This window comes from Camelus ferus, chromosome 18 (genome assembly GCF_009834535.1).
Source record: "Camelus ferus isolate YT-003-E chromosome 18, BCGSAC_Cfer_1.0, whole genome shotgun sequence".
Taxonomy (NCBI): Eukaryota; Metazoa; Chordata; class Mammalia; order Artiodactyla; family Camelidae; genus Camelus; species Camelus ferus.
In genome coordinates, this window is record NC_045713.1 from 22,401,090 (window position 1) to 22,687,431 (window position 286,342).

Here is a 286,342-nt window from a genome sequence, read left to right on the forward strand (position 1 = left end):
GAGTGCAAGGGAGAAGCAGGGAGCATGTGCGTGTATATGCACAGAAAACTTCTTGGAAGGATCCACAAGAAACTGTTAGCCAGGAGTCCCCTCAGAAGAGAAATCTGAATTTTCATTGTATGCTCTTTTATAGTGTTTGGATTTTATTTTATTTTTTAAAAATTTCCTTTGGATATTATTTTTATATGTGCTTGGATTGTTTTTTCAATAGCCTTTTCCAGTTACTTTTTTTTTTTAAAGAGTTTTTCATGCTGTACTTTTTTTTTTTTTAACAGAAATCCTGAGGATTGAACCCAGGACCCAGCACATGCTAAGCATGTGCTCTGCCACTAGGCTATACCCACCCTCCTCCAGTTACTTTTTAAAAACCTGTTTCAAAATGACCCAAGCCAGGCTTTCCCTCTTCCCAGAGCCTTCCCTGCTGCCCTCTCCCTTGGCCTCTCCACTTCATGCCCCGCTGTCAGCACCCACCATACTCTATGGTACCAACGTCCTTCTTTGTTGGACTTTCTTACTGGACTGAAAGATACTGGTTGATAAGGATTATGGAAGATATGGCATTTGGGTAAAATAGAACCCATGCTGAACAAGGAAGCTGCTCTACCTTCAAGTTGCTGATAGTCTAAGAGCAGAGACAAAGATCCAACACTACAAAGCCTACTGGGATTACTGTGGGAAGAAGAGCCTTATCAGGACTCCAAAGATGGGGAGGAAGGGGAACAGATTCCCCCTCTTAACTCCCCCCAGGCTGGGGTGGAGTCCTTGTTCAGTCTCTTTCAGCTGTGTTAGCAGCTTGGCAAGTCATTTTGTCTCTCTGAGCCTCAGTTCTCCTCATCTGTGAAATGGGCACAACAGCACGCCCTCCCCCCCAGCACTTAGTGAGGGCTCCACAAAAAGGAGGGGGTTACACCTGTAGCTGGAGGCTCGATGCCTGTGGGCTGAGGGTTATAAGCAAGTACAGGAACTCCAGACTATGTCTGAGCTCTGGACTTCTCCCAACTTCTAAGTCTCCGTTCCCCACACCTCCCCAAAGTCTGGCTTTGAGGAGGGAGCCAAACTAGGGGCCTTTAGGTTAGCAGACTTATAGCTCAGCTGCTGAGTACCAGCTGTGACACTGGTGATATTACTGCCATTTCTTATTTATTGAGGGCTGGCTCCATGCCAAGCAACATGGCATGTGCCCAGCATGCCTCAGCTGATTGACTCCCCCCAAGGACTGCCACCTGGGAAGAGGCTTTCTTATCTCATGTTCTAGGGAAGGGTTCTGAGGCTAATTGCTGGGTTAGCCTGCTTCAGCCCCACGCTCTTGGACTTCCACCCAGTTCCACCCTCCTGTGCTCAGGAGGCAGCAGGGAATCCTGCTGACTCAGCCTGGCCTGGCCCAATTGCTTTGGGAAGAATTAGCAGATTTAAGGAGGAATTCAAGTTGTGCTTCACCAACCCTCCTTCCTCCATTCTCTAAAATCTGGGTTCCAAGCTGGTGTGGCTGTGCGTGCATGTGTGTGTGTGTGCACATGTGCATACACGTGTGCACGACACTCTGTGGGCAGGCCGGATGGGGTGGGAGCTGTGTTCTGGCCCCGCGCATCCTCCTCTGGGCAGATCGGATTTGTTTGGTTCCACGGAGCCCTCTTATGCCAAGTGACTCATCCGCTCTGCTTGTGACGTGGGCTGGGGGCTTGGGGAGGGTATTTGCTTTCCTGGGGTTTCTTTGATGGGGCTATCCAGATCCCTGGCAACCAGGCCACCTTTGGGCCCTGAATCCTGTCCCCTTTTGGCAGCTGGGCCAGGCTGCCAGCTTCCAGGAGGCCAGCACCTTCCAAAGGGTCACCCACACCCTCCCTGTTTGCTGTCATTATTTCCCCAGCAGCTGGAGAGGCACTCTCTCACTCCCTTGCTGGCTGCTGGCTCTGGTGTTTCTGTGAACCAGCCAGTTTGAAACAAGAAGGCCTGTTCCTTACTGCAGAGCCTTCTGCCAGGGCGGAGGCCTGGCCTGCCCTCCTGTGGGCAGCAGCATTTCCCATCTCCAGCTATAAGGCCTCACCCCCACCTGGGAAGCATTTTAAAATGCAGATTCCAGGGTCCCTCCTCTGAGATTATGGTTGAGTGAGTCTGCATAGGGCCCCGGAATCTGCATGTTAACAAACACATACCCTCTGGGATGCTGAAACATGTGGGTTTCTGGGCCACCCTGAGAAACATAGCTGTGAACAGAAGGAGATGGAACACAGGCTCAGGGCCTGGTCTACAGCTGCCTGGGAAGAGCCCACAGGCTGTAGCTTGAGGGCAACCTAGGTTTGAATCCTGGTTCTGCCACATCCAGCTGTGTGACCTTGGATAGGTGGCTTAACCTCTCTGAACCTTGGTTTCCCCATCTGTAAAATGGGGAAGAGCTAGTGCTCTGTGATGTGTGCAGACCACCTGGCATGGAGGCCCTTCTACTCCCCACTCTTTGAGGGGACAGGAGGGGGCTGGCCCAGTTTCACCCTGTGTTTTGTAACATGTATTTACTTTTCTTACAGAACAATGCAAGGGATGGAAAATCCTGTTGGCCCTCCAGCCCAGATGGGCTTACACTCAGCCCTGAGCTGGGGGCCTAGTGAGCTCCCCACAGCCTCTGTGGGACCAGAGGAGAGGCTGGGCCCTGGCAGTAAGGACAGGAGAGGGTCCATGGTGAGTCATCCACTCTGCCTGCCCCTGAGTCATGCCCTGAGAATGTGCCTCAGGGCCCCACCTGCCTGGGGTCCCTGGCTGGCTGCCCCATCCTGGTCACCTCCCCACTGCCTGCCAGGCAGCCCCAGCCCGCTGCCCACCCCCCAGGGAGCTGCTGCTGGGATAACTCCCCTGCCAGCCTCTCTGGGTGCAGGTGTGCATCTGTCCAGCAGTCTGCTGTCAACATACTGAAACAGTTCCTGACCAGTTGTTGAATAGTGGTTACTTTGAGCCCCCAGTACCCCTGGCTACCCTGGCCTCACCCCAGGACACAGTCACAGAGGGTTTAACCCTCTGCTCAGCAGGAGGCCCCTGGGACCTGGCCTCACTCACAGACTGACATCCACTGTGGCCCAGCCCTACCGCCCCCTCACCCCATCTTGCAGATCTGGGCCTCATCTTGAACCTTGCATGGCTTTCCAGCACAGCCTACTCCATGTCTCTGGACACCTCATTTCAAGCCTGTCCCTGTGCCTCTCAGATCAGGTGGTAAGAACCACCCAGTGAGGAGGTCAGGCTGTCAGGGCAGAGAGAGGCTCTGGGTGGGGCTGGGATCCCTGCAGGACCAGCCGCCCAACCCAACCCCAGAACTCCCCTCACCACAACCAAGCCTACTTCCTCCCGCCCCACCTGCCAGGGCTCAGGCTGCCCCAGGGGCTACATTTCTGGGGCCAGTGTGTGACAGCCCCTGGGGATGGCCCAGTCAAGAGGTCAGGACCCCATTCCCTCCTGAGCTTGGGGGCCTGAGTGATGGACAGTCCAGGCCACAGGGGACAGAACGCAGAATCAAATCAAGTTTTAGCTTGAAACCAACCCCAATTGGAATCCTGGCTCTTCCATGCACCCAGCTATGTAATCTTAGGCAGGTGGCTTAACCTCTCTGAACCTCAATTTCTCCATTTGTAAAATGAATAAGAACCAGTGAGCTAAGATGTCACATCCCAGCTCCTCCATCTCCTAGCTATGTGGCCCTGGGAAAATGTCTTCAACTCTCTAAACCTCGGTTTCTCCACCTGCAAAATGGGGACACTCTGGCACCAGCTCCTTAGGGTCTTAAAAGAATTCAGTGAAGTAAGACATGTAATAATAACAGAAAATAACAACTTTTGTTGAGTATTTACTCTAAGCCAGGCCCTGGGTGTAGTGCTCGGCCTGGGGAGTTGGCACTGTGATTTCCAGCCTCACTGATGGGTGATAGACATACAACAAAGTGCACATATTTAAAGTCTCCCATCTGATGAGTTTTGACACAAGCACCCAGTGGTGGAACCATCACCAGAGCAAAGATGACAAACTGGCCCCCTTCTTCCCATTTTTCAGATGTGGAAGCAGAAGCTCCAAGACATTCAGCGCCTGCTCAAGGGGGTCAGGAGGGGCCTCAGGATTTAAACTCTGCGCTCTGAGCCAGCACGCTTGTCCCCACCTCCACCACCAGTGGATGGCACAGAGTAGGTGCCCAGGGTCATGTTGAGAGAATCAATGAATGAACAAGAGGGTCAAGGCACCGTGGTGGTCCCAGGGGAGGTCCCCAGAGGAGGACCAGCCATGGCCTAGCAGGTCCTGAGTCAGAACCATGGTGGAAGAGAAGGGAATCATTTGCTCATTCATCCAATACTTATTGAGCATCTGCTATGTGACAAGTTCTGTTCTAGGCAAACAGGATACAAGGTGAGCATAATGGATACAGGTTCCTGCCCTCAGAGAGCTGGTGGCAGAGGACTGGGGTGAAGTTCCTGTGTGGGTGGTGGCATGGCTCCTATGACCCCAAGGACGGAGCACCCCAGGCAGACAAAGTCACGGAGAGGAGGGACTGGGGACACTGTGAGGAAAGTGGCCAGACCCCAGACTGAGGGTGGCTGGAGTCCTGGCAAGGAAGAGGGGGGAGATCCTCGCTGGCAGGGACCCCAGGTTCCCTCATCATCCTCCTTTCCGCCCAAGAGTCACTGTTATTTCCACGGGAATCAGGCTCCCCTGGCCCCAAGGGGAGGATCATGACCTCTTGCCCCCACAGTGCCTCCCACACATTCACCATCCATTTATGGAACACCTACTGTATGCCCCACCCTGGGGACACAGCAGCTAGCCAGATACGGCCTGCAGCCCCCAGTCTGGGAAGGGAAAGCGATAGAAAAGCAAGCGGACGACCACATGTAAAGAAATGAAATGACCTAAATGCCCATCAGTGGGGCAGCGGTTGATGAACGACAAAACGGCCTTGCTCTGGAAAGGTGGACTGGGGTCAGGAAGGCGAGGAGTGCGCAGGCCTCACAGCGAGGAAAGCCCAGGGTGTAGTAAGAGAAGCAGTCGGTGCTGTATTCTTGCCATTTGTGATTTAAAGTAGAGCTGCCCCTAATTTGGCCAGTTTGCCCTTCTGCCGGTCTAGCCGGGTCTGGGCCTGCCTGGGCCCTTTGTCCACTCTCTCTGCTGAGGTCAAACTTTCCTGCCCTGGACCCAGGAGGCCAAGCCACGGCAGGCTGCCCTCCCAGGCCAACCTCCGGTCACCGGCTCTGGCTTAATCCCTCACCCGGGCCCAGGCCTTGGAACTGATGAGTCAACGCCAGTCAGCTCTGGACAAACACCCCCACCTCCTGGCCCTGGGGTCCCTGCTCCACTCCCTCCCAGCTCATCCTGTTCCCGAGACAGGGCCCAGCCTCTGCTGGTCCAAGGATGACTCGGAACAGCCCTGTCCCACAGAACTTCCTGCAATGATAGAAATGGTCTGTATTTCAAAGGAGGCATGAGCCACACATAGCCACTGAACACTTGAAATGTGGCTTGTGAAGCAGGCTGTTTCATTTTGCTGTTTAGACTATATTTATTATTTATATAAGTAGACGACATGTTCAGATCCATTTAATTAATTTAATTAGCACACTGGGTAGGTAGAGAATCAGCCTGGGCCCAGGAATGGAGAAGTGGACGACCTGGAACCCTGGCCTCTCCCCAAGGCAGGGGAAACTTGGGGGTGGTGCTGGCTGGGCAGCCAGGGCCTCAGGGACTGAGCTGGAGGAGGGGTCCCTGGGGATCTGTTGAAGAGGCCAAGCTTAGCTTTTGGTGCCTGTGGCTGCCCCCAACTCAACCTGCCAGACTCCTTGGTCTGACCCCAGCTTGGTGGGCAGAGTCAGGACCCAAGCTGACCTCTGGATGTTGCAGTGCTGGCTGCAGCACCGTGGTCCAGCCTCCTTCATCCCTCCTGGACCTCTGACCACTGCATCGCAGCCCTGACTCTCCCTCTGCCCGTCCCTACTCCCTGGTACTATTCGGACTCACATGGGGGGCTGGCATCACAACTGATCTGCTGAAAGGCAATAGTGACACGTCCTGCCTTCAACCCAGAGGAGTCGGAGGCCATAGCTGTCCTGGCCCAGGTCCCCCTGAATGCAGAGCTTGAGTGCAGGATCTTTGCCTTTGGCGGTGACCTCAGGTCACAGGGGCAGGGGATGGGAAGGGTGCACCAGGGGTGGCAAACCAACCCAGGGTGCAGTCGCAAGCTGGGCCCTGCTGTGGGCTGATGGTGGCCCCCTAAAGAAGACAAGTCCAAGAACTAACTCCCTGCAACCTGGGAATGTGAATTTATTTGGGAAAAGGGTCTATTAGATGTAATTAAACAAAAGAGGTCATCCTGGATTTAGAGTTAGCCCTGCATCCAACGATAGGGGTCATTATAAGAGAAAGGCAGAAAGAGATTGGAGACAAGGACACACCAGAAGAGAAGGCCATGGGATGCCCCAATGAAGAGAGATGGAGCGATGCGGTTTAAGGATGGAGGAAGGGGCCACAAGCCAAGGAACCCAGGCTCCAGAAGCTGGAAAAGGGAAGGAAATGGAGTCTTCCTTCAGAGCCTCCAGAAGAAGCTAGCTCTGTGGATACCTGGGCTGTAGCCCAGTGAGACTGATTTCAGGTTCTGACCTCCACAGCTGTATGATGATAAATTTGTGTTGTTTTTTAAGCCACTAAGTGTGTGGTAATCGGTTACAGCAGCAGTGGGACGCTCATACACGACGGTTCCTTCTTACTGCCCCCCAGGGGACCTTGTCCTCAGTCATCAAGGCGACTTTGGGCCCCAGGAAGGTCATGGGCAGAGGTTGGAGAGTAGGGGGCATTAAGCACACTCACGTTGTTGTGCAACCATCACCACCATCCACAACTTTTTCCTCTTGCAAACTGAAACTGTGCACCCACTAAACATTAACTCCCCCTGCCCCTGGCAGCCACCTTTCCACTTCCTGTCTCTGTGAACTTGATGACTTAGGTACTGCGTATGAGTGGGATGTCACAACGTTCGTCCTTCTGTGTCTGGCTTCTTTCACTGAGCGTATCTTGAAGGTTCAACCATGATGAATCTTTTTTAAGGTGGAATAATTTCCATATCACCCCCATTTTAAAGGAGACACTGCAGCCACATACACTGCAGAGATGCTGGAAGGTGGCAGGGCCAAAACTCACACGCAGGCTGACCTGACGCCAGCACTCACCACTTTGCCATTCCGCCCCTTACTCTGGGGCATCTGACCTTTGCTCTTGTTCCCCCCCCTCCTCTCTGAGAACTCCTGGGGCTCAGAGGCTTTTACTCACCTTTGGACACTGACTCCACATTCAGTGCCTGGTGGAATCCCAAAGCATGCGTGTGTTGTGTGTGTGTGTGTGTGTGTGTGAGTGACTGGACTTGGGGGTGGGATGGGGGTGGGTGGGGCCTGGCTGTGCAACCTTCTGAGTCAGACTGCCGCAGACTCAGCATCCACTAAATCCAAGCTGCCCAATGACCAGGACCACTGCATAGAGTTGTGCAGGCTACAACATGCTCACCTTGCCAATGACCCTGTTGGCCCTTAAGGTTCCCAAAATCTAGGAGGTCTCTGAGCTCCGCTCTTAGGAGGAGGAAGAAGGAGCACGATTAGAAGCAGGCCCTGGGACAAATGAGATGTGGTGCAGAAAGCAGACTGAGGGTTGCCGGGGTGGGGGGAGGGAGGAAGAAGTGACTGCTTGATGGGTACTAGTTTTCTTTCCGGGTGATGAAAATGTTCTGGAAGTAGGCAGTGGTGATGGATGCACAACTTTGTGAATATATTAAAAGCTACTGAATTTTTAAAAGTGGTTAAAACTGGTAATTTTTATATTATGTGTATTTTATCACAATAAAAAATGCCCCACTCTCTCTAGCTTCAGTGCCTTCCCAGGGCCTTTATGCATTCTAGGGCCCAGATCAAGGGCCACTTGTACCCCCACCAGGGTCTAGACCCCTGGACCTTCTCACTCCCATCCCCCTCCTCACCTCGACAGTGTCACACTGAGCTTTCCAACTGAGGACATTTCCCTGCAGGCTGCCTTCCAGGGGCATCTGTGCTTGGATTGGGCCCAGTGTTTTACTCAAATAAATGCATTTCTAATGGCTGAATTTCCTGTGGTAATGGTCCATTTGCAAGGGAGATATTCAAAGATGCAGGGTGGTTTCTGGAGTCTTCCAAACCCACTTACCAAAAGGCAGCTGTGGCTTGGTCATTCCTGCAGGGCAGGTAGGAAGCAGCAGATAGAGGATGAAGGTCCTGCCCCTGAGACTGACTTCATGCCCCTAATGTTCCCATGGAGTCAGCTCATCTTTTTGGTACCTCAGTCCCGAGCCAGGATGCCTGCCTGGATATTTTTGCAGCTCAGGCTGGGAAATCACATCTTCCTGGGATTCCAGCTGCAGCCCTGGGGGAAGAAGTTCCTTAGTAGCTGTGTGACCTAGGGCAAGTTACCCAACCTCTCTGTGTCTTAGTTTCTTTGTCTTTAAAATTAGGATTAACAGAGTTTTCACCTTAAAAGGTTTTTTTTTTGTTTCGTTTTGTTTTGCTTTAATTTAGGTATAATCAGATAACATAAAATTAATCATTTTAATGTGTACAACTCAGTGGCATTTAGTGCATTCAGAGTGTTGTGCAACCAGTCTCTGTGGAGTGCCAAAACATTTTCATCACTACAGAGATTATTTTCGAGGACTAAATGTGTGAATGTTTGTAAAGCCTTAGACCTGTGCCTGGTACAGCCTGCGTCAAGTAAGGGCTCAATAAATGGCAGGAATGATTGGTAGTAGAACAGTGTTGGTTATAGGAAGCACCTGGCAGGTGCTGTTACTAATTTTCTTTGGCTGTAGAAGGAGGGAATTAGGCTCTCCCTCCCCTCCCAGCCCCATTTTCCACTTTGAGCTCTCTACCCCTGCAGTTGTCGCACCCCCTCCCCCAACCAGTAGTGTCCTCCCCGGTTGTGGGAGGGGCGGCGCTGACTGTAGCCGGGAGACCTGAAGCCTCCCCGCAGTCTCAGGGTCTCTCCTTTGCTCCTCTTGGCTTTTCTTGGATCCCTCTCTACCTGCATCTCTGGTGCCCGCTCCAGCTCCCCCAAGCTGTCACCTGTGGCAAAGGAGACATGTGTAGGGGTGGCCAGGAAGATTCTGCCCTGGTGGAAGAGAGTAATGGGAGTGGAGCACAACCACATCTGGGAGGAGCTCTTATGAACAGACCTCCCCCACTTCTGAGCGCACCTCCTCCCTCCCAGGGCCGGCGTTCACTCCAAGATCCTGGGATCCCCAAGCGCTGGGAATGACCTGCGATCTGCCAGCCAGCACTACCAGACGTGTCCACTTAGAAGAACCAGCTTGTTAAATAAGCACATTCTCAGGCTCTTTGAGAGGTGCCCTGGAATCTGCATTTCAACACGCATCCTGCTGAGGGGAGTCTTAGGAGCTGGAGAGCTTGGGATAGACTGTTCCCTCCTATTCTTTCCGGAGTAAACATCCCGCTCTATGGTTACTTTATGCCAAGTCAATACCTTTCGTGCTGTAACAACAGCCGACAGTGTGTGAATACTCGCTAACGCCCTGCACTGACGCCCAGGAAGAGTTTCTTTGGTGAACCCTGGGTACAGCGAAACATCCCTGGAGGCTCATCTCCCCCGACAATTCCCCTTCGTGACGACCCAGGAGCCATGGGCTGTCGTTTGCTGCCACCTTGTGGCAGATATGGGAACTGTGCGCTCCATTTCCATCCTTGAGAACCTTAATCGAGAAAACGCACTGAGCTCCTACTGTGCGCCAGGTCCCCAGTAAGATGCTGCAGGGCGGGACAGATGCAGTCTGTAACCTTCACAGAGTTCACAGTCTCCTAGGTCAGACCTACAAATAAATAAAATGAATGGATAAATAAGATGATTACAGAGTGTGACACATGCTAGGAAGGAAGCAAACGGGCTGGTTACCACGAGGTGCAACAATATATTTGCTAAACGGAGCGTTGTCTGTCTCCCTGTTCATCGTCTCCCTGCTCAGGACTGTGGGCCACGTAAGGACATGCCTACTTTTTGAGTCCCTCTTGCAAATGGGTGAAGTCACCCAGTCCTGCTCATAGTAGGTACTCAGTAAATGTCGAATGAATGAATACACGGATGACAAGAGTGCCCAGAGCCAGCTTCTTGGCTCCTCCAGGCCGAACAGATGGGCAGAGGGCAGGGAGGGCTATGGAAGGGAGGCTGGGTCTTCGGGATCCTGGGAGGGCTGGAAGGGTTTGCCTGTGAGCTAAAGTGAGGATAATGGGCAAACGTCACCCTCCCAGGAGAGCTCCAGTCCACCCTGTTTTTAACCGTACCCTCCCTCTGCTCGCTTTTGAACCCCTTCCCTGTTTATTTTTTTCACCTTAGCATTTTCCCCTGTCTCACATAGCGCCATATATTTGCCTTATACTCCACGAAAGCAAAGATTTTTACCTGTTTTGTTCACTGAAGACTCTAGCGCCTGAAAAGACCTGACGTTTAGCAGGGGCTCTATAAACACACGCAAAGTGAATGAGAGAGGAACGGCCCGGCTTGGGGCAGGACCAAGTGGGCTCTGGGGCGTGGCCAGGGGAGCGACCTGACTCAGAGCCCAGGTGGAGGAAGTTGACCCGAGTTAGGGAAGGGGCTAAACGTGAACTGTATTGGGGCAAAGGGGCTGGGCGGGGCAAAGGTTCACCGGAGGGCAGAGCTACACTGGGGGTGGAGGCTTGTGGCGGAATCTTCCTGGGGTTTGGCCACCCCCGATGCTGGGTGCCCTAGGGATGCGACCCTAGGTAGGCGGGGCCTGCATAAGGCGTGGCCAGTCTGGAGGACGGGATGGGATGGGGGTGTGGTCAAACAAGGACGCACAAAGTGAAAGGAGGGGCTAAGACTGGGGTAGGGCCAGTCCGGGGCGGGGCCAGTCCAGGGCCGGGTAAATCTGGGCGGGGCCGTGGCTGGGCGGGGGTGGGGCCAGGCCAGGATCTCTGCTGTCCTGGGTCCTGGAGCGCTCCCGCCTGTCAGGGATCGCTCCGGTCCCGCAGGCCCCTCCCTGACCCTCCCGGTCTCAGGGTATGCAGGATCGGACGCCCCAGGTTCGGTGACCGCGTTTGCACTCCTCCCCAGGCGCTGTGCTCACGGCCAGGAGGCCGTAAGGGACCCTGGCGGGCTCAGCTCCGTGTTGTCCCGGAGCTGCGTCCCAGGAGACTCCGAGGCCGAGGGTGAGCAGAGCTGCTGGGGGCGTGTGCATGCAAGCGTGTGTATATGTGTTCATCGGTGTGTGTGCATGTGTGTGGACGTCTGTGAGCTTCAGGGGAATTGTGTGGGAGCGTGGAGTTGGCTAAGTCCGTGCTCCAGGGAGCTAGGTGTTTGTGCAAAGTTGAATGCATGCGCAGTGCATGTGAAAGGGCAGTCCCGTGTGGGAGAGGAGTTGTGCATGTGTGGGCATGTGATAGAGGCAGTGAGTGTGAAATCTGGTGAAGACTGTGTATGTCAGGGTGTCTTGGAGGAAAATGGGAAGGCAGGTACAATGATTCTTGGGACTGCAGTGTCAGGACGTCCGCGCGAGCTGTGTGGTTCGTGGGTGTGAACTATGGGAGTGTAAGAATTGCGAATGTCTGTGTTGTCATGTGGGTGGCTTTATGGGGGTTTCCAGGTCCCTCAGAGTGAAGAGGTGGGGATGGAGGAAAGTTAGAGGTACTGATTGCTCCTGAAGAGCGAATGTGGTCTGGGGCAGTGGGTCGGTGTTGGGGGCCTGGCCTGAAGCAATTTGGGGATCACCTCGCCTCCTTTGCTTTGACGGCTGGGGATATGTGTGGGTGGGGCCAGAGTGTGTGGGCCTGCCCCTTGCGTGGGGGAGCAGTGGGCAGGATTCCTGCTTCTCTTGGAGGGAGCTGCTACCTCACCAGTCTCTCTCACCCAGGCTCTGTGCTCACTCCTGCCTGGGTGGCTTCCGCTTGTATTCCTGCAAGAACATGGTGCAGAAGTACCAGTCTCCTGTCCGCATCTACAAGTACCCATTCGAGCTGGTCATGGCGGTGAGTGACCCCTGACCTTGGGGCACTTGGAGGGATACAGGAGGCCAGCTATGATGGGAGGGAGAGAGAGCCCCTCAGATCCCCAGATCAGAAGGAATTAATGAGCTACTCTGCTGACCTGGTGGGTCCAACTTCTAATTACAACCCCTCTGCTTCACCATCCCACCTTCCACCACAACTTATAGGACCCTTGCCCACTGACTAAACACAAGGTCTTTTTTCTTTTCCTCGTTGAAGCTTATCTCTTCTCTCGTCTACATCTCCTTCAACAGAAAATAAGGATATCAGGCGCCAAGCCACTGCTGTCATTCTGTGTAATGGTTATAACAATAATAGTAATCATGGTATATATACTAATGGTGATGACGGCAGCAGCCATTCACTGCGCATTTGCAGTGCTAACTCTTTACATAGTTTCATGTAATTCCCAATAACTTCCCCCTATTTTAATTTATTCCCCCCACACTTTTATTTTTCCCACACATACATTTATTTATTTATTTTCCCATTGTACTTTTATTTATATTTTTCCCCACACTTTATTTATTTATTCCCCCCACTTTTATTTATTTATTTTCTCCACACATTTATTTATTTATTTATCCCACCCTTCCAATAGCTCTTATTAGTTCATTTTACTGCCACTAAAGTGAAGCTTGGATGGGTGAAGGGATGAGCTTAAGCTCTGTGGCCAGGCTCAGATCCACCCAGGGAACTACAGAGCTGAGGAGTTTAACCACAAGACCCCCCAGTGTCCTCCCTCTGCTCACATACCCCTTCCCGTCATTTCAAGGAAGCTGAGACCAGAGTGGGCTGGGGTGGACAGGAAGGGTCTGGGAACATTTGCTGGCTCCCAGGCCCTTGGCCTCCTGGATCAGTGCACCGAGGGGCAGGTGCTGCGCACAGGCAGACATGGGTTTCCTACTTGATGCCATCACTTTGCCTGTTGGAGCTTCCCTCCCGGTAAAAGAAGGGCAATGCTATGGGGTTGTAGTGCAGAGTAAATGAGTGCCTGGTGCCTCTGGCTTAGTGCCTGACATACACTAGGTGCTCACTAAATGCGTCTGTCCATGTTGTTACACCACATGGTATTATAAATGACCTCAAAGTGTTAAGGAATATCAGAATCCACCCCCATCCTCCTCATCAACTCCCTGGCTGCTTAATCCTAGCCTTCTATCCGAGGACTTCCATAGTTTCCATCCGAGATTGACGGCTCTGTGTGTGTGTGTCCTGCCCCAACTTATTCTATGAATCTGCCTGCATATGTGTTTATAGTCACATAAGGGATTAAAAAGCATGTTGTGCTATTATGTGTAGATGGTTCCAGGTCAGGAAAGAAGCAGGAGCAGGCCTGGGGTCATATTGACAAGCTGGGTTTCCTCGGACAAGTTACTTAACTTCTCTGAGCCTACACTTTTTGTCTCTAAAATGGGGATTGCATAGTTTCCAAATCTGGGCATCTGCTGTGGATTAAATTAGTCAATACACGTAAAGCTCCCAGTACAGGGTCTGGCATAGACCAAATGCTATTACTGGTATTATTACTGTTATTGTCATTGTTGCCTGTGGCCGTGGGACTTTCCTTCACTTGAATGGAAGAGGGACACCAGGGGATGATGAAGAGACCTCGGGATGTGCAGTCAGAATTGCTTGGTCTGTGTTGTTGCCTGGCTGTGCTCTGGCTATATGTTTTTGGAAAGTCACTGAATTTCTCTGAGCTTCCGTTTTTTATTTGTGAAATAGGATTGGTTATATGTGCCTCATAAATTTGTAATTAGGATTGAAGGTAATTATAGTGTGTGTTTGTTGGGGCGGCAGGTGCCCAGCACAGGGCCTGGTCTATACTTAGCAGACTAAGTATAAATAATCATCCTCTGTCTAAGGCTCCAGGTGGCTTACGTATTCTAAGACTCTAGGACTCATTCATTCATTCATTTACGCAATAGAAGAGAGACACTGTCTCTACCTTTCTGGGGCAATCCAGCGCCCAGAAAGCTGCACAGCCATGAAGCTGAGACAAGTAAGTATAGAATGGTAAACTACTAAATTTTTATTATTGCATGGGCTTAATGAACATAAATTTAACTTAGTATGTTTAGGATTCTCAAAAAAAAATTGCAATCATTGCACTTTAAAATAAAACACACCCGCTAATATAGCAATTAAGGCTGTACTAATTAATAGGACTGTTGGACTATCTGAAGCATGTTGTGTAAGCTTCAAGTTCCATTATCAAAGGCAGGAGGACTCCGTTTACTCCTCCAGCTGTTAACAGTCTCTAGGTGTTGGTGGATAAATGCTCGTGGGTACATCAGGATGCAAAGTTTTTCAGATGTTTATTATCTGCTTTGTGCTAATTTGTCATCCGAATTTTTCAAATATGATATCACCTTCTCTCCATATAGTCCTTCTCGGTGAAAGGGCCCCAAACTGCCCCCAGCATCACCCACAAAGCCACTTTGCCGACTGTTTACAAAACATCATTGTCCCCAGAATAGCTGCATAACTCAACATAACTTGCTCGCTGTGTGGGCACAAAAGGGGTTTTCTGCACTTAATGTTGGTCTTTGTTTCTCAGCTAAACACTTGCCCTCAGTGTAGGTCAGATGCCAGGGAAGTTTCAGATGAACTCAGCTATTCTGACCACATCCGAGTGACCAGACGAGCTGGCCTTTTGGTTTTTCTGTTTAGCAAAACTGACTTGAGAATCAAAGTGTCCCTTTGCTTCTTCAGAAACCCACAAAACCACTGAAGTCCACAAACCACTGAAATTGGATTCACGGGAAGGGTTATAAAATAGCGCCAAGGCAACCTTTCTAGATCCAGCCTAACATTTTTTAAAAAATGATTTTTCTTCTTTATTTCAAAAATGTAACTAATCCAATGAATGAATGGGTGTCTCTCTCCTTGGGCCAAATTCCTTGATGTGATTTTTGTTTCGGAAGGGTGGAATTCTAGGGATCTTTGCTTTCTCCTTTCGTGACAGCATTCTGTATTATTGGGTTCAGAACAATGAGCTTGTATTATCTTGTTAAACAGAGGAAAACAATTAAGACAACAGAGGCAACTGCGTATCCAAGATTGGAGAGGATCCTGGTCCCTTTGAATGTGGGGTCCCAGAAAGTGGCGGGTCTTGGTGGAGATCCCAGTATGTAGAAAACAAAGACTGTGGCCTGTGGCCTGTGGTCACTTGAGCCCTGGAGGCCTCCCTCTGGTCAGCCTATAACCCATTGTGAATGATTCCTAGGTTATCTGGGCTTTTCTCCGGTATGAGTGGAGGTTATGAGCCAGATCCTCCAGGATGGGTCCCTGCTCCAGTTTCTTCATTGGTGAAATGGGGGTAATAAGGACCCCTGGGGAAGGGAGGGTATAGCTCAGTGGTAAAGCATGTGCTTAGCATGCACAAGGTCCTAGGTTCAATCCCTGGTACCTCTGTAAGGGAGAAAAAAAAAAAAAAAAGCCCCTGTTCCTCACGGAGTTGATGAGAGGACTAAGTGAAGGGACATGGGTACCTGGACAGAGCCTGGCATGTTGTTTAATGCTTGTGAAATATCACTCAGGTTTATTACTATTATTTATTGTTTTAACAGCTTTTTTGAGCTATAACTCACATACCATACAATTCACCCATTTACAGAATACAAGTCAGTGTACTGTACAGAGTTGTGCAACCATCACCACTGTCAGTTTTAGAACATTATCATCACCCCCAAAAGAAACCCAACACCCTTTAGTCATCAACTCCTGATCTCCCCCATCCTGCCTGACCCTAGACAATCACAAATCTTCTCTTTGTCCATAGATTTGCCCATTTTGGACATTTCAGATAAATGGAATCATACAATATGTAGCCTTTCATGACCGGCTTCTCTCACTTAGCAAAGTATTTTCAAGGCTCATCCAGATTGTAGCATCTATCATACTTCGTCCCTTTTTATGGCTGAGTAACATTCATGTTGTGTGGATAGATCACGTTCGTTTATCCGTTCATCAGTTGATGGGCATTTAGGTCGTTTCCCACTGGGGGCTATTATGAATAACACTGCTATGAACACGGATACACAAGTTTGTGTGGACATACTCCTTCCAAAGAAACCCCTGCTGTGAATGGTGGTGGTTACTTGGCAGATTTAGGTAGATTCTATTTTAAATTTTATTTAACAAATACGTACACAGCACCTGTGAGGTCCCAGGCACTGTTCTGAGCCCCTTTGAATATTAAATCATGTGCTTCTCAGAACCACCCCATGAGTTGGGTTCAGTGGGTAAGCCCCATTATACAGATGAGGAGACTGAGGCACAGGAAGGATAAATGGATTTACCCAATGCCACCAAGTGAACACATGGCAGGTGGGGATTTAACCGCAGGAGGTTCAGATCCAGAATTTACATTCCCAAGCATGAGCTCTGCTGTTTCTTGGGGCTGCAGATCTGAAGCTATTGGGGGTGGCATCTGGACTGAGTAAGTGGTCCCACTGGGGCAGTTATCATCAGGACTGTGTCTGGAATGCTTACACCCCATCAGGACCTCACAAAGGGGAGCAGAGCCAGCCCTTCAGGCCAGCTCAGAGGCAGGTACTTGTATAGCATCCTCAGCTGCCGCAGAAGAGGAAACTGAGGCTTAAAGAGATTAAGGAGACTGTCCTTTAGTCTGTGTATTTGTTTGCTAGGGCTGTGTAACAAAGCACCACAACTGGGTGGCTTAGAACTGCTTCCCAGTTCTTGAGGCCAGAAGTCCGAGATCCAGGTGCCGGCATGGTCGTGTTCCCTCTGAAGGCGCTGGGGAAGGATCTGTTTCAGGCTTCTCTCCTAGCTTCTGGGGTTCCTTTGTGGCAGCATAACTCCAACCTTCACATGGTATATTCCCTATACATGTGTGACTCTGTGTCCAAATTTCCCCTTTTCATCAGGACACTAGTCATATTGGATTTATAAGGACTCCCTGATGACCTCATTTTAACTTGATTACCTATAGAAAGACCACGTTTCCTAACCTATAATGAAAAAGAATGTATATATGTATAACTGAATCACTGTGCTGTACACCAGAAACTAACACAACATTGTAAATCAACTGCACTTCAATTAAAGAAAAAAAGGACAATATTTCCAAATGAGGTCACATTCTGAGGACCCCGAAGTTAGATCTTCAGTATAGCTCTTTTGGGGGACACAGTTCAGCCCCTAACTCTCAGTCAATGGCACCATTGGTAAATGGCAGAGATTTAAATTTGGGGAATCTGACCCCATAGCCTGAGCTCACAGCCAGACACCCCAGATTCTGGTTCTGATGATCAGTAAACATCTGTGTGCCAGTGGCCGAGGTGGCTTCAGGAATGACCTGGTGGCCTCTTGTATGTCTGCTGCTCAGGGGTCCCTGTGGGGCTCAAGGCCCTGTGGCTTCGGGTCATCTCAGATTCTGCAGACCTTAAGAAGGAAGAGGACGGGGAATAGAATTTCCTAAGCAGTCAGCTGTTTATGCGGAGGAGGGGTTATAGAGGTGAGGGCTGAAGACAGCAATTAAGTGTTAAAATATTTAAAGACCTGGACTTTTGTATTGATAAACAGCTTGTAATTTAGCAAATGGGTTATTAGTAAGGAGCACTCTGAAGGTAAATCTTGCAGCCCAGGCCAACGGCAGTCACCACTGGAAGTGTTGTTATGGACGTAGTTTTAACAAAGCAGCAGGGGGCCTTATTTAAATGAGTTTAAATTAGTTCCCTGGAGCCTGTCATCTGATCCTGTTGCTAACAGATTAAGGGAAGCAACATTTTCCACCCTGAATTGCTTACAGAGCCCTGATGGGCTCTTATCTGGGCGAGGAGCATGGAGGTGATCCACTGCCCAGCAAAGTAACCTTGATTTCGGAGGGATTTCATCATTTTATGCATGTGTTGATTTACGCACGTATGCATTCCATAAATACTGATCGAGTTTCCATGGTATGCTGAGCACAGTGCCAGGGGCAGGGGGTGCAAAATAGGTGATTCTTGGCGCTTTTTGAAATGCATCATTATTCTGTTAATTTGCTTGCTTACTTGTTTGTATGGGATTTGCTAATTTCTTTGTTTATATGGGTCTTTTTCTTTAAATTAAGCTTCAGAAAGGTGGAGACTGAGTCTGTCCTGTTCTCTTCTGTCTTGACCTGGTTCTCCTGACATCCCTTCCTGTCCTCAAAGAGCGTGTAGTGTGTGTGTGTGTTTGTGTGTGTGCACATGAGAGAGAGAGAGAGAGAGAGAGAGAGAGAGAGAGAGAGAGAGAGGAGAGAGAGAGAGAGAGAGAGAGAGGGTCCAGGCAATGCCATATAGCATGATTTGTAATGGGGGAAGAAAGAACAGAGTATGAGAGGAACACAGAGAAGGGCCCAAGGTCACCAGTCAAAGGTCTTTCAAGTCAGCCAGGCTGAGCCTTCCTGGGGTGGGGTGGGGGAGCACCTCCCTTCTCCCCACCCTCCCCCTGCCCCGTGTGCAAAGGCCCATGCGGCAGAACTTGTCTCTCTGAAGAAATAAATGTGGCTTCGTTGGGTCCCTGTGAGTGGCTGGCGGGGTCAGTTCATTTCTTCGAGGCTTTTGGAAGCTTTGGAAGGTTTTAAGCAGGGGAGTGACATGATCAGATTTGGGGTTTAGGAGGATTTTCTGGCTGCCATATGGAAAGTGGATTGGAGGGGGAATTTCCATCCTGGAGGTGGGAGGAGCATGGGGAAGCAGAGGTAGCGAAGGCCCGGTGCATTCCTGGGATGCTTGGAGAATCTAAAATAGCATTTCCCTCCCATCAAGATCCTGACATAGCACTAACTGTCAAGATGCTCGGGGCTGGCCTCAATGACTATCTGTCTTTCCCTGAACCATCAGGGTCTCAGCTGATCACGGAGGTCTGTGGGCACGGGGCATGTTCAGAGACGGAGAGTTCTCCTGCCCCACACCCCATGAGTGGGTAAGAAGCCACAGCAGATTTTTGTGCAGTCCCTGGGCCGGGCAGATTGGGCTGCTTGCTGGCCCAGTGCCAGAGAAGCCAGGTGTTCTGATGGCATGATGTCACGAGGAGGAAACCAGGTCCCAGCCAGGCGAAGGGAGGTCCTGTCATATGAGAAGGGACCAGAAGCAAGAATGAACAGTAACCAGGCCCTGATAACTGTGCCCTGTGCTGCAGCCTCAGGACAAGGAACTTGTGAAAAACAGACAAGACTGTTCCCCTGCACCTTGTTCATTGCCCAGTAGCTGTGGATGCACTGCTGTCATGACCACAAAGGGGAATTACTCAGACATTTACTCGCCTGTGCATGAGCACCTTCCAGAACCTCACTCTCCACAGGGGGACATGAACAGCGATACTCAGACACAGGTCACCCCCAGGCTGTGTGCCTCCCATAGTGTGCCCGTGGGTGTAGATGGAAGCCCACTCACACTGAGATAAGGAGTCTGTTCTGCTCAGCCTGCTTTTCCATATATAGACACAACAATGGTTGAACTTCCTGTTTTCTTTCCCCCAAACTGCCCCTTCCTTCCTTCCATCCCTCATTCAGCAAATATTGGCTAGGTGTCTACAGTGTCCCAGGTGTGGTACAAGGGCACTAGGGAATCCAGCGGGAAGAAAACAGACATAGAGACGGAGGTGTTGACTATAAACAAATAAACACAGATATGATGCCCAAGCCAAATCATGATCTGGTAGGGCTATAAACCATCTAGAAGATGGCTTACCTCTTTTTTAAAAAAAATTGTGGTAACATATACATAATGCAAAACTTACCATTTAACAATTTTTAGGTGTTCAGTTCAGTGGCATTAAGTGCATTCACATCAGTTATACAGTCATCCATCTCCACAATTTTTTCATCCTTCCAAACTGAAATTCTGTCCCCATTAAACAGTAACTCCCCGATCTCCCCCTCCCCTAGCCCCTGGCAACCACCATACTACTTTCTGTCTCTATGATTTTGACTACTCTAGGGACCTCATATGAGTGGAGTCATACAGTATTTGTCCTTTTGTATCTGTCTTCTTTCACTGAGCATCATGTTTTCGAGGTTCAGCCACACTGTAGTATGTATTGGTGTTTCATTCATTTTCATGGCTGCATAATATTCCACCATATGGCTGGACCATATTTTGTTTATCCATTCATTCTCAATGGACATTTGGGTTGTTTCCACTTTTTGGCTATTGTGGATAATGTTTCTGTATACATGGATGTACAAATATCAATACAAGTTCCTGGTGGTTTACTCTTGTCTAAAACAAATCTACTGTGTGGTGTCTGGCACTGTGCTAAATGCCTGACACACCTTATCTCCCTTTAATCTCTATAGCCACCCTTACAAAGTCAGCAGCATCATCATCCTCTTTTCTTTCTGAGGAAACTGAGTCTCAGTGAGGTCACCCCGCTGGCAAGTGGTAGAGGGAGGATCCAAACCCTGTGCTTTATCTCTGCTGTTCCACTGCCTCTCACCCTTGCCCCCTCACGTATCTGGGTGCCCCTGCTGCAGGGTCCTTCTGACCCTCCATCTCCATCTTTTGTCTCCTGAGCTGGCTTTGACTAGAACAGCAGCAGGTTTTCCAGTTATAGGGCCATGTGGGTGCAGCTGTTTCTATAGATTGTATAAAGCAGTCATTTCAAAAGGCGCCAGCATAATGTCTCCCTGGTTCTCCCATGCCCGGGTCCTTTCATCAGCTGGGACAACACTGCTGCCATCGGGTGTCTGATTGCTCCTTCATCAATTCTGAGCAACTCTGCCAAGAGTTGGGGGAGAGAGTCCACACAATGGAATATTATTCAGCTATGAAGACGAATAAAGCATTGACACAGGCTACAACATGGATCAAAACCATCAGTGAAAGAAGCCAGACACAAAAGGCCATGTATTGAATGATTCCATTTGTCTGAAATCTCCAGAAAAGGCAAATCCACAGAGACAGAAAGTGGATCAGTGGTTGCCTAGGGCTTGGGTAGGGGGATGAGCAGTGACTGTGATGGGTGTCGGGGTTTCTTTTGGGGAGATGAAACGTTCTGCTATTAGATAGTGGTGATGGTTGCACAACTTAGTGAATGTTCTATAACCCATTGATTGTACACTTTAGGAGGGTGCGTTTTATAACAGGAGAATTATATCTCCATTTTTAGAAAAAGAGCTGGGGGAGTTGAGAGGATTGATACATCTATCCTGGGGTCTCCCAGGCTTGCAGGGGAAGCTGGAGGTGGACAAAGAAAACCCTTGAGGAGTGTGACGGGGAGGGCGCACTTTGTGGTCAGCTGCCCGGATCCAGCCTGCGGCATGGAAAGGGAAGGTGAAGTATTGAGCTAGAATCCATTGCTGTGGTTTGGATATTCTTTCCCCACTTTTGGTGGAAAGTTTGGGGTAAGTCGTGTTCCAGCTTCCTTTGAATTTGCATGAGGAAGAGCAGGAAGGAAGGAGCGAGGGGAGGAGGGAGCAGCTGTCAAGTGATTAGCAGAAATAGCTTTTCTGTACTTTTTAGAATCTCACTCTTTTTTTAAAATTTAAATTTATTTAACAAATGCTTATGTAGAATGAACCATGTGCCAGGCACTGTTCTCAGTGCTTTGCCAAAACGGACTCCCGTATTCCCCTAACAATTCGGTACAGTACTACTTTTCTTATTCTCCTCTTAGCAAATGGAGGAAGGAACTGAGAGCTTGTTGACTTGTTCAAGGCCACAGAGCTGGTAAGAAGCAGAGCAGAGATTAGAACCCAAGCCCCAGAGTCCATGCACTTCACAGCTACGCTACCCGGTCATTCATTCATGACATCATGTCTCCTGAGTGTCGACTGCGTGCTAGGCATTCGACAAGCAGCTGGGGATTCGGGGCTGATGACTTTTTACTTCAGCGGTCGTGATGCAGGAAGCAGGGAAACAGAAACAGCAGAGAGTTGGTTGGGAGCTTCCATGGTTACTCCCTTTTACAGATGGGCCTCAGGGGGAGAGGGGAAGTGCTGTGCTCAAGGCTCCCCAGCCTGGAGGTGGGCAAGTCTGGCTAGGAATCTAGCCTCCTGTCTCTACACGCTAAGTTTGTCGATGTGGATTTTTGCAGGATGAGTGGCCCACAGGAGGCCTCCAGCGGAAGTTTCCATTGGCCTCTGCCTGGCCCAGCCGCTGGCCCTGCCTGAGCAGGTTCTGGGCCTGGGACCAGCTCCATTTCTAAGCTGGCAGGCTTGGGTGTCCCAGTCCAGCCATTTGGCAGAAGGGCTGAAATTGAATCCTTCTGCTACCTTGTGTCCCTGAGGAGGCCACACCATGTGTTTGTCCAGTGGAGAGATGTGAAGGCCTGATTCATGGGGACAGCAGTCAGCATCTGAGGCTCTTAAGCAGGGACAAAACCAGCTGTGTGAGCTGGTCTCCAACACAGGGAGGGTCCTGTGAACTATTTGATCCTGTAAGACCCCGTGACCTGCTGAAGACGGCCCCCAGTCTATGGGTTTTAGGCCAGGGGACTCAGCATTTCCACAGCACTGACATGTGTGATGAAGTCAAAGTCCCCTGAGAAGCAGGACCGGGTCGATCAGGGTTGGGGTCTGGGTCAGATGGCTCTGTGCTCTGACCCCGCCACTTACTGGCCATGTGATGTAAATCAAGTCACTCTGCCTTCCTGAGCCTCAACTTGTTCATCTGTAGAATGGGGAAATACGAGTTCCCATCCCATCAGCGTGTCATGAAGACAAAAATGGTGCAGTCAGTCCTCCATAAATGTCCAGTACAGTGGTGTCTGACACTAGCCCTCACAAATACAGGGAATCTCTGGCTGACAGCCCCCTGATCCTGGAGAACTGGCACTGGGTAGACTCCTTATTTCAGGTACCCCATCTTCCGGGTGGAGCCTGAGCTCTGGGGTTCCCCCAATGCCTGGGATGGTGCCATTGTTGGGGCAGCCACTGCTTACTTGAGGAAGGCAATGCCTTCCCTGTCACAGTCAGGGAGAGTTGTGCCCAAGCGCCCCTGTGCTGCTGACCAGCCCCGCTGTTATCTAGGGGCTCCAGACAGGGCTCTTCCAACAAGTTGTTATGACAGGAAGTCAGCCTGGTGATGCTCTGTTGGCTGTGTGCGCTGAGCTCACAGCCTGTCATTCCCCTCCCTGGACACATTTCTTCGGGCTGTGTGGGCCATTGGCAAGTGTGAATTATTTCTTTCTATGCTCGTTGGCTTTTCTTTGTTGGTCCTAGTGTGTGCTGAGAATTGAGATGGGCGCAGGTTTGAGGTCAGTGCTGCCGAAAAGCACATAGCCCAGGCCTTGGGCATGCCACTTGCAGGCACATATATGGTTAGAAGGTGCCATAAGTGTTACCAAGAAAACAAACGAACCAAAAGGACAGAGAAAAGAGGAGGAGGCAGCCTTGCAGGGGAGAGTGTCTCAAGAAGAAGGACCAGTATGGATGAGTCCCTGAAGCCAGAGCATCTCTAGAGCCCTCAATCCAGGTCTCCCACACTTCAGAAGCACATGTAATTCATACCTCCCTCCCCCTTTGCTGTCAAGTGGATTGATTAGAGTTACAAGCAGAGGGAGCAGCAAGTGCAAAGGCCCTGTGGCAGGAACAAGCTTGATGGGTATATTTGTTTCCTGTGGCTGCCATAACAAAGTACCACAAACTAGGTGGCTTAAACAGCAGGACATTTTTTAATCTCACAGTCCTGGAGGCTGGAAGCCTGAGATCAAAGTGTTGGCAGAGTTGGATCTTTTCGAGGGCTGTGAGGGGGAATCTGTTCCATGCCTCTCTCCTAGCTGCTGGTGTGGCTGGTAATCCTTGGTGTTCCTTGGCTTCCACCCAGATCTGTGCCTTCGTTGTCACATGATGTTCTTCCTGTGTGTGTGCCTGTGTCCAAATTTCTCCTTTTTAAAAGGACACCAGTCATATTGGATTAGGGGCCTCCCCCTACTCCAGTATGGCTTCATCTTAATTAATTACATCTGTCACATTCTTAGGTGGTGGAGGTTAGGATTTCAACATATGAATTCTGTTAGGGGTGAGTGGGGGGAACGACACACAATTCAGCTTATAACTGTGTGTTCCACAAACAGCAAGGCTGGAGCAGAGTGAAGGAGGCTGGGGTGGGAGGTGGGCTGGTGGGACAGACAGATTGCCAGGACCTGGTGGGACAGAATAAGGAGTGTGGGATTTTTTCCTGAGCATCCAGGCCTGTTTTGAGTATGTTGTTTCATCTGGGGAGCTGGAGAGTGACTGAAGAACAGAGGATATAGACACACTCAGGGACAGTGTGGCCTGTCTGGCAGAATTTGAAGGGTTAAGGGTGGAGAAAGGAGAAATCATGACCACACGGCCCCGGGGGGACAATGCCTGCATTGTTTCCAAGCTATTGAGCAAGGGGTTCATGAGGGAGTGGGTGCTGGGCCGGCCTGGGATTCAAATCCAGATTCACCATTTTGTACTGTGTGATCTTGGGTAAATTACTTAGACTCTCTGATCTCCAGTTTCCTCATTTGTCAATGAGGACAGCATTCAGAGGATTAAATGGAAGAAAGCACACATCTGGAGGAGCTGAGTCGAGGCTCATCCTGTGCCAATTGTTCTGAGACATGATCTTGTGACATCCTTACCATCAGCCCATTTTATAGGTGAGGAGATGGAGGCTCAGAGAGGGCAAATGATTTGCCCAAGCTCACCCAGTGAGAAGGAAGCAGAGCCTCAAATTGAACCTGACCAGTTCTGAAACTCTGCTCTGAAGGGACTAGAAGGGAGCTGTTTGCAGTTCTTACAAAGCTGCGCTGTGCCACCATTTGAGCCCCTTTGCTTGCAGAATTAAAATCCTGGATGCCCACTATGGGCCAGGCTCTGCATGAGATACTCAGCCTAGTATATACTCATTTTCCAGATGATGAAACATGTTTAGAGGAAAGAAGGGACTTGCCTGTCCTCTGGGAGGAGGTGGAGCGGGGCTTCAAACCAGATGCCTGACCGCCCCCTGCCCACCCCTCCCTCCAGGCTCTACTCACTTTGCTAATGCAGCTCCTTCCTCAGTGGAAAAATGCCTTCTTTTAAAGGCATTTCTTCCTTTGAAAGAGGATTCAAGGAGGCCTGAGATATGCAGGGGGCACACAATTCTCCCTTGCCAGCCCTCTGAGCCCAGACCCCCAGGAGCCCCATTGTGCATTCTCCCCTGGGGAGAGTTATTCTAACTCTGGTGTGTTTGTACAAAGCAACCAGCTTCTACATAGGGAGGCAGCCCTGTCCTCCTGACCCTGACGGAGGACGCACTGTGCTGGCCTCGTGGGGTTTGGGGTGACACCAGGGCACCAGGCATTTCCTCCTTGCCCCTCCCCCACATCTGCCCTTCTGAGCTGGGTGGTGCCGCCTCCCCCACCTCAGGAGCCAGAAGGGATGGGGAGGATGTATGTGTCCTCAGATGCCAGCACTATTTTTGGAGCTCACTTTGATCCTGATTCTGGGACACGTGAGCTGCGACAGGCTCTCAGAGCAAAACCCTGCCTGAATACTGTCAGCCACGGATTCCGGCACACCCCCCAGTGGCTCTGACCCTGGCACTTCTGAACTGCCTTTTATTTCTTTTACTTGCTTAACTGCCCTGGTTAGAACCCCCTGGACAGCAACCTGGGCAGACATCCCTGCCTTGTTCCTGATCTTAGGGGGAAAGCCTTCAGTCTTTCACCATTGAGCATGATGTTAGCTGGGTTTTGTTTTGGTTTTAAATGGAGGTACTGGGAACTGAACCCAGGACCTGGTACATGCTAAGCATGCACTCTGCCACTGAGCTATTATCCTCCCCTCTTAGCTGGGGTTTTTGTAGGTGTCCTTTATCAGGATGTGAAAGTTACCTTTTATTCCTAGTTTTTCGAGTGTTTTTTTTTTTTTTAAATCATGAATGGGTGTTGGTTTTGTCAATTGTTTGTTTCTAAAAGATGCCTTCTTTAAAAATGTCCCAAGGAAGCCCACTCCTCCTTCCGAGGGCAAAAACCCAAATTTAGAGCCAAAAAGTGATTGGTCCAAGTCATCACTCAGGTACTCCTGTGTCACTGCTCTAAAACAGATGTTAAGATGATGGTCTTGTGGTAATACAGCAGTGGCCACTGCTCTTCCCATGGCCTGGGCCACTCTGCTCCGCTCTGGATACCCTGGAAATGAGACAACAGCCCAGCAAGGGCTGGAGGCAGGAGGGTTGTGCTCCGGCCGCCCCCTGCTCCCTTGATGCTCACCCCACCCTCCCCACCACCCTGCTCTGTCCCCAGGCCTATGAGAAGCGCTTCCCCACCTGCCCACAGATCCCGGTCTTCCTGGGCAGTGAGGTCCTGAGCGAGTTCCGCAGCGCAGACGGGGCTGTACACGTGGTGGAGCGGAGCTGCAGGCTGCGCGTGGAGGCCCCGCGGCTGCTGCGGAAGGTGAGCGTGGAGGGCGTCCTGGAGGGGTTTCCGGAGAACCAGGGACCCCGCTGAGGAGGGGCCCCGATGGGTGGGAGGCCGACAGCTGGAAGGAGACCTGGGACAGGGTGTGTGTGGGGGTGCGTCCAGGCAGTGGTGGGGCTACTGTGTGTTGGTGCCCAGACTGGGGTCCTGGGGTGGGCGCCCGCCCGGGTCTTGGTGAGACGAGGGCCGGGAGGCTGGTTTGAGACTGGGCGTTGTTCCGGAACTAGAATTAAGAGTGACTCCCCGGTCAGGGAGGTGGGGAAAAGAGCGATGGAGTCGGGGATCCAGGCTCTGGTTGGTGGGCAGGTGTGGGGCGGGGCACCGGGGGTTTCAGCGTCTGGGAGTGACCTGGGCCAGCCCTCTGGGTTCCCCCCTCTCCCCGAGTCTCTCTCAAGTCCCGCATGCCCCGCTGCCCCTTTCCTGCAGATTGCCGGTGTCGAGCACGTGGTCTTCGTGCAGAGAAACGTCTTGAACTGGAAGGAGAGGACGCTCCTCATCGAAGCGCACAACGAGACCTTCGCCAGCCGCGTGGTGGTCAAGGAGAATTGCAGCTACACGGTGAGCAGCGGGCAGGCCGCCCCAAGATCCTGGTACCCACACCTGATGTCGGTGCATTTCATCCTGCGGACTCGCACCTTCCCAGGGCGATATGAGGATGCAAGACACTCCTTACACCTGCAGTTCATACGTACAGCTGAGATAGATAGATAGATAGATAGATAGATAGATAGATAGATAGATAGATAGATAGATAGATAGATAGATTAGCTTAAGCAACCTCAAAAATTTCTTGGGACATACGAAAATGTTATTAGTGTTTATCTAAAATTCAAATATGACCGGGCATCTTGTATTGGCTAAATCTGGCAACCCTGCCTCAATTCCTCCTTCCTTCATGAAACTCTCCATCTGTCTCTTTATTTTGTAATGTGGGATTAATGATTATACCTACCATATGAGTTGTGGTGAGGATTAAATGAAGTAGAATATTCAAGCCCCTTAGAGCAGTACCTGGCACCTACTGAGTTCTGTGTGTACATGTTACCTTTCAATAGAATTAATGATAAGTATTATTATTCTCCAGTTCATATTGATTGAGCACCTACTGTGTGGCAGGCACCCTGACACCAAGCAGTGGAGCAATCTGCCTGATCATTGCCCTCATGGAACTTCCATTCCAGTGGGAGACACAGATGAGAAAAAACCAAATCAATATATCCTTACACCTTTGTCACAAGTGCTAAGAAGGGATCCAGCAAGTAGAATTACAGAAAATGAGAGGAGGTAACAGTGTCCCTCAGGCCTCTCTGTAGAGGTGCCAGCAAAGCTGAGATTTGAAGGATGAGAGGGCTGGGAACAGAGTCTGGAGGAGGGAACAGCATGTGTGAAGACCCTGAGTTGGATAAGCAAGGTCTGAGAATGAGGGCTGCTGGGGCCCGGTCCTACTGGCCTCGGGGGCTGCAGTGAGGAGTCTGGAGACATTTGCTGGGATGGAACTCAGCTCTGCCACATTCTTGCTGAGTGACATTGGTCAATTGCTTCCCCTTCCTGGGCCACCTTTCCATATCTGTGAAATGGAGACATCACCAGAACCTGCCTCATTGGGCACTGGGAAGAGCAAATGAGATAATGCAGGTAAAGACCCTCAGCCCATGTGACATCCCAAACGATAGTGTTCGTGGTGATAACGCCAGGGAAATAACTATGGTGAGTTACCAGGTGTTGTAGGGGTTTTTTGTTTGTTTTGTTTTGTTTTTATTTTAGTATTTTTTTGGGGGGGGGTAATTAGGTTTATTTATTTATTTATTATTATTATTTTTTAAATGGAGATACTGGGGATTAAACCCAGGACCCTGTGCATGCTAAGCACTGCACTCTACCACTGAGCTATATGCTCTCTTCCCTGCAGGTGTTTTCTGGTGTGTCTTCGCCCAGCCTCCCCCACTGGATTCCTTGCCTTATTCATCTGTCTTGTCCCCAGCACTTAGTGTGGTGCCTCGTATCCAGCAGGCATCCAGTAAATGCTCATAGTTTTTTTTTTCCTTCCACACCTCCAGCTCTTCTTGGGGCCTCCTGGAAACTGGGCCTCTGGGGAGGTATAAGTTCTCAGAGTGAGTTCTGCCAACAGCTGTTGATCAGCATCACCAAGGCTGCTTGTGAATATAAGGTTCAAAAGCCTCACATTGGACCTGTTTAGCCCAGGTGTCTGAATATTTAACAGACACCCTGCTGATGTTTCTGCCCACCGAAGTTTGAGAGGTGCTAAGCCTGGGTCTGGATAGTAGCTCTGTCAGTGAAGTTTGTCTTTGCTGACATATATATAAATATTTATTTATAATAAATATATAATATAGAAATACATAACATTATAAATATTTTAAAAATATAAAACAATAGTTTTGTATAACATTTATTTATAATGATATATAAAATACATTATTTATTTAAGTATATTATTATGTGCATATAATTTTTAAGGGACAGGACTATCAGACCACCTTTCTTCCAGTCCCTCCTGAGAAAGCTCTTTGTTCTCTAAGGCTTTAGACCTTGCACTGTTCTCTGCGCAGAGCCCCTTGGTACTCCTGTTGCCCTTGGGTGTTGTCAGGCTGTGATGTGCTGTCCTCTGCATGCACTGGCTGGGTCCAGGTCTCCGAGAGAGCACCCAGGGAGGGCGTGACATCCCCCACACTGAGACTGTGTCACCACTCCTGCCTGGCTTCCAGGTCCATCCTGAGAATGAAGAGTGGACGTGCTTTGAGCAATCCGCCTCACTTGACATCCGGTCCTTTTTTGGCTTCGAAAGTGCCTTAGAAAAGATTGCCATGAAGCAATACACAGCCAACGTCAAGAAGGTAAGAGGCGGGCTTAGTTGGAGGAAGGTGTGCAGACTTGGAGACTGCAGACCTGGATGTGCCTCCAACAGACCTTTAACCTTCCTCAGCCTCAGTCTCCCCATCAGTAGAATGAGTGTTTTAATCATGGTCGTATCACATGAGATAATGGATAGGAAGCACCTGGCCCTTAATGGGGCACCATAGTCATTATCCTGATGCTCCTGGGCATGTGCAGTGAACTCTCTGGACAGAGGGACAGTATGCACTGCTTGGTTTAAAGATCTCAGACCCATCACTGAGCAGAGGCCATTTCATGCAATGAAACAGGTGAACTCCATTTTAACAGTCTATTTTATCCATGTATTATCAATATAAAACCTATTGCGGGCTATTTTACATTCCCATTTGGCACTGGTGCATATTTAATGCTCCCAGCACGTCTCCATTTGGACTGGCTGCATTTCAGCTGCTCAGTAGCCACATATCAGGCTTGGGCCGGAGCAAGGCCGGCTCGGACACCCCTGGTGTCCTCCACCATGCTGATGTGTCTCTCTGGCTTCCAGGGGAAGGAGGTGATCGAGCATTACCTGAACGAGCTCATCTCCCAGGGCACCTCTCACATTCCCCGGTGGACGCCTGCCCCAGTCCGAGAGGAAGACACCCACTCCCAGACTAGGCTGAAGGATCCCTGCTTCCTGGAGGTTGGCAGGTCTGGTGGTGCTCAGAATCCTGTTCCAGAGACAGTTGGTGCTGATGGTAGGTCGGTAGGTCCGCTGCCACTGAGGCCAGGTCTGCCCCCGGGGCCGCAGTGGGTTTGCGCACTCCTGGGACTTGGCTTCCTTCCTCTTCCGGCTGCTTTGTTTTCTTTCCTCTCTGACCCAAGAGCCAGAACTGATTCTTTCTAGATCAGGAATTGACTGATCTGGTGCCTCAGGGCTGCTCTTTTCTCTGGTTTTTATTACTATTCTTAAATTAAATGAGTTATGCATGATCACGGTAGAAAAAAAATTCAAACTGCTCAGAAGATGTGAAGTAGGAAGTGAGATTCCTTCCTCTCCCTGGAGGTGACGACAGGTTTCCTGAGACTATGTGGGCATAAATATGTACATGATATGCACACATACATGTGTAACCTACATGGAATAAATGAGAGTATATTATACATTCCAATTGATATTTTGCTTTTTTCACTTACTAATGTTGCTTGAACAGCTGTCTGTATTGGTGCACATGTCTTAGCGCTTTGCAGTATTTTGCGGTGTGGTGGAACCATATTTTATTTATTAATAGACATTTATTTATTATTTATTATTTTAATTAGTTTTTTAGCTAGTCTCCTATTGATGGACATGTAGGTTGTTTCCATTTTTTTTAATACAAATAATGAGGTGCCTCTTTGTACTTAAGGTTTTTAAAAAATATTTACAGGACCATATACATAGCATATAATTTTAAAAGTTGATTTGTTGGGCTAAAGGTTATAAGCATCTAAAATTTTGGTCGATTTATGAGCTAGGCCTGCAAAGAGTTTCTCCTCATCAATGATCCCAGCAGAGTATGTAACTGCATCTATTCCTGACTCTACTCCAGCTTCCCACAAAACTATTAGTAAATGTTTCCAACTTTTGAAAGGTAAAGAGTGACCACTGGTAGATTAGTGACCACTTCTTTCTTTATGAGTGAGGTCAAGTTTTATTTTTTCATGTTTAGTGACTGTTTTTCCCTTTTGTGTGTGTGTGAATTCCGATCTTGTCCTATCTTCATTTTCCTATTTGCCCATCAACTTCTTATTGCTTCGTAAGAGCTCTTTGCGTATTAAGGCAATTAGCCCTTTGTCATACTTCAGACTTTTATCGGCATGGAAAATGTTCACAATGCAAAGGAAAAAACTAGGACACAAAACTGCACACACCCCACGAATCCAGTTTTAACTACACGCATTTGTGCTCATGATGATTCAGTCTTCTCTTTGGGGCCACTGAAATATAAGGGCTTGCCTGAGTTAGAATTATGCTGTGTAACCAAAAACACATCTGGGGCTGTGTTTAGGAAGAACAAAATTTGTTCGTTTAACAAATATTTATTCTGCATTAACTGTGTGCACTAGCTGGCTGCCATTGTATGTACATTTCTAAAATATTAAAAAAATTTTTTTTTACAACACTGCACTTCTTCTGCCCTTTCCTGTGCACACACTCCGCAGGTCATGCCCTGTGCCCTCCCCATTTTGCACCAGCTCCTCCCTTCTTTCTCTGTGCTGGTCAGAGCTGGTACTCAGGATGGCTGGCGGGAGGCATGGTCATGCCCCTTCCACTCTGCTCTGAATCACTGAGCCTTTGTGCTTAGAAGGAGAAAGGGACCTCACATCTGCCTAGAGGCCGGAAGGATACTGCTATCTCTTGCCTCCCTCATATTTCCTCCCTTACCCTCCCCTTGCCCCCTCCCTGTCTTCAGCATCTCTGCTTCTGACCAGTCCGAGGTGTTGTGGAATCTGGATGATCCCCTCCACAGTGTTCCTTCTGCCTCTGTTTACCCAGGTGCCTACTGGCACAGTTGGCGTGACCACCAGCCCTGGGCTTTTTTTTGTTTTGGAGGGAATTGCTGGGTCCTGCTGCTAGATATGCAGCCATTCTATTTGTTTTCTTATTGTTCCCTCTGCACACAAAGAAGGGGCTATGCCCAAGGGGGCTGATCATTTGTGGACCATCTCCACCCACTGCTGAGATGCTAAGATGCTGAGATGCGTCATCATGCCAGCATCTGCCATGCCAGCAGTTAAGAGTGGGCAACAGGACCTCAGCCTGGATCTTCACCTCTAAATGCCAGCACACGCTCACCCAGAACAGCCCAATCGTGAGAGAAGGGACTGAACAGTGGGAATGATCCATGCAGCTCCAGGGCTGTATTTTGGGTTCAGGGCTTTGTCTGCCAAAACCCTCAAAGCTCACAAGGGGGCTGAAAGTTGGGAAGGCAGAAGGAACAGGTATTTATCCACTGCCTCCTTTTTATACGGGGCACACCACATGCATTTACCCACTCGAGTTATTGAAACGCTCTTGGCCTCAGTTTTGCCTTCTCTAAAGTGGGAGCGATAGTGCTGCCTGCCTCCCGGAGGAGGGGGGGGTTGGGAGAACTCGTTCAGATGATGCAAGTCAGTAGACATGAGCTCATACTTTAATAATCTTCAGAGGGTGGGACACCTCCAGAGTGTGGGCGTTATCTTGATTCCCGAGGGTCAAAGGGACAAATCACCTGCCACAGTGAGATCCAGGCTTGCCCCAGCACGAGTTTTCAGAACCACCCAGGAAATGGTTTGAAACACTAGAGGATTTGAAGGCCAGTGGCTCTTTGGTGAAAGGGCCACCGTGTGCTTGAACTACATTTCAGATTCGAAGCTGGCCGATAAGGCGAGGGTTCCAGAAAGGGTAGGCGAGGCAGCATCTCTCTCTTGTTCTGAACTCCCTCTTCTCCTCCAGGGGACAAGCTGGATGCAGACTACATCGAGAGGTGCCTGGGTCATCTCACGCCCATGCAGGAGAGCTGCCTGATCCAGCTGCGGCACTGGCTGCAGGAGACCCACAAAGGCAAGGTGGGTCAGGGCTGGGGCTGCAGCTACTCAGCCTCAGGCACTGGGGGGAGGAAGGGCGGGTAAGTAAGCTTGTGTAATTAGCAATGCTGGGCACTTATATTTTGCCTTCTTTTTAAAAAACGTATTTTTTTTAATTTATCCCTTAATGGCAGGCACGGGGGATTGAACCTGGGACCTCGTGCATGACAAGCATGTACTCTACCACTGAGCTATACCCCCACCCCATATTTTGTGTTCTTTTAATAATCTCAAGTTTTGTGCATTCTGTGCGTGCCACTGACAGCAGGGTTCCCATCCTCAGCGCTCCTGACACTCCAGGCCTGACGGCTCTTTTTGGTGGGCCGTCCTGTGCGCGGCAGGGCGTTGAGCAGCATTGTTGGCCCCCCACCCTGCTGGAGGCGGGGAGCTCTTCTTCCCCAGTTGTGACACCGAAAGTGGCTCCAGACATCACCAACATCCCTTGGGGATTACAGTCACTGCTCTGTTGCCCTGTGTTCACAAAACCACGTTTTGTGCTTTTCTAAGAGACTTAATGAATTGCGAGGGTTGATTTTTGACAGCATGTGCCTTTTTGCCTTTAGACTCTAAGCCCCAAATGTGAGTGTCCACCATGCATGCAGGTCCCAAGCATGGACCTGACCTTCAGCTCTCTTGAATAAGAGCTTCCAGCTTAGTTGTGAGTCACTTGCCCTTCCTCCCTGCAACCCCCCATTGCGGGGTAGGTATGGGCATCATTTTAGTGTTGGGCTGGGATGTGATCTGTCTGCCTGTTTCCTCATCTGTAAAATGGGCACAGTGTTAGCATACCCCGCCACCCCTGGAGCAAATCACAAGGGACAATCCACACAAAGCGCTTAGAGCCATGTCTGGCTCAGAGAGCATTCAGGAAAGGGCCCCTTTTACGGGGGCTGGCTTTCCCTTGAGGTTGATACCTGCCCGAGGGAAGGAAGGAGTGCTGGTGGGTCTTCGCTTGTACCTGGGCATCCGAGTTAGACCTGGGTTCTCTGTGGTAAGAATGTAGCTTGAATCAACAAGGCCAAAAAAGGGACTATGGTAGTTATGAGCTCATATAACACACTGCTAAGTGGGGTGTACTCATTTCTGGGGGCTGCTGAAGCAAAACACCACAGACTGCATGGCTGTAAACAACAGAAACTTATTCTCACAGTTCTGGAGCCCAGACGCCTGGAATTGAGGGGTCAGCAGGGTTGGTTCTTTCTGTTCTGAAGGAGAATGTCCCTCACCTCTCTCCTGGTGTCTGGTGGCTGCCAGCTGTCCTTGGCTGACAGAGCATCACTCCAATCTCTGCCTCCATCTTCCCGTGGTCTTCTCCTTCTCTGTCTGTGTCCAAATTTCCCTCTTATAATAACGACAGCAGACATGGGAGTAGGGTGCCCCCTAGTCCAATACGACCTCATCTTCACTAATTACTTCTGCAAAGACACTCTTTCCAAATAAGGTCACATTCTGAGGTTCTGGGTGGACATGATTTTGGGGAACACCACTCAGCCCAGGACAGGGGACCATGCAGCCTGTCTCAGGGATTTCCCGAACCAGGACTTAAATGTGATCGGGACCCCTTAGCTCTTGTATCTGTTTGTTTCTGCTTCATTCCCCTCAGACACACCTTCTTATTGGGCTTGGCGTAGTGGCTGCCCATGGCTTTCAGTCTCACCTTTGCCTCCATAGAGAAAGGGGTTTGTGCCCTTCTCTTCTGATTTAAAATTGTTTAAATGATCTAATTGGCCTGGCATGGATGGTGTCCACCCCCAGGGCCATGGGTATGGGGTACTATGATTGGCAAGGCCAACTAAAACTGTGGTTGGTGTTGGGGATAGGGGAGGAAAAGCAATTCCCCAAGAGAAAAGCGATGCCTCCCCCCCTTACAGGACAGGGACTTCAGGCAGCCCAAACTCACAGATCTTCACCGCAGTCCACCCTAGACTGTGTCGTGGTTGAGCGTAAGGTCCCTTTCCCGGCTAAATGTTTTGCAGATAAGACAGGAAACTCACTTTCCAGTTGTATCTCCTGGGCTGGGGCATGCCATGCTAAGGGCTTTCTCCTCCTCCTCTCAGATTCCCAAAGATGAGCACATCCTTCGGTTCCTGCGGGCTCGTGACTTCCACCTGGACAGGGCCCGGGAGATGCTGTGCCAGTCCTTGAGCTGGCGAAAGCAGCACCAGGTGGACCTCCTCCTTCAGACCTGGCGACCCCCTGCCCTTCTGGAGGAGTTCTATGCAGGGGGCTGGCACTACCAGGACATAGGTGAGTCCCTTTGCCTACATAATGTAGCACGCACGCTTGGGTCCCTGCCAAATGCGCTTTGAATGCCCGCTTTCATTTTAGCATCTTGTTATTTTTCCTTTTGTCTCTTCTGGGCATCTAGAGATGCCTTTGAGATGGCAACCCAGCCATGAAGAAGGCAGAGCTGGAGTAGTCGTTTGGGCTTGAGACAAGATGTTTCTCCAAGGGGCTGGGTCGGCCCACCACTACTTTTGAACTGCATGAACGCTGCATTGGTGTCTTGGGGCTTCCAGAGCAAATTCCCACAAACTGGGAGGCTTAAAGCAACATAAATTTATTCTCTTATTGTTCTGGAGTTCTAGAATTCCAAAATCAAGGTGTCAGCAGGGCAATGATTCCGCTGAGGGCTCTAGGGGAGAATCCTTCCTGCCTCTTCCAGCTTCTGGTGGCCCCAGGCATTCCTTGGCTTGTGGCCCCATCACCCCACCTCTGCCTCTGTGTTTACACAGCCTTTCTCACTGTGTATCTCTCTGTGTCCTCTCTTCTTCTTATAAAGACCCCGGGTCACTGGATTTAGGACCCACACTAAGCCAGCACAATTTCATCTAGAGATCCTTAACTAATCACATCAGCCAAGACCCTACTTCCAACTAAGATCACATTCGGAGGTTCTAGGTGGACATAAATTTTGCAGGGGACATTGTTCAACCCACCACAAATATCATCTGTGGATTTTTTAAAAACTTAAACTGCCATTGAAGCCAGAGCCCGTATACTTTTCAGTGTCCTTTAGTTAAAAATCCATATATATTGATTAGGGCGAGTGCTGGACTGTCCTGAAGAGCCGGTTGGCACACCTGCTTTCAATATACAGTCGATCTTAGTTACTCATGGATTCCATATTTGTGAACTTGACTACTCACTAAAATTTATTTGTAACCCCCATGTCAATACTCAAGGTGTCTTCACTGTCCTTCACGGACATGCACAGAGCGACAAAAAGTCTGAGTCATCTGACATGCACGTCCCTTTCCAGCTGAGGCTGGACAAGTGTCCTTCTGCCTCCTTGTTTCAGCTCCTGTTGGAATTGAGTGTCCTTTCTGCAGTCTATGAAGTGCCATATTTTTTGCATTTTGTGCTTTCTGTGGTGATTTCACGTCGTGCAGAAGCGCTGTCTATGTTCGTAAGTGCAGGGAGGCTGTGACGTGCCTTATGGAGAATACAGGTGTGTTAGATGAGCTGCATTCAGGCACCAGGCACAGTGCTGCTGGCCGTGCGTTCAGCGTTAATGAATCGACAACATAAGTTAAACAAGTGTCCTTAAATAGAAACACACGTAAAACTAAGTTGCGTACTAATCAGTGGACATGAGTGTCGTGACCCGAGGCTGCCAGGAACTTAACCTCCGTATTCCCCCTGGAAGCAGCAGCTGGGTTAGGTGTTCTCTGACTCTGTGTTCGAGGTGACTTTATAGAGCATAGCTACCAGGAATAATAAGAATTGATTGTATGCATACAACGTATATAAAGTATCATATTAAAGTATGTAATTCTGGCTCCCTTTTGTTCCCACCTCGCTTGGCCCCGCCCCACAGATGGCCGGCCCCTCTACGTCCTTCGTCTGGGCCACATGGACACCAAGGGCTTGATGAAGGCGGTGGGGGAGGAGGTGCTGCTGCAGCACGTGAGTCGGGGTGCCTGCTCCTGGGAGCCCCCGGGGCTGCCTGCGGCCAGAGCAACCAAGTGAACCACCAGCACCTTCTCTGCCTTCCAGGTTCCTTCCGTCAACGAGGAAGGACAGAAGCGGTGTGAAGGGAACACAAAGCAGTTTGGCCGTCCCATCAGGCAAGTACCCCGGCCAGAGGCAAACTCCCAAACAGTCAAAAACAGCCGAGGTTCACCGGGCATGGGTGCTGTACCAGGCAGTGTGCTAGGCGCTTTACAGAAATGTCCTCCTCTAATTCTTACAACGACCCTGTGAGGCAGGGAGTCTTGGCGTCCCTATTCTTTATGGATGGGGAACCCGGAGCCCAGAGTGGTGATGCTATCCAAGGTTGCTGAGCAGGGAGGGGGCACAGCTGGGATGTGAACCTGTTTCCGTCTGGCTTGGGCTCATGGACTTTCTTCCCATGCCACGCAGCCCTCCTGGCCTTGGCTTTTTGAGACAGGCTTTCGTACCCCAAGATCCACCTTGACTGTCTCTCAGGCAGGTGGACCTCGCAGGTGTCTGGGCACATCCAGTGACCCACCGCCCCTCTCTTGGTCCCTGCAAACTTGTTTCTGAGCTGAGTTTCCCACACCAATACTTACAGTGGCATTGCGCCCTAAGGCACTTAACCATTCTTAACCTAAGGCAGCTTCCTAGGGTTTCTTTATGATTTATCAGAAACAATGACTGAAGAGGTGACACAGATGTGGACATTGCACTTCTTGTGTAACAGGGACTCTTCCCAGCTCCTTGGCTCATGTCACCCCCAGAGGGACAGGCAGGATCTGATAATGAAGCTTTTTATCCCGGAATATCCTGATCTTTGTAAAAATTAAATTCCTTTGCTGTCTGGAGCTTTCCAAAGGAGGTGTCCTTTAGAGTTGGGGTGGGGGATTGATCTCTCAGGGTCCTGGCCAGAAGTGGAAAGCTCCCCAGATGGCTCAGATGTCAGGGTGTCATGAAGGGACTCCTTGGAGTGGGTGGGCAAGGTGAAGGGAACAAGGCAGGATGGACAGGCTCCCAGGGACCAGCCTGCTACAGCAAAATGGTCATTTTCCTAATGAATTAGTTTTAATGAAATGGAGGCATAGAGAGGTTAAGTAACTTGGCCAAGGCCACACAGCATGTGGCAGTGCTGGGATTTGAATCCAGGCCATCTGGCTCTGGAGTGTGTGCTCTTAGTGCTTATGCTCTATTTGGCAGTCAGCATCTTTACAACAATTAGTAGTAATAACTGGTTTTAATGAGCACATGCTACATGCCTGTCCTTGCAGAGAGCTTTACATAGACCATCTTATTTAATCCCAACAGTTGATGAGATGAGGCAGTTATTGTCATTGCCTCCGTCCTGATGAGGAAGTTGCCCAAGGCACACAGCTCTTGGGCACTTGAATTTGGGCCCTCAGCCTTGGCAGGTGTGCTCTGAACCTCTGTGCCACGTGGCCTCCCCATGGTGGCAGGATCCACAGGAGTGTCCCGTGGTTCTGGCCCCTTCTCCCAGTGCTGCTTATGGAGCCACTCTGTCCATCCCTGTCTTTGGGGCTCTGGGTCCCTGAGGATGGTGTCAGGGGCCCTGGGAGGTGACGGAGTGAGATGGAGTGAGGGGGTGTCTCTGCTGCAGCTCCTGGACCTGCCTGGTGGACCTGGAGGGTCTCAGCCTGCGGCATCTGTGGCGGCCGGGGGTGAAGGCTCTACTGCGTATGATAGAGGTGGTGGAGGACAACTACCCAGAGACCCTGGGCCGGCTGCTCATCGTGCGAGCCCCACGCGTCTTCCCCGTGCTCTGGACGCTGGTAAGAAAGAGCAGGAGCCCAAGACGGGAGAGGAGGTCCCTCTGTGAGCTGTCCCACCTGCTCACCCTGCATTATTTCTTCTAAATAACACCTTTACTGAGATATAATTCATATCCCATAAAGTTCACCCTTGTGAAGTGTAGAATTAACTGGTTTTTAGTATAATTCACAGGGTTATGCAACCATCACCGCTAGCTAACTCTAGAACGTTTTCTTCACCCTAAAAAGAAACCCTGTCCCCATTAGCAGTCCTTCCCCACCCCTCCCTCCATTCCTCTGCAACCACTCATCTTCTTTCTGTCTCTAACGGATTTGCCTGTTCTAGATATTCCGTGTAAGTGGAACCATACAACAGGAGGCTTTTTGTGTCTGACTTCTCTCAGCATCATGATTTCAGGTTCATCCATGTTGTAGCAAGAATCAGTACTTCATTCCTTTTTATGTCTGAATAATACTCCACTGTGTGGATGGAACACACTTTATATAGCCACTGTCCTGCTTTGCTTTGTGGACATGAGAGTCACACCTAGAATTGTAACACGTTCCTGGGACTCCTGTGAGCTGGTTCCGAGGAGTGTTGGGATCCTGTGCTATAGGGATTTTAAAACTTTTGGCCCATGACCTGCAGTCAGAAATACACTTTATGTTGCAACCTGGTCCCAGTGTTTGAGCCTGCACGCGCACACACACACACACACACACTCTCACCTGAAACAACAGATTCACGATTGATGGTTATTGTATTTACAAGACACTCTGCTATTCTTTTCTAGTCCTTTCCATTCAGAATAGGCAAGTTGCAGCCATAGTTGATTTCACAACCACTACTGGTTGTCACTTGCAGTTGAAAACCACTGCCCAGAGGCCTTGTTACTGAAGTGTGGTCTGCAGGCCAGTGCAGAGTGTCAGGCCCCCTCTCTGTCCTACAGACTCAGAGGCAGCATCTTACCAAGTACCTGGGGATTTGGTGCCCAGGAAAGCCTGAGAACCTCTGCTGTACGTAGAGGTTCAGTCTGGATAGAGACTTGAGAGTTGAAATTTAAATGGATTCAGTGTTTTATGAAGTACTTAATGCGTGCCGTGGGGATGCAGAGTGTGTCTCCTCCCATCATGGGGTGTGTGTGTGTGTGTGTGTGTGTGTCAGGGGAGAGAAACCAGATAGCCCCACACAAGTACCTGCTTCATGATGTCCTGTGATAAGGGTGTGGGGGCGTTCGGGTTCTTGGGGAGACTAAGGCAGGGGTGATGCAGGGGGATCGTTTAGACTGTGGAGCCAAGGAAGGTCCTGCTGAGCAGGCGACGTGGGCTGAGACTGAGGAGGGAGCAAGAGTCCAGCAGGAGAAGGGAGGGAGGAAGGGTGTAGCAGGCGACCCGCACAGCACAGGCAAAGGCCTAGAGGCAGGACCTGGCTGGATGCTTCTGAGGGACTGAAAAACCAGTCCAGGGTGGCTGGAGGAGAATGAGAAGATGCTCAGGGGCCAGTGGATGGTGAGTCCAGGCTGTGGCAAAGATGGGACCTTGTCCTGGGGCAGTAGGGAGCCAGGGCAGGATTGTCAGAGGAGAGGACATGAGCAGACTTCTGGGGCAGAAAGTTCTCTGGCTTCTGGGGCTACTTCAAGGCTCTTCTGGGGCTGGGCTGGGGAGCAAGAGCTGCAGGAGGGACAGGCAGGACCTGATACTGAAGCATTTTATCTGGAAACATCCTGCTTTTGTGAAAATTAAGTTCCTTTGCTGTTTAGAGATTTCCTAAGAAGATGTACGTTGGGTGGGGGTGGGAGCCAGTCAGTTGGGCCAGAAGCAGAATTCACCCAGCTGGCTCCAATGGGGGTATGACACACTGGAGTTCCCTGTAGAGGGGTGGGCAGGATGGAGAGGCCCCAGGGGCTAGCCACTGCAGCACGCAATGACCACCCCAGGGCTGGAGGGACAAGAGGAGGGAATGTCCTTGTTACTGGAGCCCCATGAGAGCTGGAACAGATGAGAGTGGGGACTGCCAGGGGCAATGGAGCAGAGAGGAAGCCAGAGAAGAAGTACCCACCTCCCATCTCCTGCTGCCACCCCCGTCCCCCACTGGCCACACTAGATGGAGGCCAGTGCATGGAGCCAGGCCATGGGGACCCCTCCCAGGGTGGGCGGCTGAAGGAGTGTGACCCACACAGGTGGGATTTCTTGTTTTGATTTTTTGCTGGCGACATTCCTTGCTGAAATGCCCTAGGCCTGCCATGCCAAGTGTTCAGCTACCCACCTTCCTTCCTTCCTTCCTTCCTTCCTTCACCAAATATTTCCTGAGTCAGACACCACAGCAGCATTGGGATGCCATGACAAATGAGACTGATGGGCAGCTTAGAGCTCAGTGTTGAAATACTTTCCATCTGGGATAAACAAAGCCTGGTCATCCACACAGTGGAATATTATTCAGCCACGAAAAAGAACCTCTGACTCATGCTGCGACCTTGAAAACATAATGCTCAGGGAAAGAAGCCAGTCACAAAAGGCACATATTTTGTGATTCCATTTCTGTGAAATCTCCAGAATAGGCAAATCCATAGGGACAGAAAGCAGATTGGTGATTTCCAGGGGCTGGGGGAGAGAAGAGGGAAGTGACTGCTAATGGGCCTAGAGTTTCCTTCCAGAGGGATGAAAATGTCTTGGAAGTAAAGGTGACAGATGGTTGCCCAACACAGTGACAGAACCAAAAGCCATCAAATTGTTCACTTTTACATAGTTAAATCTATGTTATGTGAATGACACCTCAATTAAAAAAAAAACTTTCCATCTTGCCTCATCTCCCCCTATTTCAGATCAGCCCCTTCATCAACGAGAACACCAGGCAGAAGTTCCTCATCTACAGCGGCAGCAACTACCAGGGCCCCGGAGGCCTCGTTGACTACCTGGACAAAGAAGTGATCCCCGACTTCCTCGGGGGAGAGTGCCTGGTGAGACCCCGGGGGCTGCGGGCCCTGAGCTCACGGAGTGGGTGGTCTGTGGCCTTAGAGGAGCCAGGGATCACTGGGGTAGGGCTGCAGTGGTTGAAGGAGAAGGGCAGGCCATTTTGTGGCACTCTTACCTGGGGAGGACCATGCTGGCTCTTTGGGGAAGAGCTCATTTTAGAGATGACTCCTCTCTGAAGGAGGGGTCTTACCTTGGTCCTTTCAGACCTAGTGAACGAAGGTGGAAGTTTCCCAGAAGCTCAGAGGCCGGGCCAGTCGAAGGCGTACCCCTTTGTATTCCCATCCAGGACGTTGCTAGGCAGCAGTTAGTGTACCTGCCAGCTTTGCACCCTCTGTTGCAAGGGAAGGTGACCCAAATGTCCCAGCGGCCTGGACCCTGGAGCTGATGTACCCAAAGGGATCTGTCCCTAACCCACAGCCACACAGCAGAGATGATCAAGCAACTGCTTCCACGGGAGGTGGCCCAGATCCCTTTCCTTGCCTCCCATGGGGTGAGATGATAGGGGTGACCCTTATCTCATCTGACTGTGGGAAGGCAGGCCCCTCCCCCTCCTCTAACAGAACTATCAAACAGCAAGTTTACATGAATTCAGGGTTAAAAAAAATGACACTTCCTACGAATTTTGCCAAGCCTGCCAGTTCTCTCCTGTTGTCATGACATGTATGCCTGTTACAAGTGTGATTTCAGGGATCACAGGCACCTTTCTGTGGGGTCAGCCAGGCCCGGCTGGGCCCTGACCTGCCACTTGTATCTTTGTCCCCCAGTGTAATGTCCCTGAAGGAGGGCTGGTCCCCAAGTCCCTCTATCTGACAGAAGAGGACCAGGAGCACGAAGATCAGCTACGGCAGTGGAGAGAGACCTACCAGTCAGCCAGTGTGCACCGCGGGGCCCCCCACGAGGTGCTGGGGTCCCCGCCTGGGAGGGCCTACTGGGCTGGGCGTCATCGTAGGTCAGGGACCCTGAAGCAGAGCCTGAGATGAGCTTTTGTGCCAGAGATTTGTAGAGGATGGGTGCTCCAGAGAAACCTGTAAGGAGGGTGGGGGCAGGACGGGGTGGAGGCAGAAGCTAAGCCAAGAGGTGGTTTCAGAATTGGTCTACCCGGCCTGATCTGATTGTAGGGGGCTGGCCTTTGTACCCTCACATCAGGCAGTCATTGGCTGTGGGTCACTGCATGGCAGGATGGAACCTCCCAGGGGTTTCAGACAGAGGTGGGTCTGTTTGTCCAGAGCAATTCCTAGATGTAGGGGGAGAAGGGAGGCTGGGAGCCTCAGCAGCCCACCCTTCCTGCAGTGAGGAATGGAGACTGACAACCCTGCAGCCCGCTTCTCCATTCCAGCCCCCTCCAAACTGGCCTTACACCTGTCACCTGTCCCCATGCAGGTTGCAGTGGAGATTCTGGACAGGGAGTCAGTCATCACCTGGGACTTTGACATCCTTCGAGGGGACGTGGTGTTCAGTCTGTATCACACCAAGCAGGCACCCAAGTCAGGCCCCCGGGAGCCTGGGGCCAGGGCCTGCGGGCAGCTGACAGACGAAGGCTGGGCCCTGGACGCAGATTACAGCCGGGTGGAGGACCCCCTCGTCTGCCGGGAAGGGGAGAGCATCCAGGTTCCACTCCTTGGTTCATTTACTTATTCATCACGCCAGGCTGAGTGCCGGCTGAGCGCCAGGGTTCTGGGGCTACAGCAGTGTACACGCTGGACCCGGTCCCTGGCCTCAGAGACCCTGCTGGACAGTAGGGGAGAGAGAGCCTGGCAGATCCAGGACCCCAGCCTCAGAATCCCCTGAGACTCCTGTCAAAGATGCAGGTTGCCAGGCCCCGCGCCAGGCGGGCAAGCTCAGAACCTGTGGGCATGGGACCTGGCATCTGCACCCTCACCTCTCCCCGTGATTGCTGATGCGTGCTCAAGTTTCAGAGCTGACACAGCAGAGAAACTGTAGGTCTGGGAACAGACTCAGACATGAACATGAGCCACCCCTGCTGACCCCACATTCTCCGTGAGGCTGGTGATTGCAGGTCAAATATCACCAGCCCACAAACACACACACACACACACACACACACACACACACACACACACACACGAGCACTACAGATCTTACTAAAGGTTTCACAGGGGAATTAGCAGACAGCTGTCGCATCACCCCCCCAGCAATGTGCCCCAGGGTCCCACCAAACATCCCAGCCCTTCCTCAAAGCTGTTCTTTGTTTTGCAGGGAGGTAATTAGGTTTATTTATTTGTTTATTTAGTAGACGTACTGGTAATTGAACCCAAGACCTTGTGCCTGCTAAGCATGCACTCTACCACTGAGCTATAACCTCCCCCTCAAAGTTGTTCTTATAATAACTAACACCCCCACCTTGCTGTCTCTTGGCCCTCAACAAACTCTAACCACCTTCAAGCTCCCACCCAAATCCTTCTCCAGGTACTCTCAGTTTGCAAATCCCACTCAGCAGGACAAAAGGCCAACAAAATCCAGGCGTTTAACCAAACCACACCTCTGTTGTCCTACAGCTGTACCCCTCTCCCTCACAGTCTCAACTCCCCCTCCCTGCCCCTCATCTCTATGAGGGAGGCGCTCAGATGCCAGGGATGTGGGGTAACAGCAGGGGTGGAATAAGGGTGACTTCGGGAGACTCCAAAAGGAAGGACTGGCTGGTAGATTGGTTTAAAAAGGGGATCCTGTCTCCAGGTGGACCAGGGCCTCAGGTGTGGCCGCTGTGTTTCAGGGCTCCCACGTGACCCGGTGGCCTGGTGTCTACTTGCTCCAGTGGCAAATGCACAGCCCCCCTGGCCATGCGGCCTGCAGCCTCCCGGGCATGGAGGATGTCCTGACGGCCCTGCACAGCCCTGGCCCCAGGTGCAAACTCCTCTACTACTACGAGGTGCTGGCGTCTGAGGACTTCAGGTACGAGGTGCCCCAGACGCCCCTCCAGGCCAGGCCCTCAGCCCCTTCCTTCCGGGCTGGGGACTCTGGAATCACCTCCTCTACTTGGTCTTGAGCTTCTCCAGGGGTGGGGCCCCAGCCTGGGTGTTGTTAAACCTTACCGTGAGCGACTGGAGTGAACACCATGTCCAAAGTCTGCCTCAGCTGCATAACTGTCCCTTCAAATGAAACCCTGGACATCCCAGCCCAGCACCCCAGACTGACTGGTAGAGGGAGAAGGGGAGCCCGAGCGCTCCTGTTTGTATATCCCCTCACTCCTAGAACTCCATCAAACTGGGTTTGGACTGCTCTAGAACACTAGAATAGTGCCTCACAGACTTCTCTCCCAAGTGTTGCTGTCAGAGAGACAGGGAATTGTAGTGCTTTAGCCTTCAGCACTTCCAGGTTGCTGTGTGACCTCCGGCAAGTCACTTTACCTCTCTGAGCCCCATCTGTTATATGGGGACAGCTGAAGCCCCTAAGTCTTGGGGTTGTCCTGAGTATACGATGGCTGGGGGAAGCCTGCCCTTCACCTGGACATATAGTAAGTACTCAATAGTGGTTTCTTCCAGGTCTTTTGTCTCATCTTTCAAAAACAAATGTGATTTTGCATCCTGCCTCGTGACGTATCTGTGTTAGTTTCCTTCTAAAAATGATGCTTTAAATTTCTTACCATGGAGTAAAATCGAGGCTCCAGGAGGGTGTCACATCTGGACCCACATCCCAGGTGGAGCTCCAAGGATCCCTGGGGCAAACGCAGATGGCACAAGAAATGCTGGGCCAGGGTCTTTACTCTAAAGAGAGACCCCGCAGAGTGTCAGAGGGCTGGTGATTCCCCCTTTGGGAAGAGTCTGTTTTGGCCATCAGGCCTCAGTGCTGGGGAAGGAGACTGAGCCCAGAGAGACTCAGAAACGTAGACAAGGGAACTGGGGGCTACTGCCTCCGGGAGGGCCGGTGGAGGTCGAGTGGTGGGCCTTGCTGCCCTGACCTTCAGTAGCCTCATGAGAGAACCAGTTCAAGGCTATTTCCTGCTCGCCCTCAGTGGCCAGGTGCTGGGCTGGCTCTGTGGGTACCAGACAGGCTGGATCTCCCACCATGGTAGGAGACCATGTAACCACACCAAAGCATCGGTGGGTGCCATGAAGGTACCCAGCCCGGGCTCCTTGCCCCAGGCCACACTCCAGGAGGTGCTAGAGGTCGCACACACAGGGCGCAGAGTCCAGAACCAGGCCTGGCACAGGGTGGGTAGGGTAGTGGGGAAGGTGTCTGGGAAGTGACATTGGAGTTGACACCTAGGTGATGTGCACACAAATCGCCTGAGGGGCTCATCAAAGTGCAGACTCTGGGGGTTGGGGGGCTGCCTGAGAGTCTGCAGCTCCAATGACAAGCTCCAGGAGACGCTGGTGCTGCTGGGCCCCAGATCACACTGTGAGTACCCAGGCCCTACGGCTACACTGTCCGACTTGGTAACTACTAGCCAAAGGTAGCAATTTAAACATAGAGATTAGAATTAAACAAAGTTGAAAACTCAGTTCCTCAGTCGCGCTAGCCACATCTCGAGTGCCCAGGAGCCCCACGTGGCTGACGGCAGCCGTGTCGCATGGCGCAGATCTGGAACAGTGTCACCACAGAAACGGCACTGCTCTGGAGTGGGAGTTAACTAGACAAAGTGGGCAGGAGAGGAAGGTTTCTGGGAGTAGGCGCAGACACACAAGACCCCGAGATGGGGGAGGCGGGTGTCAGAGGAGCAGCAAGGAGGCAGAGGGGTGAGGCTGGAGACAGGCTGAGGCCTCCCCGGGCCGTGGGGCACCCTCTGGGCCATGCTGGCACCTAAGTGAGGTACAAGCCCCTGAGTGGTCTGTGGGGTTCTTGGCAGGGAAGGGGGTCAGAGAAATGGGTGGGGCTTCATTTCTCATCATAGCTTCACTTGCTTTTCCCTCTGCACTTGCCCTCTGCGCCTGGGGCGGTTGCCAGCCTTGTGGAAAGGGCCCTGGGGCCTCATTTGCAGCATCACCAGCTTTTCCACCGCTGCATGTGGGCCCCAGGGCTGTGTCACCACCAGATGGTAACGTAGGTGTCCTTCCTCCCCAGGGGTTCCATGTCCAGCCTGGAATCCTGCACCAGCCGCTTCTCCCAGCTCAGCGCTGCCACCTCCTCCTCCTCCAGCCAGTCCCACAGCAGCTCCCTGATCTCCAGATAGTCATGACGGAGCCCTGCAGGGCAGCACGACTCCCACATCTGCAAGTGTCCACGAGGCCTGGGACCATGTGGGCTGCAGCCGCGGGCCTGGAAACTGACAAAGTCGGGGTGTCTGGAGCTCCATGGGCTCTTCAGGTTGTGAGGACAGAATCATCTCCTACGGGCTTCGCATAATGAAAAGCCAAGGGGTAGGCTGACCACCTGCAGGTCTGGGGGCTCAGGGATGGCATCAGGTTCCATGCCCTCCTCTACCTCTGGCTCTGCTTCCCTGGGGTGGCCTCCTTCTCAGGGGCCTTCCCTGTACAAGGGACCCCATCACCATTAGGCTCCCTCCCTCCCCCCAGCTCAGCTGCAGAAGAGAATCTTGTCTCCCCACAAAGTTCCATCCAACCTCCTAGGAATGTAATCTTATCAGCCTGCTTCGTTCCCATCTGGTCCCTGAACCAATGATGGCTGCCAGGGGAATGGAGAACACTGACAGGCTGGCAGGGCCCTCTGTCCAATCTGGACCAATCTGGACTGGGCACGAGGAAGTACAGTGATTGGCCAGCTGGGATCACATGCGTACCCCTATTGCCAACCACCTGGTCTGAAAAGCACAAGGAGGGGTGCTTCTAGGAATACTGGAGTTCCCCCTAGAAGAAGGGGGAAAGAATGTTGGGGAGGCAGAAATGCTGGGTGTTCACCATAGCATCTAATCCCATAGTGATGCCCTGGGTCTCAAGATATGCAGGTGAGCAGTTATATGAGTTACAGGCTCCACTTTCTGTGGGGAGCCGCTCACCCTGCGTTTGAAATTCATTTTCGCAGCAAATGGCTGGAAGGCCTAACTCTGGCCACCTCTGACTTAAAGAGGTTGGGAAGGCCCAGGGTTTCTGCTGAGTTCCAGGCAGTGATGAAGCAGCTCTGGCTATCTTTATATTCTCTGGAGGTTCCTTTCTCTCCTGGGGATCTATTTAATTACGACTTTTTTGGTTGTAAGTTGCCTCCCAGTGGCTTAGCCAAAAAAGGGTGACCATTCATGGGTGCATGTAACTGGCCAGTCTAGGAGGGTTTACTTCAGGTAAGGCTGGATCCAGGATCTAAACATGGCATCAAGACTTCCCTGTGGGGTGTGGGCTGTAAATTTGCTGCAGCTGCCCTGGGGCAAATCTGACCCTCAGAACCAGCTCCAGTATTGAAAAAAATTTCCCTCAAGTTCCTGCATAGGAGGGGCGTGGGTTTCCTTGGGGCCTGAGGACATTCCTCCTTTCATTTCTTGGGCCTCCAAAAAGGAAATAGGTCAAAGGTCACCAAGTGGCAGCCTAAAATTGGATCTGGCCTGCCTTCAGTGTTTTAGTTTTGCCTAAACAAAAGGTTTAAAAATTGGGGTATTTCACACAGAAATCAGCATTTCTGGCTCCCCTTAGGTGTTTAGAAGGGTTGGCAAAATGGGGCCACATTGTGGGTAAAGGCAACAGGGCTGCACCCCTAAATGGGGCCACCCCAGTCCCCACCCCTCTCTATTGACCCACCCCTAGCACACATCACTCACTTGGATTATCTGCCTGGGAGGGAGGGCCCTGGAATAGCTCCACAGTCTGGGGTGAGAGGCTCAGGTTACTCTTATCTCGTAGCCTTGCTTACGTTGGGATGTCTCTGGCCGACACCCAAAGTCACGGGGCCTTGCCCAGGGGCTGGGTGTACAGCCATGGGGATCATCACCTCCATGCAGGCTCGGCATGACAGGACAAGGAGAGCAAGGACTTACTTCCGTGCCACTCTCAACCCCAAACCTAGGGCAGAGGGAAGGAGCTGTCCTCAAAGATCCCCTTCTCCCTGCAGGGAGGGAGCCTCGCCCATCTATGGGGTTTTCAGTTCACTTCTCAGGTATGGAAACAAAATCCAAAACTCTGCATCCTGCATCAAGGGGTGTGTGCACATGCATGAGGGAGAGAGAGGGGGGAAGGTTTGAGACATTCCCAAAACTAATTGCTCCCGTGTCACCAGGCATTTATCACCAAGAGCAATTTGTGATATTTTCCAACTGTCTTTAGATGAATTTCTAGCTTGTCTCTACAAACTAGAAGCACTTTGGGGGGAAGCTGTCCTGGCACTCCCTGCACACTTAGTGTCTAGGACTAGCACCCAGTGAATCCTGCAGAGGCCTTTCCTTGGCTTGGGATTATAAGTGGCTTTTGACAACTGGAACCTGGATCTGCCGATTCCAGAGAAGAGGGTCTGCCATTGGCAGTCCAGCCTTAACAGCAGCAAAGAGGCCCCTCCTTTTGAGAGCTTGCTCTCCCCCTCTCCCTTGGGAAAACTCTAGCTGAAATAGACTTAAGCAACAAAGGGAGTCCCTTTGCTCCTGTAGCTGGAATGACCAAGGGTGAGTCTTGCTCCAGGTATGGCTGGATCCAGAGTCCAGTGTCCTCAGGCTCATGTGGTCAACCTCAACTTCACCTGGGCTTCTTGGCCCCGTGTCCTTTTGCATGCTGGCCTTGTCCTCTCCACCTGGAGGGAAAGGTGGCTGCCGGCATCTCCTAGCCTACAACCACGGGGCTCTCATTCTCTAAGGCAGGAAGAGACTCTTTCCATCTCAAATCCCAGGGAAGGCTCTGACTGGCCCTGCACAGGTCACGTGCTCACTCTCATGCCAGTGGCCTTGTGATTGACATTCCCTCCAGAAGCACCAGGGGGATGGGGGAGAGCCAGTCGCCCAGTGGACAGAGGGAGCTGGCCACAGGAGCAACAGATAGCCACAGCGATATCTGCTATGGTTCTCCTCCTGTGCCAGAGGTCTCTGGGGCCCACACTGGAGTACGTCAATCAGTAGCCATTCTTACCTTCAGGAGGCTTGGGATTAAAAACCCAAGGAAGGACAGCTGAGCTCTTGGCTTCTAAATTCCCCTAGACCCCGGGGGTGGAAGCTCCTTGGCTTGGCTTCTTTCTTCATTTTGTTCATTAACCTACTGTGGCCAGGACAGAAACGACCCACTAGCAATAGGACCTGCCCAGGCACTTTAGGAGCCTGGGTCTTAAAATTTAGACAAGGTGAGGTTTGAGCCCCAGCCATTTTCTCACTAGCTGTGTGACCTCCAGCAGGTGACTTAACCTCTCTGTGCCTCAATATCCTCATCTGTAAAATGGGGATAGCAGTGCCTACCTCATTCACTGGGTCGTAGTGGGATGAAATGAAAGGGGCTGTAAAGTCCTCAGCCCAACGCCTGGCACACAGAAAGCACTTGATATAAGTCAGCGGTTATTCTGATTGTTTAATGCTTCTCATCCAAAGACTCCAGACTCCTTCCTGAGGATGCCCGTCACTGTTTCACATGGGACAGAAGGCCTAGCACTGCGTGTATCTGGAGAAAAGTCGGGGTGGGGATATTAATTCCTCCCGACTTACCCTTTTTAGAAACTGTGTTTTCTGGGCAGATCCACTCACCTGGAAGAGCATAATTCCGAGTGGTATTTCCCTCAACCAGCTGCAGAACGTTCTCCCCACAAGATGAAGTAAGGGGAGTTTGAGACTTTTTTTTCCTATCCTGTGTCTGGAATTTCTCCCCCTGTAAAATGAATTGGTCAGTCTGTTTCAGCCATGAAAACACGACACTTCTTGTTCACCTGACTGTTTGCTCCAACCAGGACCATTAAACGTTTTAGATTTGGATATACCTACTGTCTACTTCCTAAAACCCTGGAGGGTTCCCTGGGTTTGTTCAAGAATTACTCAACTCTTGTTTAAAAGACTCATTTAAAAGAGCGTTTTCAACAGGGGTGACGTCACACACAATGCGTTGCAGATTGGTTCTTCAGAGTGGCGAAGACAGGGCACAGAAAAAAAAATCACATTTTTAATATATAAAGCACAGATATATTGTATTAGTTTCCTAGGGCCACCATACCAAATTATCACAAACTTGGGAGCTTAAGACAGAAACTGATTTTCTCACCTTCCAGAGGCCTGAAGTCTGAGATGAAGGCCAGTGTCCCCTCCTAAGGCTCTAGGGGAGAGTCCTTCCTGCCTCTTTGAGCTTCTGGTGGCTCCTGGTGTTCCTTGGCCTGTGGCCATGTCACTCTAGTGTCTGCCTCCATCGTCACCTGACCTTCTCCACTGTGTGTCTCCTTTTTGACAAGGACACCAAGTCATTGCATTTAGGGCCCATTCTAAATCCAGTATGATTTCATCTCAATTATACTTAACCAATTATGCTTGCAAGGATCCCACTTCCAGATAAGGTCACATTCTGAGGTTCTGGGTAGACACGAATTTGCAAAGTGGGGGAGGCACTATTCAACCCACTGCACGTGCATACTGTGCACGAACAGATCCACGTGCAGCTTATCAGTGGTATTAAATGCAGGCCTCTGGGCCCCACTCAGCACTGCCAATGTGGAATCTTCGGGTGGGTTCCTGGATTCTACTTGCCAGGTCCCCAGGTGAAGGTGAGGGCCCTACTGTCCATCTTCCCTGGCCACTCTGTCCTGTCCCCTGGGTTTTACCCAAGTCCCAGAGTTGCAACCGAGGACAGCCACAGTCCTGACGTCAGGAGGGGGCGGGGCCTAACGGGCTGCACCGATCCTTCTTGCGAGCTCCCTTGGGACAGGGAGCAGGGTGTTGGCTGCCACAGGCATCGTGAGAGCCTGAAAAGGGTCCCTTGTTTTACAGCAGGAGGCCAAGGACCATCACTTGGGGAAGCAGAGGAGGTATGTTTCCTTTGTGTGACTGTATTAGGACCCCCATCTACACTGGCTGCTGTGACCCAGCCCTGCCCAACACATCTAATGCAGGGACAGAAAGCAGCCCGTGCTGCTCCAGTGCAGTGCCTGCACTCATCCCCTGCCACTTTTGCATGCATTGCTCTGGAGCTGTGGGCAGGGGCTCTCGGAGGAACAGCCAGTGGACCCTGGGGGGTAACGGGTGTTGAAAAAGAGCTCCCTGGGGCAGGCGAGCTGGGATCAGGTCTGAGCCTTGGGTCACTGCTGACGTCTGTCTCAGCAGAATAGCCTCCCGGAAGGCCCCTTAGGGGGCCTTGGGGCTTGGGTCCAGAGAGGGCAGGATACAACACCCCAGGCTCCCTGTGGCCCAAAGGCTGCCTCGGGGATCAATTCTTCCTCCAAGGCCTGGGGCCTCCATGGAGGCGGGTCTCAGGGCGCTAGTGGCTGTTGCGGGAATTTGAGCAGAGCCTGGAAGGAGCTGGAAAGAGCTGAAAGGAAAGGTGCTGGGTGGCTCTCAGGGACGTCGGAGGCAGTTATGCCTCTCCAGCTCCCCAGCCCTGTTCCCCTCTCCTCCCCTCCCTTCAGTGTCCCCACCAAGAAATGTGGTGAGAAATGCACCACAAAAGCACAATTTGAAACCCCTGACCCTAAGCGTTCTGGAGCCAGGACACAGATCCTTTGAGAATCTGATGAAAGCTGTAAGCATCACACTTGAATCCCGTTTCCATTTCAGGGCCCCTGAAAGCCATCCATTGGCCCCAGGATTGCTACCTTTTCCTGAGGTCTTTCCAGATGCTGAAGTTGTATAAAGAGCAGTGCAGCGGCTGAGACCCGTGTCACCATGGCAACTGCCCAGCACACAACTCTCAGGGTTACAAGCCAGGCCGCCAGGACTTCTGGTCCACATTCCGTGTTCGGGGGTCTTCAATCACTCCTATGGGAGGTGGAGAGGGGATCCTCGCACTGCCATAACTAGTTCATGTTAACCTCTGACCAGCAGGTCGATGACTTAAGTTCTTATAAATTTCTGTCACAGGCATCTCCCCACCACAGGTGAGTACTGGATCTCAGACAATTTTCTGCCTTCTGCTCCACGTCCCATCTAAGCTCTGCCACTGCCTGAGTCCAAAATGTGCCCCTGCTGGGGTGGCATGTCGTTAAGTGTCAGAGTCTTTGGGTTGCCAGAAACCCCCAAATGCAACACAAATTCCCTCAAGCAAAATGGGGATTTACTGGTCTGTGTAGTTGGGAAGTACAAGAATGATCTTGCTTCAGCTGTAGCTGGCTTCAGCTGTAGCTGGCTTCAGGGGCTCTCTGACAACATCCTCTTTCCTTCTTGGTTGGATTCTTCCCCACGTTGGTGTCGTTTTCCTCCTCCATACAGCCCACACCCTGGAAGCTGGACAATCCTGGCAGAGAGTCACTCTCCCCCAATTCCAGAAGTTCCAGGGTGGGCTTTGCCTGGCCAACTGGGACAGATGCCTATTCCTGAACCATTCACTGAAGCCACCTGGGACTTGGAGGGAGGGGACAGTGCCAGCTGAACCACAAGGATGGAGTCTGGGGGAGAGATAGTGCCCCAAAGGCAACACAAGGAAGGCTCACTGCAGTGGCTCACTTTCCTCGGGCATGGGGGGAGGGGTGTCTGGATGCAAGAATCTGCAGCTCTCTGATGGCGACCTCTGGTGGCCAGAGCATCCCCTGCCCCTGTGTAGGGCAGGCTGGAAATGCCGGCGACTTAACCTCCAAGAGCAGCCCTCAACCCAACGAATGAATGTAGGCTGATAAAAGCCCTCAGTCCCGCACCAGCAGGTGGCCAACCAGAGGCCCACCTCCACTACCCTAGAGGCCCAGGGGGCTGAGCCTGGTTGCCCACAGTGGGAGTTGCCCACTTATGCACCGTGTAAGGGCTGCCTTCCCTTCCCTGCCTCACTTTCTGTCCCCCAGCAGGGCTTCCTGGAGTCACCTCCCAAATAAACTACTTGCCCTCACATCTTTGTGTCAGGCTCTGCTGCTGGGGGTACCCAGCCTAAGATGGGAAGTTACTGAAAGATGAGAGACGACGTTGGGAGGCAAAGAGAGCTACCTGCCTGTGACAAATTAAAAAAGAAATCCAGGGGCCACAGGGAATGCGAGTGTGGGCAGGATTCACATTGTTCAGCGTGTCCCAGTCGCTGAACCAGGGACCCTGAGGCACACCACGGCAGACCCTCCCCAGGTGCTATGTGCTCCCTCTGGCCTGGAGTCCACCTGGCCCACGCACAACACTGTACATGTCCCCCAGCTGCCAGCCAGCTGAATACGAAGAGGTTAGCCTTTACGACAATGATTTCCACAGCCTGTTGCCTCAGGACCTCCGGGTGGAGGGAGATGTTCCCTGCAGGTTCCTGGACCCGACCACCCGAGAGTCATCAGTGGGTCATTCTGGGGGGCGACATTCAGACCCGCAGCCAGGCCTGGGAGCTGTCTTAGGAATACGTCAAAGCAATTCTCCAGTGCCTAAGAATTTGTCTGAGCTCTTGGCACTCCTTCCTACCCTTGAGCACTGGCAGCAAAACATCGTTACAGGCCCAGGGGTTCATTAAAAGAAAGCAAAATACGAAATGAAACTTCCAGGTGGAGGTGAAACACAAGGTCCCTGGAAGAACACGTGAACTTGGTTGTTTACATTTCTGGAGGGAGGCATAAACACCTGTGACATCTGCCAGCATTCTTGGGTAATTATCTAATATGGGGCATATTTTTATGAGATAAAGCTTTTTATAAGTATACTTGGATAAAAAATTAATTGTAAATTTTCAACAACAACAAAAAAGTTTCGGGACATGCTGTGAAAGCCACTCCTCTCCTCCCTCCAACCTGGAAATAACCCAGGACAGGGGCTGAGTGAGAAGGTAGAACTTGTGGGCTACGGGCTGACGGATTCACTGTTTATCAGATGTGCCCCAGGACAGACTGGCCCATGGCACCTACCGTGGGACCCCGTAGGGAATGTTGCAGGCTGACACAGTGGCTCTCCACTTGTCTATCCTGCCTTCAGGGGAGAGAGAAACACTCAGACCCACAGACGCGTCGCTGCAGGAACTCAGAGGCTGGGAACTGGCCTGTGACAGTTTCCTTCTGAAGTGAAACTAGACCTGTGTTAGAGTAGCTCGACGGCAGTGGCTGAGTCAACCTCCTGTATTCATGCTCCTTTTGCAGCTTTTCATCAAGGGACAAAGCTTCAAGAGGCCTCACGTGCTTCTCTCCTGGGATCCCTCTCTCCACCTTGATCCAAAGCCTCAACCAGCTTCTCATTCGCAGGGAGGATGAGACACCACGTGGACCGGAGCTGCGTCCTCAGCTGTGGCCACCCCAGACCAGGCCCACTGGCCCGTTAGCTGACTGCAGATACACGAGCCCAGCTGGAACCACTGATCCTAACCTGGACCCACAGAATCACCCAGCTGACCCTAGAATCACAAGAAATCATTATTTTTCATGAGAAGCCATGACTGGCTGTTGTTTTAAGCCACCAGTTTTGCACTGGTTTGTTGTGGAGTACTAGGTAAGTTTCAGATATAGTTTAAGATCAAGGTGCCGGCAGATTCCATCTTGGTGACAGCCCCCCGGCTGGCTTGTAGATAGCGGCTGCCCTCCCGCCGTGTGCTCACATGGTCTGGTCCTTGTGTGCATGCCTGGAGAGGGTGCTCTCCTATCTCCTCCTCTTCCACCCTCATGACCTCACTTAACTGAATCAAAGGGCCCCCCCCATACCCTACTACCATCATATTGGGGGTTAAGACTTCAACACAAAAATCTTAGGAACATAAACGTTCAGTCCATGACATGCATGGATCTATTTGAGGACCTTCTGGAAGCAGCCGCACCTCCCCAATTTCCCCTCCCCGCAGAGCCGCTAAGCATACAGTGTGACATATACTCATGGGGCAGGGTGTCTCCAGGCACTTTCTGAAGACCCTCAAAGCCACAAGTTATAAACTCGACTCACAGGGATGCAGGTCACGGGCAAGAGAGGCCAGCTGCTGGAGACGCGATGAACTGTAAAGGGCAGACCCAGACGGGGACCAGCCATTCTCAGCCCTGCCAAGTCCTTGCCTCGTGAGGGCATCAGCTGGGGCTGCTAGCTCTCCCTCTTTTAAAGAGAAACCAGAAATCTGGAGTTATCTCCCAACTTCTAAGCGTTGGCAACTAATTCCAATTCTATTAAAATACGGTGAGGACTAAACCTTTTCAAAGTGTGGTCCAGACACCCACTGCCATCACCTGGGAGCTTGTGAGACCTGCAGGCTCTTGGGCCCCAACCTGGGCCAGAACCCGCATTTTTAACAAGCTCTCCAGGTGATTCAGGTACACCTTAAAGTGAAAACCCCTGGAGTAAACAAAACAGTTCAGGGAGCTGGATGTGCCTTGGGCTGCCTGCTCTCAATTCCTGACTCAGCTGAGGCAGTGCCACCTGTTGAGACCCAGAGGCACATCAAGTCCACGATTCTGAATTCAGATGCCACATGCCACATTCACACTCCTTTAACTGTATCAGTTTATTCAAGTGGTAGAAAAACCCTCTTGGAGGCAGGACAAAATAGCGAGCCTGTAAACATGATTCCAAGGAGCTTCTTGTGACAGGAAAGAGTTCTAATTGGCAAATTCAATGAGGTCCGTAAAAAAAAAAAAAAGGGTCCCATGATGGGGCCATCATCTCTTCAATCCACCCTGTCCAAGGGGGCTGGCTGGACCCTGCCACTTGGCCATCGTCGGTCCCATTTGCTATCGGCCCCTCCCCCAGGAGGCCGGGGCAGGCTCTTTGGCAGTGGGGTGGGCCCTAGTGGGACAAGCCTCTTGAGTAGCAGACACAGGCAGGCAGGGAAGAGGGCCATCTCTCCAGGGAGTGCTGTATTGCTAGCATTGCACATGCCACTGCTGGCGACCAGGTGAGGGGCTGAAGCGTGGATGCTGTCAGAAGCCTGGCCGAGGCCACCCAGATGGTCAGTGGCCTTGTAATTTCCCCTGTAGAAGCCAGAGCTCGTAGAAACAAGACTCCAGAACAGGCCATAATGGGCAGCTGGAGGTTTCAGTCCTTGAAGGGGTTACAGGTGTCACCCAGCTGCTCCTTCTCACTGGCTAGGAGCTCCCCGTTCATCTCTTGCAGTGGGTGGTACACGTAGGCCCCGTCCAGGTGCCGCCTCCGCTCTGTCCTTGACCCGAGGAACAATGACACGTTTGCTGCTGCGCTGATCAGCAGAAGGAAAACCAGGGCCAAGGTGAGGGCCAGCCAGGTGGTCCTGGGGGCAGGAGAGAAACCCCAAACAGGGATGCTGTCAGGCGACTGGGGCTGGGGGAATGCTGGAGGGGCTTCCCTCCCTCCCCTCACTTCGCTCCTTCACCCAGAACAAGGTCAGGGCCCTCCAGGGACCATGTAGGAACTGTTGAGGAGCAAACAGGCCTGGTGGGCCTGGGGGCACACTCCACACATGTTCAGGGAGCAGCGAGGACAGTTATTCTGTGGGACGAAGGCCGGTGCTACCACATCTCCTGATGTTTCAAGAGAAGCCATGAAAAAAGATTTTTACTGAATGTTACTGAGTTTCAGACGTTGCTGATAAATGTTAATTATGCAGACCAAATTAAATACAGTTTGGAATCTAATCTGCCCCAAGAGGCACCAACTTGCATCCTGTGTTCCCGGGGATGTTGACAACAGAGGCTGGGCTCTCTCCAATGTCCTCAAAGCTGACAGGGCAGGGAGGACCCACACCTCATCCTCCCAGGCAGGGAGCTGGTGCGGACAGGTGGGTCCTTCAATGAGCTTTTTTCCTTCATGTGAGTCTTTGGCTGAAACCCTCAATGCAAAAGCAAACACAAGCAGACTGCCTGGGGGCCAGGCCTACAGCAGCCTCCCACAGCTCCCTTCCCCTCGCTCCAGGTCTGCATGGTCTCACACCTGAGGTGCCTGAGCTTGGGGTTCAGGGTTCCTGGGAGCCACTGTCCCTGCCCCAGTGCATTTCCCACCACACTTCCAGGATTTTCCTCTGGGCCTCACCCCAAACTCATGGGGTCGGGACCTCCAGGAGGGACCTGGGATCTGCATTTGTGATGAGCTCCCAGGTGCTGCCTTGAGGACAAAGCCAAGAAGCTTTGCACTCATACCCACACCTGGTTCCCACCTTGAGTGGTCTGCGCGGGGCTGGGCACCCAGGGTAGGGCTATGGGAGGTGAGAACCATGAGAAAAGAGGTTCTCTAAGTGGGGTTCCCAGACCACAGCGTTGGCATCACCCAGGGTCAAGTCTCAGAAATGCAGGTTCTTGAGCCCAGCTCTTTTAATACACTCTCCTGGAGGCCAAGTTGGAGGCCCTCTGCACTAGAAAATAGAGATAAAGCCCCAACATGAGGCCTGAGTTCACGAGGGTGCCCGAGAAAGGACATCAGTTCCTCTGGGCGTCATGTTTCTGCGCCGGCAGCTGAGAAAACAAGCCCATGCCCTGCCCCCTCAACTCCACTGAGGTGGTGGCTGGGGTCCTTCTCAGCATCGCTCTGGATGGCTCAGGTGGCTGCAGGCATCAGCTGGGATTCTCCCTGTGCTTATGTTGGAGAAATGTCACCTGGGTGCCCACGCAGCCCTGTGCAGTCCCTGAGCAGACGCATCTTCAAGGTGAAAGCAGGGGGATTCCTCCCACCCCAGCTTCCACCAAAGCACATACCTGGTGAAGAGGGAGAGTTCTCCTGCCTTCAGGGTGGCCTCGGGTGGCAGGAGACACTGCTTCACTGCAAGATGCCAGGGAGAAGCTGCAGACTGGGAGGGGAGGGGTCTGCCCCCTGTTGCCCCGGGTAGGGTGTCTGGGAGGGGCTGTACCTTGTGAGAGGATGCTGGTCAAGGTGGGTGCCCTGGCGAGGCTGCAGTTGCCAGTCTGGGGGTCGCAGGGACACTGGTGCTCACACTTGCAAGGGCTCTGGCAGCCTGGCCCGTACCAGCCGAGGGGACATTCTGCAAGGAGGGGCCAGAAAGACAGAGATGGAGGCCTTGGTGGCAGGGCCTCTCTCGGCACAGCCAGGATGGGACACAAGTGTGTAGAGCTGGCCTGAGCAGAAGCACTTCCTGGGTGGGGGTCCCGCCAGCTTACCCTGCACACAGGTGTCTCCAGTGAAGCCAGGGGGACAGGTGCAGGTCCCCTGAACTGGGTCACAGGTGGCTCCATTATGACACTGGCACTTCTTGGCACATTCCTCCCCAAAGGAGCCATTGGTGCAAGCTGGGATGGGGGAAGGGGATTCTCTGCAAAATCTGGTCCTGTCCCTGCACCCCAGGCTGGGGTCGACAGGATTGCAAATGCATCTCCATCACCAAAAGCGGCCCTGTAGGTTCACATTCTCACAACAGATAGTTCTGTTGAACTTACAACGTGATAGGCTCGAGGCCACACCCCTATGGGGCTTCCAATCTAGAAGGGCAGGCAGCCAGGGAGCCAGAAAGCACAGCATCAGAGGACAAGTGAGGATGAGCACTGGAGGGATGTGACTGAGTGTGGCGAAGGCAGGCACTTAATGGGGCAGAGGGACCTCTGAGGACGGGACTCTGAGGCTGAGGCTTGGAAGGGAGGAACAGAGCAGGGAGGGGCCGGGGCACCAGGGGTCAGGCAGGTCATACAAAGGAGTTTGGATTTTTCACTCAGTGTGAAAGAAAGCCACTGAAGGATTTAAGCTGTAAAACGTCTCCCTGAAGAATCTTCTAATTCCCAGAACCTGTGAATGTGAGCTTCTTTGGAAAGAGGGTCTTTGCAGATGCAATTAAGTTAAGGGTCTCGAGAGGAAAACACCCTGCATTTAAGGTGGAACCAAAATCCAGTGGCCTGGGGCCCTTGTAAGAGAACAGAGGAAGACTGGACACCAACAAGGGAGGTGTGCCTGTAAAGTCGGAGGCAGAGATTGGGGTGATGCAGTTACAACCCAAGGACTGTGGGAACCACCAGGAGCTGGAAGAGGCAGGGTGTTTCAGAGGGAGTCCCTGCTGACACCTTGATTATGGAGTTCTGGCCTCCAGAACTGTGAGAGAATAAATTTGTTTTAAGCCCCTGAGTTTCTGGACTCTGTTGCCACAGCCCCAGGACACTAATACAGTGATATACACATGAGGCAAAAGCAAGAGACGAGAGGCAAGGGACCTGCAGACCAGGACGTGGGGATAAAGGCAGCTGAGGCTCACAGCTGCCAGGCTCACCCTCTTCCATGTGCCCAGGGGGCCAGGAAGGAGGCTGGCCTGGTGGCTTTTACCTTCACTGCAGTTGGACCCTGTCCATCCAGCTTCACAGTGGCAGCCAGCTGCCAAGACAAGACCGAGAAGGCCAGGTGAGGGCCCAGGCAGAGCTGGGGCAGTGAGAGTGGGGAGCCCAGGCTGGAGCTGCCTCCCACAGAGCCCCACTCACTCTCTGTGCAGAGCCCGTGCTGGCTGCAGTTGGCAGGGCCGCAGTCCAGCTCGTTGCAGGCGGCACCCTGCCAGAAGTGCCCTGAGCACTGGCAGCGCCCCTCCACGCAGGTCCCGTGGCCGTTGCAGTCAGGTGGCTGGCAGCGGGGCTCGTGCAGACACACCACAGTGGACACGCGGCGGGGACAGCGCCACATGTTGTCCTGGCTGCAGGAGAACAGGCGTGTGAAGAGAGGTTGAGGTGCTGGCCACCCTCAGCCAACCCCTCAAACCACCCACTGCAGCCCATGGGGGCTGCTCTCCTTGCCTCTCTTCATTGCCTCTTCTCCAGCCTTTTATAGGTTCTTCCCAGCCTCTACAATCCCTTCCACCCCAGGGCCTTTGCACAAGTTGCTCTTGGTCCAGAAGGCTCTCCCGTTCCTCCCTAGCCACTTCCTCATCCTCCAGATCTCAGCCCATGTTTCACTACTCTCAGGTCTTTCCTGACCGATCAGTTGGCCCCTTCTGTTGGCCTGAGCAATGCAGCTACACTATGTATACTTCCTGTAAGCAGAGAGAGGCAGGGATCTAGGCTCCTCCTGCTCTCTGCTGAAACCCCAGGGCCTGGCACACAGTAGGTACTCAGTACTTGCTGAATGAGACAGCTGGGGATAGGCCTGGATTGAACCTCAACAAGGGGGCTCTAGTAAGCTTACCAGTGATCAGATGGGTAACTGGCCAAGGTCCCATTGAGCACGAAGGTGGCAGAGCCCCCTCCATCCAGGTTGATGGCATTGACCACATCCTGTTTCAGCAGGAACTCCGCCATCTCCCACAGGTTAATGCTGTGGCACAAGAGCAGGGCTGCTGACCGCCGTTTCTGGGTTAACTCATCTTATCTTGCACAGTGGACAGCATCACATACCCACTGTGACAAGCAGATTTCTAAATGGCCCCCCTAAAGGTGTCCTGTCCCAATCACTGGAAGCTGTTACTATAACAAGAGATCACTCTCGTGACTGTATTAGGATACTTGGCATAGCTGTCTGCAAATGGGGACACTATCCTGGATTACCTGGGTGGACCCGACAAAATCACGAGACCTTAAAAGCAGAAAACATCTCTGGCTGGAGACAGAAGAGGAAGTGAAAGAGATCGGAATTACAAGGGGATTAGATAGATAGGACACATCTTTGCAGCTTGAGGGTTGGGAGAGCTTGTATTTGAGGAATGCAGATGACCTCAGGAGCAGAAAGGCCCCCTGGTGGACAGTCAGCAAGGACACAAAGACCTCAGTCCTACAACTGTGAGGAATTGCATTCTGCCAACAACCTGAATGAGCTGGGAAGAGGATTCTTTTCCAGGAGCTCCAGAGAAGCATCCTGCCTGGCCAACAGCTGGATTTTGTCTGTGAGACACTTTGAACAGAGAACCCAGTTGAGCCTTCCAGACTCCTGACCTAGAGAGCTATGATCTCACAAATCAGTGCTGACTCTGCTAATTTGTTACACAGCCATGGTGAAGTAGCTCACTCACTTTACAGAGGGGGAAACAGCAGCTCAGAGAGGTTGAGTAACTTGTCTACGGCTACAGAGCTAGCAGATGGCTGAACTGGGATTGGAACCAAGGTCATTTCCCTGCTAACTTTGTGATAATTTCCTTTCATTCCAACCAGAGTTCAGGAGAGATGAGGCCTAAGGTGGGGAGACTGATAGTAAGTGTGTGGAAGACAATGAACTCTTGGAAGTGGGACAGACCTAGGGACTCTACCAGTGGGAAGACAGGGGACAGATGGGTGTGAATGTCCCTGGGGAATAGCTGGGGGTCAGAAGGGCAGCTCTTGGTGGGCTGAAGTTCCTCAGAGCAGAACTCAGCCCAGGCCAGAGGCCCTGGCTCGTGGCACTCACCCCCGCTGCTCTGTCTGCCCATCCACGTGGAAGAGCACCAGTCGCCCCTTCCGGTCGTGGCCCACGGCCGTCCTGGCCGATATCACATTCACAAATTTGCTGAAGGAACCTGAAGGAGAGGCAGCCTGGCTTATCACCTGGTTCTTTGGGAGGCCTTCTACTACCTGCTACTTCCTGCCAGTCCAGCACCACTCTACCCCCAGGTCTATGCCATCCAGCATCTCACTGCCTGCCTGCCTCCTGCCCAATCTCAGCCAGTCCCCAGGAGGAGCCAAAGGGCTCTTCTTAAATGTAAATCAAGTGAGGTCCACCTCCAGGTGAAAACGCTCCAATGCTTCCATTGTTAGAACAAAATCCAAATGCCTTACCAATGCCTGGCATGACCACCCTGGACTTCTACCTCATCTCCTGGGGGTCCCCCCTCTCAACACCCTGCAGCCACTTTCTGTTCCTTCTGGCTGGACAGTGCTTCTTCCTAGTTCTTTCCATGGCATGCGCCTTCTGATCTAAGTCACCTCCTCCATGAGGCTTTCCTTGACTGCACAGTTTAAAATAGCCTGTTTCCACATCAGGGCCATGGTACCCCTTCCCCGCCCCAGTATTTCACATCCCAGTGGTTCCCAAACTCGAGTGTCTATCAGAATCATCCAGAGGGCTCCTCAGAACACACATTCTTGGGCCTCACCCCCAGGGATTCTGATTCCGCAGCTCTGAGGCAGGGGGGTAGGGGCTGAAGTTCTGCATTTACAACAAGCTCCTGGGTGATGCTAATACTGCTGGTCCTCAAATATTTTAGCAGCACTTCTCTATTCCCTTGTCCATATCGCCTTTCCTCCAACTTTATTTTTCTTAACACTTACCACTTCTCTTCATCATGTTATATATTTTCTTTCTTACACACTCCACAAGAGCAGAGACCTTACCTGTCTTAATATCCACAGATCCCCAGTGCCTAGAATAGTGCTTGTTGAAAGACTTCCCCCACCACCCTATCAGTCCTAGTTCTCAAGAGGGCTGTTGCCAACACCCCCACCCACCACCCACATCTCATCATACTCGATGCCACCCCCTCACCTGTTTCCTGTGTCTCATTGCACTCAGCTGCCTGACTCTCGTTGATGTAGATGCTTCCATTACGAATCAGCCACACAACCCCACTCAGCAGCTGCACAAAAGGATTTTCAGTGTCCAGCACTTCCTCTTCAGACAGGTACCTAGACAGAGGGAAAGCAAGAGACTCAGTCAACAGCAGTGGCAGCTGCGGGTATTGGGACTCCATACTCACTGCCTGGCTGCTTGATTCCTCCTCATGCCCAGGAACCTCCCTGGTCCTGGAAGCAGCCTTTGGCAAACAGTCTACACATCCCCAATCTACACTTCATTTAACAGATCTCAAGTCCATCTATGGCCCTCGACCTCTCAGGCCATCACCCCTGATCCCTACACAGCCTCTTAACAGGCCTCCTTGCTTATACTATGGCCCCTCCAGCCTAGAGGTCAGCAGGGTCAGCGCAAGCTTTTAAATAACCAAAGTCAGTTGTGTCACCCTGATACTTTGTTCCTTCCTTCAGGCTCTCACAAACACCAAGCCCCTCAGTACCTCTGAGCCTTAGTGCTTGCTGTTCCTTCTGACTGCAAAATTCTTCCTTCAGTTCTGACCCTGGCTGACTTGTGATTAATCTGCAGGTCTCCACTTAAAAGTCACCTTCTCAGACAAACCTTTCCTGATTACCTTCCCTAAACTCAACACTCTATTTACAATCAGTTCAACCTGTCCATTGCTTCACTGCACATACGCAATCTGAACTAACTTAGTTATCTCCCTAGCTTTTGTTTATTTTTCCTAGAAATGGGGGAGGTCCGTGAAGGCAAAGACTGTGCACTTGTTCACAGCTATTTCCCTGGTGCGTAGCTCTCTGCCAGATACAATACCCGATACAAAGCAAGTGCTGCACAATACAGGAAGATGAATGAACTCTGTCTGCAAGGAGGGTGTTACTGTCCCCATTCTGCAGCTGAGGAAACGGAGGCTTAGCTTGGTCAGGGAACTTGAACACGGCGGCACGGTTACACCCGAATTCTCAGGCCCTCTGCCCTCGGCAGTCATGGGGGCTCCCTGCCTTCTCACCCGGTAACCAGGGTCCCGTCGCGGCGGATCCCGAACTGCGCGTTCTGCAGCCCCCCGGCGCTGCTCACCCGCCGCCCGTCGCTCACAACGTTCCCCAGGCACTCGCCCGTGTCCATGCGGAAGAAGCCGCCGTTCTGAGCGACGCTGCAGCCGGCAGCCCGCGCCGTCTCCTCCACCGTGGTGCGGCGCCTCGACGCGCAGCCGCCGGACCCGCCAGGCTCCAGCACGGAGAAGGTGCGCAGGGGTTCGGCGGCCCGCGTCAGGTGGCCGGCCACCGCGCGGTGCTCGAAGTGCGAGACGAAGGTGCGCACGGTGGGGCCGCGGGCGCCAGGGGTCACGGGGGACAGCGGCCAGCTCTCGTGCTCGCGGCTGCCAGCGCGCACCCTCGTGCAGTCCCGGACGGAGCGCGGCCGCGCGCGCGAGTACGGCAGCAGCAAGTCGTCGTCGCGGGAGGACCTGCGGGGATGGGGCAGACGTAAGCCTGGAGGACTGTGCCCCAGGCGGAGGAACCCTGAACCAGGCTCGCCCCACCTCCCCCGGGGGGGCTGTACTCACCCGGAGCCGAGGGCGCCGAACGCCTCGCCAGAGGAAGCTGCGCAGTACAACGAGGAAGAGAAGCCAGCGACCTATGGAGGCCGCCATGTTGGACGCAGGCCTCTAGTCACGTGAACACACCCCACGTGACCCAGGACCTCTGGTGGCAGCTTTTAGCCCTGGGTCGCTTACGTTTCTTCCGATATCGCGAGATCTCGTCCTGTAATTTACCGTGTGTCTTTAGAGGGGGTGGGGCGCTGGGGTGGCGGGAACTTTTTGTTACTGTAATTTCAAGTCTACGGAAAGTTGAAAAGGCAGATACATAAGGATATGTAGACATAAGGATAGGCAAGAAGAGACAGTTGTGTGATGGGGGCCAAGCCTTGCAGGCAGAGGGCACTGCAGAGCCTGGAGATGGGACACAAGTCCAGAAGAGGAGGTTCGCGCAGCAGGTAGAGGGCAGAGGTGGGGAGGGTGGAGGTGGGAGCGCCAGGCCAATGCTAGATCCTACAGGGCTCCCGGGAAATGAGTTTCGATTTCACCCCAAGTGAAACAGGAAGCCGCTGGAAGTTTTTGTTTTATCTTGAAACAGTTCTATTAAAGTATAATAAGTTACGCCATACAGCATGAAACTTACCTGTTTTAAGGGTACACTTACTGATCTTTAGTAAATGTACAGAGATATCGCAGCATCGCCTTAATCCACTTTAGGGCATTTACATCACCTCGGAAAGTCCTATCTTGTGATTCCATTTGTATTACAGGTCCGGAAAAGGCAAATCTGGAGAGACAGAAAGCAGATTAGTGGTTGCTTGGGGCTGGGGGTGGAAACAGGGAGTGACTGGAAACAACCCCAGAGGGTTTTAAGATAAAGCTGACAGGATGGGGGTTGGGTATAGTGGCCTCTCCTGTGAGCCCTCTGTCATTAGCCTCTGAAGATTTATACAGTTTATAGGTGCTTTTCAGCGCTGGGCCCATACACCTCCGGAAGATGCCCTCTTCTGTTGCTGTTAGCTTTTTCATCCATTTTAGCAAGCCCTCTGGTTGAGAGCGCTGAGCTCCTACAGGGCATGAAATATGGCAAATATCTGTTTCCTCCACTAAGAACACAAACAACGTTTATGCACTGACATACGTTTATCAGTAAGGGAAAGAAGACCATGTTTAAGCAGTGCGCTGTCTTTCTCTACCTTATGCTCCATCTGCTTGATTATGTTTGTTTCCTAATGCCTGTTTCCTTGCCTTGACTGTTGTTTCTGTGAGAGCAGAGATCACCTCAGTTTTTCACTGCTTTTCCCAGGCACTTTGCACAGTGCCTGGTGCACAGGAGGTGCCTCACAGATATTTCTTGAAAAAATAGATGGGGACAGGGTTTCCGTTTATGTTTTCAGCTGTACTTCTCATGCCCAGAACATAGCTTGGCACGCAGTAAGTTTTTAAACACTATTTATTGAATGAATGGAGTATTTGTCTGGGAATGACATGGTTTACTAGTAAATAATAGGGTGACTGATAACACCTAAGAAGTGGTATGGATGCTGGGCTTTCTAAGAATACTCACAGCAACGCTCCACCCCTACCCCAGCTCATCTAAGCCTCAGGCAGTAACCTGCACCATTTCATCAAATCCCTTCGTGAATCCTAGAAGGTGGGTATTATTGTTATTCATTATACAGAAGAGGAAGAGGAGGCACAGAGAGGGCAAGCTACTGGCCCAAGCTCGCACAGCTGTAAGCAGAGGAGGCATCTGGTTCTGAAGCATGAGCCAGTAGGCCCTTTGCTCTCCTGCCCAGGAGGAACTTTTTTGGCTGGAGGAGGGGGGAATGCATGTTTATTTTGGAGTCTGGGAAATGAAACTTGCTCTTATAAAATAGTTTTAGGAATTATAAACTAAGATCAATTTCTTCTGTTTGCACTGTGTTCTGTATCTATTATGTATAGCGCTAAGGGGGTATTTACAATATCCTAGAACCTGACATTGAGGCTTCCAGGGGCAGGAGGTTCTCTTGTACGCTCCCATGTCTGGGGCGTGATGTTAGGGGCCCTCATCGTCCATGGACTTAGGGGACTGCCGGCTACCAGAACAGACTCAACAATGCTCGAAGCCCAAGGTCTCGTCCACCAGCTAAGACTTGGACACAACATCCTAAAGAGCCTGGTTTTTCTTTTCTTTTTTCGTATTTACTTCTACAAACATTTATTCAACATTTTTCTGTTCCAGGTAGTGCAGTAGGGGCTGGGCACACGAAGAGCACATGATACCACCCACACCCTAAAGTAGTTTACCATCTGATGATAGAATCCGCAAGTACCCGATTGCCAGAATAAGATGCCCAAAGAGCCAGGTGAAAAAGAGGGAGGTAGGTGGGAGGATGGGAGGAGACTTCATAGGACCAGTGACATTCTAGCTGAATCCTAAAGGACAAATAAAATCTTAACTGAATTAGAGGCCCAGTCGCTGAGGAACAGCAGACAGGACAGGGAGATACTCGAGCTAATCTGGCCTTTGCCAACTGTCTCTTCCCTTCCCTGCGCTCTTCTCTTAGATCTGGTTTCAGGAAACCGTCCTGCAGAAGTCATTTCCACAAACTGATCCTGCTAAGATGACTCAGCAGAGGAAGTCTTAACTCCTAGGCTGTCCTGTATATATTTACATCTTAAAAGGAAAAACTTTAAAGACAATTGATTTACATAACGGAATTAACTTTTTAAATTGAAGTATAGTTGATTTACAGTGTTGTGTTAGTTTCAGGTGTACAGCAAATTGATTTAGTTATATATATACAAATATATTCTTTTTCAAATTCTTTTCCATTAGAGGTTATTACAAGATATTGAATATAGTTCTCTGTGCTCTGCAGTATGTCCTTGTTGTTTATCTATTTTGTATACAGTGGTGTGTATCTGTTAATCTCAAATTCCTGATTTATTTCTCCTCCACTTCCCCTTTGGTAAACATAAGATTGTTTCCTATATCTCTGAGTCTGTTTCTGTTTTATAAATAAGTTCATTTGTATCATTTTTTTAGATTCCACATATAAATGATAGCATATGATATTTATCTTTGTCTGACTTATTTCACTTAGTATGATAATCTCTAGGCCATCCATGTTGCTGCAGATGGAGTTATCTCATTCTTTTTTATGGCTGAGTAGTATCCAGTGTGTGTGTGTGTGTGTGTGTGTGTGTTGTGTGTCCGTGTCCCACATCTTCTTTTATCCAGTCATCTGTAGATGGGCACTTAGGTTGCTTCCATGTCTTAGCTATTGTAAATAGTGCTTCTGTGAGCATTGGGGTGCATGTATCTTTTCTAACTAGGGTTTTCATCTTTTGTCTTCATATATGCCCAGGAGTGGGATATGGAAAGAATTACTCTTTTACTATGAAAACTTATACCTTGAGCAAATGCCCTATAGGAACATACTTTTGACCTAAAGTCACAGTGGGTGAATGCGTGCAGTGAGGAGGTCTCTGGGGGTGTTTGTAGGGCATGGCAGGGAGGCTGTAGATGAAGGCCGAGGAGGATTGATGCCAAGGATGCTGTGGCTTCAAACCCTTCCCCTCATCCCCCCAACTTACCTCTAAGTCCCAAACCTCCGTCACTCCCCGTCTTCCTCTCCCCACCGGCCAGTCTGCCTGACCCTGTTTTTCCTCTTCGCTGTGTAAGCAGATTGCTTGCAGCTGCTCCGCACCAATGAGGGGAAACAATGGCTCTCATCTGTGGGATGTGTCCTGTGCTGACCAAGCTTCCCGTAACCTCCATGGGGTTTGTTTCAAACTCCATGGGAAAGTTTCTCTCTGGCCTTAATTCTAGAGGTGCACACCCAGAGGGTGCTGTGATATCGGGCCCTCACAGGCAGCCCGTTGAGTGTGCTGACTGCCGCAGTGTCCTAGAGGGGCTTCATTCCCTGGAGCGGAGGGTGGCGGGCTGCCTCTCACCACTCACGTCTACCAAGGGCAGAGTTTCTCAATGTGTGGCCCGTGGTCACCTACATCGAATCACCTGGGGGAGTCTTGTTGAACATGCAGATTCCCAGGCCCTGCCCTCAGAGATTCCCATGCAGCCCCCTGGGCTGGGAATCCATGATCTGTCTTCGGTGAGGAGACGCTGAGGTCTGGGGGCAGGACCAGGGTGGAGAGAGGTGAAAAGACTCACCCACTGTTTTTACCTCTTTCAGTGCCTGGGGGCAACAGAAATCCAAAGAAGCGATGATTCAAGTGAAGTTCACCTTGCAAGTTTTTCTTCCCCTTTTCATTAGGATTCCCTTTCCTGGAAAGTGACTCATAAACTCAGGCTGCTCTTAAACTCATTCCACTCTGGTTTGGTAACACAAGCTTTCTAAAAATGAATCAGTGTCAGGCAGGCTCCACCAACTAACCTGTCCCAAATTCAGGAAGGACGGGGGTGGGGCACAGCTCCCTCCAGCCAGTTGTGTCCCTGTCTTGGTCAACTTCTGTTTGAGAGACAGTGTGGAAGAACTCCCTGAAGCATACGGAGTGCCGAGTGGGTATCCAATTTCTGGCTCCTGGTTCCCCAAGAAAACAACCTCAAAAGCAAGTCACACTTGCCAAGAAAATCCAGGCCTGACAATTTAAGAGCACTTGCAGGAAGGCATCTGGGGCAGAAGCAAAGAGGAACAGATACAGGGGACCAACTCTTGAAGGACAGGTTTAGAAGAACCACTCCCCCCACCAGGTTATTCAGTTGGACACAGAAGGAACAAAGGGTATTTTAGTTCAGATTCTCAAATATGTCTAAACTGTCATATAAGGTTGACCATAAGCTTTTTCCACTTTGAGACAATGCAAGACAATGGACTTAAAGAGTCTCCCAGTCCAAAGACTGGGTTTTTCGCTGTGCTTTTTTTTTTTTTTTTTGACTCCCACCTGCATGTAGCCTGAAATCAGCACCACAGACACACGTGGACCCTTAATAAGGTTCCAGGTCTTTTCCCAAACACAAGATTAATGTCAGAGCTCCTGCTGACATGGTTAGAGACACACACTGAGGCAGAAGGGGAGGGAAGAGCGAAAGCTGGGAATGAGAGAAACATTGATGAGTCAGCTGCCCCTTCCCGCTGCTTCAGGACAAGCCCCCATTGGGTGTGACATCATCACTGTGCCATAGTAACACTGACCTAGCACCTCCTACCTTACAGGTCCTGTTCTCAGTACTCTACAGACATAATTCTCACAGATGTGGAGGTAATATTGAAGCAGGTGCTATAATGATCCCAATTGTGATAATGGGGAAACTGAGTCACAGAGATGCTAGATGACTTTGCCCAAGAACACAGAGCTAATTAGGGGACAGCTGGGATTTGGACCCAGGTGGCCTGGGCACAGAACCACCCTGTTGACCGTAATGCTACGTGGCCTTTTGTAACATGACATGATGCACCCGAGGATAAAGCAGAGCTCTGATTTTCCGTGCTGCCTTTTGTGGTCATATCTTGAGTTCTAGGTCATGACTTGAACTGTTACGTTCAGAGACCCTTCTGTCTCCCATTGGGAAGGCTGTACCCAATGACATCTGAACAAACCTCCTTTAAGACTCAGTTTATGGGTTTGTTTTTTTTTTAAGAACTTGTGTTGCGTGGGGCTGAAGACTCAAAACAGAGCCCTCCAAGTTGTCTGAAAGGCTGAGGACCAAGACTCAAATCCCCACTCAACTGCACTCTAATAAATTTATTCATCTGCTCCCAAGCCTGGGTCCATCCCAGCCCCGCTCCCTGGCCCAGCTCCCCGAGGGGATGATGCTGGGTTGCTGTGCTTCAGCTGCCTCCTTCACAGGGTGTGACCCAGGCTCCAGGACTTAAAGAAGGAAGGAAGGACTAAAGGTGTACATTTTATCTTCCTGGCGGGCAGCAAGCGCGGAACCGTCCGTGTCAGCGGCCCTTAGGCGGCGCTGGCGTGGGCAGCCGCAGCTCTCCGTCTGCTGGGGGGTATTCTGCCAGGACGTAGAGGAAGCCACCTAGGGCTGCGACGGCCATGGCTGTGTTGTGGGAGGAGCAACCGTCTGGGGAGACAGAGGCCTCATTGTGAGTGCTGGGTGGTGGCCACTGTTCCGTTGTGAGTACTTTTCAGATGTTCCCCCATTCAGCCTGGTGCCCCCAGATCCTCCCAGATGCAGGGCCGGGCACCCATCTGCCAGCCTCTGTGAGTGCTGGCCACTAAAGGCTCCCTTCCCAGAAGAGTCTTCAGCCAGCTGGAGCCCTTCATTTGGGAGGTCCCAGTGACTTCCTAATACAGTGATAAACGCTTAAGAGCCCTCTCCTCCCTTGGGATCTGACCTGAGGCCACACCCTGGTCACTCCTTCCCACCTTCCCCTGTGCTCAGGTCCTGCGTGAGACCTAGGACAGCACCTAGTTGCTTCATTTTACAGATGGGGAAACTGAGGCTCAGGTAGCAGAGCTAAGCTCCCTGCCCTGGGGACTCTACAGCTCATTTCTTAACCTCAATGGCCTCCCTCATGGCTGCCTCGGTCCTGCCTGGTCCCAAGTCACCCTGAATGCTGGCCTGAGCGAGGAGCCCCTTAGACATTGTTTAGTCCTCTAAAGTCAAAGTGGGCTGCCCACCTTTAGTCTGGGCCGGTGGGAGGGAGCCGGAACTTTCCTCTCCCCTCCCAGGCCTGGGGAAGGGAAGGACACCAGCCAGGCTCCTTGGAGGGAGGAACCTAATTACTAACCCTGGCAGTCCACGCTTACTGGTGGCTACTATACGCCAAATGACCTGGGGAACACTTTGCATGATGATCTAATATTAACCCCCAACAGCCCTATGAAGGAGGCATTGCTTGGTCCCCATTTTACAGATGAGGAAACTGAGGCTCAGAGAGACTGAGTGACTCCTACAGTGAAGAAAGGCAGAAGCAGATTCAAACCCAGACAGCCCGACTTCAAATCCAGTGCCCTTAGTCAACATGGATGTGCATTATTAAGTGAAGGAGGGAATGTGCCCCTCCCATCCTGGGTAGCTTTCTAAGCTGCCGGTCAACCTGCAGGGGCCCCAGGAAGGACCTTGGGCTTTGGGATTTCTGCAGCTCCCTCTCCAGCCCTCAGGATGGTCCTAGTGTCCAGCTGTCAGTCTCCAGGGATCAGCCTGCTCTCCAGAGTGTGCACACAGGCCCCCTACTGCCGGCCGTAGATAGCCCCAGTTCCTAGGTTGGGCAGACCTTGCCAGGACAAGGTGCCTCTGGAGGTCTCCTAAGAACTCACCTCCCTTCCCCTGCCCAACCTTTGTTGGTAGCTACAAAGTGGACCCATCAGAATTGTAATTTCACTCTCCTCTCTCATCACCTGCAGGTAGATGATGAGGCTGTGGTGGGGTTGATGGCAAGACGTTTAGTTGCTGGAATGATACCCCAGTGTATGCTGGACATCTGCTCTGAGCTGGCTAGCCTACCTCCCTTCCTGCTTTTGCCTTGTAGCTATTTATATTTTTATTAGTAAAAAAAATTGAAATCATCTTCCTTCCCTTCTCTCTTTCTCTCTCCCTTCCTCCCTCTCTCCATCCCTTCCTTCTGTATCATGTCTTGCCTTTCTTCCCTTCCCAATGTAGCTACAGCCTATTCTCAGTTTCTCTATATTAGTGGGCTGACCATGTAACTAATCATCTCAACCTGGACATGTTTGGAAGGGAAGAGGGCGCTATTCGTAATGGCTTCAGGACAACAGGGATAAGCTGGACATGTGGCCACCAGGACTGTGCTGGTCACTTGCCCACTGACCCAAAGATCCCCTTTCTTCCCTTTGTGCCAAACCCCAGTGCACCAACCCTTCCAAACTACATTTCCCAGACTGCCTTGCTGACCACCAGTAGGCACAAATTGGGTGAGGGGAGAAGCTAGGGTATTCCTCCCCCTGCCCCTCTCTGTCTCCTCATCCAGCCACTACTGGCTTTGCTCACCCCATCTCCTCCACTGTCCCTCCAGCTCTGCCTCCAGGGAGGATGGTGGCTTCCTGCCATGGTTAATCTCTGTGTTTTCTCACCTTTTCTGTTTTCATCTCTTGCAGCACTTCTGAGATGAGTTCCCTATATTCAGTTCTCTCTGCTGAAGTTCCTGGTGCTGTTTTCCTGATCAGACCTTGACTGAGAGAGGTTTTCTCTGTGATTTTCAGTGTGTAATACACTGAAATTTATATGTTCCCTTCACTGGAGACAGAATCTCTGGACTCCCCACTTTCTAAGAGGAGGGCATCAGAAACTCCTGCCCTTCCTCCAACTCCCAAACACAAAGGACCCTTTCCACCTTAGAACCTCGGACACCCTGGGGGCCTGTTTTCCTTGAGTGTAGCCTTTCTAAGGTCTCTTGATTTCATGCCAAGATGGTCTCTTGGTATTTTCATTACCTGTAAATTGTTTATCTCGCCTCTTCACTCTTCTCAAAAAATGATGTTGGTAATGAATGGCTTTAGGTAATTCTTCATCTTCAGCAGCTGCAAGAAGAGTACAAGGTGAACTTCTCATGATGGATTTTTTAAATGTTACCGACTAAGCCCCCTCCCCTTCACAACACCTCCAGCAACTCAGGTCTTCTCTTGAATCTCAAGGCTCTGCTGGAAACTTCCTCGAGCCCCTGTGTATGGATACTTCCACGTCACCTAAATCTGCATCTACTGACGTTTCCCAAATTGTGGTCCCCCAACAACCTACATTGGAATGGCCAGAGGAGATCACTGAAAATGTGGGTTCCACAGCCCCTCCACCTGCTGAATCTATGGATCTGGAGGCCTCAGGATTTTTTTTTTAATTTTTGGGGGGAGGTAATTAGGTTTACTTATTTATTTTTAGAGGAGGTACTGGGAATTGAACCCAGGACCTTGTGCATGCTAAGCATGTGCTCTACCACTTGAGCTATACCCTCCCCCCTTCTGAGAATCTTCATTTTATAAACACTTTTAAAACAGACGATCTTATTTCGAAAGCTTTGCTCTTTGAGCATCCTAAGTTTCTCATTTAGGAAGGTAGCATTTACTAGGAGCCTCGTCTGGGCCGGGCACAGGCTAGGTGGTTTCATATATATTGTGTCTACTCCTCACAGCACAGGAAGGTGGAGATTGTTCTGCTCATTTCTTTACAGAAGGGGAAATTGCAGTTCAGAGAAGTGAAGCAACTTAAGCCTGAAGAGGACCAGCTGTCTCGTGTCACACGGCTGGAAAGGGGCTGCAACCTCTGCCTCTCCACCTTTGCTTCTGTGTCACCCTCTCCCAGACATCTCCCCTGACCCTGGTTTCTGTCTTCTTTTCTCTTTCCTTTTTTTCCTTGCTTAGTTTCCCCAGAGCCTAGAACAGTCTGCACATAGTATATGCTCAGGGAATACTCAGTGAAGAAATGAATTTGTTAATGCAGGTGCAGGGGGCCAACATCTTCCAGCAAGACCTCTCATCCTGCAAAGTTTTGGCTTCCAAAGCTCCGAGCCTATTTCCCCGTCTGTGTGCGTGTATTCATGTTTCTGCACACACATGTTGTGAATCTCTCAGCACCCCTAACACAATTGCACCCTTCCCCCATTTGGCCTAGAAGCTTAGCCCTCCACCACTCTCCCGCTGCCAGCCAGGGAGGAAGCGCAGCTCACCGGGCCTCCCGAAGCATCCTTCCTGCAGCTTCTGCCAGCTGAGAATGGCCTCTAGCCACCGGAGCTTGTAGAAGTCAGAGAAGCCGCCAATGCCACAGAGCATGACTGGAAGCAAAGACAGGGGACCCTCTGCAGGCCTGACCCCCAGGCCCACCTCTTCCCACTCCCCAAGGTCACCATGGTACCACCTGCTAGAGAGGCAGCACCAGGAGGTGGGCACTGAATGCAGTGGCTGGAAGGAAGCAGCACCTAGGGTCTGCCTTTGTGAAGAGGGGCTCCCAGACCTGGGTCCTGCCTCCCACTTAGGGCCTCAGTTGGGGCTGCTCAAGAGTCAGGGTCAGTAGAGGCATCTGGGCACCCAAGCAAAGGAGCAGCCACCCAGGGGCCCCCTTTCTGCCTTATCTCTAAGGTTTTGAGTGTCTGTTTGCCAGTCAATTAGTTGGTCAGTCTATCCAGAGCTCCATCAATGGGTCAATCTTTTGGGGGCTGGAAGCAGTCAAAACACTGGTAGATAAAATACAGGATGCCCACTTAAATTTAAGTTTCCAATAAACAACGACTAAAAAATTATAAGTATAGTCCATGCAATGTTTGGGATACACTTTTGGTAAAAATGTACTCATTGCCTTCTGAAATTCACATTTGCCTGGGCTTCCTGTATTTTCATTTGTTAAGTCTGGCAGCCCTACTCTGGGGAGGGGGGTGTTTGTGTCCAGAATCAAGGACATCCTGCTGATTTGTTCCTAGAGTAGAATGCGGGGGCCCACTGTTTTCCATGAAGAGGTCCCGAGTCTGGTAGGCATATCCGATGGTCTCAGCCCTCCGGTTCAGGTCCATCATGTTGGCGCAGAAGAGGTTCATGTAGCGCTGGCTCTGGCGGAACAGCCCCTTCGTGCATCCTCTCTGGGTGAACAAATACCAAGAGACGAGGAAGTTGGTATGAACGACAGAAGCGCGCTCAGTTACAGAAAAGACCTGCAGTTCTGAAGTGGTCTTGCAAGTGGCTGCCTTTAGGGCAGGTCTTTGCCCTTTTCCCAGAATTTCTTCCCCTCCCACGCTCCCAGCCTGCTGGGGGCTGAGTCACTGAGGGACAGAGAGCTGGGTTCGAGTCCCGGCTCTGCCACTCAGGAGATGTGCGACCTCAGCCCTCTAAGTTAACTTTTTGTGAGTCTCAAAGGTCTTCACAGGGAAAGGGCGATGCCGCTGGGAGCAGCACCCGCGGGGCGCTCGCCAGGGTGGGCGGTACCAAAACCAGGAAGTGCCGACACGACGCCAGACACCAGGGGGCGCATTAAAGCCTTTGGCGGCTGCTTTACATTCTGATTCCAGACTAAACCTGAACGCAGGCCAGGCGGCTACAATGTTACTCAAAGTGTGGGCCGCGGACCTGTCGCACCGAGAGAGACAGGGGATGGGACTAGGCTTTAGAAAAACTTTTGTAGCAATGTGTCAGAGTAACTATCTGCTGAATCTAATAATCACAACAGTTTTCCTTGTAATTTGGTTTTTTATCATATTCACAAAAACACTGACCTGTGACAGCTTGCAAATAATAACAAAAAATCTATTAAACAAAATCAGCAAGTCCTTCCTTGGCTAAGAATTTCTGGATATTGAGTAACATTTTTGAATAGAGATAGCAAGCCCTACTTTCTTTTTCGTTTGTAGTTAAAATTTTTTTTTAAATTGAGGTATGGTTGATTTACAATGTTGTGTTAGTTTCTGGCGATAAAGTTACAGTGATTCAGTTATACATATATATTCTTTTTCGTTATAGGTTATTACAAGCTATTGTAGTATAGTTCCCTGTGCAAACCCTACTTTCTATATAAATAAATATATGATTGAAATGAGTATTTAGCAAAATTTGAGTTCTTGGGCTTGGGAGAGTGTTGGGCACTGGAGAGATGGTAGTGGGGGCAGGGGCTGTTTTCATCTTGTTCAGTTTTCTGCTGCTTCTTTCTTTGTTTTTCTAATGCCCGGTGATCCAGTTCAGCACGCAAAGCTCTCTGTCTAACAGAATCTCACTTTCCCCACCCTCCACCAGTTTGGTGGTATTTCATAGCTAATGAATGGCAGGCTTCTCACGTCCCCCTCCCAATGTTGAAGCACAAGTTTAAAACCTGCTTATTTTATTTTCCCTTTTTTCTTTTTTAACTTTTGGGGAGGGGTAATTAAGTGTATTTATTTATTTTTAATGGAGGTACTGGGGATTGAACCCAGGACCTTGTGCAGCTAAGCACCTCTTCCAAAACCTGCTTATTTTCTTGATGTGGACATATAAAACCACAGTGTCACGAGCCCCTTTCAATCATTCCTTTTCCTCCTCGGGGTATGGCTGGGCCCACGCCTGGCACTCACCATTCTGGCCACGAGGAAGAAGAGCAGCTGGTGGGACAGGCAGTAGCCAGAGCAGCCGGGCCTGGTCATGAGGGTCCTGCAGAAATCTGACAGCCTGCAGGGCTGGCTGCCATCTGCCCTGTGGGAGAAGTGGTTCCAGGCTGTTAAGAGCATCCTAAATGAAGCCCAAGGACATGGAGCCTCCCCTGGTCCTGATTCCCTCAGTAGTTATCAGAACCCCCAGTAGGGTCCAGGCACACAGCTGTGCCAGATAAATACAGGTGTCCTGTGTCTGGATTGGCTAAATTGGCACCCCCAGTGCAGAGGAGATGACGCTGGAGCTATCCTGGGTTGGGGGAGCCACCAGGGGCTACGACTTCCCATTCTTCATGGGACCCCCAAATACCGTTTTCCACAGAACTGCCTAAAAGCAGATCCCTGGGCCCAGTGTGCCCATTCCCCCCCCCCTCCCCGTGCCAGTCCTGCCCCATAGAAGGGACAGGGCAGATCCCTCACCAGAGCACAGCTGCTCTGCAAGCCCAGCTGTGTCTTGGCCCAAACACCTCTCTGTAGGATGCTGAGAGGAGGGGGGTCTGGGCACCTGCTGCCTCTTCTGCACATGAGTCCCATGGGTCCCAGCACCTAGGGCTCTCAGGGGAGCTGTGTCTGGTTTTGCCCAAACCCCTGAGGCCCTGGAGAGTGAGTAGGATGGGGTGACTAGCAGAGAGCAAGCACTTTGGGGTTTTCAGGAAGCAGGGCACGTCCAGGGGGCCCACCTGGTTCCAAGCAGCTGCACCAGGCACAAGTCACTGCTTTCCTCTGAGAAGGAGTCCTGTGGCTCGAACGTGGGGTAGACCATGGAGGCATTGGTGCGGGTCCAGGCACGTGGGAGCTTCCAAAATCCGGACTCGATAGTCGGCTGGAACTCTGGCCGAGAGGAGGGAGTGGGGGAAGACCCACGGGCTGTGCCCGCTTTGTGCTTAAACACCCTCAAGCTTCCGTGGCTCGAAGCCCAGGAACTGGGTGTCATCCTCGGGCAGCCCTGACCACACATGTTTGCCTTCAGGGCTCCTAGCCTCGCCTGAGGGTTGGGCACTGCATTTGAAATGCTCAGGAAATTCTTTTTCTAAAAAGAATTTTAAGAAATCACTGGGAACAGTGCTGGGATGGGCTCTGACTAAATCCACGGCATCCCATGGAAGCTTGAGACATATAAATAGGGTTAGTTCTTCCTTTGGTTCCTTTGGAACATGGAGCTCTTACTAAACAGATTTCTTTAGGAAGATGCAGACCAGGATGGTCTTAGGGACCAGGCCTGGAAGAGCATGGGGGACCCTGACTGCTGACAGGCCAGCTGGTGCTCGGGAGGGCTGGGGTCTGATCACGTGAGCAGGCTATCATCTGGCTAGTTATCTCCCCACTCACCCCTGCGAACCTGGGAGCTGGGAGCCCGGGAGGCAGGGTTGAACAACACGAGGGGCTAGTTTATACACCCATTCACCTCCACCCAGGAACAACTCAGGCCACGGCTTAGGGTGGGGCCCTTGGTAGGGTGACTCGAGGCTGACAAGGAGACACAGGCTCTGTATTATAAGGCACAGAGAGATGCTAGCAAGATGCTAATGTCTGCTGTGTAAAGGGCTGATTAACTTTTAGACCTCTATCCCTCCCCACTCTGGTCTAGGAAGAAGGCCCCAAGCCTGGACCCATTCCCTTCTTTCCACCCACTCTGTGTGGGTGAGAGAGGTCATCTCAAGCTGAAATCAAGGATGACCGAACACCCCCAGGGCAGCTGGTTACAGATTGTCCCGGATCCTTCCTTGTACCGGGGAGGAGCTGCACTAAGTTATTTCAGTAAACACTCCCAGACGCTGTGCTCCTGAAGAAATGGGACTCCACCCACAGTCCTACCTCTTAGGTACTTGGGATCACTCAGCTGGAGGTGGAAGATCGATCTGTGGAGGAGAGGACCAAGCTTTTCCACCAGCTTCCCCGCATGCAGGCTGAGTGGCTGCAGCTGGGGATCCTGGGCCCATTTCTCCTGAACGGCTTTTAGCTGCACTGGAAGGGAGCAGAGTTCATTCATTCCAACACTGGACAAACCATGTGGACAGGAAAAAAATAATGCTTACCTCTCTGCTTCTTCTAGCTCTGGAGGGGAAACAATTGGCTGAGCTTATCAGAAATGAGGCCTCTGGTGGGGCTCAGCTGGGTAATGGGGGTGAGGCCAGAGTGAGGGACGGTGGTAGCCAAGAGCTTGATTTCTGGAGGTTGGCCTGGGTTTAAGTACTGAACCTAATGCTTTTTTGTTGGGTGACCAGAGAAAGTCATTTGATTTCTCTCCACATCACTTTCTTCATATGTAACATGGGGATAATGATAGTCCTTACTTCTTGGAGGAAGGAGTTATAAGGATTATATAAACTAATGCATAGAGAGAACTTATCATTGTCCATAGTGAAAAGTAAGCACTTAATAGAGGTTAGCTATTACTATTAGAGAGATTTTGGGTTTGTTGTACAGGAGGGAAAAATGAGGGAGGGACTCTGATTGTGGGGCCACTGTGTACAGTTGAGCAGGTTGTACACTGCACAAGGGCAACACACGTTTCTAACATGGGTTTGTACATGTTTTAAGACAAATTTTCCAACAGATGGCAGTCAAGTGGCTCGAGAAAGGGGATGTCTTTTTCTAATTCTCACAGAGGTGCCCTGTGGACTAGCAGTGTCCCTGCAGGGGTGGGAGAAGATGGTAGTAACTGGAAGAAGAGGTCATGAGGTAGCCAGAAAGAGAGGAGATGTGAGGGAGAGCATCAGTGTAGGGCTGAGGGGGTGAGATGAGGCAGGGCAGCTGCTTCCAGGTAGGGGAACTGTGTGGGGGTGGTGGATGAGGTTTAAGGAGGGTGCTGAACAAGTCTTGTGGGCTGATGGGCTCTGTAACACCCCTCCCCTGACTTGGCTCCCTCTCTTAACTTGAACTAGGCAGTCTAGGTCTGAAGCCCTGTTCTGGACTGTTTGGACCTGTAGATGGAGGGTCCTGCAGTGGCACCCAGAAAATGTGCCAAATCATCAGAGAGATCAGGTGAACCCAACCTGGCCTCATGATGATCCTGGGTCCTGAGCCTTGTTCCTGTTTCTCTCTGCAATGTGTCACAGCTGCTGTCACATTCTGGAGCCCCCTGACTGCTGGTGGAGGTAGCCAGAGGGACCCTTTGCTCTCTTAGGTCAATGTCCACCTGTCTAGCCCCAAGCAGAGAGGACCCTGGAGATCAACAGGTATTGTGTTGCTACAGGACCCCCCAGAATGTGAACCCCTTCTCTCTCTCCTGGGGAGGCTGCGAATGCAAGTAGGACCCTCATAAGGACTGTGGTAGCCAGCTAATTCTCACACCCTTTCAGCTCCCTCCCACTGTGAATGGGGCTGACCTGTGAAATCAACAAGAAACCTGGGAAACAGAGGCGTGTGACTTCCACGCTCATTTGTAAAAGACACCAAGCTCTCTCTTGGGTCACTTGCTCTGCAGGACTTGGCTACCATGCAGTGAGGATGCTCAGACAGCCCATGGAGGGACCCATGTGGTGAGGAACCGAGGTCTCCAGCCACCAGCCAGCACCAACCTGCCTGGCAGGTGAGTGAACCAGGTGGCTCCTCCAGCCCCAGTCAGGCCTTTGGATGATCACAGCCCTGGCCAGCATTGTGGCCACAACCTCGTGTGAGACCCTGAGTCAGAACCAGTCAGCTCAGCTGCTCCTGGATTCCTGACCCACAAAAACTGTGAGACAACAAGTGTTGTTTCAAGCAGCTAAATCCTGGGTAATTTATGACACAGCAACAGGTTATTGCAAGGGGAAGGGGCAGATGGTGGGAAGAGCCTGCCCTGGAATGACTAACGGGTGCTGAGTCAGACAGGGTTCGAATCCACCGCTTTCATTTACTCACTGTGTGATCTTGGACATTCTCTAAAGCCCATCCTCGCATTGGTATAAAGGAGATGATTATAATAATATACTTCCTGAAGGGTTAATGGGAGAAGTCAGTGAGCACCCCGCATGTGCACTCAGGTGGTGTCGGCACCTGGCGAGTACTCAGTGAATCTTAGCTTTCACTATCGCATGCACCCCAGAGAGCATGCAGGCCCAGGGGGCCACCTGCACCCCCATCCTCTCTCCATAAGGGTGCTTAAATGGCTGACCCCAGGGCTGCTGCGGATGAGAGTCTGTTGCCTGGGTCTGGAATGTTCATTCAACTACTGCTCCACGACCAGCGCTGTGCTCAGCACCCGCAGGGGACATTAAAGTCAGGACAACGCCCACCCCACCTTTAAGGGGTATGATGGCAAGTGGATTTGGATGCTAGACCTCTTGCTTAGCAGCTGCAAGGTGTAAGGAGGCCACTGAACCTCTCTGTGCCTCAGTTTCCCCACCTGCAGAAGGAGCAAAACAGTCTACGACGTCCCTCTCCAACTGTTGGGCGACTATATGCGGCAGGTGACAGGCAGCACCCATGGCGCATCTGTGGGGACACGTGGCGGGTTTGTGGGCCCCTCCTCCATTAAATAAATACATTGGAGACTACATTTTACAACTTGGCTGGTATGAAGATAGATAAAGATAGAATATTATATATTAAAGCATTTTCTTTGACCTAAAAGTTTACTTTTTTCTTCTTATTTAAAGAGAAATTAAAACATTTCCACGAGCCCCTAAAAGTATCGTGTGCCAAATGGGGAAGCCAGCCATGCGTGTTTACCATCATTATTAGTTTCTAGAGGAGTTATGAAACTGGGCTGGGGTTAAATGAAGGAGATTGTGGCATCTGTCTTGCTGCACCCTTGTCCTGGAGAGGAGGGGAGGCGACAGGGATCTTGAGGGTCTTCAGGAGACCCCAAGGCAGTGAGGGCACTACACAGGCCAGGGACCCACCCAAAGCAGGCCTGTCTCAGAGCCCCACCTCCTGCTGGGATCTGGAGTCCGAGGGTGGTGGTGGTGGTGGCGGGGTGGGGGAGTGGCTGAAAGCTGTCCTGGCAACGCAGAGAGGGTGACAGATGAGGAAGCAGGGCCCGACAGAGGCCCAAGTTGACACCAAGCCGACTCTTTGTCCCTTGGGTCAGGGAGGGGCTCACTGCAACCCATGATGTGCGTGGTGGAGAAGGGGTGGCTCTCTGTTTGCCTTGGCCTGCCTCCAGCCCCCTCCTCGGGGATCTTATATCCCTCAAAGCTGAACAAACACTTGGCACTTTACTTGGAGCCTACAGGATGTTGGGGGAGCCGGGGCTGCCACTCTCACTTGACTGCCCCCTCAAAGGGCACACTCCCTCTGCCTGTCTGGGTCCTGGTATGTCAGGAGGGAGGGACTGTCAAATGACATTTCTTCCTGGGAAAATAACAATTTCCAAATCTTTTCTCATGTGGCCTTTGAATCCTTCTTGCTTCAAAAAAACAAAAACAAAAACAAAAAAAACCTCATCACAGTAGGGCTCCAGACACCCAAAAGGAGCAAGCCACCTTCAGCCCCGTTTCCTTATAGTCAAAGCAGACTATTCGGGACCAGAAGATGGGCAAGTCCCAAGGGTACAGAGTAGGCAGGTGACAGGCCGAGAACTGGTTTCCCGGTGGCCAGTATAGGGCAACAAGAGCGTACCCACCTTCCAGCACCCTGAACCCCACCACGCCATCCAGGTTGATTTCAGGCAGCCTCTTCTTCAGGAAGGACGTGGCTCTCTCCAGTGCAGAGAGGATGAGGCCCGTGATGGCGGCCTTGCCCTCTGGGGTGTCTGGCGGTGGCAGCAAGGAGGGCTGCAGTGGCAGTGGTGCTAGCAGCAGGAGCAGGAGCAGGAGCCCCGGGCTGGACATGGCTGGCCTGTGAGAGGCTGCTGGAGCACTTCAGCCCGGGCCAGCCTGCCCCCACACGCCTTCCTCCCGCCTCCTCCTCCTCCCCCTGCCCCTGCAGAGCTGCAGAGGAGTGGCTGGGCAGGGCTGACCCAGCAGCGGGGGCAGAGCAGGGGCCCAGCAGTCAGAACAGCCCTGGAAGTTGGCCGCAGGCTGGGGAGAGGGGCACTTACCCTTTCCTTCTCACCCCTGACTCTCCAGGCAAAGGGCTACTATCTTTGATCTAGCAACTGCAACTGCAATGTTTGGCTTTGTTTTTCAAGTAAGTTTTGAATAAGCTCATCTGAGGGCACACCGGCCCTGAACTGAACCGAAGGTTTCTTATTGCAGCATCCTTCCAGTTAGAAACAGAATATGAGCTGCAAAGGCGAGTTTCCTGGGTGCCACGTTAAAAAAGGAATGAGAAGCAGACGAAATGAATCTTAACCATATATTTTACTTAAACCAATAGATCCAAATATCCAAAATATCGTTTCGACTTGTTAACAATATTAAAAAATCAATAGAAATTTACCTTAAAAAAAAACTGGATATTTTATTCATGCGTATGAGCTTTTAAAAGTTTTTTTGTTTGTTTTTGTTTTTGGAGGGGGGAGGTAATTAGGTTTACTTATTATTTTAATTGGAGGTACTGGGGATTGAACCCAGGACCTTGTGCCTGCTAAGTACGCGCTCTACCACTGAGCTATACTCCACCCCCTCAGAAATTTCATTTTTTGCATTTTTAAAAAAGTATCATTTTTCACCTACAAAGTCTTTGAAATCCAAGGGGTATTTTACATTCATGGAACATTTCAGCTCAGGCTAGACACATTTCAAAAGCCCAGCAGCCATGTGTGCGTCTTGTATTGGACAGTGAGGGCTTCGCACTCTCATGCAGCTCATTCACCGTGAAGGTACACCTGTTTCCCCAGGGAAATGTTGCCGTTGGAATACTGGGTGCTGTCCCGACCCTTGCTAGGACTGCTCTGTGCATGTGTGCCATGTGACCTTTCTGAAATCCAAAAAATTCTGAATTCAGAAACATACATGGCCCCCAAGATTTCACTTAAGAGATTACAGATCTGTAAAAATCACAAAAATGTCACTACCAAAATGTGATTTCCTTGTGGGCAGGTTCCAGGTCAGGGTTTCTCAATATTTTTTTTCTTTCTCTTTCTCTCCCTTTCTTTTTTTTCATTCTTGCCCTTCCCCACGCTTTTAAGACATTTCCCCCTTAACATTTAAAAATAATAGCTTTAATGAGATATAATTCACATATCATAAAATTTGCGCCCTTTAAAGTGTACAATTCAAAAGTGTCTTTTAAAGTATATTCACAAAATTGTGCAAACACCACCACTGTCTAACTCTGGAATATTTTCATAACCCGAAAAGGAAACCCTACACCCATTAGCAGTCACCCCTCAACCCCGGACCCCAGCCCCTGGCAACCACTAATCTGCTTTCTGGTTCTATAGATTTGCCTATTCTTGACATTTCATAGAAATGAACTTATAAAATGTGTGACCTTTTGTGTCTGGCTTCTTTCTCTGAATATAACGCATTCAGGCTTCATCCATGTTATAGCATGAATCAGTGCTTCGTTCCTTTTTATGCTTGAATGATACTCCATTGTCTGGATAGATCACATTTTATCCATTTACCAGTTAAATGATATTTGAGTTGTTTCCATCTTTGTGCTACTGTGAATATGCTGATATAAACATTCCTTTACAAGGTTTTGTTTGACAACCTATCTTCCATGCTCTTGGGTATGTACCTAGGAGTGCAACTGCCAGTCAGGTGGTAACTACAGTTTAACTTATTAGAGAACTGTCAAGGTACTTCCCATAGCAGCTGCACCGTTTCACACAGCCACCAGTGATGTAGGAGTGTTCTTTGTGCACAAGTAGTTTTTGGAACTCTTGAAATTTTAAGACTGCAGATACCCTGTATATTTGTTTGCATGCTGTATCTATATCTGTGTTGTATACATAAAATGAGTAAATTCTTCTTTGTTCCTCAAGAACCTCTTTTTGCTCCCTTGAATGTGCCATTCACAACGACTGTTCCAAGTGAAGCTTGTCACTAACATCACTTTTGTTAATCCTTACAACAACTCTTGACATGGGCACTATTCCTATCCCCCACCCTCTTTTTTTTTTTTTTTTCAGGTTTTTGTTAAATGGAGGGACTGGGGATTGAACCAAGGACCTTGTGCATGCTAAGCATGCACTCTATCATTGAGCTATACCCCACATCCCCTTTTGTAGCTTAAAATCTGAGGTTCTTGGGGGTAAGTGACTTATTTTGACCCATTGTCTCTCAGCTAGGATGAGGTGGTGCAGGGATTCTAATGCCTGAGTCCACATCTCAGTCATTGGGTAATCCTGCCAGGGTTCAGCCTTCCGTCTCTGGATGGGGAAACAATACGCTCTTGATCTTTGGAATGATTGAATTTCATGTGTGATGTATGCCAAGTGGGCAAGCAGGACAAGCAGGACTGGCTGGTGAGGCATCTTGCTTCCCTCTCCCTAGAGAAATAAAATCCCAACTCTTTCCTCAGTCAGGGTTTCATCTTCCAGGGCAAGGCATTTACTCTTTTTTCTTTTTGCACATATATAATATTTTATTGACGTATAGTCAGTTTACAATGTTGTGTCAATTTCTAGTGTGCAGCACAATGTTTCAGTCATACATGAACATATGTACATTGGTTTTCATATTCATTTTCACCATAGTTATTATAAGATATCAAATATAGTTCCCTGTGTTATACAGTATAAGCTTTTTGTTTATCTATTCTGTATATATTAGTTAGTATCTGCAAATCTCTAACTCCCAATTTATCCCTGCCCCCATTTACTCTTGATTTGTCACAACCATGGCATCTGGTCCTTATCCTCTTAGATCATCAGAACAAGAGGGGCTCTCTGAGATGTGAAGTCCTGCTCTCTTAATTTACCGGTCAGTAAAGCCAAATGATAGAAAGTGATTTGCTAAAGATCAAGGGACCCATGAGGCTGAGGTCTCTGGATCCCAGCCCTGCCCCACCACAGAGGGTGCACGGAGTGGGCAGGGCACGTGTTCCAGCCTCCGGCACATGCAACTGAAGGCAGGGGCCTCTCTGAGAACTGGGGGACTAATGAGCTGCACACGGTGTTGGTCAGCCCATCCCTCCACCTGTACACATTTACTCATCCTTCCTTACCCTCTTTAATTCAGGTTTCAAGTCCTGTGTCTGCCACATACTAACCAATGGTGTGACCTTCAGTGTTCTTATCTGTAAAAAGGGGAGTTACAGGGCTATTTTGAGATGCAAATGAGATACATGCCAAGTCCTGAGCTGGGTTCTAGGGTCCCTGGGTAATCGCATCAGCATGGTGCTGCCCAGTCCAGGCTCTCATCAAGGGAGGAGGTGCTGTGATGTTTCTTTATCCAACCGGTGAGTTGGTAAGGTAGGGCCAAGGGCAGGTGGTCGCTGTGCCCAGCACCCTGCAGGTTCTGAGGCAGCTCCCAAGGTGAGGGCAGGGGCGGTGGCTTTACCAACATGCTCTCCATGTTTTTCAGCAAGAGGACCTCTTTCAGAGTCAAAACGCTGTCACACGGACCCACGCAAAACCATGTCGAGGTTACTTTGGGAGGTGAAATGGGAGGGTCAGTGGGGAAATTTTCCTTCTTACTACGGACATTTAAAATCTTTATGGTTTTCACTTCCTTCTTTGTCCTTTCCTATTCTTTTTCTTTTTATAGCTCAAATGTTTTATTCAAGTACAACATACATCTTTAAAAATGAATGTTTGCTGCTTGATGAATTTTCCCAAACGGATTACCCAGATCAAGAAACAAAACAAAAACCCACCACCAGCTCCCCACTGGCCTTCTCCCACTCACTCCCCCACCCCCCAAGGCAGGTCACGCCCCTGAATTCTAACAGCAAAGAGTAGTTTTGATTTTATATAAATGGAATCAGCCAGTATGCACTCTGCTGTGTGGTCTCTTCTCAACATTGTGTTTATGCGATTCATCCAAATTGCTGCCTCACTATATTTTGAAATTATCTTACAACTTTGAAAACAAAATGTTCCTTGATCCCCACATGGTAACAGCTTTACTTTAATACCACTATAACTTAGCCTCCAGGAGCTCTTCAGAGGTTCCACCGGCCGCTGCTTAGGGAACGAAGCCTTGGCCTCCCTTCTCTCCGCCCACCGCGGAGCCTCGGTCTGCGGCTGCGCACAGCGCTGTCAGCCCGCGGAAGCGAGGTCACGTGGCTGTTGCTGGCGCGCCAAGATGGCTGTCTCCTGCGTGGCCTTCCTGGCGCTGTCCCTGTCCCTGCCGCTGCTGCTGCTGGTGGCGTGGAAGCGCTGGCGGTGGGGGCGCGCGGCCCGGCACGTGATTGTCGTGGTGTTGGGCGACGTGGGCCGCAGCCCCCGCATGCAGTACCACGCGCTGTCGTTGGCCAAGTGCGGCTTCTCCGTGACCATCCTGGGGTTCAGCAGTGAGTGCCGGGGGAGCCTGGGAGGGAGACTCTTCTCTCAGTCTTTGACCCTCGGCTTTGACCACCCAACAGGGGCCGAGGTGGGGGCGCCGTTTTTCTCTCTCCTCCCGCCGCCAGCTCTCTGAAATTGAGCAAACTGGGTACTGGCCTGGACAGCTGTTGTCAGATTTCTGCCCAGCCTCTGCTGGGTAGGTTTCTAGGAACAGCCAGCGTTAATCGAGCGCCTGCCATATGCCAGGACTGTGCTAAGCTAAATGAACTCAGTGCATAGTCTTACTCCTCCTAGTAAGTGGAAAGATGGACTGGAACCCAGGTGCATGTGACTCCAGGGCCAGTGCTGGCAACCACATCTCTAAGGCTACTCTTGTCAGGCTGTGTCTGAGCCGACAGGCAACTTGTCTCCTCTCCATTCCTCACCCTCTGCAGGCAGAAGATGTTTCATTTTTGTAGCATGTCCAGCTTTTTCCCTTAGTGTGAGGGGCAGGGGTGTCTGCTTCTCCATCCTCCTACACTCTGACATCTTTCTCGAGAGTAGCTCAACCCTATGTCACAGAAAAGCAGGAATGAATAGCAGTGATTGCCTCTGGTCCTTGTTTAGAGTCTGCATCCCAGGGTGAGGGGGTGGGGTGTGACTCCCTAGGGGTCTCTGTGGTGGGATAATTCTATCACCCAGGGAATCTAGATCAGCTGAGTGCCTATTATGTGCCAGCCATTGTAAAAGTGGATAAAGTTCTGGCCCTCTTTCTGTGGGTGGTCAAGTGGAATCTGGGAAAGAACTGGCCTCATTCTCTTTTCTGGCTACTGAGGAACAGAGAGAGCTTTGGGAAGGTCTTACTTCCCAAGACCCTCTCTTCCTATTCAGCCTAGGGGCCGGGGAACATCTGACTTTAAATTAGACCATCTTGTCCAGCATATTGAAGGGGACATTTTTTTTTTTCAGACTCCAAACCCCGCGATGAACTCTTGCAAAGTGACAGAATTCGGATTGTGAGTTTGACAGAAATTCGGAGATTTGCAGGTAGGAAGCAGTCACCCCCAGATTCCTCTGAATCTCTGAGTGTGTGGTGGGGAGGAATCTACAGACTGCCAAGAACTCCTATACTAGTAATAGCCTTTTTCTGATTTGCAGTTGGGCCCCACATTCTCCAGTATGGAGTCAAGGTTGTTTTTCAGGCAGTGCACTTGCTGTGGAAGTTGCTGTGCAGGGAGCCAGCAGCCTACATCTTTCTCCAGGTACATGTCAGCTCCGCCTCTCACTGTGAGAACCACTGTTAACAGTTTTCTTTACTTTCCAGTCTTTTAAAAAGTGTACCAATTGGTAAATAAATTGCATATTCATGAGTGTATGTATAAACTTTAAAAAACATGAGTTTATGGTATGTGTCCATTCTATTTATAGTACCCATCCCTTCTGTTTTTTAATGTCGTTACAGATAGTCTTACATTGTACTTATTATATATGTTTTATATGTGTTATCTCATTTAATGTTTCACAGCAATCTGAGGAAGTAGGTTCATGTATTACCTACATTTAGAGATCAGGAAACCTAGACCCAGAGAGGTTCTGTAATTGGCCTGTTTTCATACAGCTTGGAAGTGATGGAGTCAGGATTTGAACCAGGGTGTCACTCTGGTTCTGGAATTATGCTCTTAACCTCTTACCTTCACTGCTTTTTAACATAGAGAAGCTTTCTTTTAATTGGCTGTATTGTATCCCAATATGTGATGTACCCTAAGTATATATTTAGTCTCATCTTAATGAACACTCAGATTCTTCCTGATTTTTTTACTTTTACGAATAATGTGGCAAAGAGCATCGGTGAACATGTGTCTTTTGCATGGGTCCAGTTTCTTGGGATACATTCTTAGGTGTGGGAGTGCTTGGTCAGAGCACTTTTTAAATGTTGTGATGTGTTACTGGATAGTCCTAGAGTAAGGCTGGGTCAGTTTATCCCCAACCCAGTGGGGAGGCCTCTTCCGCCATGTCCTCCCCACCACCAGCTGTTGCTAGGTGTTTTAGGGCTTCTGTTATGACAGATGAAAAATGGCACCTCCTCATTCCATTTTTTGTCTCCTTGGGTATCAATGATCTTGGACTTTTTGGGTTGGTCAGTTTTATTTCTTTCATGACTTTTTATACCTTTTGGTAAGGAAGAGGGTCTTTCTTTTGCTTATTAAGAGCGCTGTAAAGATAACTGACTCTTTGCCATGTACATTGCAACTGTTTTCCCTTGTTTTATTCTCGACCATGGTCTGCTTTCCTCCTCTTCATTCAAGTCTCTCTCTCCCAGAACCCTCCGGGCCTGCCTGCCATTGCCGTCTGCTGGTTTGCAGGCTGCCTCTGTGGGAGCAAGCTCGTCATCGACTGGCACAACTATGGCTACTCCATTATGGGTCTGGTGCATGGCCCCAGCCACCCCATCGTTCTGCTGGCCAAGTGGTGAGGGTCTGGGAGGAGGGTGCAGACACGGTCCCCAAACCATGGCGGGAAGAAGGGCCAGTGTGGAGACCTGGTGAGGCTGGTTCTCTGTTTGCTCTGACGGGGTGAGGGCAAGGCTGGGAGTTGGGCTGAGGCCAGTTACAAGTGATAGAAACAGGCCTGAACAGAGGGCATTTGTTGGCCCATGAAACTGAAAAGTCGGAGAAATGGCTGACTTTGAGCCCAAAAAGGGTGTCATCAGGACCTCTTTCATCTCCCTCCACACCCGCTCCCAGAGGTGTTTCTCAGGCGCTGGGAGCTCCCCTGGCTCTCACCCCATCAGGCCCAGTGGAGAGAGCGAGCCTCTGATTAGCTCCTGCTCACCTGGTGTCCCCTGACCTTCCACTGAGCCCAGGGGGCTGCAGTACCCCGTCGTCTCAGGCTGGGGACAAGAGCTCCACTGGAGAGCTGGGGTCCCAGGTGCACCCAGACCAGATCTCCAAATGAAGACTGGGGGCTGCTGCTGGCAGGTGGGGGCATGGGCCACAGTCTGCTGAAGCTAATGAGACAGGGAAAGGGAAGAAGGGCCTTGGGAGCAGGTTGGACTTGGAGGAGGAAGCAGCATTGTGTTCTGAGCCTGAGTTATACCATCTGCTTCGGTGTGGACTTGCAGCCTCAAGCCGTTGGCCGGCTGTGGACTTTCCCCTCATGGGTCATTCATGGATGGTGGTAGTAGCAGCAGCCACAGCAGCAATCAGTGAGCGCTTGCTGCATACCAGGCCTCAGATGAAGCCTTTTATCCCATTCAGTCTTCACTGCCCCCCAGTGAGGGTGTTCTGTGATCACTTTCCTTTTTCAAACCAGTAAACTGAGGATGAGGGCCATTGGGTCGACACACAGCTAATGAGTGTGAGCTCCAAAATTCAGTCTTGGGCAGCCCACTCGGGAGCTTTCTCTGCATCCTGAGTGAGAAACAGGCCGTGACTTCCAGTTCTCATTTCTGCCCTGTCATCAGGGCTCAAATCTTCGGAGCTAATCTGTCATTAACACCTTTCTAACATTTGTGAAACTCCCTTTGTAACACACTGGGAGTGCACGTCAGCCCCACAGCCCTTGCGGGGAGTAGCGCAGTGTGGCTGAGATTTAATAAGGAGGCCTTTATTATATTTCTTCTTTTTATGGCAAGAGACTGGACTTTCCCTTCTGTAGTGATGTACGGTTTCCCTTGAAAGTAATTGTATTTAAGCTGAAAAGCAATACAATTTAAAGAAAGATTTGAAAGAAATAACGGTACAGTTAGAACTGAGCGCAGACACTTGGGAAGGTGCCTTGCCAGCCACCCGATTTGGGAGACCCCAGCTCTACAGCGTCTTCAGTATCAGAAGGTGTCGAGTCCATGGCTTTGGGGGGGTGGTGCCCCACCCAGGGCTCTTGGCTGATCACTGATAATGTCTCTTCAGGTACGAGAAGCTGTTTGGACGCCTCTCCCACCTGAACCTGTGTGTGACCAATGCGATGCGGGAAGACCTGGTGGAAAACTGGGGCATCAAGTAGGGTCCTTGGGAGACGAGGGGTCCCTCCCAGCACTGTTGGCTCCCAGCTGCTGTGTCACGTGGGCGAGGCATCGGAAGACCCCAGGGGCCCGGGAGGTGGTTCCTGGTTGGGAGAAGCTGAGGGAGTAGGAAGGCTGGAGTTTTCTTCCCCAGCCAGCCAGCTGGTCCAGGCAGTTCTCTCTGTGCTTCTCCACGTAATTCTAAAGCTTATTGTTGTCGTCTGAGACTCTGGATCTTCAAGCACCATTCTTGTGGATCCTTCTGGGTCTTATATTCCTTAGGCCTGTCTTCGGCCCTCCCTGGAGCCCCTCAACAATCTCATTGCAGTCTCATTGCAGAGCCATGACCGTCTACGACAAGCCAGCATCTTTCTTTAAAGAGACGCCCTTGAACCTGCAACACCAGCTCTTTATGAAGCTGAGCCGCACCTACTCGGCATTCAGGGCCCGGTAAGTCAGCTGTCTTCAGCTTTCAGCCGCCCTCCTTTATGCTCAGTGCTGACCTGGCCTCTTCCCTGTCTTCTTGCTGCAGATCTGGGGATCCACTAATCCAGGGCTTGGCAAACTTGGCTGCAGGGCTGCTGCCGGTCTTTGTAAATAAGTTGTGTTGGAACTCAGCACGTTGTTTGTTTATGTATTATCCGTGGCTGGTTCCGTATTACAAGAGCCAGACTGAGCCTTGCAACAGAGACCGCATGGCTCTCAAAGCCTCCAGGGTCTACTCTTGGCCCTTTAAGGAAGCGTTTGCCCTGCCTTAGGCTGTGGGTGTCCTTACTCTCCTGCCCACAGTTCCTGACCCCGTGGCATGGTCTGTGCACCTGTGTGTTCTCTGGACATTTCCTGGTGGTAAGGGGAGCCCCTCTGAGCAGCTCTCCACACACCTGATCTTTGCTCCTCTCAGTAACCTGGGAGCAGTTGGAGGGGTCACGGCATTCTCTTCTTAAGTCAAGGGGCTGATAAGAACAGTAAACCTCGTGAAGACAGGGGCCGAGTTGGTCTTATCTGCTTGTGGCCTCAGCACCTAGCAACACAAACATGCTGATAAAGAGAGAAAGCAAGGTGCAGGTCTGTGCCCAGGCCTCAGGTGGTAGGGCCACCTGGTGGCTCTGAGATGGCCACACCCCAACTTTTGGGAGCCCGCGGGCCTCACTCTGGTGGGAGACAGCCATCCTGAGCCCCAAGGGTCTGCTCTGTGGCAGCTCATGGGCTCTTTCTGCTCCTTCAGCTCAGAACCCTCGGACCTGGTCATGGAGAGGTCGGCCTTCACAGAGCGGGATTCCCAGAGCGGAATGGTGACCCACCTTTGCAGGCGGCCGGCCCTGTTGGTCAGCAGCACGAGCTGGACAGGTCTCAGGACCCTCTTGGGCACTTGGGGCTCATATGAGCACCTGGCTGAGCCTGTGTTCTCCTCATCCCTACCAGGCCTGTGCCTCACATGTATTTGGGGACATGGGTCCCCCGAGAAGTGGGAACACATTGAGCTGGGTGGGGAGGCTTCTAGAAACCAGCCCATGACCCTTGGTTCTCTTTTTTCGTAGAGGATGAAGACTTCTCCATCTTGCTGGAAGCATTAGAAAGTAGGTGTGTGGCTGTGATCAGGAGCTGGGCTTGTCAGGGGCTGTTGAGCTGCGAGATACTCTTCTGGCCTTGCGTGGTGTCCTCTGCAGGGTGTTCCTGACCCCAGGGTCACTGGCCAGCCTGAGTACACAGGGTGGAGGTGGGGGGCCTGAGTCCCCATTTGAGTCGTTGAGTGACCAGCCTAGCTCTGAAGTGTCACCTCCAGGAGAGGGAGCTTGTGGTTGAGAGCAGTTCCCCTCCCCCCTTCCCCCCACTCCCTCCCCCCTCAACCACTCCCATCAGCCCCTCACTCACCTGACTACATGATCTTAGTTACCATGTATTTATTTTCTTAAACTTAGAGTTTGAACAGCTGATTGTGGATGGAGAAAGCCTCCCTTCTCTGGTCTGTGCCATAACAGGTACCCACCTGGGACCATCTCTGTTCCCATATTAAACGGGGGCAGTGGAGGGGACGGAAGACATGCAGCCTTTGTAGTATGCCTTCCCCATGTCAGGCATGTGGTGTTTGTTGTCTTGTTAATCCTCACCCCAACTCTGATGTGTGGTTTTGTACATCAGCTTGACACAGCGGGAAGCTGAGGCTCAGCAGGCTTCATGGCAAGGCAGGGAGTCTGGATTTGAATGTGAGATAGCACAACCCCAGAGACACTGAGCTTTCTACTTCACAGTGGTTTCCAAGCATCTTCGTTTTTTTTTTTAATCAAAAGTCCACTGTCCTATGTAAAACTATTTACATATAGTCCAGTGAAGAGAGAGAGAAGCAGAAGAGGTTTGGTTGGAGGAGGAGGGTCCTGAGCAGCTGCCCCACCTTGGGCATTCCCCTTTTCCTGGCCCCTGGACCCCCGAGGTGGCAGGATCCCATCTGGGGGGCCAGGCGGGGCACAGGGACAATCCGTTTGAGAAGCTGTATCGGTGGGCACTCTGGTGCCTGGCCAGAGTTTATCCTGGCTGAGTTCCCAGCCTGAGGCCTGCTGGGCACAGGTTGCTGCGGAGATGGGCCATGGCCTCAGTGGTCAGGCCCTGGGGGTCATTTCTGGAAGGGGCTTGGATGGGGGCCTGATCAGAGCTGTCAAGTGTGGGCCTTCTATTCACTCCTCCTCCCCCACCCCCTCAGGGGCTTCTCAGGCCTGGAGCTGTGGGACTGGGCCAGACGTGGGCCCGGTGCCTTGACTCTGGTTTTCTCTGTAAGGCAAGGGGCCTCTAAAGGAGTATTACAGCCGCCTCATCTGCCAGAAGCACTTCCAGCACATCCAGGTCTGTACCCCATGGCTGGAGGCCGAGGACTACCCCTTGCTTCTAGGTAAGAGTCTGGCAGGAGGGGAGAGGGCTGAGGCTTGAAAGGAAATACCTGAGGGCAGGGGACAGTTTTTCTGAAAAGGGCCAGATAGTAACTATTTTACTGACCTCTTTTGCATATTCTTTGTTTTTATAACCCTTTAAAGATTTAAAATCATACTCTGCTCAAAGGCCCTACACATGCAGGCCTCAGGATGGGTTGGGCCCTGGCTGGACTCCTGGAGACAAGGCTGTTTCCTGGTGTGCTAGCTCCTCCCTGCCTGGTGGGCCCCGGAACTGTTTGCGTAACTCAGGTTACTTCTCAGTGCTCTTGGCCTCCACAACCTCCACTCAGTCCTGCTCTTCTCTTGGGCAGAAGGGCTGGGCTGGGCTTGGGTTGGGGCCACTGTCTCCATGTCTGGGAGGTGCAGAGACCACGCATTAAACAGTGTGGACTCTTCCAGGGAGAAGCCCCGTTTCTCTGTCTCCTTCTGCCTTGATCACTGGGGAGGGCATGTTGGCTTGGTGCTGATTAAGTCTCTAAGGCCAGTGAGCCATCGGGGGCACAGCCTTTGTAGGCAGGAGCTGCCAGCCCACACTGAGCGACACGAAGTGGCTTATTTGCCATAACTTATCTTCACAGTGACAGCTGGTTTTCTTTTGCATCTGCTTTGGCTTCTTTTCCTAATTATTGTGATGAAATATACATAACAAAATGTGCCATTTAAATCATTTTTACATTTTTAAGCATATGCAGTTCAGTGGCATTAATTACATTCTCAGCGTTGTGCAGTCATCACCACGGTCCCTTTCCAAAACATCATCACTCCAAGTAGAAACTCTGAACCAATTAAACAATAATTGCTACGGCTTCTTTTAAAATAAATCGTGGTTGAGGAGAAAAAGGGGGTCAGTTTAGATAAAAATATTGGTGATGGGCAGGTAGTTGGCAGAAAGGGCCGAGTGACCAGGGGCAGCAGGTGGGAAGTACATGTGACCCAGGCCTGGCTGCTCAGCCAACTCCAGGCAGCTGTACAAGGGTTGGGGGCATTACTACCCTTTTTCCACTCCTCACTGCAGGCCTTGGTCCACTGTCCTGTCACTGGGCGCACAGCCTGCAGTAACGGCCCCCTCACCCTCGCCCTGCAGGGTCCGCGGACCTGGGCGTCTGCCTGCACCGGTCCTCCAGCGGCCTGGACCTGCCCATGAAGGTGGTGGATATGTTCGGGTGCTGCCTGCCCGTGTGCGCCGTGAACTTCCAGTGGTAGGAGCAGAAACTGAATCTTTCCGGAGTTAGGTTCTCAAGTCAGCAGCTGGTGGGGGGCCAGGGCAGTCAGAATTGCCCCAGAAACCTCCCTGGAGGGTGCCGCCTCTGATCTGTGTAGCTCCGCCATCAGAGGAAGCATGAGCCCTTGTGGTTCCTGGGGGGTGGGCTGTGCCCCCAACAAATAGGTGGCTTCCCCTTAGAGCTCATGTGGAGTAAAAACTAGGAGTCTTAATACTCGACTTGGGGGCTTGTGCTCATGGGATATAGTGGTGCAATTGCTCGCACAACTTACAGTGGGCTTATTTCTCTGTCCCTCTTGTTTGAGCTCATAGAGTTGGATTCGAATCAGTTAAGTGAGTGTAATTCTGTCTCCGCTCTTCCTGGCAAAGATGGATGTGAGAGGGCAGAGGTTCTAGAAATGGTGGCTCCCCCATGGACTGAGGAGCCAGCCTCAGGAGGAAATCCAGGATGTTGACCCCGGGTTCAGACCATGCTGGGCTCTACCCCTTGATCACTCCCGAGCCTGCCTTCAGCGGGATTGCCTTTTACCCGGTTCCTCTGCTGTGGAATTAAGAAAAACAAACAAAACATAGAACTTACCGAATATGTTCTCTCTGAAAAGAGTATGTAGCACAGAAAGTCCAAATGCCCCTTTACTTCTCCCCCAAATCCATTTGGATTTTTAATGTGTATCCTTCTAGGTCTCTTTTCTATGCAGATGCCAAATCCAAGAACAGGCTCACTGAACCAGACTGTGACTGTTCCTCACCCCTGGCTAGGCCTGCAGGTGGGGTGGGGGTCCAGGTGGGCACCGTGGGTTCTGTTTCTCCTCTGGGGTAGCTCTCAGACCTCCCGCCACCCTCTCTGCAGTTTACACGAGCTTGTGAAGCACGAGGAAAATGGCCTGGTGTTTGAGGACTCGGAGGAACTGGCTGCTCAGCTGCAGGTGGGTCTGCCCCGACTCCAGGGCTTGCAGGGTGTTGGAGTTTTCCTGCAGCTGGACAGGCCTGAGCTGGGTCTGGGTAAAAGGCTGGGAAAGGGAGCAGCAGTCTGGCCCCATTGGCCCCCTGGGGAATCAGGGCTCACCCCACCTGCCGTCTGGGTTTACAGAGCTCAGGCCACACAGGTGATGCTGCGAGCCAGGTGGACCGTGTGTGCCATTTAGGGAGCAGTGGCACCTGAGAACGGAGAGGAGTGAAGGGAGCTTCCTGGACCAGCCTTAGGAGATGGGTGGGTGTCTTTGAAGCATATTTATTTCTTATTACAAATTACAGAAAGTAATGCCATCATTCTTGACAATTGAGATGAAGGACAGCCAATTTTCTGAAAAAGCCCAGATAGAAAATATTTTAGACTTTGCCATAGCTTCTGTCGGAACCACTCTCTTGTAATGTGAAGGCAACCACAATCTGCAAACAAAGGGGTGTAGCTGCTCCAATAAAACTTTATTTACAGAGATGGGTGGAGGGCTGCATGTAGCCCACAGGCTGTAGTCTGCAGACACCTGACTTAGTTTAGCAAAGCTGGAAAGGACACAGACACTGCCTAGTTCTCAGCACTTGGTGGGACAGGGCTGGGCAGAGACAGATGGGTGGGTGCTCCTGGTGGATGAAACTGCGCTGCAGAGGTTGGGGTGTGAATGGTGTGGATGGTGAACACTAGTTTGGCCGTGCTGTCAAGTTGGAGCAGAGTAGGAGATGGAGCAGGGCTGGGGCGTGAGTGCTCCTCTGCGCCCTGTGAGAGAGGGGGCTTGCTGGGTCAGAGCTGTGTTGAGAAGGGTTAGTTAGCGAGACCTGGTGTGGAAACTGGGCCAGAAGGGGAGGCCTGCTGGAGGCTCCAGGACACCAGCAACAGAGGAAGGGTTTTAGCAAAATCCCTGGCCTGGCAGCTGGTGTTTGGGGTACGGCAGGAGCCCAGACTGCTGGGAGAAGGAGGGGGGGGCAGCCTGGGATAGGGGCAGGAAATGGCGATAAGGTAAGTTCTGGTCTTTATCTTCCTTCTAGATGCTTTTCTCAAAGTTTCCCGATCCTACTGGCAAACTGAACCAGTTCCGGAAGAACCTCCAGGAGTCAGAGCAGCTTCGCTGGGATGAGAGTTGGAAGCAGACTGTGTTCCCTTTGATTATGGACACATGACCCTCTCGGGCCAATGACTGAAATCCCTGAGGTGTCCTGTTCTGGACATGGCTGAGAGAGATCCTCACGCTGATGCCCACCCCTCCCTCTTCTTCCCCAGAAGCTGGCCAACTCCCCTCCTTGAAGCTTCCTTCAGCTGCTGGCCAGTCCCTGGGCAAACCCTGTGGAGCAGCGCCTCCTAGTGGACAGCAGCTGTAAGGATGGCATCAGGTGCTGCCCGCGGAAGGAAGTTAATAACCAGTTTATGGCCTAGGAAACTGTCTCAGCCTGGTTTTTTTTGGATGCTCTGAATCACTTCTCTCTTTTCTTCTCCTGTCTTATGAGTCTTCCCGCACCCCCACCCCAAGATTATTACTTTTCTGTTACTTGCTTCTGGCATCTTTGACATCTTAATCCGTGTTATATCCTGGTGCCTGCCTTTCCCAGCATTTGCCTGGTTGCGTCCGTAATATTTTTATTTCCTGCCTTGGCATCGCAGCCCAGCGCACTGCAAGGGCAGCAGACGCATGCTGTACAGCAGGCTTGGCCCCGTGAGGTATGTGTGTCCAGATTGGGGGAAAACAGACTTGGTGTATGTTTTCATTTGCCCAAATGAAATGCTTATCTCTGAGCCAAATAGTTCATTTCTGATTTATGGTGATTTGCTTAAGAACTAAGACGACTGGCGGAAAGGGGCACCTACACATTTGGAACAGTTTATATTTTATTATAAAAGTTTGTGGTTCCTGATTCAGAATTTAACATTCTTTAAACATTCAAGTCCAGTGAAAGCTTTAGCTTTCCCACATAAACATTCTCTCCAGGATAGTGATTTAATTTTCATGTTACTCTTCAAAACCGTTTGTAAACCTACAGCGTTAGTTTCAGAATTGCCATCTCCGAGTGCTCTTCGTAGGGAAACAGTTTCTGGTCGTGACGAGGTAGTTCTTCCCACAGGATCCCAGCCCGGCCTGGAAACAGAGCACACACATCTCAGGATGGCAGGCTCTGGGGAGGGGACACCACCCTATCAGTGCAGGGCTTTGGGACTGGCCTGGGTTGAGGGCAGGGAGGAGTGTACAGACCACAGATTTCCAGGCCCTATCCAGACAACAGGGGTGGGACAGGAATCCAGTTTGTAGGCAGCTCACAGCAGCCAGGTTTGCTCCATCTGCCCACTGGGCCAGGTGCATCCCTGGCAGATCAGGGCCCATCGGGTTCCCTGCACCTGTCCTCCACCCTGTCACTGGGCACAGCTTGAGAGGAGCTGAAGTTTGAACCCATGGCTGCCTGACCGCTCAGCCTGGTGCCTTCAGAGGCTAGACATGCGTCAGGAGGGGCTCACATCCTCTTTGTGAGCACAGATGTCTGATGAGCCCTTGGTAAGGATCGTTTTGTCATAGCAGTTTTTTATGAATGGAAAAGTTACTATGTATAAAAATGAAATAGTAGACATACAGTGTGTACAAGTGTCATGATCTTGCTGTCCAAGTATAACATGTTAATAATGTTCATTGGTGTATATTGAGTTTCCCCATATGTGTATTAACATGATTTTTTTTTAAAAATAAAAATATATACTGTATGTGCTGTTTAGCACTTGGCTTCACTTAAAATACAGCCTGAGTGTTTTTTCATGTAAGCATCTGGAAGACTTAATTTTTCAAGGCTGCACAGCTCTCTGTCTGTGGGACAGGGTGTGCGGGGGTGGATGCTGGTCCTCTCTCTCTGTTGACTGAGGCAGCGTGGGAGGGCTTTGCTTGTAGGGGCTGGGGCAAGCGCAGGGCTCTGCACTGCTGCCACGTTGCACATGGGAAGCCCTGGTCAGGACTGCCAGTGGTGGGGGTCGCAGGGCGGGGGTGGGGGGCGGAGAGTGGAAGCCAGATGTCTGGCTCTAGTCCATGGGTGCCTGGGTGGTCACTTAGCCACCCTACACTGCCGTGTTTTCGAGGGTGAGATGGAGAATGACAACACCGCACCTCTCCATTTTACAGACAAGGAAACTGAGGTCCAAAGGCTCTCAAAACCTGCCCTAAAAACATGTAAACTGCCTCCTTCCTCCCCAGAGCACCCCTCCCCAGCCCTGGCTCCTCTGCTGACCTCCTGGGTCGGGAACTGCTGGCCCAGCACATTGTGGTCTGGGGCTCCCTAATTTGTCTCCAGGGCCCCACTCCTTTACTTTCCTGATTTCTGTCTGTCTGCAGACCTGTGTAGCGTTAGCACAGTGGCCCTGCAGGCCTGGGCTGGCCTCTCAGAGACAGCAGCCCATCCTGAGGCCTGGGGCTCACCCAGTTCTGTGGTGAACAGCTGGCACGTCTCTGGGTTGCGGATGGTGAAGGCAACGTAGGCGTCAGGAGCCTGCTGGTCCTTCTGGCAGGCAGAGAGCTTCTGCAGGACCCCAACCAGGGAGAGGATAGTTTCTGGGCAATACAGCACGTCTGTGATGAAAACCCCAGGTTACTGAAAGGGGCTCCTCCAGGACCCAGGACCCAGGACCCAGGACCCCAGGATGGAGGCTTCTGGGTTGTGCCGACATTGGCAGCAGGGTGAGGGCCTGGAAAGCAGCAGTTCTATTAGGTTTGTGCTGTTGGACGGTAAGAAAATTACACGAGTAAGAAAGGAAAACCCTTAGGAGAGGAAAGAAAAAAAGCTGCTGAAAGATACTGCAACACATGAAAAATATCCAGGACTCACTGGTGTTCCTTTAAAAGAAAAAATCAATTATTTGCCTATGGCCTATTTAGAAGATGCTTAATGAAGCAAACCCTGACTATGCCTCAGGCTTCTTGTTTCTTTCATGTTGGGGACAAGCTCCCTCCCGACTACCAGCTGGGCCCCCAAGAGCAAGTGGCTAAACCTCTGTGCTCCGGCCGCCCTGGACCTGGGTGTCAGGGCTGTGGCCAAGCCAGAGCACAGCACTGTCAGCCAGACGGGCCAGATGAGCCTGGTGGAGGACTGTGGGCCTGTTGGTGGCCGTGCCCCTTTCTTCAAGGCCCGCCCCCCTGTGGGTGGTCCCTCCTTGTGGGGCTCATTTTGTGGACCCAGGACAGAGACATACAGGCAGAGCCCTCAGCCTCAGGGACATATGGTGACAACACGGACATGCACAAAGATTTTGGAAGCAAGAGCTGACAGAGGTGGGGGCAATCAGGGCTCCTTCCCTGACTTGGACACCACTGCGGTCTGACCCTTGGCCTGGCCCAGGGCACACAGAGGAATCAGGATCTTGTGGCCCTCTCTGTGGCTCTGAAAGGACAAGGTTACTGTGGTCACTTCTACCCACGTCTGAAGATAAGGGGCTGGAGGCAGGGTTGAGGCTGCTTTGGCCATTTCATTTCGATTCTGGATGGCATCCAAGAGGCCTCCCTAGGCTGCTGGAGAGGGACATGAAGTCTGCCCACTGCACTGTGGCCTGGCTAAGATGGGTCACACTGGTCTGGCACCCTGGGGCCTGCTCTGTTTATCCCAGGCCTTGCTGGGACGAGCTGCTTCCTTCAGAGGATGGAACCATGACAGTGGGAGTACGCATGGCCACTTCTCACAGGAGAGCACCCAAGAGGCATGCCTGTGCTCTGATGTCACCCTGGAGGTCCACACGACCTTCCAGAAGTCCCATCATTCCTCCGGCTAGGCAGCAGCCACTGTCCCCTTCCCTGAGCTGAGAGCTGGGTGGAATTGCAGGGAGGCTGTGTTCCAGTGGCCTGGGCGGTACCTGCTGCGATGACAATGTCTGGCCAGAAGGCAGCAAGCTGAGGGGCCTGTCACGACGTCCCAGTCCAGCCGGGCCACCATCACCCTGGGATTCTCTGTGTCAGGGGTCTTGAATGCTGGGTGCTGGGCGGGGGCGGTGACACTTGGCTCCAATGAGAGGCCATTGAGAAGGACATTCCCTTGGAGCTGCTCGAGGACCCGGCTGTGACAGTCACTGAAGATGTATGCTCTGGGACGGCACGTCTTGCAAATGGCCAGGCCCGTGAGGCCAGCTCCACTGCCGAGCTCTAAGACGGTCCTGGGTGGGAGAAGGGGGCCATTTCTGTAACCGTGCCTGGGCAGACCCGCCCAGGGGGGGCCCAGCCCTGCACCCCCAGGTCACCTGTGAGTGAAGGCCGCTGGGTTCTCTAGGGCCCATTCCGCAAGGTACAGAGCGGCGTTCCACGTGACCAGGCCCGTGGTGCCGTGGGAAACGATGGCTGTGCTCTCAGAGAGCGTGACCGAGTCCCCGGAAGGCTGGGCCGAAACAGGGAGACAGAATTAATCCAGCGACCAGGGCAGGCGTGGAGGGCCTCATGGGTCACGTAAGGAATTAGGACTTGAGTCTAAATGTGATGGGAAGCCACTGGCAGGTTCCGAGCAGGGGAGTGACACGACCCTTGTGAGCTGGAAAGGCAGGGGTCCACCTAGGAGGGAACTTGACTGCTCTAGTAGTAGGGGTGTGAGGGCCCCGGGGCGAGGCCTAAACAGCCATTAGAAACACTCAGAAATGTGGGACAATTAACAGAAAACATTATTCCAGAAATAAAGATTACTGGAAGGAACATGAGAATAAAAACAAAACAAAACATAAAAACAGATAAAACCCTTAAGAGACACAAGAGGTGAAAAGGAGTGAAATTTCAAAATCAAAAATCAATTAAGAAAGATTGTCACGGGTCCAATTGTTTCCTTCCCAAATTCATATGCTGAAGTCCTCACTCCCGGCACCTGAGAATATGACCTGATTTGGAAATGGTGTCTTTACAGAGGGAATCATGTTAAAATGAGGGTACAGGGGGGCCCTAATCCAATCTGACTGCACCCTTATAAGAAGAGGACGTTGGGACATGGATACACATGGAGGGATGATCATGTGAAGAGACAGGCAGGAGACGGCTGTCTGCAGGCTGAGGACAGAGGCCTGGAACACACCCTTCCCTTGCAACCCTCAAAAGGAACCAGCCCTGCTGACACCTTGGTTTTGGATTTATAGCTTCAGAACTGTGTGATGTTAAATTTCTGTTGTGTATGTCACCCATTTTTAGGTAATTTCAGTGGAAATGGAAAGCAAAGAACAAATACTAAAAATGATAATTCAAGAAAGAATTCCTTCCAAAACAAGATTTGAAATGAATACTGAAGGAGTACACTCTGCACCTGGGGGTCACTGATCCAGGAATGATCACAACCTTGAGACGTTGTCTAACAGAATTACTGGACTTTAAAGGAAAATAAAAATGCTTTGGCCATCTAAGAGAAAAGGGCATGTAATATAAAAAGGAAAAAAATTAAATTATCATCAGCCTTTTCCACAATAATGCTTTGACAAAGAAGATGGAGAAATATATTTGAGAGAGTCAGAGAGAGAAGATGTGAGTCAGGATTCAAGTATAAATGACTCCAACTGTTATCAACACGCAAGAACTCCAGGAAAGTCTACCCCACGAGCCCTCCTTAAAGAACCGCCTAGAAAACAAACTTGAGACACCAAAATGGCTAGAGAGACATCAACACACAGACCGAGAGAGACTGAGAAGGAAGACGCTGTGTTATGTGCATGGGTCCATATGCTTCCGCTGGAATCCCTGGGACCTGGGACTGTGTTACGCTATTTGGCAAAGGGATTCTGAAGATGCATTTAAGGGTACGGAACTTGATATGTGGAAATAATCCTGGATTATCTGGGTGGGCCCGATTGAATCATCAGGGCTGACATCTGGGAGATGCAGAAGAAGAGGCAGGAGGGATCTGAAGTGGTCACTGGCTTTGGAATGAAGGCACCACGAGTCACGGGCCAGGGTGGTCCCTAGAAGCTGAGAACAACATCCGTCCAAGCGCCAGCAAGGAAATGAAACCCCAGTCCTGCAGCCGTAGGAAATGCAACTGTGCCAACGACCTGAGCCTCCTGGAACGGTCTCTCCCCCGGGGCCTAGTCCTGCAGACACCTTGACTCTAGCTCTGTGATGCTCAAAGAAGAGAAAGCAGCTGACCCAGCAGAGTTCTGACCTACAGAGCTGGAGCTGCTCTGAACTGCCGAGTCGGGGCTTTATGACAACCATGCAGGGAGAATGAGGATGGCACATATAAAAATTTACACTGCTTTCAGTAAGTGCAGTTGGTGGGAGGAATTAGCACTGTTGTTCTGCGACAGCTGCATGAGTAGTATGGGATAAAGCCCACAGGCAGCTGGGGGATATCCTAACATCATCCCCTGTGCTCCTGAGAACCAGAATTTCCAGTGTAGAAGGAAGGAGACAGCAGAAGAGGTTGAGTAAAAACCCTGCCATTCTGATTTTGAATTAAAAACATCAATATGGACTTTGAAGTATTTTCTCTTAAAGAGAATGGACACATATCACCACTCATATCCTAGCTCTGTCCATGGAAAGGCCTAGACAGTAGCAATGATCATACCTAATGCCCAGACAGTGGTCTCTAAATATCATTTCCCTCTGAAAGAAACTAGGGCTGCTTCTTTTTTTTTTAAGTTTTAAAAATTTGGTTGATTTATAATGTGTTAATTTCTGGTATACAGCATAATGATTCAGTTATATATATATATTATATATATACACTTTTTAATATTATTATAGGTTATTATACAATATTAAATATAGTTCCCTGTGCTAATACAGTAGGACCTTGTTGTTTATCTATTCTGTACACAATAGTTTGTATCAGCCAATCCCAAACTCCTAATTTATCCCTCTGACCCCCTGACACTAGCGCTTCTTGAAGACATGGCTGATGCCTGGTCTGGGCAGGAAACATATGAGTTTGGAAAAGCTTGACATAAAGTAAAGCAAGAAAACTATTAGGTGATACAAAAGGGCTCAGAAGCATATTTGAAGTGGCTGAAAATAGCACATTTTGAGCTTCAATAATGACACAATTTGCTATGGATTGAAGCTCTACTGGGAATGATAGGAAACCCATTCACTATCTTGAAAAGGAAAGAATCCTGCCTTTCCTCTATGAGCTGTATGAGTAGGTAAACAAATATGGATGAAAGGAGGCATCTCCTTATAAAATTTCTCCAGCTTATGAGTGAAAACAAAACTACAGAATCAGAAAATCACCTTTTTAGCTGGACAGCCGCATGTAAATCAATGAAGTTAGAACACTCCCTCACACCATACACAAAAATAAACTCAAAATGACTTAAACATAAGATAGCACACCATAAATCTCCAAGAAGACAACATAGGCAGAAGATTCTTTGACATAAATCATAGCAGTGTTTTCCTAGGTCAGTCTCCCAAGGCAATAAAAATAAAAGCAAAAATAAACAAATGGGATCTAATCAAACATTTAAGCTTTTGCACAGCAGAGGAAACTATAAACAAGATGAAAAGATAACCTATGGATTGGGAGAAAATATTTGCAAATGATGAGATGGATAAGGGCTTAATTTCCAGAATATGCAACAGCTCATACGAGTTAATAACAAAAAAACAGACAACTCAATCCAAAAATGGGCAGAAGATCTAAACAGACATTTCTCCAACGAAGACATACAGATGGCCAACAGGCACATGAAAAGATGTTCAATATTGCTACTTATCAGAGAAATGCAAGTCAAAACTACAGTGAGGTATCACCTCACACCGGTCAGAATGGCCATCATTAAAAAGTCCATAAACAATAAGTGCTGAAGAGGGTGTGGAGAAGAGGGAACCCTCCTACACTGCTGGTGGGAATGTAATTTGGCGCAGCCACTATGGAAAACAGTAAGGAGATTCCTTAAGGAACTAAAAATAGAGTTTCTATATGATCCAGCAATCCCACTCCTGGGCATATATCCAGAGGAAACTCTAATTCTAAGACACATGCACCCCAAGGTTCATAGCAGCACTACATACAATAGCCAAGACATGGAAGTAACCTAAAGGTTCATTGACAGATGACTGGATAAAGAAGCTGTGGTGTGTGAGTGTAAGTGTGAGTGTGTGAGTGTGTGAGTGTGTGTGTGTGTGTGTGTGTGTGTGTGTGTGTGTGTGTGTGTGTGTGTGTGAAAATGGAATACTACTCAGCAATAAAAAGAATGAATGCCATTTGCCTTGGATGGACATAGAGATTATCACACTTCGTGAAGTAAGTCAGACAGAGAAAGACAAATATATGATATCACTTATATATGGAATCTAAAAAAAATGACACAAATGAACTTATTTACAAAACAGGGAGAGACAGACATAGAAAACAAATTTACAGTTACCAAAGGGGAAAGGAGGGGGGAGGGATAAATTAGGTGTTTGGGATTAGCAGATACAAACTACTCTGAACAGAATAGATAAACAACAAGGTCCTTCTATATAGCACAGGAAACTATATTTAACATCTTATAATAACCTATAATGAAGAAGAACATGAAAAAGAATATACATATGTATAATTCAATCACTATGCTGTACACCAGGAACTAACACAACATTGTAAATCAACTATACTTTAATTAAAAGAAAGAAAGAAAATCACCCCTTTGCATCCTCCAATGAACTAATGAGTATAAGCTCTGAGCATCCACAACTGCTACCATGAAGGGAACAAAAACAGATGATATGCCTTCTAGAACCCTACACTCTGTTCTTGCCAAAGGGATCAGACAGACATGAGTCTAGAGGGCCTCTTATTCCAGCCCCCAATTTGCAGGAAACAGAGGATGGTGGAATAAGCTGAACAGCACCATGTGTGTGCAACCAAAAGCCTGCCCTGCGGAAAGTGGTCCAGGCCAAACTGCCAGGGCTGTTCAGTAGAGGAACTGCTATGAGGAGAAAGAGCTGGTGGGAACTACGGGTGAAGGGATGTCCTAAGCCCGACCTAGTTAATGGGCAAATCCAATTGCAGGTGTCCAGAGGTACATGTGGCAGTGATAAGACCTCAGAGTGATTACTCTGAAAGGGAATTGGTGGTTACTTTTACAGGGAGGGACGGCTGGGATGGAGATGGGTCAGACGGGGCCCTTGTGGGCAGGCTGCTGAAGTCCTTGACTAGGTTGGCATGGTTACCATGGTGGCCGCCTTGCAACAATTCAGTAATCTATCTAATTCTTTTGTGTCGTTTTCTGTATCTATGTTTTATTTTATAATAAAAGGTTAAAGAATAAACAAAACAAAAAGTGTTGTGTGCAGAATGGATTTTTGTGGGGCAAGGAGCCAGAAGACCAGTCAGAAGGCCATGGGATTTGTCAGGCTGCTGAGGATGGTGGCAGTGGACAGTGGGAAGAGACTGCCATCAAGTAATGTCCATCCATCAAGTACTTATTGAGGTCTGAGCACCAGATCCCTGCTGTGCAATTTACATGCATTACCTGATTTAACCCCAGCCACCTCATAAGACAAGTATTATTTGTTGAAATGCTTAGTTTACAGATGAGGAAACTGAGGCTCAGGAAGGTTAACTGATCTCATCTAAGACTACAGAGCTGATGAGACAGGATTTGAACCCACATGTGGCTGACTGGAGCCTGCATGAACTCTGTGTGGGGAGGAGGGCGCATATCTCCTACCAGTAGATAGCTCCGGTGGCACTGGGTGGGCTCCTCGGCTGTCAGGACCTCCGCCAGTGCTTCGTACAGCTCGTCCAAAGGTTCTGTGTGAACAGCCTCGTGCTGGGGGCGGGCAAGGAGAGAGCTTCAGCAAGAGGATTAAGTTACTGCTGGAACCCAGCTGGGAGCAGCTGCCCAGGGAGCCCACTGCTATATGGGGTCTGCAGAGCAGGCAAAGGGCACTGAGCAGGCAAAGCCCACTTCTGGAGAGCCAGCCAAGTCCCAGACGCTGCCTGACTACCGGACGGACAGTGCCCATCACTAACCTTTCTGATGAGCTCTGAGAGAAAGCCCCGGGCATATTTCACTGATGGTGGATGCTTCACGCACAGAGGATGCTTCACGGTCTGTGACAAGGAACAGTGTGTATTGGTGGAAAGACTTCTCCTTAAGTCTCCTGTGAGCTTTAAGTGAATATAGGGCAAGCCCCAGTTACCCGATCCCTGGAATTCTAGCCTTAGGTGACCCTCACACATCTGAGAGTAAGTCTTAAGATATAAGCCCTTTCATAAAAAAATTTTCTCTACCACAGTGTCACAGACTGTGGCAGTGTTTCTAATGCCCTTTCTGGGCAGGAATGTGGGGCATATGGACTCAAGCTAACACCCTGCTATAGACTGAATATTTGTGTACACCCCAAATTCACATGTTGAATCTAACACCCAATATGATGATATCAGGAGGTGGGGGCCTTTGGGGTATGATTAGGTCATCAGGGTAAAGCCCCCACAAATGGGATTAGTGCCCTTATAAAAGAGGCCCAGATTGCTCCCTCACCCCTTCTGCTACGAAAGGACACAGCAAGAAGATGGCCGTCTATGACCCAGGAAGTGGGCCTTCATCAGACACTGAATCTGCTGGCACCTTGATCTTGGATTTCCCAGCCTCCAGAACTGTAAGAAATAAATTCCTCTTGTTTATAAGCCACCCGGTCAATGGTATTCTATTAGAGCAGGACTAAGATATCCTTTCCCAGGGCAGCCAACAGGAACTAGAGTTTGTAGGTGAGGACAAATGTGAGATTGCCTGGCTCTCTGGAAGAGGTGAGAACCCAACTGGTGCAGACAAGGCAGATTCCGCACTGGCCCTCCTGGTGCTCACATCCCCAGCTGGACAGAGGAAGGTGGGCTCTGCCTGGGATGTGGTGGAGGGGGATGCGGGCTCTCAGGGAAACACTTCCGCTAAAGCCTAGAGAAGCAGAGAGCAGCGGGAGCGAGTTCCAGGCAGGGGGGTAGCTTGTGCAGGCTCTGAGGCAGCCCCAGACTGGTATTTTGGAAGGAGGAGGCAGGGGACAGGAGCAGTGAGAGTAGGGGCCGGGTCACATGGGGCCTGTTGGCTGGAAGGACACGATTTTACTCAAGAGCAACAAAATGCCCAGGCAACTCTTCAGGGGCTTTCTAGTTGGCCACAGTTAGGTTTTATCCTCAGGGTGAAAATCAGGGTAGGCTGCAAGACAATGGCCTCAGAGATGTCGAAGCTCACAGTCCTGGATGGCTGGACTGCCCTGGGAGTCTTCCTTGGCTGCGGCCAGGTCTTCTCTACTCAGTGGTCGGACGGATACTCTTGGTTCACCCTCCACACAGGAATTCTAACCTGGGCTCCCTGGACAGGATTGGTGGTTGCAGGGGTGTGTGTAACTCCCATGCATTTTTCTCTTAGGGGGAGAGACCGTAATTCTGGATTTTCAGAAGGATTCAGGACCCTTAAGACAGTACAGAGCTGGGATGCAGTGTGATCCTTACCTGATGCACATGGCCAGGGACAGGGTGGGACAGGCCAGGCAGAGTGATGGTCCTGCCTCTACCCAGCACCCACATGTGCCTTGGAGTCTAAACCCCACTTGCAAAAGGCAGGGGCCCATCCACGTCTAGAAAAGACACAGGGGTGGGTAAGACTTGCCTCTTTATTTTCCCCTTAAATATAAAGAAAAAAGTCTCTGAGCAGCTAACGAATTCTAGATGTTCCTACAGCTGTCATCTCCATTTTCTCTGTGGACAGTTAAAAAAAAAAATCCCCCAGATTCCCTCTTCTCATGCAGATTACGTATATTCTGATGTCTTCATCTAAGAAAACAAAAGAGCTGGAGCTGTCTCAGGTGCTGACACCCAGATGCAGTGTCTCTCTTTTTAAAGGATACATGTGCACCCACCACTTGCGTTATGTCTTCATGGGCAAATCAGGTCAGTGATGTGTTCCAGCGATTCTGTGATTCTTACCTTCTGCAAAATATTCAGCAGCAGCTCAGAACCTGATGAGTCCCTTAATTTCTCTTCTAGGCTCTATTCAAAGAGAGAGGGGCAGAGAGAAATCTCAAGGGCATAATCACAGGAACATTAAACATGCAATAGGACATGCTAGCAAAAGTGCTAAGTGATCTGGGGCCAAATGAAGTGGAAGCCACAGGCAGCTGAAAGCCTGACCTTGAGAAGTTCCAGGTTACACCTGGATGAGTCAGAGAAAGAATGTCAGAAGACAGACTCCTGGTTTGCATTAGCTCTGGCAGCTTAACCTCTCCTGGGTCACAGACCAGCTCTGTGGCTGAACTCGTCAGCCAAGACTTTTGTGGGGAGCCAAGGCATTAACAACTGATGGGCTTGCTCTGGACTTGACACCTGAATTAAAATGGACATATAGAACGTGTAGCTGCCAGGCCCATTATGCTGTCCTCTCTCACAGGGAACTCCAGCCCAACAGTGAGCTCAGGCTCCAGAATCAGGCAGCCTGGCCTGGCTGATGTGACACCAGGCAATTCATATCATTTCTCCTGAGCCCCTTGACATGCCCTGATAGGCTTCCAAGACCTGGCCAGGCCTCTCTCTCTCTGACTTCAACTGCCACCACCCGTCCTATCCCTGCTCCCTCCACTCCAGCCACACTGGCCTCCTTGCAGCAGCTCATTCTTTGTACTTCCTGCTCCCCGAAGTGCTCCTGCAACAGGCCGACTGCTTCACTGTTCAGATCCCAGCTCCTATGTCACCTCCTTGGGATGCCTTCCTGACTCCCCTACTTTGATACATTTCCCTGTTGTATTGACTTTACAGCCATTGTCTGCTCCCTGTGTTTTCTTGTTTATTCATTTGTTTGTTTATTCTCTGGCTCTCCCATCAGAGCAGGGCCTTGTCTGTTCGCTGCTGATCTTGGTGCCTGACTTGTGGAAGGCATTCAGTAAACATTTGGTGACAGAATAAAAATACTAGCTAACACATATTCACATTATCCTGAAATAGCCCCTTGTTTTACTAATAAGAAAATGAAGGCACAGAGAGATGAAGTCACTTGCCCCAGGTCACACAGCTTGTGTAGGGTGGGGCCAGGGTTCAAAGCAAGCAGTCTCCTGGGTCTGAGCTTTCCAATGCTGCTCTCAACTTTTCTAGTCAAACCAATGATGAAAAGAGCCCCCACCACATGGGTGCTGTGGGTGAGCCTACGCAAGCACTTAGCATGGGCCTGGTTCACAGTAAGCACCCATTTCATGTGAACATTAATAGTCAGTACTGAATTGGGACCCATGGATGCTGTTATGAGGTTTAAATTTGGGGTTAAAAAATGTACATACTCCTTTCTGATGGGAAATGATCTCCCAAAATGCAAAATGGTTTATATATGTCAATGAAAGAACACAAATGACTAACCATTACTTTTAAGAGGGGGCAGACCTAGGGAGGAATATGTGTCCAAACTGAGTCATCCCAGTGAGCTCACTGCAGGTGAATTATAAATTATAAAGGAGGTAGTGTCATTGGAGCCTTTGCCTTGGCAGAAGTAAGCTGCTGCCTCGGCCAGGTGCCTGTGTGGGAACGGCAGGTCCCCCGACCAGGGAGGTGCGCTATTTCCTCTCTTTTCTGGCCTGTTTTGTACCTCCCTCTCTTCCATCAGCTGCTTCTGAGAGGATTTTGTCCAATGCTGCTGATACATAAGAGAACAGCGAGGCCCGAGGGTGTCTGTGATCTGGTCACTGCACTCGACGGAGCGTGGTCACCCGCTCTCCTGGGGATGTTGACTATTTAAGTGAGCAGCAACAGCTGTTACCCAGTGGCCAGGATGGTAACTGGCTCAAAAAAAAGTCATGAACTGTCATGATCCTAAAACTTGGGAGCTGGGAAGAAACCCCTCATTCCTTCAATTCGTGAGATACAGTCTGAAAAAGCAGGGGAGAGACAGAAGGGCCCAGGAAGGGGGAAGCTGAGGGCTGAGCATAGGGTGGCCCCAAGGGCGCGCAGGTGGACCTCTGGCTCCCCGCCGCCAGGCTGCGCGGGCCCAGGCGATGCCCCGGGGGCCGGATGTGCAGCCCCGACCCACGAGGGAGCAGAGGCCGTCACGTGGCGAGGAGGGCGGGGTGTGTGTGTGCGCACAAGCCCCTTCCCTACCCCGAACCCCCAGTGCCCCCTATCCGCTTTCCGCGCTCCCCGCCGCCCACCTGCCAGGGGAAGGAGCGCAGTGCGCGCGCAGCCAAGAAGCGGCGCTCGAAACTCCGCAGCAAGCGTGCGGCCTCACCGTTCTCCTCCGGCGCCATGGTGGGGCGGGGCCGCGGCGTTGCCCAGGAGATGGGGCGGGAGCCGGGCTGCGCCTGGAGGCGGTCCGAGGCCTTGGGCGGGGACAGGCGGGTCTTGGGAGTGTCGAGCCTGGCGCCAAGCTCAGGAGGCGGGGCTTGGGGAGGGAGCCAGGGTTCAGGAGGCGGTGCCAGCAGGTGGCGCGAGAGGAGGTGCTGAGGAGGCAGCAGCCCAGGCGTTGCCGGGGGCCCCGGGAGGCGGGCCCAGGGTCGGGAAGGGGCGGGACCGGGCTTCGGTGGGCGGAGTCAGGATTTGGCGCCAGGTTCCTCTGGGCGGGGCAGCGAAGGCTCCCGGGGAGCGTCCAGTCAGGCCGAGGGCCAGGTAATCTTTCTCGCTGTTCCAACACCTCGAGGGTCTTTTTGGCAGAGGCCATATGGGCAGACGCGTCGTCCAGTCAGCCTTTCCTCGCCTTCCCCTTACCCCTGTGGGATGCGCCGGGGCGGGAGGGAGCCTGACGGCCGCTGCCTCCGCAGGTCTCCTCAGGTCTCAGGGCCGGTGGGCTCAGGCTGTCGCTGCCCTTTCTGTCCTTGGAAAAGTGCCCTCAGGTAAAGGTGTTGGTTTGCAAAGTGCCCCGGACACGGAGGGCAAGGAGAGACCCAAGAAGCAGGCCCCCCCAGATTGGTGGGTGGCGGTTTTGATAAGCAAATGACCTTACTTGCAAGACTTGTCCGCATCCGCCGGCCAGAATCTTAAGAGGTTATATCTGGGCCTTAATGGGATCCAGTCAGCACACAGTCCGGTGGTCTCCACTTCACGTTTCTCTCTCAGGGCTGCATTCTTGAAACAGATCCTGCCGTGGAACAGTGGGCAGAAGTACACTCCGAGGACGGGGAAGGGGTGAGGAGCCTTTGGTTCCCCGGGTCAAGCTCCGGGGTCAGCCAGGTTCCTTTGCCAGAAGTGCAGCAAGCCAAACGCTGAGACGCCGCGGTTTGTAGCAGAGAAAGGGTTTATTCACGGGACAGCCACGAGAGGAGACCAAAGGATGAACCTCAAATCTGCCCTCCCTCCCTCCTAATCATGGGATAAAGAAGCAGGGCGGTCTGGGATGCGGGGTTGTGGGGTAAGGTGATGGGAAATAAAAAGGTGAGGTAATGATCGTTTTCGCAGGCGCAACTAAGCTACAGGCATCTTCAAGGGACCCTTGTCCAGAAAATAGCATTTCTAAGGATGGAGTTTTTGACCCTCTGACATAAAAAGGTCACCTAGCAGACACTCAGGCATGCCCAGTTGGACAGCCAGTGGTCCTAACCAGTCTTAAGAAGCTGGAAGTGGACACAGCTGACCCCAAGTTCCTGGAAAACAACCCAGGCAAACATCCTATTGTTTAGGCTACATGATATCTGAGGACCTGCAAGTCTTTTGTAGCAATAATTAAAGCGAGATTGAGTGGTGAAGGCAGGCTACAGGTGTAACAGATTTAATGATGATTACCCTCTGTTTCATCGTCCTCTCAATGACCGCCAACACAAAGCCGGACCTCGGCTTCCCTAGTCCTTGGGTCTGTCCCTAATCCATCCACAGAGTCTTTTGTTCACCAAATACTTATAAGTACCAGCTATGTGTCTGGCACTTTCAGGCACTGCGGATGCAACAGTGAGAAAAACCAGGAGTGATTCCCTGCCCTCCAGGGGCTCAGGGGCTCATGGGGGAAGTGGGCATTGAACTAATTATCATGCAGATAAATATAGAAGCACAATGGTAATATGTATTGTGCCAGTGAGCACATGGAACTGTGAGGGCTTACAGTGGGAGTTTTGACTTGGCAAGGAAAGGAATCCAGAAGAAGAGTAAGAGAGCTCCTGGGGGTGGTGGGGTGGTACAGTAGTGGGGATGAGGAAAAAAAAATTACTTCCATTTGACCTTGTTATGTCTTGAGTGAAAGGCATGGTACTGCTTCTGGAGTTTGAACTGTGTTCCAAATCTAACATGTTTACATGTCTCTAATAAAACTCCATGTGGAAGCATCTTGGGAGCTAATTTGTTAAATATGCTTGCAGAAGGTAGATGAGGGGCACAGATGAAATCTTATTACCCCTTTCAGATGAGAAACACATGAGCCCTACTCAGGTATGAGAACAAGAGAGGAGAATTAATTCTAACTCAATGTATTTATTCTCTCATCTGTTCTTTGTCCACCAGGACCACGTGAGCACAGGATCTGACACAAAAAGTGATTGTGTTTTATTCCATCAACACTTGATTTAAATAAAGAGGGTATGCTATGGCTATTGCTGTGTTTTTACCCAAAATTAACAGTTTCTGGGTATGAGATGTTGCATAAATCCTCTGAGTAGGGTAGAAACACCTGACATATGACATTTGAGTCTTGGTCCTGAAGGAACGAAGTCAGAGCTCAGTCAGGCGTACTGGTTCACTTCTGCTGTTTTGATCAGCTCTCTGCCTGCAGTAGACAGTGACAGCCAGTGGGAACTGGTCAGTTAATTTCATAAATACCGAGCTTTCTGTTAACACACATAATAGCTATTAATTACCTTTCCTCTGAGGAGCAAAAGGGCATGCAGTCAACACCAGAGTCAGTGATACTGCATGATGTTATACTAAGACAGGAATAGATCTAGGCTGGTCCAGCCTCCCTGATGCCACAGACAGGAAGCAGATTGGGCAAGGACCCTGAGTGGGCCACATCACTGACCTGCACACAGAAGATACCGTTATCTTCATGTATGGGCTCTTGGGAGGGACAAAGATCATAAAGTCATACCTCAGATCTGAACCTGGAAAGATCAAGGCACTGAGGGATTTGTAATGGCCCATGGGCCTCACAGGTGTGGTGTGTTCAGGTGTAAGTGAAGATTAGGACTGCTGTTTAACATAAAAAGTGAAAATTCCAGGTGGTGGTGATGTAGAGAGAAGCATGAGGATGTATCAGAGCAGCCCTGCCAGTGCAGAGGAGATGTTATGTGCACATGTTATAGTAAAGATTCAATTTCTGGATTTGAGGCCAATAATAATAATAATAATAATAATAATAATAATAATAATAATAATAATAATAATAATGCATTTTAACTGTATGGAATGTTTGCCTTTTAGAAATTATGCTGTGGGCATGGCCTTTCAGTCAGTATATTGAAGTTTTTCCTTTATCTCTCCTATGGCTAATGGTTTCTGTAGAAAAGAACCAATTGATTTCTTTCTAAAATGTTGCTTCGGGGTGCAGAGACCTTTATAGGTCATGTTTCAACTTACAGGAAAATTTTGTAGTTTAAATATAAATTATGCTAAACATGGGCTTTGTAATGGAGATAAGGTTAAGTAAAGTTCTGACTTTCCTTGGGCAGTTTATAGTGTTCAGGAGGCCCTTGTGCTGTTGAGACAGGAGCTCTGTGAAAGTAGAAGAATGGTCAGGATTGGGTGTAATAAGGGATAAGGAGGCTCAGTCTCATGATATAACTATGAAGAAGTAGAAAGAGGTATACCAGGACCATATAATGCTTTGGTTGGTGGCAGGGCCAGTGTTATGTGTTGAATTATGTCCCCCAAAAGGAGATGCTGGAAGTCTTGACACCTGGCACTTACGAATGTGACCTTCTTTGGAAATAGGGTCTCTGCAGATATAATTAAGTTAGGCAGAGGTCAGACTGGATTACAGGGGGCCCTAAATCCCATGACTGGTGTCCTTATAAGAGGAGAGAACATCATGTGAAAATGGAGACACAGGGAGAAGTCGGCTGTGTGACAGTGGAGGTAGAGATTATGTCTACAAGTCGAGGAATGCCAAGGATTGCTGGCAAACACCAGAAGCTAGAGGAAGAAAGGAAGGATTCCCCCCCTACAGATTTCAGAGGGTTCGTAGCCCTGCAGATACCTTGATCTTACAGACTTCTAGCTTGCAGTTCTGTGAGACCACAAATTTCTGTTGTTATAAGCCATCCAGTGTGTGGTACTTTGTTATTGCAGTGCTAGGAAATTAATGCAACTAGAACGTAATTTTGGGGGTTCAGTGTAAGATGAAAATGTGTTTGTTAAAAAATTCAAGATTTTATAGATCAAACCAAACCGGGGACTTATCTGAGCCCTGGGCCCCATACAACGGCCCAGGTTGCAAGCCCATGAAGCTGGCCCAGGCTGCTCCGTTCTCAAAGTGCTGGACTCCTGAGGCACTCAGGAAGTGATTGAAATGGATAGTTGCAATGTGCACTGATTAACCACAAACAACCCTCTAGACTACTCACTTTTTCCGACTAATGACTGTGAATGTCACACCAGCAACAAACAGAACTGCAAGAACTCCTGTGACAACACTGAGAGCAGTTGCTGTGTTTTGGAGAGCAGATGCTCTCCGCATCTTTGCTCCTGTTAAAAAAAATCAGACAGTTTTAAATGATATGATTATCAAGAGGCTGCTCCTGGGTCCCTGGGATGTTTCCCATCCAGGCGCTAGTGAATATTAATTATGGAAACGAAACGTACATTTAACCCAAGAAAGTGCTCACTGTAGAGAAATCTCATAGGGCGAGTCGTTGAAAGCCGATTTACTAAACGACCTATTCACCAAATGACCCATTTGCCTAATGACCACTTTGCCAAATGACCAATTTGCTAAAAGCCAGTTAGCTGAGCATCAGTTGGTGGGATGTCTTGCTTATCAATAACTGATGGTCAAACACACCTCACCCCAGGCTCCCAGTGGGCTGCAGGACAGGGGTAGGGGCCAAATAGTTGTAGCAAAACTCTAAAACTTAAAAAGAAATTCTCAATAATTTAGGGAACTCTCATTCATTTACTTCATTTTCTGTAAAACAGCCTGCTTCCTGCTTCCTTCACAAGAAGATTGTGGGCAGTGGCTTGGAAGAAGGGAAAAGGGTGCAGGAAGCTGTTCTTTGTACTCCATTTCAACTGAGTGTGGTTGCTCTAAGCATGTGATAAATCAGCAGGCAGTGTCTAAGTCTCTCCTGGCAGAAGAAAAGCTGGCTTTTCAGTGTTTGTAAACACTGAATTCCCAGAGATGCTTTTTTTCTTCCTTTATATCGCCCAGATTTAGGATTTTGAAGTTTTAAGAATTAGCAACCTCATTTACAGGAACCCCTGCTCCCTTTTCCAGCCATGAGTGGAGGGCTCAGGCTTCGCTCCTCCACTGTGAGCAGCTTTCCTCCAGGAACCAGCATGCACAGAGTTGCTGAAAGAGGGTTGCTTTTTGGAATCTACAAGGGGCATCTGGGGGCAGACTGCACACAATTTTTGAGGCTCAAAGGGATTATCACTTGACTTTTTCTATGGAGAACTTTCCTTTGCCCCAAAGGCACTGATATAAAATGTCACTAACACATGGAGGGATCCATGTCTCTGCTACCTGTTCAGAGCTGCTGATAATGTTGTACTGGGGGGCATTGAAGCTGGCAGGAAACAGGATTATTCTGCTTGACTTTTCCCCCATTCAAGAAACCCCTTTTTGAATCTTTTCTATCTCAGGACAGAACAGACCACACTGCCAATCTTCTGGCGGTTGCTTTTGTATCTCACCTGACTGCTGGTTGTAAGTGTCCACAAGCATTTCCTGGGTGACTGCCAGGGAGCCATTGTGGGGCTCAGGGGTAATCCCCAGGAGCTTACACATGAGGGGGTAGATGTGGATGCTGTCAAAAGGCTCAGCCAGGTGATTCTTCTTGAAATCTGGCCCAAAAGCTCTGAATATGGTCTTCATGTCCATATAGACATTGTCAAAGCCATGATCTCCTTTGTTAAAATATAATATAAGTTGCTGAAAAAAAAAAAAAAACCCCAGCAATTTTAGATTCCAATCCCCGGAAAAAACTGTTCTGTAGTTAATATTATGCTTGTTGGATCTAGGAAACTTTAGAAAACTTAAGTGACAAGGAAAGACTGCTTTTTGCAGTAGCAGAGGGAAGGAATGAAAGACTTTAAGGAAGGGAATAAAGAAAGCATGCCCATTAGAAACAACAAGAAGATAATAATTTAATCATAATAGGCTCAAACATAGAGGGCTTACTGTGAACCATGAATCGCTCTGAATGCTTTGTAAAGTGAGGGTACTATCATTATCATCCCCATTTTACAGATGAGAAAACTGCTCTGACTCATGAAGTAGCCAGTGTTGGAGCAGGTATCTGAACCCAGATTGTCTGGTTCTAGAGCTAGGTACGTTTCTTATGACACAAAAGTGTATATATATATTTTTTTTTGAGGAGAGGGATTAGAGAAGAGGGAGTTAGGACTGTAGGTAACTGTTTAATGAATGCCAAGTAGGTTTTTGTCTATCCCCCTTTTCAAATGATGAGGTTGTATCAGTCACAGCACTGTTTATATATTTTTTAGGAACAACAGATATTCTGGCATGTAAGACATTGTATATGAAAAGTTGGTCTCATATTTGGCTTGGTAAACATAGAAAGGACCTGTATGTTCAGTTCAGGCTAAACAACCAGTCCCACGGCCTTTAAGGCCATGAGGCAGCCCTTTAAGAACAAGTGCCCAGTGATAATGGCCTTATGAGCTTTGCAAGCTCCTCACTCCTGAAGAGAGAAGAGTTATGCCCATTCTGCTCTGCACATCAAGGCAGGCAGGTGAGAGGGAATCAGAGAAGTGGACTCCATGAGAGCGTTGAGACCCAGAGGATTTTCTGCCTAACAGTCCGTTTGCCAGATTAAACTGATCACAGCATCCTATCCCTCAGGCGTTGGGAATGTGACTGTTCCATTAAATGTCTTCACATCCCTCCCAACATGTTACGTCATGAACCAGGTTTACAGAGGCCAGTGACTGTGGAATCTCTCCTTGGTAAGGCTTTAGCTCCGTGCCACTTGAGGGATTCCAAAATACCAATAAGATGCTGCATTTTATTGTGAATGTTTCCACCAACATTAAACAATTACCTTATGAGTTTTCCCATACCTGTTATACTCTGGACTTGTAGCAAACTAAGAGTATACAGATTGCAAACATAAATATGTTTGGCTCTTGTCCACAGCCTAGACAAGGATTCTTCAAGATTTAACTGAGATGGTCTTTTGTCGTGTGATGTTTAAACATCACCTAAACTTTGTTCTCCCATGAATTGTTGGTTGGTAGTTAAACGAAAAAAACAAAACAAAATAACAACAGCAACACTTCACTTATGTCTCACAATTAACATTGATTTTGATATTTTCTTCTTTAGGTTTGCTTATTTTTTTCATAATAGCTTTGTTGAGATGTAATTCATACACCACACAAGGCCATTTAAAGTATACAATTCAGTGATTTTTTAGTGTATTCACAGAGTTGTGAAACTATCATCACAATCAATTTTAGAACATTACCATCACCCCAAAAAGAAAGCTTGTACCCTTCAACAGTTACCTCCCATTTCCCCCAACTTCCCCTGGCCCTAGACAACCACCAATGCTTTGTTTCTATAGATTTGCATATTCTGGACATCCCATTTAGATGGAATCATACAGTATGTGGTCCTTTGTATCTGACTTCTTTCACTGAGCATCATGTCCTCAAGGTTCACTCAATCTGTAACATGTATCAGTATTTTGTTTCTTTTAATGGCTACATAATATTTCATTGTATGGATAGACTATATTTTGTTTATCCACTCATCAGTTGATGGGCAATTGGTAATGCTGCTATGAACATTTGTGCATAAATTTTTCTGTGAACAGAATTGCCTTTTTTTGATATATGCAAATGGGAACTAGCAGATGGTTTTTTGGATGAATCTCCTGGTGATCTGTGCATAATGATCAAACACATAGGCCTTACACTTCTAATCCCAAATAACTTCTCTCTAGCTTTTGTTTCTTCCTTGTTAAAATGGAGAGATAAGAGCATCTATCTTTAGAGTTGTTGGGAATAAAAAATGAAGTAACTCATATTGAATTTTTAATGCAGCTTTGGACATTTAACGTTGGTGAGGGATGTTTGTCATTATCATTGCATAATGGTAACTTGGGGCAGGGTTGTTTGGGTGGGATGTGGGGTGGGGGGTGAGGAACACTTAGAAAGCCCCGGGTTACAACTCATCATGCATACCCTTATGTTTTGATTTTTTTTCAGACCTGTCCTTCCCTAGTGGCTGCTTCCCAGATCCAAGATTGTTGGTACTCATTCTAGAGTCTACTTACCCCACTGATGCTATAACCAGAGTCACCGTACATCACAATTGGCAGGACCCGCTCGTGTTTGGCAAAATGGAAGTGTTCCGGAAATTCCTCCTTCTTGTAGACATTGAGGTGAGGGTGTGCATTCTTCAGTGCTTGGTACATCACTTCCTCTTGCCCTGGTTTGGGCAGGAGCATCCCAAAACCGCCGTAGTCCACGATATCAAACTTGACCAAGTCCTGGAAGCTGATGTAGTCGGTCAGGAGGATCTCAGTGACATTGGGCTTCTTTTTCACGGTGGTCATGCCGTGATCTGATGTGATGATGACGTTGAGGTGCTCTGTCAAGCCGTACCTCTCAATGGCTTCCACCAGGTACCCAATGGTCCTGTCGATTTGCTGAATCATCACCCTCCTGTTCTCTGTCTCAGGCCCATAGCGGTGTCCCACACTATCTGGCTCTCCGTAGTACAGAGTCACGAAGTCGAAGTCTTCCTTGGTGAACCAGTTCATGACGATATCAATGTTCTCCCTCCACTCCGTCTCATTGCTGTTCGGGTGGGTGTATGACTCCACCAGGGACCGCTGGACAGCCTCCCCTTTGTACGTGGCGCCTCCCCCAGGATAGTGGAATGATGCTGTTTTCCTCCCCTGCAAGGGCAAGAAGAAAATCCCATCAGGGTCATTTCTCATGTCTTTCTCATAATGTGCAAAGCCCAACATGTCAGCATCCCTGTCCTAGTCCAGAGGCATAGAAAACATGTGGGCTTTGGAGTCAGATAGGATTGGTGTCATTGCTGGTGTCACCAGGATCTTATGGACTCTAAAACACCATTAGTTGTGAGACGTGCCATTATTTTATGGGCTCCTATGAAGAAAAATGCTGCCAATGAAACCACAACACTCCAGCAATTCGAAGATGCATTCCAACTTCTGGGACGGCAAAATGAAAAAAAAAGATCCCTTAGAATGGAGGAAAAATGGCACTTAGTTGGTGATGGTGAGTGAGTTCTTTAATCTCTTAGTGCTTCACTATTTCTACCTGTAAAATGCCAAAAAGTTGATGATGGGATTTTTGTGAGGACTAATCCAGGTAACTTTAAGATAAAGTGTTGGGCACCGTGTTTTGGCCTCTAGACATAACTAGCCACCCACAGGCCTTCCCCGATGTGTGCAATGGACCGTTAATATATTTGCCTGTCAGCACCCACTCCCCAGCCTGCTGGTTCAGAGCGCCTGACTTCCCCTGGAGCTCTCCTCCTTGCTCTTACTCCATGCCTGGTTTGGGATATGCTGGCTCCATGTCAGACTTCACAGATGGGCTGTGGCTCTGGCCTGGCCAGTCAGGAGATACTGTATCCCTTGGCCACAGCAGTTGGTTCAGCCTTGGATCCATGTCCCAGTCAGAGCCAATGAGATGAGATCTGGGGACTTCCTATGGGGCTGTTGGAGAGGGGAGAATCTGCCCAACTGGTTCCTGTCTCTAATGCTTATAAACTTCAGGGGTGTTTGCAATAAGGGGAGACTGTCATCTTATTCCCTGTGCAGATATCTGCCGAGACACTGGGCTTGACGACCCAACCAGAGGCGGACAAAGGGTTGTTAAAGGTGTGCCTGATGCTGGATTGCCTGGGTTTATCTTTTCTCTCCTACTTGGATGCTCTCCACATCAGTTTCCTCATTTGTCAAATGGAGATGTTAATGCCACCCTGTGGGGTGGTTTTGAGGATTAAATGCATGTAGAGCACATTAGGAAGTGTTCAGTGAGCATAGCTTTTATTTTTCCTGGAGAGGAACAAAGAGCATTGGGGCTGGACGGCATGGTCAGGCGAAGAGGGGGCAATGATGATTTCCTCTAGTTTCTGTCTCTGGAGGGGCACTGAAGGTGTGTCTGAAATCTGCCTGTAGACCTCAAGGTTGGGGTCTGTAGAAGGAAGATGAGACTGGGGGCTCCATTCATGGCAGAAACAGCTGCAACAGGGGGGATGGGATTCCTTACATCAGAGGAATGGGGTGGGTCAGCCATGAAATGTGTCTGAGTCTTGTAAGGCCCAGGCAGGGCTGGGGGTTGCTGCTTGACCCTGAGACCCTTGTCAGTGGAGCCCAGTGAATTTCACCCTCTATGTCCCATCATAGGCAACGAGGCAGGGCAGTAGATTACAGCCACCAGGAAAAGGGCCATGGCCTCCCTGCAAGCTGTCATAAGAGGAGTTGCCGTCTCTTTCCTCTCCTTGTCTCCAGTGAGTAAACCAGGGAAAGAGGGGTGGGGGACCTGAGAGAGTAGACCATAGGTCATATTCCTTCTGCTCCAGGGTCTGTGGTGAGGGTAGGGAGCATGCTGAGTAGCAGGGCTTTGACTTGGATATAAGATGAAGGTTTTACCATGAGCAGACCTGAGTCTTCAGACTGAAAAGGAGCCTGTTTTAACAATATATGTGATTTCAAAGTCATGAAAATATTAAGTGATTTGTTCCCCAAGAGAAAGGTGGTTTTTGACAAAGCTTGGTAAAATTGTTAGGAAAGAGAATAATTTTATGGGCACTCACCAACGAGTTAACAATAAGGTGGACACATCCTACTAAATAGTTTCTGTTGTTGTAAAGTGGCAACTCAACCAGGACCTGGCACAGAGTAAGCATTCGATAGATTTCTGGTTTCATGGATGACTGACCTGCTTATCTGGGGAGCAAGTACTTTCCTTCATCTCAGCTATTAACTTGAGAGCTATTCTGTGACAATTCTTGTGTCATCTAAGATGTAGGTATTCTGAAAAACACTCTAAAGTTCATTAATTTTAGTAGAACTAAGAGAGGGTGCTGGTGCAATGGTGCAATCTGGTACAGAGAATAAATTATGGAGAAGAATTGTGGGATAATGGCACCTGGGTTGTGGGTATCTATCTGGCCTACAAATGAGCAGAAAAGTATAACCAAGTGTAATACTAAAACTTCCCATGTACCATTTGAGAGAAAGAGAAACAGGGAAGGAATTTGGAAGTTGTAGGGGATGCTGTTGGTGCCCCACCCAGATCCCTTTACTGGGCCAGTGCACTCATACCCATTTCTGTGAGGGTGCCTGCTAATGTCTCTCAGCTGCCCCATGTTACGGAGAATTCCCTTGCCACGTGGCCAAGTCCTGCCTCACCTGGGCAGGTATCCTGTACTGCTTCTCTATCCCCAGCAGCCCATGGCCAGTGATTGACAGGAGGACAAAAAGCCAGCTCCCTGGCCTCAGGGTGGTGTAACATGGGGGCGCAATTCATGCACCAGATTTTCCCATGGAATCAGGCTGAAGCTGGTCTCCATATGGGGTCTCGTCTCACTCAGCTTTTTCTCCTGCCCTGTCAGTTTTCCCATCTCCTGAGAGCTCTCCCTCAGTACATTACATGCACCGCATCCCTGCCTCAGGCTCTGCTTTTAGGAAGCTTGACCTAAGAAATACTTTGCAAGATTCCAGAAGCTCTGCTGTCCACAGCTATAGGTGAAATACTGTCCTTTCTGCCCTCAAGCATTCATTTTCTATTGTGTGATCCTGTTTTATTTTCTCCAAAGCACTTTTCTTAATCTAAAATTATCTTAATTTGCTTACTTTTTTACTATCTAGTTCCCTCCTCTAGAAGGTGAGCTGTGTTGATCTTGTTGACTGCACTTTTCCTGGGACCTAGAACAGGCCTGGCTCAGAGTCAGTGCTGATGGCTGATTAAATGCGTGTTGAATGAATGCATGAATCATATCTCCTTTTAGGGGTGCAAAACCCATCCTATTCTCACTCTTGGTTAACTTATGGAAATACTCACAGAAATGTTTTCTCTTTTGGGTTCTATCATCTTATTTGTACCCTCTACAGGTAACACATTTTCCTTTCTGATAATAGAATTTCTATGGTTGCTTTAACTTGCAAATCCTCTAATATTTATTTATTGCATTTCTGATTGGCATTAGACCTAATTCTTAGCTTTTAATGATGGTACTTTATTTAACTTACATATAAATTGGCTTTACTCTGAAGTATGGAATTGACTGGAAGGATGAAATTTCTAACATTGTGTAGAACATAGTTTGGCTATTTTATTATTTAGAATAAGCTGACAATGACATTGTGAGGGACTTAGGCAGCCCTGCATATCCTGCTGTTTACATGTTAAATCTCAGATGTTCCCAACTTGAAACTGTTTTCTCATGCTGTGTTCTTAACACACGCACTTTCCTTACAGATATCCCAAGCTGGGGGTAGGGTATAGCTCAGTGATAGAGTGCATGGTTAGCATGTACAAGGTCCTGGGTTCAATCCCCAGTACCTCCATTAAATAAATACATAAATACATAAATAATAAAAGCTAACTACCTACCCCCCAACAAAAAATAAAAATAAAATAATAAAGTAAATGAAAGATGAGAAAGATATTCCAAAGCTGTAGTCTTAGGAAACCATGATTCTTTTTGCTTGGTCCCGTAGGAGTTTTAGGATTTACGCTGCTTTGTGAAATGAGCTCCAAAGAGAAATGTGTATGTGATGTGCGCACACACACACTCACTTGACTCTGTTTATTTGGGACCTATGATAATCAAAAGTGCTGTTTTCAACAAACACTTCTGAGAGGCAATCTGAGCACTTAATTGGGTGCAAAAGAGTGGGTATTTACTATTCTACCCTTTAATTAGCATAATCAGTGTTTCCAGTAGCATTAGCAATCGGAAAATCGCTAGTTTTATTAGGTGCATTATTCTTCCTTAGTGTAGTGTTGCATAAGTGTGGCTATTATTCTTAAGTTGCTTCTTTAAAACAAGAGTTGGTACTTCTTAGGGCAAAGCCTGACTGTTGGGTTTTGTACAGAATCTACTGTTCAGAACCAATCATCAAAGGAAGAGTTTCCATTTGGTTTTGCATTTTGTCTTGTCTCTTCCTTTAGGTGACAGAATTAACGTCACAAGGCACATGGGTTTTAGGAAGGCTGGTGAAGTGTTCATCACAGCTGTGCTTTTGTGGGGGAGTATGTGTGTTTTAGAGAAAGGAGTTTGTTACTCTAGGGAGTGACTGAGTGGGAAGAGATGGATTCCATGTATTTGAAATTCAGAAGTCAAGGTTGGTTCTGAGTGTTTTCATTGCTTTCCTGTGCTCTGGAGGAGTCACTGAACAGAAGGAAGCTAGATGGCCAAGATTCTGTATTTTCTCCCCCTCTGACACTCTTTCAGAGGACCCGGTCCTGTTGCAGACTCTTAGCAGCCCTGAGGATCTCACCCACGTCATTCCTCTGCCGTTTCACATCTTACTATGTTTTGTGGCTCTTCCATGGAGAGGATAAACATGCCCCTAGGTTTTTATGGTTTTCTTGGGTCTTACAGTCATGGCTGCCTGCCTTCCTCTGAGAATTAGGACTTCTGAACTTGGTGAAACACGTCAGCCATTGATCACGTTCAGTTATCCTGGGTGCTCATTTAAAATCCCAGCCTGCTCTCAATGGGGCCTCTCTGTTTGTAGCCTGACCATTGGCGAAGTCCTCATGGGGTGTGAATATGCTTGTGGGCTATGGATAATGGACCCAAAGGTGGTCAGGAATCCTGTTTTCTAGGCATCCTCCACTGAGACACACCAATTCTCATATCTTGATGGGCTCCTGTGGCACTAGTGTCACTGAAGGAAAACATTCTCGTCCTATTAAAAGTTAATGCATCCATCTCCACAAAGCCAGCCTGGAAGAGACTCAGGAGAAGGATGGATTTCCCCAATGATGGATATAGGGCAGACCACCCTCCAGCCCTCCCTGGCAATGCAGATGTGCCTCTGAATGGCATTTGGCATTTGTTCCCCTATTTCCAGGGGGCTGACCTGGGGCCGCAGGTTTGCTCTGACTAAAGCAGCTTTTGTGTCAGCTCCTCAGGGAGCTGACTGATGGCCCTGTCCCTGGTGGGAGTTGCCAGTGGCAGAACGCGATACACCAACTTGACATTCACTTGCCAAACGAGTGGCATGTTGTCAGTCGCCTGGCCCTGCATCAGCCTCTTTTTGTACCACCACTTATGAATTCAGCAAGGGGGAAAAGTACTCTGATTATGACTTGAGCAGAAGGAAACAAAGTCCTGCAAATAAATGACGAGGAGACAAGAAGGACGCATGAGAAAATGTTACCAGAAACCTCATGCCAGTGAACAAATTTCATAGCAAGAGCGGTCCTGAGTTTTGAATAGTGAATTCAGGAAGACTATCCAGACCTCCTTAGCAGCTAGGCAAACACAAGATTCACTCTGAAATGCATGGCTAAATGCTTTGGCCACAGAAGAAATACTGTATCATGGTTAAGAGTTAAGATTTGCTGTCCACACACCTATAGTCAATTAATCTTCAGCATAGAAGGCAAGAATATACAATGGAGAAAAGACAGACTCTTTGGCAAGAAGTGTTGAGAAAGCTGGACAGCACATATAAATTAATGAACTTAGAACACTCCCTCACACCATACACAAAAATAAACTCAAAATGGCTTAAAGACTTAAACTAAGACAGCACACCATAAATCTCTTAGGAGAGAACATAGACAAAACATTCTCTGATATAAATTGTAGCAGTGTTTTCCTAGGTTAGTCTCCCAAGGTAAAGGCAAAAATAAACAAATAGGGCCTAATTAAACTTATAAGCTTTTGCACAGCAAAGGAAACCATAAAGAAAAGGAAAAGACAACCTACGGACTGGGAGAAAATATTTACAAATGATGCAGTTGACAAGGGCTTAACTTCCAGAATGTGCAAATAGCTCATACAACTCAATAACAAAAATACACAAACAGCCCCATTGAAAGATGGGCAGAAACCTAAACAGCTATTTCTCCAAAGAAGACATGCAGATGGCCAATAGACACATGAAAAGATATTCAATATTGCTAATTATCAGAGAAATGCAAACCAAAACTACAATGAGGTATCTCCTCACACTGGTCAGAATGGCCATCAATAAAAAGTCCACAAACAATAAATGCTGAAGAGGATGTGGAGAAAAGGGAACCCTCCTACATTGTTGGTGGGAATGCAGTTTTGTGTAGCCACTATGGAAAAATAATATGGCAATTCCTTCAAAAACTTAAACTAGAGTTACCATATGATCCAGCAGTCCCACTCCCAGGCATATATCTGGAGAAAACTCTAGTTTGAAATGATACCTGCCCCCCAACATTCATAGCTGCACTATTTACGATAGCCAAGACATGGCAGCAACCTAAATGATTGGATAAAGAAGTTGTGGAATTGGTGGGGCATATAGCTCAGTGGTAGAGTGACTGCTTAGCATGCACCAGGTCCTGGGTTCAATCCCCAGTACCTCCATTAAAAAATAAATAAACCTAATTACCTCCCCTATGAAAAAAGAAGTGATGTATATATCTACATGCACACACAATGGAATACAACTCAGCTATAAAAAGAATGAAATAATGTCATTTGTAGCAACATGGTTGGACCTAGAGATTATTATACTTAGTGAAGAAAGTCAAAGACAAATATCACATGATACCACTTATATTTGGAATCTTAAAAAATGATACAAATGAACTTATTTACAAAACAGAAACAGACTCACAGAAAACAAACTTATGGTTACCAAAGGGGAAAGGGGGTAGGGGAGGGATAGATTAGGTGTATGTGATTAGCAGATACAAACTACTATATATAAAATAGATAAACAACAGGGTTCTATTGTATAGCACAGGGTGAAGCACATATATTCAGTATTTTGTAATAACCTATAATGGTAAAGAATATGAAAAATAATATATATGTATAACTGAATCACTATATTGTATACCAGAAACTAATACAATATTGCAAATCAACTATACTTCAATTAAAAAAAGACAAGAGTTGCTGGACCCAGAGTGAGTTCAAATCCCAGCTCTGCCTCTTGCTAGCTTTGTGACTTTGAGAAGTTATGGTATCGCCTTGTGCCTCACTTTACTTATCCGTTAAAGGGGTGTAATCTTAGCACCTACTTCAGGGTTATAAATTAATATACATAAAACACTTAAATCAGTGCCTGGTGCATAGTGAATGTTATGGATGTTATTTTCTTGGGAGGACAGGTTTTATTTGCATGGTCTATGCCTCCAAGTTTAAAAATGTGTCAGCAGAGGAAGGAATCTAGAGCCCAACAGTTAGGGGGAGAAAATGAACCCAAGGTAGAGTAGGGTCACTGACAGCCCGCTATGATCCTTCTAGAGCTGTATTTTCCAACATGGTAGCGTCTATGTGGTATTTAGATTTAAATTTAAATTAATTAGCATTACATTCAATTAAAAGTTCAGTTCCTTGGTCTCACTAACCATATTTCAAGGGCACAATTACCACCTGTGCCTTGTGGCTTCCATATTGGACGGTGCAAAATAAAACATGTCCATCATCACAGAATATTCCGTTGGGTAGTTCTAGCTTAGAGCTATAATGACCAGCTGAAGACATGCTGAAATGATTCAGCCTCCATTTATCAGAATGACAGTTTTGGGTAGTTAGTGCTAAGCACCTTACATGCATTATCTCAGTTAATTCTCCCAATGATCCTATGAAGCAGGGACTCTGACAATCCTAATTCTATGAGTGGGGAGAATCAAGCACAAAGAGCAGGTCATTGCCCAAGGTCATGCAGCTGGAGAAGGGTGGAGCTGGTCAGATCCTGCTCTGGGAGTCTAAGTCCACAGCCTGCATTCTGAGCTGTTGCAATTACTCCCTCTTTCCATGTAACATATACAGTGTGGGCTGGGAACAGAGATGCAGGGTTAGGACCCAGGGTAGCTTTGGCGCCCAGGCTGGTGTCTTAGGGGAGGATGAGGAGGATCTATTCTGAAGTGATGACTTTGGAAGCTCATGGAGAAAACACGAAGCTGACAATAGGTTTGGGGCTGGAAGTTAAATGCACAATTACAGTATCTGCTTTTTTGAAGCAATAATGAATAGCCACTGGGATACTTTCAAGCAAATGTTCTCATCAGAGCTTTTCATGCATTGAATGGTCAACTTTGTTCCTAAGGGCTTTTATGCCTAAGTCCAAGGCAAGTGTATAAAGAGATATTTATTAAAGAGCTGTTGGGTCCAGACCCTATGATGAGCCCTGGAGGTACAATCATGATTATGCTGACTCTGCCCTCATGGAGACTCATCCTTCGATAACAGCTAAAACTTACTGAGATATGCATTAAATGCACATTTTATTTAATCCTTACATCAATTCTTTTCAATAGGCACATCATCATGAACCCTATATCACATTTTTAAAAAATTGAAGTATAGTCAGTTTACAATGTGTCAATTTCTGGTGTACAGCATAATGTTTCAGTCATACATATATTCCTTTTCATTTTCTTATATCAAATTAAAATTTTTTACTATTATTATTTTTTAATGGAGGTACTGGGAATTGAACCCAGGACCTGGTTCATGCTAAGCACATCCTCTACCACTGAGCTATACCCCACCACCCATCACATTTAGGGAAACAGATGCTTAGAGAGGTTAAGTCACTTTCCCAAGGCCACACAGCTTCTAACCACTGTCCACATGCCCAAGAATGAGAGGTGACATCCCAAGAAGTGAGCCCAGGGTCTCTGACGGTACCTGTCTCTGGGCTGTGATCCAGAGGGGAAGAACACCATTGTCCCACCACTCAGTCTTGTTCTGTGTGGTCTTGTAGGAGTACTTCTTGAGTGTCTCTGTGTTAAACATCATGTTGTGAATGACTCCGTGATCTTCAATCCAACGACCTTGTGGATAAAGAAGAAGGTGTTGATAAGTTATATGAATGGATGCTGCCAGAGTGTCTGTGGGGTCTTAAGATCACCTTTCCCAACATCCTTCAGGTTGCCTCACTTAATCCAGGGGTTGTCCCTCTAGGCTTCAGACTTGTTTCTTTGGGGTACAAATGTTGGTAGCCACAAAGCAAGGGTTCATCACATCTCACCCTTGCCAGATTGGATCTGTTTCCTCAAACAGACCTCACAGCCCTGGGGTAAGTTGGTGTTGGCTGCTGAAGCTGATGAGGGAGGCGGGTGCAGGGAGACCAAGTTCCTTTGGGTTATTCTGTGTCCAGAAGCTAAGAGCCTGGTATTTGGACACTTCTTGTGGGATGATTTTCCTCATCTGCTTGTGATGATCTGATTCTATATCAAGTATCCAGTGGGCCTAATTCTTGGCAAACATCCCAGGGTTCTTCCTAGGACTCCCATGGGCTGCAGTGAGGGAACCAGTGGAATCAGGAAGGTTATCTAGATGTAGATGGGTGTAGACTTACTTCTCTCTACATAAGAGAGGAAGGCAGATACTGGGGAATGTGAGTAAGCTAGATTGTTATTGAAAACATGGGAATTGAACCAAATATGGGGGAAAAAACCCACTGTGAGACTGCTGGTAGGTAAAGTCCCCCAAGAGGGACCAAGGCTTTGAATGGGAAAGAAGCAAAAACAGTTGTTGCTTTATCGTTTCAGCCTTGTAGGCAGGCCTGACAGCCAACCACGTGTGGGGTTGTCAGAAAGAAGTTGTGCTGCTGTCAGGGACTGGGGCCTTGGGGTGTTAAGATTCCTGGTCAGGGATCACATCAGGTGGTTGACAGGGGAAGAGCAGGGACTTTGAATCTATGAGAGCTGAGTGCCAACCCTGACTTGGCTTCTGAACTTGCTTTGTGAACTTGAACAAGCCTTGGTTGGCATGTATAACAGGGGGTGGGGGTCTGTGTGATGGAATCACAGCATATGTTTCCCATCACACCACATGCCAATGTCTTTTTCTGAGTACCTGGGAACATTTACTCATCTAAAGCTCCCAACAGCCCGGCAAGGTGGGAACTATGATAGCTCCTCCTTAGAGCTTTCCCCCTTTGCAGGAAACTGAGACAGAGTTTGCTCAGGGTCATGCAGCAGAGCTGGTATGGAACCTGGGAAGTTTGATTACAGCCCATGCTCCTGCCCGGCATCCCCCATCCCAGTAAAATTAACATAAAATTAACCATTATCATTTTAAAGTGAATAATTCTGTGACATTTAGTACATTCACAATTGTGCCACTACCACCTATTTCCAGTTCTGAAACATTTTCATCCTCCCAAAAGGAGACTCTGTCCATTAGCTGTCACTTCCTTGCCCCCTGGCAGTCATTCATCTGCTTTCTGTCTCTGTGGATTCACCTCTTCCAGACATTTCATGGAAATGGACTCATGCAATACGTGACCTTTTGTTTCTGGCTTCTGCCACTGAGCATTATGTTTCCCAGCTTCGTCTATGCCGTAGCATGAATCTGTACTTCATTCCTTTTTATGGCTGAATAATATTCCATTGTGTGGATAGACCAGGATTTGTTTATCCATCCATCAGTTGATGGACGTTTGGGTTATTTCCCTTTTTTGGCTGCTGTGAATAATGCTGTTGTGAACACTCATGTGCAAGCATCTGTTTTGAGTCCCTGCTTTCCGTTCTCTTGGGTATATACCTAGGAGTAGAATTGCTGGATCATATGGTAATTCTGTGTTTAACTTTTTGAGGAACTACCAAACTATGTTCCATAATGGCTGCATCATTTACCTTCCCACCAGCAATGTTCAAGGGTCCAATTTCCCCATATCCTCGCCAACACTTGCTATTTTCCCTTTTTTGATTATGGCCAACCTAGTGAGTGTGAAGTATCTCATTGTGGTTTTGACTTGCATTTCCTGAATGCCTGAAGATGTTGAGCATTGCAGCCTATGTGTACCCTGAGTGAGAGTACTCTGTTAGGGGTAGGCAGAGCCCAAATGGGCAAGAATCTTTGGAGCCTTACAAATGAATAATGGAAGGCTTCTGAAATCTATAAGGAACCCTCTTGTTACAGCTTCCTGGTGACTGAGCCATACCATCACAGCAGATGAAATGGAAGCACAGAGATAATTTACCCAGGGAGCAGCTGGCCTTCACTGCGCGCACCCCTCCCTTTAAGCCTGTAATATCCTGGATCCTGTTCTGTGTGACTTTCTCCACCCAGTAAAGAGCAAATCACCCTGGAATTATGAACACCTGCCATTTCACCTATTCTAGTGTTTCTCCACGGTGTTTTCTACCATCAACATTGGAATCAATTGAGTTGCTTATTAAAAACACAGATTCCTGGGTCCTCACTCTAGCCATTGCTGAAACCACAGTTGTAGGGTAGGGTCCAGGAGTCTGCATTTTAACAACCTCTCCCTGTGGTTTTAGTGCCCACTAAAATGTCAGAACCCCCGATTCAGGGGCTGTTAGTCATTCACATGTGCGTGTGGATTAATTCTAGCAGATTGCCCTTTAGGGACCAGGGGAAGGGCAGACAGCTGTCAAAACCTGGATCACTCCAGTATCTGGGGAAACCTCGGGATCTAGAGCCACTGGGAGGATGTGGGAGGAGGAATTGGAGGAAGCCGTGGACACAGAAACTTCCTCCTCCTGCACCCTATGGATTCTGGCTTCCATGCCCTGGGACCCAGAGATCATTTATAACACTAGTTAAGTAGACTAGCCTGGGAGCCAATCGTAGAATCCATTTCCCCCTAAAGCAGTATTACCCAAGTAATACTAACCTAAAATGAGTTCGGGGAGCATGACCCTTCCATTGGCACATGGCACATCCCAGTAATTGTACAAAGGGAACCATCTCCCTGGTGTTTGGGTTATTTCCACCCTGACAAAGTCATTTTCTAAATCCAATCAGTGCCCGGGGATCACTCATGACCCAGCAGAGGTTTTCTGTGCCCAGTTGGTTCCTCCCCCCTGCTGCTGAAGCCTCTTTATGCCTGTCAAGGGCCAGTTTTGGAACATGGGCAAAACAAGACAGAAGAGAAGAAGCCAAGAAACATGCAGGGAGAAGCCAGCTCAGTTGTCCTTAAGTTGCATTTTCTACTCTGGAGACAGTCGGGGACCTGGCTGGAAAAACCACATGAAGGCGACACTGTTGGCTGTGCCTGGATTTCCAGAGACTGCAAAGGATCTGGTTTCACTTGGGTCACACAGTGCTGCAGAAGGGGGGCTGGACTCGGAGGCAGGACCCCTGGTCTTGGCTCTTGTAAGCCCTTGCTCTCTCTTTGTGCCTCAGTTTCCCCACCTACAGAACGAGCAGGGTTAATGATTTCCAAGGGCCTTTCTGACTCTGTCATTCTGGGAGTCTTCTCTGCTGTCATTTCAGTGTCTGGCAAAGACATGGATAATTATGCAAGTGAAACAGGAAGTAGGATGAGCTCTTCTAGTGAATGGGACTCCTGCTGCTTGCTAATTATGCTTTAATCGGGGTACAGTGCATACTCCCACACTGTCTGTTAAGGCGAGGTGCAGGTAATTCATCCAGCAGAGCATTTCAGGTCTGGGAACAAACCTAGCTAGATTCAGCTCCTTCCTTTGGTTCTCAGGGACGGATGTTTATTTCTCAAATACTTGCAGAGTGAATTTAGGAAACCAGGAAGTCCAAAGTTTGATCCAACCCCTTCCTTTCCCCCTCCATTTCTCAAACATTTTGAGACAAGTACTATCATAGATTACCTTGTGGTATTTACGTTCTAGCTGGGGGCGGGGGGAGACAGAGAGTTAAAAATAGAGCATATTCTGGGGTGCCTGCAGTGCTCACAGGTACCTTTTCTTGGAATTTCCCTACACAGAGACCCTGCTGGAAGGCAAGGCTAGGCACCATATTTATACTACGTCCCCTCCCTGTGTTCAGTTGGTTGGTGGGAAACCCAATTCTTTCTCAAGACTTGAACCAAGATATGTAGTAACTAATCAGCTGGTGGTGGGCTCTGCTGTCTCCTGTGATGATCCAGGGGCAAAAAGAGAAAGGTGGTTGGAAGTGAGAGAAGCAGAGGTAAGCAAGTCCATGGGGCTTCTGAGAACCAGAAGGAAGTTTGGCTTCTATAACTGCAGTTTCTATTCCCTGATTCCCTCTAATTTTGTTCCCATGCTCATGAGTTTGCCTGTTAGAGCCTCACCTTGCGGTCCTTTCCCTTGAGCTAGCAAGAATGGATTTCTGTTTCTTACAACCCTTGTTCCCACAGCAGGCTGTGGCTGAGAGTAGTAGGGATGCCCCTCATTTATTTTGGTGTCTCCCTGGCACAAAGCATTGAGCTTTGCCCTTAGCAGCCATTCAACACATGTTTGTTGGATTTAATTGAACTCCCTCCCACCCTCTGCCCACTTTGTACATGGCCAGGTATGAACTGAACCAGTAGGAAGCAGATCTTGATTTAGTCCAAAGTCAATCTGGGAAAAAATACTGTAGTGGGATTAACATAAACCTATAAATAATAATTAAATAAACCTATGAAATAAAACTTTAGTGGAATTAAAATGCATAACAGGTGTCTTGGAAGGGTATAGATCAGTAGTAGAACACATGCTTAGCATGCATGAGGTCGTGGGTTCAATCCCCAGTACCTCCATCAAAAAAAAAATGCATTACTCAATACACTCAATAAGAGCTCTCCCTCTCCCCAAACATTTGCTCAGTTCCTACTTACTCTTTTCAGGTGGAACAGTAACTATTTGCCAATAGTCCATTTGGGCATATACACACTTTCATGCATTCGTTTATTTAACAATAATTTAAGAACCTCCTATGTGCTATTCACTTATTCCTTTGAACTAACCTAACATATTAAGCTGTAAACATATCCTCATTTTCCTCTTGATTTGTGGGGTCCAGAGCTTCATTAAGTTCACATTCCCAAAACCGAAGAAGAGAGGTCTTACGAACCAGCTAGGATGAAATCAGTGGGGAAGAACAGCTGCTAAATCAAGTCAACCAACCACCTTAAATCAACCCAACGCTCCAGTCTTGTGTGGGCAGGCTCATTTAGAATGACAGCCAAGACAGTGATGGAAAGACAACCCCCACAGGGGCTCAAAACCACACTCCAGGTGTACACACCTGGAGTGCCACCTGTTGAAAATCCACTGGGTCAGTACAGAAGTGCTGGAAATGAGAACAGGTGGCTCAGTTTACCTGTGGGAATGTAAAACCTTATCAACTCCTGCTACAGAGATGAGGCCTGACCCCAACACCACATCACACGATGGCAGCCCTTTTCTGGACAGGGAGATCAGACTCTAGTGCCCATTTTGCCAAACTGCTCTCGCTCATGTGCAACTGCAGATGAAAAGTGCTGACATTGCTTCTTTCTGACATTGCTTTTTAATTATGGCCATCAATAAATCATTCTATCCTTGAACAAGGTTTGAGAATGGCCCTAAGGCAGAGGCACGAATTCTCAGGAACGAGGCCAACAGGGAACGGCATTCTTGCTCCCCACCTCTCCCTTTCATCTGCTGTCAGAAGCAGAAATGTTCTCTCTTCAAGAAGCTGGAGGAAAAAAAAAAAAGAAGAAGCTGGAAGCAGAGGGCTACACCTGCATTCCATCTGGGAACCCTATTAACACACAGTTTTACCCTTGGCCTGCCTTCCTGGCCACTGTCACAGAGACAGGATCTGTCCTCTCTTCTGCATTTTTTTCTCACTTCATTTTTCCCCTTACTGGGGTAGTGGCCTGAATAGTGCCCCCTGTCCCTCCCCAAAAATATGTCCATATTTTTATTCTCAGAACCTGCAAGTGTTGCCTTATTTGGAAACAGGGTCTTTACAGACATAATTCAGTGAAGGATTCTGAGCTGAGGAGACTGTCCTGGATTATCTGTGTGGGCTCTAAATCCAAAGATAAATGTCCTTATAAGAGGCAGAAGAGGAGAAGACACAGACAGAAAAGGAGGAAGCAATGTGACCACAGAGGCAGAGTTTGGAGTGATATGGCCACAAGCCCAGGAATGCTGGCAGCTACCAGATGCAGAAGAGGCAAAGAAGGCTTCTCCCTTAGAGCCTCCAGAGGGAACACGGCCCAGTGACTCCCTGATTTTGGGCTTCTGGCCTCTAAAGACTTTGTTTATGGTGCTTTGTTAGAGCACACCTGTGCCTTCAGTCTCAAGTGGTTCCAGTGTCTCCTTTCAAAGCCTTGGAATCCAGAGCGGTCATGATTTTTCGCTCTGTTGCTCTGGCATTTGGAGCCGACCCTTCTTCTTGTATGATGCGTGGGCCTGCAGCATTGATTGGCATCACCTAGGAGCTTGTTGGAAATGCAGACTCTCAGGCCCCACCCCAGACCCACTGAACCAGAATCTGCATTTTAACCTGACCTTCCCCAGGTGGTTCATATACATGTTCAAATTTATGAAGCACTAGTAGGAGAAACTCTAAGGTGGCAATTAGATCTTTTCTCCACCTGCAAGAATCCTACTAGTTTCTTCATGTCAAATCTGTTAAATATGATGTGGAGATTTTGTAAAAACAAACCAAAGCAAACCCTTAGGTTAGAACTGCATGGTGATGTGTTATGGATACAATGACACAATGTCTGAAATTTGCTTTAAAAGATTCATGATGGAAAGAAGGAAGGAAGAAAGGAGGAAAGAAGGCAATTGGGTGGGGACAAAGGAACAAGACTGCAGCTTGGTGCTGGGTACACAGGGCTTCACCGTGCAATTTTCTCTGCTTTTTCTACATGTTGGAAATTTCCATAATGAAAAGTTAGGAAATGTCCTGGTTTCCCAGCCTTCCTTATTTTCAGTTTTTTTCCCCCATGATTTCATTTTTCTCTCCCCTCTTGGAAATAGCTGGTGTTGGAGGGACATCTGTCATTTGGTTGACAAGGGGAGGGATGCTGCTGGAATCTGGTAGGTAGAGGCCAGGGATGCTGCTAAACACTCTTGCAACACACAGGACAGCCCCCCTCGCGCCCTGCTCAAGACAAAGAATGATCTAGCCCCAGACGCCAATAACAGGACACTGAGAAAGCCTGATCTAATCTTGAAGATTATCCAAGTGATTTGATTACAACATCTATGAGGAATTTTTACTTCTTATAGGTTGATTTTGGGATAGAACATAAGTGACTCCTCATTTGTGCAAATTGTGCCCTCACACCTCTGGGGGGCACCACCTACAAAGTATTCCTGAGAACAACCATCTCAGAATTGTGCACTACACAATCTACACAGCTATAAGAGGTTGTTCTAGTTTTGGGGGTTTCCCTGGGGTCTCTGGAATAGGGAGAGGCTTTATTTCTGGCCACCAGGGGCCCTGAGCATGCCATTGAGTGTCCTTTAAAGAAAGGAGGAAATGTGGAACTGTGAGGCCCTCATTGGCATTATTCTCGACCTTCTTCTTGTTATGGATTGTTTCCTTTTCGCCCCTAGGCCATATCCATTGACTAGATCTAAAATTGTCAGATTGGCTTTTGTCTGAAACATGGTGGTGATAGCTTCTTATTTTCAATCAGTTCCTTGGGGGAGGAAACACACGCTGTCACCATAAGACTTCCTATCCACCCACTATTTGCTTGGTGGGATTTCCTTAGCTTCAGCAGCATAACTTATTCTTGCTGGTCCTTAATCACTTTGCAATAAAAACTGAGATTGCAAAAATGTTCATTGTCATTACCAGTGATGGAGCAGTAAGTACAGGCTTCTGGAGAGAGAGAGGGAACTGGGTGATTTAAACTAGCAGAATGAGCTGCTCGCCCCCAGAGAATGGCTTTCGGCAAGATCTGAGGGGAATTACGACAGAGTTCAGGGATACGGAGGGACAGAGCTGGGAGGTGTGGTCATTGAATCCACTGGGAGCCCGTGCCCTGTGGGAAGCCCCATGGATGGAGTTGGGATTTCTTGGGTCTCAGTACTGGGTCACCAGACTGCAACCCCCTGTCCCTACACCATTGGGCCCAGGCTGGGTGGTAGTCCTTCTTTTGCTCCTCCCTCTGATAACAGTCCCTGATTTTCCACTGGGGACCTGCTAGCACCCCATGAGTGACATGGTTTGTGTGGGGCTTGCCACCCACACCTTGACCTGAGGGTAAGCATGTGGTCCCAGCTTGGGTGCTTAGCATCATTCCATCCCCTTGGCCAGAGAGATTGGTTCTGAGAAGCAGAATGGCACTATGAGAGTCAGTCTTGGGAATTCTGTGTTCACTCTTAGGAAAGAGAAATAGAGAAGCAGAGAGAGAGGTAAAGAGAGACAGATTGATTGTTCTGATGGCATAATTTGAGGATCTGGGATGTAGCTATGCCTGTAGCTATCGATTATGTGTTATAAGATGTCATGGGTTTAATTGTGTTCCTCAAAAAAGGTACGTCGAAGTCCTAAACCCCAGAACCTTAGAATGTGACCTTATTTGGAAATAGGGTCATTGCAAAGGTGAGGTCATATTGGAGTAGGGTGGACCCCTGATCTGAGTGACTAGTGTCCTTGTAAGAAGATGGCCACGTGGAGGCAGGAACACAGGAAGACCTTCATGGGTTGGACGGAGGGTTAGAGGGATGCACCTACAAGCCAAGGATTGCCAGAGATTACCAGCACACCACAAGAGGCTAAGAAGAGACAAAGGATTCCTACAGCTTTCAGAGGGAGTGTGGCTCTACTGACACCTTAATTTCAAGTTTTGGGCCTCCAGAACCATGAGACAATAAATTTCTGTTGTTTTAAGTCACATAGATTGTGGTACTTTGTTACGGTAACCCTAAGAAATCAATATAGGTACATTCAAATTAATAAGCCTCCTCTTCCTCCTCCTGCTTCTTCAAAAACATCATCATCATCCTTACCTTCACTTAAGCAACAGAAAGAGTCTCATATGGATGGGGTGACACACTGTGATGTGGGGATTCCTGCCTCCATGGTCATTCAGTGCTCCTCTTGCATTGGCCCCTGGGTCTCAGGGGTTAGAGCATAGGTCCCTGGGGCTTTCTAGAGCTCCATGCTGGGGCACCATCACCTGTTACCTTTGCCTTTACACAAAGACTGATGCTAACCCCCTAGTTATCTAAGTCCCATCCAGGAACTGTTTATGGTAGGCGGAATTAAGATGGCCACAAGATTTCTGCCCCAGATATACACGCCTTGTGTAACTCTCTCTTGCACATGGGTGAGACCTGTGACTTGCTTCTAACCAATAGAACATGCAAAAGTTTAAGGGACTTTGCAGATGTAACAAAGGCGCATAATCAGTTGACTCTGAGTTAATTAAAAGGAGTTCTTCCAGGGTGGGCCTGGCCTAATCAAGTATGCCCCTGGCAGAGGCTCAGGAGGAGAGAGACACTCTCCTGCTGGCCTTGAAGAATCCAGCTGCCACGGGTTCTACAGCTTCAAGGAAGTGAAGTCTTCTAACAGTTGCATGAGCTTGGGAGAGGACCCTGAGCTTCAGAAGAGATGCCACCTCAGCTGACACTTTGCTGCCTTGTGAGGAGTAAATTCAGCCATGCTGGGACTCCTGACGTGGAACCTGAGAGATAATAAATGAGTGTTGTTCTAAGCTGCCAAGTTTGTGGTTATTTGTTGCACAGCCATAGAAAACAAATACATCATTACATTTTGGGGGGGGGGGGATTAGGTTTTATTTATTTATTTAATGGAGGTACTGGGGATTGAACCTAGGACCTCGTGCATGCCAGGCACATACTCTACTACCAAGGTAAACCTTCCCCCACTCATCATTCCATTTTAAGAAACTACCAGGTGCTGTGTTCTACGTGTGTGTATGAGTGTGTGTGTGTGTGTGTGTGTGTGTGTGTGTGTGTGTGTGTACATGGAGAAAAGGAGTGATGGAAGGTGGGGGATGGAGCCAGGTGGGAAGAAGAAAGCTACCCTGGAGGAAGTGATAGCCCGTCTTATGCAGGAGGGTTGCAGCTTGATCAACATGCAGACCTGCCCAGTGCCCAGCCTTGGGGAGCTGGAGGGAGAACATCACCCCCAAAGCCTGGTCTCGGGACCCTCCATCCTAGACAGAGGCCCCACTTCCACTGTCTTACAGATGATGCTGGGGGGCAAATACTTGGAGGAAAAACACATCCTTTGTAAGGATGCAAAGATTTTCTTATGTGGAGAGATAATGAGATGGAATATTTAGCCAATTTTATTTTAAAAATCCTCTCTCCTTTAGTCTTTCCTTTGTTCAAACAGCCAGGACTTCTGTTTTTCATGCTTCAAGGAGAGGATACCATGGGAAAAAGTGGGGAAAGCAGAGACTTCTTCTGGCTTTGAGGTTTCACCAGCTCAACCCCTTCTGGAGGAGTTGAGGGGCAGAGAAAGGTTTGGGTGGGGACACAGGGGACTAAGAACAAACCTTCCCTGCCTGATTCCCTGAGCTGTCAGAGAAAGGAAACAAAGAGACAGAAGGATCCCCAAGAAAGTGGGTGGAGCTCCAGAGAGAAGGAAGCAACCCCCCCAAAAGATCTGTGGAATTTGGGAGCAGAAGAGACAGGAGCCTGATCTGTGCATCAAGCAGTGGAAAGGTGGCAAGACCCTGGAGACACATAAGTGTGTAGTTGGCAATTGTCCACACCGCCTGGCCCAACAGAGATGCTCAAACAATATTTGTCAAACAAAAGGGTGACTGCATCATAAGCCCTCTAAAAAACTCTTGGGGAAGACTTTCTGCACCAGCATCGGGAAAGCTGAGGAGGGTCATGTGATCCTGGCTCTGGGGTGAGGACTCAGATTCTGCTCACCTGACAGCCCCCAGGCAAGAGGAGGCCCTGCTGCCCAGATGTGGACCTGGGGGGCCCAGGGTTCTGACCTGACCAGCCAAGTTGGCTAAATGTTATGCCTGGGGCATGGTCTCTCCCTGCTGGGCTCCCTGCCTGGGACCACCTGGCTCCTGGCCCTTTGGACTCTGTCTAAAAAGCTTGGAGGGGTGGTTACATGGCTCCTCAGACCTGAGCCCTTATGGGAGCTGCCGCTTTATGCAGCTGAGCTGAGAAGCAGTACAGCAGCACGCGTCTCCTCACTTCTTTCCCCGAGTTAACTTGCCCTGAGGTGTTCACGAGACTCTAGTTAATTAGTCACTGGGCCAAGGGAGCCCCCTTTATCATACTTCTTGTCAAGCCTACCCCCTGCAATCTGAAGAGGTCTTTGGGTGCCGGCAGCACTGATTTTTATCCATTATTTTTTCTATTATGAATGATGCTTTTCCACACTGGAATCAGACAGAGGTCGGCTTGAGCCCAGCTCATGAAGACAAATGCTGGTAGTTTTTCTGGGTCCGAGGAGGCTTCTGTGTCATTAATACAACATATTCAGGATACCGCCCATTGCCTGGAAGCTCTGAGGATGTGCAGCATTCAAAGATACTTAATTAGAAGGAAAGACACCGGAGGGCTGTAGGCACATTAGAGGACTGTCTGGAGCTGTCCAGGGCTGAGTTCAAATCTCTGTGTGGGGCTTTGGGACAAATTTGCACTTTTATGGGCCTCGGGTATCTCACTTGTTTTGACTCCTTATCACTGTTACAAGAGTCAAAGGATATGACAATCGTGGTACCTGCTGAACATTTTTGTAAGCCAGGTAGTGATTCAGCCACCCAAGACAGGGGTTTCAGCTGGGGGCCAGTTTGTCCCTCAGTGGGCATTAAGCCATGTCTGGAGATGTTCTTGGTGGTCATAGTGGGAGGAGGGGGCACTCCTGGCACCTAGTAGGTGGAGGCCAGGCATGCTACTCAACATCCCACAGTGCACAGGATGGCGCCCACCACTGAGAACCATCTGATCCCTAATGTCAATAGTGCTGAGGCTGTGAGACCTGTTTTAAAGCAGTGAATGTTCACCAGCTCAATAAATGGCAAGTTGGTTATAAATAAGAGGGGCAGGGGAATATGTTTTTTTCCACAAGAGGTAAATTAAAAAGATTATTTTTTGTATATAAATTTTGTTATTTATAGGCAATACGTCCACACAGTCCAAGACCTAAAAGGTACATGGGATGTATAGTGCAAAGTCTCCCTTCCACTCCATCCCCTTCCTGGAGGAACCAGTGTCACCAATTTCTTGTTTATTTATTTAGAAGTCCTCTATGCATCTATAAGCAATTGTATGCACATATATATATACACACATATTATATACACATGTACATCACATGCATATGTATACGTATGTTACACATATTCTTTGCATCTTGTTTTTGTCACTTAATCCATCTTCTTGAGGATAACTTCCTACTGGGCACAAAGAGCTTCCTCAGTTTTTCTTTTAAAGGTGACAGTATGGATGGTCAGATTGTTTCTATTTTCTCTTGTTACAAACACTAATGCAATGAAAATTTTATATGTACATTATTTTCTACTAAGCAAATATGTAACTGTAGGATAAAGTCCTACAAGTGGATTTGCCAGATAAGAAAGTTTGTGTGTTCATAATTATATGGGATGACACCAAATTACCTTCCATTGAAGTGATATCTGTTTCCATTCCCTACTGGCAATGAGCGTAGGAGAGGAGTTGGGGGTGATTTTGTAATTAAAAAAATTTGCTCTCACTGTTTATATCTTCTCATCAAGTGCCTTCTGGGAATAAGTAAAAGGTGAGCATGGCTTACAATATTTTGTGCCCATTGTATTCTCAGCATTCAGGGACCCAGAATCTGCCCTTGGGAGATCTTTTAAGTGTTATGAAGTTAATGCCGTTGGGAACTGTCGTTTGCTTTCTCCAGAAAAGGGCTCTTTAGTTCTTGCTTCCTGGTGCTATTAGTCCCCGAATGACTTGCCTCTCAAAGAGTTTACATGTAGAAAATCTCTCTCAGCACATCTCCCTCTGAATGGTTGCTCAGCTTTGTGTTTTAAGTTTCTGATTCAAGGGCCCCTTTGAGAGTCTGGTGGAAGTGATGAAATCCTCTCCCTGCAAAAAGGCACCAGCAGTTTGCCTATCGTGTCAGAGGTTCCTGGAGCTGCCCTCAGACCCCAGTGAGTGGCTCTCTGGGTTGGGGTAAGGCTTATGTTGCCAGCACCCTCCCTGTCACTTGAGGGAGGGTCTGCAGATTCCTGGCTCAGAAGTGGGCAGAACCAGCTCCATGTGACAAAGCCTGGGTTGGTCCCAAGCCTGGTTCCAAGCCTGGCTTCTTCCTTCCCACTCCCTGGCTGAGTGACTGGTCAGTTACTCAGCCTTGCTGAGCCTTGGTTTTCTCATCTGTGGAATGGGGACAACACTTGCTTTGCAGTATTATGCTGGAGAGAACGGAGGCAAAGCATTGGCATGGAGCCTGGCCTCAGGCTCACGTTGGAGAAATGGAAGCTACTGTTAGTCTTATTGTAATGAAATCCTTTGCATCCCGATGGCTTTCTTCTCTGCCTCTCTTTTAGAATGGACTCTCTTTATTTGCTTAGTGGTGACTGGGATTCTGGAACAGTTACATTCCTTCCTGCCACAGAGACCTCGTACATGCTGTTCCCTCCACTTGGAACATTTTTCCTTCCTCTGGACTCCTAAGGTCTCTTTCACTTGCAGGTCATCTGCCTCTTCTTCAGAGAGCACTTGCCTGCCTCTCCGACTTCAAGTCAGTTTGCCCTTGCTGTCTTCTCCCAGAGAAGCTCTCCCTTTTTTGTGCCTCTCTTACTTGTAATGACATCTATTAGCATGTTTGCTTGTCCAGCATCTGTCCCCCTTGTTGGACTACAAGCTCCAGGTGAGCTGGGGGGTCAGCTTGGGCAAAGGCCCTGAGGCAGGTGGGGGCTGGCTGGAGGCACAGGCTGTGGGGAACTTTTGGGCCACCAAAAGATAAAATTTCTCTTCAAAGAGCACTGGTGTCGTTCCAACTTGCCAGTATTAGGTAGGGGAGTGACCTGGTCTAATTGAGTTCTATAAACATTAATGTCTTATTATTTTTATAAAATTCTTTAAATTTTTTACTTTTAAGAAAGATCACTGGCCACGGTGTGAAAGGCAGGGTGAAGGGTGGGTGGGCGTGGACATCTGGGAGATTCCTTAGGAGGCTGCAGCCGTGGTCCTCATTCTGTCTGCAGGCTGGGGCTCCATAGCCCTTGGGTTCTAGAAACAGCCCTGCACATCCCTGGATATTCTAAGCTAGTGCTTCTTCTAGGGGGTGACCCCAAGTGGCATGGGCTGCTTCCCCAGAGCCGACTGAGAATTGGCTCTGTTTCAGGGAACGAGGGATGCTGGGCTCTTGCTGGCATAGCGGGCTGGCTGAGGGGTGGAGCTTACCCGAGATGGTAGTGAAGTGGGATGGGGAAGTCATTGTCACGAAGGGTGGTGTGAGATACTTGGCCTTCACGCCCTCCTGGGCCAGGTGGTCCATGTTGGGGGTGTCCACGTCCTGATCATAGTCCCAGCGGAACCCATCGAAGGAGATTAACAGCAACTTGTGGAAGCTCTTCCTCCCTGGGATGGGATGGCAGCTGGCCCAGCCCAGCAGGATGGGCAGCAGCAGCGTGAGGGCCCCAGGCCCCATCATGTCACCAGAGCCTCCCACGCTCACATCGCTGAGTTCACAGCCCGCTCCCATTTTCTCCCTTTTTTATCTACGGTTGGGCAAAGTCCAAATTGATAATTCTGCCCTAGCTCTGTTGTGGATCAGAACACCAGGAGCGAAGCAAGATGGTGTGTTTGACATGATGGAGAGGTTCTAGAGACAGATGGTGGTGGTGGTTGCGCAAGACTGTGAATGCACTAATGCTACTGAACTGTGTACATTAAAATGGTAAAAAGTGGGGGGGGGGCAGATATAGCCCAGTGGTAGAGTGCATGCTTAGCATGCATGAGGTCCTGGGTTCAATCCCAGTACCTCCACTGAAAAAAAAAAACCAACAACTTAATTACCTCCCCTCCCTTTCCCTAAAAAGACAAATGAAAAAACACAACGATAAAAAATGCTAAATATTACGTATATTTTATGACAATAACAAAAGGCAAACCGTGTGAATATTTTGGACTTTTATACGAATTCCACTGTTGTGAACATTTGGAGAGCAAATTATGTTGGTGCTTTCCTTTGCTTAATATAGCCTGTTTTTATAAGGAGAACAAATTACTGTTCATTATGAATATGAAAACAGCCACCATGGATTGATTGCCCATGAGGACTGGGACTTGCATATACAACATCTATTCTATCCCATTCGATATTTTTTAAAATCCTACAAAGGTTGTTAGTTGAAAATTCCCCATAAGAATAAAAAAATTATTGTGATCAAATGCACATAAGATAAAACATACCATTTAAACCATTTGAAAGTGGACGGTTTCAGTGACATTTAGCACATTCACAGTGCTGTGCAAACATTGTCACTATCTATTTTCAGAATATTTTAATCACCTAAAAAGGAGACCATTAGCAGTCACTCCTCCTTCCTTCCTCCCCCAGTTCTCAGCAACCACTAATCTGCTTTCTGTCTGTTTGATTTACTTATTCTGGATTTTTCATTTAAGTGGAATCATACAATATCTGGCCCTTTGTGTCTGGCTTCTTTTACTGAGCATAATGTTTTCAAGGTTCATTCACATTGTAGCAGGTGTCAGTGCTTCATTCTATCGTATGGATGGACCACATTTTATACGTCCATTCACTGCCTAATGGACATTTGGGTTGTTTCCACATTTTGGCTATTGTGAATAATGTTGCTGTGAACATTTGTGTGTGAGCTTTTGTTTGAATACCCTCTGCTTTCCATTTAATTTTTACAACGTATCTTTTACTTTGTAGCTGAAAAACAGCTCAGAGAGGCTATGGAACCACTCCAAGTTCACGCAGTGGAAGTGAGGCCAGGACTATAGTTTCAATACTTGGCTACATGCTTGCTGAGCACAGGGGGTTAAATTCCTCAAGGGAACAAATTGCTTTGAACAGGCTTAAGCATCTACCCATCTACCCCACATTTATTGAGCACATACTATGTGCTAGGTGTCAGAGACACAGAAGTATAGATGCAGTTTGCCCATGAGTTTGCTCAGAGTCCAGGGGACAGGCAGACAAATAAAAGGTGACATGTGATGGAAAGGCCCTGCCAGAGGTGCATGTGGGAAGAAATGTGGGAACACAAGAAGAAGGTCCTAACCAGAAGCCAGGCAGGGGAGGGCTCCCTGGAGAAGGTGGTGCTAGACTTTTGCAGGCTGGGAGGAATTAGCCTGTTGGAAGCATCACTTAGCTGCTCTTTGGATATGAAAACAGTCTCCTAACAGATCTGTCTGTGGTTGCTTCCTACGGGTACATGGATGACATTTACCTTCACAGCTTTAGAAATATCTCTGAATTGTGTAAAGATGTCACCAATGGGTTTTCCAGTGACAAGAGTTGACAATCTACCCAGGTTTTCAGGTGAAGTTTTTGGAAGGTTTTTATCTTGATGTGGGTGGACTGTGGGCTGGATATCAGACCCAGAAGAGATGATCCATTTCGCCCTTCCTGAAATTGCCTGAGAGTTCTGTTCCAGGTATTCACGTAGGTTGAATTTTTGGGATGAGGAGGTGGTGTGTCAGGGGAGCTCCGTTTTGTATTTGCATAGCTTGGCTTCTCCTATTAGCTAGCATGGCGTTTTCCTACACAAGGGGATTCTGTAGAAGTTTGTGATGAGTATGCAGCAAAGTAGTTGAGAGTGTTTTGTAGCTTGCAGGCCTGGGCTTGCGTCTCTCTGCCACTTACCATCTGTGACACTGGGGGCAAGTCCCATAACCTCTCTGTGCCTCGGTTTCCTTCTCTGTAAGGAGTAATGATATATTTCCTAAGGCTGTGAGGCTCTAGTGAGATAATTGGCAGGAAGCCATCCATGGGCTCCCTGTCACTTCCCAGCCTCCTTGTAATCCTGGCCCATGTGTTGTGACGGGAAGCCACGTGTATCACTTCCAGACTGAAGCTTTCAAGGGCTGGTGCATAACCATCTCACCCTCTCATCCTCTGCCACAGTAACTGTGGAAGCTTTGTGTTGAGATGGTAGAATTTCCATCATTCTGTATCCATGAGTGACCATGTTGCTACGTAGTCCCCAGCTAACCCAATAGAGAAGTGAGAAGTCAGCCATTGTTGCCAAGCCACTGACATTTTAGGGTTCATTTGTTACTGGGGCACAACCTAGTCTATCCTGGCTAATGCAGTAGGATTGGTCCTTGGTACTGTAAATAGTCAACAGATATTGCTTTTAGTACGATAATAAACTGCCACTGATAGTTTTGTTATCAGATCTGATGATGCCAATAATGCTATTTTGTGCTTGAACAAATTGGACTTGGCACTCCTTCCAGCACGTGGGAAGGACAGATGATTGAGGGCCAATAAAACATTATTATCTTTAGTTGATGTCCCTGGTTACCCTTGGTGGCAAAGAACAACGTATGATACTCTGAGAAAGCCAGGCCTGGAGGAGAGCTGCTGTTGGTACCAGGATCAGGACTGTCCAAGACTGGGCATTCTTTAGTCTGGAGAGAACCTTGAGTACCTACCTGGTGTGTAGATGTTTTGAGAGAATGTGAAAACTTGTACTAAGTGGTTTGGCCCTTTGGGAATTGCATGTTAATCACTTAGGCCCTTTTAGGGACAAGTCACACATATCTCAATATTTTGGAAACACGCGAAAAATAACCAGCAGTCATGCAACAATCCACCATGTCCACTGAAACTCCCCCAAAGTGCAACATTTGATGTAATCAGCAGAGCTTAGTGGAGGTGGTTAGAGAGGATTCTCATTGTAGTCACTGTGATGCTTATGGTCACAGCATTGTAGCGTATCTTGGTTTCTCTTTGGTGAGTTCTGGTTTGGAAGGCTTCAATCCATCATCTGTTTTGGCAAATATTTATTGAGCATTCTGGATGGGGTGGAGGATGAAATATAGAGGAGAGAGTCAATCCCTTCCTGCTGCTATGTTTTCAAGCTGTCCTCGTACTCAGCTATGGCTCATGCAGGCTTGAGGGTTCCACAGTTTCAGAAGCCTCTCCAAACCATGCCACCCTGGACTAGATTCTTCTTTGCCAGTCCAGTAGAGTCATCTCTGACTCTTACTGTCTTTTGCATGGCTGTCGTATCAGTCATGGGGAACTGTTATGGAGGTGCAGTGCATTTTGTGAAACTTACAGTTGATCAAGAACACCACTAAACTTTGTTAAGAAATCTACATACTTTTGACATAATCACTGGAGTAGAGATGGGGAAATTTCCAAACACATTTTGGGAATCATCCCAGCAGAAGTTAATATTCAGAACTCTTGGTTTCAAGTGACAGAAACCCACATCTTACTACTGTAGGTAAGAAAAGGGATCATACTTTAGTCTGGCTTTCCCTTAAAGCAGACCCTGAAACAAGGATGGGAGCACAAGTGGTTTATTTGGGAGGTGACCCCAGAGAGCACCCATAGGGGCATAGGGAAGTGCTTCAAGGAAGGGAAGGAGGCTAAAATGGGGTGCATGCAGTACTAGAATGGTGACTACAAATCAGCTATGGACATGGCATCTGCAAGAGTCCTTTTTGGGCATAATTTCCCAAATGTCATGTCATTGAAACCACTTTGCAAAAAGGCAGGGATACAGCTGGGCTCCAGGAACCAGGGACTCACACACCACCAGATCTCTCTCTGCATCTCTGTGTCTGCCTTTGTTTACATATCACTTTAATTTTCTCTCACTCAGGATTGGCTTTTTCCATAAGGTGAGGAATGTGGCCACAAACGCTCCTCTTTGTCTCATTCCACAGTTCCTGTTCATCACAGAGCATGATTATATTTTTCCACTTCCACCTAGGAAAAACAAATCTGAGGGAAGAAATCTGATTGGCTTGTTTGGGTCGTATGCTCATCTCTGGACCAATCAACTGTGGCCAAGGGGGCGGAGTCATGTAAGAACATGGTAGCCCCCACTAGAGCCACATGACTAGGCTAGGAAGAAGTGGGAGTCTCAATAGAAGTGGGGGGCATTAGGCTGAAAAAATAAGAGATGTTCATGATGAAAGGAAAGGATTAGGAGATGCATCCTGTTAAATTTGTTAATGATTGGGGCTTTAAACATTTTTTTAAAATACAAATTTTCACTATGGTTCTCTCAGCATGATTTAGCAGAAAAGAAAAACCTGCCATGAGCTGAACATTTCCTACGCACAGACTGTTGCTGTGGATTCAGATACTTACTGATTAATCCAAAGATCAATTACAATGCTTCTCAAGGGATGTGAACTCTGATAGGGTCCGCTTATGATGGCGCTGAAGTCAAGCAAGAGAAAAACTGGCATGTAGGACACTCTAATTTCTTTCTTCCGTTGAGTGCTGTAGAGTTGAGGTTCTGCCTGGCCATGGATGCACCTTGGGGGACGGTTGCATATAAGGGTATGTGTATGAGTGTGTGTGTTAGGTATTTTCCAAAGATGAGGCAACATCCCACAAACGCCCTTTTGAAGTGTAATTGCAAATTCTTCATCAAGAGGTCCTCTGACTTGCCTATGACTTGCTTTGACCAGTAGAATGTGGCTCAGGTGATAGTGTCCAACTTTTAGTCTTAAGCTCTGAGAGCCCTTGTAGCTTCCCTTATTTTTGCTCTCTTGGAAGCCAGCACCAAGTAAGCCCTGGATCTCCTGCTCAAGGGGAGGAGGGCTCTGGAAGATGAGAGGGCATATGAAGGAAAACCAAGTTCCTGGACACCAGCAGCACCATCTGCCAGGCCTGTAAATGAAGCCATCGGGCACCTTTCCAGCCCAGCTGGGCTTTCAACTGCATGTGAGCCCAGGTGAGACTAGCAGAGGAAATGCCCAGTGAACTCACAGAATCATGAGAAATAATAAATTGTTGTGTTTCAAAGCTACTAAATTTTGAGTGCAATAGAAGTAGCCCATGAGGGTGTGGGCAGGTGGGGTACACATTTCCCATCTGCTGAAGATCCATGAGTTCCTAGGATCCAACCCGGAGCGAACTTATATCCTCAATGTCCTTCTTGTTTGAAACTTTTAATGAAACTTTTCTTTAAAGACATTTTTTTTTGGAGCTGTTTTAGGTTCACAGCAAAATCAAGAGGAAGGTACAGAGATTTCCCATATGCCCTCTGCCCTACATGTGCACAGCCTCCCCCATTATCAACACCCCCACTGGAGTGGTACATTTGTTACAATTGGTGAACCTACATTGACACATCATAGTCACCCAAAGTCCATAGTTTATATTACAGCTCATTATTTATATTATAGCTTATATTACTCTTGTACTTATAAATACAAATATAGTTTATATTACTGTTGTACATTGTAAGGGTTTGGACAACTTCCGTGAAATTTTCACAGATTTGGACCTTCCTCAGGGAAATCCCAAGCTTGTGACTTATCTACAAGGGTTGATTCAACTGGAATGGACCCAGGTCTCTTTGGGCTAATATGCTATTTCCTTAAGACAAGTGCCACCATGTCACATTCTCTCCTCAAAATTGCCACAAATACAACCCCAGAAATAAAGGCTATTGCTTTAACTGAAGATTCTAGGAGAACATAGAATAAAAGATTATATTCACAGACCAAACAGTTAAACCTCCATCTTTTATCAAGTTCCTCACTACATGGCCACATCACTCTGTCTTTCCTCCCCATAATTTCTCCCCTCTGCTCTCTCTAGCCACAGCTTTTTCTCCAACCTCACCCTGCCTTTCAAAACCTCTTCCAATTGCATGCTGCCTTTAGCAAAATCTTGAGCTAAACCTGCTTATACCTCTGGGGAATCTTAGACCACCCGACCCATGCGGATCCAACAATATATCATCTTTGCTGCTTCAGGCAACCACTCTGGTGTGGTTTCCATGCCTGATGGAGAGCTCATCCTTATCTTCAGCTGAACTCTTGTCCTGGAGCTTCAACCTATTGCTCCTTGTTTGGTATCTTGGGCCATGCTGAATAACTCAAGTTCCTCTTTCTTCCATTAGATATTTGAATACAGTCATATTTTCCCCTCTTCTCCTCCATCCCTCCCTCACTCCCTTCCCTTTCCAGAGGAGGGATTGGCATACTTTTTCTATGATGAGCCAGATAGTAAATATTTCAGACCTTGCAAGCCTGCCAGTCTCTGTCACAACTACTCAGCTCTGTGACTATAGCATGATAAGGAACTGTAGACAATACATAAACAAATGGACATGGCTGAGTTCCAATAAAACTTTATTTACAAAAACACACGGCAGGTCAGATTTGGTCTGTGGGCCATCGTTTCCTGACTTCTGCACCAGCATATTCTCTTTAGACTGAACATCTCTAACTCTTTTGACTGTTGCTTATTTGGTGTGGCTTTGATTTTCTGCTCCATTGTGAATGCCTGCTAGTTTGTCCATCTCTCTTAAAATGTGGTCCTGAGAACAAGATGCATACTCTGCAAGTGTGATGATGTAACACTCTCCCCTGCTGCTTTTTGAGCAGGAGGAAGAGAGTAGGAGTGACTGTCACCCTTGGGAAATCCAACCTCATGAAAATTTGGTGAGACACCTCTGCGAAGGATGTAAACCTATTAACCCACAGGCTGGCAAGAAAGAAACCAGAAGCATGATCTGTCAAGTGTGAGTTTAATATCTGATGTACAGAGATCTCTGCCTTGTCTGATTGAGATTAGAAGGGGAGGACTTGTCCACAGAAACCAATTTCTATCCCCAGGTGAGGCTCTAGCAGATAATCATATGAGCAGAACTTCCTGAGAACAAAGACAAGGGGAAGAGGTGGTGTTCGAAGAATGAAAAGGTCAATAATTAAGGCTACGACCGTGCTGGGAGAGGCGAAAGAAGAAAATTAGACTGCCAGGCATGAATAACGAGAAATCTGATGGAATTAGCAGTGCAGAACAGACACTGAAGGCTTCTGTATTCCTCTCATAGGCAAAAGTTTTTGCTTAGACTGGATGGGAGAGGAAAAGGCAGTTATGTTGAGAATCCCATTTCCCTAAGAATGAAAGGAGGATTTTGGAAAAGGCCTCAGAATAAAAGAGAGGCACGTGGGGGCTCACTGGAAATTCCTAGAGGCTGAGTACCATCTTGGCATGATGCAGGGTTGGGAGTGAGGGGGATAGCATTGGATCAGGTCTTTGCTTGTCCAGCACAGTCCCTTCTTAAATGTTGGCTGTTCTCACAGCCTAGTCCAGACATTCTTCTCTGCTCTTTCTAGACTTGCTTGCTAGGTGAGTCCATCCATTTCCACAACTTTAGCTACCACTCTTTGACTGATGACTCTCAAAGGTCCGTTTCCATCTCACTTCTCCTTTGAACACTAAACTTACACAGCCAACGTTTTTCTTTTCCTTTTTTTTAGTGTGTGTGTGTGTATAGACTGAAGTATAGTCAGTTTACAGTGTGTCAATTTCTGGTGTACAGCATAATGCTTCAGTCATACATGAACATACTTATATTCATTTTGATTTTCTTTTTCACAAGTTACTACGAGATGTTGAATATAGTTCCCTGTGCTATGTAGTATAAACTTGTTGTTTATTGGATTTTGTGAGAATCCTCCTGTATTTCGAAGCAAGAGACACTCTGTCAGAGTTCAGCAGGTGTTCTGTGCGATTCAGTGGGTTTGTAGATTTAATTCTTGGTGTATTTGTGGGAGAGGGCAAGCTGTGAGTCTCTCTGCTCTGTCATCTTGGCACCTCCTCCAGCCAACGTTTTTCTTGTTTTCTTCTCTACGTGTCAACAAAATTAACATCTCATGCTTAACACATCCAAAGCCACCAACATCAAGCTCTTGCTTTTTATCCCCCTCTACCCTTGTGCTCCCAATGTGCCTCCGCCATTCCTTAAATGGCATACAGTCTACCCAGCTGTTCAAGGTAGTAAACCAGGCATTGCCCTCTTTTGCCTTCTCTCCCCATCAGCCGGTCCTGTGATTCTGAGTTCTCAAGTTGTCCATTCTCTCCATCTTTGCTGCCACTGTCTTAACCCAGGACATCATACCTCAGCTAGGCTATGGCAGCAGTCTCATAATTGGTCTTCCTGTTTCTGCTCTCAACCCTCAGCAATCCATTTTCCACGTGGAAGCTAAAGGGATCGTATAGGGTCCCTGTGTTGGCTTCCCATTGCGTGGAGAATAAAATTGAGGCCTTGTGTCTCCTGCTGCTCCTGCCCACCTCTCCACCTCCTTCTTGTCTCCTCCTTTTTGCCTACTCTGCTTCAGTCACTCTGGCCTCCTTTTGGTTCTATGGACCCAATAAGCCTTTTCCCACCTCAGAACCTGTTGTTCGAATCTGGAATGATTTTCTTCTGCTCCTTCTCCAAACTAGCCTCTGATTTCCCTCTAACTATTAGCTTAAGTGTCAGCTCCACAGAGAGGTCTTACCTGACCCCCTTTACAAAATGGACTCCATGTTATTCTCAGCATTTTGCTACTCTCTTCATGGTCTTTCTTATTTTTTTGTTTGTCTCCCCTCATAGCCCATAAGCTCCTCAAGGGCAGGAGCACACCTGCTTTGCTCTGCAAATCCTTGTAACCCCAGCACCCAGCACAGTGCCTGACGCATCATAGTTGCTCTATCAATAAATCCAGAATGAAGGGATCAATAAATGGAGAGTTACTTCTCTCAACTACAGATAATGAGATTTAAATACTTTGTGTTTTCCTTAGTCAGACATTATGTGCAATTAGGCATCAATAAATGATGATGATGACAACATCTGTGTCGTGCCTGATGTTCATCACCAATCACTAAATCAGTCAGTTGTGCTTCTTTTGACAGTTCTGTTTTCAACCTAATGATTTGTTTCTTTTAACGTAGGACTGTTGACTTTGTTTGGGTTCTTTAGCTGCCACTGACAAAGTGGCAGATTGTGTTGGTATTAGCTCTTTTGTGCACAATGTCATTAAATCTAAAAATGCCTTTGCTTTTGGCAAGAAGCTCTAGTTAGCCCCTGTGTCAGGTTGGTTTGGGTTATGCTGTTGTAACAACAATCTATAAATTGTAGCGGCTTAGTGCAGCATGGTTATTCTTGGTCATATTACATGTCCAGTGTGTATCTGGGCATTTTGGGGGTAGTCTATCCAGTCCTAGTCACTCAGGATCACCAGCACAGAAGACCACACAGAAGGTCTCTTAAGTCTTCCACTTGGAAATGACACAAATTACTTCTGCTCACATTTCATTGGCCAGAATAGATCACATGGTCATGCCCATCGTCCACATGCCTGGAAGGAGAACAAAAAATATTTGTGAACAGCTGCTTTGACTACTCCCATCGGTTACACAGAAGAACTCACTTAAATATCGTTACTCATTTGTGATTTCCCCCAAGTTCTGAAAGCGAATTATAATCTATTTAGCCTTCAGAAGATATGTGCATTTCCAAGCTATTATTGGGCACTGTTTTTTCCTGAATGTCAGACTTAAGACTTTTGTGGAGGGCAGTGTGGCGTGATGGTTAAAAACCAGGCTCTGATGTTAGTTTGCCAGGGTTCAAGTGCTATTTCTACTGCCTGTTGGTTGTGTGATCTTTGGCAAGTTTCTTTACATTTTTGTGCTTCATTAATAAAATGGGTAGCTCAGTGATTAAAACATATGAGCTCAAAATACTACTTATTATTACTGTTGATTTTGGGGGGAATTTACTAGATTTTGTCAAAACTAGGAGTTCAATAACTTTGAACACTTGGTTGGAATTTATCATTAAAGGAACAGGTTTCTAAAGAGCAAGGCTGAGGGAGAGGGGCAAAACTTAGTGTGTGTTTTAAACATTGTGGACTTTAGTTGTATGAACTTGGGGCTGAGTTCTAGCTTGAGCACCAGATAGCGGGGCAGCTTTTGCTAAATTCCATCACTTCCCTGGGCCTCATCCTCATCCTTAACCAATGGAGTTAACAGCATCCATTATTCAGAGCTGAGATAAAGATGAAGAGGAAATGGAAGTAATTTCTATCGTTGGTCAGAAGTGTTAGTTTACTTCTATATTAAATTTCTATTGCTGGCTAACAAATTACCGCAAACGTAGCAGCTTGAAACAACACCCATTTATTATCTCATGGCTTCCATGGATCAAGGGTCTGGGCAGGGTTTAACTGGGTCTCACAGGCTGCAGTCAAGGTGTCAGTAGGGGCTGGGGTCTCATCGGGGGATTGGGGTATTCCTCCAAACTTATTCAGTTTGTAGGCCAAATTCAGTTTCTTGTGGTTGTGGGGCTGAGGCCATCAGATCCTAGAGACTGCCCCTCTCCATAGGCAACTCACAGCATGATTCTCTGCTTCTCCTTGGAGGCCAAAGGGTGAATCTCTCTGAAACATCACCTTCTTTAAAGGGCTCACCTGATTAGGCTAGGCCTGACCAGGAGAATCTCTCTTTCAACCCCAAGTCAACTGATTAGGGACCTTATTCACATTGGAAAATCCCTTCTTTTTTGCTGTGTAACCTAATCACAGATTCTTCCCAAAACTCAAGGAGAGGAGGTTATACATGGATGCCAGAGGGTGGGAATCTTGGGGACCATCTTATAATTTTGCCGCCTCAACTTCCTTCCTCCAAGAAGAGCAGCCTTGGTGGGGCAGGAGGAATTATCACAGATAAGTGCCTCCCAAAGGCTAAGAGAACCTGGTGTCGGGCTAGATGGAGAAGGCTGAGAGGTAGGTGTGAAAAATTGTCCATTTTGTGCTTTGCTGGGGCTGTGCTTCCCAACCAGCCAAAACCAAGGTAAGACCTAGTCATTTAGATTCTTTTTCTCTCTTCCTCCTGCAGCAATGCCTGCAGTCCCTCAGCCCTCCCCTTCCCAACCTGAGACCCACCTGCTGTGAGTCGGAATCACCAGGTGCCATGATCAGAGATGCAGGTGGACAACTGGTGTGATCCCGGGCACAAAGCAACACCCATGATGCTTCTTCCCTGATGGATTCGCAGACCACAGACAAAGGAAAGCAAGCCTTGGATGAATTAAAACCCAGAGAGAAAATGAATTTTAAGTGGTGATTTTTTTTTTTTTTTTTGAATCTATCAGATGTGAGAGGCTCTTTCAAACAACACACATTCTATCTCAGTCCTGCAGAAGGAGGCCCAGAGAAGCTGATGTGAGGTGCTGTGAACCAAATTACCAACCACTTGTGCAGGAAGATAGTCTCTTCGTGCTCACAGGGCTGTGGGGGTACACTTGATAACAAGTGATTTAGAAGTCAAGGTTGGCTAGACACAAAAAGCCTCTAACCCTGAGGTCTCTAGAGTGCGCTCAGCAAAGGCTTGAATGTAACGAGGTCATTGCCAGGGAGCAAGCCAAGGGGGTCACTCTGAGACCACTTTGGGCCTGTGACAGATGCCCACAGCTCCCTTAAGGGGGCTGCAGGGAGGAAACACCAGGGGAGGTCTTGATTGACCCCAGGGCCCCCTTCCTTCCCTCTGCAAATGCAGCTCATTCTGCACTTTGAAATGCACTCAGTACTTGTCAATGTCTGCTCCACAGAAGGGACAGAAACTGCTTGCTTGTACATCACTGCCAGGCAGGATGGGGGAGGACCCTCCTCTCTCAACAAAAAAGATGGTGTGATAGAGTAAGATGGAGCATCGGTTTGGATTATGAGGATTCTTAGAATCGATGCTGTTCTAAAGGGGGAGGGAGGGCCCCAGCCGGCCTGGGGTGGGAATGACATTGATAAAGCCAGTGTCACCCAGTGAGATACAGATTAGAAGAAGCCTTTGTCCTTGCCCGATGGTAAATGGGCTGCCTGTGAGATGAACTAAAATTCAGAGTTGGGAAACAATTGCAAAAAACCCACATATCATCAAGCTTGTTGATAAATGTTAATGAGACAGGAGCAACACTGAGATGGGGCCCGTATTGATTAAGAGAGGGAATAAAAAGCACCGAGCAGTTCTTGACAATCTAAGGCATTTTGTTTAAAGTATCTCCTGCCACAGCATACATCCTTGTAAAACTGGGGTGTGATATATGCTGTTGTCTCCTCCCTTTCTTCTCTACTCTCTCCCTTTCATTCATTCTGTTGCTCATTCATTCATTCATTCAACAAATATCTGAGTGCCTACTGTGTATCAGTGCAGTGCTATATGCTAGAGTTAACGTAGTGGACAAATGGACAAGCTCCCTCTCAGAGTTTACGTGCGGTGGTAGGAGAGATGCTTTAAAAGGCAACTTCGAGGCATGGCGTAAAACTTGGGAAAAGACAAGGATCCCCTTAATGGGGATCTGGAGGTAGGAAGGCTTCCCAGGGGAAGTGATGCTGGGCTGAGACTGAAGGATGAGTGGGAACAAGGTGGGGGCCAGAAGGAGTAATGCTAAAAAGCATTTCTGCAAAGGACTGGGGGACAGAGTGGAGCTGCTGAGGATTGTGGTGGGCAGCTGGGATGGGCAGGGAGAGGGGTAAGAAATGAAGCTGGAGGGGAGTGTGGTTAGTGGTGTACATAGTGGGTTAAGTTGTGTTCCTTCAAAACTTATGTCTGAGTCCTAACCCCCAGTACCTGTGAATGTGGCCTTATTTGGAAATGGGGTCTTTGCAGATGTAATCAAGTTAAGATTCCATCTTACTGAATGGGAAGCAGGGAGGGCTAATCCAATGACTAATGTCTTCACAAGGCAAAGAACAGGGGGATTTAGATCTGGAGACACAGAGGAGACACAGGGAGAAGGGCATGTGTGATGGAGGCAGAGACTAGAGGGACGCAGCTATAAGCCCAGGAACGTCAGGGGTTACCGGGAGCCACCAGTAGCTGGAAGAGGTGAGGAAGGACTGTTCCCTGGAGCCTTCAGAGGGAACACAGCCTTGCTGACACCTTGATTTTGGACTGTTGCCTCCAGAACTGTGATAGAATAAATTTCTGTTGTCTTAAGCCAACTGGTGCGTTATAGCAGCCACAGGAAACTAACATAGAGGGATGGAATGTGTAGGGGAAATATACCTGCTCTCTCGGTTTTCCCGAAGACGAAAGCCATGTAAACATCAGAAATGTGATATTGGGAGTTGCCAACTCCCTTGCCCACAGATGCCGTACCCGGAGGGACAGCTAACCCTCAGCTTTTGTGGAATGTGTGAAGTGATCTGATTTTTTCAGTAGAAGTTAGAAATAAGTTTTTTTTTTTTAAAAAATGTGGAAATCCTCATTTAAAAATTTTGGCAACTAATTAACAAAAAATTGAAAACACTGTGCAAGCAAACCCAAACAGGTGTGCAGCCCTGATTTGGACCATGGTCTAACCATCTGAGATCTCATGAGAGAAGTTTAAAAGTAAGTGAAATTGCCTATGTAAACTGACAAACACAGTTCTGTTTGTTTTGGGACAGTGTAAAAGTGACCGATTTCCTATTAATATTGAAAAAAAAATCATATACTGGAGAAGAGCTGGGTGCTGTCTCTAGGGTTACCTAGAATGAGCCTCACATAGACAGGTGAGGTCTATCATCCCCTCAACCCCCAAACTTTCTAAGCCAGGGATCCTTCCACATGAAGAGGACTTCAAGCCCTATTCCTAGGACAGTGGGGACCTCAAACTTTAATGTGTACACACAGGTTGCATAAGATTCTTACTAAAATGCAGATTTCTGATTCAGTGGGTCTGAGGCGGGGTGCTGAAGTTCTGCATTTCTGACAAGATCCTGAGTGGATGCTTATGCCGACGCTGCTGGCAAGAGGACCCTGCTTTGAGCAATAAAGTTTTCAAGGATCTGGGCTGCCACTGTGCACATCAGAGCTCTGACATGCATTGAACCTAGCCTGCCTACCCAACATCTGGGGATGGATTGGGGGATAAGCAGGAGAGATGGGAACCACCTTCACTCTCAGAAGCAGTGGGTAGGGAGCATCATTCAAGGAGACAGAAAGGTTTGGGGGAGACTCCTCTTGCTGCCTTTGGCTCAGGAGGTGGATCGGGAGAAGGGTGAGTCTGAGAGGAAACAAAGGCATCTGGAGAGCCAGCTGCCCTCCCCGGACCAAATTCCAAGTTCGTCCTGGTGGAACCCTGCCGTCTCTCCTTCTCACCCAGGCCTGTGGTGTCTGGCCTGTCTTCTCATGTGAGCATTTTTCATTGCATTCCTGGAAAACTTGGACCCATAAATTGAATCCGCCTTCAGGCAATTTAACTTGTGTGGCCAGCACTTACTCTGCAGATAACCACCAGCCTCATTAACCTTGGCTCATTCTCAAGAGGGTTTTTTTAGGGGGAGAGTCGGTGGTGGCTGTGGTGGTGGTAGAGCTTATGAATTATTCTTTGATAATTTCTGGAGTGTGTTGGGAGCAGAGTCATTTATTTTGTTGAGTCCACACAGTTTGTGTTCCAAGCCCTATTTTTTGGTTGTGTTGATGTGTGCATGTATACATGTTGTGTGAGTTCACATGCACACACTCATTTTAAATGCTGAGTACTGACCTCTCCCTAGAGGTATATCTTACCTACCAGGTGTTTCCAGGAGATCTGAAAACTAATGCCTTGGATTCTATTAGCATTGTGTTTCTCAAAACAGGGTCCTTTGTCTATCTGCATCAAATCACATGGAGATCTTGCTAAAATGCAAATTCCTGGGCCCCACTAGGGACTTGCATTAGAATCTCTGGTGCTGCAGCCCAGGAATCTGCATTTTATCAACCCTCCCTGGTGACCCAGATACACAGAATCTGGAGAATCACTGCTCTAGGTGAGACTCACAGGGTTCTTTCTGCATGTCCACTAGGTTATCTCACCTACCTCTGGGTGGTTGTCTTGCTTATACTCATATTTTGTGTTACAAAGTACTTGTGTTTCTCAGGGATCACTGGGTTGACATTTTAAATGAACCCTGTGGCCCAGTGGAGTGACCTTTGCTCTTCTCCTCCTATCTTCATGTTCTGTCAACAGCCCTGATTATCAGCTGGTGACTCTTGCCTCTCCGACTCCCTCAAGGCCCCACCACTGGTAGGTGATGGAGTCAGAATTCAGCTCCAGGCAGATTGGCTTCAGAATCTGCTCTCTTGTCCACTGTGGCATGTGGCTGTAGCAGATGCTGCTGAGGCCATAATCAGCACTCCCACTTCTTTGTACACAGAGCTTCTTCCTGTATCCATGACCATCTCTTGCTCAGCCATGCATGGGGGAGACCTGATGTACCAGGAAGTAACCACACCGGGAACATCCTCAGCTGACCACAGGCAGGTATTGCTGGATAGACAAAACCCAGCTTCCTTTCCCTTCAGAAGATAAGGTTCTGAGACTCGCTCCAGGTAGTCTCCCTGAGTTTCTCAGTGTGATGAGCCCCAGGTGCCCTTGGCAGGGTACTGGCTTCATCACTGTCTCACGTCCCCACTCCCCTATCAGTGCTTCTTAGGATCACCTCCCAGATCAACTGCTTGCACCCAAACCCTTATCTCAAGGGGGTCTGCTTCTGGGACATCATGTGCTGCCTTAAGCATATCATCTTATTTAATCTTTACATCAGCCTTGTCCAGTAGGAACCATCATCAGCCCTATAGATGAAGAAACAGAGACTTAGAGATTTGAAGTCAATTGGCCAAGCCTTGGAGCCAAGCCAGGATCTGTTGGCACCAAAGCCCAAGCTCTCAGCCTATACTTCGTTCAGCAGAGCTTTTGGCTAAGTGGTGGGTGGTGTGTGACTTGTGTGGCATTGGGTGAGCTCTGATCTTCTCTTGCCACACCCCACCCCTCTCCCAGCTGAGAGGACATTCATGGTGCACCTCTTTAAACTTACACTATGGACAGAGAAGGCGAGAACCCTGAGGTCAGGCATGGCTGCTGCACCCCGTGTTAAGCCAGTGTGCCCACCTCAGGCCCAGCTTACTTGTGTCTAAGCCTTTTGATAACAACTCGAGTTGAACTCAGCAGGTGAACCCCAGGCAAGAGAGACCCTTCTTGATGGAGCTCCCTTGCTCCCTACTGCCCTTGGCTAAGCACTGCCCTCCACAACCCCTGTGAGCCGACCTCTGGGTCCCAGCAAAATGCTTCTGTCAAAACAGACTTTTCCTGGTGGGAAGGCCTGCAGCGTTTTTGTGTTGATCGATTTCAAGTCTGTGATCTTGTCTGCAGCTGGCTGGGTGGTTCCCAAGGTCTGCCTTCGTGTTATAATTTTGCACTTGAACCTGAAGGTTATTCTGCCAAGACTGGAATTTCTATTTTAAAAAAGTAAATAGTAAACTGCTCCAGAATGGTAATAAACTGCTCCAGAATGGTAATAAACTTCCAGAGCCTCCTGGGGTCTAGTATCTCACTTGATCGTTTGGTGGATTCAGCAAGTTCTTGGGCTCCACAGATATGAGGAAATAAAGCCACATACTCATGGCAAATATCTGTGGAGTATTAATATACACAGGCCTGTGAATATGTAATCACAATGGTAAGAAGTTCTACTGTGGAAAAGAAATGCCAATTTGAGAGAGAATAACAGTGGGGCAAATTTTATAACCATTATTGGGTTTGTTATATAGATTATTACAGAACTTATAAATTTTATAATTAAATCATAGATCTTATAATTATTATCTGTAATCATAATTATGGATGATTTTCCATACTTACAGTCATATACAGTACACACACACACAAATAAGTGGGATTATACTGTATAATTCAATTTGCTATTTCTTTTAATTTAGACTACATCACGGACCACTTCCCAAGACAGTGCAGAAAGACTGCCTCATTTAAAGAAAATCCATATGACAGAAACTTTCAAACATGTACAAAAGTAGAGAGGATAGTAAAATGAATCCATCTTTACCCAACTCCACAATTATCAACTCTTGGCCAAACAGATTTCATCTAGATGCCCCCTCCATCTGCTTCCTTCTTCGCACATTATTTTGAGGAAAATCCCAAATGTTGTATCACTGCATTTATAAATATCTCAGTATACCCCATTCCTTTTTAATCATTATATAATATTCCACTTATAAATATACTTATTTATCCTGTCTCCTATCGATGGGCATTTTAGCTGTGTTTAATCGAGGAAAGCCACATTTGCTAGTTGTAAATGTGAATTACATGGAAGTTTTTTATTTTCCTCCTCTGACGGGGCCCTTATGCTGAGGATGGAGACTCTCCAGACTTGAGAGTAAAACAGAAGCCCACTTTGTTGCTGCCTCCTGCCACTTCCAGAGCCAGTGGGAGGAAGGAATGGATCTCTGAGCTAGGCAGGATGGGAGGAGGTTTGCTGGACATGGGGTGGGGGTGAGGTGGTCACCTCCACAGCCTGGTCAGGAAGATAAGCAGTTTCATTAGTGAGTCACAGAAAGTGTTGAGGTCACGAAATAGACTTGAGTGTCATAGTTTCCTAGGGCTGCTGCAATAGATCACTACAAGTAGGTGGCTTAAAACAACAGAAATTTATTCTCTCACAATTCTAAAGGCCAGAAGTATAGAATCAAGGTGTTGGCGGGGTTGTGCTCCCTTGGAGGGTTCTAGGGGAGAATCTTTCCTTGCCTCTTCCAGATTCTGATGGCTCCTGGCATTCCCTGGTGTGGCTGCATCACCCCAATCCCTGCCTCCATCTTGATCTGATTCCTTCCCTGCATACCTGTGTGTCCTTTTCTTATAAGGATACTGTCATTGGATTTAGGGCCCACCCTAATATCCTCATCTCAATTCTTACCTTAATTATATCTGCAAAGACCCTATTCCAAATAAGGTCCTATTCTGAGGTTTGGAGTAAATGTGATTATTTTGGGGAGATACTCTTCGACCTACTACAGGGAGTGTCCCAGTATTTCCAAGTGCTCACGGAAAAGGCCAGGACTTTTCTGAGGCTGAATGAGTGCTACTGTGGCAGCCAGGTAATCACAGGCCAGGCCACAGAGCAGTTAGGGTGCATTCACCTGCAAGCAACCAAGAACCCACTCTCAGCACGTGAGTGGGAAGATCCACAAGAAGCCTGGAGGTTGGTGTTTCTGGGGATGATTCAGAAGGCCCATGATATCAGGGCCCTGGACTGAGGATTCTGCAAATCTTTGGGCTTTTCCCTCATGTTTATAAGATGGCTGCTTTCGCTCAAGCAGGAAATCTTTATAGAGCTCCATCCAAAGTTGTGTGTGGGGTGTGTGTGTGTGTGTGTCTATGTGAGAGAGAGAATGAAGTGAGAAGGAGGGAGAGGGGAGGAGAGAAGAAGGAGGAGGAGAAGGAGGAGAAGGAGCAGGAGGAGGAGGAGGAGGAGGAGGAGGAATGAAATTCATTTTCCTATGAAGGAGGTGGTATCTTCCCGAGGAGACCTCCCTTTGCATCTCACTGGTCAAGACAGGATCACGTGGCTGCCCCTAGCTGCAAGGGAGGCTAGGAGAGCAAGCATCTCTTTTGTTCAGCCTCTGTAGATGGAGGTAAGGGAGAAAAGAGTTGGGGTAGGGGCTTCTACCTATGGACAAACAACCTTCTTCCAAATAAATCTCCAACTCATTCATTATGCTCTTCTCTTTCACTACATTTAGTCTCCCTGCTGCAAGAAAGTTCTATCATCTTGTTATCTCAAGATCTACGTGCATCAACTCATATCCGGGATGGTGTCATTACGAGGAAGCTTTTGTTTGGAGGGCTCATGCCCCAAGAGGGGTACTTTCTGGAGAAACCCTATTAAATTGGTAGTTTTAGTTTTTTCCCCCCCACCACAATTAGGACACTGCCGAAACAAACATCCTCATCCATAAATATTTGTACACCCATGACTGTATTTTGGTCGGTTGTATTTCCAGATGTGGGATTGCTGTGTTGAGATACCCTGTATGTTCTTGTTGGGAACTATCTCTAGGGCCAGATGCAGACCCCACTTGTATCATTAAGCTGACAGTAGCCCACAGTTTTCAGGGAAAACTGAGCAGGAATATGCATTTCTCTCGCTTCCCCCTCAAATCCATTATCTCAGCCCGCCGTCCCTTCCCTGTTTTGGCAGCGAGGTTCTCTGATGACTCTGGAGCTGTTGTATACATTATTCATACATCTTTTTATATCACCTACTGTGGCACCAGCTGGGGACAGCAAATACTACAAACATGGCACCAATAAAAAAGAATGTGTAATCAGTCTTTAAAAATTCCTTCTCGTCTGCCAAGGGCAGCACGTGAGGGTGGAAAGTGAGCAGCTGGCTGGTCTGGCTAATTTTGAGACAGCTTTACTCTGAAAATGACAACTGCTTCACCATCAGTCTCTCCCTGACCTCTGGACGAGGCAGATCCCAGCAGCCAGGCAGATTTTGTGGGGCGGGGAGTTCATGTCCGATGCTGTAAGCGAGGGAAAAATAATTAAAACAAAAAACACATATCCCTTCTCCATACGTGGGGGTATTATTACTGGCTCTATCTCTCAGGTACTGACAGAGAGGTGGGGCTTGTTGGTTATTACTTACTTATTTTTTTTACTTTTTTTAATTGAGTTATAGTCATTTTACGATGTTGGTTCAAATTCCAGTGTAGAGCACAATTTTTCAGTTATACATGAACATACATATATTCATTGTCACATTTTTTTTTTTCGCTGTGAGGTTATTACTTATGTTTTCCTTCCATTTTGTTTTATTGAGACATAATATTTACACAGTAGAGTGCCCTCATCTTAAACGTGCAATCTGATGATTTTTCACACATGTGTACACGTGTTGTTGTGGGTTGAATTGTGTCCCCACAAAAGACATGTTGAAGTCCCAACCCACAGGACCTCAGCACACGACCTGATTTGGGAACAAGGTTGTTGCAGATGTAATTAGTTAGGATGAAGTCATACTGGATTGGGGTGGGCCCTTAGTCCAGTATGACTGGTGTCTTTGTAAAAAGAGGGAAATTTGGACACAGGCACATACACAGGGAGAGGGCCATGTAAAGATAAAAAGCACAGACTGAGATGATGTCTTTGTGAACTAAGAAGTCAAGATTGCTGGCAACCACCAGAAGCTGGAGGAGGGGCATGGAAGGATTTCTCCCCTTGAGCCTTTGGAGAGAGAGCATGACCCTGCTGACATCTTTATCGCAGGCTTCTGGCCTCCTTTGAGAACTTTGAAGACCACAATCTCTGTTGTGTTAAGCCTCCCACTTTGCGATACTTGTTATGGTAGCTAAGCAAACTGATATACCCATGTAACTGCCACTGAGGTGCAGACACAGCATCTCTTCAGCACCCAGACATTTTTCTTGGGCTCCTGCCCAGATCATAACCTCCTCCTCCACCCTAGGTAGCCATCTATTCTGATTTTGACCCCTTTTGCCTATTCTTGAACTTTGTACCACTGAGCTCATCCAATAGTTACTCTTCTGTGTCCAGCTTCTTTCACTCCGCATCATGTCTGCGAGATACCTCATCCTGCTGTTATGTGGAGATTACTGCTGATTCGTTCCATAAACATATACCAATCGCCTGCAGTGTGCTGGGTGCTGTGCTAGACTCTGAGGATAGAAGGACCATTGGGGCTCCTTGTCCAGTTTGGAAGAGAGAATTGTAAACCACTCACCATGAGGTGGTGTGGATACTTGCTCACAGGAGTACGGGCTTTGGGAGCTGGCAGAGCATGCCTGGGGAAGCCAGACAGTCTCCACAAAAGAGGTGGGATGTTCATGCTGCTCATTCTGGAGGGTGGATTGGCTGAAGTGGAGGCATGGAGCGGGGAGGTGCTGGGTTGTGTGCAGGGAACTGTGAGGAGTCCAGTGTAGCTCAGAAATGACATTGAAGGTGAATTAGAGAGATTTGTGGACTAGTGCAGGGACTGACAAACTACAGCCCAAACTGGCCCACCAACTCCTTTTGTAAATAAAGTTTTATTGGAACACAGTCACACCCATTCCTTTACATATGGTGTTTGGTTGCTTTTACACTATAACTACAGCCTTGAGTAATTCTAATAGAGGCTATGTGGCCCACAAAACTTAAAATATTTACTATCTGGCCCTTTGCAAAAAAAAAAAAAAAAAAGAATAGACGCAGCTCTGGTCTGGTGTATGCTGGGAGCTGGGCAGGTGCCCTTCAATTGTATCCCTGTTTAATAACCGCAGCAGCCCTGCAAGGAAGCCGTTACTGCTCCCGCTTTAAAGATGAGGATTCTTAGGCTCAGGGAGATAAAGTGAGTTTTTAAGGTCACAAGACAGCAAGAGGAGGAACCAGTCTGACTTCAAAGGAGCTTCTGCAGAGTGACTGGGATCTCTCCAACATTCAGCGATCATTAGAAGAAGTAGGTAGAGGGGATTGTGGAGTCAGGTTTACAGTTTTATCTCTGGGGAGTGGTGGTGGGGGGGACACTGAAGGTTCTTAATGGAGGGAATTGTGTGATCCGATAGCCTGAGACTGTCCCACCCAAGCCCTTTGCTAGGTGTGGGGTCCAGGACTCATCAAGCAGGCTTTGCACTCATCCAGGGAAGTCTTCTTAGGAGGGTCATTCATTTGGGAAAGGAGGGAACGTGCTGACCAATATCCTGTATTTCTGAGCCATGCCCTGTAGCTGGGAGTCCCTCTTGGCACAGCCCTGAGGTTGGTGAGTAGAGAGGAGAGGCGTATAGCAGCCCAGTGCCTGGGTTTAGACCTGAGCATGTATGTGCTTGGCACTGCACTGCAGGTTTCTACACACCATCTCATCTTATTCTCATTACAGACCAACAGGCAGCTCTCTGTACAGATGGAGAGGATAAGATTCCTGTCCCTCAGAACCAAGATTAGTGGTTTCAGGGTCTGCAGGGAGAGGGGTGTGGGGAGTGACTGCTAATAGTATGGGGTTTCTTTTGAGGTGAAGAAAACGTTCTGGATGTAGATAGTGGTGATGGTTGCATAACTTTGTGAACTGACTAAAAACTACTGCAGTGAACACTTAAATAGGATGGATATCATGGTAAGTGAATCATATCTTAATATTTAAAAAATAGTAATAATAACAATAATAAAAGACTCTCATCCGTGATGACACAAATAGCATTGTCAGGGCCAGGGTTGAACCCAAGCTGTCTACTTCCAGGGTTCAATCCCATTCTGTCCAGACCTTTGTCCATCCAAGTAGGATATGTTTATGACATACCTAAGAAACCCCAACCTCAGTCTGGACCCTGGCTCATAGTCTTTGAGCTTGGGTGTGTCTGCAGCTGCCTTCTCTCCATTGTCCAAGAGATCAGGCTGATGCTGTGGTCCAGGTTCAAAGGGGAGGGGAGGGAAAATGCCCAGGGACAGATAACACTAGACCAACCTTTGCTCTTGGGTTAGCTCTCCACAGCCCTGATTCTGAGCACGATAGATTATGTAAGGCTTAAAAAGATCTAATGGTACAGGGGTTACATAATAATTGTAGTGAGTTTTAATATTCAAATTAGAATTGGAGTGAACTTGGATAATCAAAAACTTTTGATTTCGACTTTCCATTCTCTGCTAGGTCTTCACAAGGCTGAGTAGCTTTGAAATGGCCATAAATTTGCATAATAGCTCCCATAAAGCTAATCACTTTAGGTCTGGAAGCATTTTTGTCTGGGGCTATTACAGTCTTTACCAGTTCCCTAGTTGATATATCAAATCAGGGGAATTGAGGATTTTTTAAGGTGGAGAAAGTGGTGTTGAAGAGTCTAGCTGTGGCCCCTGTGGAGCATGGAGGGACAGGCCAGGCTCCCAGAAAGATGGCATTGGGCTTGTTACTCCTGTTGTTTCGGGGTGTGTTGGGGGAGGGAGCAGAATCTAGAGGAGACTGGAGAAGGTCTGTAGTATGAGCTTATCAATTATCTGGGAGAAATTTCCCCAGTCAGTCCTGAAAACGGCCACTGGCCTACTCCTTTTAAGTTGGGGAATGCCACATAGCCAATGAAATCTGGAGAGATTTTCCTCCCATTTTGGTCTCTGTTTCCCAGATACCCAGGAGCCCCAACCACTGGGTAATGATCACTCTGTTTCCATTCTTCCGGGTTTATACATTTTAAATAATCTGAACCTTGAAAGCCTGTATGTCATGGTAATGGAAGGAGGTTTATTTTAATTGAAATTGTATTGTTTTCCCTAGCCAAACCATTCAAATGGTACACAACTCAAAAGATACAAAGGGCCTCCTATAGACTGAATGTTTGTGTGCCTTGCCCACCCCCCACCCCACCTAATTCATACATTGAAATCCTAATCCCTGTAATGTGATGGTATTAGGAGGTGGGGCCTTTGGGATGTGATTAGGTCATGAGTGTGCACCACTCATGAATGGGATTAGTACCCTTACAAGAGACCCAGATACCTCCCTCGCCCCTTCCACCATATGAGGACACAATGAGAAGACAGCTGTCTGTGAACTGGAGACATCAAATCTGGCAGCACCTTAATCATGGACTTCCCAGCCTCCAGAACCATGAGAAATACATTTCTGTGGCTTGTAAACCACCCAGTCTATGATATTCTGTTATGGCAGCCCCAAGACTAATAGGGTGCACATTGAAAAGTCACCCTTCCATCCCTTTCCGTCTGCCACCAGTTCTCTCCATAGGCAATCAGTGTTATCTGTTTCTTGTCTCCTCCCAGAAAGTAAATGTATACCTATACCTACTCATCTCTTATAAATGATAGCTTACTATAAACACTGCATCTTAATTTTTCCATTTAAATGATGTCTTGGTTTCCTATTGCTGCTGTAACAAATTACCACAAATTTAGTGCTTAAAACAGCACTAATTTATTTTTGTACAATTTCTGGAGGCCAGAAATCCCAAAGGGATCTCACTGGGTTAAATTCAAGTTGTTGTCTTGCCTTTTCTAGCTCCTAGAAGTTGCCTGCATTCCTTGTCTCATGACCCCTTCCTCCATCTTCAAATCCAGCAGCGTAACATCTTCAAATCCCTCTATGACTCTGACCCTCCTCCCTCCCTGTTATAAGCATTTTCGTAGTTGCATTTGACTCACCTGGATAATCCAGAATAATCTCCTGATCTCAAAAATCCTTAACCTAATCATACCTGTAAAGTCCCTTTTGCCATATAAGGGGACATACTCTCAGGCTCCAGGGATAAAAACATGGACTTTTTGTGTGTGGGGGGAAGACCATTATTCTGCTCATCACATTTTATCTTGGAGGTTGTCCCCTGTTAGGGCATAAGTGTGCTTTACCTTTTATTGGCTGCATAGATCTGTTCCATTGTTTGATGTGCCATAATTTACTTAACTCATTCCCTCTTGATGAACACTTAGCTTGTTTCCAGCCTCTTGCTCTTACAGCCAGTGCTGCAAGGAACAGCACTTTATTTGGTTCCTTTGCTAGTATATCTGATGAATTTCAAGAGGTGGAATTGCTGTGTCAAAGGGAATGTAATTTTATTAGACATTGTCAAATTGCTCTAAGGTGGTTAAAATTTTATTACAGAAAATTTCAAATATATAAAAAGTAGAGACAGTCTGTGTCCACATGACACAATTCAACAGTACAACTGTACAACAATTCCCAGCTCATGGCCAATCTTGTTTCATCTACACCACCCCCACTCCCCCGACGCTCCCCTCCCTCCCCAGTGCCTCTGTTATTTAGAAGCAAAACTCAGACATCGTATATTCCAAAGGAGAGATTTAAAAGTTTCAAACACTACAGCATCTGTTAGTGAGATTCTTGTGGCTCGACTGAACAGAGAGGAGAATCCTTCGCAGATGTTACCTTCGGAACACCTGTGCTCCTAGGACATTGACCCCGCCCCCTCAACCTGGGAGAACCTGGCCATCTGCCATCTGCTGTCATTACTGCCTTTGTTGTGGAGACAGTGGCCCACCTACCCCACTCTCTGGAGACTGTTCCTTTCCACCCAGAAGATGATCTCAGAAATCAGCATTGCGCTGAAGTTTTGCGGGGATGTTGTTCTGGAAGGCTGATTGTTTGGGAACGAGCTGACTCAGCCTGCTGCTTTGGAACTTTGATACTGAGTGGCCCTGGAGCAATAAGAAAATACTTTTGACCTGCTATATCTGCATTTAACAAGCAAATGACAGCCCTCTCTATCACAACATCAGAACTTTGGTATCTTGCCTTATCAAATTTTTGCACTATTTTCCTGAGAGTAATAAAAAAGGGTCTGAGTGGGGAGGGGCTTTTGGGGAGCCTGGCTCTCTGTAGGGGGGGGGTGATTTACTCCACCACTCGTACCTTGGCAGAGGAGACTCTTTCTCGGGGAATTTTTTTGTTTTTACATTTTTTAAAATTGAGTTATAGTCAGTTAACAGTGTTGTGTCAATTTCCAGTGCAGTTCTCTCGGGGAATTTAAGGGTGCGGCATTTATGACAGTGTACCTGGGACGGCAAGTTATTCTCCCATCAATGTCATGAGCATTGGCTCCTCTCTGAGTCACTGAGTCTAACGAAACATCCCAGAAGGTGACGTGCCCAATTTCAGGATGGGCAGAAAGAAGGCATAAAAATATGGAAGGACACAGAAATAAAATTGCTCAGGAGATGTGCATCCCCCTCTAATTCCAGCAGTGATTCGCGAGGGCTTCTGCCTGCCTCCCCCTCCACAGCTGCCTCCCTGCTCCAGCCCCTCTGGTTAATTACAGCACCTCTGACTGGCTTTTCTGTTTCTATCCTTCCTCCTGCAGCAGCTGGAATGTGTCACCCCCAAGCTCACATCACCTCCTGTGGCTCCATCTCACTGGGCAAAGTCAAGCCCCCAACCTCCTACTGCTCCACCCCCCTCCCCCACCTGCTCCAGGTGATTCCTGCAGCAAATCAAGCCTCAGGCCACTCATTTTTGCTCTTCCCTCCACCTGGGATGCTCTTCTCATAAGAGAGCTGCAGAACTTAACCTCGGCCTTCAGGGTCATCTTTCCTGGCCACCCAGCTGAGGCAGCAACCTATGCTCAGCCCTGATTCCCTTTTTTGCTTTACTTTCCCCCTCTTAGCACTTAGAACTCACTCATTTGCTCACTTTCTAACTATAAATATATATGTATGTGTAATGTGTATATATTATACATGTAATGTCTTAATATATAGCTATATATTATATTATACATTTATTAGCTATAACTATATATTAATATATTCCATATGTGATATATTAATAACACACATTAATATATTAATTTTTTTTCACTGTCTGTCTCCTTCAACTAGACTGTAGGCCCCATGAGATCCATAATTTTTGTCTGTCTTGCTCACTGCTGTATCCTTAGTGGCTGACGTGGTGCCTGGCACACAGTAGGTGCTCAGTAACCACTTTTTGAGTGACAACTGGGTCCAGGGCTGATCAGAGAACTCTGATTACAGCAACCCCATCTTGGAGTGAACAGGCTGTCCATTATCCTGAGAGTGGTGGTTTAGGCATCTTATTTTTGTACATTTATTATTATTTTTTGAAGAGTGCAGTAGTATAGTAGTATTGCAGAGTTTAGAGGGATTTTTGTTTCTTTGATTGACATGATTTTCCTGGTTGTTGCATCTGGGGCATAGTAGCAGCCTCAGCCTTAAACTTTTTGTCCCTACTCCCACCCCCTGAGCCCTGGGTAGTATAGGGAGGGTTTGGAGACCCATCTGCTGGGCCCTGAACCAGGCACCACCCTTGTAAGGAAACTCCATCAAAAATTCAATTGGTTCCTTAAAAAAAAAAAAAAAGCATAAGTGAATGACTGATTTTAAGCTAGAATTATAAAACCTGCAGAGAAACATTCCAATTCAAGATGGGGCTACAGGCACCCTCCACTCAAATCAGAATGGAGTAGGAGTGGGTGCAAGGGGTGCAGGGAGTCTCTGTTTGAGGGCAGGGGGGTGTGCTCTGGCATCTCTTAGCAGGGCAAGTGGGGCTATGTCCTGCTCCTTCCAGAACCATATTTTATCTCCCATCTGCTGTTACATCTGTGGTAATAACAGCCATTGTGGAGTTCACAAAGACACGTGAAACCAGACACTCAGGAATCAAACTCCATTCTAGAATTTAACTCTTGGCCAGATGTGGGACTCCTGGGCACTGGGTGAACCTGTAGCAGAACAGGTGGGGTCACCCAAGCATCTCCTTGGGAGCCCCTCCTTGGTGGTGTTCTCAGGCCAATTCTCAGTCACATTCCCAGCTGGATCTGCTTTTAGCTTTTCAGCAACTTCTAGTCAGTTTGGATGTTGCCTCAAAGGAAGATCAGGTCTTTCTTTATGTTCATTTTTCTTGTAATTTATTATTTTCTTTTAAATTGTACATTATTTCCAACATGCAGGAAAGAACAGACGATAAGGAAATAATACAACAGACTCCTGTTAACAATGTAACCTTGCAATATTTGACCTTTTTGGTTTCTTAAGAAACAACATTGAATGGTATGTATGTTCTTATGTGACTGAAGTATGGTGCTGTACATTGGAAACTGACACAAAATTGAAAACTGACTGTACTTCAATAAAACATATTTAAATATAAAAAAAGAAAAGAAAAGAAAATAAGAAAAAATAAAAAAAAGAAACGACATCACAGATACAGTCAGGCCACCCCACCCCGTCCTATATCCCTCCTTCCCCGAGGGAAGCACTGTCCAAGGCTCCTTCCTAAGCTTGATCCCCCAACTGCATGCTTGTCCCACAGGCTTATCTGCATAGTGGCTCCTAGAAAGGGCCTTGTATGTCGGGGACACTACCCCAGGAACAAATGTGTACGTGGCCCCTTGGTATGTGATGAGATAGATAGCCCGAGGAGCTAAAGAGAGATGAATATACAACTGGTTTCATCATTTTACCTACGTGTGTACATTATTTTACACTCTTATCACTTTCCTTTTTTTTTTCCCCTCTCAATTGCAACCTGCTGCCAAAAGTTAAAATAAAATGAAAATGTTGAGATGGCTCAGTGACTGATTTTTAATTTCTGTCTGGATGTTCAGCATAGTGAAAGAGCTGCCCAGGGGATTGTTTGTGTCTGTCACTGCCTCAAGTTTGCAAGTGAATGGATGCTCACTGTCTTCTGCCCGCGCCCCACCCCGCCACCCCGCAGTAACACGTGGTTGCTTCTTTCACGGTTGTGTTGCTGCATAATTCGGTTCAGTGTTTAGCTCTCTGGAGGAAAGAGGTATGTTCTTATCAATTACAGGATTGCCATAAAAGTAGGTAGGGATGGAATAAACAACTACTGCCTCCTAGAATAACGCGATGAAAGTGAAAGCCAAGTAGCTGAATGAATTAATGAGAAAAGAGGCATATACGTATGTCTATAATTTTGTTGTATAAGGAAATAATACAACAGACCCCATTAACAACATAACCTTGCAATATTTGACCTTTTTGGTTTCTTAAGAAACAACATCACAGATACAGTCAAGCCACCATGTATTTATCCAATTATAAATATTTAGTAATTTCTACTGTGATTTCCCCTTTAACTCATGGATTATTCAGATGGATATTTATTTTCCAAATGTATGCTTGTGTTTAGCTGTCTTTTGCTGTCAATTCCTAATTTCTAATTTTACTGCATTGTGGTCAGAAGATGCGGTCTGTATAATGCCAATTACATAGTGGATTTTGTTGAGATTTCTCCTTTGGTCTCAAATGTGGCCAATATTTTGCAAACGTGCCATACATGCTTAAACAGAATGTGGATGATCTGTTTTGTAGGATGATCTGTTTAATTTTTAAATATATAATCAAGGTTGTCAGTGTAATTGAAGTCTAACTTCTTTCTCTGGCTGCTAGATCTTTCAGAACCTTATATGTCAGTCAGGGTAACACTAGACAGTGCTGTTGTGACAAAGAAGCCCTGACATCTCAGAGGTTTCACAAAATAACCATTTAATTGTCACCCGCTTTACAGTCCAGTGCAAGTCAGGGGCTCTCCTTGGTGGCCCTCCACCAACAGTGTTTCCAAGATCTTGTAATTCTGCCATCTCAGAGTTTTTCACTTGTAGCCATGTGGTTGGGAAAGAGAGGAAGCATGGAGAGCCCACACTTGCTTTTAATTACCTTTAATTGCCAGAAGTGACATGTGATTTCTTACATTCCTGTTAGTGGATATACAGTCACATGGTAACCACAAGGGAGGCTGGGAAATGTGGTCTTCCTGCATGCCCAGGTAGAGAAGTCATGTGGTGAACATAGTATTGTGTCTGGCACATGGAGTGCGTGCTAAACATTTCTTACTCTTACTGGGGACTTGCCTGTCTTTCCATGTAACTTTCTCAGTTTTTGCTTATGTAGTTCCAGGCTATGTTGTTTGGTGTATTCAGCTTGATGATTATTGTATCTCTTGGCAAAGTAGTCAAGATCTGTATTAGTATGAATGAGAAGTATTTTATAGGCAGATGGGGGTCATGGAATGGTAGTACCTTCAGGGGCCTTGAAGACCCTCCTACTCCTCCATTTTACAGACAAGAACAACTGAGCCCTAGAGAGGGGAAGTCATTGGTTTCACTAATGAGCAGCAGAATTGAAATCAACACTGCAATAGCTTTGCTTCTGTACCATCATGTTCTTCCTCTGTCTTCACTCTACTGCTTTCTTCAGTTTCTCCCTACAAACCTCCCAGTGCTGAGTACATAAAAGATAGTGATTAATCTGTGTGTCTCAAGAAAATCCTTTCCTAGTTGGCATTGGAAACAAGAAATCTCTGGATTAAAAACATCAGGTAGTAGCACTTCTGTGAATGGCTCCCAAATTAGTCCTTTTACCTTTTTGGTTTTTTCCCCGTGAAGCACAGTTGCAGGAAATACACTTAACCTGAGATGAAGCACATATTAGAGCAAGGTTCTCTCCATAGCATTATCTATTACTCTAATGAGCATGAAAAAGGGGAGAGAAGATGCTCTCTTTCTAGCTATTATTACCTCCACTATAGAGTTGACATACACAAGCTCATTATTGCGTTATGTTTTATTCAACAAAATAACTTTAATGTTGTAGCTTAAATTGAATTCGCTAAAACATCTTCATCTCCAGCATAATGTGCCTCAAGTGTCTTCTTGGTGCCTGTGTTTTCTCCAGAATTATAGTGCTGAAGCTATGGAAATGGCGAAATTATATGCAATCTGCAAAACAACGTGGCTATAACGTGGTAATTGGCCTTCCACATAATTAAAGGAACATTTCCTCATCAGAGCTGTACCACCAGAGACCCAAAGGCTATCGTTGTACAAATCATCCACTTAGGAAAACCTTTATTCCCAGGAGTCTATAAAAATCTGGTTATGCAAACAGATTTGCTTATTCAGTAACATTAATGGCTCCTCACAGTTAAAAAATAATCAAGGTGATTGACCTATAATCTGCCTCCTTTGTGACTGAGTGTCATTTTTATTTTGACGATCGGGAACTGTTTGACTGTGAAAATTATGCACATGAAGACCCAAGGAAGGCATCTCAAAAACCAACAACCTGTGTATTCCCAGCCTGTTAATCAACAGAAAACCACTTCAGCTGGATTAGGATCTTGTACCTGGCAGAAAGGCTTTTACAGACAATGGAATTGGATTCTTACACTTGATGTGACACCCTCTTGAGTCAGAGCAGATTTTTTATTTGATAGACACTTGCTGGAAAATTGCTTCCAGGATCTGTGCAATAGCTGAACTCCTGTTTTTAGATTTAATTTTAAAAAAGCATCATTAAATATTTTGAGTTATTTTGAATATGATCTTTAGGTATGGTCCTGAATAACTCATACTGAGGAAACCTCCAATCAGTGTTTTCTTGGAAGATGTCTGATGGTTGGTTGGTTTTGATTATGGCTCTCTCCCCTTCATCTGTCCCCCGGGTTCTATTCTTATTCCTCTGCACCTTCTTCTGGGGGATCACCTGCTCCCAGGGTTCTTCAGTCTGTATTTACATTCCAGAACTCTCTGCTATACTCCACTCTGGCATATCAGACTGCATATGGGTCACCTCCACTTTTATGTCCTTCTTGCACTGACCTCAGCTCACCCTTCCTTTCCTGATTTCCTCTTCCATCTGGGTTCATCAGATCCAATTCACCCCATCATCTGTTATGCTTCCAAAAAACTTAGATGCCATCCTTCATTCTTCCCCCGCCACCTCAGTCAAGGTAATCCACCCTCTCTTCTCCATCCACATCACCACAACCTTGCTTTGGCCACCACCTTGTCTCACTTGGGTGATTGCAGCCTCCTACCTGGTCTCCTGCCTTCCCATTCATCCTCCAGCCAGATTTCCTACTGTTTTTTTTTTTTTTTTTTTTTCTTTCAGCACGAAGAAGATCATTATTTCTCTGCTTAAAGTCTCCCTTTGTCCACACGACAAACATGACTGATCAGAACCTTTATGATTTGGTTCCAAGGTACTTCTGCATTTTTCACCTCTTACTCTAACAATTATATGAACTTCTTCCAGCTCCTTGAACAACATTCTTTCATCTCTCAGTCTTTTGCATATGCTCATCCTCTGCTTGGAACAATCTTCCACCAACTTCCTTATTCATGTAGATAACTCTTATCACCTTCTAGTCTTCAGCTTAGGGGTTGTCTGATGGGGGAAGTATGTCTGTTCACCTGATACTAGATTAGGTGCCCTTTCCACTGCCCATGCAAATCCTTACCCCAGCACTTTCCAACAACCAAAGCAGTAAACAAGGGTTTGATCCAGAGATTAGGAAAAAATATTTCATCCCCACACCAAGACTCTAACATGCTAACTGTAATCCCCCCAAAACCAGCTTTCTCCCCTAAGTTCAGTGTCACCTGGGGGCTTGCAGGGTAGGGCTGGTGACTATTTAGGGAGCAGTGATGCTTTGAAAATTCAATCGGAGAACGGTGTCATTGACATATGGCACCTCAGAGTGCAAATTAACTCTGAGAGAGAAACTCACCCGATGGGGAAAATGTGCCCAGCCTAATGGCCTCACCAGAATAAAGGACTTTTCCTGTGGGCTCTTGTAGGTGCAAACAGCCAGAAGGTTTTTGCTTTCTGAGCAGAGAGGAACCATGTTCCTCATGGCCCTCACCACTTGGCAGCAAATGATTACTCCTGTTGCATTGATTCAGAGTGCTTACAGAAGAGGTTTGAGGGGAGTGGTGACAGCGTGAATTATGGCTCTGCCGGCTGCCAGTGGAGCTGGCCACTCTGCACGGTTGTGCAAGGGTGTTTTGAAAAGTGACTTGGCCCCCCAGGAGTGACTGATCTTGCAGCTTGATTGGGGCTGTATTTGCAGAGCCCCAACCCAGGGCGCTTGTTCAGATGTGTAAAAAAGCTTACCTCTCTGTCTCCTCTGCTGAACTCCATTTGCTCTTTACCCCATGTCTCTGTCCAGAAGTGATTTTAGCAATAGTTACCCATAACCCTCCTCCAGTCTCCTCTTGGAACTGCCTCTCAGCAGGGGGCAGGGGGAAATCCTTGATGAATCCAATTTACAGGAATGTATGGAGGACTCTGGCTAGACCCTGAGGTGTTTGCATTTTTAAATTGGTTACTAGTTATCGCAAATGAGTTTCTAATGAGTGGAGCTTCAGGCATTGTAGTGAAATGAAGTGAAAATATGTAAATATTGTGGGGGAAGACTCCCTTCTCCATGCCTGCCCCACGAGTGACTGTCACTTTTCCCAGCTTCTTGTCTTTGAGTCCAATGTTTTTCTAAACTCTTAGTTGGGGTCCTTGGGAATGGGTGGTTGGGGTGGTTATTTTGAAGTCAGGTTTATAAGGTAAGACATCCTGGTGAAGTCATGCAATATCCTGTTTGCAGTGACCAATTGTAATATCAATAATATCTCCCATCCTATGGATCCTTCTAGAAGCTTGTTACACCCCCACGAAGAGGAGTATGATCCCCTTCCCTTTGAATCTGTTTCCACAAACAGGATACGGTGGTGACAGCTCTCTGACTTTGGAGGCTAAGTTAGAAAAGGCAATGCAGCTTCCTTCTGGTTCTCTTTGCAGGCCCACTCTTCCAGCCAAGCCACCATGCTGTGAGGAAGCCCAGGCAGCCCATGGCAAGGCCCACATAGAGAGGAACTGAGGCCTCGGCTCACAGCCCTGGCTGGGCTCTCAGCTGACACTGGCATCAACACTCTAGCTGTGGAATGAGCTGTCTTGAGAATGATCCCTCCAGGTACCACTCAAGACAGCCCAGCTGAAACTGTGAAAAGCAGAAGTAAGCCTTTCTTGTGGAGCCCTGAGTAAGTATGTTGTATTTTAAGCCACCAAGTTTGGGGTGGTTTGTTGTGCAGCAAAAGAGAACCAGAACATCTACTTTGCGTAAAGCTCTGTGGGGGTGATTAAGAGGACTCTGGAGTCAGAATGCCTGGGTTCAAATCCCCTCTCCACCCTTCCTCATCTAGGTGACTTATGGCAAATTCCTTAACCTCCTTGTTTCTCAGATTCATCACCTTAAAATAGGGATGATAATAAAATCTACCTCTTGGGTATCATGAAGGATTACTACTACAACTACTACTATTACTACTAATTTGGATGTGTGATTCTATCACATAAACGTGAATTTCTTCACAAATATTTTGGGGATGCCTATTAGATGCCAGACTTTGATAGGCACTGGGGAGAGAGTGGTGAGAAAAATAGCCCTGGTCTTTACCTCCTGGAGCTTACAGTCTAGCAGGGCACATGAACCTTCAATAAGCAAGTCAGTATATTATGGCCAATTATGATAGTTTTTCTGAGGAAGTGACATTTAGGCTGAGGCTTGGATGAGGTGTGGGCATTAGGCAGATGGAAAGCCCAGGGAAAAATCATATGCAAAGGGCCTGAGGCTCTAGAGAGAGGACCACCAATTTGGGCCTCACTCAATACATCATTCTTGTATACCTTTCCTCAAGCATTTGTAGGTGCTTCTTCCTGGCAAGCATCTAAATGTTTTCTGTCTCCTTTTTATAGAATTGCACCAATGCCCATGGTTTGAAATATCCTTGGGGCTGCTGGCTCTGAAAACAAAACATAATGAGCACAATGAATTGTGCATCAGTAAGGATTCTTGGCTGAAAGCAACAGCAACTAGCCCTGTCTATGAAGCAGGAAGGGAGTTCACTGTAAGGTTCTTGGGGGCTTGCAGAATCCACAGGCAGCAGAAAGACCAGGCTTGGGAATGGGCAGGATGTGTGTATGTGGGTGGGAGGGGAGCTGTTGGAGCCAGCCAGCTGGAGCTACCTGTTGGGATAGAACTGATCTTGACTTTGCAAACCTTTATCAAGAGTCAAAGTCCTGTTGGGAAACATCATGAGGGTGTTTGGGAAGAGGGTTGGCGGTGGGAAATGTGCTTTGGGATTTGCCGCCTGCCAAGGCTGTACACAGTGAGGCTTCTCCCCAAAGGCAGTTCAGGATGCTAATGAGGGTGTTAGCAACAGACTGACAGATGTCCAGTCTCACATCGTTCTTGGAACACTTTTCATGGAGAAGGAGAGGGTGGCTGTATTCCCCAGCCACCCAGGCTTCCTTGAGAGACGTAGTGACTCCAGGATTCATTTTGGATTCATTTCTGCCTTTTCTCCACCTTCTTCTCCTGATGGAAGGCACCATCTCAGACAAGGTCTGAGAACTTTCTGAGCAGGAGGCAAATGCCAGCCTCATTGTAAGGCAATGGTGCTACATAAAGATGTTCTCACATGACATCACTGCTTTGGATGCCTTCCTAATTCATTTGTGGCTTTTATAGCCTTGGCTTCCTGACATGCGTGCACAGCATTTGTCATTTATGGGACTTGGTGCAGTTTCAGGGCTGGTCTTCCTCATTTCTCCTCTACTCTGTACTTTCATTTCATTGGAAATAAGCCAAAGTATTCTCTCCTTTCTGCCCAGCGCACAGACCTTGGCTCTGAACTTGAGATGGAAAATTGTGACCTTTTGTCAATACATGGGTGAATTTGGCTATGAGGCATTCTGGGCCTCTTTGGGGTGGGTTGATGGGGAAGGGAAGAGAGACTGAGCAGAGTGGAGCTGGGGGAACTGAGTCGGCTTTAATGAGAGGGTGGTGAACCCCAGCATTCTCAATGACTATGTACAGAGTGGGTGGAGAATGTAGGCAGGCTTTGGTGGGGGGTGGATGCTATCCAGAGTGGCCCAGTCATGGGGCTAGAGCCAGCAACTGCAATTTTGAACCGCTGCTGATCCTTGATCCAATTTTGGTGGTCCAAGAATTGGGGAAAAGGTGCTATCCAGTGCCTAGAAGTGTGAGTGTTGGTGATAGAGTCTGGTGTCTTGCTGGGGAGCTGGGGGGTTCTGGCAGAAGTGTACCCCAGCATCATGACTTTGGAGTCAGAAAGAACTCATTTGGAATCCTGGCTGTGCCACTGATGTGGTGGAAGTGACTTAAGTTCTCTGAATCTTGTAGTCCCATCATCTGTAACATGGAGATAAAAATGGAATCCATACCTCACAGGGCTTTTGCAAGAATTAATTGATATGATGCCTGATAAGCTCTTACAATGGTTTATGGCACCTAGAACGTGCTCAAAACATGTTAACTATTGTTAATAAAGACTAGGGAGGCTGTGGCTTGCTGGGCATGAAGGTGGATGCCAAAGGGTTATTCCAGGACCATTACAAATAACTCTACAGCCACAAGGTGGCTTCTAGGAATCATTTCTGTTTTCCTGAGCTAGTTTGTCCAAACTGAGTTGACATCTTCAATGCCCATGCCTGAGACTGCAGACTTTCTCTAACATGGCTGCAGCCACTATCGCCCCTCCATAGATAGTCCCCTCAGACTCCTGTTTCTCTTTGATACTCCCCTTCCCTGGGATCCTCAGATCTCTTCCTTCTGGCTAGACTCTTTGGATATCCAATTTGCTTCCCTGTCTCCTAGGATTCTACTTCTTTTTAGATAGCCCATTGGCTAATGGTACCCACCAAGTGCCAAGTTCATGTTCCCAGACACTAATCTGGGAAGTCCAAGAGGAATGGTCAGATGCCCCTGGTTGTCGGATCCTGGGTAGCGGTTGGTTTATAGATAGGAGAAGTGGAGTCTTCCCCAGTTCCTGCAGCTGAGGAGGATGGAGGGGCCAGAACAAATAGCATTTGCTCTGGGTTGGTGAGATTCTTGTTCTTTTGGATCCTGTCAACCGAGCTGGTTATTGAGGGTTAGTTAAAATATGTGAATATTGACTTCAGTAAAGGCCAGAGGGATGAGTGTCTTGTCTTCATCTCTTCCTGGGATATTCTTTGGGGCTTTGGCACCTAACCCACTGAAGCAGAAAAGGGAATGTGTTGGTTGACATAACCAGACCATGGGGCAGCTCCCTTTTGCCCATTTTCTCCCTGCCTCTCACGTCTATATCTTGGCTTCTTTCCTCCTACTGTAGATGGAATTTTTGTATATGGTGGGGATCTTGGCAGAAGTATCTTGGCCTTTCATCCTAATGGCTTTGTCACCAGGAGGAAAATTGATCTCCCTTTCTCAGCTCTAGTGTAAAAAAACTCCCAGGAAAGAGTTGTGATAGCCTCTTCAGGGCAACTTGCCCAACTGTAGACCAGAGGTTTGAGATATGATGACTGGCCCAACTTGAGTCCATTGGCCGGGTTGGGGGCATCTGTTACCAGAAGAAGGCTGGTGGAGCATGGCCCCACCATATACAAAAATTCCATCTACAGTAGGAGGAAAGAAGTCAAGGTCGCCAGGAGAAATCACTGTGGCTTGAGTCTACCACGGTGGGTGATTCTGGCAGAACTCTTTCCAACGCACTATTTTCTCAGCCACTTCAACTCCTGTTTGGAATAAGGCAGGGCACAAATACATTTATCAATAAAATATATGATTTTGGTATGGCAGAAATGAGTGTGAAGTTGAAACAAAGAAACCCACACAGAGTTACTAGTTACCAGGAAATGACAAATAAATCACTTCTGCTTTTGTTCTTGATTATTTGTAGCTTTAAAGGTGTGGGTGAGGATGAGATCAGGGTGAGGGTGAATTCTTAGGCTCTCAGCCCAGACACAATTTGAAAATGGAAACCTAGAACTTCAAATTGCCATGGGCAAACCTTGAATATTCAGAAGATATGGGCTGCATGACCATATGAGGAAATTATTCCAAGACTTGGGAAGCGCTGCAGACTACCAGACACAGTTTCCACAGGATGCCTTGAGTTATAAGTACAGCCAAAATATTACAGTTAAGGTCCTGTGTAGAAATATTTTGGGAATGTTTATTTTCTTGTATGCATAATTCTACATAGCCCTAGAGGGTGGCCTGCATGGCTTTTAGATTCATAATATACAAGGTGGGTAGTGTTTGCAGAGGGATGAGGTAACTTAACTACAGAGGCAGTGCCACATTTTTAATTAACTATTGATTTGTAGGATTTGTGTATTGAGGTTAATCAGGTACAACAAAAACAGATAACTTTACTTGGCTTCCTTTAAACTCAAGTATATAAATCTGATGTGGGGTGACTGTATATTAGAAACGGAACTCTTTTTTTTTTTTTTTTTTTGTCTAGAAGTAATCAATGCAGCCTCGAAGCTGAGAATAACAAACACAATTCAACCTTCTCCTATTTATGAGAATCTGTGTTTTATTTTCTTCTTGGGTTATGGAGCAAAGGGGACATATTTCTTTCTTGGGTTTGGAAAAACCTCACTATGTACGGTGAGCAGCAGCCCTTCCTATGGAAGGGACAAATGCAGTATTTTCCCAATGAGGAGTCACCTCGCATTCCCAGAGATTGCTGGAGTTGAAGTGTGAAGATTTGTCAGGGAAGAAATATTGTTGAGCTTCCTACTAAGTCAGGAGTATGTTCGGGTTAGCTTTGAAGCTCTAGTGACAAGGCTGAGAAAAATACACCAAGTGAGATTTCAAACCTGCTGAAAGATTACTGTCTCTTGATGCCAGATGTATAGAGTCCTGGTTGCATTTGTTGTGAGTGTGGGATTCAAGAGTGAATTTTAACCACACGACTCTTCATCTGGCAGCCTCCCAAGAGATCCTGAATCTCACATATTTCTTTACTGAATCACAACCAACCAACAAACAAGCAGTTCACTTACCTGTCCTTTTGGAATTTGGGAATAGCTACAACCACTCCCAAATTCCTACAGCATCACTCTTTGCAATGGTCTTAGAGCCCTTTGTGATTTCCTGGCTTCTCCAGATCCTTTTTGTTGACCGTTGGATACAAGGGACAGCTCAGCACCTCCCTCTAGGTTGACCACTCTCTCCCACTTGGAGAGTAAGCTTGTTTAATGTCTGTGTTTCAAGGTAGTCATGTCAAGCTTGTCCAACCAGAGGGCTTGAGCCTACTGGCTATGGACTGGTTCAGGAGGGGCATGTTATAAGAATGGAGCCCATCATGATTTTCCACAGGTCTTTTTTTTTTTTAGAGGTTTTGAGAAACATGCTTCTTCATAAACTAGCATTGAAAACTGTATAGAACGTAGTCTTAAGGCTATGAACTATTTTGATCAAGCTTGTCTGATAATAAGCAGAGCTGAGCTGAGGGATAAAGAGAGAAGGAGATACGGAGAGCCCCGATGACACTATTGGAACCTGGATCCAGCTGAGCCTGAAGCTAGGACCATCCCCCTCAAGTTTCCCAGGTACATACAAACCAGTCTGAATTGTGTTTCCGATATTTGCAAGTCAGAGTCTTAATGAATGTATTGGTTGAATCTGGTATGTTGCAAACATATTACTCCATCCAGAGAAAGAGGTCATGCCGACAGACAAGGCAAAAATAGGCGTGAATTGTTTTTATTAAAACAGGAATATCCAATGGCTCCAGTTAAATGATTCTGATCAACACCACCTCCCACTGAGAGGTGGATCTCTGTTCCCTCCCCTTGAACCTGGGCAGGTGACTATGGTGGGGATGGCGCTTTGTGACTTCCGGGGCTACGTCATAAAAGGTGATACAGCTTCCTCCTTCCTCCTCACTACTGGAACACTTGATCATGGAACCTAGCCACCATGTCATGAGGAAGCCCATGGAGAGGGCCATATGTAGAGGAACTGAAGCCCAGAGCCCACAGCTTTCACTGAGCTCCAGCCAGCAGAGTACCGGTTTGCCATCCATGCAAATGAACCATCTTGAAAGTAAATTTTCCATTGACCAGAGTGAGGCTGCATGGAACAGAGGTGAGCTGCCCTGCTGAGCCCTGCCAAGGCTGCAGATTTGTGAGCAGAATAAATTGTCATTATTGTCTTAAGCCACTAAGTTTTGGGGTAGTTTGCTTTGCTGTGATAGGCAACTGATATATGCCCTAAAGGAAAAATGGGGGTGACCTTACCAAGAGAAATGGGAACAGATGCTTGGTGGGCAGTATCATCAGATGTTCACCACAATGTTGCCACTTGGCTACTGGCTTGGCCATGTACTCCAGATCTCATGTGTGTTCTGTTATATCCATTTGCTCACAAATACCCAATCCCGGATTGAAAGAAATAATGACATTCCTTAAAGTTTAAAAAGAGACAAGAGCAGTCAGAAGGAAGTACTGTTTTACCCAGTGGTGATAAACTAATAGAACCTTGTTAGTCTAAGAGGCTGAAATGAATAAATGAGTGTGTGGCGGACATTGGAGTTGACTGCCCAATGGCCTTTATACCTCATCTGGCCAGTTAATCCAGGGACCAGCAAACTCTGTAAAGGTCCAGACTGTAATCATTTTAGGCTTTCTTTGCAGGTTATGTGCTCTGTTGCAACTGCTAGTAAGAAAGTAGCCATGGGCAGTATGTGAATAAATGGGCATAGCTGTGTTACAGTAGAACTTCATTTACAAAACCAGATGGTGGGCCAGGTTTGACCTGCAGATTGTAGTTTGCTGATCCCTGCGTTAACCTAATTAGTGCATGTCATTACCCTGGTGACTATTATCTGTCTGGTCAATATGTCCTCAAGTTGACCTAGTTTTTTTGAAGGGAACTCTTACATTTCCTAAGTGAGGGAGAGGGTTTCCCTTCATCCTCCTGGGCAGGAATGCAGAATGTGGAGCCCTTAAATGGCCATCACATCTATCCTGTGACCAGGAGGAGAACCAGCCTCGGGACAGAATGCGGACTGAGGTTGGCAGAGGAGAGAGGTGGAAAGAGCCTAGATTTTTTTTTTTTTACTGTACTATAGTCAGTTTACAGTGCTGTGTCAATTTCTGGTGGTACAGTATAATGTTTCAGTTATACATACACGTACATATAATTGTTTTCATATTCTTTTTCATTATAGGTTACTACAAGATATTGAATATACTTCCCTGTGCTATACAGTAGAAACTTTTTTGTTTATCTAGTTCATATATAGTAGTTAATATCTACAGATCTGAAACTCCCAATTTATCCTTTTCCACCCCTTTTCCCCCCTGGTAGCCTTACGTTTGTTTTCCATGTCTGTGAGTCTGTTTCTATTTTGTAAATAAGTTCATTTGTGTCTTTTTTTTTTCAGATTCCACATACGGATCTGAGTGGTATCATATGGTATTTTTCTTTCTCTTTCTGGCTTATTTCACTTAGAATGACAGTCTCCAGATCCATCCATGTTGCTGCAAATGGCATTATTTTATTATTTTTTGTGGCTGAATAGTATTCCATTGTACAAATACACTATGACTTCTTTATCAAGTTGTCTGTCGATGAACATTTAGGTTGTTTCCATGCCTTGGGTATTGTAAATAGTACCGCTATGAACATTGAGGTGCATGTATTTTTTTGAGTTAGAGATCCCCCCGGATATATGCCCAGGAGTGGGATTGCTAGATCATATGGTAATTCTATTTTTAGTTTTTTGAGAAATCTCCATACTGTTTTCCATAATAGCTGCACCAAACTACATTCCCACCAACAGTGTAGGAGGGTTCCCTTTCTCCACACCCTCTCCAGCATTTATCATTTGTGGGCTTTTGAATGATAGCCATTCTGACTGGTGTGAGGTGATACCCCATTATTGTTTTGATTTGCATTTCTCTGATAATTAACGATATTGAGCATTTTTTTCATGTGTCTATTGGCCATTTGTATGTCTTCATTGGAGGATTGCTTCTGTTTAAATCTTCTGTCCATTTTTTGATTGGGTTTTTTTTTTTGTTATTAAGTTGTATGAGCTGTTTATATATTCTGAAAATTAAGCCCTTGTCAGTCGTATCATTTGCAAATATTTTCTCCCATTCCTTAGTTTGTCTTTTTGTTTTTCTTATAGTTTCCTTTGCTGTGCAAAAACTTACACATTTAATTAGGTTGCATTTGCTTATTTTTGCTTTTATTTCTATTGCTTGAGTAGATTGCCCTAGGAGAACATTGCTAAGATTTATCTCAGAAAATGTTTTGCCTGTGTTTTCTTCTAAGAGGTTTATGGTGTCTTGTCTTATGTTTAAGTGAGAGAGCCTAGATCTTGGTGGAATTATCCAGATGCATAAGGCACCTGGACCTTGCTCTCCCTCTGGCCTGCCATGTGTATGAGAAAATACATTTCCTTACTGGGTGGGTCAGGTTGAGTCCAGATTTTTTGTTGCTTGACTCCAAAGGCATTCTAACCAATACGTGATTCAAGTAGATTTGGATGAATCTATGCATCACCAACCACTGAGTGAACCTGAGTCATTTGGGGGACATGGCCTTACATTTTTGAGGGTGATGCCACAAGGAGAAGCCACACATCCTTCAAGCCACCCCAAACCAGAACCATTGCCAGGGTGGAAATTCCTATTGCATGCTCAGAGCAGGAGAGTGTGACTTTGGGACTCATGAGTGTTGTCATGAAGCCTAAATTTGAAAGTAATTTATAATTCAACCAACTGCTTTAGGTTGAAGGCAGAGAAAGAGTAGGGCAGAGACACTGGGGTGAGGGGTGGGCTGGTGGTACTCATAGCTGAGCCTCTGTCTCCAGCCCTAATCCCACTCACCTCCCTCAGGTTTTTTCCACATGGATTTCCATTGATTTTCTATGTGGCTTAGGAGAATAGCACACTTTAGAAACTTTTTTTGGGGTGGTAAAATTGTCGTACCATAAAATTTGCTATCTTAACCATTGTCAGGCTTACAATCGAGTAGCATTAGTACATTCACGTTGTTGTATAGCCACCCCACCATCCATCTCCAGAACTTTTTCATCTTCCCAGACTGAATCTCCTTACGCACTAATCACTCACTCCCACTCTCTTCCCTCCCCCAAGCACCTCATTTAAGTGTATTCATGTAACATTTGTCCTCTTGTGTCTGGCTTGTTTCACCAAGCATAATGTCTTCAAGTTTCATCCATGCTGTAGCATTTGTTAATTCTACTCCTTTTTAAGACTGAATAATGGTCCATATGTGCGTATGACCCATTTTGTCTATTTTTTACTTTTACCTTTTTATTTTATTGATTGATTTTTATTTTTTTTTTTGGAGAATGGCACCTTTTTAGAAAGTGTTATCCCAAATGCTGAAGTCAGAGAGAGACACAACAAGACAGTGGAACGAGCCGAGATAAAAGAGCAGGTTCATACCCCTGGGCTCCGCTCAATGTCAGCATTCTTGGCTGTTTTAGCTTCTCTTTATCTGTTACCGGGATGGCTCCTTGGAGCTGTGCTCTAATCTCCACCATGTCTCTCTGTGTTGAGACCCTGTCACAAGGCAGAATGGGTAAGAGTGTAGGTTGTCATATCTTAGCTGTGGGACCTTAGAGTTCTGAACCTCAGCTCCTTTATCTTTAAAATGTGCATAATGACTGTGGTGTGAGTGTGTGTGCATGTATGTAGATGTGTGTGTATGTGCATATATGTGTGTGTATGTATGTGTATGTGTGTCTGTGTATTTAGAAGCTCAAATGAAGTCCCTCTTTCTACAACATTCTGCAACTTCTTTTTTTTCATAAACAATATATCTTTGCAATCTTTCCATGTCAATGCATAAAACTTTGCTCCATTTTTTAGTAGCAGCATACATTCTGCTTTAGGCTACTTCATAAATTCATTTAGCTGATCTTCCATGCATGGACACATAGTTGTTTCCGGTTGTTTGCTTTCCCAAACGATGCTGCAGTGTTTCCTTGTACACCACCTTGGCTCACTCATGTGAGTGTATCTTTAAGATCAATCCCTTGAAGTGAGATTTCTGGGGCAGAGGGTATGAGCATTTAGCATTTCAAAAGATATTTACCAAATTAGACAGTTTAATTCGCAAGTGTGTCTTATTAGGAGAAAACCTGTTAGATTAAGTCCACTCTGTAAATGTTATATTTGAGTAGTTCATTTATTAAATTGATTTGTGTTCTGCCTCTTCCCCAGAAGGGCTCAAGGAAGCTTATAGCGAGAGGCAAATCAAATATAGGCTGAAAATAATAAACATACAGAGAAAAGCCATTATGGTAACAGTAACAGCTAACACTTATTTTGCACAATTGCTGTGTGCCAGATACTGTTTCAGGTGCTTAATATAAAAGAGTTCATCCAAACCTCACAGTCTCACAGGAAGGGCTAATTAACACCCCATTTTATAGACGGGGAAACTGAGGTACAGAGGCTTCACACCTATTTAGTGTCACACAGCTAGTAAATGGTAGAGCTGGGATTTGAACCCTGGCAGTTTCAACGTATGTCCTCTTAGCCATGATGAGGTTCTATGTCCCCAAAGGAGTTAGAAAGAGAAAGGAGGAAGCTGGACAAATGAGGGTTATCATTGTTGCTGCGATTTCATCCATTCATTCAGCCATCAGTATATTCATTCACTCATTCAACAAATAATCACCAAGGGCAGCCCTTTGCCAAGAGCACTGGGGATAATGGTGAACAAAAGTATATGTGTTCCCTGCTTGTGCTTGATTTTAAATGTCAGTCCACTTTGTGAGCATACTCCCCTGCTGGACGTGTTCATTTGAGAGTGAGGACCCTCTGAATCCTGAGTCCTTGGTCCCTGTATTGCCGTCTCCACCCCCTTCTTGTACCATCATCCAGAGCCCTGGACCTGATTTTTGTAGCTCATCAGAATCCCCTGGGAGGGGCGGTGCGGCAGGTTTTCAAGCCTGTTCCCTGGGCCTTGAACTGAGCTATGACATCTTTATTGCTGAGGTGTGGTGGTCTCAGGTCCCACAGGGAGAGGGGCAGCCCCAGGCTTCTGCTTCCTGCCTTCTAGTGGGAAAAGTGTTGGCTACAGACTCTCACCTTGCTTGGACACCTGATTGTCCAGGCTTGGATAAATCAAATTTTCCAGCCTTAGCTGTGAAATGGTAAAAATCAGTGCCATTTCTGCTTTGTCTCTCTAAAGCCTGTGTGAAGTGAACACAGTAAAACAAACAAACAAAATTTCCACTCATTCAATAAGTATTTTTTTGGTACCTGGATGTGCCAGAGACTCAACATGGCCTTGGGGCTCTCATGGGAAACAAGATGACCAAGCTCTGTTCTCCTGGAGCACACAGGCAAGTTGGGGGACAGACATGCATCAAACAGTCATAACACAAATAACAGCAAGCACTTATGGAGTGGTTATCTCCTGCCAGGCACATTTCTAAGCACCTTACGGATGCCAGCTGAGTTAATCTTTACAGCAGCTCTGAGAGGTGGGTGCTTTTATAACTCCCACTTTTCAGGTGAGGAAACTGAGGCACAAAATGATTAAGTAACTTTCCCCAAGTCAAGATCTAATATGAGGAGAAGTGAGGATTCATTCTCAGGTCCCTGGCTCCCAAACATGTACCCTTAAACAAGATGGTGTCTTGCTTCTCTGCTATGAAGTGATATGGAGAAGAAAAACAAGATGGCCCTTGAGAGAATAATAGTGAGGGCCTAATTTATACTGGGGTATCTGGGGAAGAGCCCTAGGAGGAGGTGGCATTGGGGAAGAGAGATGAAGGAAGAGAAGAAGCCAGCCTTGCAGAGCTGGGTCTGTGTGTGTGTGGAATTGGAGTGAGGCAGTTGAACAGCACATGCAAAGGTCCTGAGGTATGAAAGACTTTGGGGCCTTTTGCAGAATAGAAAAAAACTCATCCCCTTGTCACTGGGATTATTGAACTGAAGGTGCCTTTGTGACTTGATGCAGTGCTTAGCACATTGGCAGGACTCAGTGGAGGTTAGCTGTTGCTCTGTCCTTTCTGAGAGAGGAGAAATCAGAGGAACCAGGAAAACAGAATATTTCAGGGAAAGCTTACTTCCTCAAGCCTCTGGATGAGCACAGCAGGTATCATATCAAAGCATTAGCATCAGGAGCAGATAAAGTTAAATTCCATTTGATCACCTTTGGCTTCCTTCTTCTGGTGTGATTCCTGCAGGGACCCCCTTGCTGGGGAATCCGGGGAGGGTTTTGGGTCCCCTACCTTTTGAGAGATCCTCCTTTATCAAATTTATTGTGCATGTTTCCTTTTTTTCCCCCCATCAGCCTTGCAATGGGAAGAAGAAAGCTCCAACCTGCTTTCAAAGCTGAGCAAATAAAGCTTTTTTACAATTGGTTCCATTGTAGAGAGAGCATTAGACTGATTTATTCAAATCAATTCTGGGTAAAAGCCATAAAAGAGAGCTTAAGAATGAGTTCTGTTTCCCCAGGAAACCTGGCTGATGGATTAGCACCTGAAGGGGGTGGGCGTGTGACTGGCTTCAGAGGGGACTGGGTGGGGGGAGGGCAGCTGGCACTCCAGGCAGACTCAGCGAGCATTTTCCTAGGGGATTGAAGTCAGATGTGGCTCCCACTGGTGGCTGGGAATGCCCTGCTCCTTAAGTTCCTAGAGGGGGAGAGAGGGTCCAGTCCTGGTGGGTTTTTTTTTTTTTTTGGCACCTTTTGGGAACATACATGGCTGTAGCTGGAAGGTTCAGATAACTTGGTCAGAACCCCTCCTTTTTGGCAGCTGGGGGTGGGTGTAGTGGAGGGAGGCTGAGACCCAGACCCAGATGACTGAAGCAAGTTATTAGAAGGGCCAGAATTTCAATTCAGGTTTCCCAGTTCCCTTGTCCACTGCTGTTTGCATCACAGCATTAATGTCCTGGCTTAAAAAAAATACACACGCACACACACACACACACCCCTTCTATCATTTATCCAACTAAAAATACTTACTCTTCTTTTTAAATAATGTTTTGAGCTGCCTTATTGATTTTGCACATTTTTAAAATTCTTTTCTTTTTTTTGAAGGGGAGGTAATTAAGTTTGTTTATTTATTTATTTACTTATTTTTTAACGGAGGTACTGGGAATTGAACCTTTGTGCATACTAAGCATGCACCCTATCACTGAGCTATACCCACCCCCATGAAAACACTTACGCTTTGAATTGTCATTTTCCTTTTTTTTGTTGTTGTTGTTCCATACACATGGAGAAGGACTCATCAGCATTGTCTTTATAAAAATTCTTTGTTGAGATTAGAAGACAGGGGAAAAGATACTCTCCAGGTTTGCTAAACTTTAATTTGTTGAACTTCTCTGTGTAGGACTAGTTTTTGCCCTTTAAATCATGTTGCTCTTGCCTTTTTTATACTCATGCTTGTGTCTGTCTGTCACTTCCTAGCTGTGTGACTCCAATCAAGTTGTCCAACCTCTCTGAGCCTTAGTGTTCTCATCTGTAAAATGGAAATAGTGCCTATCCCATAGAGTTGTTGTCATGACTGGATGGTATGATGCATACAAAGCAGTCAGCAGTGCCTGGCTATGTCCATTGATCAAAAATGTTAGCTGTTTTGAAATTATTTGTGCACGGTAATGAACCTCTTCTCAGGTGGATAACATCTGTTGTTTTTTCTGCTCTCAGATTGATCTGGCCTGCATCCCACCCTATTGTTAGGGTTGTTCATGGACACCTCTCTCTCTCTCTAATCCTCTCTGCCTCACCTACAGCATATATGTACACACAGAGCCAGTTACACACGTGCTTGCATATGTGTAACACACACTGTCCTTTGTTAATTGCAAGTAGGAGAGGATAGCAAGTGTGGGCAGTGAGGAAGAATCTGAGAACTCACTTCTTAGCCTATTTATTCCTCAGTATTTTCCCTGTTCTGGACTGGGATGGAACTTCCCTCCTTGGGTACAACTTTGACATCACAAGTGTGCTCAAAGAGCATTAGGTAGAGGGAAAGAGGAGAGGAAAGGAGGGAAGATGAGAGAGGGGGGGGGAAGAAGAAGGGGAGCAAGAGGGAGTGAGAGAGATTCATAGGGACAGAGATTGAGTCAGAAATCCAGGCAGCCACTTCCCTGAAGGAAAAGGGGATATTTGCTCTGGCCGTGGTGCTGAAGTACATGCCCAGCAACAACGGGAAAGCAGGGATCCAGCTAGCAAGAAAAGGGGTGTGTGGCTAGGGTTACTGGGGCTTATGTGTTGACAAAAATAGGAGGAAGCCTAGGAGGAAGAGAGGTAATAGTGAGAGAGAGACAGAGACAGAGACAGGGAAGGGGGGAGAGAGAGAGAGAGAGAGAGAGAGAGAGAGAGAATATGAATCCTGCCTAGATGTAAATGAGGAGTCAGATGCCACAGGTCTATGATGAGAAGATAACACGTTATCTTCTTTACAAGCATTCACTTCCTCAGCATCCTTAAATTTCATCTGTGTTTGAGTGTGTGTGTTTGGGTATGCATATGTGTAGAACAGAGGTAATTATTACTGTATAAATTCTACTTAGCTTTGGAGGCATTGCTTGGCAAATGATTTTATTCATGTTCATAAAATAGTATAATGGCAGAGCTGGGACGCAAACACAGGTAGTCTTACCCACTGGGACTCTTGCTGAGCATTGGCAGCAGTATGAAAGGAAAGATGAAAGACACTTCTGTTCTGTCTTAGTAGACTCTGCTCAGCCCAAGGGATGGGGAATTTCCTCCTCTATTTGGTTAATCAAGGTTGTCTCCCAACCCACGTGGTTGATATTTGGTTTTCTCTGGTATAATCTTCTGGAGGTGACTAGGAGCCTGCTATCTACCCTCTGTGCCTCATGTGGACCTTCCAGGGACATCATTGCCTTCCATTAAGCCAGGGTTTTCTATGCAGGAAGAGAAGATGTTGGGCAGATGGCTGCATGTGTCTTAGAGCTCAGGCTCACAAAACAGACATGCCTGGGTTCAAACCTGATTTTCACCACATACTGCAGTCTTGAGTGAGCTTTCTTCTCTTGTTTTGTTACTAACACGAATGTGCAGCCTCTTGGGTGGTGAGTGGTGTTGGAATACAGAGAGAACTAAGGGTGAGGCTCTTGCTAATGTTAAATCTGGAATTATTAGAGAACACATTGTGGTCTTTGTTGGTTCTAAACAAAGTCAGCCTGAGCTTGTAGTGATCACCAGAAAGTTCTGGGAGGTGGTGTCACTGAGAATTTAAGAGCATGAGTTCAAGGCAGACAATTGAGATGCAAGTTCCAGCTCTATTCTTCAGCTTTCTCATCTGTAAAATGGTGATAGTAATAATAATAATAGTAGTAGTAGCCTCAATGAGCTGTAGTGAAGGTTTAATTTGTTAACATAATAAAGTGTTTAGAACAGTGCCCGAGACAGAATAAGCTCTCAAAACCCATCAGCTGTTACTATTTTGCTAATATTATTACCAAAGCTCTTATCAACTGGATGGCACATGGGAGTAACTTGTACTCTCCATCCTCAGTCTCCTTATCTGAAAAATGGGGCTGTTGATAATAATTACTTCATGGAGTTAGTATGAGAAAGAGATGTGATGGTTCACATTTGTGCCCTGCACAGTGGAGGCATCCAAACAATGACATTTACTCCTTTCTCCGTTCCTTGGTTATATTCAAGATCAAGGTATATTCAGTATTGAAGTGAATGCAGTTTGGTAGTTCTTGCCTTTTGGGGGTGGGTCATGGAACCTTTAGTGAATTTGAATTCAGAATCATATCTCCCACTGAGTAAAACGGAAGTATGCACATACAGTTTCAGTGGGTTCAATAGTTCACGATTATGAGTTTTTATCCCATTGCCCACACAAACTCAAGATGCTAGTGTTGGGGCTGGGGCCTGCCTCCTGCCTCTCCCAGAACTGTCTCTCCCACACACAGGCTGTGTGGGCGCTGCCTTTGATGCTCTCTTCTCTAAACTCTGCAATTTATGGTGCAGTCGTGCCAGAGAGAAGGCAGGGATTCGTCTTTGTTCTAAGTGTTGTATGTGTATTAAAAGGCTCTTGCAGCAATCAGCACCTCACAGTAGAAAACAATGGGACACAGCGCATACCCACTTAGTAAGAACAAGAGGAGGGGAGATTTGGATAATCAAGACAAGCATCCACGTGCCCAGGACGCCTAGAGGAGGGCCTGCAGGAAGGGTTTAGGTAAACGCTGACGTCTGATGTTTGCTTTTCTTTGTGACAGACGCCTGCTTTCCAGTTTGGTTCAGAGCTGAGGAGGGAAAAGGTGGGTGCTGGGGGTCATAGGAGAGACCCTCAGAAGCCCTGTGTGTAAACCGTTTAAGTAGATAAAGAGTTGGGTTGTGATGATCCCTGGGAGAAGGAGAAGAAAAACATGGGATTCCAGTCACATCCCAGAATTAAAGGTGAGATGTGACAAAGGAAAAAGTGACATTTTTGAATCTGGAATCTGGTGGCTTGTTGGAATGTCATTTGCATCTTGATAAGTAAAAAAAAGTTTAACAAAAAATTAAAATTAAGAATAAACCACCAGCAGGATTGTACTCTCATAGTTGGGCTGATGGGAAGCTCATTGATGGCCCTGGTAGGAACTGTGAGCCCCTGTGTAATTATAGGGGCAGGACTCACAGACTTACGTGCATTCCAAATGCAGTAGAAGCCAGGAGACTGTGAGCAAAGGCGCATGGTGACCTGGGGCACAGTGTGGGGGGAGAAAGCCTCACTGACCCCGGTGACTACTGATGGGACGTGACAGGACTTACGGGATTCTCAGCAATGGTGCCGAACAGCACAAATCCTGACTTTTCAGTTCAGGACCCTGGGGGTCCTGGCTGTCGGTGGGGTATATTGGGAGTCCTGCTGTGGGTGATGTGTTGTAGGTGGCACCAGTGGATACACGGCTTGGGGGTCAGTTTGGGGGTCAGTTGCCTGAAGAAGTTATGGATTTGGAAGGGTCAGTACCCACTGTTGGGATTTCTCATTGGAGAGGAAGCAGCAATGCCTTGGGATCAGGGATCTATTCTCCTGGGGGGTGGGGCCAGTGCCTGGATAGCTCGGATGGATGGGAGCTTGGGGAGAGTAACTGTCTCATCTTGATGGAGCCCTGGCCCACAGCTGACAACCTAAGGTGGGTGTTAGTGGGAAGAGAGTGGTCCTAACTGCGGATTCCTCCCTATACCTCCCAGACGGCTGGATGTTTGCAGGAGGGATTTCAGCAGGGAAACTATAGGGTTTGTGTTCCTCATGCCCCAGTTTATGGCCAGCTTCAGACATCAGACTCAGTTTCTTGTGGCTGACCTGGCTCCAGGGCAGGATGCGGTTGTCCTCGGGCCCTGGGCTCTCAGACTCATCCTTATTCAATCTCCCTCCTTCTCTCCCTCATTGCATCTTGAAGCCTCAGGCCCTGCCAACTGCAGGGCCAGATTTGCCTTCCCTTTAAAAAAAGCACATGAGTGAATGATATTAATAAACATGCTTTCTTTTTGAGCCCTTATACATTAGGCTAAGAGCTTTATATGCACAATTCCGTTCAATTCTCACAATAATCCGTAAGGTACTGTTAGCCTATTTTACAGATGAGGAAAATTCAGCTCCTAAAGATCAGTTTTCCTGCCTGAGATGCTGCGGCTGAGAGTGAACCCAGAATACAAATTGGGCTCTGCCCCCAAAGCCCCGGCTGAACTAACCTGCTCTCTGAGGCCCACTGTGAGAATCCAGGCATCTTTGGGACCTGCCATAGGAGCAGGGCTAGCACTGTAGCAGATGGTGTTGTGGTCCTTGCCCACATCCCTTTCCTTCACCATTTCTGTATGTGCTGACTTGCCTTTGCCTGAGGCTCTCTATGGCTACCAACGCCCACTTTGCCAGAAGCACTTGGAAATTAGAACCATCTAGGGAGTAGCTGTCAGTCAAGATTTAGTGAATACTCAGCTCCTGTCCCCTTAGTTGGGATGACTCTGAGGTGCACTGTCTACATTTTCTCCCAGTTGGATTTGCTCTAGGTGTCCACACTAGTAAGTTGGTTACCAACAAATCCCTTATAAGCTGCCTTTCCTTCCCTACCCCATGTCCTCAGTCTATCGCCAGACTCCTGGATCACCTCCAAAATATACTATGTGCACTTGAATTCTTGTGTTGGATTCTGCTTTTGGGGGATCCAAACTCTTTTTGGGGTCAGATGCATCTTTTCTGCAGGTGTATGGATTAGGATGGCAGTCCAGAGACCCTGCCAATGCAGAAAGCATATCTTCCTTCAAGTAATCCATAACTTATTTCACAGTTTCCATCCCTGTAGCTTGTTGATTTATCACTTGTTTATTTTATACCCGAGAGACCTCCAAGGAATTTATAGACATTTCCCCAGGTGAGGATAAAAAAGCTTACCTTTGTTCTGGCCTTTCCCTCACCTTGACCATCATGTCTAGTTAAACTGCTGGGAAGGTGAGGGGTGGTCCCTGGGGGATCTAGCCCCACTGGCTTAGTAAACTCATGCCCTTTCTTTTGATGTCAGGCCCTATGACCTTTTAACTGTCCCTAATTTTCCTGCCTAGTTTCAAATGCTGCAGAAGATGGGTTTGACACCGTGACCTTGGTCTGCGCTTGGAGCATGGGGACTGGAACTCTGAATTATACTTTCTTCCTAGAGATTTCTGACTGTTTTGTGGTTAAAAGCACAGACTCTAAGCTGGACACCTTGGGTTTGAATCCCAGTTCTTCCACTGTATTAATAACCACAGGATGGATTTGCTGACCCATTGGGCCGCTGTTGATTTGGTGGAGCCAAAACTCTATTAATTGTCTGATCTACATGAGCTCCACTCTGACTGGTGTACCCTAGTGATATTTTACGTCTCTTGGAATTAGTGTTAGTTCAGAGCCTTTATTCAATGATCCTGGATATGTCTGATTTTTTCCCCCCTTTATCCCAATGCAGTCACTCTGATAAAAGGCTGCTGGTCCCTTTGGGGAAGGCTGCGAGAAAAATTAATACAGTTTTGACAGTGTACCGGGTTCCTTCCTCAAGGGGATCCAGCCTCCTTGAGTCTGTAAACTGGCTGAAGTCTGGGAATTGATTGAGGGGTCATGACTGTCTTTATGATTCAAGTCAGACTTTTGTTCACTTGATCTGGAACTCTTCTGCTTATAGAGATCAAGTAGAAATTCAATAGGCTTGCCATCTATACTTCTTGGAGCACCATGCTTGATTGGCTGCTGCTATAGTTCTGTGTGGGTCAGACTGCCCTGACTTCTGCTTTGACTCTGCTGTCTGTCATGGTAACCATGCCCACTTGCCTTGGTGGTTAAGAGCCACCACTTGGCTCTGCCACCGTGAGATCCAATGACCCTATGCATTTTGATTTCCCAATTCAGTGGCAGCAGTTTCCACGCTAGGGTGTCTTGGGCAGATCGCTTACCCTCTTTAAGCCTCAGTCTCCTCCTCTGTACAGTGTGGATAATAATAGGGTTTTATTTGTGCTGGGGCAGAGGGAAGAGACAGAGGAGAGAGGAAGGGGCTAGAGCAAGGAGGGGAGCATTTAGGATGCAGAGAACCCTGGATGGGAGCAGATCCATTTCCTCATCCAACAAATGTTTCTTGAGCACCTTCTGTGTGCCACCCACCATGATAGCTTTTAAGGATAAAATTGTGAACAAGGTAGAGGCAGCAACTCCCTGCAGGAGCTTGGGGGGTAAATTAAACAAGCAATTGCAACATGGTCTCAGCTCTTGATTGGGGAAGCTCGGGGCACACAGGAGCCTGGCACTCACTCAGCCTGCCCTGGACACTGGGTATAACACCTACATGTCCAGAAAATACCTCCTGGCTTAACTTGTCACACAGCTGAGAAGAGAGCTTCACACTGGTGCTAAGGGCACATGGGGTGCACACTCAGAGTTATCAACCCATCACTCCAAAATATTTCTCAATGTCTCCTCCCTTTGTCTATTTGCTGAGGCTTTTCTGTTTTAGGTTCCTGTGCCCCCAGCACTTCTCCTTTGCAGCCCTTTGCCCCATTGTCAGTGTCAGTGAAACAACACCTTTCCCCCAGGCACCGGGCTCTGCCAGGGCAGAGACAAGCCTGCCAGGGTCACGATTATAACCTCCTCCTGCATTGCCATGCCTAGTCCATAATGATGGTCAGTAAACACCCTTGATGGGTAAGCAGAGCTTCAGAAGATGGTGCCTTTGCATTAAGCACATCATCCTCTAGCTGAATTCTCCACGATTTTTGAGCAGCCTCAGTTTTCCAGCCACGTCCAAACCATTCAAGATGCAGAACAGTACCATGGACCAGGGTGTCCATCCTTGCAGGGCGTTGGAAAAGTGGATGTCTGCCTGTCCCTTCTCCCCTCCCTTCCTTGGGAAAGGATACTACCCGTGTGCGACCTGGAGGCAGAGCTTTGCCTGAGCGAGTCTGGCCTCGGGCAGGTGAGACCCGCTCAGGCCTCTTCCACGCTTGCCCGCGGTGCGCGCGAGCAGCCAGCAGGGGGCGGCAGAGAGACAGAAGTGGTCCACGGAGGAGCCCAGCTCGAGCCCAGCCGCGCGAACCCACCGAGCCCGCGCTCAGAAGCCCGGTCTCTCACCGACAGACCGCTGGGTTCGGAAGGCTGCTGGGTCCTTCCTCTCCCCCAAGTGCAGGCAGAGCCCCCTGGAGCCATGGCCAGCCCTTCCGGCAGCCCCGAGGACACGGGCAAGCTCAGAGGCAGGGATGGCCGGCAGAGGCGGGAGGAGGAGGATGCCCCTCCGGAGGAGAAGAGGCTGAGGCTGGGGCTGGAAGGAGGAAGCGCAGCGAAGGAGGAAGGAGAAGACACGCCACGTCTGGGCAGGGAAGAGACCGGCACCCAGACAGGTGGCGAAGACAGAGGTGTAAGTGAGCGGGAGTGCAGGAGGGACGGGGGCTGGGGGTGGGCAGGGATGATCCCCGTCGGCCGTCAGGTCCAAGTTGATAATTGGGCAGCAACTCCTGGTGGCGGGCGCGGTGTGACAGCTCGTAGGGACCTCCTGAGAAACTAGATGCTCCGTTGTTGGTGGCAACTCCCTTGTTTATGTAGGATCAACTCGCTGATTCTCCCACGACGTCGTCCCTGGCTGGGAGAGCCGTGGGCTCCGTGTTTAGCCAAAAAGGGACGGGGAGCTCTGTGTCCTGGGGGCGCTTAGAAGGGGAAGGAGGTGGGGATTACTCTGACCCCCATCCTGAGCAGAGCTGTTTTGGGCACCTCTCTGGGACTTTGCTGGTTTTGTGTGCCTTCCTTCTGGTTAGGGACTTGGGTGGGAAGTACGTGGGCACAGGCTCTGACCTGCCCTGTCAGCATGTGTGCTGGTGGCAGCTCACCAAGCCCCTCACCTGCCTCTCATCTTCCTGTCCCTGCTCCCCATGCTGGCTGGGCAGTGAGAGTTGAGAGAAGGCAGGTGGCTTCCAACCCTGAAATCACTCCTCTCTCCTCATCCCTTCGGAGAAGAACAGTGAAGCAAAGTTCTGTGCATCCCCTCGGATGCTGCCCGGTTCTGGTCCTTGCTGGCCGAGGGTCCGTGTGAGAGAGATTTGTTGCATATGTGCGTGGGTACCTGAGTCACTAGGCGTGTGTGGGGTGGAAGCCTCGTGGCCAGCTTGACCCCCAGGCCCCTGCTTTCTGCTTTCTTTTCTGAATCTTCCAGTTGTGACCTGGCTGACCTTACATTTGGGGAGCACAAGTGTCCGGAGGACAGATGAGAGCTGGCTGGACAGCTGTCCCCTTGGCGAGGGCCGCCACCTTGAGAGTTTTTAATGGATAATGAGGTTGACCTTTTTGTTTCTTCCAAATGTTTTTATTCTTTACCATTTGCTTGGTTGAGCTTGTCTCAAAATTTTGATTTGTGGCTAGTGAGACCCACGAGGGAGAGGGCCCCTCTTTCTCTTGAATTCATGCAGGCGGCAGCAGCCTGCCTCCCATTCACCAGGCTGCATCAAAGCCCATCTGACTCTGTGTGGGGCTGCTCCCTCACCTCCCTGTGGCTGTGTTTGGATCATGGGTCACTTGGACACCAGAACCAGGTGAATTTCTCTCTGAGATTCCAGGACAAGGATAATATTTATGAAAGGTTTACTGGGACACATCGTGGAAAGCGTGAGAAAGGATATGTCGCAGTATGGTGAGAGGAGAGGTCCTGGGTCTGAGACACAATTATGGGGGCTGTGCAATGCGGTGAAACTTCTATTGTCAGAAGCACTTTCCTCCTGTCAGCTCCCTCTTTTACATGGAACTTTGCCAAAAACGAGGACACCAGAATGGAATGAAGTGACCAAGTGGGTGGGATGCCTAGGAATGTGGGTTTGGAGCCAGACTACTCAGTTTGAATCCTGGCTCTGGCCCTTCCTTAGCTGGGTGACTGGGGACAAGTTACTTAACCTCTCTGAGCCTTAGTGTCCTCATTGGGGAAAAGGATATGTCAACAGGCCCTGTTTCATGGGGTAATTGTTCCTGAGATTAAGTGAAGGTTATCCATAGAAAGCACCTAGTGTTGTGCCTGGCATGTAGTATGTGCTCAGTGAATGTGATTTAGTGCTGAAATTCACTTCATGCATCTTGCTTGCAGCCATGTTTGATTTTGAGGGTGCATCACAAAAGACAGAGGTCTTAGGTCAGACTCTCCATGGTAAATGCCTTCAGTGGTTAAGGAATTATGTGCAGATGATGACCTTTTAAAAAGGCAGAAACCCTATTGAACTTTTTGGTTCATGAAGGAAAGTGAGGATTCCATGGTGTGAAGGATTATGTCATAAATGGACAGAAATCACCTTTGTTTTCTGAACCCGAATATGATTCTCTCCTTTTGGGACACTTGGGTCTTCTAGGGGGGCAGTGGCCCCTCATGGAGGTGGCATCTTGGTTTTCAAGTTTAAAGGTTGGCCAAAGCCCAGGCTTCCCAGAATGCCCTCCAGACAGATTTCTCCTCCTTTTTAGTTTCTATAGGAATATTCTCTTTAAAGAACCAAGGAGCCGTTTCAGGCTGGTGCCAGGAGCAGCAGCTATTTCTTCAAGGAAGAGAGCCATTTCTTCACTCACAGACCACGTCCAAATGGATCAAGAAGAAACAGAATGCTTTTTCATGAGATTTTGTGTGTGAAGACCATTATCTTGGCTGAAATGTAAAAAAAAAAAAAATCCTTGTTCTTTAATAGCAGATTATTTTTAGATGCAGATCATTTGGGGCTTTTCTCTGCAGAAGCTGCGCGGGCAACACCTCCCTGTCCATGTTGTATCCAGACGTTTTTAAGGATAAAATACCCTTTCCTGTCACCGTGTCTGGTACTGTGGATAGCTGAGGTTTACATGTAACTGGTTGTCCCGCAGAGTGGCTCCTTGTATTTAAGGAGGGGGCTGCTTCCTCTGGTGGTTGCTAGGGGATGCTTTTAGGAGGTAAGCTGGAGCCCCAGGAGCCTGCGCTGGAGTCCTGATGGATGTGAGGTGGAAGAAGGGTGTGTGACTAGTCTGGGCTGATCCCCCACCAGGGATCACAAGTTCTGCAGACTCCTTTTGCCCCCTCCAGGACCAGTGAAGCTGAGAAGGTATCGAAGTCCGAGTTCTCCCAGAGCCTTTATTGATTCCTTCAGAGTGACCGCAGGGTGAGTCCGACCCACAGCTCTTCTTGAGAGGAGAGAAAAGTCTTTCCTAGGTAATTGGTTATCAACCCCAGGCGTTTGCTCAGCTTTTCCCAAGAGCAGGCAGCTTGGCATAGATTTCTGAGTTGTTGTTGCTGGGCAGAGTTGAGCTTTCAAGGGTAATAACTCATTGGAATCCCTGAAATCCCCTGATGGACTCTCCACTCAAGAGTCCTCGGGTTGAGACCAGAGCAGGAGGTTGTTGTCAGCAAGGGGCTCCCTCGAGAGGTGAATCCAGACTGTGGGTCTTCCCACTTCTTGCTGCTGATGGTCTGCACCTGGCTCTCTCAACTTCGGTGCTGTTGACATTTGGGGCCAGATCATTCTCCATGATGGGGAGCTGTCCTCTGCATTGGTCCTTAAAATCATCCCTGGTCTCTGCCCACTAGATACCAGTAGCATTGATTCCCTACTCTCAGTTGTGGCAACCCAAATCATCCCCAGACATTGCAGGAGTAGGCAGGTGAAATCACCTTGGCTTAGAGCCACAAGCCTACACTTGCAAAAAGTTATTTCAGAGTGTGAGTGTTGAGTTTGGGTCCCTGCTGTACTGCTTACGAGCTATGAGGCCTTGGAAAATTTACCCAACCTCCATGGGACTCAGTTTCCTCCTCTATAAAATGGAGATAATGAGATATAATTTCAGTAGAAGGTTATGTGTATATTCAACAAAATGACAAGATAATAAATAGAAGATGCTTGGCATAACATTTAGACACAGAAAGAGCACAAAACAAATGGTCATCTCCACTTTTAATTATTTGCGCAAATCAGACTTCGTCCTCCATCCCCTCATCCACTAGTGACAAGGTGGGGCGTGATACTGTCCACCTAAACCTCTGATTGGATTCAGGTAGCATCTCGGCTTTCCACATGGAACTCATCAGCTTCCCCCAACCTCCCCCTTGGTTCTCAGGGTCCAGGATTCCAGCAGAGCAGGTGGCACTTGGGGTTCACTCCCACAATGGAGAGTTCCAAAGCCGGCTGCTGAGACAGGGCATTTGGACCAGCAACATCTGGGTTTCAGGATTCCCCTTTGAGCACAGCTGAACTCCACAGTGTGGAAGCTCTTTCTGCCGAGATATAGATATTTCCCTGGCAACAATCTCTCAAGCTGACGTGAAGATATGGCCGCCCGCTGGAGTGCAGAGTGTCTGCCTCAGCCATTCTGTAGTTTGTGAGGCAAGCTTCTGAGGAACGCAGAGTTCGAGCGTGAAGTGGCAGGAGGTTTTCTCATCCTCCAAGGGCAAAGTGTGGGAAGCCGGATGGTGGAGGATCCTTGGAAGGGGATGAAGAAGGCATAGAAGGCATTCCTTTCAGCTGGAACAGAGAGGCACAGGCTGCATACTGGATGGTCCAGACCTCTGAGCTCCCAGAAGGTGGATGCCTCTGTGCCTGGAGTAGTTTTGGAATGTGAACTGTGTTGCCCTTGGCTTTACTCATTTCAGAAATATTTAACCTCATTGCTAGCAAACTGGAGCTTGATTTGAGCTTCTCAGCTGGAAAGACTTGTGCTGCAGGCCAATGCCCTCCTAATTTAAAAAATTTCGGCAAGGTGGTCATTGTCCCTTTGTGTCCCCTGGAACATGACTTGGAGTTCGGGGAGCAGGAGGGAGACCAGTTTGGGGGCTGGGATAGAAGTCTGGTTGCTGGTGGGTTGCTAGTGGCTTGGACGATGGTGGTGGTGGTAAAGCTGTGTGGCTGAATTGAGGAAAGCTTATGAGAAACATTTCAAAGGACTTAAGGATCTATTGGGTATTGGGAATGAGGAAAATGCAGGGTGAAACTGACCTCCAGAAAGGCAGGTAAGATCATGAATTTGCTTCTGGACTCTGACGTCGCTCTGAGACCCAGGTGGCAACATCTAATGAATAGATGGGTTGGGGATGGAGATTCAGACTTGAGGGTCATTGGGGTTGATGCTAGTTGAGGCCATGGGGACACTGGAGATTGACTGGGGAGAGGGAGGAGTGGCAAGAGAAGGGGCTTTGGTATAAGCCTGGGCAATCTTCAGGATGAGAAATGAAGAATCCACGAGAAGGGTCAGAAGACCGGCAGGCAAAGGACGTGTGGCTCCACACACAGGAGAGCGAGAAGGATGAGGGTCAGTTGTTGAAGAGAGCCCATTGGATTTAACATGCTCACTGGGTACTGCTGGAATTTTAATGAAAACCAGTTGGTGGGGTGGTTACAAAGATTCACCCTAAGTCTGGGCACTACTGCACCCAGCCAGGGTGTGTGCAGTGAAACACAGGACGCTCAATGGTCTTGACGCTCTTGGAAAACTGTAGTGTGTGTGTGTGTGTAACTCCAAAGCTTCTGTCCCCTCCCCAAATACTCAGCGGTCACTTTTCCATACCACCTTGGAAAGACCCAGCCTTGGTGGAGAGCTCTGCTCTGGCTGTGTTACTCCACACAAGATGTGCTGTTGGGAGACCCTCACCTCTCTGCACTGGGGGACACTTGCCTTCCTCATTCCTTCTCCAAGTGTTTGAGCAGTTTCTGGATGCTGGGTGGCAGGTGCCAGGCTAGGTGCTGGTCTACAGGATGGATCAGTCCCTGTTCTCCGGAAGATTCTACTCTAGTGGAGGAGGCAGACTCTGGTCCGCGGTTCTAAGCCGTTCTCCCCACAACCTGTGTTTGGAAATAAAATTTTATTAACACACAGCCACACCCATTCACGTGCCTATTGTCTGTGGCTGCTTTCCTGCTACAGTGGGAGAGTTGGGACAGAGACATTGTGGTCTGCAAAGCTGAAAACATTTATGCTGAGAATCTCAGGTGTCCCCTGAAGGCATGAATATAGCTGCTTTTGAAATACACACGGTGCTGGGGTGGGGTTGCAGCAAGTGCTCACCTTGTGGGACTCCAGAGGGGAGGGAATCAGCTCCCCTACTCTCAACTTTTTGGGTCTTTGATGTCAGGGAAAGGATCAGGGTTTTTTGTGGATATTCCTCTCCCCTGTGGTGGCACCAGGCTAATGCCGTCTAATTTTTGGGTGGGGACAAGGAAGGAGGGAGGAAATGATGACTTGTAGCCCCTCCCCCAAAGATCTCCCTAAGATGGGTCCCCAGCAAGTGTTTGGGGTCTCACTTTGCACAGCTGCCAAAGTCCAGTGAGGTCAACCTTCCTGGTGCTGTGACTCTAGGGTACAGAGCCTCCAAATCACTAAGAAGAGAGAGAAAAGAAAGATGTTTTTTTGCAAGCACAAGAACTTGGGTTTTTTAAATTAACATTTACCCCAATGTTTTATAATGCCTGGGCAGGCATATTTAAGCGTCTGCCTCAAAATCTCTTGCTAATAAGCAGATGGTACATTTAATTCCCTGTTTTTTGTTCTCTGAGCAACACACGGCTTCCTGCACTGCCTTCCTTGCAGGCAACTGCACATAGAGGTGATAGTACTTCTGACTATCATCACAGATCCCCTGAGAGGCCACTGAGAGTCCTATATTCGTGGGGCTGTTCCAGGGAGGCTCTGCCCTTTTCCCTTCTATTGGCTCCAGCTGGAAGATGTCAGGCTACTTATAGTCCACAGGGCTCCTGGCTTTGCTCCTCCAGAGTCTCAGCTCATCTCCCCTGGACCTCACTGGCTGGGGAGCCAGTGTCCCAGGTAGGGGTCTGAGTGTGGCCCCAGAGAGGGAGGGGAGTGGGAAAAGCTGCAGGGGAGGAACTCCAAAGAGATGGTAGAGACAAACTGGCAGAGGACAGCTGGTGCGCAGAAGCAAGGACCTTGAAGGCACAAAGGAGAAAGTGTGGATTCCCCAAAACAGAGAGGAGAGCAGACACTGTTAGCATGCTCCAAGTGTGGCTGGGTTTTGTGAATTTTGCTTGTTTCCTTCTTTCTGCCTCCTCTTGCTGTGTTCCAGGGTGTCATAGAAACAGGCTTGCAGGGGCTCTGTGCAGCTCCGGGTTCCGAGGGTCTTTGCAGAATGAAGGGGCTGCCCAGTGAGTTTCCTTGGTCCTGTGGCCCCTCCTGTCTGGTCTCCCCATGCCTGACTGTGGGTGGACTTGGCTTGCCTTACCTGTCAGACCTTCCCGGAGAAACCTGGGCAGGGCTTGTATTTTTGCTCTGAGGCTTGTGTCTAGCGTCTCTGGATAAGGAAGAATTTGTGACTTGGAGACGCATTGGCTTAAATTGGAAGGTGTGTGGTGCTTGGGAGGGAAAATCTACTGCCCTTTTCATTTTTTCCTTTTGATTCCGTGTTCTGTGTTGTCCTGATGGAATTGTAAGTCCTGGCCTCTCGGAAGTCAGCTGGATGAAATGGTCTACATGGCCTGAGTGTAATTCCTTGGCTTTTGTTCTGCTTATTAGCAATACACATTATTATTTGCTTATTGTAAAGAATTTTAACAATACAAGTATATAGAAAACAAAGAGCACAACTATTCTGTCTGATTCTCTTCAATCTTGCTTCTCAGAGGTGACACTGGGGTGGGGGTTGACATATCCTTCCACACTTTTCCCTGGGTATGCAAGCACATATAGTCACACATAATTTAATTTTAATCTTTGTTTTAATGGGATAATGCTCCACTTATTGTTTGGAAAAGCCTTCTTTTCAGTCAATGATGTGTCTTTGGCATTGTCTCATGGTGGAACCTGGGCTCCACCTTGCTCATAAGGCAGTTATTGTGCTGTGTGGATGCACCGTACTTTATCTGGCCAACCCTGGATCGATGGGTCTTTGAATGGTTCCTGCTTCCTCCCTGTTGCAAATGGCATCGTGATGAATATCCTGGCACATATTGCTTGAGGTTCTGTGCCTGTGCTTCTCTAAGAAGTCCCTAGGGGCAAGATATCCACGGCAGAGGGACATCTGTGCTGAATTCGCATCCTGGTTAAATATCTCCCTGCTCCCCAGTCCCCCAGGGCTCACATGTACCATCTTCTATAAGGGTCATCCTCCAAAGCTTGAAGGGTGCTGGCCAGATGGCATTGCCCGCCTCACTTGCACCAAGGTCACTCCACACCCTGGCACACCTGAGGGCCCAGCCACCCCACCAGCCCCTCCTGGCAGGACCCCAGCTTCTGACTCTGGCAGGTGGCCTTACCTGAGGGAACGTTCATTTTCCCAAACATTCTTGATTATGCTACTGCAAGTTCCAAGGCTGGCTGCTTCCCACCTGTTTGCCCTCGAGCCAGCCTTTTCAGCTGTCTGGTCTCAGTTTCCTCCAAGAGAAAAAAATAGCAGCTTCCTCCTTGGCTGTTGGGAAGATTCACGGAAATGATCACCACTTCTGCAATGCTTGGCTTGTTGTGCATGTTCAGCAATGCTGGGCAGGTCAATACTGAGTTTTCGGTATATTGGACTGTGGCTTACCACGGGTATGTCTTTTGTGCCAAGTCCCACTCCAGGCCCTTAGTAGCTGCTCAGTAAATGCTCAGTGAGTGATTTAATGGCAGGGATGGAGACTGGGGCAGAGGCAGTGGGAGCGGACAAGGAAATGGGCTCATCAGTTGGTCCAAGATGGTGGGCTTCAGAATAAACCTCCGGCCTCAGAGTCTCCTCCCCCATACTTGCCATGGCCCACAGGGCTCTGCTGTGTCTTCCAGGCCAGAGCCCAGGCAGGTGCTGGTCAGTGTCCTGCTGTATCAGGGCACCTCTGACCCCAGCTTGGACCTGAGGTGGCTGGGACTCTGCTGGTTCTGAGTTCAGACACAGAAAACAGGGAAGTGTGTGTGTGTGTGTGTGTGTGTGTGTGTGTGTGTGTGTGTGTTGGTTGGGGGGGTGAGCAGGACTCTCAACTTGGCCCTTGCCTCCCCCTTTGCTTTGGACCCTGAGAGGCATGGCGTGAGTTTGTGTATGTGCATGCTCATGTGCTTGCCTATGTGTTTGTGTTCTTGTGCGTGTGACCTTCTCTGTGAATTTCCAAGTCCTGGGTTGCTTGTGTAGGACTAGGGTTGCCAGATTAAATGCAGGAGACCTAGTTAAGCTTGATTTTCAAATTAACACTTTTTTTTAGAGTAATTATATCCCAATTGCAATATTTGGGACATACTTACACTAAAAATGATTCCTTGTTTATATGAAATTCAGGTATGAGTGGCGTCCTGTCTTTTCACTTGCTATATCTGGCAATCCTGGGTGGGGGTTGTGGGTGTGTGCTGTTGAATCTCCACACATGAGGGACTGTCTGCAGGCACCAGGATGGGGTTGGATTGCGAAGACCCTCCAGGGCTGCTTTACTGTTTCAGAGTCTGTGGGGTTGGGTGCTCTGGTCCCCAGGTCCTGGCAGTGCTCCCCAGTACCTGCCACCCCCTGCCACCTCCGTTGGTTTCCCTCCCATCCCTCTTCCAACATAGGGCAAGAGCTGCCCCATCCACCCTTGTTTGGAGCCAGATGAGATGCAAACGGTGTGCCAGATGGCTGCAAAGCTTTCCCCAGCTCCCTCTGCAAGGGGCCTGCAGATGAAACGGAAGCCCTCAGTCCGCTTCGCTCCCCTGTCCAGAAAACCCAGGCAGACAGACATTCTTCCCTCCTGGCAAGTAAACTACCCTGTGTTTTGCCAAACAAATAAAACCCTTCATTTCCACCATAAACTTGTTCACATGCGCAGGCTGATTGACCCACCAGTGTGCATGATTCATCAGCTCTTTCACTGAGCAGGGTGAGAGGCTCTACTCTTTGGCCCTGGTGAAGAGCTGCCTAATTTCCATCTGAAAGTCTCTAGTGGAAGCCAACCACAGCTCTGGAAGGAGGCTGCCTCTGTCCCCTTGGCAGATTCCATGTGGTTCTTGATATTTGATTGTGATTGAGGGTGCATTTGCTTCTGATTGAATGGGGGGGCTGTGAAGGAGGACATTGGACTTGGCTTCTGAGTCCACTGCAGACTTTCATGGGAAAATTCAGGAAGAAACCTAGTCCTGTGTTACTGTTTAGTCTTTTACTGAACTCATCATAGATAGGTCTCTGTTTTCCTGCAGCTCCTCTATGAGGTGGGCACTATGATCATCTGCACATTCACTCACTCTTTCTAGTCCCTTTCAAACTGCTGTACATATGCTATGCTCTTTTCTGCCACAGGGCCTTTGCATATCTTGCTTTCTCGGCCTGGAAAGCTCTTTCCCTCCCCGCTTCACCTGGTAAGTCTCTCATCTACCAGCTGAGTTACCACTGCCTCAGGGAAGTGCGGCCATAATGACAAGAGTCACAACAACCCCCTGTTACCTGTTCTCATAGCACCAGCTTTCACTGTGTTTAGGTCTTAGCCCAACTAGAGATACTTCTTCCTTTGGGCATGATTCTTTGACAGATATCTGCCTTCTTCTATACTATGATCACCATGAAGGCAGGGGTCATGCTTGTTCTTGATCCTCACTTTGTCTCTGGTGTATAGCATATGCTAGGGTAGAATTTGATTAATGAATGAGGCATACCCACTTTACAGATGAGGAAACTGAGGCTCAGGAAAATTATATAATTTGGCTGGTGTTATACAGTCACTCAAAGGTGGGGCTGGATTTGAACTCACCTGGCTGGTCTCTGGGTGCACGCTATTAACCACTTAACTACGGTAGCTCTCCAACAGCAGAAGTGAGAGAGAGTGTGCAGAACACGTGTCACCAGAATCCTAGGGGTCCTCCAGGAGATGACGTAGGAACATACCTACCTATGGACTTCCTTAATGTATTGTATAGAATGCCCCATCTTTCTGACCTGCCCTTAGCAAAGGTCTTCTTAATATTTAAAGCACAGTTGTTGGTGTAGGAGGATGGAGTCTATATCATATGGTCTGTCATGGTCCTCTGATCTTCTTTTGCTTCATTTATGCAAAATCCACACTGCGTCTCGTAGTAGCTCTTTAGTTTCTTTTCCCTCTTCAAGCCTGCTTAGAACTGGAAAGCCTGTGCGTCAGTCTCCTGTCTGGGGAACAGGGTTAGGAATCCCTACTTCCCTCCCAGGACTGTTAGAAGGATAAGATGGGATGGCAAGTGAAGGCCCTTTGAAAATGAGAACATTCTATTTGAATGCAAAGTGTTCTATGACTGTGATATTTTCTATCCTGTGAAATCATCATTGACCCTGAAACTGTCTATTCAAAACATGAACAGAGTTAACTCTTCCTCCCTATGTCCGCTGAGGGAGGGAGCCTGTCAAAGATTGTTGCTATTTTTCGCCTGGGGAAAACTAAGGAAGGTACAGAAACTGGACCAGGACCCAGGAATCCTGACTCTGTCTGTGTAGGGTCTCAAACAGGGGGACTGCTTCAGGTTCTTTCTACAGCCTTGCCCTGTAAGAAACAACCCTTGTCTAATATTCAGAGGGGGACTTGAGACAGTTTCTAAAAACAAAAGCGACTGTTGGGTGGGTTCAGTCGTCTCTACAACTGGGATGACTCTGGGGTTGAAGCAAGTGGAAACATCTTTGGGGTCAGATGGATTTGGGTTTGAACCCTAGATTTTGACAGTTATAAGCTGTAAGGACTTGGGCAGATTGTTTAACATCTCTGTGTCCCAGTGACCTTGGAAAATAGGATGCATTGTATTAAAACTTGTGGAAAGACTCCCACCTAGCTCCTGTAGGGGGAGGGGTGACCAGCAGGGCAGGGCAGGGCTTCAATATCACAGGTGCCTGGCTCTGATTAACAACACCCACAGTCGTTCCCACAAATGCTTCCCTTGCAGGGTTTTTAAAGTCTCGGGGATCATGCAGGCAGGATATTGATACAGTAGTCAGCACAGGAGTCAACACTTACGGTTTATACTAGTGACTTCTTTGGTATTTTCCATAGTTCCATATTTCCCCAACACTTAGGAGTGTCAAAATCTCATGGGGGAGGGTGTTTATTAAATATACCAATTCCTGGGGCTCATGCCCAGAGATTCGGATGCTTAGGGGCTCAGTCAGGATCTATGGTTACAAAAGCTCCCAGGTGAGTCTCATGGTTTTTGTTCAGAGCCAAGTTTGGCTCTGCCTCAGGGGGACCCAGCTTGGGAACCAGTCCTTGGTGCTACTTTGTTTAAATTTCAAGGTGGGCTCTTCTACTCCATCTCTATTATTCTCACTTGTGTTCAAGCCTGTTCCTTTCCCTGTAAGCTCCTTGATGTCAGGGTCATCTCTCACATTTTTATCAGTGAACCAAAGTTTTATAGGTGCTTGGTGGAACAGCATTTCTTGCTGAATGGGGTCAGTCTCTAGGGAGGGGTGTATGTGTGTGTGTGCGTGCGCGTGCATGTGTGTGAATCTTTGTTATAAGAACCTTTTTGACCTTCATCTGCATTTGCTGTGAGTCAGTATGATTTACTCTAATGGAAGCCGGTACCACTTAAGCAAGGCTTTGCCCTGAAATGGAGTGAGATTATGGATGGGCAGAGCTGCTGAAAGCATTTCCTGGGAAATGTTTCAGTGTCATCCTCACTAATTGAATTCAAATTTTCACTTCCACCACCATGGGGGCCATTTTGATTTCTCCTGTGGAGATCAGATCTCCCGCAGAAGTGTAGGTGAGTAACTGGCATTGAGTTTGGGGATGGACACACTTCAACTATGAACAAAAACCATGGGATATGAAGCCAGAGGAACAGGTGTCATCATTGATTGCCACCATGTATGAGGTGGGGACTTGACATCCAAAAGAGAAGCCTCCTTTACATCCTCAACCTTGATTAAACTGTTTCTGAATTCCTTACATACACAACCAGTACTAAGATTGGTCCTGACTGGATAATACTTCAGCTGATTCCTATGCTGGGTAGGAAAATAAATTAAAGTGAGGGTCCTTTCTTTTGCATCAGGGCTTCTCAGAATGCTGGCCTTAGAACACCTGTGAAGGAATCCTCTGAGATGGTTTCTAGACCTGCATATTCCAAGGTCCAACCCTTTTGAATCAGAATCTCTGATGCTGGGACCACAAAACAATCTGATAACCCAAGAAGTTTGTAATCAAGTAGGGAGATTAGATGAGCATATGAATGAATGTAATACAGAGTAGATTAAAAAAAAACACCTTGATTATTTTGAATGAAATAGTGTTTAAAAAGAAATTCAAGGAACACAAAAAAGAACAGGAAAGAAAGAAAAGTCACCTCAAATTTTACCACCCCAAGAAATAAACCTCCTTACTATAAAGTGAACATCATCCCAGACTCAGCCTATATACAGATGGAGGGATGGTTAGAGAGATGGACAGATAATTCTGACCAGACAAGATGGGATTTCTGAAAGAAAAAGTACTACATTTAATGTTGCATGAATTTTAAGTGAAGAAAAAGAAACTGAAGTGAAATCAAAGGCTGCACGGTCCAGGGTGATGAGGAAAGCAAAGCTGAGTTTGTGAAGAGCAAAATTAGGAGGGAGGAGAAGGTGGGAGAGGTGGAGGACGGGAGAATGTAGCCAGAGTGGGAATTTAAGATCTTGAGACCAGCTGGCTTTACAGTGATGACAAAGATCAAAGTGAGGGCATTAGAATGAAGCTATAAAGAACCCCTGTTTGAGGCTAGGATGCCTAGATTCTCCCCATGGATGTCTGCTCATTGATGGTGAGAAGTGCGAACATCCTGGCCCTGACAGATCTTTCCTGAGGGCTCTGTGGTCTAATCTTGGGGCTTTTAAAAAAAATCACCTGGCTCAGAGCAGTGGTCCCCAAATGGTTCCTTATACCATGACCATTCTGTAGGAAATATTCATGGGTAAAGGATGAAATGAAAAACAATGGGGAAAATGTTGTGGGAATGTGCACGTGGGTGAAAGATTGTTGTTCTTTATTCTGAAATTATGTCCATTTTGTTCAGTTTTATTTTGCGTTTTCAGATTTCTTTTTCTTTTATGAAATGCTACGGGGGTAGAAATGTCTAATACTTACTAGTATCTAGTTCTTGTCTTCTTCTTGGCAATGGGAGGATGACACCTACTTCCTCCATTTCTGTGGGTGGGACGGTGGGGGAGGGATGCCCTGGTCCATGGGCTGGGGCAGAAATGCAGGGTGTCTGTTCTAGGCTGGAGCATTAAATGCCTAGTGCATGGTCTTCCTGCTCTGTTCCCTCTGTTGCCCTGATGGGTGATGGAACCTCCATCACCTGAGCCCCCGAGTAAGTTCAATGTGGAAACAAAATCCCCTCCACCCACTGCTCCTTGACATGGGATGCACATGGAGCGTGAGTAAGAAAAGCAACTTCTGTTGTTCTGAGGCACAGAGACTTAGGGGTTGTTTGTTATTGCAGTAAAACCTAATTCAGCCTGATTGATTATGGTGGTATTTTTAGGGGGTGGTGATGGTGAAATTGGTAATTTAAAAATGTCCTTTCTTAACCCTCCACCCCTTCAGAAAAAAGGGCAACCTTGCGTTGTTTCCCAAGTTAAGAAAAATATTTTACTGGCTGATGAAATAGAACAATTTGGGAAGCAGCAGCTTAGGGAAACGCAGTGGAGTATCTACAAGCCCAGGTTATTTCCCTTTATAGACGCTTAGCCAAGACTTGGAGTATTTCCGTCTTTCCTATTCCACATTCCAGGGACTCTTGAAGAGACGTTAGTAAAACATTACAGCTTAAATGGCATGGGGAGCCATGGACCACCCTGACTCAGTTTCTGGGACAGAATCCCTTTCTGCTTCAGAAGGAGCTTTGTGCCACTGTGAGTGTTCACCCCTTTAGAGAGATTCTGTACGAGTGACATTAAAACATGGCCAAGGCTTCTGCTTCATTGTCCCCCAAATTAAACACCTCAATCACACAAACACACCCTGTTGGATTTAGTGCGACTGATTCCCAACTGTCACTAAGGATGTAATTAGATTATATTTTTTTCCAGTTCAACTGAAAGAAAATTGACAATAAAATGCTGATCAATATGTGCAGCTCAGGAAGAACAGCCTGCTTTGAGATGCAGAAGTGTTTGTTTTTAAAATCTATATTCTTGAGTAAAGAAAAAAAAAATCCATCTCTCTTTCCTAGAGGGGGGACGTCTGAGAGCTAGGCTTAGCAGCAGCTTGACCGTCAGAGTCTGAATGAAATGAATGAAATAGATGTCCCTCTGGAGAAAAGGGTGCATTTCTGCTTTTCTGGGGACTGTGCTTTTATGGTGAAGTTTGCTCTCTGTCGTTGTTGGTGTGTGTGTCTCTGGATGTGTGTGTCTGTGGGTGGATGTCTGCATGCAGATGACAGTGTGTACCTGTGTGGGTGTGTGCAAAATTCCCATGTGAACCTCAGCTTTGAGGGAATCTTAGGGCCTTGAGCCCAGTGGATGCCATTTTAAGAAAAATCACTCAAAAAATGAAATGGAAAGAATTGAAATCAAATCCCAACTCTAAAGTCACCAGGTTTGCAGGCAGTTCTGGATTTTCTTTGTTTAGGGCTTTACTTGCCTCCATATGACATTTTTGCTTCCTATTAAATGGTCAGTATCAAAGGGCTAAAACTGATCACAAGCACAGAAGAGTAGGTAGTATATGACTCTCTTTATATCAGGGTTTCTCAACCGAGAAGACTGTTGACATTTTGGGTTGGATAGTTCCCTGTCGCAGGACTGCCCTGTGCATTGTAGGACGTTTAACAACATCCCTGGACTCTACCCATTAGCTGCCAGTAACATGCCTCCCCCAAGCTGTGACAATCAAAAGTGTCTCTGGGCATTGCCAATGTTCCCTGGGGGGCAACATTGCTCCCAGGTGTGAACTACTGCCTGACACAAAGCACAAAATCACATGGAATGAGTTGAGGTTGTTGGCAGCCAGGGTGAGTGGTAACTGAAAGGTGGGTAGGGGGGTTGTGGGAGGGGGCCACAGTGCTCTGTTTCTGGATCTGGGTGTTGGCTATATGAGTGCGTTCAGATTGTAAGAAATTTATCAAGTCAACCTCTTGTGTATGCACGCTTCTATATGTATATTATAATTCAATAAAGCATTAAAAAATCAGTCAGAAGAGAAATGGTTTGCAGAATCAAATGATTAGCACGAAGGCTAGCCACCCTAATTTGAACCGCTGTCAAATGAATATGAGGGGCTGCCAAGGTGGGCCTTTCAGAGTGTCGGCCAAGGAGAAGAGGGTCCTGGGGTTTGCCAGTTACACGGAAGGATGAGGCCTCATCCTGAGAGCAGGGGCAGTGACATGAGTGACATATCAAAGCATGGAGCTCTCCAAATGGGTTTGCTAAAATCCTACGCACGACTCATACTCCTAGCACACACCTGTGTCCATACAGAACAGGAGTTCTGTAACAAGGACCACTCATAGGGTTCACACTGAGACAGAGAAATCATGGTGAGACTGAGGAATTTGGCCATAGTGTCTTGGAGATACCCACAGTTTCTGGAATCCTGACTGCAGGTCTGGAATTCCCAGTTGTTATCCGTCTCCTGTTCATTCAACAAACATGTATGGAACCACCTTGTGTCTAGAACTTGCCAGGAGAGGAGGATAAAAAGATGACTGAGATAATGATCCAGCAGAGGTGACTCACCCCTGACACTATCAGATAAGAACCCGGCCAGGGTCTTGCTGGGCAAATGCCTTGATACACCTCATTCTGCAACCTATGTGAGAATAAAGGACTCCCCCAACCAAAAACACATGAAACTGTGCTGTATATATACAAGTGCAATTTGTATTAACTCTGCAATATAACTATAGCCATATTAGCATTTTTTGTTTGCTTTGGAGAGAAATTTATTTCTTAGCAAATTATTTCTAGACTGTGCTGAACTGGAAATTTACTTAGAAGCAATAGAAAACGTAAGAGTGCCAGGCATTATGCAGAAGGTTCTAAAGTCAGTGGGGAAAAGAAATCAGTACAGTCCACATTACTCTTGAAAATCCCCTCCATCTTTCATAACGCACAGAGGTCAGACTTACCACTGCTTGCCGGCTCCCACTCAGCACGTTTCTCTCCAGGGTTGGAACAGAAAGTGGTTTCTTTGGTGAGCAGCTGATGAAGTCATTGAGGGGCCACCTTTTATGAATATTTGTGTCTTCAACCCCAAAATCATTCATCAAAGTGAGATGTTCTCAGTAGGAAAGCAGCCACAAGCTCCTGTTGTGAAGGCTGTGTTCACAACTCCCACTTCTCTCTCCTCTGTTCTTGCCAAGTACTGATGGTTCATTTCCCACAGATTAAAAGAGCCCAGGTGGATCTATACCAATGAGTGGAATTTCTGGGTCATGTGGTAACTCTATATTTAATTGTTTGAAGGACTGACGGACTGTTTTCCAAAGTGGCTGCACCATTTGACATTCCCACCAGCAGAGTGTGAGGGTTCCAATTTCTCCACATCCTCACCAACACTTGTTACTGGCAGTCTTTTTGATCCTATGTTTGTGAAGTGGGATCTCGTTGTGGTTTTGATTTGCATTTCTCCAATGGCTAAGGATGTTGAGTGTCTTTTCATGTACTTATTCGTATATCTTACTTGGAGATAGGTCTATTCAGAGATGAAAACATAGGTCCACAAAAACTTACATTTGAATGTTTGTAGTAGCATCATTCATAATAGCCAGAAGGTGGCAATAACCCAAATGCCCTTCAGCAGATGAATAGATAAACAAAATGTGGTATAACCACACGTGGAATGTTATTTGGCCATAAAAATGAGTGAAGTTCTGATACCTGCTACAATACTGATGGACCATGAAAACATTATGCTGTGTGAAAGAAGCCAAACGCAGAAAGGTCACATATTATATGATTCTGTTACTATGAAAGTCCAGAATAGGGAAATCTATAGAGACAGAAAGTAGATTAGTGGCTGCCTAGGCCTGCAATGTGGGGCTGGGGGTGAGGGTAAGAGCTAAAGGATATGGAACTTCTTTTTGAGGTGTTGAAATGTTCTCAGATTGACTCAGGTGATGATTGTGCAAATCTGTGAATATATTTAAAATGATTGAAATGTAAAAAAAAAAATGTAAAAGAAATATTAAAAAAAAAAAACCAAAAGAAGGCAAGCTACAATTCTTTCAATCACTTGATGAGCTTAAAAATACAGATTCCTGGGCTCTACCTCCAGTGATTCTGACTTAGTCTTGGGTAGGGCTTGGGTATTTCCGAGGGATTCTGCCATTCAGCCTGATTTGGGGCCCACTGTGTCCATGGGTAGCCCTCTGTTCTCTGAGATCTAGAGGTCATGGTGATGGTGGCTCAAACTTATGGAGAGCTCGCTATGTCCTAGGCACTGGGCTGAACACATTTATCTCTTAATCGCACAATAACTTCCTTATAAGGTATACAATATGCCCTCTGCTTTATTTTATTTTATTTTGTTTAAAATTTAAGAATTTTTTTTTGTTGGGGGGAGGTAATTAGACTTATTTATTTATTTTTTTACTATTTTTAAATGGAGGTACTGGGTATTGAATCCAGGACTTCATGCATGCTAAGCATGCACTTTACCACTGAGCTATACCCTCCCCCTGTCCTCAGCTTTAGAGATAAGAAACTGAAATTTTAGAGATGTTTGAGTGCATGCTTTGAGTAACTTGCTTTGAGTAACTTGTTCAAAACCCCAGTAGGAAGTGGTGGAGCTGGAAGATGCACTGGGAGCATCTACTAAAAAAACAGTGCTCTCAAGGCCACAAATTCCATGGTCCATGAATGTCTGAAGCCCACCTTGAGATTTCTGCTGAGACTAGGGTGGGGCTTAATATCTCAGAACCACAACCCTCCTTGCTGAGTCCTGGGCATTTGAGTCCACATCTGCTGTCTCTATCTTCGAGTCTACTTTGCTCTCCAAAGCATAAACCATTCTTACCAAGCATTAATGAATTTTGTTGACTTGTTGAGACTGGGGGCCAAGGACAGGTCACATCATTCCGTGCTTGGTCCTGGCCAACTTTCTGATTTCTCTTGCTATGCATCACCCCTGCATTTTCCCATGTACCCGCTCCCTCCTTCATTGCTCTGGGAACTCTGAGTTCTTGTCCCTTTATTTGGCAGAGCTCCTTCACTATTCCCTGCAAAAATCCCCAAAGTATGTCATTGAACCATGTCAATGCTTGAGCTGCAGAAGGTTTCACAGATGAGATCTGCCCTCTGGAAAGTGGTGGTGCTTATCGAGTTTTGAGATGTTATTTTGTTTTTCCCTCTAAAATATACTGCTTAACTATCAAACCTTTGGTGCTTGGCTACAGTCCTTGGCTGGCGGCAAGAGGGATGAATACTGCTTCTTTGTAACCCGAGGAGGAATGCTGCCACTTAAAGAAGGAGAAACTGGCTCTCTTTGAGAGGCAGAGGGAGGCTTCTGGAGCTGATGCCAGTTTGTTTGGAGGCAAAATGGTTGTTGTATTAAAATTGCCCAAACTTGGGCTGGTGCCCTGTGTTTCAGAGCTCAAAGCCATAATTACTTGATTTTTTTTTTTTTTATTGGTTGGTTTTCCATCCTGTTGCTTGGCTGATTTCTGCTAATAGCTTCAACCTCCTCAAGAGTTCAGTTCAACAGACACTAACAGCATCTACCATGCGCCATCCTTATAGCACCTACTATGTGCCAGGTACTGGGGACATAGTGGCAAGCAAGGTAAACACAGCACTGAAGAGGAGACTCTGTCAACCCCATCCCCCCAGAAGAGAGGCCACCATTGGGTTTCTGGAGGTCTCAAATACCCTTGCATCATCTCCCTAAAGAAGGAAGGTGAAAAGCTTTGGTGTCTGAGGCTCTTTGAGGAGGATTTAGCTGGGTTGCCACCAAGGTTTGGCATGATGGGGAGGAGCTAGCATTTGTGTTTGGAGGTGAGAACGCAAGGGCAGCTTGATTTTAGAGGAAGCTGAGATTAAGAGAAGGCTTTTTGGAGTCCTGATGTATAGTGGAGACATGCTACAGTGAGGGTCCCTATGGCCGGCTCTGTGGTCAGTGGAATGACCATATGAGGTTCTGCTTATAGCAGATGGCCCCCAAATGTTACCAGATCAGGAGCAACTACAGCAATGATGACCTCCAGGGGCCTAGTTCCTGCCTGGCTTTCCAACCACCTGCAGCCCAGAGTTCTTATGTAAACTTACGAAGAAGGGAAAGAGGCCCCAATAATGACGAGAGCGAATTCCCCACCTGCCAGGCATACAGGGACTCAGAGCAGATTTAGCCGGAGTTACAGAAATAGGAATGTGACATTTCCTACACCCGGGTGCGGTGGAGCAAAATGTATTCCCTCTGGCTTGGAGGGATGGAGAACGCCAGGAGACATGACTCCAAGTTTCCATTCTTAAACCCCCATGTCTAGAAATGCAGTTTCTTCTGGTCCACAGACCAAAGCTCCGTGAACACCACATCCACTGCTGCATCTCTCCTGCCTGGCACTCTCCCCAATTTCCTCTCTTTGGCGCATAGAGGGAGGAGGTTCCAGCATCAAGTTTGTCCCCTGGGAATGAGCTGGGATGAAAGCTTAGCCTCTTCTGTGAGAGGACACATTGATCTAGTTGGTGAGACAGAGGAAGTGCTGACTGTCTAACCAAGTTCTCCTACTAGTGAATGGGTTATTTTGCCTTAACTGTGGCATCAGGGTTCACCTCCTTGGTTGCTTGTACAGACCCCAGGCCTTTTGGAGCAAGGAGGACAAGGCAAGACTTGCCTCTGGAAGAGCCAGCCAGCAAGTGACCATCCACCCATCTTGAACAACAGGGGTTTATTGTCTTGCATACTAAGGCTAGAGATAGCTGATTCCAGGGTTTGTGGAATGAACAGCTGAAGACAATGAATTTCTTGCTTGACTTTTCCGTGGTGCTCTTGCCTTTCTTCCTGTGGTCGTGGAGGCTGCCACAATCCAAATATGAAGTCCTCACGTGACAACACCCAGAGACAAGATGGAAGGGGCATGGCATCTCCCTGCACATTTCTATATTAAATTCTCTCCCAGAAGATCCCAGCAGACTTCCTACATCTCAGCCAGAACAGCCCTCACTAGAACAGTTGGAATGGAGTCTTGGGACCAGACTTAGACCAATCGCTGGCTAAGGGGGGTTTGAGGAACATTAGTTTAGGATCTAAGCCTTAGACTAGGGAACAACAAAGTTTTTTTGTTAAAAAATGATAATATTTTAGGCTTTTTGGTTCAGACAGCCTCTGCTACAAATACTCAGCTGTGCCAGTGGTAGCATGAAAGTGGCCGTAGGCGATGCATAAATGAATGGGCCTGGCTCTGTTCCAATAAAATTTTATTTACAAAAACAGTCAGTAGGCCAGATGTGACCCTTGAACTTATACTTTGCCAAACCCTGCTTAAGCCAATCATGATTCTTTCCTTGAGGCTGGGCCAGCACTCTTAAGGAACAAGGCAGCCCCTTACCTGAGTGAAACAGGAGTTCTGTTAACAAGGAAAAGAAAGGATTAACCAGTTTCTGGATAGGTAACTGATAGTTATCAGGGCCAAACTAGCTCTTCAGTTCAGTTTGTTATAAATAAAAGCAATTGGAGGATCTCCATATAGCTGTTAAATTTTGTTAAAACCTACAGAAATAAGGGTCAGTGACCTTTGTATCAGTCAGCTATTGCCACAAAAGTGCTATGTAACAAGCTTCCCCAAATCAGTGGCTTAACACAACAACTACATATTTTTGTGGATCTCTAGATAAGCTGAGGGTTGGTTGATCTAGGCTGGGTACATCTGGGAAGCCCTTCTCTGCTCCTGGTGTCTCTTCTCTTCTCCTGGGTCTGGTAGGCTTGCCAGGGTGTGTTCTCATGGTGATGACAGAGGCACAAGAGAGCAAGAGAGATTGAGCTCCCACTCTTCAAGCTTCTGGCCACATAACACTGATGAAAATTCCATTGGCCAAGGCAAGACATATGACTAAACCCAGCTTCGAGGGCTGGAGAAATATACTCTGACTCTTTAGTGAGAAGAACTGTGAAATTATATGGCAAACGGCCTGGATTTAGGGCATTGTGAAGAATTGGGTCCATTAATGCACTGTAATCGACTACAACCCCCTAACCACCAATAAAATCCAGTAAATACTTGTTTAATGTACCTGTGCCTGAATACTTCTGGCTGCAGCCCAGGCAATGGGGACCTGGCTGGGAAGGGACCAAGCAGGGCATTGCTGTCCCATAGGTCTGGGTGTAATTGTATGTGGCGGCCAACACTGCACTGACCATGGCTGACTTGCTTTGTCCTGAGTCCCCAAGGGGTAATGCTTGGCTTCATTCCATTCCTGAGTAATTTTGACAAAGCTGGTTTCAGGACCCTAGAAAGAAAATCAATTGTAGATTTGAATTTTGCAGGAAGTGAGAATGGTTGAATATATATAGGGTTTTACATGCTGGTAATTATTTCCTCACTACAAAGAAGACTGGCTATTAGGAAGCTGCTGTTAGATTCATTTGCTCCACGGACTTATGAGGTAGTGGTGTGTGTGTGTGTGTGTGTGTGTGTGTGTGTGTGTGTACGTGTGTACTTACTTGTTGAAGCTACCTTCTTTTATAATAACATTACCCAACATTTTAAAATAAAGGGAGGAAATTAAATAGGCTTCTCTAGACAGGCACTCTGCCCTTTCAAAGTGGTTCATACATTGTAAAATAAAACAAATAAAACAAAATAAAACACAGTCACATTAAAAAAAACACCCCTCTTTGTTCAATTGGTTCTGGCTTCAATAAAAACACTATTTGCCTGAAGAGTGGAAGGTCGTTGTGACCCACTGTTCTGCACATGGCAGCCCCACGTTTTATTGTCATTTCTTAACAAATTCAAGTTGCTGGAAAAGACCAGGTGGATCCAGGTGAACGTTGAACTTCAGAGGTTATTTTTGGAGGAGTGGAGGTTGGGGTGGATTCATTTATTCAGTGTTTAGCATATATTCACAGGATGCCTGTTGCACCCTAGACACTGTACCAGGGACTGAGGATATGATAACCAGCAAAAGCAGGCAGGGCTCCTGCCCTCAGGGAGTAAGCAGTTTAGGGGATCCACCTTCCAGTAAGATTGCCGCTAGCCACATGGGGTTACTGAGCACTTGAAATGTGGTGAGTACCAGTTGAGCTCTGTCAGAAGTGAAAATACATACTGGACTTTGAAGATGCTATTAAAAAAGAAGAATGCTAAGTGTTTCATTACTATTTTCAAAAATGCTTAATACATGCTGAAGTGTTATTTTGGATATACTTGATCAAATAAGTGATGTTAAAATTACTTTCACCTGTTTTGTTTTATTATTATTTTTAATGTGGCTGCTACCAATTGTGAAAGTAGACATGTGGTTACATCATATTTCTATTGGACATTGATGATCTAGAGGGCATATGGGCATTAAGCCAAGGGTTAACCAGGTCACTGACGTGTTTGTCGCAACTGCTGTGAAAGAGAAATAAAAGGTATGAAGAGAATATGCAAATTGGGAGGGGGAACCTCAGTCTTGGAGGGTCAGGAAAGGCTTCCTTAGACTGTCTGCAAGTTCCTCAAAAGGCTAAGCATAGAGTTTTCATATGACCCAGAAACTCTCTACTTCTTGGTATAGACCTAAGAGGAATGAAAACATGTCCACACGAATGTGTGCACACACATCACAGCAGCACTGTTCATAACAGTTGAAGAGTGGAAACAGCCCAAATATTTATCGAATGATGAATGGATAAATAGAATGTGGTCTGTCCACACGATGGAATATTATTTGGCTATAAAAATGATACATGCTATAACATGAATGAACCTTGAAGAAATGATGCTCAGTGAAAGAAACCATATCGTATGGTTCCATTTATATGTAATATCTACAATGGGCAAATCCACAGAGACAGAAAGTAGATTAGTCATTGCCAGGGTCTGGGTAGTGGGGCGAGGGAAATGGGAGATGACTGCTAATGGATATAGAGTTTCCTTTAGGGGTGATGAGTATGTTCTGAAACTATAATGGTGGTGGTTACCCAACTCTGTAAATATACTGAAAACCATTGATTTGTGTATTTTAAATGGATGAATTGTATGGTATGTGAATTATATTTCAATAAAACTGTTATATTAAAAAATAAAGTCTTTATCGTGAGATGACATTTCAGGGGAGACCTGGAGGGTGTGTTAACCAGGTAAGAAAGGTTGAGAATGACATTTCAGGGTGAGAAACAGCACATGTGAAGGCCCTGAGGCCAAAAGGAATGTAGCACATTTGAGGGGCATTGGAGAGGTTTATGTGGCTGGAGCCTGGAAGGCAAGGGAGAGCTGGAGGAGGGAGAGCCTGGCTCATGGAAGTCTTTTGTGAAGACGCTGAAACTATACTCTAGCTCTGTCACCTTGGGCATCCCAGTTAACCACCTGTTGGTGAAATAAAGGGCTGTTGTAAGGGTGAAATGAGAGAATTGTGCTTAGTAGAGCTGGGCTTGTGTGATTGTTAACCCACAGAGCAATGGGGAGCCACTGGAAGGGAGTGATCTGTTTGTATGTGATTCTGAAGGTATTGCTTTGATCTCTGTGTGGGGCACAGATTGCAACAAGGAGAAGGAGGAATGGGGAGACCAGTCAGAGGTGTTTATATTCAAGCAGCCAGAGACGATAGTGGCTTGATTTATATATATAATGATGTCAGAGTGTGGCTGAGCTGTGAGTGGATTCCAGAGAGATTTAGGAGGTAAAACCTACATGACTTGGCCATGGAAGGTGGGTTGGGTGGGCCGGAGGTCTGGAGAAAAAGGGTGTGGACAAGAAGCTTGAAACAAACTGCTAGGTGTGTCCTCCTTTCTGAGAAGCTTGGGGTCTCTGCAAACAGGAGTGCTAGCATTTATGATGAAGACGTCTAGACTTGGAAATGCCACTTGCAGTATGTTCTTGTACAGCCAGCAACTCCCACCCTGAGCCCTGTGTCCTCAACTTATTACTTCTTTGTTTTAATTCATTGCTGAGGGATGTTCATTTGCTTTTGGGAGAAATACGGAATGCCACTGAGAAAACATATTAAAATAATCTAGATTGCTGTGGGGGAGTTAAATCTATTTACATTTGCACCAGTGTTATTATATTGGTCTAAATCCACACCTGGCCTGCTGCAGGAGGACAGTCCACGCTCAGCTTGCTTTGACTGGAAAGACCCCAGCAATGAGCGTATTTGGCGTTGCTACCCGAACCTCTTCGTGCAGAGAAGGCAACATTAAGGGGCATCTCTGCTATTCCCCCCCCCCCCAAATCATTTGGCAGAAATGTTTCTGGGAGCTTGTGGCTAGTTTTCTCAGGTTTGATATTGACGTGGAAAGCCTGCACTAATGCTCAGCCATGTTATTAAGCCACAGCTCCAGTGTGGGCTGTGATTTGTTTTTCTTGTGAGTGACATGACCATATTTTCCATAAAAACCTGATGCAAATAGACTCTGGAGTGCCAACACCCTCACTTCCCCTCACTTGGAAGGGATGATTCCAGTCTGATATGGGTACCAGTGTTGTTTTTGAAAGCTCACTCCTCTTAAAGGAACTCTGGGGTGTCACACTTTGACTTTGGGGCAGAGTTTTGGGTTTTCTGGAAGTGGCAAGTCAAATTTAAGAAGGAATTTGGAAAGTTAGGTTGGACCCATGGCTGAGATCAAGGCTGGCCTCTGTATACCCCAAGGGAAAATATCATGAATTTTCTTTCTGAATGCCCTCTCACTGGGTTCCTTGGCCTCCTCTGTCCTAGAGCTGGAGAGCCCATGAAATGTATCAGACGGCTGAGGATCCAAAGGAGCTGAAATCTGTCCCCATGTGCTGGGATCAGGGCTGCCATCGTCATGGCTCACCCCCATCCTGGCAGCGGCTGGGCATCCTCACATGGTCATCCTCAATGAAATGTCCCTCCCTCCTCTGACTGCCTTATTTAATTCAGCCTGAACTATGTCTATTGCTTAGACCAATGGGTCTCAACCTTGGGTGCACCTTGGTATCCCCTGGGAGATTAAAAAAAAACTGATGTCTCATTCACCCAGTGTAGTGTTTTCGAGGTTTATGCACATTGTAGCCTATTTTGGCTCTTCATTCCTTTTTATGGCTGAATAATGTTCCATCATACTAATAGACCATACTTTTTTAAAAATCATTTTTATTGAGTTATAGTCATTTTACAATGTTGTGTCAAATTCCAGTGCTGAGCACAACTTTTCTTTTTTTTTTTTTCTAAAGTCACATCATTTTTTACTACCTGGAAGAAAACATGCAATAAATTACACTTTATTTACGCATCTGTTTGATTGATAACAATTTTTGAATGCTTGCTTGCTTGCTTGCTTTCTTTCTTTCTTTCTTTCTTTCTTTCTTTCTTTCTTCCTTCCTTTCTTCCTTCCTTCCTTTCTTTCTTCCTTTCTTTCTTCCTTCCTTTCTTTCTTTCTTTCTTTCTTTCTTTCTTTCTTTCTTTCTTTCTTTCTTTCTTTCTTTCTTTCTTTCTTTCTTTTAAAGCATTTTTTTATTGATTTATAATCATTTTACAATGTTGTGTCAAATTCCAGTGTTCAGAACAATTTTTCAGTCATACATGGACATATACTCACTGTCACATTTTTTTCTCTGTGAGCTACCACAAGATCTTGTATATATTTCCCTGTGCTATACACTATAATCTTGTTTATCTATTCTGCATATGCTCATCAGTATCTACAAATTCTGAAATCCTAGTCTATCCCTTCCCACCCCTCTCCCCCTTGGCAACCACAAGTTTGTATTCTATATCTATGAGTCTGTTTCTGTTTTGTATTTATGTTCTTTTTTGGGGGGTTGTTTTTAGATTTCACATATAAGCGATCTCATATGGTATTTTTCTTTCTCTTTCTGGCTTACTTCACTTAGAATGACATTCTCCAGGAACATCCATGTTGCTGCAAATGGCGTTGTGTTGTCATTTATATGGCTGAATAGTATTCCATTGTATAAATATACCACATCTTTATCCAGTCATCTGTTGATGGACATTTAGTCTGTTTCCTTGTCTTGGCTATTGTAAATAGTGCTGCTATGAACATTGGGGTGCAGGTGTCATTTTGAAGTAGGGTTCCTTCTGGATATATGCCCAGGAGTGGGATTCCTGGGTCATGTGGTAAGTCTATTCCTAGTCTTTTGAGGAATCTCCATACTGTTTTCCACAGTGGCTGCACCAAATTGCATTCCCACCAGCAGTGTAGGAGAGTTCCCTTTTTTCCAAATCCTCTCCAGCACTTGTCATTTGTAGACTTTTGAATTATGGCCATTCTGGCTGGTGTGAGGTAATACCTCATTGTAGTTTTGATTTGCATTTACCTGATAATTAGTGATATTGAGCATTTTTTTCATGTGCCTATTGATCATTTGTATTTCTTCCTTGGAGAATTGCTTGTTTAGATCTTCTGCCCATTTTTGGATTGTTTTTTTTTTTTTTTATTATGCCATATGAGCTGCTTATATATTCTGGAGATCAAGCCTTTGTCGGTTTCATCGTTTGCAAAAATTTTCTTCCATTCCGTATGTTGTTGTTTTGTTTTACTTATGGTTTCCTTTTCTGTGCAGAAGCTTGTAAGCTTAATTAAGTCCCATTTGTTTATTCTTGCTTTTATTTCTGTTGCTTGGGTAGACTGCCCTTGGAGAGCATTTTTGAGATGTATGTGAGATAATGTTTTGCCTATATTTTCTTCTACGAGGTTTATTGTATCTTGTCTTATGTTTAAGTCTTTTATCCATTTTGAGTTTATTTTTGTATATGGTGTAAGGGAGTGTTCTAGCTTCATTGATTTACATGCTGTTGTCCAGTTTTCCCAACACCATTTGCTGAAGAGGCTGTCTTTATTTCATTGTATATTCTTGCCTCCTTTGTTGAAGATTAGTTGACCAAATGTTTGTGGGTTCATTTCTGGGCTCTCTGTTCTGTTCCATTGGTCCATATGTCTGACAATACTTTTTTTTTAAATCCATTTATTTGTTGATGGACATCCTGGCTGTTTCTACCTTTTGGCTACTGTATATATGATGTGATTCTATTTATATGAACTATCCAGCATAGGCAAATCCATTGAGGCAGAAAGCAGCTTGGGGGCTGGAGAAAAGGGGGAGTGACTGACTGCTAATGGGTGTGAGATTTCCTTTAGACCAGGTGAGAATGTTTTGGAACTAGATAGATGTGGTGGTTGCACAACACTGTGAATACACCAAATGATATTGAGTTCCCTGTACACTTTAAAATGGTGACTTTTATGTTATATACAATTTATGTCAGTTTAAAAAAAATACTGATGCTTGTGTTCCATTTTCAGGGGTTCAAAAGTCATTGGTCCAGGGAGTGGAGCCTGGATTTGGATTTTAAAAGCCCCCAGGTAGTTCTAATGTGCAGCCTGGCCTGAGAATTGCTTAAGACTCTTCTCTTGGAATCAACCCTTTCACATTATACTTGTGTTCACTTCTAGTTCCTAGCATGGCTCTGCCTTTCCATTTTCCCTTATGTTTTGGGGGTAATTTGTACATTGTGGTCTAAAGACCAGCTGCGCCAAATGCCCCAGGATCCTTGCTGGCTGCGTAGCTTCTCTGTCTCTAGCTCTGACCTGTCAAGTCAGAATCTTATGGGTGGGGCCCAGGACTCTAAACCACAACTCTGAAATCAGGTTCAAATCCAAGTTCTTCCTTAGTTCTATCAATTATGGAAGCCTCAGTTTTTATATTTGTTGTCTACTGTTGTGTAACAATATTACTGCCAATTTAGTAGCTTAAAATAACATACACTTGTTAGGGCTAAGTTCCTGTGGGTCAGGAGTCCAGGTGGGGGGCTTTGGTGAGTCCTTTGCTCTGAGTCTCATAAGGCTGCAATTCGGGGTGTTGACTGGGCTATGTCCTCGTCTGGAGGCTCCAGTGATGATGGATCTGCTTCCAAGCTTGCATGATTGTTGATGGCATTCAGTTTCTTGCAGGCTGTCAGACTCAGGGCCCCGATTTCTCGTTGGTTGTTGTCAACCAACAGCTCCTTGCCATGTGGGCCTCTCCACGATGGTAACTCACAACATGGTGGCTGGCTTCTCCAAAGACGGCCAGCCAAAAATTCTCTTAGCAAGACAGTCTTACAATCTTACCTAACAATCACAAACATCCCCTTTGCCATATCCTGTTGGTTAGAAGCAAGTCACAGTTCCCACCTACATGGAAGGGGAGGGATTACACAAATGTAGGAAAATCAGGAGGTGGGAATCTGCCATAGTTTTCCATATATGAAGTGGGGATAATTATGCTTCCTACCCCACAGGATTATAGTGAAGATTAAATGAGAGAATTATTTACTGTTATTTATTATTATCATCGCTATTACCATTGTTAATATTATCAGGTCATTACTGGTCTTTGGTCTCCTGGATATGAAAGGCACCTTCCTCGCTAGCCCCAAAGTTCCTCATGAGATCTTCCTGTACTGTTCTCACAAAACCTTCTTCATCCCACCTTGGAGATCTAACCCTGGACCCTGTATACCTTTCCCAGTTTGACTTGTCAGGAACATGCACTAAACTGGGTGTTAAAGTTGGATGTGACATTTTATAAAGCAGCATCTTCAAGATATCTTTGAGGGACTCTGTCCTTGGTGGTATCTGTAACTTTGGGTTCTTCACTAGAAGAGCAGGCGGGAGCTACCTTCCTGTTTTAAATTCTGCCTCTCCACTGCATTCCAGTTTCCTGCTTGAGAGATGTTTATATACCCAGTGCCCATTGAGTCCATTTAATGAAAAAATATGTTAATGCTCTGGGCCAGATATTGTGCTTGGTTCCAGGATGTAAAAATCAATAAGATATATCCTTGTTCCTCGAGGAACTCAGAGTTCAGTGGAGGAATTTAGACTTGCGGCAGTGTTTCTCATTTCGGAACTAATGTTAGTGTTTGCATACAAAAAGATTTTTAAGTGGACCAAGAGCTAAGTGTATGTGCTGCACAGACTTGGTATTGAATAATAGTTGAGTTACAATGTGATAAAGTTATTTACTTTTTAATTCTCTTTCACCTTTATGACTATGTTGAGAACAAACTCTATAGGTGATAAAATGTCTTAAACACTTTATGTTCTCCTTTTAAACATAAAGAGCAAGGTATATAGCCCAGACTCTTCTGTAGCTAACAGTATCCAGCTGGAATTGAGTAACATTGTTGTCGCCACTGAATTTATTTTTTGCAGGCATAGCAGTAAGTCCTTAAAAATAAATATATTTAAGTAAAAAAAATGATAAGCTGCCCTTTGAAAAGAAGGCTGCCATATTTTAGCTCCAGTTAATTATTGATGGATCTACTGATGGTTTAAAAAAATCTGAAGTCTGGATTTTTGTGTGAAAACGTCTAATTACTGCATGTTGACTCAAAAAAAAAATACTGTGTGGTTCGAACAGAATACAGTGTAGGCAGCTGGTTTGTAATCTTGGTAGTGAGATGTGTAACACAGACGATGTATTTAATTTTGAAGTAATAGTAAGATCAAATCTTGGGGGAGTGTTAACAGTAAATAAGTCTCAAAATGATGGATGTGGATTTCTAGTGTGCCCCCAAATAAAGACTTCTGTTACTGAAATGTGAGTTTGGTCCTACATAGCCTGGCCAGAAACATTCAGGAAGACTACATAGTATGCCAGGGGTTGGCTTGTTGGAGAAGCTTAAAAAATCAAGGGGCATAAAAGAAATGAAATTGACACTGAGAATGTTGAAAAATTCAATATTCTGCAGAGTTCAGACTGCATTGTTTAAGAAATCTGGAGTTGTGTGTTCTACTTGGTTTTCCAAAAACGTGCAATAAAATGCGCAGATCTTAAGTGTTCAATTTGATGAGTTTTGACAATTGTGTACATTCATGTAACCATCATGCTAAACAAGATGTAGAATATTTCCTTAGTCCTAGAAAGTCCCCTGGTGACCCTGCCAATCCTTTCACCTCCTGGGGGCAGTTTCTCTTCTGATCTCCATCACCAAAGTTTAAATTTGGGAGTTATTGGACTTCATATAAATGGAATCGTATAATCTCCTCTCCTTTTTGCCTGGCTTTTTCCTCTACAACAAAATATTTTAGAGATTGATCCATGTTATGTGTATCAGTAATCCTACCCTTTTAACACTTTTATTGGTGACTAGTAGTCCATTCTATGAATAGTTCATAATGTGTTTATTCATCCACCACTAAATGGACATTTGTTTCCAGTTTTTCGTTATTCTGAATAAAGCTCCTATGAACAAATACTTGCAAATCTTTGTATGGACGTATGTTTACATTCTATTCAGTAGATACTTAGGGGTGGAATTATTGGGTCATAGGGTAGATGTGTATTTAACTTAGTAAGAAACTGCCAAAGCATTTTCCATAGTGGTTGTACCATTTTGCATTCTCATGAGCAATGGAGGAGAGTTCCTGTTATTCCACACGCTCACCAACATCTTCTATTGTCATTATTTTTGCTTACAGCCATCTCACCCAATGTGGAATGGTATTTCATCATGGCTTCAATTTTTATTTCTCTGATGACAAAATAATATTGAGCAGTTTTTCATGTACTTATGGGCTATTTGCTTATTTTCTTTTGGAAAATTTATGTTGCAGTCTTTGTCTATTTTTCTTTTCTTTTTTAAAAATTGAAGTACAGTTGATTTACAATGTTGTGTTAGTTTCTGGTGTACAGCGTAGTGATTCAGTTATACATATATACATATTCTTTTTCATTGTTGGTTATTACAAGATATTGAATATAGTTCCCTGTGCTATACAGTAGGACCTGGTTGTTTATCTATTTTATATATGGTAATTTGTATCTGTTAATCCCAAACTCCTAATTTATCTCTTTGCCCTCCCTCCACTGTAACCATAAATTTGTTTCCTGTGTCTGTGAATCTCTTTCTGTTTTGTTCATTTGTATCATTTTTCTTAGATTCCACATATAAGTGACATCATATAATATTTGTTTTTCTCTGACTTACTTCACTAAGTATGATAATCTCTAGGTCCATCCATATTGCTGCAAATGTCATTATCTCATTATTTTTTATGGCTGAGTAGTGTTCTATTATATATATAGCACAACTTCTTTATCCATTCATCTGTCAATGGACACTTAGGTTGCTTCTATGTCTTAGCTATTGTTCTATGAATATTGGGGTGCATGTATCTTTTCTAATTAGTGTTTTCTCTGGAGATATACCCAGGAGTGGAATTGCTGGATCATATAGTAAGTCTATTTTTAGCTTTTTAAGGACTCTCCATACTGTTTTCAATAGTGGCTGCACCAAATTACATTCCCACCAACAGTGTAGAAGGGTTCCCTTTTCTCCACACCCCCTCCAGCATTTATTGTTTGTGGACTTTTTAATGATGGCCATTCTGACCAGTGTTAGGTGATACCTCATTGTAGTTTTGATTTGTATTTCTCTGATAATTAGCAATATTGAGCATCTTTCCATCTGCTTATTGGCCATCTATATGTCTTCAATGGAGGAATGTTTGTTTAGGTCTTCTGTCCATTTTTTGACTGGGTTATTTATCTTTTTATTATTGACTTGTAGGGCTTCCTTAGATATTCAGGATAACAGTTCATTGTCAGATGCATGTGTTGCAAACATTTTCTTTCAGTCCATGGCTTGTGTTGTCTTTTTAAAAATGGTGTTCTCCAATAAGCAGCTGCTTAAAATTTTAATGAATTCTAAATTATCATTTTTATCATTGTCTAAGAAACTTTGCTAACCCCCAAGGTTACAAGGATATTCCCCTGTGTTTTTTTCATCAAAGTTTTATGGTTTCAACTTTGTGTTTAAGCCTCTTATCCATCTCAAATTAATTTTTGTGTATGCTGTGAAGTAGAGGTCAAAGTTTCTTTCATTTCCATGTCGATGGCTAGTTGTTCTTCCACCAGTTGTTAAGAAAGCATTCCTCTCCTCATTGAATTGATTTGGCATCTTTGTAAAAGATCAATTAGCTATATATGTGTGGGTCTACTTTTGAATTCTCTAATTTGTTCCATTGATCTATTATCCATCCTTATGCCAATACCACACTATCTTGGTTATCATGGCTTTATATTAAGTTTTGAAATCAGGATGTATAAGCTTTCTAATCTTATTCTCCTTTTTTCAAGATTGTTTTGGATATTTTAAGTGGTTTATATTTCCATATACATTTTAGAATCAGACTGTTGAGTTTCACATGAAACTCTTTTGGAACTGGGATTGCATTGAATCTATAGATCAATTTGAGAAGGACTGATGTTTTAACAATATTGAATCTTCCAATCCATGAGCATGTTATGTCCATCCATTTTATTTTGGTCTTCTTTAATCTTCAGTGTAGAGGTCTTGTAAATCTTTCTTCCAGATTTAGTCCTATTAATTTTATATCTTTTGATACTATTTTAAATGGTATTGTTTTAAAATGTTATCTTTCAATTATTCATCACCAGTGTGTAAAGATTTAATTGACTCTTATACATTGACCTTGTATTTAGAGATCTTGCTAAACTCCTTAATTATGATAAATTTTGTAGATTTCATAGGTTTTCCTATGTACACAATCATTTGTAAATAATGACAGTTTTACCTCTGTCTCTTGTAATCTTATGTCTTTTATTTTTCTTGCCTTATTGGACTACCTAGGAATTCTAGCAAAATGTTGAATAAAAGAAGTGATAATGGACATCCTTGCCTTATTCCTTATCGTAAGGGGAAAACATTTATTGTTTTACCATTAAGTATAATGTTAGCTGTAAGTTTCAAAATAATGCTTTTAATCAGATTGAGGAAGTCTCTTTCTATTCCTAGTTTGGTGAGATTTAAAAAAAATCATAAATGGGTGTTAAATTTTGTTAAGTGTTTTTTCTTTTCTACATCTATTGAGAAAAAGCATGATTTTCTCCTTTTTTCTTTAATGTGATGAATTGCACTAATTACTTTTTGAATATTGAACCAACTGTGCATTCCTAAGATAAACTTCATTTTATTGTGTTGTATTATCCTTTTTAAATATTGCTGGATTTGATTTGCAAGTATTTTTTTAAACACTTTTTATTGAGTTATAGTCATTTTACAATGTTGTGTCAAATTCCAGTGCTGAGCACAATTTTGCAGTTATACATGAACATACATATATTCATTGTCACATTTTTTTTTTTTTTGCTGTGAGCTACCACAAGATCTTGTATATATTTCCCTGTGCTATACAGTATAATCTTGTTTATCTATTCTACATATGCCTGTCAGTATCTACAAATTTTGAACTCCCAGTCTATCCCTGCCCACCCCCTCCCCCTTGGCAACCACAAGTTTGTATTCTATGTCTATGAGTCTGTTTCTGTTTTATATTTGTGTTCTTTTTTTTTTTTTTTTTTTAGATTCCACATATGAGTGATCTCATATGGTATTTTTCTTTCTCTTTCTGGCTTACTTCACTTAGAATGACATTCTCCTGGGACATCCATGTTGCTGCAAATGGTGTTACATTGTCATTTTTATGGCTGAATAGTATTCCATTGTATAAATATACCACATCTTCTTTATCTAGTCATCTGTTGATGGACATTTAGGCTGTTTCCATGTCTTGGCTATTGTAAATAGTGCTGCTATGAACATTGGCATGCAGGTATTTTTTTGGATTTGCAAGTATTTTATTAAGAATTTTTACATCAGTGTTCATGAGAATATTGGTATGTGGTTTTTGTTGTTGCTGTTTGTATGTGGCCTGACCTCATAAAATGAATTGGAAATGTTCTCTTATTTTATGAAAGAATGTGGGTATATTTATATTATTTATTTCTTAAATATTTGATAGACTTTACCAGTGAAGACATCTGGGACTGGGACTTTTCTTTGTGGGAAAATATGAAATTATAGATTCAATTTGTTTAATAGGAATATTTATGTTTTCTATTTCTTCTTTTTTCAGTTTTACAACTTGTGTCTTTCAAGGAATTTGTCCATTTCATCTAGATTGTTGAACTTACTGACACAATGTTGTTCATTTTATCTTATTCTCCTTTGTATATCTGTATGATCTGTACTGATATCACCTCTTTAATTCCTGATACAGGTGTTTTGTGTTTTACTTTTCTCCCCCTTGATCACTCTTGCTAGATTTGTTTAATAGATAGTGTCTAAAATGGTTCCCAGGAGTCTCTGCCTCTTGGTATTCACAACCTTGTGTAATCTCCACTTGTGGGAGCTAAACCTTGTGAATCACTTTTAATGAATAATATGGAAAAGGTGATGGGATGTTACTTTGGAGATTAGTTTACAAAATGACACTGGCTTCCATTTTGCGCATCCTTTCTTGCTCTTTTGCTTGTGTTTCTTATAAGTAGCATATAGTTGATCTTGCTTTTTATTTCAGTCTATCAATCAGCGCCTTTTACAAGGCATGTTTAAGCCACTTACATTTAATGTAATTACTGATATAGTTGGATTTAAGTCTACTATCTCGGGTTTTATTTTTTATTTGTGTCTTCTGTTCCTTGTTCTTCTATTTTTCCTCTCTCACCTACTTTTGGATTAGTCAAATGTTTTTTAGTATTCTCTGTGTGCTTTGAAGTGTCTTCTGGTTGATAAGAAAATTTCAAGTTAAAAAATAGTCTTTATTGTTTTTGATCAGTGAAAAACTGCCATAAGCTTATGCTCAGAGAGGCCATTGGTCTAGACTAGAGAAGATACTTTGCTAGTTTCATTAATATGATCATCATGGTGTTGACGGCCCCTGTGATGTAGTCACAGGGCACTTTGGATATCATCCCTGTTTTCCCTGGGATTTGCTGTTAGGCTATAGCACATGAGCCACACTGGCAGAGGGTTCTATGCAGACAGTCCATGTAGGGCTCAATCTGTGGTAAATTCTATTCTTTTGGATTGTTCATTTCAGTTCCATGGTCAAGCCATGTCTCTCTCCAGGGGCTTCCAGATATTAGCTTGCTGTTACCTCTCCTTCCATGACAACTGCTTCTCTGAGTTTGATAGGTGGCAGGGAACATTCTGAAACCCTGGAGAAAAGCTGTTTGTGGGAGTCACATATGCCAGTGTTTTAGATAAACTTCAGACATGTTTCTGACTTTGAGAGGGTTGGATCCAAACAGTGCTTTGGTCCCCTCCCCTATCCTATACCATACTGCACATTTTAGGAAAAAAAGAACCATGCCTTATAGCTATTGAATTATCATTCATTCCATTCCTCTCCATTTTTGCTTTGTTTATGACTTAGATTAATTCTGAATCTCTTGTACCTGGACTCCTATGAAAATTCCAATAAAGCAAAAATGATTAAAATTGGATTGCCCATAGAAACTGAGATGCTGTTTTTCCCCTGGAGCTAGGTTCAGCATCTAAATAAGGGGGCAGGGGAGGCTTAACCTTGCACATCAGCCTTTCAAACAAGGCACAGGGGGAATACCTCCATTTGGATCCATAAATACAAAACAGGAAATCTTAAATGGGACTTTTTTCTACAGTGTTTTAAAAAATCCAATATACGATTATAGCTTTGATCATAATTTAATTTTTCATCTCCATTTGAACTTTAATTTTACTTAAATTTTCTTCTGACAAATCTCCAAAGGAATATTTAAGTGACACAGCATAATGCTGGTGGATTATTCATATACCAGCCCTTAGGCTACCAAGGAAGCCTTCATCATCTCAGAGTGAGTTTTATTGGAATCTGTAGCTCACAAAATATTGCTTTCTGACAGCCCCTGTGCAGTAGAATTTAAATGCTTAAGTTTTGGCAGAATTTACACTTTGGTAGCATCCTCTGCTACACCTTTTAGAAACATTAATCCAGCAGCTTCCCCAGTGATACTACTATGGAGAGGTGTTAGGTGATCCTCTTGCATTTATCTTCAGATAGGTATGTAGGGCTTGGAACACCCTTGTGCCTCGTACTCTTTGGGGCAGTGTGAGTGGGAGGCAGCAGCTCTGCCCTTCAGTTCAATGTACTTTCTAAGGGGAGATTGTTCTGTCTTGATGAGGTGAACATGGATGCAAAATCCTATCCCAGAGCTGCTGCAAAGAGCTAATTGTGCTTCATTCATTCATTCATCAAACCAATATTTATTAAGTACTGAATATTGCCAGACACTTTTCTAAGTCTTGGGGACATAGTGAATAAATCAGACATTGTTCCTTCCTTCATGGAGCTCATGGGCTAGTAGGGAGGATGGAAATTAAACTGAAAAATGCACACATCCACCCATCATAACTGGTGATGAGAGCTATGAAGAAAATACCACCTCCATGGAAGAGAGATTTCAGCTGAGACCTGGAGGACAAGTAGGGGTTAGCCAGATAAAGGGATTTAGCTCAAACAAGACAGGGAAATATTTTCACTTGTGTCTCCTCTGTCTCCTGTGAGTTTGAACCTCTTTGTGGCAACTTGGATCTAGTTTTGTGAAATTTGCTTCTTCATGTCCTTTCCCCCTTTTTCTTAGTGAGTCGTCTTTAGCTTATCGATTTGGAGGTGTTTTGCTTTTTGCAGGGAGGTTTTAATCCACCTGCACTTTCTAGGTGAGCTTGCACCCGGGGTGGAGACTGAGTGATGATTGCACTGCATGGAGTAGCCTGAACTGGTGGCCTCACAGGATGCTGGTTCAGTCAGATGAGTCTGGGATCAAGTGGGTGCAATGTGTTTTGAAGTCTACATAGGGCCCATTTAATCTGCTACACTGAATTACAGAAGCTGGGGCTCATATTGAAGAGAAACCAAGCTTTACTATTCTAAGCCCCACACTGCACAGGCTTCTACTGTGAGCAGCAAAATCCTTCTAGGGAGTCTTCCCATGGAGCCTCTAAAACACCTGCTTCCTGTCTTTCACAGGGGGATGCTTACTTCTATGGAAGGTAACTGACTGTTTGGGTAGGGGTTGGTAGGAAACATTGGGGTGCTGTTTTTCTCAGCTCTGTATCTCTAGATGTTTCTCTTGACTTCTTTAAAGATCATGTTTTACTCCATTGATTAGGAAAACAAAGTGGCCTTCAGATCCTGGTGCTGGGTTTTGTGAGATTTTATTGAATGTTTCTTCTCCATATTTCTTGCCCTTGTAAGAGATTTCTTATGAAATTCTTTTCTTGAAAAACAAAGGCCATAGAAGAATAAAATGGAAATCCCATATCATTGATTCCTCTGGAGTTCTTAGTAAATTCCATGCACTGTAAAGGCAGATACCTGTGATGCTATCCCCTCATGCTGTGCACTGTGCAGACATCACTAATCAATCCCAGCCCCTGTTCTGGTCAAGTCTTCAGGATTTTTTTCCACCCAGCACTCTAGGAAATCATTGTCGATGAGTTGGAGCTGGCATATAAATGGAAATATCTTTATCATCCTCACCAGTATTCTTTCTCTTTCATGTTCCTATTCCAGCTAGGTCCCCCTGTATCTCTAGCCTAGACTTTTCCAAGAAGCACTAATCTGACAAAAGACTTTTGAGGTCAAATAAATTTAGGGAATGTTATGCAGTCAAATCATTAAAGGATCTCTGTTACTGGAAATTGCAGAATTTGTTAACTTTTAAAAATAGTTTCTATCAACATCCAAAAAATATGGAATTTTGCTATCAGAAATGGTGTTCTATTTATTCATCAATGGAAGACATATTTCTTACAGTACCCAGTCTGTGTTAGGTACTATTCCAGATGATTGGTGCTCTAGAGAAAAATAAGGCAGAGAAGATGATTAGTAGGTTGCAAGGTTAAGGGGTTTCAATGTCAACAGGATGGTCAGGGATGAAAGGATGGTACCTGAGTATGGAGGCTATGAGGGAGTGAGACATGCTGATAGCCAGCAGAAGACAACCCAGGCAGCAAGAGCAGCAGGTGAAAAGGCCCCAAGGTAGGGCATGTCTGTTGTGTTCAAGAAGAGCAACAGGGCTAGTGTGGATGCAGTGGGAAGAATAAGGGGTGCAGACTAGGTGAGGAGGCTCGAAAGGCTGCAGGGGGACTTGTAACTGATTGGGCATCCACTTTGGGGTTCAGAATCATGTAAGGTGGGAGGTAGACAGAGAAATCAATGAAGAGGCTATCAACAGCAGTCATCCAGGAGAGAGATGATGAGGAGATGGTGAGCGGGGGTTAAAATTCTGAGTGTGTTCTGCAGGTAGATTTTGGAGGTGGGATTTCCTGACAGGTTAGTTGTGAAGTGGTGTGGTGATAAGAGGAGTCAAGGATGTCTCCAAGGATTTGGGCCTGAGCTATTAAGGATGGAGTGGTCAATACCTGAGATAAGAAAGCTTTAGGGAGAAACAAATGTTTTAGGGGGGCAGGGTGAGGAGAGAATAGGATGGGGAGGATATCAAGAGTTCATTTAGGACATGTTAAGTTTGAGAGACCAATTAAACATGCAGGTGGAGGTGCTGAGAGGCAGAACACAGACTCTAGAGGCAAGTGGCTCTACCACTTTCTAGCTGTGTGACCTTGGGCAAATGACTTGACATCTCTGTGCCTTGTTTTTCTCATCTATAAAATGATATAATGATTGTCCCTACCTTATAGGGTTATTATGAGGTATAATTGAGTTAGTATATGTAGAATGCTTAGAACAATGCTTGGCATGCAGTGAGTGCTAAATGCTTGCTGATGTCATTGTTCCTGTATATACAACTTTGACTCATGCTCTATCTCTTGGTGATGGGTCGCTATTTAAGGTTCTAAAGAGGGAGTTACACTTAAGTTTTAGAATGATGAGTAAAGAATATATAGAACCTTTGCTGATTTGTATACCAGCTCCTAGAAGACCCTCCTTTTTGAAGGGAGGGATCTTGTAGAATTCTGATGCTTGGAGGTTTATCATAAAAGATTACATTAGATACACAGCAGTGCTTCCAAGAGGAAGGTAAGGGTCATTTCCCAGAGAGAGTGCCTTTTCCTCCCTGGCCCACATCACCCTGGATTCTTTATACTCTCTCTCTCTCTATTGGCCGCAGCCCCTATCTGTCTGCACTGCTCTCTGCAAGACCTCAAGGCAAACTATCAGATCACCGCTGGGTCGGAACAGGCTTTAATCTCCTCTGTATCCTCTGCTATCATCAGGGTTTACAAGAATAATTTGGTGTAAAGCGAGAAGAATCATTTCTAGAAGTAGCAGCCACTGGGAGTGAGGCTTATTTCGCCTCTTCCGTGGCTGGCATCTCAGCAAAACTTTGGCAATCTTGGTTGGCTGGCTGGAGCAGAAATATGAAATTAGTATTTTCGCTTCCACTTAAGCTTCTTGGTGAGAAAAAAAAAAAAAAAAGAAACCCAACTGGCTGTTCCTGGGGCTTGGCAATGGAGTTGGTTACTTGCTTACTAAATTTCAGTTGGTGGGTCCGCAGGCTAGTCACTGTCATTACTCTGCTTGCATTTTATGCCTGGCAGGGTTGAGGGTGGTGTTTGACAAGTCTCATTTCTGCTTTCAGATCAGGAGATTTTTCTGGGCACTCAGGTGTACAGACCTTTTCTCTCTTCTCTTGAATCTGTTTCACATCAACCTGCCCGGTATCTTCTGGATTTGCGATTCTCTCCCCGCAATTCTTCCCACTGTCCACTTAAAAAAGTCATATGCTTGTGGTTAAATAAATTAAAACAGCAGAGAAGTTTGTAGAAAAAAAAGAATATTCTCTTATCTCCTTACCCCACCCTTTCCTGAGGGCACCACCCTAACCCCGCTTAACAGTGTGAAGTATTTTATTCCAGACTTTTTGGTGTATTAACTAACACATATCTAATCTCAGTTACAGAAATATGGGCCCAAGGGTCTTAAAATATAAGTAATTTAAAATGGTCAGTCTCTTGATTAAAAAAATAAAGTAGTACGGAAAGGCTTATGATGAAAAAAAAAAAATCACGCTTCTACCTTGGTTTACTCCCCAGAGGCAATAACCTTGAATTCTTTTAGCTTCAAGCCCCTGGTGGTGCTTACCACCACAGCTCAAAAAATATGTATATATCTGTGCTTCTTGATTGATCAGTTTCAGTTATTATTAATTCAGACTTCTGGCTCTGATAGGTGAGATTTGATTTCATTTCCATCCCATACCTTTCCTTCCCGCAATCTTGACAGATTGTCATTTTTATTATATACAATAAAAGTAATAAATAGAGCTTACATTATTTTGGCTGTGTAAATATTGTTCTTTTCAGATCCAATACTAAGATGACATTTTATTTCTTTTTTTCCCTGGAGTTTGTAGTTGCCTTTTTCCCTCCTTTAAATGATTTGTCTTTGTTATGCCTTCATTTTTTTCCCCCAAGATTTTTCTTATCTTAAGTGTATGGTCAAGGTCTTTCTCTTATTTTTTTCTGAAGACACCCTTCTCAGAACCCCGCTCGTGCAATCTACACTGTACAGCTATAATCCTGGTATTTCCCTGCCAGATGCCAGAGATTTCACTGGGCTTAACATTTCCAGGTCTTAAGGCTCTCTGGGTTTCTTGAAGGCAGGTTGGCTTCTTCCGTGGCTGATCTTTCTCATTTCTCATGTTGTCTTCTGGAGTTTTCTCTACCCTGCTTCCTGTTACCACTTCCTTACCATGCTCCCAGAATTTATTAAAATCTATCTTTAACAGAAGATTACTTCTCTTTCTTTAAGTTCTTGTAGGTCTATTGCTTTTTAAATTCCTTCAGTATCAATTTAGTGGGTTTTTAGGAGGAGATAAATGCATGTATTTAGTCTGCCATTTTGAACTTGAAGTCCCACTTAGGGTTAAAAAAAAGGCTCCCTCAATTTCTGTATCTCTCTCTCCCTGTATTACTATTTTTACTTAGATATAATCTGGTGATCAATGACAGTACTTTCAGACTAAACTAGACAGAATTTAGTGCTTACAGTCCGCAGTGAGTAACATCAGGTTTAATTCATCCTGAAGTTTTCCTAGGGGTTCAAAATGCTTTGTCATGCTTTTTAAGTATCCAAGACATCTCAATTTTGGTAATGTCATTTAATGCTTTTCAATGATTACCTATGGGGGAGTGTAAATTTATAAAGTGATAAAATGTAAGGAAAACAATTTTATTATATTATACCATATGGACATAGATATGCACAGACATATAAAAACACATTTCATCTGATTCCTAAAGACTTTGTTTACCTGCCTTACTTTTTTAGGTGTATAATGGACATCTTTCTTTGAGCCATTTTCACATTTAAACTGGAGCTGGAACTTCTTCTGATACTATGATTTCGAGTGAGCTGCTGGTTCTTCTCTGCTTAGTTTGAGTAGATAAGGAGCCTGAAAACCATAGATGTGCTGTTCCTATTTTTCTCTTAAGATTCAGCTTTAATATCACCTCCTCTCTGGAATCTTTCACAATCTGCCCAGGCATGAGCAGCAGAGGGTAGAAGTGATAAAGCATGGACTTTGGGGTTAGGTGGATTTGTGTTAGAATCCCAGCTTCAACAGTTTCCAAGTACAGTGAACATGGGTACGTTATCCAGCATCTATGAGTCTCTGTTTGCTCACCAGTATAATGAGGGAGGAAGCCGTACCTGTCAGTGTCCTCTTGGCTGGGCTAGAGATTCATGGGCAGAGACCACACCCACACACCTCTGTAAGCTTAGGATCAATTCCCAATTAATGAGAAACTTGAACAGGAGGGGTGGTGCTCACATAGAGTGACACTGTCTGTAAATAGTAGGATCTCCCTAGACTTGAGAAATTAATTTCTTACTGTGCCATCATCTATCACTTCCTTCTTTTTTTTAATATCTGGGGTTTGCATTATTGTTTTTTCCATACAAGCAGATATTTTATTTATATCAAAGAGGCACCACAGAGCAGTGGGAGAGGATACTTCTCAGTAAATGACCTGGGGACCACTAGTTATCCATATGAGAGAAAATTCATCTTGACTCTTACTGTACACTATAAGCCAACAATCAATTCTAAATGTGAAAGTGTAAAAGAATATTCCTAATAGGTAACAGAATATTTTCATGACCTTGGGGTAGGCAAAGATTTCTTAGAATAAAGCACATCAACCATAAAGAAAAATTGATAAATTGGGTCTTACTGAAATTAAGAACTTCTGTTCATCAAAAGATACCTTCAAGAGAGTAAAAAAGGCAAGCACAGAGAAAGGATAAGGATTTGCCGTATATTTATCTGACAAAAGACTCATGTTTAAGATATGTAACTTACTCTCAAAAAATCATTTAGAAAAAGACAGATAATCCATAGGACAAAAAATGGGCATGAGACTGTCTTTTCTCCATTGCATGTTCTTGCCTCCTTTGTTGAAGATTAATTGGCCATAGGTGTGTGGGTTGATTTCTGGGCTCTCTAGTCTGTTCTATTGATCCATATGTCTGTTTTTGTGCCAATACCATGCTTTTTTGATTATAGTAGCTTTATAGTATTGTCTGAAATCTGGGAGGGTTATGTCTCCAGCTTTCTTCTTTTCCTTCAGGATTGCTTTGGCAATTCTGGGTCTTTTATGGTTCTATATAAGTTTTAAGATAATTTGTTCTAGTTCTGTGAAAAATGTCATGGGTAATTTGATAGAGATCGCATTAAATCTGTAGATTGCTTTGGGTAGTATGACCATTTAAACAACATTAATTCTTCCAATCCAAGAACATGGGCTATCTTTCCATTTCTTTTTTTTAATTTTATTTTTTAATTGATGTGTAGTTGATTTACAATGCTAGTTTCAGGTGTATAGCAAAGTGATTCAGTTATACATATATATGCATATATTTTCAGATTCTTTTCCATTACAAGAGTTTATTACAAGAAATTGAACATAGTTTGCTGTGCTATACAGTAGGTCCTTGTTGTTTATCTATTTTATATATACTAGTGCATATCTGTTAATCCCAAACTCCTAATTTATTCCTCCTCCATTACCCCTTTGGTTTTCCATTTCTTTGAATCATCTTCAGTTTTCTTTATCAATGTTTTATAGTCCTCAGGTTTATTCCTTTGATGTGATTTTTAAAGGGATTGTTTTTTTACTTTCCCTTTCTGAAATTTCATTGTTAGTGTAAAGAAATGCAACAGATTTCTGTATGTTAATCTTGCATCCTGCTACCTTGCTGAATTCATTTATCAGTTCTAGTAGTTTTTGTGTACAGTCTTTAGGGTTTTCTAATTTCTTCTAAAATCAGAAGAAAAAAAGAACTTTTAGGTCAAAGAAAAAATTTAAATATATGGTAGTGATATATTCATCTTTATATCAACAAAGTAAAAAAGATTGTATATATACACTTATATGCCTGTGTGTGTGTATTTTATATATATATTATACATAAATATTTTAAATATATATATATATATATGTATATACATATTTTTTAATGGGGAAAAGGAGCCCATGAAGGCAAAAGTGTCTCAGGCCCACAGAATTCATATGATGTGCCTCTGGAAAGGGCAGCATGGGCCTCTGTGAGATGCCATCCCTCACGCCAGCCATTCCCAGGAGCTGGCCGGCTCACACTGGAAGCTGGTTTATCTGCCTGGGAGATTTATTTGAGTTCTTGAGCCTCATGAATCATGATGGGACCATTTGGTATAAATGTATAAAATGAAATGTAGAGATAAGAGCTGTGTGTAGCACGTGGGGTCTGGGGAGGCAAATGGCTCTGATGTATGGGGGTGGGATACCTTGGGTATGAACTTTCAGTGAGGTCCATCTGCTGCGGAAAGTGGGAGAAGGCCTCCCATTCTGTCCAGGTGAAATGTCTCAAGTCAGAATTAGTATTTCCATGTTTGATTCCACCATTATTGCCCCATAGGCCATGTCATTAATGGTGATTAAGTGGAGACAGAGGGATGTGCTTGGAATTCCTACCTGACAGGATCTAAATAAATAGTATTAAAGGTATCACTCTGATTTTTCTCATTTCCCAGGAGTGGAAATGGCTAGAGTATTTTGGAGCAGCGCTGGGGGAGTGGTCTCTGAATAGCTGGGGCCGGAGCTGCCTCTGCAGGTGTTTTGTGCTTGGGTGACTTCCCTCCATTTTAGGGACCAGGCAGTGGCAGGGGATGAGTCCCAATTATGCCTGTCATTTATTTAGCAGGGACTCCATTGGTTAAGTGCAATGAGTACTTTTGCAAGCAATTAATTTAAGGCCTTTAAAAATTTGCTTTGCTGGTGAACATGTTCTTGAAGAACACCAAGGGGGTAATTGCATGAGTTGCAGTCCTGCATTGTCCCTTTTGGTAGATGGGCAGAGGGGCAGGACCTTCTGCGTTTCTCCTGAGACCACACAAGTGGTCACACTGGATGTCCAGCCCTCTATGCTCTCACATCATCTAGAATCCTCAGAAGCACCCTGAAGCCAGAGTGCAAAGAAGGCCCATTATATATACTCATGCATCTGAATTTGGGGAGTCACCTGTTAGTGGACAAGGTGGGATTTTGTGACAGATACCACTTGTCCCCTGTGGTCTCAAGTCCTCCTGTCTTTAGGTTCCTCCTCCTCCAGCCATGAGATATCTCATCTACCCTACTCTTCCCCTGAACTCTCTCTGCCCCTGCCATATTGGCTGCCCTATGGCTCCTAGATTGAAACACATTCCTGGACCTCAGGGCCTTTGCATGTGCTGCCATTTGCCAGACATGCTTTCTCTATCCAGCTAACCCCTATTCATTCTTTAAATCTCAAATCAAGGGTAACTTCCTCAAGGACACTTTTTCTCCCTCTCTCTTCTTTGTCAGATACGATATTGCTTTTTCCTTTAAAAAAAAAACTTAAAAAATTGTGATAAGGCATATGTAATATAAATTTGCCATTTACACCATTTTCGAGTGTAAAGTAGCATTAAGTACATTCATACTGTTGTGCAGCCACCACTATTTATTTCCAAAATGATTTTCATTATCCCAAATAGAAACCCACTAAGCCGAGTAAGCAATAACTCCCCCTTTCGTCCTCCTTCCCAGTGCTCTGTAACCCCTATTCTACTTTCTGTCTCCAAATACTGCTTTTTAAGAGGCAGGAGAGGGCTGATCTGTGAAGGCAGCTCTGAGCCTTCAACACTGATATAAAAGAGCAGAGTCATGTTCTGGGAAATTCGTCTGGATTCTGTAGGTTTGGATTCCAGCTAAGACACTTTAACTAGGTTATTTCCACTTACTGACATTAAATTTGGCCAGCACTCCCAAACTGGGCCTCAGATTTCCCCTCTCGGGGTAAGCAGGCCCTGCCCGCTCCTTTCACTCTGTGGACTGGTTGGAGTTATTTCGTTGGAAATTAAAGAAACCTGTTTGTGTTGACTTAAGCCAAAAAGGAGACTTTATCATGTGGAGACCGAGGTTCCTGACTGTGGTAGACAGAATTCTGAGATGGTCCCTGCAGATTCCTGCCCCTGCTTACATGTACCTTCTCCTAGTTATTCACACACCAATCTAACCACTGCCGTACAGGGATTTTGCACATGAAAGTCCCAAATCAGTTGACTTTAAGATAGGGAGATTATTCAGGTGGGCCTGCCTATGTGAACCCTTTAAAAGCAGAGGGTTTTCTCTGGTTGCTGATGGGCAAGTCAGAGATGTGAAGCATGAGAAGGACTGGAGCAGGGATGTCATTTAGGCAAAGGCACAGAGAGGGAAGTGGATTAGTGTGGATGGGGAGCTGTTGATATTTAAGCAGAGAGCAGGAAGCATTGTGCTGAACAACTTTACAAAAAGCCCAGACCAGAAAACACTAGGTCCAAGAACAAGGCCCTCCAAAGACTACTTTCTTTTTCTTAGAAGTCTTTTAGAGGGCTCAAGAGTCTCCATAAAGCTCACCACATCTCACAGACACCAGACCTGCCATCCTTTTTGCTGCAGAGTCTGTGAAATGTGTCTTGAGAGAGAGAGAGAGAGGGAGGTGCCCCAACATGCCTTAGCTCTGAATCTATCTAGAGAGGACGTCGACATGATGTTTCCCGGCAGGTGTAGTCACAGCTCCCCTTTTGTGACTGTCAGGAAGTGGCCTGGACTCTGCAGGGGGGCGTCCTGATCTCTCTTCACTTTGGGACCATAGCCTGATGCCCTGAGCTTTGGATAAAGGGGGCTGAGGGCTCCAAGGAGTCACCAGGAAGTCCCAGGCATGGTGGGGCTCCAGGATGTGTGTGTGCAGCTGAGCCCACTGATGTATTATTCTCCCTGGTGCTGCTCCAGTGGCCACCCTGTCTCCGGCTTTTCACTGTGGCCCCTGTGGCCTTCAGTCAGTGGGCAGAGGTTTTGATTTTCAGATGCTGCTGCTACTTCTGGTCCTGTGTCTTGGGTCACAGAGAAACTGTACTTAACTTGTTTCTATCCAGTCACTGGGAACTGGATACATTTTGACTAGGCACAGTTTCTCGACATTTGGGGTCAGATCATCCTTGTGGTGGGGGCCGTCCTGTGCATTGTAGGATGTTTAGCACCATCCCTGGCCCCTTCCCACTAGATGCCAGTAACAACCTCAGCCAGAAATGTCTCCAGACTTTGCCAAAAGTATCTAGGGTTGGGAGAGGTAGGGGCAAAATTGCCACTGGTTGATAATCACTGGGTTAAAATCATAAGAAGTAAGATATCATATTTTTCTTTAAGCTGCTAGGTTCTGGAGTGGTTCATTATTCTGCAACAGATTATGGAAGTGGTGGCAATCGTGGTGCCATCCCCTGGCCCCACCTGGGACTACTGGTTGTGTTTTGGGTAAATGGAAATTGGGATCACTGGCAACAGGAGAGAATCTGCATGCTTCTGCAGTCCTACATGATGACAGAGTCAGGGAGAGGGTTCTGAGCCTGACTTCATCCAAGGTGACCGCTGTGGGAAGCAGCAGGGACCTCATGCCTCGTTAGGCTCCCTTGTACTGGTACTAATTACCCACTGAGTGCCCTGTGTCCAGCCACCATGCTAAGCCCTTTGTAGTCTTTCTTTGGTTTCACCTTCACGTCTACCATCTGCTGTGGGTCCTGGGTTGTCCCCATTTTACAGATGAAGACACCGAAGCTTAGAAAGGTGAAGCATGTTGCCCACAGCTCCAGAACACAATGGGGCCAGAACCCTGGCACGTCAGATTCTGAAGGTCAAGCTCTTAGATAGATTTTCCAGGTCTGGTTTTGCTCTTAACAAAGAGCATTTTGGATTCTTTTCAGCTCTGGGAGCTTCTGAGAAATAGAGTTGTGCCTGGTGGGTTATTTGAGAAACTCCTTCAACCATCTACCCTTTGGGGGCTTTTTCTACTGCTTCTGGTTATGTTTTTATTATGTCTAACTCAACCATGAGTGCACCGGGGTTGAGGGCAGCAGAGCTGGACTAGCATGCGTGTGGGTGTATGCACACCTCGGAGGGGTGGGGATAGGGCAACTTCTGTCTGGTGCTGGGCTGGGCTCCCTGAGAGGTGGGGCAAGGGATGAGCTCACTTTCAGCATCGAGGCTCTTTTTCTTTCCATGGCATCACTCCTGTCTTGGGAGATATCTTTTACGCCCCAGTGAGGCTAGTCTTGAAGCCAGCTTGAACTGAGCCATCCCTCTCATGCAGAGAGGCTCCCAGTGAGTCAGAAATGCTCTTGTTCTCTTAGAGCTTATTGGGAATGGGACACTTGAGCATCCAGATCCTCCAAGGATCAGCTCTGATCCTGTGGTGCCCATGACACCTCCTCTGACTGTTTCACTTATTAGCTCTGTGACCTTGGGTGAATCATTTTTCCCTCTGACCCTCAGTTTATGATTTGATAAATGAAGATAATGATAGTGCTTGCCTCATTTTATTTATTTTGCAGATTAGCTGTGACAATGCACGTAGAGCACTTAGAGTAGGAATCACATTCCCATGTTAGCGATTGTTATTAGCTGTCATTATTCCAACATGCAGAGGTGGCCCTCTCTTCTGAACTTTTGTCCTTGGAGTCTGAGGTCTTTGAGACCTGGGGTTTTGTTGGAGATTGTGAGATCTGAAGTCAGACAGACTTGAATCCCCATCTGCTAGCTGTGTGTCCTTTGGCATGTCATTATACCTTTCTGTGCCTCAGTTTCCCAAACCATAAAATGCAATAGAAATATCTAACTTACAAAGATCAAATGATTTAATGTTTTCAAAATACTTAGAGCAATCTTGGCATATGACCAAATGCTATATATATATGTGTGTGTGTGTATGTGTGTGTGTGTGTGTGTGCTATAAAAAAATCCATTTTATTGGTAACTCAGTCCATGCATATGTGTGAAACATATAAATGTATATAGGGTACAACTTCACATGGTACTTAACTTTACTATATGCAATTCACATTATTTCATTACTTTCTCTCCCCCTTCCTATTTTTCCATTTAATTAAAAAGAGCTGTTTGTCGTGACCTACTGAATTGATTTCACAACCTGTGAATGGGTCATAGCCTGCAGTTTGAAAATCACTGCTGGAAAAGCCCTCCCCTCCTGCCTCACTCACGTTAATTGTCGGGTCCCCTGGCATCCGAAACATCTGGCCCTGCATCAGCAGCCTTGCTTGTTCTCTCCGCCCCACTGGGCTGGGCAGATGCATTGTTCTGTGCACCTTTGTGAGCATCGGATTAATTAGACATTTCAGAGGAGATGGACTTTTAAAGCAATAGCTTCATTAGCATGGCTGAGCCGGAAGCTCTGAAAAGTAAACCTCAGTTATTTGTATGTTAATAAGCCACGCTGGGCTTCAGAAGCCAGCATTTCTGCACAAAACCTTATCCTGTACAGCCACTCACGCGTAGCCGTGCTGATGGACCCGTGAGGACCTACCATCACCAGCGTCCCTGTGACACAGCCAGGGGATAAATGCGTGGGGTGGCAGGCGTGATGGGATCTGAGTCCGGGCTGGGTTTGGTCTGAACCCCTGCGTTAGATATTGAGTCTTGTGATACTGATAGACCCTGTATTATTTTTATGGACCCTGTCACGTTGCATTTGTACAGCACTTAATGGTTTTCAAAGTGCTTTCCCATTCCTGTACTCTTTCTCAGGTGAGACTCACCAAGGAGACCAGGCAGATCTGCACACACACGCTCCCTTGATTATTGCCTCTTTGCTGAGTGCAGAGTCCTCTGCCTAGCACCTGGGGCCCTGGACCAGTGGCAGGAGATCCATACCCTTCCCCCCACCCCTTTCCCAAATGCTTGTCAAAGTTTCAATTTACAGTCATGGCTCTGACTCATGTGGGAACATGAGACTCACTTGATTCTTTGTATCTGCACTTTTATTTGACAAGATCCTATTTCTGCACAGTTGTGTGAAAACTAAATTTAGTCCAATTCAATGAAATTTCCACCACATTCATTTTAAAATTAATGCACAGTAAATTTTACTTTTGTTTTTTTTGGGGGGTGTACTGTTCTATGTAATTTAACACATGTATAGATTTATGTATCTACCACCACAGTCAGGATACAGAACAGCTCCGTCATGCCTAGAATTCCCTAGTGCACCCCTTTGTAGTCATGCCTCTCCCACAGCCCTAACCTCTGACAACCACTGATCTTTCTGCCCCTGTTGTTTTGTCCTTTTGAGAATGCCCTATAAATGAAATCATACAATATGTAAACCTTTTCAGTCTACTTTCTTTCCTTAGCATAACACTTTTGAGACACATTTGAGTTTTTGAACATATCAGTAGTTCTTTCTTATTCTGTTGTTTGGATGTACCACAGTTTGTTTATCCATTCACCCAGTGACAGTCATTTGGGTTTGTTTCCAGTTTTTGGCAATTGTGTATTATGCTGCTTTAAACATTCATGTTCAAGTTCCTATATAAACATAAATTTTCATTTCTCTAGGGTAAATATCTATGAATGGAATTGCTAGGTCCCATTTGTAAGTGTGTATTTAACTTTAGGAAGAAATGCTAAACTATTTTCCAGAGTAGCTGTATCATTTTACACTCCCATCAGTGATGAACGAGAATTCCAGCTGCTCCACTTCCTTGCCAACACTTGGTATTGTCAGTATTTTATTTTAGCCATTCTAACAGGTGTGTAATAGCATTGTCAGTATTTTATTTAGCCATATTAACAGGTGTGTAATAGAACCCCTTTAACCTTTTCTATTTTCCAAGGCTCACTGTGCTCTTGGAGCTGGGCCCCCCAGGGTCCTGGTGTAATGTAAATTCAGAGACAGAATGTGACGAGGAGAGCCTCAAACTTTAGAAGACTTGGCATATACACAGGAGTCGGGTCATTCTACCATCAGACAGACTCAGAGAGGCTTATGCAAAAAAGGTCTTATTAGCACCAAAAATAACAAAATAAATTTCCAAGTCCCTTACAATTACTTTGAGCCCCATCTGTACAGTTGAGAATAGAAGTTACAGGAACTTCAGGAAGACAGTGTTTCTGTTACATTTATTTGTTCAATAAGTACGTTCCCCATCCTCTGCCATTCCAGATTGGCTGTGGCCAGACAGACCTCCTGATGTCATGTCCTCTATCCCCATTCTGGGCCTTATATCACAGAAAAAGGAAGGCAGACTGTCCTCACTTTTCCTGGCTAGATTTCAGAGGGCTGTAGCTTCTCTGATATCTGTAAACATGTTTGTTGAGCAGAGGCAATCCATTTCCATTAAAAGGAGAAATGTTTTGAAGCAGTCTGTTAATTCAAAGCCAGGCAGCCTTGATGATTATGATATCTGGCAGCCAATGGCAGCGGGGAGGGAAAATACAAGAAAGTTTTCTGCCATTGGGCACTATCTGCTAATTCCATCTTTTAAAAAAATTAATTAATTTCTTTTTTTGGCAGGGGGAGGTAATTAGGTTTATTTATTTTAGAGGAGGTACTGGGAAATGAACCCAGGACCTCATGCATGCTAAGCATGCGCTCTATCATTTGAGCTATACCCTCCCCCCTTGCTAATTCCATCTTAACATTAGGAATCCAAATTATGAATATTATATCAGCAGAAAGCACAGCATGGACTCTATAAGATATTAATTAATTAAGTAAGTAACATCAAGGGAGTACTGCATACCAAGCACTGTGCTAGGAACTGAGGATGCAGCCATGAACAAATACAAAAAACTTTGCCTTGTAGAGCAGATGTTCTGATTCAGGGAGACACTGATTGTTGGAGTATGTTAGAAGGTGATTAAGTGCTATGGGAAAAGTAGAAGAGGAAAAAGAGTCAGAAGTGCTGGGGATGAGGGCCCGATCTAGCAGAAGAACGTTTACTGTTACTTATGAAAGAACTGGGAACAGCAGATTCTGAGTAATCATTGAATAAATTTTCATCCAGAGATTCTGACACTCTGGATTATGGACCCCCTGCATAAAAATGCCCTAGGACTTGTGAAATAAGCAGGATCCTGTGCCAGTGTTAATTGGACCTTGTCCCCGGGACCCTGTCCTTGTCTGTAGAACCTGCATCTCTGGGTGGGGTGAAGTCAAGGGGACCCAGGGAATCTGCGTTTCCCACAGAGTCCCAAGTGATTCTGAAGCCCCTTAAAGTTTGAGGAAGTCTGAGGACCACTCTCTTAAGAATCCGAGTTTAAAATAGGACATAAGCTTTCAGTCCCAGGAAATGATCAGAATTGTCTCAAGCTGGGTCCAATTAAAAGAGCATTCACTGGTTTAATTCAAGTCTTGACACTGCCTGGCTTTGAAACACGCAAATGTTAACGTTGCAGCTGCCACTGCTTAATTTTAGCCTGCAGAAATACCCTAGTCTTCTCAATCAGTTCCTGGGACCCTGATTGGCAAACGCCCTCCCCCTACCTCCCCACTGTATGCGGGGGGCCAAGCCTCCTAACTTTGGAAACAGCAGAGCTGCATCCCCCTACCCAAATCCCTGGTCTCAGCTGTGAGCTGCCCTACTTTGCAAAACGAAAGTCTCTTAACTCATTAAACCAAAATGAAAACGAATTTCAGGAAGATAATTTTCTTCTTACTATCCCTTATAAAGCCACTGGCAGCCTTATTCATAGCTAAAACTTCTCGCAAGCTGCCGTGGTCTGTGGTTGAGACTGCTCAGAAGTAAGGCTTAAGAATGGTGTCATTCTTCCCTGGGTTTACATCTTTCTGAGTGTGGTTGTTTCCAAGAATGAGGAGAATCCTAGGGGAGAGGGAGAGAGATTTCAGAAGAGTTGAAGGCCCTGCGTGGGGACAAGAAAGCTCTAAACCAAACATGGCTCCACATTGCTTAGGAGTCAGGCACCAGGACCAGTGATTTCTCGGGCTAAATCAAAACCTTTCAGGCCCATTGGGGGCTGAATGGTGCCCTCCCTCCCATGTATATGTAGGAGTTCTAATTCCTGAGCCCTGCAGGGTCCAAATGTGACTGTATTTAGAGACAGGGCCTTTAAAGAGGTAATTAAGTTAAATGAGGCTATTAGGGTGGGCCCTAATCCATTCTGACCAGTTTCATCATAAGAAAAAATTTGGACACGTAAGGGATACCAGGAATGCACACATAGAGGGAAGTCCTCTTGAGGACATAGTGAGAAGGTGGCCATCTGCAAGCCAAGGAGAGAGGTCTTATCATAAACCAACCCTGCTGACACCCTCATCTTGAACGTCTAGCTTCCAGAACTGTGACAAAATACGTTTCTGTTGTTTAAGCCCCCAGTCTGTGATGCTTTATTATGGCAGCCCTAGCAAACTAATATAATGCCTTCAAGGAAAACAGTCTTGAAGGCAAAGAATTGTTAATGCCCATAGACAGAGACCACAGAAGTCAGAGTTTTTTTTTTTTTAAAAAGGCTATTTAATTCAATTAAACACACAGTTTTTAAGGTCTACCAAACCCCTGGTCTGCACCTGACAGAGATAATATGGAAATGTCCAGCCATGCTCAGTCCTGGCTGGTGCCAGGCTTATGCTGAGCTGTTAAGGGGCCACTTAAGCCCACCCCCTGGCCACAGCTGATTGGCCTAAAAGTGGCCACCAAACTGAAGCTGGGCCAATCAGATTTCCACATCCAGGAATCAGAGGGGAGATGTGAAACCCACACAGAGATGAGACCACATGGCCCCAGAGAGAGAAAATCAGGCCCTGCCTTGATTCTAGGTCCCACCCAGTTCCTCCTACGTGTGAGTGAGGGACAAGTGGGGGTGGGAAAACCCAGATGGGGGCTGGGCTTGGGGGTTGTTCTGTTCCAAACATTTGTCTGCTCCCCATCTGTTCTGGGACCAGTGGGCTAGTCTGGGCGTGTTCCCAGGTAACAGCACAGGCCAATCACATAAACTCTTTTGAAGCCTTCGGTGACATCAAGTTTGTTGACATTCCATTGGCCAAAGCCAGTCACATGGCCAAACACAAGTCAGGGGTGGGGAAAGAGGCTTCTCCCTCTTCAGTGAGAGAAGCTACAGAGTCGTGGCCAAAGGGTGTGGCTGCAGGATGGGGTAAAGAGCTGGGCAGAGGCTGCAATCCACTACAGGCTCTCAGCAGCTCAGGTGAGGGCCTCTGGGGGGTCACTGAGGAGATGTCCACCTGGAGGGAGGAGCCCTTGCCCCACAGGCTGTTAACCATGACTACTCCAGGTCCTGCCCCTATCCTGCCATGGGGTCTGCAAATTCCTCCCTTCCATCAAAACACCTCTGTAACCTCCTGGCAGGAACTCTTCCTTCCCCTCGAGATGTCAGGTCCTAAGAGGGGAGGGGTTTTAGAATCTGGACCTACTTCTAGGTCTCTGAATATAAAATAAAGACTCAAATTATCCCCAAATCAGGGTCAGCCTTAATCAAAATGACTTGGGAGCAGGATATTTTTGGGATTCCCTTTCTCCTTCTTGTGTCTGACTCCTGTAAATCTCCACCTTTCTCCTTTGCATCTTTTGAGCAGAACCACCTTTAGGTGTTTCATGACAATACTTAGGTTGTCACCCACCCAGGAGCATTTCCTTCTTAACAGGGGACTTTTAAAAACCAGAAAAGCTTTTAAGACTCAAAAAAAGATGTAATTATATTTGATATAATTAATAACGGTATAATATGTAATTATATATTATAATGATTGCATATAACTATGTAGTGTATACTACTACATACTTAATATGTATTATATACTATATATTAAATAATATATGTGCAAATATACATATATTTTCCTCTTTGTTTTCTTTTGTTACAACAATTATAGCCAAGCATGGTAATAAAAATTCAAAGGATATAGAGGAATGAAAAATAAAAAGTAAAATGCCCCTCCTATCCACCTGTCTGTTCTCTAAGCTGCGTCATACTCCTCAGTAATTACTTTTAAGCCCTCCTGCTTTTACTTCTTCTGGAGGTCCGCTCCACGGGTCTAAACCATGCTTATACTCCTATTTCTTTATCATTAAAGCTTTTTTATTGACCCTGCACCTTGTGCCTTGAACTCAGTATAGATATTTGTGGAATGAATGAAATAAATAGGAATAAATGAATGAAAGGGGTAGACTTAGCTCATCCCCTGTCCTATACCTCTCCTCCTACCCCAATTTTTATTTCTCTCTCTTCCGATGATTAATTTTGTAGCTTGAAATAACACACTCTGTGTCTTTATTAACTCTAGGCAGTATTTCTGGACTCCGTACCAGGCAAGGCAAGGAAATAGTGTTTCTCCGTTTTCTTCCACCTCTCCTACACTCCCCAGTCTGCTTTCTATTACTTTTGTTGGTGAGGTTTATTGTAGCATTTCTCTTCTCTTCTCTGTCTCTAGATTGATTCTGAACATTGAACACCAGTAACTGGCATATATGATGTTATGACTATAATTATTACTCACTGCAGAATCTCATTGGGATCACATCCATAAAAAAGGAGATGCATTCTGGACATTTTATATAAGTAGAATCATACTCTGTGTGGCCTTTTGTGTCTGCTTCTTTCAGTCAGCATTATGTCTTCAAGGTTCATCCATGTTGTAGTCTATGTCAGAATTTTATTTATTTTCATTGTGGAATAATATTCTATCATCTTGATATACCACATGTATTTTATTCATTCATCAGTTGATGGAGAGAAAGGAGTTTACTGCTTGGTTAGGGCTAGAGGTAGGGGTGGGATTGGAGGGTGATGGCTAAGAGGTGTGAGGTTTCTTTTTGGGGTGATGGAAACATCCCAAAGTTAACTGTGGTGATGGTTGCATAAATCTGTATCTATACTGAAAGCTTTTATGGCATATAAAAGCTGACTTATATACTTATACACATATGACTTATACACTTTAAGGAGTGAATTGTAAGGTACCTGAATTATTTTTCAGTAAAGCTGTTTATAAAAGAAGACGTAATTCTAGGTTACTGAATTTGTGTTCGTCAAGGGAGAATGCACCATATTTTAATGCTTCTAAGACATACTGCCTTCCCCCCTACATTTTGATATATATGTGTCTCAGATTAGGTTGACATGTCATAGTTTAATTGTCGGTGCTTTATCTTTCTTAGTGGTTCCTAAAATAATACTGCATTTTAAAACCGATGGTATCTTAGATGCAATGAAATATAGCAACTAAGAATATCAGGAAGAAGAGAGCATTAAACTGTAATTATTTAATCAAACTAATATAAGATGCCTTTCTTTACCACTAAGATGATCCAGACTCTGATTTCTATGTGCGGTACCTGCTCTCTGTTATCACCCTCTTTATAGATATGGCCTGGCCTCCAGGTGGGTGTAAATAAACCAGCACTGTTACTTTCTGTTTTTAAGTGGCCAGGTGGAGACAGGTTTTCTTTCATCAGATTACATTAGAAAGATTATATTGATCATTAAATACAAGGGTCTGTGAACCAAATCTGATCTGAGGCCTGTTTTTGTAAATCAGGTTTTATTGGAACACAGTCACGCCACCCATTCGTGTGCACTCCGTGTATGGCTGCTTTCAAGTCCAATGTAGAGTTGAGTAATCAACACAGACCATCAGGTCCAAAGCCTAAAGTATTTCCTGTCTGGCCATTTATAAGAAAAGTTTGCTGATTCCCTGACTATGTACGAAAGAGACATTCCTCACTGGGTCTGCCCCTTCTCTGCCTGCTCTGGATTTGGTTTAAGGCCTGCAGATGCAAAATGTCCCCAGGGACCCTAGATTCTCTTGGGAGGAGGCAGGTTCCTAAGGGTATGTTCTTCTCCCCTTTCCTGGGACCAACTCAGATCTAGAGCTTCTCATAGGGGTCAAGCAATGTCTGGGCCATGTCTAGTTTTAGAGGATTCTAGTAAATTAAAGAAGATGAAGAGGGAGGAGAAGAAGGGAGGGAGGAAGGAAGGAAGGGAGGAAGGAAGGAGAAATAATTCAAAAATGGGGTTAAACAAGCTGTGGTATATTTTAAATTATTAAACTTCTGGCACACTCACACAGGTACACACATGCACACAATCAACATAATCCAATTGTTCCCTCTACAGTGTAATTATAGGATTTATAAGAACAAATTGGCTCAGAGTGTGGTCTGGCGATGTGGTCTGGCAAAGTGACACAAGTTAAGGTTGGACAATGGCATTTTTCTCTCAGTACTGTCTGTGGATCTTGGTAGTTCCCTGTAATCGAACCTGGAGATAATACCGAAAGTCTAAATGTGAGGCCCTTCACGTATTTTGATCCAGGACAGATGTCTCTTTTTGCTCCCTCTGGGACAGACCCCTCTCAGCCTCTGAACCCCCTCTCCTGGGACTTCCCAGGGCTCTTGCATCCACGGTGACCTTTTTGAACTTACTCGCCGGGCCACACACTTGGCATTTCATGAGGCGGTGCTGGTGCCATCTAATTGGAACATGATTTTATTCTCGTCTCAGCTGCATGACCTTTGATGCATTTGTCTCCCCAGCACACGAGCAGTGGTGATGCCTTATTAGATTCTTGCTGGGTTGGTCAGCGGATGATGGGGAACCTGTGGAAACTGAGAAGTGCTTTTCAGAAGTAAGATATGATTATTATCCTTTGTGTCTTCTTATGCCCTAATAGGCCAAGCATGGTCGTATGTTTAAGAAATATGTATTTCCAGTTATATGTCTTATGTTTCTGAGATTGCAGATAGAATGAAATGCTTTAATAGAAGATAATTTCAATACAATGAAATCTTTCTGCTTACAATGTAAGCTTCTTGAGGGCCAGGATTTTGTCTGTCTTATCTATTATTCTTCCCCCAAAGCCTTGAAGAGTGTCTAACACATAATATTTGCTGAATAAATACTGAACATTGAACACATATGTGATTTCTCTTTTTTAAAAAGCAACTTTATTGAGGCATGATTTATATGCCATAAAATTGACCCATTTTAAGCATACAATTCAATGATTATTGGTAAATGTACCAAATTGGCTAAAATATATTTTTAAATTATGAGTGCTAACATATTAATTTGTAAAATGTTTTTGGAAAATTCAGCAATGTAGAAGGTAAAAACTAAAAGATCTCCCTATTCTCCACCAGATTCCACTCTTCAGAAGTACCATTTGTAACAATTTAATATGGTCCTTCTAGGTTTTTTTCTGTGCTGACATAACACACATATACACAATTACAGAAACATCCATACTATTTATTCTTTTTGCTTTTTGCCATTTGCTTTTTCCACCTAGTAACCTATTATAGTATTCTTTCTCAATGGACTTAATTCATTTTTAAAAACAGCTGCATAGCATTGCATTGTATGAATGAACATATTAAACTTCACCAATTCTCCGTTGGTGGATACTTAGCCTGTTTTTTGTTTTATTTTTGCTATTATGAATGAGGCCCTAATGAAGAGCATTGAAAGAATAGTTTTGTTCACTTGTTTGAATGCTCCTGTAGGGTAGATGCCCAGTGGACTTACTTTGCTAGGTCAAACGGTATGCACAGTTTCAGCTTCGATAAATTTTACCAAAATGCCTTCCAAAAATTGCTGTTTCAGTTTTTGCTCTCACTGACCGTATTTGGGATGTCTCTTACCTCACAACCTTGCTGAGACTAGGTTTTATAAATTTCTTACCTCTTTGGTTATTTTCTTCCCACTAAAGTGCCAGTTTACCTGATAAGCAGTTTAAAAAAATTTCCCTTTTTCCTTATAGGGTCAAAGGAATTTATGATATATCACAGAAATTCACCTTTTGGCATATTTGTTGGGTAAACTGTTTATTGGGTAGGCTTGCTGCTGTGAGACAAAGGTGAAGATCTGGGGGCTCTGGGGTCTTCCAGGGGTTTAGACTGAAGAGGGAGAAAGGTGGGGGCTGCCTTCCCCCATCATTTGGGACCTTGAGGGGCCAGTGATTTGCTGTCATCTCCATTTTCTCCATTGTACATGAATGACCAGATTAGGAGACAAAATGGAAAGATGCTAGATTTTTTTTGTCTCTTCCACTAGATGGTAAGCTTGGTGGGGGCAGGGACTATGGGACTGAATCCTCTTTACTCACCACTGTGTCTAGAGGACCCAACAATATGCCTGGCACTTAGCCAGTGTTCAGTAAATAGTTATTGCAATAATGAGTGAATGGATCCTATCACAGGATGTCCTCAGACTATTGAAACTTTGGGGAGTTGCTCATGGTGATGATGATCATATCTGCCATCTATGGACTCTTCCCTTAAGCCAAGCACTCTGCCAAGCTCTTGGCAGACTTTGTTTCATATAATCCTCCCAAAGGCTAGGATGTATAGGTTATCATTAGCCCCATTCTACAGGTGAGAAAACTGAGGCTCAGAGAGGTTAAGTGACCTTCCCAAGGTACTACAGCGAGGAGTTAACCCCAGGAGATGTGACCCCAGTCTGTGAACTCCTTATTGCTGCATTCTCTTGAGTTGGGGCTTATCTGTCCTTTAAGGTGCCGGAAACTTACCTTGCAGATCTGAAGAACGGAGAGAATACCTGTCCTACCACTCTCTGACAGAGGGGGCAGCACTGAAACCTTAGAAATGGGCAAGGACTAGAGGCTGGAGGCAGGTCTCTTCTTGGGCATTTCCCTTGTTTGCAAGGTAGTGATTCAGACACAGGCCCTGGAGTCATTTATTTATTTATTTATTTACTCATACTATCTGTGTGATATTGGGCAAGCTAGTGAGTCCTGTCTCTGAGTCCCATGTTTTCTCATCTGTAAACCAGAGATCATACCAGACTTCCCTTACAGACTTGTTCTGAGGGTTGGATGAGATCCTGCATGGGGGCGCCATCCCTTCTCCAGGCTTAGAGTTGGTCTCAGCACGTATGGGCTGTCAGCCATCAGTGCTGTGGAGAGCTTGATCCTGGTCCTGCAGCCTCTCGGGTAGGGGCAGGGGAAAACAGTATGCCTTGCCACCTCTGTGCACACTTGAACTTGCCTCCTGGCCCCTTGCCAAGGAACTACTTTCTTCACCTGCTTCAGAGTGTGCTCAGCTGCCCTTGGAGATGGGTAGTGATGGCTCATTCATGAAGCTGAAAGAGAAGCATAACCCTCCTATGAGTACAGCCTCCAGAAATGGATAGGGCTTGGACCAGCCAGCGCCCTGTCCTACAGGCATGAGCTCCTGGGCCAGCCTCACCTTCACTCATGACTCTCAGGTGGACTTCATTTTTTTTTTTTTAACATTTTTTATTGATTTATAATCATTTTACAATGTTGTGTCAAATTCCAGTGTTCAGCACAATTTTTCAGTTATTCATGGACATATACACACTCATTGTCACATTTTTTTCTCTGTGAGTTATCATAACATTTTGTGTATGTTTCCCTGTGCTATACAGTGTAGTCTATTCTACAATTTTGAAATCCCAGTCTATCCCTTCCCACCCTCCACCCCCCTGGTAACCACAAGTCTGTATTCTCTGTCTGTGAGTCTATTTCTGTCCTTTATTTATGCTTTGTTTTTGTTTGTTTGTTTGTTTTTGTTTTTGTTTTTTAGATTCCACATATGAGCGATCTCATATGGTATTTTTCTTTCTCTTTCTGGCTTACTTCACTTAGAATAACATTCTCCAGGAGCATCCATGTTGCTGCAAATGGCATTATGTTGTCGGTTTTTATGGCTGAGTAGTATTCCATTGTATAAATATACCACCTCTTCTTTATCCAGTCACCTGTTGATGGACATTTAGGCTGTTTCCATGTTTTGGCTATTGTAAATAGTGCTGCTATGAACATTGGGGTGCAGGTGTTATCCTGAAGTAGATTTCCTTCTGGATACAAGCCCAGGAGTGGGATTCCTGGGTCATATGGTAAGTCTATTCCTAGTCTTTTGAGGAATCTCCACACTGTTTTCCAGAGTGGCTGCACCAAACTGCATTCCCACCAGCAGTGTAGGAGGGTTCCCCTTTCTCCACAACCTCTCCAGCATTTGTCATTTGTGGATTTTTGGATGACGGCCATTCTGACTGGTGTGAGGTGATACCTCATTGTAGTTTTGATTTGCATTTCTCTGATAATTAGTAATATTGAGCATTTTTTCATGTGCTTTTTGATCATTTGTATGTCTTCCTTGGAGAATTGCTTGTTTAGGTCTTCTGCCCATTTTTGGATTGGGTTGTTTATTTTTTTTCTTATTGAGTCGTATGAGCTGCTTATATATTCTGGAGATCAAGCCTTTGTCGGTTTCACTTGCAAAAATTTTCTCCCATTCCGTAGGTTTTCTTCTTGTTTTATTTCTGGTTTCCTTTGCTGTGCAGAAGCTTGTAAGTTTCATTAGGTCCCATTTGTTTATTCTTGCTTTTATTTCTTCTAGGAGAAAATTTTTGAAATGTATGTCAGATAATGTTTTGCCTATGTTTTCCTCTAGGAGGTTTATTGTATCTTGTCTTATGTTTAAGTCTTTAATCCATTTTGAGTTGATTTTTGTATATGGTGTAAGGGAGTGTTCTAGCTTCATTGTTTTACATGCTGCTGTCCAGTTTTCCCAACACCATTTGCTGAAGAGACTGTCTTTATTCCAATGTATATTCTTGCCTCCTTTGTCAAAGATGAGTTGACCAAAAGTTTGTGGGTTCATTTCTGGGCTCTCTAGTCTGTTCCATTGGTCTATATGTCTGTTTTGGTACCAATACCATGCTGTCTTGATGACTGTAGCTCTATAGTATTGTCTGAAGTCTGGGAGAGTTATTCCTCCAGCCTCTTTCTTTCTCTTCAGTAATGCTTTGGCAATTCTTGGTCTTTGATGGTTCCATATGAATTTTATTATGATTTTTTCTAGTTCTGTGAAATATGTCCTGGGTAATTGGATAGGGATTGCATTAAATCTGTAGATTGCCTTGGGCAGTGTGACCATTTTAACAATATTGATTCTTCCAATCCAAGAGCATGGAATATCTTTCCATTTTTTAAAGTCTTCTTTAATTTCCTTCATCAATGGTTTATAGTTTTCTGTGTATAATTCTTTCACCTCCTTGGTTAGATTTATTCCCAGATATTTTATTACTTTGGGTGCTATTTTAAAGGGGATTGTTTCTTTACTTTCTTCTTCTGTTGATTTATCGTTAGTGTAAAGAAATGCAACTGATTTTTGAACGTTAATTTTGTAACCTGCTACCTTGCTGAATTCTTCAATCAGCTCTAGTAGCTTTTGTGTGGACCTTTTAGGGTTTTCTATATATAGTAACATGTCATCAGTATATAATGACACTTTTACCTCTTCTTTTCCAGTTTGGATCCCTTTTATTTCTTTCTCTTGCCTGACTGCTGTGGCTAGGACTTCCAGGACTATGTTGAGTAGGAGTGGTGATAGGGGGCATCCTTGTTTTGTCCCAGATTTTAGTGGGAAGCTTTTGAGTTTTTCACCGTTGAGTACTATGCTGGCTGTAGGTTTGTCATATATAGCTTTTATTATGTTGAGATATGTTCCCTCTATACCCACTTTGGCGAGAGTTTTTATCATAAATGGGTGTTGAATTTTATCAAATGCTTTTTCTGCATCGATTGAGATGATCTTGTGGTTTTTGTCCTTTCTCTTGTTGATGTGATGTATTACACTGATTGATTTGCGTATGTTGAACCAGCCTTGTGTCCCTGGGATGAACCCCACTTGGTCATGATGTATAATCTTTTTTATGTGTTGTTGGATTCTATTTGCTAAAATTTTGGTGAGGATTTTGGCGTCTATGTTCATCAGTGATATTGGCCTATAATTCTCTTTTTTTGTAGTGTCTTTGCCTGGTTTTGGTATCAGGGTGATGGTGGCTTCATAGAATGAGTTTGGGAGTATTCCCTCCTTTTCAATCATCTGGAAGAGTTTGAGAAGGACTGGTATGAGTTCTTTGTATGTTTGGTAGAATTCCCCAGTGAAGCCGTCTGGTCCTGGACTTTTATTTGTAGGGAGGTTTTTAATTGCTATTTCTATTTCCTTTCTAGTGATCGGATTGTTCAAGTGTTCAGATTCTTCTTGATTCAGTTTTGGTGGACAGTATGTTTCCAGAAACTTGTCCATCTCCTCTAGGTTATCCAGTTTGGTTCCATATAGTTTTTCATAATATTCTCGTATGATATTCTGTATTTCTATTTTGTTTGTTGTAATTTCTCCATTTTCCTTTCTTATTTTGCTGATTTGTGCTCTCTCTTTTTTCTTCTTTGTGAGTTTGGCCAGAGGTTTGTCGATTTTATTTACTTTTTCAAAAAACCAGCTTTTGGTTTGGTTGATTTTTTCTATGGTCTTGTTAATCTCAGGTGGACTTTAAATGTGCTCATGGCTTTTTAAAAGACTCCTTTATCTTCTCAGATGCCAGAGCTAATGGATTTATAGATTCTTCCTTCCACTGGGGACGTATGAGATGCCTTCTCTTCTCTCACTGGCTGCGTCCTACAACCATAAGTACCTTCCTTGCTGGAGCGCAGGGAGATTTAAGAGGCGCCAAATTAATTGCTTTCCAAGCCCAGTTGGAGAGAGGCAGCCAAACTCTTCTCTTTGCTCTCCAAGTGCGTAGGGAGCAGAGGAGCTCTTTGCAGAGCAGGGGAGATGGCTGACCTGCAAACAGCTGCCTCCACAGTCTGGGGTTTAGACAGTACAGATGGTTTGGTGATGAAAGAACCTCCCCTGACTGGGCTTGTGGGGCTGGTGGGGCTGTCGATTGGGTCTGTGAGAAACTCTCCCTTTACCTCTCAGGGGTGTGGCCTGTTGGGGTGTGTTTAAGGTATTTCTTTTTAAATTCTGACGATGTGTATTGGTGAGTTTTCCCAAAGACCACTTTCCTTTCCTTGTGGGTGCAACCTGGGTATTGGTGGGCCCATGCGTCAGATTTAAACAGTTCATTCTGATTTCATAATATATATTCAGGTAAGGTGATTTGCTAATTATATGGATTAATTTATAGACCCTTTAAAGGCTTTTAGTTTTGCATAAGTGAATGCAGATATTAAAATAGCCTCTTCTCAGACTATGTAATAATGTAATATTTCTGTGAGTTTTGTTGTAGTCTGGTTCCTCAGACAATGTCTTGCATAGGATTAGGTGCTCAACAAATATTTGCCTAATAAATATTGTTGAGTGTCTGGTTTGGAAATCATGATCATCTTATCCTCTTGGTTATGTAACTTAATGGATAAATTGACAATATAATTCCCGAAGAGATGAATTTTTCTTCAGGCTCATGAACTCTGTGCCTGACTGCATAGTTGAGAATCAGAAGTGGCCTGCTGGCTGAAGATAGAAACTCTAGGAAGGCAGGAAGGGGGCTCCATATTTAGAATATAAATAATTTGTAGCCTTCTTTTAAGAGTACAGGGTGACATAAGGCAAGAGAGTCTTTTGGGATGATCATGCTGGCCATTATGGTTGTTATTAACCCTTCCCAGGTAACAACTCCTCTTCTATGAGGACAGAAACTCATGGTGTGCCTTGGTAGCCATGTTTTTTTCCCCCATGATGGCAGACTCTTGGCCATAGCTGATTGGACAAGAGATGGGCTCATGACCTAAGCTGGACCAATCAGATTCTCTCTCCTGGGAATTTATAATTGGGAAGTAGAGATGCTTGTTGATTTCTACCATTGCTTCTCTGTGTGAACTTGAGAGCTGTGAGTTGGATATTTCTTGTCAAGGAGAAGCAGGGACAACTGATTTGCAGAAAGAAGATGAAGGGTCTGGAGAGAGAAGTGGAAACTAAGATCACTAGCTCCCAGATAGGTGGTGAGAGTAACTTTTGTGATAACTTTCCCTGGAGTCTATCTGCCCCTCCTGCCACTGGGTTGGATGAGACATTACTGTTACTGCAATATTTAGTACGTTAATAACTATTTAATCAACCACAATGCTGACTTAAGTTAGTTTATGGTGAAGAATTTAGGTTTCACCAAAGGCTAGAGCCAACCTTGATGGCGAGTCCTCAGAGAAAAATGGACAGAGTGATTGGGTCAGGGGTGATTGTGAACCTTCCAGTGCGGGGCGCTGGAGCTCAGACAAGTATGCTTTGGGAGCCAAGTGGGAGAGATTTCCTTCCCTGGGATTGAGAAGGAGCCACAGGACCCAAGGTGGCTACAGGTTGATGGGAGGCTGAAGGTGAGGACCCATATCCCAAGTTTCAGGTGACCCTGGGAATCTCATTAGACCTTCGAGTGGTACCAGATTTAAATTCCAAGCTATTTAGAAAGAAGTAGAGAAAGGTAAGTGGTCTGTTTTCCCAGTGAGCAGTGTCAGTAAAATCAACATGGGAATAGACTTGAATTACCTTAGAATAAATAAACATTTGTTTATTTTTCTGTTATTTTATTTTAAGTGAATTTCTCCAGCAAAAGTCTAACTTGCTCTAGGTTGAATTATGACAAAAGGCAATTTTCCACATCCAGGGCTGTTCTTTGCCCATAAACCCAGAGTACATTGTGTGGCTGCATTCATGTACTATCCTTAGCCTATTAAGAAGACTATGTGTTAAAAACTGGGGTGGAGGGTGGCAATTGAGTCAGATTAGTGATTTTCAAATCTTTTTCTTCATATTGTTAAGTTAGTATAGAGGTACTAAAATATTGCTTTAAGCATAAACTTTTATTATTAGTCGAGGTTTCTTGGGAGGCTGTTTTGAGAAGGATTCTGAGAATGTGCCCTGCTTAGTGGGAGAGAATTCTTTGATCTGTTAGTGATGCCTGCCATGGGAGTTGACATCAGTCATTCCTGAACTAGGAGACGTTTTTGGTAATAGTTAATAAACACATTCGTGAAGCATCTAGTTTATGGGTGGAATTGAGTTCAGCAATTTAAAGGTTTTGGAAAGGTGAACTAACTGGCCCTTATGCCTAGGAAACATCCACTAAATTTGATATAAATCAAGGCATATATATACATGGAACAGCAACTAATAGTTTAAAGTGTGACATATGCCAAGCACTGTCCAAGGTGCTAGAGACACCGTGATGAATACACCGCAGGTCAGATGTCTAGTGTGGAAGACAAAATGGCAAAGAAGCAAGACAAACAAATTATACAAATCCAGGCAGTGACAAGTGTTCAGAAGAAAAATAAGTCTGGGTGAATGGGAAGAGAGTGAGGGAGGTATATGGCTATTTTAGAAAAGATTTCAGGGACATCTTCTTGGAGGAGATAACAGTCAAGCAGAGACCTGTATGATACAGGAGAGCAAAATAAATAAAATACTATTCTAAGGGAAGAGTGTTCCAGGTGGAAGGAACACCAAGTGCAAAGGCCCTAAGGCAGCAACAAGCTTGGTGTATTTGAGATCGAATAAGAAAGCCAGTGTAGCTGAAGCAGAGTGAGTGAAAGAGAAGTAGGGGGAGATGAGATTGGAGAGGGAGATAAGGACCAGATCATGCAGGGCCTCTTAGATCATGGTAAGGAGTTGAGATTTTGCTCTGTGCTGATGGGAAGCCATTAGAGAGTTTTGAGCAGGGAATGACATGGTCTGATTCATGTTGAGCAGTTGCACTGGCTGCTGTTCAAAGAGTAGGCTGTTGAGGGGAGAGAGAGAACCAGGGAGCCCACTTAGGAGGTTGCTGCAATATGGTCCAGGAGAGAGATCATGATGGCTAAAATGAGGTGGTCATGACGGAGCTAGTGAAAAATTGTGGGTTCAGGATATATTTAGAGTTGGAGCTGACAACACTTGCCGATAGGTTGGATGTGGGATGGAGAGAGAAATTGTAACATCTCATAGGTTTTTTGACTTGAGCCCAGGGCCAGCTTCATGGATATGCAATCTGTACAGTGGCATGGGGCCCAGCACTTCCAGGGCACCAGTGATTGGTTTAATACTCTGCTGTTGCCATCTTGAAATTCATAATAATTTTGAACACAGGGTTTTGCACTTTATTTGCACTGGGTCTTCAAATTATGCAGCTGGGCCTGCTTGAGGCAGTAGGCAAATGGTGGCCCCATTTGTGGAGACAGAGGGGGCTAGAAGAGGGACATTTTGTGGGGATATGGAGTTTGAACCATGGTCAGTTTGAGAGGTCAGTTAGGCACCTCAAGTGGAGCTGCTGGGTTAATTGTCTAGAAGAGTTTTCAGAAGGGGAAGTCTCCCTGCCAGGACTGGAGTCATGGAGGTCATTCTGAAGGAGGCAAAATTTGAACTGGCCTTTTGGGAAGAGAATATGCCAAGTCCTGTCCCCTCCCTCTGCACAAAAAAGGGATGGGTGGTCGGGCAAGGCTTCTGGTTCTGTCCTTTATTGTGGCCTTTGTCTTAATTTTTATTCCAGAGCTTAGGAAGGACAGTACACATTGGCCTACCGGACAGGCATAATTTTTCACCTCTTGGTTGCTCTATTCATATCTGCCCTTTCCCCTCACATAGTTGTTTTGCTGATTCCTGGGGTGACCATCAGGTCCAAAGGTGGGCTCTGCAGCCATCTGGAGATTTGAGGAGACTCAGAAGCCCTGGCTTTGGAATCTCAGATCCATCATGGTGACTTTAATAATGATGACATTCACTTTATGGAGTGGTAACTATACATCTTACTAAATAGTTCAGTTAGGGGTACTTATTTTTGCATGTGTATGCAGTGGACCTCTGGTATAAATGTATGCCGTTTCTCTTTGAGTGACTCTGTCAAAGGTAAAGGGCTGAGAAAGATTTGCAGGGCTACAGAGGAGAGTATCTGTGGGTGGTGGGGTTTGTGGTTAACACCTCTGGACACAGTCTCTAGAGTGTCTAGATACAGAGGTCTTGGACTCCACCCCTTCCTTCTCTGGCACTCTTGGAAGCTTTATCAAACTTCCATGGACCTTGGTCTGTATTTGTGAAAGAAGGACGAAAATATTTCCTACTTCATAATGTTCTTACTAAATGTTCTTACTCCCCTCAGGAACAGTCCTCACTTCTGGTCTGGGAAAGCTGAGCTTGTCCTAGACTGTATCATGAAGGAAGACTTGACAGTCACCTACTTGCACCTCAAAGTTCATTTCATCTCTTTTGGCTTCCTTGGTGCACATCCAGACCCAGATTAGGACTGGTAAAACAACATCCCACACAGAGAGCTGCTTCCCTTTACACAGTTCCTTATTATGGGTATGTGGCTGTTTCTCCTACACCTGTTACTCCCCTAAGCATATAGCAGGGTCATTCAGTGTGTGTGTGTGTGTGTGTGTGTGTGTGTGTGTGTGTATGTGTCCCCAACCCCATATCCAGGTATGGGTTCTGATTAGACCAAAGCAATCTGGGTAATTCATCTTTCTTTACTCCAGTGATTGGTTCAGGGTTGAGCTTACACTCAGGCCTAAATCAATGTCATTCCATGACCACATTGATTGATAAGGAGTGGACATACAAATTCGAATGGCCCAATCAGAATGAGGCTCAGGACTTTTGTCCTTCCCCTACTAGATATGAGTAAGGAAGCATGTGGTCCAAGTTAATTTTGACATTCATTCAATGCCCAAGATGAGGGGGCAGAGCTGGAGGAGGGAAAGAGACAGAGTGTTTGGTGACAATGTTGCTTGATCAAACCATACCTGAAGTCCTACGGCTGTACTTTTCAGTCTGAGAGTTATTAAGTTCCCTTTAACATTTTTGTTTCTCTGAGGTTTTAAAAATTACTTTCATTCAAAAGCATCCTACTGAAACAAACATACTCTGGGTGCTAATTCCTCAAATAGGTAGTGAAATAAGGTTTACACAGTTCCTATATTTGTATCTAATAATATTAGGAGGATTATTCAATTCAGGACTTTTTGAATATGGCAAAGGGTTTATTTAATAATGATGACACTCTTATGAAGTGGTAACTATACATCTTATTAAATAGTTCACTTAGGGGTACTTATTTTTGCATATGTATGCTGTGTAGTGGATCTCTGGTATAAAATGACTGCCGGTTTCTCTTTAAGGAAATAGTAAAAACTGTTGGGCTCATGTAACTAAGGGACTAGTCTTTCTTTGGGTTTGGTCTAATGTGTCCTGCTGGTGTCTTCTACAGTACACCCCTCCTCTTTTCTGAGCTTGTCTGTGCTGGGCTGGGGTGCATATCTTTATGTCAGGACCCTATTGCTGTTTTCAGAGAAATAACGGTTTCTACACCAGTCGTTTGTTCAGGGGTTCACCTTAAGAACTGAGTCTTTATCCTCAGTATTTCCAGGGAAGTTTGTTTCCTTCTAACACCCTCTGCAAAGACCTTCTGCTGTCTACCGGCTACACTAGACTTGTGTTCTCTGTGTCCATGGCCTGCAGCTTCCCCCCATCACTAGTCCAAGTGCCCCTGTCCTTTGGTCAGCTATGTGTTCTACATTATCTGTGTCACTGATAGGACCTGTAAGTCACATTCATTTTGGCACCAAAAATCAACTGATTGGAGAGCAAGCTGGAAAAAAAACCCCAACGCTTCCCATGAGTAAGAGCATGGTATGCCCACCTGAATCACATGCACTGCCCATTTCCCATCCTGTTCCTCCTTCAATGCCTCCACCCGCTCCCAAATTCAAAACTTCCCAGTTCAGTGTCCTACAATATTTTTTTCTCATTTAGGTTTATTCAAAAGTCTATTTTCCCTCATAAGAACCTTTTCTCAGCCACGAGGATATCTGACAGTAGGCCACATTGGGGAAACCTGCTTGGAATTCTCAACTTCAACGTGGATTTTATCCATGTTTATCCTAAATTTTATCCATTGAAATTTCACATCTTTTTTTTGTTGTTGTTGTTTCTGTTGTTGGAAAAATATAACTTTCTTGAAAAAAGTAAACAAAATGATCCAACTTTGTTTAAAAAGCATTTGCACAGCACACTTTGAGAAATTAGGAGTGTAACCACACTATCTTCAGTGACTGTTGATACTGATGGAAGCATGTTAATATCAGTAATCCCCAAGTTCATGGTTTTGCCTCAATCCATATAAATGGGATGTCCAGGTCCCACTTTGTAAAATTCCTCTTTCTCCCAGGATTTGGACTTTACAAAGACCCATTCACCTTCCTGCCCATGCAGTCACCATCATGAGGACATCCTTGCCCATGCCCAAGGTGGGCTGCCCCCTCACCCTCCTCAAACTGCCCATCCTTGAGTGAGAGGCAGGGCTGTGCTCTGTACTGAGAGGGGACAGTCCTTCCCCAGTTCTCATTGCACAGCAACTCCACTGGGGCCACAGAGTCTCCCCAAGTCCAAGCCTGGCCAAGGGACTCCTCGAGAAACAGGTGCTATGCCCTCCCTTCTATCCTCCCATTTCCCTCCTCCCCACCATGCCCCTTACAATGAGATAGCACAACACACACGGTTCAGAAGCAAAATGAAGCCCTCATGCTTATCCACATGCCCAGGGAGGTCAGCAACCCTTCAGTTCCATCAACAGCCAAACTATGAGTATCAGACCAGATGTAGCAGCTCCCCACCACAGAGCACAGCTCTGTCTCTCCAATTCTCAACAGAGGGTTTCTGTTCATGTGAAGTAATAGCATTAGGAAAATGTAATTACTGTCTGCATTTGGCCCCTCACTCAGAGGAGTTTCCTTCCAATGTGTGGGAGAGTGAGCTGGGAGCCAATGGGTAAGTGTATCACACACCACTCCCACCTCCCTCCAGGTTCACATTTTAACAAGGGGCCTTCTGGACATAATGCCTAGACTTACAGGAATGATGTTAGTGGCAATTTAGTGAGCTGGTGGGAGATATTTTAGGACAGCTTGGTCTTTCAGAAACTCCCCAACCATGTTGTGTAGAAGAACTCCTGCTAATTATGCCCATATGAAACTACCAGGTAGACTTGCTTCCCTCGAGACATGTGAAACAGTGTGGTATAGAGAACAGTCGCCAAGTGCTAGATTGGTGCCTTTCGGGATCTTTGCTGGGACTTGGAAACTCAAAGGTTCTTGGCCTTCCAGGAACTGATAGCATGGCCAGGAGACAGACAAACACGTAGATAACTGGCAAACTGCGTTACCTCTGCAATTTGGGCACTGGAGACAGATGGGGGCGTTGGGTGTCAAATCCTGCATCAGGTCCTTACTATCTGTGTGGCCATGTGAAGGTTGCAGCCTCTGGTCTCAGTATGGCCAGCTATAAGATAAGGAATAAAACAGCACACATTGTATAGGGCTGTGATGAGAATTGCGAGCACATGCCTGGCATATCTTCTGGGCTCGGAAAGTGTCTGATTTAAATCATTGTCGTTATATAAATTGTCATGGGACCAAAAATGAGGGAGGAATTAATTTTGTAGAGAATTATGGAAAAGTGAAGACATTTGAACCACATCTCAAGGGCTGTATCGGATGTCACCTGATGAATGAGAAGGAGAGGGTGCTGTGCAGGGAGAGATGAGAGCAAGAGCAAAGGCTTTTTGTTTCTTTATGCTTTTGGTGCTGAGCGTGGTCTGGTGCCCCTTGCCTCTGTCATTTGCTTTTTCCTGGGTGCAGGTCTTGCCATCTCCCCTGGGTTTTAAATACCTATGGTGGAGTGGAACACGCCCTGGCAGGGAGGATGGATCAAGTCCTGGCTTTGCTGTTTTCTAAGGTATGACCCCCACTTGTCAAAGAAGTCATGATACAGAGCATGGTCTCCAGAACTGAGCTGCCTCAGCCCAGTCCCAGCTCTTTCGTCAAGTGACTTCGTCTCTCTGCTCCTCAGTTTTCCCATCTGCAAAGCGGGGATGATAACAGCTCCTCCCTTAGGGGCTGGGGAGAGGGTTCAGTACCTGCTGGTGTGTTCAGCAGTGAGAACAGGACCCGGCACAGGGCAAGTGCCCCATCACGGTGGAGGATGTCTGCCTGGAAAGCTCATTCGCAATAGGCTGGCTCTCTCACCTCCTCCAAGACTTTGCTCAAGTGCACCTTTTCAGTGAGACCTTACCTGGCTGCCCTATTAAAAATCACAATTCCATCTACCCCTGGCACCTTGTATCCCCTTTTCCAGCTTCATGTTTCTTCATATATATTTCTCTTATATGTCTGCTATTGTCTGTCTCTCCCAGAATATAAGCTTCATGGAGGCAGCAGTTTTGTTTGTTTTGTTCGATGCTGTACCTGTGCATGTTGAATAGGGTCTGACACATAGTAGGTGCTCAACAGATACTCATTAAATGAATGTGAATGAATGTATCCTCCAAGAGCCACACTCTTATCTTCTGTAAAATAGAACAAAAACCTATGTCAGATAGATTACAAGATCCTGTTTTATAAACAACAAAACACTAGATACATAGATAATAAATATCATTGAAGGCAAGAGTCATGTCATGTATCTTCTTATTGACACCATATACCTAGAAGACTACTATTTGCTTACCCATCCATCTACCCACCCATCCATTCATTCATCTACCCATTCACCCACATACCCTCATAGTCATCTATCTGTCCATCCACTTATCCATCTACCCACCCATCTATCCACTTGCCCATCTATCTCATTCCATCCTGTCGCATTCCCCATCTATCCATTCATCCAACCACTTCACTCACCCATCCATCTCTTCTTCTATCCATCATCCTTATACCCACCCATTCATCCATCCATCCATTCATCCACTTATCCATCCACTCACCTATCCATCTCATTCTATCCTATTCCATCCTCCATCCATCCACCAACAAATTTTTTTGGATGTATTAATTACCAGGCGTTGGAATAACATTAATAGTAATAGGTAAAATTTACTAAGAACTCATTTCATGCCACATACTGTGTTAAGCATTTTGCAAAGACTATTTTATTTCAGCAGCCATATGAAGTAGACATTATTACCATAACCCCATTTACAGAGGAGGAAACTGAGGCACTGAGAGATTAGTGACTTGCCCAAGATCACCTGTGTAGGAAGTGGTAGAGCTTGGGTTCAAAGTCAGGTTGGCTGTCTCCATCACACTTTCCCTTAACCCCTCTCTGTCCCTGTTGACATGGAGTTCACAGCCTGACAGTAAAGATGGATGTGAAGCAAGTAATTATGCAAACAGCAGGCATTCAATAAATATATTTAATGGATGTGTGCTCTCTGAGTGCTGTTTAAGAATGAGGACTTCCTTTCTGGAGAGAGAGCCAGTTTGTGAAAATTTCCACACTCGGTGCTATTTGAAAACCTCACTACTTTTTCTTTATCCATTCATGTGTGGATGGACATTTGGGTTGTTTCCATGTTTTGGCTATTGTGAACAATGCTGCAATGGATATAGAGGTGCAGATATCTTTCTGAGATCCTGATTTAAATTCTTTTGAAAAAATACCCAGAAGTAGGATTGCTGGATCACATAGGAGTTTTATTCTTAACTTTTGAGAAATCTTCATACTTCTCCCCAAGCAGCTGTACCGTTGTACATTCCCACCAAAAATGTGCAAGGGTTCCAATTTCTCCACATCCTCCCCAACACTTGTTATCTACAACAGAATATTCTTCAGTCTTCAAAAAAGAGAGGATTCTGGCCCTTTGTGAAAACACAGATGATCATGGGGGACATTATACTTAGTGAAATAACAGTCACAGAAGGACAAATGGTGCCTGATTCCACTTATATGTGGAATCTGAAATAGTCAAACTCAGAGAAGCAGGGAGTGGTGTAGTGGCTGCCAGGGGCTGGGAGAGGAGAAAAGGGGTTTGCTGTTCAGTGGGCAGAAAGTTTCATTTATGCAAGATAAAAAAGTTTCAGCAATCTTCTGTACAACACAGTGCCTGTAGATACTATACTGTACACTAAAAAATTGGCCAAGATGGCAGATCTTGTGTGTTCTTATCACAAAACAAAAAAGAAAGAAAGAAAAGAAAACCTCCCAGCCTCTGACTGGTTTGGAAACCATCGCTGTGGATCTCCTAGTCTGGTGGGGGCCCGGAGCTGAGCTGGGCCATGGTCCTCGCCCCACAGCGCCACCTGGAGGCTGGGGAAGCAGCCCCGCCACGCGGTGCCCCTCCCCGGCCGGGAAACACTGGCAGTGTCCTCCAGTCCCCACTCACCCACCCTGTGTTCATTCCCACCACCAGGCATTTTTCACTCCTCTATAATTACTCGGGCTAATTAAATAAATTGATCTGCTGATGTACACTCCACAGTCATTTCTGTACTGTAATTTGGCTTTAATAGAACTGCCGCTTGAACGAGAGGAAATGAAAGCCCCGGGTGGAAGTAGGATCTTTTAACTTTCAAGAAAAATAATTTTTTCAGGGGTTTTTTGGTTCCCTGCATGTGCATAATGTATACACTTGCTGTCAGAATTAACTGGGAAACAGCAGCTGTCTGGTGAGGAGAATAATTCGGGAGCCCTTTTGTCATGGGAGGCTCAGCTTCTTGACAGGAAGCTCGTAACTTTGGAGGCAAATGGGGCTCGAAGCATATTGTTGGCTGTGGGTTCTGACCTCCGTGAGGATGTTCTGGTAAATGGCTGTCGGTTCTGGATGATACATGGATGAGGTGTATCAGGCTGACCCACTCTGGGGATGGGAAGTGTGGTATTCCCAGGACCGTGTGATAGTTAAGGGTGTGGTTTTGGGTCCAATACCATCTGGTTCTTACTTCACCTTTGCCATTTATCAGATGTGCATGTCTTTTTGAAAATTGCTCTGTCTGCTGGAAACTCAGTCCCTCTTCTGTAAAATGTACCACCTTGCAGGATTGTGGTTAAGGAATAAATGAGCTCAGGAGACTGCCGCACACATGAGTGAGAACTGCAGAAATATTAGCTGCTGTTCATGTTTGAATCAAAAACCCACCCACCCATCGCTCACCCACCTAACATTTATTAAGCAATAACCAAGAAACATTGTGCTTACAAGGCAGGGCGACCGGACAGGCTTAAACCTTGTTAAGATTAGAGTCTCTAAGGAGAGCCTGCTGCCCTAGTTCTGCCCACCATGAGACCACGGGAGTCAGGAACCTGACTGCATCAATAATGCTTTTATTTCCCCTTATTATGCCCAGGTGGTGCTCCAAGCACTTCACAGGTACTGGTTCAATAAATGATAATAGTTGTTATCTACTGAGCCCCATGCCTGAGCTTTTATGTGCATGATGGCATTTTGTCTTCCAACCACCCTATAAGGTAGGTTTATTTATTACACTCTCTTTAGAGATAAGGAAAGTGAGGCTCAGAGAAGTTAAGTGATGAGGGTCACATGGTCATTGAGAGGGAAAGGCAGAACTTGAACTTGGAACTCCAGGGTTTTAACCATCTTGTCAAACTGTTGTCAAAGATGGGGCTCAGGGTGGTTACACAGCCCCCTGACTTACGTGTGATGGCATATATTCAACTCAAAGTGTTATGATGGTGACAGAAGATTTTGTTGAATGTGGTTGAGCCTTTGCTCTCTAGGGAGACTTGTGCTGCAAGTTCCTTTACACCTGTGAGTTGGTGAGACCCTTCAGCTAATGTGGCTGAGGGAGGAAGTCAACTTTGACCACTCGATCTTCCAAGCCTGGGGACTCTGCTTGTGTGACCCTCCTTATTCCTCTCTGTGGTGTCGTTGTTGTCTGCGGGAACTCAGTCGTGATTACACCACTGTTATCAGTGCTTTGTCATCTTCTTCTGTGATGGGAATAGTTTTGATTGATTGATTTTTCCCTCAAAAAATTATTTATGTATACTTTACATACAATAAAATTCACTCAATATAAAGACACAATTCAGTGATTTTTAGTAGATTTACAGAGTTGTGCGACCATCACCACAATCCCACTTGGGAATATTTCCATCAAGATATATGAATGGCCACGCAGAAAAAAACTGTGATATTGAGGGGAAAGGGCAGGGAGGGATAGACTAGGAGTTCGAGATTAAGAGATACACATTACTATATATAATGTAGATAAACAACAAGGATCTACTGTATAGCACAGGGAACTATATTCAATTTCTTGTAATAAGCCATAATGGAAAAGAAGCTGAAAAAAATATACGTATGTATATGTGTAACTGAATTGCTTTGCTGTACACCTGAAACTAACATTGTAAATCAACTACACTTCAATAAAAAATAAGAATGAAAAAAAAGGTATACCAGTGGCCAATAAGCACATGAAGAGATGCTCAACATCCCTGGCCCATTAAGCCAGTGCAAATCAAAGCCACACTGAGGTACCACTAGGATGACTGTCACAAAGAAGATGGACAATAACAAGTGCTGGCGGGGATTTGGAGAAATTGGAATGCTCAGACATTGCCAGCGGGAATGTATGATAGTATGGCTCCTGTGGAAAACATGTTGGGGGTTGAAAAAAAAAGTTTAGCATGCATTTAGCGTGTAACCCAGCAATTCCACTTCTAGGCGTCTTTCTCCTTCCTGTCAAAAGTTCAGAAGCAAAACCGATGAGTTACCAAAGGAGTAATTAGTAAACGTTTATTGTGCACACAAGAAAGAGACCGTGTAAACTGGGAGCAATCAAGCTAAAATGTGGAATGAGACTCAAGGGGATATTGTTATAAAGCAGCTTATTAGTGAAAAAGCAGTGACTGTTTATTCTTCACAGTGATTGGTGGTAATATTAGAATTTTCTTAAATGATAGCAAATTGGTCAGTGGTTACCTCATATCAACCTTGGGAAACTGTTCAAGTTTTGTTCATGACTTCCAGAGGCATAAGCCAGAAATGACCCAGGCCAAGTTAGTCTGTAAGATAAGCTAAATGAAGCTTTGCCTGTGTGACTGAACTGGTTTTGGCTGCTCAGGGAATCTTCAAGGCTGGTCTCTTTTTGTTTTTGATTTAGCACTCCCAATTTTTTATCTCGAAAACTTTTAAACTTAGACAAAAGTTGCAAACACAGTTTAATAAGTATCTATAGGCCCTTCACCAGTGGTTAATTATTTTCTCTCATTCGATTTCTCACTCTCTATTAACACATGCACACACATATACACTTTTTATTAAACTAATTTGAGAGTAAGTATTAAACTAATTTGAGAAGTACTGTGACATTTCACCCTGTGACGGATCACCTAAGATCGAGGGTGTGCTCCTACACGACCACAATGCAGTGACCACACTCAGGGAATTTAATGATGACGTAGTACTCTTATTTAATGTACACTCCATGGTCAGTTTCCCTAGTTGCCCCAGGAATATTCTTTATGGCTGCTTTAAAGAAAATCTAGCATCCAATATAAGACAATACACTGCATTTAGTTTTTACATTTGTAAAGATTTCTTTAATCGGGAGGAATTCCCTGGCCTTTGTGTGTGCGTGTGTGAGTATTATGTATGTGTGAATGGGTAGGTGACTATGCATGTCTATATGTGTATGTATGTGTGTATTTATATGTACATGAGTGGGTGTATGTTTGTGTGTATGTGTGTATATACATATGTGAATGTGTAAATGTGTGTGGGGGTGTTTTCGGCCATCCACATTTTTAAACAGTCCAGATCAGATGTTTTCCAGAAGGTCCCATATGCAAATGCAGGACGGATTTATCTGATTGCTGCCTCCTGCTTGGACTCAGAAGAGCCATTTTCAGCTGGAGTAATGCATAAACTATGCCGTGTCCTCTCAGATCATCACATCAAGGGACACATGATGTCAGCATGTGCCATTATCAGTGATATTAAGGGAGAGGCATTTTAAAGTCACTTAGGTGAGAAGAGTCACTTCCTGCTTGAAACCCAAGCTGGAAACTGATTTCCTGATGAGGAACAGAATGCCACGTGGACTACTGAGCACCCGTGTTGGACATCCAGGGATGCTGTGCACTTGCTCCTGCCTGCTCCTGCATGGTAAGACGAGGTGCTGGGGGACTAAGTTGCACAGACACAGCCCCTGCTCTCAGAGATACTAGTGTCTGGAGGGAGCAGCTGCGGGACACATAGCCCCAGAGTAGCGTAGTAGGCGGTGAAACTGTGGATGTGCGTGGGGCAGGATGGGCGCAGGGCCTGTGGGTGCCCATCCAGGGGCTGTGGCTGATTGCTGAGCACTGAGAGATAAGTCTCTTTCCTTCTTGTCAGTCTCAGGACTGGCTCTGAACCTACCACCTTTTCTTTCTCTACCATTTTCCTTCAGTCTCTCTCTCTCTGCAGTCTGGTCCAATCTTGGAAAGTGATGGACTTGAATTACAGCCCTGCCTGCATCCCTTGTGGACAGTGTGACCCTAGGCAAGTCATCTCACCTTGCTAAGCCCCAGTTTTCCGGAGTGGCACCTCTCCCAGTGGGACCACTGTGCTGGTTGAATGAGGCAGTACAGATCACATAGGGCCTGGTGGAGAAGAGATCTCTTTACTCTTAAGGTGCTTTTCAGGCCTCATCCTCTGCACAAAGTGTCCTGTGCCAGCTCTTTATCCCAAAGTCCCTGTTGGGTAGGACACCTCTTTCTTTTTGGAGCACACTGTCTTAGGTGCTGCCCTGCTCTTAGGACAAATCTCAGGCATCTCATTGATTTCAAAGGTACCAGGGAAGATTGAAAGGAATGGAGAGCCCAACCCCACCTAAGGAGAGCTTCGAGACTCTTGGCACTTGAGCCACTTACCAACTTGAGCTGGGCAGCCCTGGGTGGTGTTGGCTTGGTTCTAGAAGCCTTACTGGGGACGTTTTATCTGCTCAGCTTCTAACATAGGTCGAGGGTCGTTCAGGGCTCTGTGGCTTGATTTGTGATCAGTAGAGATTGGAAGGTGGGGGGGTGTGCGTGAGAGAGACAGAGAAAGAAAGAAAGAGGGAGGGAGAAATAAAGAAATAAACAGAGAGAAAGAGACATTCAATACTAGGATCTTCTCAGCTCAGAAAAGATGTGCCCTTACTGGATATGACCACCTCAAGTTTTTCAAACTTGAGTCATTCCCTGTGTCAGTTACAGTCCCAGCAGTAAACAGACGGCACGCTTGAATTAGGATAATTCAAAGCAGCTTTAATAACAAGACATGGGAACAGCATGGTGTAGGGAGAGTGGGCCTGGAGAGGTGAGAGAAGGAGTTGTTGGTGGACTCAGGAAGGGGTTTGGGGTGTGCAGGTGGCCACTTTGCGGGGAGCAATGACATAGGTGACCTGGAGAAGGGATGGGGGTTAAATATCCCAACCTCACTTCTCCCACCTCTGTCTGCACTGCTGTAAAACCTGGGGAAAGGGAACCCTTTGGTGCTACTTATCAAGGTCCAATTCTGGAGCAGAGAGCAGAGTGGAAAAGGATGGAAGGTAGATCTTAGGGGGCAAACAGGAGACATCTGGCATCTTCCTACACAGTTTGTAAATTTTTTTGCACTTACCTCCTCCACTTATTAATTTCTTGCTATTTTTAAATGAGTGCACTTTTAAAATTTAATTAACTCTATTTTGAAAAGAAATAACAATGAAAATTACGACCAGTTTCACTAGCCCTAAATGGAAGTTAACTGTAAAAGTAAATATAATGAAATCAAAACAAGTTTTCATTCTAGCTGGGTACCTTTGCCAGCTTAAGGCTCAGTGCTGGAGGCCAACTGAATCTGGGCTTAAACATGCAGACTGGCCAGCTTTGAAGAGGTGTTAAGGACATTGCATCACAGACAGAGGTTTTCTCTTTGATGTAATTAGGAAGACTGAAGGAACGTTGGAAGCGGAATGTAGTAGATTGAAGAGTGTCCTCCCCCCAAAAATATGTCCAAGTCCTAACCCTCAGTACCTGAGAATGTGACCTTATTTAGAAATAATGTCTTTGTTGATGCAATTAAGTTAAATATCTCAGGATGAGACCATCCTAGGGTGGGTCCTAAATCCAACAACTGGTGTCCTTAGAAAGGAGAGGGAGATATGAGACCAGAGACACACAGAAGGAAAGGCCGCGTGAAGACAGAGGCAGAGGTTGAAGGGATGCCTCTACAAGCCAAGGGAATGCCAAGAATTGCCAGCAGCTATAAGGGAGGCATGGAATGGGTTCTCCCTCAGCCTGCAGAAGGAAGCCACCCTGCCGACATGTTCATCTTGGACTTCTGGCCTCTAGAATTGTGAGAGAATATGTTTCTGTTGTTTTAAGCCAATGCATTTGTGGCGATTTGTTATGACAGCAATAGGAAACTCTACAGGGACTAGCTCTCCTTATGACTCAACATTATTTACTACCGTGCTCATGTTCTCCTTAAGGTCACTTCCATAAAGTCCCCTCTAGGACTAGCGATTGTATGCACCTGTGCTTCGGGGAAAAATTTATTGGATTGTCAGTTTCGACTTTTGTCTCTTTCTTGCGTCCCCACTCCTAGCACAGTGTCAGGCCCGGAGTAGCCATGCAAAACATACTTCTGGGATGAATGAACAGACACCAAAAGGGGACTAATGATATCAGTTAAAGTGATGGTTGAGTATGGCAAACTTAATGAGTGCTAGAAGGTGAATTCTAAGACTGTGGTCAAAGTCTCCTAAGGCATCACTAGACTTGTTGAGGAGAAAATTGATTGGCTTGATTAAACTGATGTTGTCTAGATATCATCCTCGTTGTCTTCATCGCCACTACTGATAACAATAGCTGATACTTATCGAGTGCTTGCTTTGTTACCAGGCATTGGGCTAAATGCTTTACGTGCATCATTTCATTCAAGCTTCACGGGTACCCAGTGACGTAGGTCCTATTACTTTATTCCATCCAATAGATGAGGAAACTAAAGCCATAGTTTAAGCAACTTGCTTATGGCCACACAATTCAAAAGCAATGGAGCTAGAAGTGGAACATGGGTAGCCTGACCCAGATCCTGTGCTCTTAAACTGCCATGCTCTGCCGCTGCCCAAATGTGAACCCCACGAGCATTTAGTGTGCACACCCTCGGGGTGGTTACCTGAGCCCTTCCCTGGGAACTGCACTTCCCACCCATCACATCACCACATGATGCAATTGTTGGGTTCCCAGCAGCCATTCTGTTCTGTGTGGTCATGCTCCTTGGCCGTAGCTGATTGTCCTGGGGATGAGCATCTGACCATGTCTGGACCAATCAGAGGCCTCTGCCAGGAATTTAAAATTGGAACTGAGAAAGAGGGAGCCACAGCTCACTCTGGGATGTAGGCAAGTGCAGACAGTAGCCATGGCTTCTGTGTTGTGGACAAGAGAACAGAAGAAATCAGTCTTACAGGGAGAGAAGAGTGAAGTACATGTTCAGATATGAGAGAGAGAGAAAGAGAAGAATTCTGGAGTCCCTGCAGCAACTTAAATGTGCATACAAACCTCCAAAGATTTTGGAAAAATGCAGATTCTGATTCAGTAGGTCTGGGGTGGGGCCTGAAATTCTGCATTTCTAACAAGCTCATGGGTGATGCTGATGCTGCTGGTCCATGCACTATGCCCCAGGCTTTGGTTCCAGCCCATGCTAAGGTCTGACAGTATCCCTGTCCTTGGATTCTGATCTGCCAGACACAGGGCACACCTGTATCCTAAGCTGAAATTGCTCCTTTCCATAGCTACCACAGGGAATTTCTATTCTTTGAAACCGGGATTTCCAATCACAATGTACTTGGTGAGACCTCTGTGCTAGGGTCATGGACCCGCAGCCCTTGTCTAAGGGCAAGATAATTGTTTGTATGCCTGGCCCCATCCCCCACTAGATTCCAGAGACCAGGTCATCAGCTTCTTGCAGCCACGTTGTATCTTGTTCATTACTGTGCCCCCTGCACCTGGCACATAGGCAGCATTCAAGAACGTTGTTGAATGAATGCAAGAAAGAACATCACGTAGGATGCAGGAGTCCCGAGGGCAAGTCTTGGCTCCAGAAATGATTTTCTGGCTAAATTTATTACCTTATAAAATTGTTATTCCATCTGTCACATGGGTGCTGTTGAGAATATGACCTGTTAGATTTCTTATCATCCTCTGTTTTTATATTGTTCAGTACCAAGAAAGATTTCTTTGCTTGATCATATTTCTATTTTGGCTTTGCCTAGTAGGAACCTACCAGTCCAATTTGTGGTTTAATTAGTAACTGGACTTTATGGGTCTCATTTTACTGTCTGTTTTTGACTTGTTTCATTTTTAAAATTTTTCCTGATGCTAATTTTATTCATATATGTGTATTTTTTCATCTATTCTTTAAATGCTGCTTGAAATTCTTGGTGGAATGAGATGGGATATAAGCCATATAAAATGACAATAAGTAATAATAATAATGAGTTTGGAATATATTAAGAGTTTCCAGGGGACTTTATTAGTTTCCTAGGACTGCCAGACAAAGTACCACAAACTGGATGGCATAACGAACAGAAATGTATTGTCTCACAGTTCTGGAGGTTGGAGGCACAAGGTCAAGGTGTTGGTGGGGTTCATTGCTTTTTAGAGCTGTAAGGTAGAATCTATCCCATGCCTCTCTCCTAGCTTCTAGTGGCTTGCTGGCAATTTTTGGTGTTCCTTAGCTTGAAGATATATGACCTCGATCTCTGCCTTCATCTTCACATGCTGTTCTCCCTGTGTGCATGTCTGTCTCCAAATTCCCCTTTTTATAAGGACACTAGTCATATTGGATTAGGGCCCACCATATTCCCATATAACCTCATCTAAACTCATTATGTCTACAATGGCCCTATTTTCAAATAAGGTCACATTCTGAAGTACTGGAGGGTTAGGACTTCAACACACAAATTTCTGGGGCAGAGCACAATTCAACACATAACAGGGATCCGGAGTAAACAGTTTCCTCTCTGGGCCTCAGTTTTCTAATCTGTAAAATGGGGTTGCTGGAACGAATGATCTGTAAGGGACTTTTCAGTTCTGACATTTGATGTTTCTTGATGATTCTTTTTCTTTGTTCCCGGTCCAGAGTCTTTGTTCCAGTGGGAAAGCAATCTAAAAACATAAATTTATGTTAAAGTTTAGTAAAATGATCTCTCATGGGCATCTGCTTATTCAAAGGACTCTGTGAGGATGGAGCAATTGCTGTCCTGCAGAATAAATTGCTCCTTTGGGGGCAGAGGCCATTGTGAACATTGCTCCATTGTCTTCTCGTCATCCCACATTGGCAGCCTCCTGCTCCATCTGCGGACATCGCAGACCTGGGGACCACTCTGCCTGATCAGCTCCGTGCGCTGCTGACATGCTGGAGGAAGGCTGGAGGGCAAGGGATAATTAGTGGACAGGCCCCCTCCTGAGATCAGTGCTGCAGACTCGGGGGCCCCTCTGCTCGGGGAGCTCATCAGCACCAGGCTGCTCTGTTTTCTGTGCTCTGAAACTCAAGGCAATGTGTAAGTGTTTTCCTGTGGGTGGAAAGGCACTAAGCTGGCTGGCTTGTTAGGAGCCTTCCCTTGGGCCAGGTACACATGTGTCTCCCACTGGATACTGGGGGAGAGAGCATCCCTCTTTACCCCAGTGATCAGCTTTGTGCCACCCTGGGGCTGCGTCTGATGCTCTGAGTGAGTTAAAAATCTGCATGTCTGCCCCCACTCCCCCCAAAATGATGTTTGAGTTAGAATCTTTCGTTGCAAACAACGTAGCTACTGTGACTAATGTGAGAAAGAAGGGGCTTATTGGAAGGATGTGGGGGAACCCCCAGGGTTGAAGCAAAGGCTGGAGAGCTAGCAGCTCCAGGTCTCCACAGACGACAATGCCCAACAGTCTTGTCTGGAATCAGTGGATGATGAAATCAATGAAAAACATGCCCCAAAGGCTCCCATCTTTATTGTTCCAGCTCAGTTTAGAGAAGAGGATGACTGGCGGAGTTTATAGCCTGCTCCTCCAGCAGTACAAGCACCTCAAGAGGAAGATCTAGTCGGGGAAGCGTCCAGAGCCCTTTTGGTTTCTGGGGTGAGGAGGTGTGTACGCTGACTGATACCCACGCCAGAACTGCATGCAGACCAGGGAGACATGAGGGCAACTCAAGAGAGGCTAGTGGTGAACACAGAGTGCTTACTATGCACCCTGGTCTCATTTAACCTTCGCAACAAGCCTGAGGTTCTCTTACCTTTTCAGGTTTAGAGATTCAGAGGAAATGGACACTTGGGGAGAGGTTAAGTGTCTTACCCAAAGTCACCCAGTGGGTCAAAAGCAGAGTTGGGATTTGAACCCAAGTCTAGGCAGGTCCAGTGTTGTTACTTTTATTGGTGATAAACTCCTGTCTTCCGATGCTGCCAATTTGCCTAACATGGTGAAAAGAAGAACTGTAAACATGAGCACAGTTGCTGTCCAGGGATCCCAGCAGTTTTTGGCCCCAGAAATAGGTTAAGGAGTGGGCCAACTGGGTAGCCGCCCAGAGGGCCAGGTTATAAAACAGCCCGAGAGGTATCACTAGAAGGAAACATCCTCGTTCTTTTGACCATCCTTCCTCCTGTAAAAGGGGCTGTCAGCAAAGGGGGAAAGATGGACTTTGATCAACTGCTTGGGGGCAAGGCAGGCCCGCTGCATAATTTGCTGGGCACAGGGCAAAATACAAATGTGAGGCCTCTTGTTTAAAAATGAGGCATTTCCAGATGGCAACAGCCGAGCATTGAGTGTGCCGATCAGGCTGCACACATGTGAGGCGTGGGATGATGGACGATGGTTGCTGAACGTGACAGAGAAGGGTGATCCCAGGTTATCTGCAGAGCTAGGGAGACTGCCGAGGCGCAGAGAAGGTACTTCTGGGGCTGTAGGGTGGACGTCTTTCCAACACGCAGTTCATGAGCAACCACAGAAATCATCTCAACATTCTGAGAATAGTTTTAACAGCAGGTATAATGCCCTGATAGCATCTCATGAATAGAGCTAATAAAGGCACCATCACCATGAAGATATCAATTAACATCGAGAGTCTACAATGTGCCAGGCACATTGCAAAGTTATTTTGTTTAACTTTGCCCTCCCTCTCCAGCTTCGGCCGTGAGAGCCTTCCTTCAGATCCTCCAAAGTGACATGGAATTGAGGGCTTCCATGCAGGCTGTTTGCTCTGTCTGGAATATACCTCCTTTTTCTCCCTTGCCTGGAGAACTCACCCTTCACATCTCAGCAGATCTGACCTTTCCAACCTCCAAGACTAAGTAGCACCTTGTACTTTGGATCTGTGGCTCTTCTGTACACAGTAGGAAATTACTTGTGTGATTATCTGCTTGTCTGTCTCCCTGTGCGTCTGTGTCCTTGGGGGCAGGCACCCTGTCTGTCTAATTGCTATTTCACCAGGATCAGAAGAGACAGGAGTATTTCCCTTGGGCTGCAGGGGCTCCCAGGATACTTCATTTCTCCACTGCTTGGATGATTCTGTCTACTCAATTTTCTGCCAAGGCGTTTGCTCGGGTGGGCTGTGCACTCCCACAGAGCTCTCCCCTGGAATCACAGCTCCCAGACAGTCTCCTTTGTCATCCTGGTCGGAGCCTTCATTCAGAGAGTCCACAGGTAAACTCACAATTGCATTGTTTGTTTTTCCTTCTCTTGGAAAAACCAGCCCAGAGCTGGTAGTTCTTCCTTCCCTCCCTCAGGGATTCCCCGACTCGGGTTACCAGACGCAGAAGCCGGCAGCCAGCTCTCTTAATTAGGAAAGCGTTGGAGGATGTTTTGAAAACTGTCAGTGCTCAGGTTGCCCATAACTTCATTAATTTTTAAGTTTCCTTCACATTTATTTAGGGACAACTCCTCCTAGAATTTCTAACCAAGTGCTAAGTTTTAACTTGAATTTGTGCTGGTTTGAGATGTGGAAGTACCAGCGGTCCCCTGGGGTGAACAGGGAGGGCACAGAGCCACTGGGTTGTGATTTTTTTCCCTTCCCTCTTGACGACTTAAAAGTTGTTGTGCAGCTGTCACTCATTTTCTAGAAAAATAAATCAGTCGCCGATCAACTTGGCAACATCTGAGAAACATTCCGGTTCCAATTACAGGCTGCCAACGGCAAGTGTGGCCTTGGCCAAGGAACCAGTTTCTCTGGTCCTTAGTGTTAAGGGTCTGGCAATAGGATCAGCCTTTTATATTCCTGGAGATTTCACTTCCCATGATGATAGTTACTTCATTCTCTACCTAAAAATATCTCCCCGAGCGAATATTTGAAATGCTGCTTTTTGGCACTCATTCCTTTGTGCCAAGCACTCAAGTTCTCCTGGCATCTCTGGAAACCTTTGGTCCCTACTTCTTTTCAGGAAGCTCCAACCAGCTAATAAAAAGCTACAAAAATTGAACTAACTCTGTGCCAGAATTCTCCCTTAAACCCCTATGAGGTAGGTATTGCTTTTCTGATGGAGAGATGGAGGTCCAGAGAGGGGAATTAATTTGCTTGCACCACTAGTAAGTGACAGAGTTGGGATTTGAACCCAGTTTGTTAATTGTCACTGCCTGAGCTCCCTCCACTGTGTCATGTTGACCGATGGGGTCGCAGATGAGCTGGGAGATGCCGAGGAGGAGGAAGCCTCATTTGGATTGTCTTGGTTTGGGTTCCTTGAAAAGCAGACTCCGAGATGAGGGTTTGGATACAAGGGTTTATTTGGGGTGATCCCATGATGAGGGAGTCTGGAAGAAAGGGAACAAAGGGAGCCGTGAGCAGCTTCCTGCTCTGGGCAGTTGGTACATGGTCTTACGAGGGACTCTGGAGATGGCACAGAGCACCCCTAAGAGCTTTCCTACCCGAGGTCCGGCTGTTCTTACCTCTCACTGGTTGAGGGTCGCTCCAGAGGGTGTCTCTTTGCAACTCTCAGCCTGCCCAGAACAGTCTGACCGTGCTCTCGGGGCTGGAGAAGGGAGCCATCGATGTGGGTGGGTACTGTCCCCTAAAGCTGCTGGTGACTGTCGAGTTGGCCTGAGCGGGTGTGGGCTCCGTGCACCTCCACTGCGTGGACACAAGGGAAGAAAGAACTCAGAGTGATATCAATACTGTGTTTGGAGGATTAGATATGATTCCTACAAACCCTTCCTGGTGGTGCTCCTTTGTTATTTGAAATCTTGTGACAGTCCTAGATACTGTTTATTAAGTGCTCTCTCTGTGCCAAATATTGTGGTTAAATACTTTATATATGTTACTTCACTTAATTTTCACAACAGCTCCAAGAGTTAGAGACTATTATTCTCTTGATATTGCAAGTGAGCAGAGTCCCACATCCAGAAAGTAGCAGAACTGGGTCTCCAACCTGGGTGTCTTTGTTTCCCAAATTGCAATACTTGACCTCCAGTCTTGGGAGGTTTAAACCAACCTTTGAAACAAGGAGAGGTTTTCCCCCTTGCTCTTTGACAGACCCTGGCCAATAAGAAGCTCCACACCTCAGTCACTTGACCTTGGGTTATAAGGAGTTTCCTGTTCCTTATTCCAATGAGATGTTATGGGTTCCACGGGGGTCCTTCATGAGCAGGGAGGATCGTTAAGTGAGAAAGGTGATCATAGTCAAAGAGACCCACACGTGCTCCAACTAGTAACAAATCAGGTCAGACCGTTCGATTTGTCATAGACGTATGACAGATGGTAATTCCCTGGTCTCATATCCAACCTCTGGGAGCTATCTGTTTGAATGATGTCACTGCATAATGTTTGAAGCCGCTAATGCGATTATCTTGAATCGTTGGAGAAACACGAGGCTTGAGCAGATTTCATAATAACTTTCTTTATGCTTGCGACTGCATTTTCATCTCTCAGTGCTGTTCCCATACAAGGAAAACCTCCCAATTTCTTCTCCGTGGCTATTGCAATATTAATGCTGTTAAGAATTGCTTTGCAATGTCGAGGCAAGTGACCGATGTGGGCATCCCCTCCCTTCCTTGTTATTCTTGGGTAAAGAGTGATAAAGGAAATAGCCTACCTTTACAGCAAGGGAAAATAACATCTATTTAGAGGAACTTCAGATGAAAGTATGCTGCTTTCATATTGGGTGCTCTAACTCAGCAACTCTTGCTTTTATTTCCAATGATTTAACAAGCTGCAGTACATGTTTTTAAAAAACTCTCACCATCGTGCACATTTCTGAATTTTGTTTAAGAAACAAAAGCCCAAGTCCCATCCTTTAAAGCATTCTGGCCTTTGCAGGGGGCAGGAAGAGGTTGACCCTTGGTGCCATGGTTCCATGGGGACCTCCCCAAGCAGAAGTACTTAGTGTTGTCTCCTTCCCTTTAAATCTAATCCAGAGTCTTCCGGGGTCCCCATCTGCATCCCTAGACCTCCAAGCACATTGTCTCTTGTTGAGGAAGGCCATCCCGTAGCAATGCATTCCCGTGTTTAGTAATATGAGCTGGCAGGGTTTCCCCAATTCTTATGGCTGTAACTTTAGCCCATCTTCCTTGTGTATTCTCTAGAACATTGAAGAAGCAGAGAACACAGGGTTTAAAAATTTAAATGAACAACTAGAGTTTCTATCTAGACTCCAGCCGTCTTTATCCTTATGAGGCCGATAAGGACACTTGGAATAACCAGGGACAGGCACTAGTGTTTTCAGAGGACTTAAAACTCTGTGCCAGGCTCCTCTCTAAAGTGCCTTCCTGCATGGCTTCTTTTAAGGCCTGGACAGCCTCCGTGGTATGTGTTGTAATCCTCCCGTTTTACAAGGAAGGAAACTGAGGCACTGAATAGTTTAGTAATACACCTGAAAGTTCATACAAATGTTTACAAATGTGTGAACTAACACTGAGAATCCATGCTTCTGACTATCAGGCAAATGGCTCCCCAGGGAGCTGGGTGAATCTTTCAAAGAACTACAGATATTTTCAGAGCACACCTGCTTAAAAGGTGGGTCTCAGTCAGAACAATGGGTCTGGTTGGCATCACCCCTTTCCTTCTCTTATATATTACCCTCTCTTCTAATTAGGAAGGTGGGCCCTGTTCACAGCAGCAGTCATTTTAAATAATGGAATATAGATGGCTGAGCATGTGAGGGAGAACATTGTGCCGGGATCACACATGGGGTACAGTTTGGGATGGGTTCCTGTCAGTGGGGTCCTGCACCTGTGTGCAGTTCCCCCTTTTGGGTTTCCTCTTATGCATTCATTCAGTTTACTGAGCACCTGCTAAGTGCTGGGCACTCTTCTGTGTGCTAGAGATGTAGCAGGGAATGAAAGGGATGAAAAAAACCTGCTCTGTGGGTGTTCCACCTCCTTTTGGAGCTCTGCTCTCCTGTCCACACAAAGAGCATCACCTCTGCAAAACCCAGAGATGGACCAGTCGTGTGGTCTCCGTTCTAGCCCAGCAACGGAGAATCAGCGCCTCGACAGACCCAGCCCCTGAGCACGAGGTCTCCAGCACTGTCATGGATTTCATTTCCTTCATCTCTCTTTAGTTATTCAAATATTTGAGTAACTCTTTGGTGCCAAATACTGTGAGCTGTATATACCATGAACTGGGAGAGGACCCTGCCTGGGGCAAAGATAGCTAATTAACCCTCCAATCCATCTTCCCTTTCCTATCAATAGTCCCCTAGCCCTGATTTTAAGCAGACACATAGCTTTCCATGATCAAGACTACATTACCTGCTGTAATGGGCTGATTGTGTCCCCCCAGATTCATATGATGAAGCCCTTCCCTAGTACCTCTGAATGTGGCAATATTTGAAGATAAGGTC

General features: G+C 46.6%; 7 protein-coding genes across 12 annotated transcripts in view; 3 read left to right on the forward strand and 4 right to left on the reverse strand.

Moving 5' to 3' along the window:
• The first annotated feature begins 10,975 nt into the window (after nt 1-10,975).
• Nucleotides 10,976-50,322, forward strand: SEC14L5 (SEC14 like lipid binding 5). Its single transcript, XM_006190051.3, has 16 exons — nt 10,976-11,213; nt 11,915-12,029; nt 26,244-26,393; nt 26,844-26,975; nt 29,144-29,272; nt 29,818-30,010; nt 32,731-32,843; nt 34,919-35,108; nt 36,682-36,770; nt 36,861-36,931; nt 38,416-38,587; nt 41,389-41,523; nt 42,304-42,438; nt 42,920-43,147; nt 44,271-44,449; nt 46,559-50,322. Exons 2-16 carry the CDS (start codon nt 11,967-11,969, stop codon nt 46,665-46,667), a joined length of 2,088 nt encoding a protein of 695 aa, XP_006190113.2. The 5' UTR covers nt 10,976-11,213; nt 11,915-11,966; the 3' UTR covers nt 46,668-50,322.
• Nucleotides 50,323-55,889: 5,567 nt separating this feature from the next.
• On the reverse strand, nt 55,890-64,447 carry NAGPA (N-acetylglucosamine-1-phosphodiester alpha-N-acetylglucosaminidase). The gene is given in 11 exon segments (XM_032460719.1): nt 55,890-56,649; nt 58,067-58,130; nt 58,219-58,350; nt 59,634-59,681; nt 59,786-59,991; nt 60,480-60,608; nt 61,671-61,779; nt 62,745-62,884; nt 63,799-64,254; nt 64,354-64,379; nt 64,381-64,447. Coding segments are annotated over 11 exon segments (1,581 nt in total). The 5' UTR covers nt 64,441-64,447; the 3' UTR covers nt 55,890-56,438.
• Nucleotides 64,448-64,571: 124 nt separating this feature from the next.
• Nucleotides 64,572-82,178, reverse strand: C18H16orf89 (chromosome 18 C16orf89 homolog). 5 transcript variants are annotated; one of them, XM_032460721.1, is made up of 9 exons: nt 81,895-82,178; nt 78,162-78,311; nt 77,027-77,177; nt 76,272-76,389; nt 74,678-74,813; nt 73,911-74,015; nt 72,685-72,771; nt 72,325-72,419; nt 64,572-65,113 (listed from the first exon to the last, which is right to left on the reverse strand). In XM_032460721.1, exons 1-9 carry the CDS (start codon nt 82,100-82,102, stop codon nt 65,069-65,071), a joined length of 1,095 nt encoding a protein of 364 aa, XP_032316612.1. In that variant the 5' UTR covers nt 82,103-82,178; the 3' UTR covers nt 64,572-65,068. The 5 variants fall into 5 exon arrangements, 4 of the variants coding, with proteins under 4 accessions (XP_032316612.1, XP_032316613.1, XP_032316611.1 ...); XM_032460720.1 differs by lacking the exon at nt 64,572-65,113 and adding an exon at nt 70,001-70,351 and having other exon boundaries at nt 81,895-82,177; XR_001366756.2 differs by lacking the exon at nt 64,572-65,113 and adding an exon at nt 70,312-70,351 and having other exon boundaries at nt 72,325-72,424; nt 81,895-82,175.
• A 4,188-nt stretch (nt 82,179-86,366) lies between these two features.
• On the forward strand, nt 86,367-98,445 carry ALG1 (ALG1 chitobiosyldiphosphodolichol beta-mannosyltransferase). Of its 2 annotated transcripts, XR_004312735.1 has the most exons (14): nt 86,367-86,621; nt 87,562-87,639; nt 87,751-87,854; nt 88,913-89,061; nt 90,501-90,590; nt 90,932-91,042; nt 91,818-91,939; nt 92,131-92,169; nt 92,512-92,571; nt 93,363-93,473; nt 94,598-94,712; nt 95,417-95,502; nt 95,586-95,661; nt 96,719-96,855. XR_004312735.1 is itself a non-coding variant. In XM_006190052.3 (13 exons), the coding sequence occupies exons 1-13, from the start codon at nt 86,414-86,416 to the stop codon at nt 96,848-96,850; spliced, it is 1,395 nt and encodes a 464-aa protein (XP_006190114.1). In that variant the 5' UTR covers nt 86,371-86,413; the 3' UTR covers nt 96,851-98,445. The 2 variants fall into 2 exon arrangements, 1 of the variants encoding a protein (XP_006190114.1); XM_006190052.3 differs by lacking the exon at nt 95,417-95,502 and having other exon boundaries at nt 86,371-86,621; nt 96,719-98,445.
• Nucleotides 97,536-110,917, reverse strand: EEF2KMT (eukaryotic elongation factor 2 lysine methyltransferase). The gene is given in 9 exon segments (XM_032460723.1): nt 97,536-97,800; nt 99,118-99,267; nt 100,542-100,590; nt 100,592-100,838; nt 100,923-101,056; nt 106,311-106,412; nt 106,616-106,696; nt 108,566-108,628; nt 110,767-110,917. Coding segments are annotated over 9 exon segments (1,023 nt in total). The 5' UTR covers nt 110,863-110,917; the 3' UTR covers nt 97,536-97,699.
• Nucleotides 110,918-111,016: 99 nt separating this feature from the next.
• Nucleotides 111,017-143,255, reverse strand: LOC102504439 (ectonucleotide pyrophosphatase/phosphodiesterase family member 7-like). The gene is made up of 6 exons (XM_032461068.1): nt 142,955-143,255; nt 128,559-128,704; nt 118,993-119,619; nt 116,384-116,621; nt 113,553-113,634; nt 111,017-111,254 (listed from the first exon to the last, which is right to left on the reverse strand). Exons 1-6 carry the CDS (start codon nt 143,253-143,255, stop codon nt 111,017-111,019), a joined length of 1,632 nt encoding a protein of 543 aa, XP_032316959.1.
• A 53,732-nt stretch (nt 143,256-196,987) lies between these two features.
• RBFOX1 (RNA binding fox-1 homolog 1) overlaps nt 196,988-286,342 on the forward strand; it is a 1,962,586-nt gene continuing 1,873,231 nt past the window's right edge. The window contains exon 1 of the mRNA XM_032460724.1: nt 196,988-197,295. Within this exon, the coding sequence (XP_032316615.1) occupies nt 197,086-197,295 (210 nt within the window). The 5' untranslated portion in view covers nt 196,988-197,085. The remainder of the gene's footprint in view (nt 197,296-286,342) is intronic.

What these genes read in the sequence shown, in the direction of transcription:
- SEC14L5 (XM_006190051.3), top strand. Translation starts at nt 11,967, where the DNA reads ATGGTGCAGAAGTACCAGTCTCCTGTCCGCATCTACAAGTACCCATTC. An exon ending in AGGAGAATTGCAGCTACACG is followed by an intron (nt 26,976 to 29,143) that starts GTGAGCAGCGGG and finishes CCTGGCTTCCAG; the next exon opens with GTCCATCCTGAGAATGAAGA. An exon ending in CTGGCACTACCAGGACATAG is followed by an intron (nt 35,109 to 36,681) that starts GTGAGTCCCTTT and finishes CCCGCCCCACAG; the next exon opens with ATGGCCGGCCCCTCTACGTC.
- C18H16orf89 (XM_032460721.1), bottom strand. Translation starts at nt 82,102, where the DNA reads ATGTCCAGCCCGGGGCTCCTGCTCCTGCTCCTGCTGCTAGCACCACTG. An exon ending in GGACCTCTTCATGGAAAACA is followed by an intron (nt 74,016 to 74,677) that starts GTGGGCCCCCGC and finishes CTTTGCTTCCAG; the next exon opens with TCATGCTCTGTGGCATTGGC. An exon ending in AGGATGCTTCGGGAGGCCCG is followed by an intron (nt 72,772 to 73,910) that starts GTGAGCTGCGCT and finishes CTCTTCTTGCAG; the next exon opens with CTGCTGAAGATGAAGAATTA.
- ALG1 (XM_006190052.3), top strand. Translation starts at nt 86,414, where the DNA reads ATGGCTGTCTCCTGCGTGGCCTTCCTGGCGCTGTCCCTGTCCCTGCCG. An exon ending in GTGGAAAACTGGGGCATCAA is followed by an intron (nt 90,591 to 90,931) that starts GTAGGGTCCTTG and finishes GTCTCATTGCAG; the next exon opens with AGCCATGACCGTCTACGACA. An exon ending in TCTGGTCTGTGCCATAACAG is followed by an intron (nt 92,572 to 93,362) that starts GTACCCACCTGG and finishes TTTCTCTGTAAG; the next exon opens with GCAAGGGGCCTCTAAAGGAG.
- LOC102504439 (XM_032461068.1), bottom strand. Translation starts at nt 143,255, where the DNA reads ATGGGAGCGGGCTGTGAACTCAGCGATGTGAGCGTGGGAGGCTCTGGT. An exon ending in GGATCACAGCCCAGAGACAG is followed by an intron (nt 119,620 to 128,558) that starts GTACCGTCAGAG and finishes TTGCCCTTGCAG; the next exon opens with GGGAGGAAAACAGCATCATT. An exon ending in CACTTACAACCAGCAGTCAG is followed by an intron (nt 113,635 to 116,383) that starts GTGAGATACAAA and finishes TGATCTTTCCAG; the next exon opens with GTTCAGATCTGAGGTATGAC.